Source organism: Mchenga conophoros, linkage group LG5 (assembly GCF_057382185.1).
Source record: "Mchenga conophoros isolate Kocher_MC1m ecotype Shallow Benthic linkage group LG5, M_conophoros_male_GT1.1, whole genome shotgun sequence".
Taxonomy (NCBI): domain Eukaryota; kingdom Metazoa; phylum Chordata; class Actinopteri; order Cichliformes; family Cichlidae; genus Mchenga; species Mchenga conophoros.
The window spans coordinates 29604222-29854021 of NC_140530.1; the positions used below are offsets into that span (position 1 = coordinate 29604222).

General features: G+C 40.4%; 1 protein-coding gene across 3 annotated transcripts; it reads left to right on the forward strand.

Moving 5' to 3' along the window:
* The first annotated feature begins 107639 nt into the window (after window positions 1–107639).
* LOC146574808 (plasma membrane calcium-transporting ATPase 1-like) lies at window positions 107640–243159 on the forward strand. Of its 3 annotated transcripts, XM_085274762.1 has the most exons (23): window positions 107640–108207; window positions 137153–137212; window positions 166271–166684; window positions 187644–187841; window positions 190492–190749; window positions 190948–191073; window positions 191469–191594; window positions 196457–196492; window positions 201910–202083; window positions 205589–205803; window positions 205910–206152; window positions 207776–208017; window positions 208128–208365; window positions 212040–212219; window positions 213142–213229; window positions 213389–213495; window positions 219132–219323; window positions 223267–223480; window positions 223618–223829; window positions 224582–224689; window positions 225776–225958; window positions 230240–230450; window positions 234310–234446. In XM_085274762.1, exons 3-23 carry the CDS (start codon window positions 166489–166491, stop codon window positions 234312–234314), a joined length of 3552 nt encoding a protein of 1183 aa, XP_085130888.1. In that variant the 5' UTR covers window positions 107640–108207; window positions 137153–137212; window positions 166271–166488; the 3' UTR covers window positions 234315–234446. The 3 variants fall into 3 exon arrangements, with proteins under 3 accessions (XP_085130888.1, XP_085130887.1, XP_085130889.1); XM_085274761.1 differs by lacking the exon at window positions 230240–230450 and having other exon boundaries at window positions 107641–108207; window positions 234310–243159; XM_085274763.1 differs by lacking the exons at window positions 196457–196492; window positions 230240–230450 and having other exon boundaries at window positions 107641–108207; window positions 234310–243159.
* The last annotated feature ends 6641 nt before the right edge of the window (window positions 243160–249800 follow it).

Genomic DNA, 249800 nt, shown 5'->3' on the forward strand with positions numbered 1-249800 from the left:
CCAAATACTGCCATTCAAAGCTGCTAAAATGACTGAACCTCAAACTTTAACATAGTTTGAGGTTTGGTGACACATACACGCATATATAACACTCTTAAAACAATACAAACTCCAAAGGTTTCCACTAGGAAAGTTCGACCCAGCTGTTGTGTGGCGGTAGGGGATACGTTTTGAGTTTAATGTGTAGGCAGAGAGAGAAACACATACCTGGACATTATTTTCCACTTCTTCCCACTTAGTGTATAAACTTGCCAATAAGATACATCGTCTAACTTAACAGTTGTAGCTTTTGTCTTAAAAAATGTGCTTACCACTAGCGTGCTTGTAGTACACTGGTGAAAACCGTGGAATAAAGGATGTGGTTGTCAACATGACCTTTAATGATGTTAGTGCTGAATCTAATAAAACTGCACCGCATTTTGTCCCCAGATTTGCACCTCCTCATGACAGCAACCTGACTACTCTTTGGCATTTGTCTGCTCTGCCTCTTGCTAACTGAAAATTGTAATCACATTACCGTAATGCTCTGCTGCCCGCTGCTATGGACACAAGTACATGTATGTCTTGTGAGCCCCGTGTGGAGGATAATGGTTGATGTTCTTGTTTTTGATTTGCAGGAATCAAACTGAGCAGCTGCTGTAAATCAGCGGCCAAACCTCCACACAGCAGAGACAGCATCTCCCTCTCTCTCCGTCTGTCTTTCATTCATTCTGTCTGTCGCTCTACCTTTCTGTTTGAAGCCGAGCTCTATTTAATTCCCAGTTTCCCTCCCCCTCAGAGACTCAACACTACATCCCATCTTGTCCTTCCCTTTGTTTCTCTCTCTTCCTCCCACACCTTCTCCCCCTCTTTCATTCCATCTCTCATCATCCGCCGCCTTCAGCTAACCAGCCTCCCAGCAGAGAATTATGAATAGAATTCAAATCAGTTGAGCTTTATTGTCTCCCACCCCCTCTCTACCTGCCCCCTCCACGTCTCTCTGTCTCTACTTTCTAACTTTCTCCAACTGTTTTGTATTTATTATAGCTGTGACCTCACACCCACACCGCTCAGCCTCCTATACATTAACCCCTTCTTTTCCTTTCTGTCCTGTCTCCTGCCTGCTTCTCACAGAGCCTCCGCAGCCACCCAGCGTTCATGAACTGCCACCGTGACTGAACGTGGGATTAAGCCTGGAACAGAAGTGTTGCACAGCAATTCTCACTGTCAGATTCTTTCTGAAGACAGAGCTTCTTTTACACAAGACATTTTGTAGGAGAGCACAGGTGGAATTAACGATGGCTCAATTCCATTAAAGCCGCGTTGCAGACGTGCACTCCAGTCCATTAATCTGACTGCATCTGTTTGCACTGGCTTCATGTCTGAATGCTTGCAGCTGGTTTAGCAAATAGGCTGACACACGATTAGAAATGTGTGAGTTTGCTAAAGAACATGACTCTTTTAAGCTAAACCCGGGGTGTCAAACACAAGGCTCGGGGGCCAGAATCAGCCATCCAGCTTTGGACCTTTAACTGTATTTTCACAGGTTTTGCAGCATTTCTACTAAATGAAGACCTTCACCACTGACATTTATAATACACCAAAGTAATTCAGAAATATATAAACTACCACAGAAAAGTTCCGGTTTTTCTACTATAGACATTTCTAGTTATTATTATTTTTACAGTGGGTCCACAGGAGGAAAGGGGAGATTTTCTGGGCACTGAGTTACCAGAACGTTTTCTGTAATTTTATACAATTATTTATTTGTGCTGACAGATTTCTTGCATTCACTAGAACAGCATTTCTGTATTGTGTAGAAAAACTGAAATATACTGTTGAAAATGCACTTTTTTAATTTTTAAAATGGGAATAAATGTGCAGTTAAACATCTTTGCACTGACATCAAGGGAGGTTTCGCTGGTTTGGCCCATTTTAAGATCAGAGTTGGCTATGTGTGGTTCATGATGTAAAATGAGTTTGACCTGCCTGATCTAAACCATCAGTGTACATCGATTTCCATTAATGCCTTGCCAGTGCTAGTGTAGAGCCATTTTTGAGAATGAGCCCACATTTCAACAGGTTTGAGAGCAGGTTTATTATGATGCATTTCTAGCAGAAGCTTTAGTGACGTCCCTGGAAAGAAAATCAGTGCAGACAGAATCTGTGGGCTGAGATTCATCTGTGAATTCCTTGTGGTAGCTACTCCTATTGCTGCTGATGTTAGTGTCATGGCTCCTCAGTCCTGCAGTCCAGCCTTGCCAGCTTCTATCTGTCTCTTCTTCTTGTTCTCTCTCTTTGGCTTTTCCCCTGTGTGAGCATAGATGTTGGTGTTGTGTTTACTGTTTTCAGGGGTCGTCATGCTTGGTACCCTTTATCTGCCCAAGTTACAGGCACATCTGGCTGCAGGGCACTGAGGAACTCACCTGTGAACAATGACTTATTTCCTGTATGCTTCTTGAGGCTGAGAAAGTGGACTTACTTGTGGAATCTCTAAACCTATCCCTGCCTGTCCTGACACTCTTCATGCCTTTTATTTGTTGCTTGTTTTCTCCCATTCTGTGCAAAGCAAATAAACTGTGAACTTTCTTTCTGTGTCCTGCATTGTGAGTCCAGTTCCCCAGTGATCTTTGACCATTAGTGGCTACAACAAATCACACCATTGTCAGATTTTTGGTGGCCAAGCATGGAATCTGTTTAATCTCCGAAAAAGAAAAATAGAATTACAAAAGAAAGTACATTGATTTTGAATAAGATTAAGAAATTCACAAGCAATTTTGAAAAGAAGCCCGACGTTTTCACACATCCCACCAGGAGAAGGTCCTCAGAGCCGACCCAGCACATGCTGCAGAGATTAGATTTCTTGGCTTTGAGAGCACATTGGTGTCCCCCCAGTAGTGCTGGAGGAGGTGGCTGGGTAGAAGAAGATGTGGGCATCTCTGCCTTGAGTTCTGCACTTGTAACCTGGATAATGGCCGGATGGCATGGATGGTTGGATGAATGAATGGATGGATGGTTGGATGGACGGATGGATGGATGATTGGTCAATTTTGCCAATGCAGTGAACAGATTTCTGTGTGATATGTGGAAGCAGCTATTTGCTGCAAGCACACACATGCACACGCACATGTCTCTGTGAAACCAAGGCTTAAAAAGCAAGGTCACACGAGACAATGGTGACGATGCTCGTTGCCACAGTGGCAACAAATCTTTTGCATGTATGGAAAATATCGTATGCAACAGTGAACCACATGCAGAAAATGCAGGATCACCCCAGACTGGAATACAGCCAATATTAAAACACCTCTGCTTTCCTCGCTGTGAGTAAAAACTGTTTCAAAAGAGGTCAAAGAAACCCAGAGATAAAGAAATTTTTTTTTTCTTTTCTGACAATGAGCAGATGGATCTAAATCTGTGTGTGTGAAGCAGTATATAAGTTGCAGGATGGTGAGGCCAGCTTAGTATAAAGACTGCTTCCCGTCTGTTAAAAAATACACCTGGAGACATCTCTGGAGATGCTTACAGAGATGTCGCATGTTTGTTCTGATCTGGGTTCATGAAACAAAGAGATGCTAAGATTGGAGTCACAGGAAGCTGCATCATACATGGAACGAGGACTGTGGTGTCCTGAGCAGCTGGGCATGTTCTAGGTGTTCCTAAATATCAGTCCACTAAACAAATGCGCAGCCTCAATACACTTCATAGCTCACAAATATATATAATGTTACAATTTTTACAAGTTCAGACTGTGACTGACTAAAAGACAGCGGGCATTGCCTGTAATATGAAAGGGTAAATTATTAATGATGATAATATTACTGTGTGGTCGGTTTCAGGCATGAGCTCAACACTTCTGTGGTTCAATTCTGCTTCATTTTCTGATCCATTCATGTAGTGACACACATGCATGTTACCATGGTTACAAAATCACCTTTTATAGATATAGATTGTACAGCTCATGTACAGATTAGAAGACAGGCTTCTTAACTAGTCACAGTCACTACAATGACACGCAGTCTTGTTTCTGGGCTGCTTTCTATTCACACCCCAGGCAACAGACCCAGAGACTGACTGGAAGCGGAGTGAGACCTTTGCCAGCGTGTATGACATCTTTGACACCTTACATAAAAAAAATGAACCAAAGAGGTTAGGTGATTAAGCACCCTGAAGCTCATAATTAACACACTGGATATTTTTTACATGCGTGCTGGTTGAAACACGTAACTATTTTCAGTCTACCTGCCAGTCTAGTGAGTCATCCTGTGAATGTATTCATTTGTTTAAAAAAAAAGTAGTTATACCAGAACTTTGAGACTATTGCAGCTGTCATGAGGCAAAAGGTGGGCTACAACCTGGATCGGGCAGAAATCTGGGCTAACACAAAGACTTATAGAACCATTCATACTCACATAAATACTGCCAGCCAGAATCCCCTAACAAACACGGTTTTGTGCTGTGGGAGGAGACCATGCAGGCAAATAGAAAACAACTGGATCAAAATCCAGCACTTTCTGGCGGTGTGTGCTAACTACCTCACCACCATGACAAGTTTAGTTCATACTGTGCTACCAAACTGGCTCTGACCGTGACAGGACAGTGGATGCTCAGAGTTGTCCTGTACTTGGTGAGACATGGCCGAAGAAGACACCACCCATCCAGCTGTAGCATCTTTTTTGGCCATGCTTTTGAATTGCTTGCCTGTTAGCAGGACCCTGATGTCTAATGCCCCATGTGGGCTGTGGAGTCAGAGCCTTCAGGGATCCAGCACATTATGTGGATGCTTGACTGAATTGTGATGTGTCGGTCAGAGGCCTGGCTAACTCTTTAGGATCTTTGTCAGATATGCTGTGTGTTAATACACTCAGAAACCCTTTAGTCTAAATGATAGACTGTAATACAGGTTAAAGGTTAAAGGCAGTTCCTGTTTCCTCTTGCTTTTCATACATCAGAGAAACCTTTCAGTTGTTTCATACTGAATTTGCTCTCAGAACCGAGTGTTTGACTGATGATATGTGCCTGTTTAATGCAGTCACATCGTTATTCCACCCACCTCCTCCCCATATTACTCAGTACATTATCTGAGTCACTTCAGTTCTGTTGTTTGACAATAGAAACAAATTATACATGCAAATGAGAACACCTTTACTCTGATATTGACTACATTAAAACAGAGCACAAGGTGACAGAGCAGGAGGGGACTGAATGGACAAATATCTCTCACTGTGTTCCCCTTTTTCTTGTATGTCTCTCACTCACTGAAGGAAAATAAGAAGATAATTTGTGACTTATCTGTGTCTCCTACTTATGTGTGTGTGGGTGTGATTGTTTAGCTTTTCTCCAAGGTGGTTCCTTCCAGGTTTCTCCACCTCTCTGCTGGTCACTCACCTGTTCACTGATGAATTCACCTGCAGCTCATCGTAGGATTAAGGTTGGAGTTGACATTCGGCCGTCACCAAATCGTTGCGTTGGCCAAGTAAAATGCTCAACCTCAGTCTGTTCATCTCACTCAAGGTCTCTATGCAGACCTGTCGATGCATCTGGAACCAGTAAGAGCCTAAGAGACTGTGCAAGAGTGTGTCTGTGCCCACTACTTCACCCTGGAAATACCACCAACAGTGCTAACCTGTTTTATCCTCTACTTGTAAATGAGCCTGTTAAGATTGTTCCAGTGTATGTGTCCATCTTTGTGTTCATTCCGACTATAAATAGTCATGAATGAACAGAACATATAGTCAGAACATCAGTCAAATAAATCAAAAAGTTTATTGGCATTTCGTTTGGTATTTCGAAAAATACTCAGACTGAAACGAAATACTGTTTCTCACCAGCCTCTACAGTGCAGTAATCAATACAAATTTTAAAAAAACTAAAAAGAGCAGTAAAAAAGGCAATAATAAATCACAGTAATAGTAAGGATAAATAACACCGATTCTTAATCTAAATTCTAAAGCAAGCTGAAGTCTAAACAGCCACAGAAGGGAATAATCAGCTCAAATAGTATATGTATCTGAGGAGTATATTGTATACGTGTGAGTGCGTGAGTAGATAGGGGGCGTCACAATCTACGTGTGGATCTTACAGTATAGCTGTGTGAATAGCTGAATGGATGGGAAGGGGCACAGCCCATTTATCAGTCTCACGGCTTGTGCAAAGAACCCTTCCAACATCCTGGTGGTTCTGCAGCTGATGCTCGTGTACCTCTTGCCAGAGGGAGAACAGGCCATGAGAGGTGTGGTGGGAGTCTCTGATGATGGAGATAGCTCTGCGTATGCAGCACTGTTTATAGATCTCTTCCAGAGACGAGAGAGGGACACCAACAATCCACCTGGCAGTCTTAAAAATCCTATTGAGTTGTCGGTTCTCATAGGACTTCCAGCTGCCAAACCAAGATGTAAAACTTTGTGTCAGGATGTTTTCAACGGTGCCTCTGTAAAAGTTAAGAGGTGAAGTGTTTTTAATAACTGCTGTGGTATTAATGGAGAAGGACAGATCATCAGCTAGGTGCACATCCAGAAACTTAACACTGCTGACCCTCTCCACAGCAGCACCATCTATGGTGAGGTCTGTGTGGTGATCTTTGCCAGATTTCCTGAAACTGTTCACCATCTATTTTTGTTTTGTCCACACTGATGGTGAGATTATGGGATCTACACCACACTTCAAGCTGCTCCACGTCCATTCTATAAGCAGACTCATCATTGTCAGTGATGAGACCAACCACTGTTGAGTTGTCTGTAAACTTCACAATGTGGTTAGTGGTGAATCTGGCCGTACAGTCATGTGTGAGCAGACTGAACAACAGCGGGCTGAGGACACATCCCCGAGGAGAGCCTGTACTCACTAAGATGGTCTTTGATGTGTGGCTGCCCACCTTGACTATCTGTTGCCGCTTTGTCAGAAAGCTGAAAACCCAATTGCAAATTTCAGGTTTAATGCTAATAGCATCAGTTTTTCCACCAACTGCTGTGAAATGATTGTGTTAAAAGCTGTGCTAAAGTTGATGAAAAGGACTCTGGCGTAGGTGTTCTTCCTCTCCAGGTGAGACGGCATAACGTGGTGTGTGGTAGAGATAGCATCTTCTGTAGATCGGTTGGTTCTATATGCAAACTGAAGGGGATCCAGGTCTATTGGGAGACTGTCCATAATATGCTTCAAAAACAGCCGCTCGAAGCATTTACTCATATATTTACTCATATATATATATGTTCTGACTGGACTTCATACTTCAGAGATGGAGTCTTCTCAGGCTTTACTAGAGCTGAGATCAATCCCACCGGCAAGTCTCCCTAGTTTTGTTTTTCTATTTTGCAAGGAGGTAAGTTGATTATCAAGTGGCAGTGGCCATCTAATGCCTCAAACAGATCTGCAGACTGGGACTGGGTGTTTGAGCAAACTCCAGAAACACTAACTCACAAAGGTGTTCAATACATGTAAATTAGTCTCTAACAACTAACTGAAGCAGATTTGATTCGGCCGCTTTGAAAGTCTTCCATAGCAGAAGCTAAAATGTCAAGCACTTTTTAGCCTGAGCCCAGCTCAGAGATGCAACAACATGATTCACATAATTGGAGATAATCTTAATTTCAAGAGCGGGACCTGGGGATCTGCCCGGCCCAGGAGCCGCCGCCAGTCCCCTCTGAGGCCTCCCCCAAACTGCAGCCTCAATTAATGTCCAACCAATCTGCTATTACCTACTAGAAATCCAGTCAAACTTAAAATGATAATGTGGTCCCAGCTATTGAAAGTAGTTTTTGAGGCAAGGTTCAATCACCTGCCTAAAGTTGAAGTGTTTCTACCTGTAGTGACTGTCCACATTAAAAGACGAGTGCAAAGAGTCTGCTGTGGTAAAGAATGACTCATGCAAATGAGAACAGTGCACACTTCACACTTTCAGCCTCTCTAGAAAAATGCCTTTTATTTCCCAAAGATTAGTTTTTCATTGCTCTCACACTGAATGATGCACTAATACTGTGCTTAGCAGGGACCTATTATGCTCGTTTCCAGCTTCATATTTTTTCTCTGGAGCTTCAGAGAATTGCTTTGCATAATTTTGAGCTTTAAAACGTTCTACATTATTTATATTGGCTAGTGTTCCCCTGGTGCTATGAAAAAGTAATCCATTACACAAATACCTACTTAGAAAAGTAACTTGCTAGAGGACATCTCGGTTACCAAAAATAAACTCGTCTTTGCTTTCAGCTTGCACATACTGGTTGTATTTTTTGAGTGACTTACTGTCAATTAACTAGCTTGTATTGACTTTACCACACTGCACAACAAGATGATATTGGCTGGATCTCCTTCAACACATAATCAACAACAAGCTTGTTGTTAATTTCCATCTGACAGCTAAAAGCTTGCACATTCAGAGCTGCAGCACCGGCATCATTCTCCTCCTCAGTGATCCTCACCACCAGCTTTATGGAGTTGAGTTTGGCAGATGCAAAGTACAGCTTCTTAGCAGCTAACACTTATCACCCTGCCATAAAATATTATTAATACTTATATACTATAAAGGAGTCTATATCATTGCAGTAACTGAACTTTGCTTTGTTTTCTTTCCCCCTATTTTGTCAGAACATTTTGCCCATTTTTATTAACTTTCAAAGCATAAATATGAAAATATACCAAACAAAAACAGATGTTACATTTGAACAAACAGGCACAGGGTTGTTATTTTCTCTGCAGTCTAGTGTTGTCGGTGTAAATGTGCAGTCATATTTGTTGTGTTCCCACTAGTGCTGTCAGCGTAAATCTCGTTGAAATGACGTTAACGCCACAACACGGCAAATCTCCGTTAACGAGCTACGGCGGATGGCCTGTGCATGGGGCTGGACGGCCAACACGTTAATGAGCTAACTGCGCTAACACACTAGCTCCCACCCATGTAATTGAGCATTGCGTGGCACATCCAACATACTGTTTTACTTTAGTCCATGACGCGCTTACCTTCAGGGTCATACGTCACATGAAAACCAAAATAGTTCCAAACGCCAGATCTCAATGAGGGTGGGGGAGGTTCAATTTGCCATGTTGCAAGGAGAGCTTAACTTCTGTCTCGCTAGCTTGCCCTGCGCCCAGTGAATCTGCCTACTCCGCCTAGGCTGCACTGTGGAGCGCAGATCCATTGAGCGCTCAACACAGACAGCATCGTCAGAAGGAAAGTTGATAAAATAAATTAAAAATTTTGTATTGTTCGATATCGGTTCGGTACATATGCGTACCGAACCGAAAGCACTGTATCGAACGGTTCAATATCGATACGAATATCGTTGCGCCCCTAATATATATATATATATATATATATATATATATATAAAAAAAACACCCAGCACGCCCCTGCGGGTGGTTTATCCTTCAAGCTCGGGTCCTCTACCAGAGGCCTGGGAGCTTGAGGGTCCTGCGCAGTATCTTAGCTGTTCCCAGGACTGCGCTCTTCTGGACAGAGATCTCCGATGTTGTTCCCGGGATCTGCTGGAGCCACTCGCCTAGCTTGGGAGTCACCGCACCTAGTGCTCCGATTACCACGGGGACCACCGTTACCTTCACCCTCCACATCCTCTCGAGCTCTTCTCTGAGCCCTTGGTATTTCTCCAGCTTCTCGTGTTCCTTCTTCCTGATATTGCTGTCATTCGGAACCGCTACATCGATCACTACGGCCGTCTTCTTCTGTTTATCTACCACCACTATGTCCGGTTGGTTAGCCACCACCATTTTGTCCGTCTGTATCTGGAAGTCCCACAGGATCTTAGCTCGGTCATTCTCCACCACCCTTGGGGGCATCTCCCATTTTGACCTCGGGACTTCCAGGTTATACTCGGTACAGATGTTCCTGTACACTATGCCGGCCACTTGGTTATGGCGTTCCATGTATGCCTTGCCTGCTAGCATCTTGCACCCTGCTGTTATGTGCTGGATTGTCTCTGGGGCATCTTTACACAGCCTGCACCTGGGGTCTTGCCTGGTGTGATAGACCCCAGCCTCTATGGATCTTGTACTCAGAGCTTGTTCTTGTGCTGCCATGATTAGTGCCTCTGTGCTGTCTTTCAGTCCAGCTTTGTCCAGCCACTGGTAGGATTTCTGGATATCAGCCACCCCCTCTATCTGCCGGTGGTACATACCGTGCAGGGGCCTGTCCTTCCATGATGGTTCCTCGTCTCCCTCCTCTTTCTTGGGTTTCTGCTGCCTGAGGTATTCACTGAGCACTCGGTCAGTTGGGGCCATCTTCCCAATGTATTCTTGGATGTTCGTTGTCTCATCCTGGACTGTGGTGCTGACACTCACCAGTCCCCGGCCCCCTTCCTTCCGCTTAGCGTACAGCCTCAGGGTGCTGGACTTGGGGTGAAACCCTCCATGCATGGTAAGGAGCTTTCTTGTCTTTATGTCAGTGGCTTCTATCTCCTCCTTTGGCCAGCCTATTACCCCAGCAGGGTACCTGATCACGGGCAGGGCGTATGTGTTGATGGCCCGGATCTTGTTCTTACCATTCAGCTGACTCCTCAGGACTTGCCTGACCCTCTGCAGGTACTTGGTGGTTGCAGCCTTTCTAGCGGCCTCTTCATGGTTCCCATTTGCCTGCGGGATCCCCAGGTACTTGTAACTGTCCTCTATGTCTGCAATGTTGCCTTCTGGTAGTTCAATCCCCTCAGTTCTGACTACCTTCCCTCTCTCTGTTCTGCATAGGCCTGAACCCCCTCAGTGAGATCATTAACAAGACTGGCTACGGATATATATATATATATATATATATATATATATATATATATATATATATATATATACTGTATATATATGAATGAAAATAAGGGAAGCACAGTAGGCCCTCTCTGAAGGACATTTTCGCAAAACCAAATCAGGCGGTGTATCCTCAAGAAGATGGAAAAATGATTAATTTTTTCCATGTGGAGGCTGGGCTGCTAGATTTAGAAGAACAGCCACCAGTTAATCAGTGTCACAGCTTGAGCACCATGACTGCAGCACAGAGCTGGTTATATAATGTATGACTGTGGGATTCCCAGCAGCTCTGCCTCCTCCACTCAGCAGTCTGAGAGGAGAGGTGGGGGGCTGCAGAATGGATGGCAGCCAAGGGAGGAGGGCATTGATATTTATGATTGTGGTCATGAGTGTGAAGGCCTCAGATTGGCCAGCAGCTCCTCTACTCTTCAATAATCCAATAATTACAAGCAGCATCGTAATAGGGGATCCCTCTGCTGCCGCTGCAGCCAGGCTTAGCAAATCGATAATGCACCGCATGTTTGTACAGAAACTGAGGGCACAACATTGAAAAATTACTTTTAAGAGACTGAAGAGCAACACATCTCTCTAGGAAGACTGTCCCCGTTAACTCTGGATGACCCACAGAAAACACTGCCTGTTTTTTTCCCCAGCAGAAGCTGAGTTAAAATAACTGCTGACTGTGAGATCTGTGCAGAAAGTAAATGTCAGCTGGTTGGACTCAAGTACCAAGGCTTCATTTTCCCATTCCCTTGAAGTCTTTCGTTGAACCTGCTGTACCTCAACTCCTTCTGCTGTTTGTTCTCATGCAAACACAAACTGACCTCAGACAACAACTTGTGAGTTCTCTCGATACTTTATGACGCCCCGTCTGTGGTACTCAACTTCAAAACCACTGGTGAGAAAATGCATTTTTTTTTATCTTGGCTCATAAATATAGTTAATTTCCTTTAAAAGATAGCAATTTCCTTCTCTTTTCCGTCCTGCTTTCTTCACATACTGCAGCTTGTCTTTACCTTCATAGCTTTTTTTTTTCTTTTCTTACGCTAGCACAAACTCCTGGCTGGGAGCAAAATGCAGAAGAACTTCTAAAAACAGTTTTTTATGAGGGAAATATTGCCTTATATCATACTCATATTATACAAACAATCTGTTAATCATATTTATCTGCATGTTAATCTGCAGCCTCTTTCTTCGAATGCCTGATGACCCACGCATTTGATTTGGAAAACATTCAAAATGCCTTTTGTGACGTAACCTTCCCATTTTATCCGTGCTTGTGGACACTAGGAGTACACTGCCTTGTGGCTCCCCCTGTGGTCCTTTTACTCTGCTGAGTTTACTTGACTGCTTAAATGGTGAGATTGGGAGTTTATTTTTATCCATGAAAATTAGAGAAAAATGGAGAGTAAAATTTAACATATCACATTACCTCAGTGTCTATAACAATATCTCTGCACACATATGTTGCACCTTTTGCCATGAAGGCATGTAGAAACCAAAAACAAGACTCTGGTTTCAACAGCAAACAGCCCAGAGTATGAAGGGATTTACTGATGACGAGCAAGAGTTGGGTCAGTGACTTCTAAATGTCGGAGTGTCAGTGACTGTCGTGACCGAACCATCTAAGAAACACAACCTTTAGAGATGACAAGTTTGGAATTTCCTGGAGTCATATTTCTGCTATTTTAGAACGGGGCACTGAAAGTAACTTTCCAGTGCTGAAAATCACTATAGGCTGTATATCAAATCTGGAAACATTGTCAGATATACCCTTAATGCTTCAATAGAAATTATGGGAGGCAGATGCTGGTGATCAAATGTAACCATATATCACCTCTATAAAAGCAAAAGTTTTGGCAGTTTTTAGGTGCGGTGCATTCAGGTGTGTTAACACAAAGCCACAATCTTCCCAGGACTGGATTCACCCCAAGGTCAGAGAAACTACTACTACAGCACAATCACAACAAGACAAATATGGCTTATTTTTAAAGTTTTTCCAGGAAAAGCCTTTTGTCCCTAAAAAGTAAGGAGGCCCACAAGGGACATGAGAGAAAAAAAAATTAAGATGAACTTCGCAAAAGTTGAATTCCAACAATGGCGGCAACTACTTAGTTGTAATATTAGTCTTTCTGGGTCACAAAATAAACTTTTAAGATATTTTGAAGCGTGAATGTAGCTGTGTAAACGTCAAATATCACATATTTACAAAAGTGCTCCGACATTTTCGGAGACGTCTGACACCCACCATCTCGAAGCTAACGGGAGGTCGAGACCTACTATAGCCGGGGGGATCACCGCTCTCCTGGCACATCGTGCCTCGACCTCCCGGTCGGCTTTTTTTTCTCCCATGTCCCTTGCGAAGCTCCGTAAAAAACAACATCATGTCATGGTTTGCAAAATTACACTTTAAACCTCAAGACTTCTTAAACAATGATCTTTGGACAGATTAGATCAAAGTGGAGATGACTGGTCATAATGCACAGTGTCATGTTTGATAAAAATCCAAACACAGTATATCAGCACAAACTATGCAAACTATCAAGCACTGTGGTAGAGACTCAATGATTCTGGCTTGTTTTGCAAACAAAAAATAACATTTTTAAAAACGTAATCGACCTCTGTTGGAGTGGACATTACTTTGAGTTTGAGTCCTTAAAAAATCCAAAAACATATCCGCTGTACACTCTGAGTGGGAAAAAACTGCTTTCTACAGCAAATAATTAAACTTCAAATCTGAGCAAGCACCTGGTACGCTGCCACGGGAATGTGAAATTCACAGACAAACCCTGGGATCTCCCCGCTGACATGACCGCTGCGGCCACCGTGCTCCACAGGCCTCACTCCTGCTAAACAGGTGAAAATAGATTTAAGAGTGACAGGACTTAGTGCCACTGAATCTCTGATTTTATTTATTTTTTGCTGTGTTTTACTTGCATCTATTATGAGTGAGTGTAAACACAAAACATTATTTTATTTTATATGCTGGAATATGCAGAAAATAAGTTTAAATGTTAAACAAATTTCTTCCAGTCAGAAAATGTTGCATGTAATTTAATTTTTGCTTGATACAATTTTGCAAAAGTTAAAACTAATAAAACAAGTTTTAAAGAGAGACTTTTTCATTGGATTCAATTTTTATGATGGCTTATGTATAAAAAATAGAACTGGCCTGAAAGGTCTATTGCTATATTATGAATGCAGGTTATCACGTTTTTAAAAAGTAAAAGTAATAAAGTAACTAGTTACCTTTCAAATAATCATAAAGCAACAGTAAAGTAATGGATCACTTTCTTTGAGAAGTAATCAATAATTAGTAACTAATTACTATTTTCAAGTAACTTGACCAACACTGCATATGTCACAACAGAGCCAGAAGCCAGTTGAGTCTAATAACATATTAAATGCCGTGTTGAGGCTGTTATTTTTACATCCTGCTGTAACCAGGTTTTTGTCAGCCAGAGTAAATCAATTTGTTGATCAATTATTAATTCATGTACTAACAGAGACTTAGAAGAGAGAAACCTGCTGATTTCCTGATTTTTCTGTTTTTTTTCTGGGCACTGACACAGTCGCTAAGGGGCCAGATTTGGGGGATAACAAGAGGAGAGAAGCTGCAGAGAGGCAGGTAAGACTGCAGCTCTGCTTCCTGGTCCCAACTCTGGATAATCATGTTTTGGGAGGGTTTAATAAATTTGGCCAGATTTCCAAAGTGGGTCTCCTAATAAGACCCGTTTTTCTCCTCAGAAAGTGTCCCAAATATATATAAAGCTCACACCTTTTTTTGAACACCACCCAGACGGCCAGCAATTTTAGGAGAACATGCAGCCAAACATGTCACTCCTGGTCCAAAGGCAGGAGGCAAAGGCACAATGCAGTCCAGTTCACTTACTGGAATTACTCCTAGCAGGCAGCTATCAGCACACGGATCAATCATAGAGGCCACACATAAACGTTAGAAACTATAATAAAACCCAAATGGGTGATTTATAAATATATACTATGAATTTAAATTTCACCCCAGTGCAGTGATTCAGGATAAAGCTATAAAGGCTAACACTGCTTTTTGTTCCAGACAGATCATCACAACTTACAGAAGAAACATGAAATAATCATGAACTTTAAACGTGTCCTTGCTGAAAAAAGTAATCACATTACTGTAGCATATTCCTAAGTCATTTATTGCTGTCCAACACTGGTAATGACAATAATCCAGGGTCGGGCGGTACAACGTTTCCTCTGGATTCAAACCTGCTTGGGGTCTTCCTCTGCTGACTTTGGATGTTCTTGCATGTCTGTGGATTTTCTTCACGTTCTGAGGCTGAAAGTCTAAAGACAAGCAGGAAAGAGAAACTTTGACCCGTTTAGGGAACATGTTCTTGATTTGACAATGGGTCAGAATGTTTGCAGTGTTCAAACCATCCTCGGTAGACATCAAGAAGTCTGAACAGATGGAAATTACATATATAAGTAGTAATAACACAGAGGTATCACCAAAAAGCTTCATCTCTAATCCACCAGTTTGACCTCCTTGACGTCTTTTATATCTTTCTTGATCATCTTACTCGCCTTCTTAATGACCCATTTCTCTTTTCTCACCCTCTCTTCCTCTCTCTCGCTGACCTGCTCCCTGAAATCACAGCTCAGTCTGTTTTATTAGGTCCAGGCAAAGAACATAAACTATGGATTTTACAGCCTTCTTTCCTCTTGTTGTTTGTGTCAGTATGAATGGGCAACAGGAGCAGGTTGAATATTTATAGCTGCCTTGAGTCTCACAGCAAAACAAAACAAACAAGGCTCCATCCTGAACAACAGTGTGTGTGTGTGAAAAACAAGAAAGACCCATTTTTATCTTTTGTTGTGTTGTTTATTGAGTGGCTGCCAAATTCACACATCCAGCCCATTTAAAGGCCGTCAAAAGTGCAGTTTGTTTCATTTTTGTTTACATTCATCTTGATTTCCTCGTATACATATGCGTCATCTAAAACCATGCTAATCATCAAATGGCCAATAAAAAGAAAGAAAATAAAGACTGTTTCTGACTGTTTACTTTGCAACAAATTCAAACTTGTTAAAAACCTTTGAAGATTTAGTAAAAATATTGACAGAATTTTAAACAACGACTTCATGTCTGAGGAGATATTAAGTGAAGTTGAACTATGACTGGGCCGTACTTTTATGCTAAATTAAAGTGAGTCAACTAATCGACTCACACTCCGGTTCACAGTCGAGGTCTACAAAAGGTCTGAAGCTAAAGGTAAAAAATTTGAACAAATGGTGGTGGGACTAAAAACGAATCCTGAAACTTAAAGGAGCACTTAGCAAGTTCTAGATATAAAATTCTTGCTAACAACATGCTGTTACGGTATCTGGGTCTTGTGACCCAGTGTTTTTGTTTTGATTATCAATATTCTTTGACTTAGTGTTTCTAATGGTTTAGTCTTTTGTATTTCTAGCTCCTCAAATTATCTTTAGGAACTCTTGGGCTACGTCCACACGTACCCGGGTATTTTTGAAAACGCAGATTTTTCTATGCGTTTGCACCTTTCGTCCACACGTAAACGGCATTTTTGGTCACTGAAAATGAAGATTTTTAAAAACTCCGGCCAGGGTGGATATTTTTGAAAACTCCGTTTTTGCATTTACGTGTGGACTAGAAAAACAGAGAAAACGCAGCGTCAAAGGTGTGCGCATTTTTTGACATCACACTGTGCGCCACGTTATTGTTTCGGTGAAATGAATTTCTACAATACTGTTACTGTTAATTGTACTCTCTGCAGTGTTTAAATGCTTACATATACACACAGTTACTGTCCCTCCACACATACGACTCGGTTCTGCTTCTATGCCTCAGCTTTGTTTACTTTTTCCCACCGAGGCTTCTAGACTTCTGATTGGCCAACATTTCTGCACGGTTAGGAATATATCGCCACCTGTTGCTTTGGCATGTTCATAGCAGCGTTTTCCTTCATTTCTGCCTTTACGTGTGGACGGGATTATTTTTTAGAACGAAAACGGAAAATCTCCGTTTTCAAAAATACCCGTGTACGTGTGGAAGTAGCCTTGGTTTTTAGTTCTTAGGCTTTGTTACGGTGACTTCCCTGTCTTTCTTGTGTCTTGTTGACTGAGTTATGTTTTCATGTCTGTTCTTTCCCGGTCCCCACGTCCAGTACGTGTCTCAGCGTGTGTCTTATGTTTCCTTTTACGTTGATAGTTCCTCTTCTTGTGTTAGTGTTTTCTGTTTTGCTTCCTCCCGGTCTCGTTTCCCTCCCGGTCCTCATCCCCTTGTTAACCTCTTGTATTTATTGTCTGTGTCTTCCTCTGTTCGGTGTTGTGGTCTCCCTCAGCCCTCTCTGTGTGTTCTGCCTGCATACCTATCCGTTCATTTTATTGTGTATTCCTAGTTTAGTTAGTTTTGGTATATCTGGTATTCAGCAATAAAGCTGCCTTCTGAGTTTACTTTCGCCTCCTTGAGTCTGCATTTTGGGTCCTCCATTCCTGCACACACAGCGCCTGACACATGAAAAGCTGTTGAAATGCAGCCAGCCTTATCTGACTTTCCATGAGCAAGCTGAACATTGGCGAAAATAGTGATGAGACATCTGCAAGACAGTCCTGCAGTAAAATGTATATTATAGCACATACCCCTGGATGTACTCAGTCATGAGTCTTTTACAAAACTTAGAGGCCAGCTTATGCCTGTCCATCAGCATAATGGCAACAAAACTGACTTGGATGTGTCCAATGTTCTTCTGCACTCAGCCATCTTCAGATGTCTGCAGACACTTCTTTTATGCAGTTATTTTGAAGTATTATTGATATGACTATGCTGGACATAGGAACTGTGTGTATCTGATTACAAAAAAATAGATGACCTTATCAGGCGAATTACAGCTAGGGTATTTGTGGTTGTTGATTTGTAACATTACCTGATGCAGTAATTTGCAAATGGAAGTTAAGTTAATAAAAAAAAATACCCTTCAGTTTCTATGAATATATATCAAAGGAACAAAGACCAGAGTTGGATTAAATATCAGAACCCAAACAAACCTGCAATGAATTGAAGGCCGTGTTCAATCTGACACAGGTTTTCCCTGATAGTAAATTTCCTCTTCCAGAAATTAGTCCACACTTTGACAGACTCACATGTCATGCACATCTCATTTGTCTTTTAACCAGTCCAACCAACAAGCAACATTTCACAATCATCATTTTTTCAACTTTTTGGACCTCTATTCATTCCAATGAGCACCACTCACTGTTCTAAGGTCGAGATACTCTATAGATATTTTATCTACTTTCTGACCAGTTTACCACTGGTCAGATGACAACACTTCACTGGCACTGGTTAGTTAAATATGAATTAATTATGAACGCTTCTCTGTGCTTGTTGAACTAAACCCTCTCCGACCCTGATGCTCTTTTAAACGTGCATCCCGATTTAGCTAAAGCTTTCAAACCTCAGTTCATCTCTCTGATGTATTTAGACTGAATGCATCCATTTAGAAAGGAAAAAGCAGCCAGGAATACACTCGCTCTGAACTCAGACACACAAACAGCAGCTGATGGACACAACAGCCCAGAATGACTCTCTGCTGGGAGCAGTTTCCTCTCAGCATCACGAATCAATGTGGATTAGAGGAGCTGAGCTGACACATGCAGCAGCACGCAGCGCATAAGCATAAGCATGTGCACTAACAAGGGACGGGGTGTGTGTGTGTGTGTGTGTGTGTGTATGTGTATTTGGGGAAGGGTGGGTTATGAAGTGACTGCAGGACTTTGTTGAAGCTAGATGCTGCAATGGACACATGAATAAGTACTGCACCACTCTTTGTAGCACACAGAGAGGCAGGAATCCCCAGCTGAAGCTGTGACAGGATGCAGGCTTTTTTCAGTGTTAGTGCAATACTGTTCTGTAGTCTGTTAGGATTAAATTTGCTCTTAGTACCAAAGCAGCTGTAAAAAATAAGAATGGCAAACCTGAAACAAGTTATTAAAATATGATATAAACCTCCTGCTCTGTTCTTTAGAGCTGCCTTGGCTCCACTGGATGACTTGAGATTTATTGTCAGTTTAAAATTGCAGGATTTCCGTCACTGGTGCCAAATCCAAATGTTTCATAATGCTACTGCTCAGATTAACTGGTCACCATAGTCTGTATATAAAAGATGGGAAGCCACTGTGTCTGTTATTTGGAGCCATAAGTGACAATGTTTGAATGTGGGGGAGAATTAAGGCTTCAGTCACACAGGCCTAGAAGCCAGTCAGCAACCCACTAAAACCTCTGGTCTCTGAGGAAAAATGTGTATCCCACTAAAACCTCCATGGAATTACTTTGGTTGTGAGCAGGTTGCTGCATTTGCCCATAATTGACGTGGAAGATGCTGACTGGTCTGCAAACACTCACTGCTGTTTTTGCACTATATAAATAAAAATTTAACTAATTTGAAAGGATCCTCTCGTAACCACACACCAATCAGTTGGGGAATACATGTTTTACCAAGGCATCACTAACTTTGGCCTATGTGACTGGAGCTTTAGCAGTCGATTTAAAAAAAAGATTTAACTAACAACCAGGCTTTAGTCAGACATAAATGCTTTTGATTAAAACATCTTTTCACAAGATTGAGCATGTAACAAACCCAAACCTATATCTCCAAAAACTTCAACACACATTCTTTTGTTTAATACATTTGCCTACAATCTCATAGCATTTATTTAAGAAAGAATTTTACCAAAGTCTATTGGACTATCTTTTAAGGTAGAAAATAAGACGCAGCTTCAACCAAGTAGATTTATGTATGTGACAAGTCGGAAGTAGTTGAGGAGTATTTAGAGCTCAATTTAGGATGATTTGTCAGATTTTTGCACTACATGCCCATCCATTAATGCATTCGTACTCGTGCTTTTATCTTTCTGTTGATGGATTTTGAAAGACGGTGGGTGGAAAATGCACATGGCAGCATGTTTGCCCAGTGTAATAAAGTATTTAAACATTACATGTGCTCGCCACTGATAGACAGTATTTAAGACGACGAAGATGGCGCGAGGAGGAGGTAGACGAGGTCAGACAGATTCACCAGACTGGAATGAAAATGACAAGTTTTACACTTTTTACTTTTTCAATGTAAATTACAAAATGGTTTTCATAAAATTGAAACTATGAAAGAATTTCATGATTAACAGGTTAAGATCCTGCACGTTAACGGTATGCGGACTGGTTCTTTTACAATGTTTTTCTACTCCACATAAGCACTAAAGACCTTTCTTCGACACCTAGGTACTTTCTGTGTAACACTCACACTTCAAAGAGAAACTCTAGGCTCAGTATCTTACCCAAAGGCATTTAGGCACGCAGACGGGAGACCGAGAAGGCAAGGATTGAACCGCCATCCTGTAGGTGACCTATAGCCACCCTGTGGGATGCTCAGCAAGAAGAAGGAAAACCGGTCTCTCTTTCTCACACGCACAGGAAGCCTCAGGAAAGCCCTTCGAAGCTGCCAGCTGATCCATCTGAGAGCAAAGTCAGCAGTTTTCAGTTCTTCTTTTTGCTCTGACCTGAAAACAGCTGAAGTCTTTGTTTTCACAAACCAGAGAGGTCTGGATGAAAAGAAGAACCAGCAAAAGTCACATTTGAGCTGCGTGAACAATTTGCGGAAATTTGTGAAAAGTCATCAAAAAGAGGATCTCGGTTCCTCTTCATACATTTCCACTTTAAAACATGCTCATTTTCATCTCCCGGATTTTGTTCTTGTATTTTGCTAGAGTAGCTTTGCATGATTCACAGTTCACAATAATCCTCATTTATCTTATAATTTGCTTTGGTGAAGCCCCTCGGTTGATCCGCTGTTTCAGCTCCTCTCCCTTTAAACCAGGCGGTCTGAGCCACAGGCGAGTGGAGTTAGTGTGCCTGAGTTGATTGTATTAATAATATCCTATTTGTGTGACATCATTAAAATGAATAAAAAAAACTGTAAGCAGAGTGCTTAGAGCAGTCTAAGGCTTGATATTATAGTTTATTAAGATTATTTGCACATACACTGACCTTGAAAACTTTGGCCATGTTTAATATGAGCCTTCGGTAGTGTGACCTAGTTCATGGTCACACTAACGAACGATGAACTTGTCATGTACTGTGTGCAGGCTGGAATAGTGGACCCAAAAGTGCAGACTCACGCTCCACAGATGGGCTTTGGGTGGTTTCTGGGGTTGATACTGGAGGTTCATCGGTTGTGTGTTGAGGTGATTCAGCAGGTAAGGAGTGTGATGTTAAAATCCCTCTTATCTCTGGAACAACACAGTCCATGATCACTTCTGGTCTTCCCTCTGGAACTGGTGGAGATATAACTGGGGATTTCTCAACAGTTTGTCTCTATGGTAACAGGTGGTCAACATGTATTGTGCATGTTTTCTGTCCCTCTTGTATCATATAAGTAACACTTCCCATTTTCTTCAGAATTGTTCCATGAGTCAATTTTTTTTGTCTCCCCCGAGGTTTTGGATACGGACAGCCTCTCCTTCCGAAAAAACACGTACAGGTGGAGTTCTGTGATGTTGGTGTCGCTTCTGCTCAGACAGTTTCTGTTCAATGTGTCTGGTGAGTTCAGGCTTGAGCAGGCTGAAACGAGTCCGGATCTGACGTTTCAGTGACAACTCTGCTGGTGTACTGTGATACATGATAAGGAAGTTTGCCAATCGACGACTGAGTGGCAATGTGGCCTTACCATCTGCTTCCAGCACATTCTTCATCAGGGATGGTTTCAGGATTTCACCTCTCTGCTGCTCCATTTGATTCAGGATGAAGCTGTGTGTCTGATCCCATTTAACTCCAAGAACTGACTGAATTCTTTTGACACAATTTGAGGTCCAATGTCTGAAACAAGCTCTTCTGGGAGTCCATATACAGCAAATAACCCTCTTAAAACCTCAGTGGTATTGTTTGAAGTAATGTATGACATAAGAAACACTTCCAACCATTTTGAATGCCTGTCTATGACAACTAAAAAATACTGCTTGTCTTTTTCAGGAAAATCAATGTGAATCCATTGCCAAACTCTCCCAGGCCACTTCCACAGATGGAGTGGTGCAACTGCTGGCGACTTCTGTACAGCCTGACAGATTGAGCAGCTTTGAACTAGTTCCTGTATGTCACCATCACAGCCTGGCCACCACAGGTAACTGTGGGCGAGAGCTTTCATAGGATGTCTGGATGTTCATGATGCAGGTCTTCCATTACTTTCTGTTGGTAAACTGGTGGAATGATAACTCGTTGTCCCCAAAGAATACATCCTTGTTCTGATGACAAGTCTTGTCTGCGTATAAAATAAGGCTTATCTTGCTTATAACTCAGCCACCCATTCATAGTGTAGCTCCAGACTTTGCTGAAAACTGGATCTTCATGGTTGCTTTCTCAGTGTCTTTAGCTACTATTGGTGGCTCTTCCCCATGTGAGAAATAGAAGATACTCCCCTCCTCTGCAGTATTGTCCGGTGAGAAGTCGAAGGTCTCTTTATACATGTCCGCTTCTCGATGGCAGTGAATGGCATATAACAACAATACAAGCTGAACACGTTCAACATGAGGAATTTATGACACAATCTGGGCATAACATGGAAAGATGGAGAGAGTTGTCAGAACAAGATTACCAACCATGTACACCATCCTCAAACAAAGACTTCGCTGGCTTGGACATGTCGGAAGAATGGACGATGGAGGCATCCCAAAAGACCATTTCTATGGAGAAATGAAAAAAGGGAATGTCCCCAGCTGAGGTTTATGGATGTGCGTTAACGAGACATGAAGAGCACCAAATACCCACTGACCGCTGGGAGGAAACTGCCTTGGACCATGGATCATGGAAGGCTGAAAGTGGGTGAGCTCTTAAACAAAACGAGGAGGAGACATCAGAAAAGACAACAGCAAAGAGGAGTAGCAGTACATAAACAAAGAACAGCACAATCGATCGATTTTAAGGTTCTGGTATCGGAAACTCCAGGTTGAAGGGTCATTTTTGAAGAGCAAAATGGGGGGGGGGGGGGGGGGGGGGGGGAAGAATGATGGAGAAAGAAATGGGACCAGAGGGAGGTGACAGAGGGAAGAGATGAATGAAATGTGCTGGAAGAGTTATGGCTGCCAGTCAGCACTGCAGGCTGCAGTCGCTGAGCACGGGGGTGAAACATGCAGATTCATTTCCAAGAAATGCGTCAGTCTGTGGAAATGTTTCTGCAAAATTATGCTCTGTTTGCATTATTACTCCCCCGTGCTTTCTGACGGTACCAATATCATCGCGACTGCCGAAGCGTTACCAATTTAGGCGGTGACCTTGCATCTGTTCCATAATACTCTTCCCCTGGTGGTTGTAAAGAAGGTCCACAGCTCATTCGTCTCAGTGTTGTTAAATTAGACATGAAGGTAATAACTTCTTCTTCAGTTGCTGTCCTCAGGCGTAGGGCTTCCCTGTTTTTATTCCGTGTGTGCTCCTTAAAAAGTCTCATCTGCTTCGGCTGATATATCTTTACTCATTTATTTATTTTAAGTAAATAAATTAAACCACTGAAACTTCAAATCATCAGAATGACTTCAATTTCTAATATAAGTGAAAAAAAACAACTGTTTCTAAAAAAAAAAAAAATCTTTCCTTTGTTGTCGTTTTTTCTCTGTTATATTAGCAAAAAAAGAACGGATTATAAGGAGTGATGCTTTAAATGTTTTCAGAAAGAACCTTAAAACTCAGGGTTGACGGTCTGCTTTGTCAATTTCTAGACACAAAATGATCTTACTTGTTGACTTACACAGATCAATACAATGTGGCAAATTACTCTCTATCCCAAGACTCAGTCTGTCTGTCCTGAAATGTGACATTTGGAAAACAGTGTTATAAATTTGCAGCTGTCTCCTAGATTCAGCTGCAAAGTCAAGAAATTAAGGAACTGCTCTGCCTCGTCCTACTAACGTATTTAACATACACAAACTACTGGGGATTTACTGCAAGAAGCAAATATAATAGCAAAAAATTATAATGACAGCAAACCTTATTTCTAAGTGTTATTTGTAAAGGATATATTATATGTTCCATATTGACAAGTCTGCCAGGATGCTTTGGGTGAAGTAAATTTCATTATTGGACCATTAGCAGGAAAATTAATGTGAATGTCCATGGTCCTGCCTGTTTTTTGTGACCAAGTGGACACCTTCATGGAGAATTTACATTACATTGCACCAACGACGCATGCTCCCCAGGAGGTGCACTTCAAGCAGATGTCAAAGAAGTAGCTCTAACAGGCCACTGTGTCTCTAGCTCCAGCAGACTCCAGCAGGGGAGGGGGGGATTTTCACCCACACGAGACGTGTTCCCATGCAGTCCTCCAATATCCTGACTGTGTGTCGCTAGAAGTGGATGACATAAGCAGCTGCTGAATGTCGACTGGTTGAAAAATGAGTTGCAATAGAGAAGAGCGATGGCAGAGTTCACCGGGAACAGGGGAACCACAAAGAATATTCAAAGCTTTAAAAAAGTGCAGCGGACAGCAAATGTGCTACCTTGACAGGAAACACATTTCTGCCACTTGTTGTTATGTTTCGGGGTGGGTTCAAGGTTTTCATTTTCCCTTTTTTCCCCATACTCGTTTCTTTTTCTGGACAGGTGGAGAAGTGGGCTTAAGTTTTCCTTAGTTTGGCCTCAGGTGTAGCCTCTGCTGGTGGCTGTTCACACCTGTGCTGAATCCACTCATTTACCTGAGTAATTAGTGGCTGCAAGGATGTCGGATCTCTGCCTGATCATTTCAGTTACATGCACTCTGTCTCGGAGTAACTCTGCTTACCTGTTCACACAGCGCTTCACTGGAATCCTGCTTGCCAATCTGGGAATCCTCACACTACTTCCATTTGGCCCTTGGCCAGGATTAGTGCACCTCTCCTCTCGCAGATTCCTCTCTTCTGCTGGTGGTTGCCCAAGCACGTTTTCACCCAGTTCAATAAACCTTCTAAACTGGTGCCGGTGTACCAAGTCTAGCTTGTGAGTCTGAACCATGTATTTTGTATCCATTTATCTATAATAAATATGATATTGTTCTTTCAGTCACTACACACAGTTCCCTACCAAGGAGCCAATAAACTGACAGTTGACAAACATCACAGTACAGCATCCACATCACTATCAAAACCACATTCTGTCTGTCTCCTGCTCTACTCTTCCCTCACTCGTGAACAAACCCTATGATACTTCAACTTCCATTTCGGGCAGCAACTCCACCCTTCCCCAGCTGAGAACCACGGCTTCAGACTTTGAGGTGCTAATTCTCATCCCAATCACTTCACACTTGGCTACAAACTTCCTCAGCTATGGATTGATGAAGCCAACAGTCGCTGCCTTCCTCTTTGTGTTTCAGAAGCAAAGGTGACACCTTTATTGAGTAATCTTATGGTTGAGCGTTGGAAAGTCACACCAGCAGATGACGGTCTCGCTCACTCCCAGCAGGGTCATTCCAGCTCAAATTGAGGCTTGCAATGCAGCTGTATCTGTGCTCTCCTCTGCTCATCTGTGCAGCTACCATTGATTGTACTGCTGTCTGTCATGACCACAACACTGTTGCAAAGGAGATTTTCTTTAATTTCACAGTGTTATTGTCCTGGTGAAATAAGAAGAGAAACGAAAATGACACAATAGGGACAGGAATCACAGGCAAACTCTCTGGGTGGAGAGTGAGAGATGCATCATATTGTCGTAGTATTGAGTTTTTGTTTTAGCTTCATTTCCTTTTTTATTTTAGTAACTGCTTTTTCTCGTGTGTCTCCTGTTGCTTTACTTCCTGCCTTTGTCTTAACAACCCCATCTCACTGACAACTGTGTTGAATTGGTGGCACCAGTGTTCCCAGCTGTGTATATGTACTACTTGTCTTAGGCCATGTCCACACTAATATGTTTTCGTTTGAAAATGCGTCTTTTTCTCCCCGTTTTGGCCTTCCATCCAGACTGAGACGGTGTTTTCGGTCAAGGAAAGTGCAGCGTTTTGAAAACGCTCTCCAAAGCAGATACATTTGAAAACGGCGTTTTCGCATCGCAGTGTGGACAGCGAACCCGGAGCCTTTTCGAAAACGATGACACATTTTAGTCATGTGATGCAGTCATGCAACCAATTAAACTAAGAGAGAGGAGGGCATTATACCGCAGTTGTTTTGTTTGCGCTCAATTTTCACTGTTACTCGCAGCAACAACTCCACCTCATTGTTAGTCATTTACTTGGTGCTTTTCCTCGACATTTTGCTGCGATGTTTCAAAGAGCCGGAAAGTAAATAAACGGCAGACAGAAATGAGGCAGGTCGAACTGCCTTGCGTTTCACGCATGCGCAGTACTGGAACATAAGTGTTTTCTGCCATTTCAATGTGGGCGCACAACTCTGTGAAAGCAACTGAGACCAATAGTGTGGACGCGGAGTGTTTTCAGACGAGTAGTAGCTAGTGTAGACATAGCCTTATACTTCTCACTGGTCAGACTGTCTTGTCCCATGAAAGTCAAGCTTTCAACCAATTTTGGGTTTTGTTCTTTTCCTGCCCCTTTCTCTCCTTAGATAAGGGATTTGTAGTTTGTTCTTGCTGCCTTGTACATCCTGAATTAGTGTTTTTTAAATAAATGCTTCTATAAACAACCATCAACTATCAACGACTGTATGTTTCATTTCATAAACAGTACAGAAAAAAAGGGGATCACTACTATCTGGAGATGCTTTGACTAGCTGGGCTACCTGATGATGATGGGCTTCCCGAATAATGAACCTCAGACATGAGATGTGAGATGTATTTCTTTTTTGGCTACAGAAGTATGAGATACTATGAACTATCAGCTATACTTACATTTCCAACTTCATAATTTTATTCTTGGATTGTACTGAGGTAGCTTTGCTGATTCACAGATCAGAATAATCCTTATTTATGCTATAATAGGCCTTAGTAAAGCCCCTCAGTTCATCTACTGTCATCTTCTCACAGTAAGAGGGTTATGACAGAAAATGGGGGAACGCATAATACGTGCACTTTCCATCTTTACACTGACAGGGTGTAGGAAGAACCTGCTGTGAAAGGGGGGAAAACAGAGCTGCGAGTGATGAAATGTTTAGGAATTTCTATATGGACATTATTAAGACATTATTAAGATGTGTAACAAAAGATGAGAATATGTTCTTGAGCCATAGGCTTAGGCTGATATCACAATAATAAAAGACTGACATAAAAACCACAAGAGGTGTGTGTGTGTCTCATTTAAGGGAATATTTAACCCATTATCTTCCTTCAACACCATCAGTGTCGTGTTGTGCCAAAGTCAGATCAAACTTTACCCACTTTGTGTCATTACTGAAACGGTGATTTGTAATGATTGTTAAAGGCACAAAGACTGACAATAGATTTTGTCTTGTAATATGGAGGACTAGTAAATGAAGACAATGTTTCATTTTTAGGTGGTGGTGGAAAGATATTTGCTGAAGAAGAGCCACTGAACAACAATAACAAAACAAGAAGAAATCACAGTTAAAGAAGCTTTGTTACGACAGCATTGAGACACAGAGGGTTTTTCATTTTAATTGTACTTTCTGAGACATGCAGACTGATTTGGAGCTATTCATTTTTTTTGCTTTATGAATTTCTGAATGGATTTGCTCATCACAGGTGAAAGATTTTTCTTTAGTAGGGATGTAGCATTGGTCAGCACTGTTTGTAAATAAAAAGGCTTAAAAATGAACAAAGAGCACAACTTGTTATCCCAGAATAACGAGATTAAGTTTTGATCCCAGGTTTAGAAGCTGAAGCGACAGCTGCTGACCCGCCTGTTAAGACTCTTCTGAGGTACATTCTTATTTTTCACACGTGATTAATTTCAGTCACCTTGGCGGTTGTGTGTGTTTCTGCTCTCTCCTTTGCTTCCCTCTGTGTTTTGTCACTAGAAAAACCTTCATTCCTGGTCATCTATTATTGATCAGCTTCAGCGGTTAATTATAAATGACTGTGTCCCTTTGAGAGCACTAATGAATCCTACTTCACATGGCGTATTCCCACTGGCTAACAACCTTCCCAACTAGAGATAGACAGTGAGTTTATAAAAAAAGGAAGGCTATTTTTACGTTTTTACAATGCACGCATCACAGAGGAAGAAATGCCAATTTATTACCAAGGTTGCAATTTTGAGAAAAAAGAAAGCTTACTGCTAAAATAAGCTAAATGAATGTTGATGCTGTTCACTCATAGATGAGCAACATTAAGAGTTTCAGAACTGAAAACAACACCCAGACTGAGGACATGTTGAGTTATCCTTTCATCCTTTGCACTGAATTTCCACCAAATCGGCTCATAGGGAACACTCAATGAGTCACTGTAATAAACATGGAACCTTCCCTCATTTGAACAAGCTTTTTGTCGCCCATCACATTGCAGCTACATCCTGACAGAGCTGATTGAAAGAGCAGCTGGGTTTTTTAAGAACCATGGTCTGCTTTTTCTAAGTCCTTATAAATTCTGCTTCACATATTTTCCCCTCTGACTTCATAATGTTTGCCATCAAGGTCAAGGAAAAGTAATTAAAAAACAGTTTTCGGCATCTGTTCAAATACAGCCATCTCCCCCCCCTTCTCTGGAGTTGTCTATGTCTTTGTTGCTCATCATGTAATCAACCACCTGCTGTATATATATGGCCTGTCATCCCCTGCTTAGCAAATTATCAGTCAGCCTGCTGTGGTGGACAGCACTGAGGCTATTCTCTTCTATTTTTTTTCTTGTTAAACTCTGCACCGAACTCATTACTCACTTCCTTTGTGCTGCAGACCTCTAGAAAGTGTTAGCTAGCATCCTCTGATTTTTGGCAACCTGTTTCCTCAGCTTCTTTTCTACCTGCCATTCTCCGCTGTCAGCTAAAAACCCCGCCTGCCACGCTCCACCAACGACTCCAGTGTCTACCTCTCATCTCCTCTTCAACCTTCTCCTCTACCTTTGCACACTAAACTTGGAAGGAAACAACGGTTGATTATTTTCTTACAGAAAAGTTAAGTGTTTTGAATTTGAGTCACCAGTTTGTTTCTCATTACCCACACTGTATATGGATGCGACACTTCCTACATTGACTGTAAATATTTTCAGTGTATCAGAATCACTGGAAATTGGGACGTTGGGATGTTTTGTCTTGGGAAGTTTTCACAATAGCCAGTCTTCAAATAAAAGCTGGTTTTCAAAGGCCATTTTGCTTTAACTCTTTGCTCTTTTGAAGTCTATTGGGGTAACCTTTTTTTTTTTCCCTTGTGCCTGTCCCGTTTGGCTCTTTTGCCATCAGAATTGTTGTCTAAAGGCAAAGAAAGATGCCCAACGGATTTACTTTACCAAATTGACCATCCCAGCCTTGCCGTAATGGTCCATTTGATTCACCTTTTATTGTTTATTATATTTTCACTTACTGAATACGGGACAGACTTGACTGGGGGAAAGAAGGGGAGAAAGAAAGAGGGAAAGAGAAACAGTTGAGAAGAGGGACGGGGGAGAAGGGCAAAAGACAAAAACCAACAGAACGGGCAGAAAAAAAAAGAAAAAAATGCATATATCGATCACCTGGATCACCTGTTGAGAAAGAAAAAAGAAAACAAGCAGAAGAGAACAAGAGTAATAGAATAAACAACATCACAATGATATATGGGAATATGACAGTAAATACTAAATATTAAACATTATTGTGCAGCACATAAGATCAACAGAACACAGTGTGCTTTGAGGTAGGAGCCAAAAAGGGTGTAGTTTGTGGGTGTGATCACCCGTGTGTACACCTGTGAGCATGGACGCGTTTGTTTTTTGTTTTTTAAAAGGTTCCTTCATGTAATGATCTATTGGGGTAACCTTTGTTTCTTTCTTCTAAACTGAGTGGTTTCTGTCATATTTCAGGCCTGCTTCAAGAACAAAATGACTGAGCGTGCACCAGAGGTTAGTGAGGGTGGTCTCTGCTTATATAGCTTACTAGGGCTACTTTTGGAAAAACGCAGACCTTATTCTAATATTTGTGAAACCATGTTTTTATTTATATACAGAATTTTTTTTTTTAAATTTCCTGCAAAGATTTCAAAATAAGATGTTGAACAGAAACTGTCCATAGACTGTATATAAAAGATAGCTCAAAATTGAAGCCAGTGGGGAAGTGCTTTAAACCTGCAGTGCTTTTTTTAAACAGCCAGCAGGAGGCGACTCCTGGTTGTTAAAAAAGCTGTATTGAATACAAAATAATGTTCAGTTAGTGAATTAGGGAGACCAATCAGAATTCAAAAGGTAAATAAAGTTTGGTATACTTAAGAGCTGGTCAGCTACCATATGAGAGTTTAACCACTTCTTTCTTGTCACATCTAGTTTCAAAAACGGTTAGGTGAAAATGCTTAACTCAAGGCATCACAAAGGCATCACTAATGGGGTGATGCCACTGTGACTATGCCAGTGGTACTTTTAAAGTCTACAGGGGGGATTGCAGCTATTGAGCTGCTGGTATGCCTTTATAGTGTTGTTCTCAGGCAAGAAACCCCATTTTTGGTTTTTACAATGTTTCTTATAATTTGTTTTGTTTTTTTGTTGGTGGTGGGGTTTTTTTTAATGTAATGACACAGCAGTCTCACACCTGTCTAAAGCATTTAGCATTTATTAAACTCTGGCTTTCTCTCCTATAGTTTACCCTTTGCCCTGTCTCTCTTTGCTCTCTACTTTTTCCCCCATCACCAACTTTCTTCTTGTTAAAAGGGAGTTTTCCTTCCCATTGTCACCAATTGTTTGCTCATAGATGGTATGATTGTTGGAGTTTCTAATATTCTAGGGTGTTGACCTGACAATATAAAGCACCTTGAGGTGACTGTTGTGTGATTTGCTTCTATATAACCATAATTTATTCATCATCACTGCAACCTAAAAATAAAAATAAGCATTTAATTATGAACACTCTTAATTTATCTGAAACTCATATATTTTTAAATTCACATTTCCTAAAAGTAAAAAAGTACTCCAAACTTAATAGTTTGTCCTGTGCAAATGAACAGTTTGTCTGGAGGAGAATTACGGCTGAAATATAAGAATGCAAATTTCTAGATCTGTCTTGTGAGCTCTCTGTTTATGCCTCACATCCAGGCAGGTCACCATGGAAACACTTCATGCAACTTTCATGTTGCTAAAAAAACAGTTTATTTTGCACTAAAGTAGACTACAATTTATTTATTTATGAACTGAATAAAGTGTAGGCTATAGCCGTCCTTGGGTCAATACTGTGAAAAGATGCATACAAATGACGAGTGTTGATTCAGAAAAGGAGGATGAAAAGCCAAGCTGTAGGGTCATGTTGTTTCATATGATCTTCCTGTTTATCCCAATTTTCTCATTGTAGATGTAAACTTAAGCAGTAAAACAATGGCCTACAAGAGTTCTTTAAAACACGAAGCCGTGGGCTGTGGAAGACAATGATGCATAAATTTGTACCCTGACAGTATCTGGTATATATGCAGAGTTGGTCATTTGGATAAACTGGCCCTATAAACAGCCCAAAGGAAGAGACCTATGTGTATTCTGTAAAGCTTGAAGTCCCACAGGAAAACAATGATACTTCAATTAATTAATTAATTACCAGGATACCCGTTGCCATGTTTTGTTAGTTACTAAAGTTTAGAGAGGCTACACTTGTTACGATGTATCCTCTGGACAGAGGAAAGAAGACAAGGAGACAAGGTTATGTAATGCAAGCCACTCTTTAAAGGAAGAAGCTGGCAAAGAAAAAGCGGGATAGTCTGAAGAAAGCAGCCAGGAGTCCTGGGAGGTTTGACATACATCAAAATAAGAAGTGAAAATGCATGTGAGTTATGTGAGGCTCGACACCAATGAAAGAGAAAAGGACTTGTCTTGATTGGATGGCAGAAAAATCGACCTTGAAATGATGTGCAGCAGGGTGATTAATGTTAGACAGAAATCAAAATGTACTATCGAGTGAACAGAGTGTCGAGGAGATTGAAGGAGTACTTTTACTTCTCGAAGCTCATGAGAGTGACAGATGAGGACTGATGAAGTGAAAGTTAATGAATCAGGAAGTGCAGAAGATCAGTTAGTTGAAGGTGTGAGTGGGACTACACCAGGGATCAACTTTAGGTCCCTTCTTGTTTGTAGCAGTGACGGAAAAGCTGGTAGATCTTTTGTTTGTTTGTTTTGCTATTTATTAAGGAAGGAACTTTTAGATGCAGTTCACCTGCTGTGCATTGTTGTTGTATGTCTTCCATGTATTTATGTCCTCCACTTGATCAATTTCTTGAACTTTGTTCCAAGAATTACTGCACACAGTGCTTGGATATGTGGTGTTTACAGTTAATACACTTTTAGAATCACCCTATTGTTTGCAAAACTGCAATTTAATATTTGACAAATTGTGTTTTTGCACTGAATTCTTAGTCCAATTAGTACTAATTGGCTTGAAAACAACAGCAAGAAAAACACGAAAGAATTTCGAGGGCATTACTATAACTATTTGATAACACACACACACACACACACACACACACACACACACACACACACACACACACACACACTGGATTAAATACTTATTTTTACTTGATCTTTGTCAAAATCAAATTGAAAAAACAATAAAAAATCATGCCACAGAGGTTTATTATATGGAATTAACATCAAATAGCTAAAGCACGAGCAGAACATGATTCTGGTGATTCTAACTTTACAGAGAAAAAAAAGTAAAAATGTTTGGTTATTCTTCACAAGAAAGGGGGAAAAACATGAAAATCAGCAGTAAAGGCCTAGTTGTTGTCTAAGTTAAAGTTTTCTTGTGGGGCAGATCTTTGAAAGAAGTGAATTTCCAGCTGAAGGTCAGCTCTTACTGCAGTTCTGACATGTAAAAGTAGTTATTTAGGTTGTATTTCATAAGTGTCACACGGTGGAAAGGGACAAGTTATCTAGGGTTTTTTACTATGCATGTTTTGCTGTGTTTTACCTTTTTAATGTTTTAATATTGTACAGTTTTTTAATTCAGGGCATTCCCTTGGCTGCTCCACTGCTCCGTCTGTTTTTGAGGAGGGTTCCCCTCCTGTAGTACACCTGTGTTAATTCACAATCTCGGTTACATAAGTGGTGTTGTCGACAGGATGCGGAGGTGCAGTTGGTGATAGCTGGGGGAACAGCAAATATGATGATGTCTGTGTATTCCAGTGCCCCAGTATTACTGTGGTTTAAAGGGATAGGCCAAATAAGAAGATGGAGGATTAACTGTTTGGAGTTTTAGCCAAGGGCCCCCTGAGCAAATGGGTATGGACAGTGTGCGCAGGTATGAGTGTTGGTCACAAGAAGAGTAAATGAGGAACTTCCGACTTAGGTTGTCATGGGAGGTCAGCTGCAGGGTTGCGGGATCTGGGGTAATGGTTTGCTGCTAGGCAGCAGTGCTTGGGATTAAGCACAAAGCCCAGGTTAGGCCTGGAAGTATCCCCACAGTACCAGTTAGGTGCAGTTTAGGACCTTCTGGCTTCCGGGTAGCTATGCTATGGGGACGTGAAAGGGATCGCTCGTTGTGGCATTTGACTGTATGGCGCACTTTGTTATATTTTCGCTTGGGGGTAGAAAAAGGAACCGGACTCCAAGAAGGCTGCATGACTGGAAGCTGGGCCTTAGCAGGGACTGCTAATCTTTCAGTGTGGGGGGATGTCACGGGGTGGAAAGGGACAAGTTATCTAGGGTTTTTTACTATGCATGTTTTGCTGTGTTTTACCTTTTTAATATTTTAATATTGTACAGTTTTTTTAATTCGGGGCATTCCCTTGGCTGCTCCACTGCTCCGTCCGTTTTTGAGGAGGGTTTCCCTCCTGTAGTACACCTGTGTTAATTCACAATCTTCTTCACCTCAGTTACATAAGCATTGCAGGGTGACAGAAAGTAGATTGGGATCCTTGTGGTTTGATTGTGCATCGTGGCTACCGCCTCAGGGCTTTGGTAGTGTGGAAATTGTGCTGTCTAACTCAATATAGAAGAGTGAACAGAAAGCAGAGCGCTGGTTTCCTTCAGCTATCTTCCTGCTTTTACAAGGTATTTACATTACATAAAGCCACATAAATAACCCAATGCATTATTTGTGATTTTGTCTTTAATATTTCAGAAGTTATTTGGTAAAATAAAAAGAAAAGGATTGTGGTGTAAATGGTGCCTGGCTATGTCAGTTGATATTTAAACTAGCTGAGACATTAGAGGTAGAATTATAAAACAAAGCATTTATTAAAGTGATGGAACTCGATAAGGACAACACACAACAATATACAACTCTTCATCTGGGAGTTAAATCGATTTCCTGGAAACAAAAGCTGTTTTCTAGCAGTGTTCTACCAATCTCAAACCTCCACCTGGGGAAAGAAGCTGGTGGTTGGTGGAGGAATATTTCACAAGTGATGTTTGTCCAAAAGGATTCTTCAAACTTGGAAAACATATACGAGTCTAAAAAAAATGTCTGTATAAATAGACATAAAATAAGATAATGGCCTGAAGAACAAACAAACTTTATTTTAGTGTTCTGTCTTGTAAAGTCATCGCCTCTGTGTCCAGTGTTTCCCTGTTGTGTTACTTCCTGTTTTATTTTGTCTCCTATTTCCTGTGTCACGCTTTAAATTTTACTTCATCCCAGTCATTGTTTTGATTACTTTCAGCCGAGTCTTGCTGCCCACCTGTGTCTAATTCCCTTGATTAAGGCTACTTCATTATTGAATATTTAAGCCGTGGCTTCCTTTGAGTAAATTTTATATAATAATTATATTTATATAAACCTCTTATTGACTATCTAATTACCAGCAGTGTCTTTCCTGTCTGTTTTAGATCCTGGTTTCTTCTGTCTGTAGATTTTGTAACAGTTTTGACAGGTTGGGCCTAAGAGCTTAAACAACATGTTTCAAATCGTGCAGCTTTTATTTTGAAGGAGAAGGGCCAGTTTGTGTCGCACTTTCTCAAATTTCACTCCCACGCTGTGGTGGCATATTGCACTCTTCAGTTTCGCAACAGTTTAAGAAATAGTAGACGAGTGTTTGTAGTCAAGTCAGCATTTCCCATGCTGCATATCTCTTTGTGACCAGTTTCACCTACCAAATGCCAGTGACCTCCAGGAAGTTAAAATTGCTTTTATAAATCATGAATTGTGTTGATGTCGTTCAACACACAATTTAATCATTTTGGAAAGGTTGAAATTATAATTTGATCACATTGTTTTGTTGAAGTAAAGCAGTGTTCTGGTTTTTGCCTTCATTATTTTGGTCATAAGAGAACAGTGCTTTGAAATTTTGATTTAGCATTTCATTTAACCTCGTCTCTTCAGGTGAAAGCATAACACCAGGATTTAATTTGATCTTCATTAGTACCCATTAAATTCTCTTCTCTGATGGAAACTCATGATTGGAGTGGTGCAAACCGAAGTCAGGAGAGTTTAACATAAATTTTAACTTTAATACATTTGCAGCCATGAAAAAGAAATTATGGCGTGCAGAATAAGTATGTCTAGAAGGGCACTTCTCTCCTGCTGTTTCACTGCTGCTTCTTCTTCATTTCCACCCTCCTCCACTCCCTCCTTCCTCACCCCCTCGGCTCCCTTGATCTCTCTTTAGTCTGTCTTTCCTTCATCCAGAGAGAATCATTAAAGCGCTCAGATATGATAGTTGGGATACATCAGAGGGAAGCTGTACCCCCACGTTGTGCTGCTTCACCTCCTCTTTTCAACTGATCCAGTGTCTTTTCTAATCTTATTAACATTTGACATTTACATTTCGTCTTTCTGCCCCAAAAATGAGCTCTTACTCTGTGCAGCACCTCATCATCTCACTTTCTGAAATAGGCACTTGCAGGTCCAAGAATATAACAAAAACCTAATAAACTTTTAATTCCAGCGTGAATGACTGCTTTCATTTTTACTAAGCTTTCATTTTCAGTGTTTTGCTGTTTTTGGTTGCATCGTAAAATATTTAATTTTTCAAGTTTGGAGTTTGGAAAATATTTTACACTACCTTGGTTCAACATACACTCACTGGCTACTTTTTAAGGCATTCCTGTTCAGCTGCTTGTTAACACACTTCAATGTTTTCTTGGCACTCTTTAGGCCAGTTACGACATTAGCGGCCCCATGAGCTTCTGAGACCTTGATCACTGCAGCTGGCCTATATGATCCTCGCATTTAATGTGTGGCTTTTATTCAAACTGTGAAGCACTTTGTAATTCTGTTTTTAAAAGTGCTATAAAAATAGTAATTATTATTATTACTAACTGAACATCATTTATAAGCCACAGCCTGCCTGAATATTTTTGCTGACCATGTCATAAATGACCACAGTGTACCCATCTTCTAATTACTGCTTCCAGCAGGATAAAAAGCCATGTCACAAAGCTCCGATCAATGGATTTCCATCCATTAGTGCACCTCTGGGATGCAGAGAAACCACAAGACAACATAGATGGGCAGCAGCTGCCATGTCAGATTTTCTGAGGAATGTCTTTTAAATCTATGCCACAAAGAATTGAGGCAGTTCTGAAGGCAAAAGGGAATTCAATGGGTACTTGAAAGGTGCACCTAATCAACTATCTGAGTGCATGCCAGTAGATATCCAAAGGGCATGCTTTCATGTTTGAATCTGAGACTGTCATAATGTTAGACTGGCCAGACCCATGAAGCGGACTTGACATGCAGAGACTTAACTAAGTGAGCTTTATTGCAAGGACAATGATCAAATGGGGGTTTATGACCAGACCAGAGAACAAGAATCACTTCAGTGTGAGCGGGATCACAGGAGCTCTGCCAGAGGAGAGAATTGGAGTTAATTAACTGCCCACAATGTGCATAATGATGGTTGGCATAAATAGAAGTAAGGCAGCTCGAGTTATCACCAGACTGTAGTTAAGTTGATTCTTTAGCGAGCAGATTCCAAGCAAGGCTCTTAAGTGAGCAGCTATAAAGGGCAGAGGGAGAAAAAAGTAAGAACAAACAAGACTTCGAACTGTGAAGAGCCTAAGAGCTGCCATAACAACAGGAGCGGTCAGGCAGGGAACTGTGGCACCACCTGTCCGTCTTATACTCAATGCTTGATGAATCAGTTTGCCCACAGGTGAGGAGGGCTCGACCCACACCAAGAGACGCTGCCCTCAGTCGGAGACCACAGATGAGACCAGCAAGTCCACCTGAGAAAACAGAGGAAGTAGAGAAAAGAAAAGGAAATAGAAACAAACAACTCAAACCCTCCCAGGGCTGCTGAATCATAACTGAGAGATTATGTCTCGATGAAAGTACCACTTCTGTTCAAGACATCCATTAATAAATCTACTCTATGATCCATATCCCATCCAATTTCCCATCTGTTACCACCTTTTTATTCATGTGTCTGTGGGTTTTTAAAATTTGTTTTTATTATCTATCCGTTACATTTTCCCCATTAATGTATAACCCCCCCCCAAATTACACATTAACCGTCCGTCTTTCTAATTGTAGTCCTTCCATTCAGTTATTCATGCACTTCAACATTCTGATAGCAGCTGGTAAAATATGTGGATTAACTAACAAGTCCTGGAAGTCACTGTGTCCCAAACCTTACCTCCAAAACACCCCTTTTAAAATGTAAAAATATATTCTAGCCCCCAACTCTCCTAGTCGCTTAATCTGCCTGATAAGTAGGATTTACACGAGTAAGCAGCATCATAAATATGCAGGTTAATGACTTATGACAAGTATTTGGAGGCAGCACAGAGAAATTACACTGGCAGTTCACCGCCCTGCCCTTTGGCCTTGACAAGACTTTAATACATGCTGCGAGATATACAAATGCAAATGATAGCAGCATTCGGGGCCACCACCGCTCCACCTTTTTATACCTGTTTCTGAAAATGTACTGACTATATATTAAGCTCACTGCTATAAATAAATAAGTTATTTATTTACTGATAAATTTAAACTTGAACGGTTTTAAGCTTATGTTAGGGTTTCCTCTTTCCTACTATCTCCTGTATTTGAACAGTCAGCATGTTTTCATCCCTGAGGCATCAGTTGGTGCCATTTTGTCAAACTGTTGGTGCAGCTCAAGTTGTGCTTTAGTGTCTGCACCTTGTCACACTGGGATATGATATTAGTGAGAGTGATGGGTAACTTCCAACTTGTCAATGAGCAGGTGTACTGCTGTAAAGGATTGTGTTTCAACCAAAACCATGAGCTTAGGGTGGCTGTAGGTCCAGAGGTAGAGTAAGTGATTTTAGCAGTCAGAAGGCTGGGGGTTCGATCCCTGGCTTCTCTATTCTGTATGTGGAAGATGCAAACCCCAAGTTGCTTTCTGTATTCACTGGAGTGTGAATGTTTGATAAAAAAGCACTTAAGCATGGAAAAAATGTGGCATGTTATGTAAAGTGCTGGACAAGAACCAATTCATTTACCATTTTTTCCTAAAACTACATTTTTTTGTGACTCAATCTAACAAGTGAGTGGAAATAAAAAATTTAAAACGAGGGAGGAAAAACACAAACAATGTGCAGAACACAAAGGTCTCAGAGGGATGAACCAGAGTCTTCGCTCAAATTAAGCTGCTATCACCAAACCTTAAATAAAAAAAAAAAACACTTCATGGTACTGCATTTTAGTCCATTTGCATGAGTGTTTGGCTAAACAGATTAAAGGACTTTGGGTATGCAACCTACTCAGAGATGTTGACTGTTTGAAATCTTAGCTTGAAAGAGAAAAGGAGTAATGCCAAAGTTTAAAAAAAAAAAACCCCAGACAGAAACACACAAATATCATTACAGATGATGGCTGCACTTGAAAGTTTTCATTATTTTTTAACATTTGTTTTTCCTTCACAAAACTTATTTTGCATATTACAACATTTATGTTCTCTGCAGCAGCGTCTGACCTAAAGGACCAAATGCAAATAAGATTAGCCCACAGAAAAGAGGGATGTACTATGTCACCATATTTTAGTGAGCCATGTCAAGCTCAAAGTCAGAGTTTTCTGTGTTGAGCAAGTGGATCTTCTTTTGCCTGGTTAAATCACCATGGTAACTTAATTCATAACCCGATAAGGAGCAGGTTTAAAGTCGACTAGAAACACCACGTTTTCACTAATTCTTTTATTTAGAGCATGTTTTAAGTACATTATAGATTTTATGTAGTAGGAATACATTTTATAAGTTGCCACATTGTCACAGGAATGTGTATGTGATTCAGAAAACATATAAATGCTTAGCTTGAGTCCGCTTTGCACTGCTAGAACCGTAGCAGACGTAATATAAACATTAAAATGTTTATATTACGTCTCCGTATGATAAATCCGAAGATTGAGGGTTTCTGCAGCATTAGTCTCTTGTCTCATTTGCAAAAGTGTTGATTTTACTGTTATATTTCTTATGTTCTTTAGAGATTTTCATCAACAGTTTATTTCATCCTCATCATCATATTTCTAGATTAGGAGGCACTGGTAGGGATCCTTTTGTGAGTCACATGACCCACAAAACACTCATTTTTATGCCTGCCTCAACAGAGGAATTTATTATCATCGTCATGATACCCACGTACGGGGTAACTCTCTGAATAAAAGACAAACATCAACTCAGCACACTCTGACTGTCTGTGGAAACAGGCAAACACTAAAGAGGACAGAAGCCTATAAGTGTGTTGACTCAGCAGGGATAACTGAATGAGATAAATGAGAAAAGGGCTCTTTTGGGGGGGGTTCCCACTGCATTATGTTCCTGTATGAACTGACATCCAGTGCGTGATTTTGCACAGACCTTTATATAAATAAGGTCACTTCCGACATATAATAATGCAACAAGGTTTAAAGTGGTGTATAGAAATTCATCACGATGCAGTAAATGCAATGTTTGAACTTATTAAAACTATAAAAAAACAGCAACATGATAAATAATATTTCACCAGCATTTCCACAGTCTTCCAGCTGATCAGCACATCATATTTCCAAAGGCCAAAATCCTTTTTTAAACCAATATTTAATAAGAAAACCTGAATAAAACAAAAAGCTCTACAAATATTCTCTTATTTAATCCATTTTAGATGTTAGTATCTCTCAGGGTACTCAGGGAAGTACCTGCTTTCCTAGAGGTTAGTTATGCTTTAGTTGGTGTACAGATTAATGTCAACATAGGCCATTTAATTTTAGTCTTTATGATGCCTTTGGGTTTTTACACACCTGAGTCACTTACAAGCCTTTTGTCCACCTTGTGTTGCTCCACTGTGTTCAGACTCTGAGGTAATAAAGCTGTGTGTTGATGATAAATAGCTATGTTGTCTTACTGTTTTTTTTTTTTACATAGAAAACAGATCAGAAATCAATGAGGGAATCAATATCAAATTGCACCTATAAGCACAACTGATAATGGCACTAGAGTTGATCCCATCAGGGTGGTCAAAAGCTGAAGAGGCTGACTGACTAAAAAAGATGGTATCGAGTTACAGCTCACCAATTCGGCCACAGAGCTACCACCGTGAAAGCAACATCCAATGAGGCAATAAAGAGAGGCTGCTGTTCAACATTTGTCAAGTGTAATGCAGTTTAGAACAAATGCAGAAGATCCACACTTGCAGGGAAATCTGATGAAACGTCTCTCTCTCTCTCTCTCTCCCCCCGAGCTGCTACCAGCTGTGTATCATGTTCCTGAGAGTGAGTCATCACAGACATTGTAGAGGAAATTATTACAGTCATCTGCAAAGACTTAAAAAAAAACCCCAACTTTGTTATAAAGCATTGAAGTAAGTGCAGTGCCACTACTTCTGTTCAATCTATTCTGAATTTCATTTCTAGACCCAGCAAACTTCTGCAGAGATCTTTCAAAAATGTCTAAAAGGCACAAAACCAACCGATTTTCCCTTAAAGGAAAAATAACAAAGCACAGAAAGAGAAGTGAAGACAAACAGCAACAAATAAATAAATACCAACATTGTATTTCCCCCAAAAGGCTCCATATGTCCATCGGAGCTATTGATTCTTTTGAGATAAATGGCATTTATCATTTAGCTCCAATGTACATAAGAAATGTGTATTTTAATATTTGAAATTTATATAGTGTTTTTTTCCCCCACAGACAGCAGATATAAAGCACTTTGGGAAAGTCAATATAAAAACAATAAATCTTAAAAAGAGATACAAAGTAAAATTTAAAAATTCAGGAAAAAATTAATTCAGCTTGTTTAGAAGCAACAAAAAAACCCACAATAAATAAAATAGGGTTAACGGTAATTTCATTCATTTATCCATTTTCCGCAGCTTGCAAAAATCTGAGTCGCAAGGGTAGCAAATCTCTCTTTTCTGCAGCCACCTCCTTCAGCTTTTCCATGGGAACCCAAGGGGCTCCCTGGGCAGTTTGGAGACATAATTTCTCCAGCTTGCCCTGGTTGTACCCTGAAGTCTGAGCAGGACATGCCTGAAACATTTCACTTAGGAGGCACACAGGAGCAAGATTCACAAACCACCTCAGTTGTTTCCCTCATGCAGCCCACTGAGGTGGCGGTTCAGGAATCTGGCAGTAAGGGAACCAGCTGAGATGTGTTGAGAAGTTTAGAACTTATCCATCTGTCAGTCTCCCACTCTATCCTCCTTTCACTGATGACACCACCCTAAGATAACTGCTGCAGCTGGGGGTAACTCTTCTCCTACCCAGTGCTACTTCTAATTCCTGCTGCTTCACACTCAGTTACAAACTGCTCCATTGTGAGCTGGAAATCATGGATCAGTGACCGAAAAGGAGCTCATCATTTGCAAAAGGTTAAAACATTATTCTGAGGCCTAATTCTGAGGTGTATACCTCAGACTATGCCTAGAAATCCCTTTCACAGTTAAGAACAGAATTGTGTCAACAAGCATGAAACAAGACTAATTACTTAATATAAAACAAGTTCTCAGTTAGGGCTCACAGATACTGAATGGCCTTCAACAACAGGCCCAATCCCCCACACTCCCAGAACACAATCAACAGGACATAATTGATATGTCCTGTTGATTATCAAGGATATTGATTATCCTGGAAAGGTTGCTGTTGTCCATGGCCTGGACAATCACAATCCTGAATCTGAGGTTCCACCAATCGATGGTCTCTCCTCTTCTTCAGCACCTCTCCTTTCATACAATTAAAGTGAAACAAAAAAAAAAGAATAATAATTGGAGAAATTTGTTTCTGACAAAATACTAAATAAATAAATAATAAATAATAATAAAATATAAAATTAAGCACAGCTGTTGTGCCGGACAGAGCGAGCAAGCAAGAAAGGAGTGGTTTGGTTTCAGGTCCCCCCCCCCGCTGGTTTCATCTCTCCTCACTTCCTTTTAGCATGTACAGAACTCTTCCTCATTTTCATTCTGTCTTCAGCTCCATGCCGTTAGCTCTCTCCCTCTCTCTTAGTCATTGTCTCTCTGTTTTACTCACCCAAGGCTACTCTCTCACCCCCTGTCTCTGACAGATAATCAACGAGCCAGCAGCCATTGGGGAAGAGGCTTCAGCTTTAGCTGCATGGATTTCCAATTGGGCTGTCGACCCGTTAAAGGGTGGGGAGGGGAGACACCACTGGAGCGTTCTACGGAGTACAAAATGTACCGCTGTGTGTGTCTGTGTACCCATCCCAACATCCACAGTGTTTTAGGACCTGCTAACAACACAAACACTCACACACGTCAGAGGTTTGTGTGTGACAGAGTTGTTAATTGTCAAGTCCCTGCATGATATTTAATGTGATAAATGTGAGTATTAATGTTGGATTCAGTGTCATTATTCTTCCAGCAAAAGATGTGTAGAAGGTAATTTAAACTAGACACCTATTGTTTATAATCAGGGTGGGCCTGTAAAGCAAAGATTACTACTAAAGTGCACAAATAAATCTTCAAAAGCAGTTCGGAAGTCATCACATGATTTATCCATAGATAAATATAAAAGATGGATATAGCTTCCAGCTCGGAAAACCTGGAGTCTTTCTAATAGGACAGCAGGTGGTGAATCCCCCTCGAATACAGACATGTTCATTTTTGTAAATTATTGTCCCAGTAAGAAAAGACAGTGACGCACGGAATGCATCGCTTCTTGAAGATTGACAAATTTCAGCCAAGTTGTGGCTAAAAAAATGAAGAAGTGCCAAAAGAATAGCAGTTCCTCTATTTCACTTGAATCTGACAGCAAAAAAAAGTAATTCCCCAATGCTTGCCTTTTAAAAGGTCCAAATTTACAACAGAAATAAACATGTTTATGGCCAACAAACAGTTTTGGTCTCCATAGCTACAACTCTACAGGGGGTGTACTTTGTTGATGGCACCTCTTTGGATTTTATGAAGGAACTGTAAGCTCTAGCTAATCACCGTTTGCTAAGCCTCATCCCTTCAAGCCACCGAAATGGAGCTTTTAAACCTCTGTTTGTGGTGCATTTTGGGAAATTTTAATGGGATTATCTGACTGCCCAAGAAGTTTGTGTTTCAGATGATGGTATTTTATTGATTTATTTTGTTGTTGCTTGGGCACTAATCACTCGGCACCTGTCTGTGTGCAAAGGCTACTTTTATAGACTCAAATGCTAAAAAGTTCAGAAGTTTTAATTAACTATTTGTCAAGCTGGATGAAAAGGATGAGGGCAAATATGCACTTAGAACCGATAAGGGACTGTTAGTTTGTAAATGTGCAACAGATACTGTGAAGAGTTAAGTATTTAGCAGGTACTAAGCGCAGAGAAGCAAATGACTGGTGTTTTGAGCCAGTAAATATTTCACAGGTTCTGAGAGCCAGTTAGTGTGCAACAGGTACTTGGGCTGGTACGCTAATCTGTGTTTGGGTCTCAGGTTGGGAGTTCAAGAATGAGCGGACGACGCTTCATGCACGTATCGAAACACCAAGATAGCAAAGGGCGATGTCACAGTGGCTACGTGAGTTTAAGCATGTTTACGTTTAAGCCCAGTTTCATGCACTCAAGCTGGAATCAAATTCATTCCTATTATTATTTTTGAGTCTTTACTCTACATTAAAAAGCGCTTTGAAATGACTATTATTGTGATTTGGTGCTATATATATATAAAAAAAATGAAATTGATAACCGAAACACACAAATATCCTGCTGTTGGCACAACACCTATTTAAGAAAGAGACGGATTTAGTACAATTTTGTTAAAGAGTGTAGATGCAAAAAAAAAAAGGGAAGAGAAAGAGAAAGGAAGAAATCTGTTCCGGTTTTATCCTTGTTGATAAATGCACAACAAACGGAAAACACCACACCAAATGCTGCCAAAACAATCACTTCCTAAATTATCCATATTGCCTCAGCAAACAGGTCATTCCTCATAATCAGCACTAAATTCCTCTTCAGTCATCTCAGACTCCACAGCTGAGCATCTGACAGATTGAAAAATTCATGCAGTGAAACTCTTCACGGAGTACAAGAGAAAAACATCAAAAGGAAGTTTCTTGTGTTGCCAAAACAGTTTAAGACCGTGTTTCTAAAACCAAGGTAGTGGTGGGAGAAGTTAGTGTAAGCTTGTTTTTTCACTGTTCGTGTGTGATATCCGTCTGTTTTTACGTTAGATTCAGCTAAGACTCTTCATTTGCAACAACTAACATGTTCATCACCATGGCTGTTCACTGGACCGATGTTCATATATGTCTCTGTTTCCATAAACACACATAGCCCCCTCGAACATGTATTATTACGGAGACATAAACATGAATTATTGCTACAAATTTACACACAGCAGTACAATATCTGTATAAAATATCTTCACCTGTGGAAGATTATTCTCTGTTATTTAGTTTTAGCATTTCCGTGATTGGAACTTGAAAAAGAGAGCAAGACGGAGCTGGAGACACATCTCATAAGCCAGGATAAAGCACCGTGTGTATGTGTGCTACAGTAATAACAAACTGAGCTTTTCCTACCGATGCCCAGAAATTCCATATAAATCATTTGCTTCCTCTGTTTGAAGTTGTTTAAATAACAGCGATGATTTGTTTCAGTTACACCTGCCGGACATTTAACCAGACAGCTGCAGTCAATTAAAACTGATTAGTGTGCTGAGTGACAAGTGCTGCTATTTCCTGCAGGCCTTTTATTTATTAATTCAGTCATAGGTTCACTGTGCTTCTGCCTGCAGATAACAGCGAGAAGCTGACGTTTGGTGACAGAAATATGAGGTTTAATTGGTAGTTTTATTTTTTCAGTGCATCTGTAAAGGATAAGCATCGTGCCTCCTGCCTCCTTTTATGATACCTCTACGATTACATGTGAACTGTAATGTTTTATTTGACTGGGGCCTGTGCTACACGATTGATGCTAGGGTAACTGAAACCAAATAAGTGAACGATACCATTATATCTGGCATAGCTTACCCTAACACTGAGAATCAGGATAATCAACTCAATAAATCAACACAGGGTCAGTCTAGCTGCAAGAGCATTCACATGAAAGGGGCAGTGTCGGCAGCATCTGACCAGTCACAAACATGGATATTAGAAAAATATGAGCAGTTTAAACACATAATAAAGGCTGAAAGCAACACAGCTGCTGCGGACAAAGCAGCAGAGGTTTAGTGTTAGACTGCATGTGTGCTTTCAGTGCTCTTTACATGCCAACTGTATAATATCACAAATTCCATTAATTCAATGTGTTGTTTAGATGTGCATGAGCTACTTCTGCTCTTATTTTTTCATCTGCAACCCTGGTGCTGTTAAACTAAGAGGAGGGGTGAACAAATATAACACCAAGAATCAGACTGGTAAGTTGCAAATTTCACACAATGTTCAGATAGTGCAAGGCATAGGCCTTCTGTTTTACTTTTCTCTCACTATGGAGGCTTATAGATGAATATAAAACTGCTTTAAAATTGCTTTCATCCAACAGGAAAATAAGCAAGGAATAAAGTTGCTTCTCTTCCAACTTTTTGGCATAATGCAGATACTTTAAGGCACACCTGAAAAACCTAAGACCCTCTAACTACCTGTGCACTGAGCCTCAAAGGATCATCAAAGAATCGTAAGGAGTTGGTGACTGTGCACGTGTTAATCTCCAATCTCAATGATATGGTAGCCTTGAGAAATCAACAGAATGCAACTTACGAAAATACCAGAAAATACACAAATGCTACAAAAGCACACAAAAAACAAATAAACCAAAAAGAAACAACCCACTAATAAACAATAACTTGACAGACAATCTAATAGCAAACATGCATCAACAGTATTATTTGAATCATGCAATTACAACACCTACAACGTGTCTTTGTCCTGCCTTTCTCTCTTCACTCTGATGGCTGCCGCTCCCTGAGCCTGGCTCTGCTGGAGGTTTCTTCCTGTTAAGAAGGAGTTTGTCCTTCCCACTGTTGCCAAAGTGCTTTCTCATAGGGGGTCATATAATTGTTGGGGTTTTCTCTGTATTATTGTAGGGTCTTTACATTACAATATAAAACACCTTGAGGCAACCACTGTTGTGATTTGGCGCTACATAAATCAAATTGAAAAATCAGAGTGAAAATTAAACATTACCTTGCGTTTTTTTTCCACTCACAACTTTTTTAAGCGTGTCTCAGTGCAGTCTGTCACCTGTTCACTTTCTGTCACCTGTTTGCAGCTGTTCCATTGTGTTATTGTGTCCCCAAAAACACTTCCATTACGTTTTTGTGAGATATTGTTTTATTCAACTTCTGTTGTGTCTTGCATGCATTTGCAGCTTTTTTCTATTTGTTGGTGTTATCTTAAGTTGAAGTCCGTTTGACCTTTCAGAGCCGCCGTACAACAGGTTCCTGTGATGACCATCAAAATATTGAAAACCCAGAATTAAACTTGAACTTATGTAACTAGCTGCCTACTATTGCTTTATCATACAGGCCTCTGCTGAATATTTAGATGAAATTAAAATGTGCTTCTGTATGTAAATACTCCTGTTAACAACTGCATGTCAGGTCTGTCAGGTTTTGTTGAATATAAAATGAACCCAAACCTGAATAGAAACAGTGCAGAGGCTGATAAAGAGGGAAGACACAGTGCCGTGTTAAAGGCAGTGACAACATGATTGTGATTGATCGTGGCACTGGGACTTAACAGGCATGTTACCGGGCAGATGTGGTTGGATGTGGATCAGCTGCCCCTTGTGAGACCTGAGCAGGACTTAAGGTCATCCTTCACTGTGTCTAAGTTGTCTACATGACGTGTTGCTGTTTTAAAGTTGCTGAATGTAAGAAGATGCTGAGTCAGCCCCCCGTTAGTGTTTTAGTGTGCTCCTCAGGCCTGATAGAGGTCGAAAGCTGTCTAATGTATGACATGTCAACACCTTCGTCATATTTTGTTAAGTGTGATGAGCCGGCTCACAGCTCCTTCACATAGCTGACGGTGCACCTCAGAATGTCTGAAAGCATAAAGTCAAAAAGGACAAAGAGCAGCCAATAAGATGACTGTAGGATTTCTTCTTTTGTGCAACTTTTTACCTCCAAGAAAACAAAACAAATTGATATTCTAGTTGTTACACAGACCTTGAAGAAAGCCTTGAGTGTATAATATTTCTGCTTGCCATGCAGCTGAGGGAGTTAGGTAATATCCAGTGTGGTTTCACAGAGGTTTGTACAGGTTAGTGCAAGTGTGGAAAAACTCTTACAGGTTACAGATCATTGGCTATATCAACAATAAGTGAACAAACCCATATGTACACTCTGGAAACTTTAATGAGCGTGCAATGAGCAAGAAATAAACCATAAATGTTTGTAGTATTGACCGAGGCACGCTGAGCCCAGAACGTCAGTCTAGATCACTTAATTTAGTTGTTTTGCCTCCATACATTCATGTCTGTGGTAATCTTTATCCAAAAATAAACCACATTTAGTCACTTTTAAATGCACATATCTGGAAATGGTGTAATAGTGTAAACATAAGGCATATGTTGTTCAAAATACCCACACTGGTGTTATACAGTACATCAATTTCTATAATATAACCTTGATTAAATCTTATTTGATTCTGCCAGGCTGAAAATCTGACAGAAGTCTGAACACTTTCTAGTCATTTCTGATCATCACAATGTCTGTTACACTTCAATAAATAAAACCCCAATTAACTGATTTTCAAAAGAAAAAAAGTAATTTCATTAAAGCGCTGGTGATTTTCTTTGCCTCTAACAAAAACCTCTTTGAGTGGTGACAAAGTTTCTCTGTGCAGTAAAAACCCTGCCCTGGCACACTAGCAAAACAGCTTTAAAGACCTAACAAAGGATTAAATTAAAACTTTTGATTGCTGGCAGTTTTTGTTACTAAGGGCTTTGTTTTGATGCAGCACACAGCGGGCGAACTGGCATTTCCCCAGGATGCACTGAGACTATTTTTTCCATTTCTGTCGCCCACCTGCCTGGAGCAGGCCATCAGCTTAGCACCTGTTTTGTGATATTTTTTGTCGCTTTCCATTGTGAAAGCACATCCATACAAACCCTTGTTTCAGTTCCACCTTCAATATATGTTCTTAAATCAACAAATCACACAAAAAGTAAAGCTTTATTTATTCTAGCTTTTCAGCTCAGAGAGAAAGACTCTGGATAAAATCATTCTTGCCCACTTGGTGGTCTGGCAGGTTGTTTACAACCTTCTCTGCACATGAAACTTGTTGACCATCATGAAGTATTCAACACAATCCAAAGAGTTCTGCCAGAGGAGAAAGGAAATGTTGTGCCCAAGGTGAGGATTTGATTTGGTTTGCAGGATTTGAGACTTGATTCTGGATTTTGACCGTACTCACTGGAAGCGATTTGTGGCAACATGGTGACCAGAGACCATAGAGAGTGAAAGATATTTTGTCAAATAACTGCTGGTCACATGGGGCTCGAAAGTGATGCGAATTGCTTCCCTTTCGTATGTGACTTTACTTGTTTCTTGGATAGAAGGTCTGGAGATGCTATTGACAGGCAGTCAAACTTCCAAAGTGGCCAGAAAGGGCAACAATGGAGAGCAAGGAGGCAGGTATGTTACAGATTGGTAACTTTCCTTTGCAGGCATGGAGAATGCCTGGGAGTGGCTGGTAGTGTCCATTAATTTCCTTAAAAGAACCAGAATCCTGGAGAATGACTTGAAAAACAGGCTTTTCAGATGGGCAACCATGAGACAGACGGAGAAAGAGAGCTACAGGTTAAAAACACAAGAACTTGCAGGATTCAAAGAGGGCCTGATTAACACCATACTGATGCAAGGAGGAACCCCACCCATGTGTGTGCCAGCAGGAGCGTCAGCCCACAACTCCTCCTGAGACTTAGAAAGAGGTTTTCAAAGGAGAAGAGGGAAAAAAAGGAAACGAACCCCCAAGCATGCCAGGATGATAAAAAACTGTGCCTTTGCACCAGGGCAGATATATGCATGCACATCTTCTGGCAAGCCAATGAATGAATTTATTGTCTCAAACTCCTTTATCAAAAACATGGTGAAAACTGCAAGAAGAAAAACAATTTCCTCACCAAATTTATATTTATGTTCTACAGCTCCTCAGGGCCCCATTCATTCTGTCTCGCAAGCGCCCCGTCTGAAACTGGAAGTCCAGAGAGTGGGAGTTCTCAATTATACTGGAAGTTCTGTGCTAACGCATAAATGTCAGGGCCCAAAATTTACCAGCAGAAAATTGCATTGTAATGGCATGGTTCATGTTACTTGCGTCACCTGTGGGTAGTTTTAATGATCAGCATGAAGCTTTATAATTAGAATGCTTTTCTTTGAAATGTACATATTGTTGTTGTGTCACTTTCTGCAATAATGGACCTGCAATGAACACTGCTGCCTGTAGGGGACGCTAGCAGGACTATGGTGCTGTCACTACACCCAACTCCCAGCCTGGAGTGTGTGTGTGAATTAGATCCTGTAAATTGGAAAAATGAATGCTGTTCATCCCAAAACGCTCACACACACACACACACACACACACACACACACACACACACACACACACACACACACACACACACACACACACACACAGAGTGTCATACTGCTCTCGGACTCTTGACAAACTTCTTCTTCGCTGCAGAGTGCAGCTAGCTGTCCTCTCAGCTTCACCCTGCTGTCAGCTCCCCAGGCTGGTGATAGATCCTTTGGGCATTATTGATCTGGGCAGCATCATCACCCACACTGAACAACATGTTCACCAAAGGTCAGTGAAAGGTCACAGAGTCAGCTGTCAACCCTGAATACTTTCACATTTTATTGACTTCAACTCTCTGCTCTCACCGTTTCCACCCGCTGGTACACATTCAGATTGCCACCTGTACCGTTGTAAAGACAGCACACAGAGCAAACAACTCAATTCAAATTATGCTAAATCACAACAGCAGGTGCCTCAAGGCACTGTATCTAATAAGGTAAAGACCCTACAAAACTACAGTAATAAAGAGAAACAGTCCCCTTCAAATTGCTATTGATAAGTGTTTTTTACTTTTTGTTTTGTGGATTTTTTTTGGTGTAACCAAGTCAAACTGTTTGACTTTCACTTATCCTGTAACTGCAGATGTAGTGATGCTGAACTGCTGTATTCAGTATTCTTAAGGACAAGCTAGAAAGCAAAAACATGTGTTTAGATTGGAGGACTAACTAATTCATATGCATGTGGTATAACACAGCAATGCTAAATCCCAGAGGCAAAACAGTGAATGTATATTTTTATTCTGGAGCAGAGCTTTGATAAATTCACTCGCAGTAGCACTGAACTCTGTTGCAGAATAGGAGACGGCTGTTTCAGCTCGAGGGGATGAAGTAGCAGCATCATCATCCGGACGACTTCAGACTCCTGAGACAGGAAAGAAAGAAAAAAAAGCAAACGGCTGTAGAGACTTCCAGGCAAAAATGTTGTTCATAAACAAGCAAACAGCATAATCAGGCCAGCTCCCTGGGTCGGTACACAGCCAAAGCGCTTAAGTGGTTGGAAAGTGTAAAATAATTATTCATGAGTGCTTCCCTGGAAGCAGGTGAGTGTATTTGGATGGATGCTCAGAAAAACAGAATTCACATTCAATTGTTCCAGCAGAAGCAACGGAGTCAAACGCTCTGACGCCTGGTGAAATATTTATCATCCCATAAGAGGAGATGCAGCACACTAACTTTTAAAATGACAATAAAAACTGTGTATCAGCCCAGAAGACAACCTTCCCAACAGTTAATACATATTAAGTACCAAGACCTTTGATAGACTTTTAAAGATGAAACTACACAAAGAGGTTTTTTTCCTAAATGAGGGAAGTATTATTATTTGTCTCAGGCAGAATAAAACAGCATGTCAACTTTAGCCTCATAACAAACCTTAGGTTTATCCTCATCTGTGGGTCAGTAAATAAAAACATATGCTATACATATGTACTTTGTTTAGGTTCTCTAGTTCTGTCCATATAATCATTATAATCATTATATATTATACATTATAATCACTACCTATGTGAATGGTTGAGTGTGTCCAAAATTTTGACTGCTACTGTTTATTTGCAATATTTGTATGATGTAAATACACATCACACAAATATTGTCTAATACAGATATTTTAAGTTAAAACACACTGATTCTGACATTATACGAGGAACCAAATAACTTGGTTCCTTGTATAACTTGTATAACCATTCCCATGTTATTACGGTGTATCCATATAAATGGCCCACCCTGTATATCCAGATGTGATGATTGAAGCCATACCTGTGACCTCACCACTCACTTTTATGCTCAGTCAGTTTTAAGTGTTGGTTCGAGTCAGTGTTGGCAGTAGCATGTTACAGTAGATGACTGACAAGAGCTGTTCCTGTCCTTCAGCTCTCCAAACATCCTGCACACAAGTCTCTTGTGGGTTTTTCTGTTCCCATAGTTCCAAGCAAAACCAACACGGCTGCTTGTTTGCAAACTTCCTCAAATGTTATATGTTTGAGGCAAGAATAAGCCACATGGTTTTTTATTCAAACTTTAGTTTAGACCAACAGTCTGAACCACTAAAGTTTCCAGGGTTGCTGTCGTACTGGATTTGCATGAAGTACCCTGGACTTTAAGTTAATGGAAATGAGAAGCTGCCAAAGCACAACATAACACAATGCAGCACAACCACAGTGCATCACAGAAAAGGTTACATAGACCAGTGGTATCCAAATGGTGTGCTGTGAGGCAATACAGGAACCATGGTAACATCAGAAATATATACAACTAGAGAAAAAGTTATCATTGACTTGTGAATTTACTGCATCACTACTATAAAAGTCCTTAAAAAAAACTGCAGTTGAAGGGAACCCAGTCTGATTATGTAGCTGCAAGATATGGGAAATTATGAGACTGTGACACATCAAAAGGCTTGACTGACACTGAGGGGGTTAATAATTACGGGAAGAACTGATCACTTTCTTTTGCAGAACAACCCAAAATTAACCACCATTGTGCCAGAGCACATAGAGAGAAAAGAAAAGAGCACAGAAACTGCACCAATGGCAACATGTGCATTTGCTGGATTGTGGAAAAGTGTCCAATAAGGTGATGGAGAGAACGTAAATGCTGCTCAAAATAAACTGCAGATGGCATCCTTCACATTAGGTCCACATGCTACAAACAGTGTATCAAAAGCAACTTCAACTGACAAACAAAAGAGAAAGCAACTACATGTCCGAAGATATGGAGACTATTTTGCACAGATATACAGTGGGGCAAAAAAGTATTTAGTCAGCCACCGATTGTACAAGTTCCCCCACTTAAAATGATGACAGAGGTCAGTAATTTGCACCAGAGGTACACTTCAACTGTGAGAGACAGAATGTGAAAAAAAAATCCATGAATCCACATGGTAGGATTTGTAAAGAATTTATTCGTAAATTAGGGTGGAAAATAAGTATTTGGTCACCTCAAACAAGGAAAATCTCTGGCTCTCACAGACCTGTAACGTCTTCTGTAAGAAGCTTTTCTGTCCCCCACTCGTTACCTGTATGAATGGCACCTGTTTGAACTCATCATCTGTATAAAAGACACCTGTCCACAGCCTCAAACAGTCAGACTCCAAACTCCACCATGGCCAAGACCAAAGAGCTTTCGAAGGACACCAGGAAAAGTATTGTAGACCTGCACCAGACTGGGAAGAGTGAATCTACAATAGGCAAGCAGCTTGGTGTGAAAAACCAACTGTGGGAGCAATCATCAGAAAATGGAAGACATACAAGACCACTGATAATCTCCCTCGATCTGGGGCTCCACACAAGATCTCATCCCGTGGGGTCAAAATGATCATGAGAACGGTGAGCAAAGATCCCAGAACCACACGGGGGGACCTGGTGAATGACCTGCAGAGAGCTGGGACCAAAGTAACAAAGGTCACCATCAGTAACACACTACAACGGCAGGGAATCAAATCCCGCAGTGCCAGACGTGTTCCGCTGCTGAAGCCAGTGCATGTCCAGGCCCGTCTGAAGTTTGCCAGAGAGCACATGGATGATGCAGCAGAGGATTGGGAGAATGCCATGTGGTCAGATGAAACCAAAGTAGAACTTTTTGGTGTAAACTCAACTCGTCGTGTTTGGAGGAAGAAGAATACTGAGTTGCATCCCAAGAACACCATACCTACTGTGAAGCATGGGGGTGGAAACATCATGCTATGGGGCTGTTTTTCTGCCAAGGGGACAGGACGACTGATCCGTGTTAAGGACAGAATGAATGGGGCCATGTATCGTGAGATTTTGAGCCAAAACCTCCTTCCATCAGTGAGAACTTTGAAGATGAAACGAGGCTGGGTCTTCCAACATGACAATGATCCAAAACACACCGCCCGGGCAACAAAGGAGTGGCTCTGTAAGAAGCATTTGAAAGTCCTGGAGTGGCCTAGCCAGTCTCCAGACCTCAACCCCATAGAAAATCTGTGGCGGGAGTTGAAAGTCCGTGTTGCTCGGCGACAGCCCCAAAACATCACTGCTCTCGAGAAGATCTGCATGGAGGAATGGGCCAAAATACCAGCTACTGTGTGTGCAAACCTGGTAAAGACCTATAGTAAACGTTTGACCTCTGTTATTGCCAACAAAGGTTATGTTACAAAGTATTGAGTTGTATTTTTGTTATTGACCAAATACTTATTTTCCACCCTGATTTACGAATAAATTCTTTACAAATCCTACCATGTGGATTCATGGATTTTTTTTTCACATTCTGTCTCTCACAGTTGAAGTGTACCTCTGGTGCAAATTACTGACCTCTGTCATCATTTTAGGTGGGGGAACTTGCACAATCGGTGGCTGACTAAATACTTTTTTGCCCCACTGTAAATGCAGGTGTGCGTTAAAATGTTGGCATGCCCTCTGACGTGTCTTCAGCAGAAAAAGTTTGAAAACCACTGACAACGAATGGAAACATGCAAATAACCGATCCCATGGACGTGTGCCAGTCTGCTAATGAGAAATGATGTAATAAAATGCTGTAAAACCTAGCTACACAGACGTTGCTCTGGTTAAATGATAGTTAACTGAAATGCAAACTTGTAACAACAGTTCATGCCTACTAGAGATCATCTTTATATTTGCCCTCCAGCAGAATTGTATACAGATGTATACAGATATCTATCCTTCTCCACTTGTTATTATTGTGAATTGTTATAAATTTTGATGAAATAAATCCACAGAAAAGCATCATCAAAATTTGCATGTTTCCATTCTGTTTTTATATTTAACCTTCATTCTACTCTCAAATCCTCAAAACACCACTCGCTTGGAGCTGAAAGAATAAAAACTAAAACTAACTTATGTTGTGTTATATCTAAATATTAATTTCATGGAATTATAATTATAATCCATCAGATGTTCCCGTTTGTTAATGAAAGAGCGTGCCATTGCAAGGAGGTTTGATCATGGAGATTCCAGGAGTTACTCTAGGGAAGCTGGACAGAAGGTCCTCAACCCATCAGCAGGATTTGTATTTGCTCCTTTATGCAAGGAGGAACAGGATGAGCACTGCTACAACATAATTTCCAGCAGGTCACTGGTGTGAATGTTTCTGACCAAACAATCAGAAACAGACTTCATGAGGGTAGTCTGAGGACCCAACGTCCTCTAGTTTGCCATAAAATAACAGAATTGGAAGGTCCATCACTGGCACCTTGTGGTTTTCCCAGATGAGAGCAGGTTCACCCTGTGACATGAAAGGATCTGGAGAAGCTGTGAAGAACGTTATGCTGCCTGCAACATTGTTTAGCATGGCCATTTCAATGGGTCAGTGATGGTCTGGGGAGGCAGACAGATCCCTGCCGGCTACCCAACGACACCCTGACTGCCATTAGGTATCAGGAGGAAATCCTTGGACTCATTGTCAGACCCTACACTGGTGCACTGAGTCGTGGGTTCTACTGACTGGTCTGCATGTTCGTCTGAATGAAATCCAACAGAACACCTTTAGGACATTTTGTTTTGGTCCATCTAACGCCGCAGGGTTGCACCTGAGACTCTCCTGGAGCTCAGCGATGCCTTGGTGTAGATCTGAGAGAAGATCCCAAATTCAGTCCCGCGTAGGTTGATAATTTTCATTTTAATAAAACAATGTCCTTTTGTTCCAAACACATTACCCAGTCCATATCAGTATAGATATCCAGCATTACTTTTTTGTTCTTACCTAGATCTGGTGTGTTTTCATGGCATTCCTTTAATGTTTTTTGGGGGCAGTGTAATTTTTTCTTCTTTGTAAAATCCGCCACTTTGCTGTCAGCAAACCTGTATGTGATTGGTCAGACATCGCCAGGGCCATCCTTTTCATGTGGACTCATTTGCATTCAGACTGATAAACCCTGAGTTTGTTTACTGAGTCACTGAGCATCTTGACCTGACTGCCGATGCTGAGGTTAGCAAAGCGAGCTGAACCAAACCATAAAAGTATGAAAGCTAAACATTTCATTAATACTGACTATAAAGATCCATAATGCTGTGGGAAGCTGTAGATTCAGGAGATAATTCTCTGCAGAGAGAAGCACAACCACCGCTCTCAGAGTCTCCTTTTGTGTCATCTTGTTGTTAACACACTGTCATTTGAGGCATTGTTATACAAATATTAATTGCAGCTTGGATTTTTTATTTTCTTGACACTTGGTGTCGTTTAATAAATAACTAATCAACTGAAGAGGGAGTGTGTGCATATCTGCAGTGAAAAGCAGGGCTTGTGGTGTTTTTTTCTTGGGTCACAGCCCAGAAACCGTACAACACAATGAGTCATGCTGGGTCACATATTTTAGCTGTTTCCTAACATTTAATTAAATTTTCAGCAGTGATTAAGTCCCATCACTAGTTATGAGTACAGCTCGTTACACTGAGGGGGCACTTTTAATCTGGGTAGGAGAGGCCGGCAAACAGTCCCGTTCTAAACATAGAGAGGAATTTGGGTGATTAAGGGACACCTGGACCAGAAAACAAAAACCAGCCAAGTGTCACAGCACCATCAGTCACTGTTGGGCTGAATTTAACGGTTGTAAAAGGCAAAAGGTATTTCCAGGCAATACCTTCTTAATGTTCTGGTCTTTTGAAGAAATGTGACAGCATGCAAGGTAGTTACCTAGGTGCATGTCACTGAAAGCATTTTATCTGAGAATTTTATATAAAGTGTAAGTGGAGGTTCAGTATAAAAAAAAAAAACACCTTTCAAAATGAGTCTAATGCTGAGATCACAGTTGTGATAATTGGTTGCTGTGACACATGACAGACATGCCGCTCACTGACCAGTAAGAGTGTGTTGTCTTTCATCATCTGTTTCATGAGGATGGTCCTCCTTTCCATTTCTTACATCCTCAGTTCTCTCCTTACATCTCAGTCCCTCCCACCATAGTGTTGTTTATGTGATTATATAAATTATGGAATGAAAAATTAAACTGCTGGGGATAAAAGTGGTTTATATTTAGCTGGAGATATTCCATGCTATGAGAGTTAAGCTGCACCATTAAAATCGGCCATGGTGCTCACTGGGTTCACCACGTGGAGTCCACGAATTAATGAGTGATGTCATGATGATTAAAATCGATAAGTGTAACCAGAAACCTCTCTATTGTGTCGGTTATGAAGAGAAGATGCCGTGACACGCTGCGGTCTCCATGGAATTGATCCCTGTTTATTCTGACAATGGTAAATGAGAAACATCTCCACATAAAGAAACTGCCCACTTCAGCTCCTACACAAAGTCAGTAGGTTTCGAGGTCCTCACGATGTAGTATGAGACGCGTGAGGCAAAACAGATTTGGTGTAATTACATCAAAGGATTATTAATGACCTGGTTATTCTAGTTTTGCTGACGAATACAGAGTTTTCTGTTGTTTAATAGTAAAGACTCAAAGCTTTTAATGTAAAACTGGAAGTGATCTCTTTAGATTATCAATAAATTATCAGCACAGGCAGAGCAAACAAAGTACATTCAGGATTATAGTGGCTTGTCATTGGGGTTTGCACCGTTGGCAGGGGCTACTTTTTGCAGGGTTGTGCTTGACTTGCTGATTTGCTGATTAGACAGTGGGGCCTTACTAGTCGACACCACACAAACATTCATGTTTTATTAACACCAGCTGGTACAACACCAGTCGACTATGGTCCATTATTATTAATCCATTAAGATGTTAGGACATCGCCCAGCATTGCCTGTGGCTGTAGCCCTGATAGACGGCTGCACAACTCAAAAACTATCAAGGTGGAACTAAGACAGATAACAGCTCTGTGAACCAGTTTTTCAATACAATATGTACATAGTATTGAGTCTGCACAGCCAAGTGGTAACAAGCAAGTTAACAATAATCTTGTGTGTAGACAGTAATTGTGCAATGCTACTGCAAAGTCATGATTATTTCAGCAGCGTTTACAGTTTGACTTGATGATCAAATAATGAGATTAAAGGAATCAAATGGCTCTTTACTCATTCACTGCCATTGACGTCTATAGCCGTCAATGGCAGTGAATGAGTCAATGGGTTTAACTCATTCACTGCCAATGGCTGGTAGTGAATGAGTTAAATTGTGTTTTATTACTTTTAGATTCCACTCATATCCTGTTTAGATAACCAGTAAATTAGTCACCAGTAACATCCTTATTATTTATACACATTTATATGCCTCAATCTGGAACCTCTGGTCACAGTTTTGTGAAAGTATAAAAGTGGACTGTTAATAACAAGCTGTAAAATAAGGTATCCAAAAATGTATTTTGGGGTCCTATCCTGCCTGCCTAACACAGGGCACCATGACAGTTAGAGATGGATGTCAGTAAGGCTCCCTTAGTGCACTGTCATTTTGCCTTCCTGATACTCTGACTGACAGGATCTAAACCGAGTGTGCAATCAGACCTGTAGCCATCGCATCAGTTTAGATCCGCTGAGTGCTTCAGTTCCCCAGGTGAGTCTACGGCTGTTTTTGATCAGTTTGTCCTTTCACTCTGAAACTCTGATCGTCCTTATGTAACCACACAGCTTTGTGTTGTTGCCATGGTGTCGATATCTAACACTCTGCTGCAGCGCCTACATGATTTAGGTGGCACAGTCACATCTGAATCAAACGCACACAGGCACACACAAACGAGCGCACACACTTCATTACAGTGGGAGAAGAAAGAAAACAGTATTTAGTATCTGCCTCTGTGAGCTGACTGTATCTTCTTTTAGACGTATCTATACACTGTGTTCATCCAAAGAGATGTATATGTGCATACATACAGTTTATGCTTCATGTATTTCTTTAGAAGACATAGAAGTATATATAAGAGCAGTCTGTGCATGCTCTTCTGCAACTATTCCATCTAAAATCGATAGTAACTCATGCTCTGAAGCCCGGTCTAGAACTGCATCCATGCATTTTAGTCACAAAAAGACAGGCAGCATTCAAACTGTGAAAAATATGCAGTTCCTCTAATGTCCACTTGAAGCAGGCTCTAAAAGTAGTTCATGTGTAGCGTGTTTATTGGATAAATCTGGATAAATAAATTTATGTGTGAGAGTGAAATTCTAGTATTGGATTAACTGGATTGGTGATACCTGTGTCTCTGTGTTGTAATCATAAAATGTATGAAGTAGAGATGGACCGATCTGATATTACGTATCGGTATCGGTCCGATACTGACCTAAATTACTGGATCGGATATCGGAGAAAAATAAAAAATGTAATCCGATCCATTAAATATCACGAAAGCACCTCACAAAACTTGCAACACGCCGTAACTCACCTCAGAACGTTAGCACGTCGGAGCAGTATGCATCACGTGATAGAGCGGCTGTGGCATGCGGGACCTGTCGTGGTCTGGATAGCATTTGGAGCTTTGCTAGCAACCTGGCATTTCATCTCCGACAAAGTTATCCCGAGAGAAGTAAAGCAAGTGTGTAAGTCCATCTCTGAATGTTTGTAAAGCATTCCTGCGTTAAGTTTAACAAGCGACTGCCTCTCGCTCTCCGGCTGCTACTTCAATCATGAAACTGCTTAACGATCAGCTGATCGGCTTTTCTGTCGCGAGTCCGTGTCTCTTGTTTGCTTTTGGCCCACTTTGCACCAGAAAGAGGAGACCAGCGGCTGAACAACAGCAGAACGTTTAAGCTTGATCAGCTGTTGTTAGAATTTATTTAATATTTCTTTCTACTCCAGGATCTTTTTCTATGTAGCTGACAGCTGGTAACTGTGCAGGGGCGGATCTAACAAAGTTTAGCCAGGGGGGCCGATAGGGCATTAACAGGGAAAAGGGGGCACAAAGACATACTTTTCTTTCTTATTCTCATTTAAAATGTCCAGCTTTTAATAAATAATTATCTGACACCCAAAGTTTTAATTTGATGCAAAATGAATAGAAGTCCATTACTGTATATAGTGACTATTAAGTCTAATATATATACCCTAGTAAGCTATAGTACTTTTTCCTTTGGGAAGGTACCATCTGTGCAGTCTGCAATTTTGTTGAAGAAAGATGTTGAATCTATTTAATATTTCTTGAAAAATAATTGATTTCTGTGCATTTTTTTCACACTTCATCAAATTAAGGTTGATTACGTCGATTAAGCATCATGAGGTGGTGCGTGAGGGGTGGTTCCCTATTTTTTATTTATTTATTTTTGTTGTTGCTGGGAGTTGGAACCCTATTAGTTAGGTTGCTTAATATTTACGCTAAGTACTCTTTAAAATACCAGAATAGTGAGGATGGTGTAGGTTTAAGTTTATTAGATTGATCAGTATTGCTGAACTATGAAATATTTTTTTTGTATACAGGTATAACAGAATAGCTTTAGTGTAGTTGTTGTTTTAAACTTGAGTATGAACTTATACAAAATGCAGCAAGATATTTAAAAAACAGTTTTGTTGATTAAAAAACACTATATCGGATTCATATCGGTATCGGCAGATATCCAAATTTATGATATCGGTATCGGTATCGGACATAAAAAAGTGGTATCGTGCCATCTCTAGTATGAAGGCAGTTTGGTAACCAAGCTTGCCCAAATATGATAACTTGTGGTTCCAAAGCCAAAATGGCTGCAGCCAGGATGCTTAAATGCTGATTACAGCCTAGCTTAGTGTTTTATATACAGTCTATAGTGCCATAACAAAAAGCTGATACAAACACAGCATCACGAAATTGCTGAGCACAAATTTGTGTCATGGCTTTGAGGGGAGTTACTGCAAGAAATGATTCGGATGAAGCCTGCAGATAATTCACCACATAAAGAGCCCTGCATTTTTTGCTGCATATTGGATTTTCTGTGTTAAAAATAATAGTTTTTTTAAGAAAAGCAAACGAATGCAGTTTTTCATTTTGTTTTTTTAGGCTTATGAAACAGAAAGCCAACTATCCTAAGCTCTGAAGTTTCCGCTGAGACTATGTAAAAAACATTAGTGAGTTAGTTCAGGCTTTATGATGCGAATCTTAAACCATGTAGGTCGCCATTAGTGGCATCTGCTCATATCTTTTGCTGGTGATGATCCTCCAGATGATTAACATCTGCCATAACAGAACTGATGCTGAGGTTGTTTTGTTAGAGGGTTATGGGAAAACTTTTATTTTGTCATCTGAGTTTTTACAAAATCTTTTGCTTTGTGTGTGTCATAGCAGCTTAGTTTGCTCCGGATGTTGCATGTAGTTAAGACTGGGTCATACCTGCTTTTATGACTGATAAATGAAGGAATCCTACTTAAATATTATTATATTTAGCTGGCTGTTGTTCTGTTGTGCTGCCTGCTAGGCTAATCAGAGTGTTACAGCTTATCAGCAAAGTTACTTCACCTTTCAGGAAACAAATCTTGTGAAACAGTCTCTCTGTCATGAGAATATGTCACTGTCAGATTCGTCTGGGAACACTAGTGGATACAGACACTAGAAACCAGGACATGGTTTCTCAGAAGAGATACATCTGCTGATTTTTAAAAATGTATTCAAATGTAAGTGGGCTGAGTTTGACTTCATGGCCTAACTCCATGGTTAATTAGAATTGGTAATATATGCATTTGTATTTATACTATATTTATATAGCACTTTTCTACATGAACTGAGCACTCAAAGTGGTCACTTAGGACATTTTTACACCTATACTTCATTTACTCTGGTCTGATAATGTTCTGCTCTGCTGCTCTAGAGTTCAACCAGGCTGAAACCACCTCTGAAAGGTCTTGGTGCAATTGTTTTGGCCCACATTCAGTTACAAATGATTAGCACCAGTTACAATTTAATAGACTAAACGCTGAAAACGCCTCAATGGGATAGGTGCAACGTGTTTCAGTATCTTAGCACACTTCAATATTTGGATTAGAGAAGCCTGGGATAACTCACAAGGATAACTAAGCATGTGATTTAAAGCTCAGGTACCTTTTTATTTACAAGTTTTTATGTAAACTTGAATTTTCCTTGATTTTTGAGTTTCAGATTCACTCTTTGCATATAGTGTCTGGTTTCAATAGACCAAAAATTCCTCTGAACATTAGTCCATAAACCAGTGGGTGACATCACTGATGTTTTGCATTTTGAGGCATGATTTTCACTTGTGTAATTGGGAAATGTTTTATCCACACGGCGTTTTTATTTTTCTGTAAAACCTATAAAGAAGCATTTTCTGTTTCTGGAGCTGATTTTTTTTTAACCTGTTTTGTTCTTTAGTGGTTCTATAGTTTAAAAAGCTTTTAAAAAATCCCATTTGACAGCCCTGTTTCTAAATCTGCTGCATTGCTACTGCAGGTATGAAGTCAGACTTCCTCATCACTGTGTCACCGACATAATTCCAGCTTCCGCAGGAAATAAATAAAACATCTAGGCTGGATCCTTGTTGTCTGCAGACAAACCGGGAAACCGAGTGAAGAACCATTTTTTTTGCTTTCTTTGACGTCAGTGAGTGAAGTCAGCTTCAATTACTTAGTAATTACACTGGTGTGGTCATTAGCAATATATGGAGATGTACTCACAGAAGCTGCAATACAAAGATGCACAAACATACAGTTAAACCAATCAGCAACACTCAGGTTCAGTGAACTCTGTCTCTTCTGCAGCTCAGGACCTGTTTTCATTGAAGAGCAGCATCCAGTTTGCTAATTAATGCACTCTGCTCTCATTCCCACCAACCTCCCAAGTGTTGGGAATGTGTAATTAGAAATTACCATCTGTGTTGAAGCTCAGATCAGTTCTGAGGTCACCCACACATGAATCCATTGATTTTACATTATGAAGACTTGCTTTGGTTGCGTTATTACAGGGCTTATCCTGCTAGCTTGGGAGGCTCTCCAGGGACGGCTGTGACGTGCAAAATGAGCTAGCTAATCTGCACGTCTACCCACAGAAAGAGTTTTATTTAAGAGACTGTTCAGGTTTGAGGCTTAGATCCTTGCTGGCAGGTTCAAGTGAGGTTTGCAATGTTTAACTCAGGCTGATGAAGACAGTTTGTCCTCCTGCTGCCCTCTCTGCTGCTGACAGGAGGACTGCTTTGAGCAGAGAGACTGAAATCACTGCTAGACCTCACATGTCATTAACATCTTGCATTTTATGTAGATTTTCCAAAAGAAGCCTGTAAACCCCGGGAACTATAGCAATAGCATTAGCCTCATTACATGTTTGACTTTTGTTTCAATTGTTCTTTTTGAGCCAGTTCCAAATTTTGAGACATTTAAAGCAGCATCGTGTAACCTAAGCAGCAGAATTCCCCTAAATACATGCTAGACCTTTGAATGTGGCATTGACATTATTGGAGTTGTTTATTTAATCTGCGTGGGGTCATAATGTTCTTGCTCTTCTCATTAGATTCTAGTGTAATTGCTGATTACGCACCTCCAAGTCTGAGGGTGAGGTGCTCAGGTGGAAATAATGGATTGCTTTACTTGTGATTAGAACTCAGCTGAAAGAACTAGATTGCTGATGCTAGGAGAAACAAGCAGAGGCAAAGCCGCATCTGTGAGAGTTAAAAATGTCTACAAAAATGTCGGGTTGAGAAAGCCAATCAGCTGATATTCTCTCAAAGACTGTCCTGATGCTGCTGACAACCAGAAATAGAGGAAAGGCTTATTGTTGTGTGTGGTCATCATTCAACTTCACTGTCATAATAAGACTCCTGGTATGTTCTGAAAATATGTTCCTGTAACTTTGTTTTAGCTATCACTTACAACCCTCTCCCTCCTCCCACTGGCTTTTGTAATTATTTATGATTTTTCCAATGTGGGATAAAACTCCACTGTGCTTGGCCGGAATATTCCATGACAGACAGGATGAGGAGAGCACAGAGTACAGCCACTGCCCCTTAACATGAAAAGGAGGAGATGGCTCGAATCAGGATGCCTTTCATTAGAGTTATTGCAGGCATTTCCTCGTAGTATGAATACTATGAGATTTTTGGGATCTTACAAGAGGAAATGGAAAATGTTGCCGGGGAGAGGGACAGCTAGACTACCATGCTTAGCCTGCAGGAAACCATAGACACTATGAAAGATAGGAGGTAGTTAACATGAAAACAGCCATTGGTTCAAGAAGTCCTGTTATAAAGCATCAAGATGAGCATTTTTGCCATCTTGGTGCTTTAAAACTGGATGTGACGAGTGAAGTGTGCATGTGACTAACAGTTAATGCTGACTGGCTGATCACTTGTGATTGACTTTAGCCAGCAGACACTGACCAATGAGGATATCCTTGATAATCGTCCGTTTTGAAGCTGAGAATCACCAAAATTTACAAAATGGAGTCGAGGTTTTATGACTAGTCGATGTGACTGAGCTTATAAGCTCAACAGGAAAGTGTTTTGTTTTTTATTATTTTGGTTAAGGGGTTTTTCCAAGATAATTTCTACCAAGCTGTATAGGCAGAGATCACCCTCATTAACTTCCAATCCACACAGTCATTTTGTTCTTGAAGCAGACCTGAAGTGTCATAGAAACTCTTCAGTTCAGGAAAGAGAATAAAGGGTTACCCCAAGTAGATACAGGTGATAGGAAGGCATGAAAACTACTGTTGTGCTCAAACAGGCACCCTTGTAAATAAAGCACACAGAAGACATCTGCAGTGAGCACATATAAATCTTTTGTAATTATGTGACTTCTTTTGGTGCTTCTGTGAATATACTAAACCCTGCAACACTAAACCTTTACCTATACTGTTCATCAGCTGCTCTGAGCCATTATTAGTCCAGTCTTTTATTAGTGGGTTGGGTGCACAGTGAGCTTAGGGATAATTGTGAGCTTTGTGGGTGTTGGTTTGGGAGCAGGTTTGCTGTCTGGATTCATACAAGAGTCTGAAGGAGAGCTAAACTTGCTATGTTACATATATGTTCCTTCTCGTTGTTCTCAGCATGCAGATAACTGTGCTTTGAGACTCTACATGATCGATCAATGTAGACCCAGTGTGTAGACTCAGATAAGTAGTTAAGTTCATTTTTAGTCTAGTTTCTATAGCTTCTGCATGAGTTACATTTTTGCAGAGGTATATGTCAGCTGCGGTGGCAGTTGTGGTGTAGCTCCAGAGGCTCCTGGGATCTGCCTCTGTGCTGTTACCTCCTAATGCACAAGTATAAATCTAGCTCTGCACTCAGACTGTTTGAATTTGTACTTTGGGAAGAAAGTGAAAAATCAAGAAAACATCCTGAACAGCTGAACTGGTTCTGCAGAGAAGCAGACTGTGTGCGTGTGCAGTGCTTCCTCTGTGTGGGTTGGTAACTGTGTGCGTGTGTCACTGACTGCGTGGGTTGAATGTCAAATGAATACATCTCATTGACATGTACAAAGTGCTATTTCGTCTGCTGTTGTGATATATGAACTGTACTACATGGTCAGAGTGTGCGTGTGTGTGTCTAAGCGTGTGTGTTTGTGTGTGCGTGTGGGAGCTGAGGTTGGGCTGCTGTTTGAAGTGAGCGATGGGGTGCAGCGCTGCAGCTGCTGTTTGCATGCTAATGCTGCGGCAGAGCTGGAGGACGTGGGAGAGGAGGGGAAAAGGCCAGAGCACGCCCCCACAAACACACATACACGCACAATCACAACCTGCCATTTCACACCTTTCCTGGTGGAGAATCAGAACAGGCTGGATGTGTTGATGTGTTGCTGCCTCGCTGCAGAGAATCAGGAGGATCAAACCCACAAACACAGACTAATCAAAAGCTCTGTCAGCCATCGTTGGACTGGTGTTACAGGTCTCCTGCAGATTAGAAAATTGTGTTTTTGCAGCATGTCGGAGTCGTTTGGGAGGTAGCACACTGCAGACTTTCTTCCTGGGCATCTTCGACAGAGAGGGAAGACTCGGTCATTTCAATTATTTGCAAAAAAAATCAGAAAACAAATCAAAAATTTACCTCAAGGAGGTTTAAGCTCTGTCTGATATTTGTATATAACACATAATTGCAACAGAGCTGAATATTAAACAAGATGAGAATAAAAAGCGTTCAAATGCGAATCATAATGTTCCTGATTTCTACAGTGAGGCTTAATGGCAGACATGAAGCCTCAGTGTGAGGAAATCCTCATTACCAGTTTCTGCTCCCATAAAAGAAACACAAGTCCAAGAGAGAAATGTCAGCAGTAATGGCCTGAGTCTGAGCACAGAGGCATAAGCCGATCAAACTATCTGAAATGCTACTGTGAAAAACATTATGTAGAATATAAAGCTGAACGCTGAGAACTCAGAGAAATAGAGATATTTTAATTCTCAACGTAGCTCAAGTTTGAGGCAGTGTGTTTGAAGCATTTATTTATAAGAACAAAATCTTTGCGTATGTACAGTGCATTCAGCTTTTTCTGACTTCAGCTTGTGCTAATGAATGAGATCATTCACTAAATAAAATGTGGACGGTGACAAACCCACTGAAGTGGCTCACCTTCATCCTTCTCTTCATCATGCAGACACTAGCCCAATTCCAGTCCATTCTCTACAATGAGTGTGACAAATGAGTGTAGCTTTGTGTGGCGTCACACTTGCAGCTGCAGAAGGGTTTCTTTATTAAATGAGAATAGAAGAATAGAAAAGAGGACTGTATCCTCTTGAGGATATTCAAGGGTGCAAGGGAAACCAGGGTGTCCTGTTGTGGGCGCTCCACAAGTTGGGGATCAGTCACGTTGACAGTTCCTACACAACTGCAGTGAGAGTTTGGTTTGCATTCCCGGCAATATGTTAGACTTGTTCTTGGTGGGTGTTGTACTCTGCCAGGGCATGGATCCAGCAGACTCAATGGAGAGGCTAAGGAGAGGGAGGTGACTAATAAAGTTTATAAACTGTGTGACTTGTGGTGGGAGAAGTCTGAGGAAGTGTTGCGTAGCGCCGTGGAGAGGCAGCTGCAGGAAACACTTCTTAATTTTCCCTGGCTGGTGGACTCTCTCAACCCAGTCGCCACGGACTTCCTGCTCTCCACCCTCCACCTCCACTCTCCAACTCAGGCTACTCACCAGCCTGGACAGCCGGTAGATTCACAGCCTGACATGCCAGCCCCATCGTCTACACGGAAACGATGTTCCGGGAATCCGGCTGCGGTGAGGAGCCGGATTCCCGGACATCTCTACAGCCGGCTGTTAAGGATAATTTTTCATTTCCCACACCATCTGTTTTTGTGTTTGCAGTGGATGGTGACGCTGCTGTAAGCCAGCCATTAGTGCAGGTAGCATTACCTCAGTCAGAGGTCTCCACACCACTCCCTGCTTCACCATCTGCAGCGGATGTGCCACCATCGTCTCGTCTGCCTGCAGCCACCACTCTGCCATCTTCTCCACCACCTACTGCTATAGAGCCACCCAGAAGTGTTCAGCCTGAGCTGGAGGAGCTCAGCGAGCCAGAGGAGTGCACGCTCCCCGCAGAGGAGTTTAGCGAGCTGGAGGAGCCAGCGCTGCCCATGGAGGAGCTCAGCGGGCCAGAGGAGCCAGCGCTGCCTGCGGAGGAGCTCAATGAGCCAGAGGAGCAGCGCTGCCTGCGGAGGAGCTCAACGAGCCAGAGGAGCCAGCGCTCCCCACGGAGGAGTTTAGTGAGCTGGAGGAGCCAGCGCTGCCCATGGAAGAGCTCAGCGACTCGGAGGAGCCCGCACTGCCCGCAGAAGAGGTCTGCAACACTGCCGCCACCGAACCCGTGGCACGCCCCCGGAACTGTTTCACCGCTGCTGCCGGACCCATGGCCACCCGACGGAGCTGCAGCGCCGCCACCACTGGACCCGTGGCAGGCCGCCAGAGCCGCGACACCGTCGCAGCCACTGCAGCCGAGGTAAGCCACCTGAACTCTTTTTGTTATAGTTATCGGCCGCTGCTGGATGCATGGTCTGACTTGGGACTGTGAGCTGGAAAGGTGAGCATGACCAACTGGAACATGGAGCAGGCCCCAGAGATGTTGCAGAGATGAAATTTCTTAGATGGCTTGGGAATGAGAGAAGAGCTGCATGAGGTGGCAGGGGAACATCTCTGGTTTGAACGCTGGCCCATGATCCAGATCCAGATAAGCAGCAGAAGACGGATGGGTGGATGAATGGATGGATACAAATACTTCTGTCCTTTCTTGGGAAACAGACACTTACCAATAAGCCTCTATTGCTATCTATACTTCTCTAAAGGATAGAGTAAAATCATCTAAATTTTTATTAGATGTCAAACTATTATATTTCTGTTTAATGTATTTATTAACAACATTTCTGAAATGTTCCCATCTTAATTCCTCTGTTCTTTCTTGTTCATTGTAACTCAATAACTTATGAGATGACATATATCAACAATATAATAAAAAAGGTTGAGACACTTCTCGATTTAATTTAATGTATTACTGGAAAGGCTGTGAAATAATCAAATGGAACTCATATTTTAAGTGTATGGACTTTCCTCCATGTCAGATGGTGCTTCACCATCACAGAGTGTGGTTAATAAACTTGCATTGGTGCAGAGCCTGTGCTGGAGGGCTTTATAATATAGTGCCAGTGACAAGTAGTTGCTTTGAAGTGGCACCTAAAGTGGCAGAACCTCCATGAGAATGCTCAAGAAAAGTGAGGGCTGGACTGGAATTTTTTCCATACTGTGGGTTTCACTTTAACAACACTATTAAGGATGACACTGAGGCGGTTGGCAAGATGGCGTCGTAACGCGAACACCCGTCTCGCTGTGCTCCGGTGAGGTCCCCCGATTATCCGTCTAAAATACGTGTTCACCTGGTGAAACGTTACAAATGTGCGTGGGAGTAACTCTATAATGAGTCTGGACGACTATTTTTCTAAAATGCCTAACGTCAGGTCTAAGAAAAAGACAGCTCCGGTTGTGCAAGCTAGCGACATTGTGGGTCCTATGGCGGCTGAGCCTGAAGAAGCTAACGCCAGCGACACAGAAATCTCCGCTGACGCTGAGGAAACTGGGAGTGATATCGACCCGAATATCCTTGCGGCTCTGAGTAAGATAACTGACAGCATTACAACTTTATTGGATGTTAAAGTTGATACTGTGCTGGCCGCAATCCGTGAACAGACGTCTCGGATCCAGGCTCTGGCGACACGGGTGGGAGACGCCGAGATACGGATTTCAGGCGTGGAAGACACGGCAGGTGTATTGCAGGCGAAAGTGGCTCGACTCGAAAAACAAGTAACTGACATGGCAGACCACATGGACGATTTAGAGAACCGCAGCCGCAGATGTAACCTTCGCCTGGTCGGGCTTCCCGAGGGCACGGAGGGAAATGATGTTGTCGCCTTCATGGAGTCATGGCTCCCCTCCTATCTCGAGCTCACAACTAAAAATGGGAAGATCAAACTAGACCGCGTTCACCGCTCTCTAGCACCGAGGCCGGGCCCCAGCCAGCGCGCCAGACCCATCATTATGAAGCTTCACAACTTTGCTGATAAACAACGTGTGATGGCCGCAGCTCGGCGCCTGGCTACGCAGCCGAACCAACCAACAAGTCGGATCAAAGTCTCCTTCTTTAATGATTATTCAGCGGCGGTAGCCAAGAAACGCAAGGCTTTCGACGAGGTGAAAAGCTGCCTGAGGAAGAAGAATGTGGATTATGCGCTTCTCTACCCCGCCACACTGAGGCTGTTTGCCAACGGCAAGGAGAAGAGATTTAACACACCGGAGGCAGCTGCGTCCTACGCGGACTCGCTGCCCTGAATCCCCGTAACCACCGGAGTACTCCTTTTCTTCACACTATGCCTTAATTAACCGGTGTGAGTACTTGCCGAATCTAGGCGTATATGACTCTTTTTTTTCGTCCTCGCTGCTTATAAGCAACCAGGTGAAATCTTCCACCCCATCGGGCACCGGACGGACTGTGTTTTCGTCTATGGGTAGGCGTGAGTTACGCGCGTGCAATGCCCTTCGGCTTTCCCGACGGGCAGGAGGAGATTGGTTTTTCCCTACATGTTTAGTAGGGCTGTTGCCAAATCACTGTTCTTTGAATGTTCCGTCACACAGCTCTTTCATGCCTTTTTTATTTTTATTTTATTTATTTATTTTTTCAACCAGGGTGTGGTGAACCCTTTGGCTCAATATGCTTTGTGTGATACATGAATAAGTCTAATAATGAGTAGGCTGCGAATATGCACCTGGAATGTACGAGGGGTTCACAGCCCTATTAAGAGGAGGAAGATATTTACTTGTCTAAGAAAGGACGGTGTAGATGTTGCTATGTTACAAGAGACACATCTTGATAATAATGAACACTTGAAGTTGCAACAAGGATTATATGGACAAGTGTTTTTTTCATCCTTCACTACAAGAAGTAGAGGAGTGGCAGTGTTGATTAGGAAAAATGTACCTTTTGTAGTAACTGATTGCGTTAAGGATCTGAAGGGCCGCTACGTGATAGTCAAAGGGATTTTGCAAGGCCAAAATATCTTATTACTGAATGTTTATTTTCCACCTGCCCACCCAACTACCTTTCTTACCAAAATGTTTCTGGAATTAGCCCCATTTCTTCCTAACTCTACCGTTATTATTGGTGGTGATTTCAACTTAATGTTAAATCCGCTTATGGACAGATTTCCACACAGCATTGCAACTCCTTCTCCTCAGGCCAAAGCGCTTCATGCTCTATGCGACGAGTTTGGACTTGTGGATGCTTGGAGATATACTCACCCCTCCGATAAGCAATACACATTTTTTTCGGCTCCGCACTCAGGTCAGCGCTGAATTGCCTTCTTACCAGAGATGCAGAGAAGAAACTTAAATACACCAGACAGAGGTTCTACGAGCATGGAGATAAGGCCGGTAAATGTCTGGCGTACTATGTTAAGAAGCGCGCAGAATCGAATACCATTGCAGCGATATCTGATGAAGGTGGCCACAAGATATATGAAAACAAACTGATAAATGACTGTGTTAAGAAGTTCTACGAAGCCTTGTACTCTTCTCAACAAGTCCCGGAGGGGGTGCAGCTGATGCATAATTTCTTCACCCAATTCGACTTACCAAATTTAGAGGAACAGAAGACTGCCCTTAACAGCCCTATAACTAAGACCGAAGTGTTTAAGGCTATTAAATCACTGCGAAGTGGAAAGTCGCCAGGGCCTGATGGCTTCTGTTGTGAATTTTATAAACAGTTTCGGGATATTATTGTGGAACCGCTTCTTGATATGTTCAACCACTCCTTCATTACGGGTGAATTCCCGCAGACACTGAAGGAAGCCAACATTTCCCTAATTCTAAAGAAAGGGAAGTGTCCTGATTTGTGCGGATCCTATAGACCTATAGCCCTCTTGAATGTAGATAGGAAACTGCTTTCTAAAATTCTGGCCACCCGCTTAGAAAATTTTTTACCTGTGCTGATAAGGGAGGACCAGACAGGCTTTATAAAGGGTCGAAACTCAGCCACCAATGTTAGACGCTTACTGAACGCTATTGTAGCTTTCAAGCAAAAATCTATTGACGGCCTGGTGCTTTCTCTCGATGCGGAGAAAGCATTTGACAGAATTGAGTGGTCTTATTTGTTGTATACTCTGGGCAAATTCGGCTTAGGGGAGAATTTTATAAAATGGGTCAAAGTTATCTACAATAATCCACAGGCAGCAGTCCTGACTAATGGACTTAGGTCTGATTACTTCAACACTCATAGGGGAGTTATGCAGGGCTGCCCCTTATCGCCCCTTCTATTCGCTCTGGCCATAGAGCCTCTTGCTGAGGCCATAAGGGCGACGCCCACAATACGTAGTTTAGAGATTGGACAGCTGTGTCATAAAATAACCTTATATGCGGACGACATCTTGATTCTTTTGACTAACCCTGTAACATCCGTACCCAGTCTCATTGAGGTGATTGACAGGTTTAGCCATTTCTCTGGCTATAGAATCAATTTGGCTAAGTCAGAGGCCATGCCTCTCGGTACTCTTTTCACAATGCCGGCTACTGTTCCTTCCTTTCCTTTTAAATGGTCTCCTAATGGATTTGTGTATTTGGGGATCTTTATTACCCCGTCTCTCGACCAATTGTACAAAGCCAACTTCACACCCTTATTTGGCAAACTCAAACAGGACCTAGAGTGGTGGGCGTCACTTCCTGTCTCCTGGCTAGGACGCATTGCCCTGATCAAAATGAATGTGCTGCCCAGGCTATTGTATCCTATCCAAATGATCCCCGTCTTGTTCTCTAAGAGAGTACTGAAGGACATAAATGGTTGGCTCACCTCTTTCATCTGGAACAAGCGCAGACCCAGACTCAAGATGGCAGTGTTGCATCTGCCAAGCTCCAGGGGCGGCTTGGATCTACCTAATATTAGATTGTATCAGCTTTCTGCCCATTTAAGATTTGTGAGCGACTGGGTTAGGGGTAAAACCTCAATCTGGTCGGATATTGAGACAGCTCTGTCACAATGCAAACTGAGCGATCTATTATTTTGTAATGATTTTAACGGAATTAAGGCCCTTTGTACAAATCCTGTAACAATCAACACCCTAAAAGCGTGGCGAATTGTCCGCCGTCTTGAGGGAAGATCGAGAATAACATCAACCTTTACCCCTATAATGAATAACCCTGCTTTCCCTCCGGGTTCTTTGGACCCCGGCTTTCAACGATGGTCTGATAAGAATATTAAGTCTCTTGGTGACCTTTTCTCGGGTGGTGAACTCATGTCGTTTGAACAGCTTACCAACAGTTACGGCTTGCCTAGACAGGATTTCTTTCGTTTTTTGCAAATACGACACTATATCACTCACAATACAACCCTTGCTGAGCACCCTGAAGTATCTGATGTTGAGAGGGTTTTGTTTGGGCAACAGCTGACGGTGTCTCTGAGTTCATTTTACCATGTGCTTAATGCTTTGACTACCACTGATGCGCAGGGGATTAGAGGTGTGTGGGAGAGGGAACTGTCGGTAACCATAGATGAAGATAAGTGGGATACCGTTTGGTCTCTCGCAAAAAGGATTTCAATTTGTACTCGGACAAGAGCAATCCAATTTAAGATTTTACACAGATTACACGTATCCCCTCACCGCAGACACCTCTTGAGCCGCTCTCTTTCCCCTGTGTGTCTTAAGTGCAAAACTGATGTAGGGACTTTAACTCACTGTTTTTGGTCCTGTTATAAGCTTCAAGAATACTGGGCTGACATTACAGGTGAACTGGGGAAAATCTTCCACGTTGATATAGAGATTGACCCTTTGTCCCTGATTCTAGGTCTTCCAAGTGACCGCCTAAAAGCGGCGGCCAACAAAAGATTGTATAACATTCTAACATTTGCAGCCAGGAAAAATATCCTCTTACAATGGATCAACGATAGGACTCCCACTGTCTGTGGCTGGCGCAAAATAGTTTTTGAACTGATTCCTCTGGAATACCTCACACACGTTATACACCACAGTGTGGGTCAGTTCTATGGGATGTGGCACCCCTTTTTGGACTATATTGGACCGGACCTTTCCGCTATCTTATTCAAAGGACTACTACACACGTGATCACCACCCGGGCGCTGTAAGACTGACTCACCACCTCTTGTATGTTATATTTTGTATTTTGTATCTTGTATTATGCCTTATTTAAGAGCTGTTGTGTACGTTTTGTGTTTGTACTGTTTTGTTGTTCTGTGTCTACTGTCGAGACACTGTCGTGTTAAAGGAAAATCTGCAATAAAAACAATGATGAAAAAAAAAAAAAAAAGGATGACACTGAGTCCTGGAGTTCACCTGGACACTCACATTGGCATTATCTGCACACTTTAAGAAAAAGCCATTACTCAACTAGTTTAAAGCAGAGGAAAACGCGGCTTAAATACAGAATGGAGTAATGAGGGAATGGGAAACAGGGGGGAAACACAGCTGGGACTAATATGACACAACAAGACCGGGAGGAAGCAAAACTGAATACACTGAACACGGGAAAAGGAACTCTCAAAGTAAAACAGGAAATACATGAATATACACAGAGATGCAGACTTAACAAGGAGACACGGCTGGCTGGGGAGACACAGGAGATGAATGAACACAGAGACACATGTAACTCAACAAAAAACAAGGAACACAAGAACAGCCCAGAGAACACACAGAGACTAAACACAGGCTGAGGTAAACACAAAAGGAGGGAGAACGAAGATCGCTGAGAACTAAAAACCAAAACCATGAACAACAATAATCAAAGAATATAATTCCAGAGTCTGAAACACAAATACTGGTGACAACATGATTCCTTGGTGTGGTACGGCAGGCCATAGGTAATATCTTAATGTCAGTAAGAACATTTAAATATGTAAGATGATTCAGAACATTGAATGATTTAATCTAACATCATGAAAGTTGGTCACCTGCAACTTGTCAGGGTTTTGGGGTCTTCACACAGGATGCAATATTGCTTTGTTCAGGCCATTGTTCAAGGGAGACAGAGAGGATAGCAAAATATTCAGACTATGCAAATCCCCCTGTCCGAGGTTTCGGACAGGAACACATGATAAGATGATATTGCTGACCTATAAAATGCTACATGACATTGAAAACACATGCTTTATATTGGAACTGGTTATTGGAATATGTCTAAGAAAGACTTTTCCTCCTTGGGTCTGAATAATAACTCCAACTTATGCTGAATAACTCAGACACACAATGTCATGTATGTTGTTTTCATGTTTTGTTCCTTGCCTCCTGCTCGCTGGATCCTTTGTTTCTATCTGTTTATCTCTATCTGCATGTGTGTGTCATATAGCAGTCAGTCTTTAAATTTGTGCAGTTTGTAAAATCACATTTAGGGCTTGGGTTGAGTGTTGTTTTGAAGAAAAAAAAATTCTAAAGAAGTCAATTTTAAGAAACAAGAAAATGTTGCAGTTTAAATTAAGCCTCACACGTTCATTTTGACATTACAGTTTCTGTCTTTCCAAAGCAGGGGAAAAATACTCTGTCCTATGATGATCCCATCTAGATTGGCTGCTGGTGATCTAGTGGATGTCAACAGGTTAACAATTTGCAGCACAATGCTTTCGCATGCAAAATAAAGGGGATTCATGTTCTCAAGTCATCCAGTGGACCTGAGTGAAACCTTTAGTGGGTTGGCTCTGGCCTGTGGACCGTTTGTTTGACACCCCTGCTGTATGTGGTGCCAGTGTGAACGAGTGTGTGATTCCACTTGTCACATTTCCAGTATTGTGGGCTGAGTGCCTCATGGGAGTCTTCTGTGGTAGTTATTTTGCCAGTTAAGGCAAACTAAGTGATGTATACCATTCGTATAAATGTGGTGGAACTGTAATTTACTGAAGTTCTGCTGAAAAGCTGAGATCAGTCTATCATTAGTGATGTGTGATACTGCATATTTAAATATGTAAATATGGGACAGTATCGCCGATACCGATCCTTTTCAATAAATAAGGTGGATGCGTCATTGAATTGCTAAATCGCAATTAATTTTCATGACCTTAAGTGTTTTTTGTAATGTTTCCTTTTTTATTATTAAATAGTAAAAACTCAGGACATAATTAGGACAAAGTCTATAATTAAATAGAAAATACTTTATTATTGTGGCGGACGTGGACTCACCTGCACGTCATCCACAATCACGCCTTGCCGGCCTGTGCACTGCTTGTGTTGTTGTTGTTTTTGGTGGTGATATGTATGGCTGGCAGCGGGAGAGCTGCAGCCGTTGAATGTACTGTTACAGCAACCGTGTGATTATTGTAAGGTGGACAGCGCGCAGGACGGACTGGCTGGGGGTGAGTTGGAGGCTGGCGTGCCAGCGGGACCTGCCAAGCTGGAGACAGAGGTCGAGGTGCGCGAGGGTCCTTACACGCCCGAGGGCGGCGTACTGTCCGGTCTGGCCTCTCTTCCAACAGAGGCTGGTATGTTGCTCCGGCTTACTTCCACGCCTGCTGTGCCTCCGCTGCTTGCCACATGGGTGGCCCCCGGACCAGCTCCGGGGCTGCTGCCTGAGGCGCGGACAGCCCCCGGATCCATCTTGTCAACCAGCGCTGGTTGTCAAGTTAGGCTGCCAATGGTGCACGAGGCGGGCAAGATCCATTCAGACTCCAACTTGCAGGTGTCATCAGAGAACAGGCGAGAAAGAGCGTCGGGTTTGACGATTCTAGAACTAGGGCGACAGGATCCATTAAAGTTAAAGTGTCCAAAAAACAAAGACCAACAAGCCTGGCAAGCATTTAATCTTTTAGCTGAATATAACGATTTTTATGGTCTGTCCAAATGATCAAAGGTTGCTCGGTTCCCTGTAGCTAGTGGCACTGAGGTGAACAGTTTAGTTTGGAAAAGGATACTTTGGATTCTGCAGACCAGTCAAATGGAACTTTAGGTGAGGTGAGTTCAGTGAGCGGTGTGGCTACCTTGTTTAGTTACAGACGAAGCAGCGACACTGCCGAATCTGAGGAAGCGTTGTCAGTTTTTCCGTAAGGTTGGGGTGGGCCAATCAATGACGGCACAATTTTGACTGGGTCCGTGTAGCCCAGAAACGAAACAGCTAGGGAGTGAAACTCCCACTTCTTAGCCTTCATGTAGAGATGATTCTCCAAAAGCTGCTGCAACACACTGCGGACATAAACACGGTGTTCTAACAGGAACAGAAAAAATCAAAACCGTGTATACATCAAAATGTTGTCAAGGTAGATAAACACATTTAGGAAGCATCTTAACATGTCATTAACTAAGGCCTGGAAGACGGCTGGGGCATTGGTGAGTCCAAAGAGAGCAGGTAGTTAAAGTGTGTGAGAGGGGTATTAATAGCTGTTTATTATTCGTCGACCTATCGGATGCGGACGAGATGGTTGGCATTGAGAAGCTTAAGCTTTGTGAAGCTCAGTGGAGAGGTTCAAAGGCAGAGTTAATGAAAGGCAGTGGTTATTTATTTTTGACTCTGACTTCATTAAGCCTGCAATATTCTATACACGGTCTGATTGTATCTTTTTTTGCCACAAAAAACCCCTTAGCTCCTACAGCTCCTATGACTATCCAGAGTTGGGACCAGGAAGCAGAGTTGCAGTCTTACACGCTTCTCTGCAGCTTCTCTCCTCCTGCTACCCCCCCAAAAACCCATCTCCATAGAGACTGTGTCAGCTTCCAAAAAGACAAAAAACAAACTAAAAACCAGCGACAAACAACTTAAACATAAACAATCACAAAGAAAGAACAATACAGTATCCACATCTGAACCAAAGAGTAAAACAGTGAAATGTGGATTATTAAATATTAGGTCTCTCTCCTCCAAGTCTCTGTTAGTACATGACTTAATAATTGATCAACAAATTGATTTACTCTGCCTTACAGAAACCTGGTTGCAGCAGGATGATTATGTTAGTTTAAATGAATCAACACCCCCGAGCCATTCTAACTACCAGAAATCTCGAAGCACAGGCCGAGGGGGCGGTGTGGCAGCAATTTTTCACACCAGCCTATTAATTAATGAAAGACCAAGACAGACTTTTAATTCATTTGAAAGCCTGATGCTTAACATTGTCCACCCCAGCTGTGAAACTCAGAAACCAGTCTTACTTGTTATCATCTATCGTCCACCTGGGCCTTACACAGAGTTTCTGTCTGATTTCTCAGACTTTATATCTAATTTAGTTCTGAGCTCAGATAAAATAATTATTGTGGGTGATTTTAACATCCATGTAGATGCTAAAAATGACAGCCTCAACATGGCATTTAATCTGTTATTAGACTCAATTGGTTTCTCTCAAAATGTAAAAGAACCCACCCACCACTTTAATCACACTCTAGATCTTGTTTTAACATATGGCATCGAACCTGAACATTTAACAGTGTTTCCTGAAAACCCTCTCCTGTCTGATCATTTCCTGATAACATTTACTTTTACAATAATTGATTACACAGCGGTGAAGAGTAGACTTTATCAAAGTAGATGTCTTTCTGAAAGCACTGTAACTAAGTTTAAGAATATAATCCACCCACTGTTATCATCTCCAATGCCCTGTACCAACACAGAGCAAAGCAGCTATCTGAACGCTACCCCAACAGAGGTCGATTATCTTGTTAATAATTTCACCTCCTCACTACGTACGACTCTGGATACTGTAGCTCCTGTGAAAACTAAGGCCTCAAATCAGAAGTACCTGACTCCATGGTATAATTCTGAAACACGTACCCTAAAGCAGATGACTCGTAATCTGGAGAGGAAATGGCGTGTCACAAATCTAGAGGATCATCATTTAGCCTGGAGAAATAGTTTGCTGCTTTATAAGAAAGCCCTCCGCAAAGCCAGAACATCTTACTATTCATCACTGATTGAAGAAAATAAGAACAACCCTAGGTTTCTCTTCAGCACTGTAGCCAGGCTGACAAAAAGTCAGAGCTCTTTTGAGCCAACCATCCCTTTAACGTTAACTAGTAATGACTTCATGAACTTCTTCACAAATAAAATTTTTATCATTAGAGAAAAAATTACCAATAATCATCCCACAGATGTAATATTATCTACAGCTACTCTTAGTACCATTGATATTAAGTTAGACTCTTTTTCTCCAATTGATCTTTCTGAGTTAACTTCAATAATTACTTCCTCCAAACCATCAACGTGTCTTTTAGACCCCATTCCTACAAAACTGCTCAAAGAAGTCCTGCCATTAATTAATTCTTCGATCTTAAATATGATCAACCTATCTCTAATAATCGGCTATGTACCACAGGCCTTCAAGCTGGCTGTAGTTAAACCTTTACTCAAAAAGCCATCTCTAGACCCAGCAGTCTTAGCTAATTATAGGCCAATCTCCAACCTTCCTTTCATATCAAAAATCCTTGAAAGAGTAGTTGTCAAACAGCTAACAGATCATCTGCAGAGGAATGGTTTATTTGAAGAGTTTCAGTCAGGTTTCAGAGCTCAGCACAGCACAGAAACAGCTTTAGTGAAGGTTACAAATGATCTTCTTATGGCCTCTGACAGTGGACTCATCTCTGTGCTTGTCCTGCTAGACCTCAGTGCAGCGTTCGATACTGTTGATCATAATATCCTATTAGAGCGATTAGAACATGCTGTAGGTATTACAAGTACTGCGCTGCAGTGGTTTGTATCATATCTATCTAATAGACTCCAATTCGTGCATGTAAATGGAGAGTCCTCTTCACACACTGAGGTTAATTATGGAGTTCCACAGGGTTCAGTGCTAGGACCAATTCTGTTTACATTATACATGCTTCCCTTAGGCAGTATCATTAGAAGACATAGCATACATTTTCACTGCTATGCAGATGACACCCAGCTCTATCTGTCCATGAAGCCAGATAACACACACCAATTAGTTAAACTGCAGGAATGTCTTAAAGACATAAAGACCTGGATGGCCGCTAACTTTCTGCTTCTTAATTCAGATAAAACTGAGGTTATTGTACTCGGCCCTGAAAATCTTAGAAATATGGTATCTAATCAGATTCTTACTCTGGATGGCATTACCTTGGCCTCCAGTAACGCGGTGAGGAACCTTGGAGTCATTTTTGACCAGGACATGTCCTTCAACGCACATATTAAACAAATATGTAAGACTGCTTTCTTCCATTTGCGCAACATCTCTAAAATTAGAAATATCCTGTCTCAGAGTGACGCTGAAAAACTAGTTCATGCATTTATTACTTCCAGGCTGGACTACTGTAATTCATTATTATCAGGATGTCCAAAAAACTCACTGAAAAGCCTTCAGCTAATCCAAAATGCTGCAGCAAGAGTCCTGACAGGGACTAGAAAGAGAGAGCATATTTCTCCTGTTTTGGCTTCCCTTCATTGGCTTCCTGTTAAATCCAGAATTGAATTCAAAATCCTGCTCCTCACATACAAGGTCTTAAATAATCAGGCCCCATCTTATCTTAATGACCTTGTAGTACCATATCACCCTATTAGAGCGCTCCGCTCTCGCTCTGCAGGCCTACTTGTTGTTCCTAGAGTATTTAAAAGTAGAATGGGAGGGAGAGCCTTCAGTTTTCAGGCCCCTCTTCTGTGGAACCAGCTTCCAGTTTGGATTCGGGAGACAGACACTATCTCTACTTTTAAGATTAGGCTTAAAACTTTCCTTTTTTCTAAAGCATATAGTTAGGGCTGGACCAGGTGACCCTGAATCCTCCCTTTGTTATGCTGCAATAGATGTAGGCTGCCGGGGGATTCCCATGATGCATTGAGTTTTTCCTTTCCAGTCACCTTTCTCACTCACTATGTATTAATAGACCTCTCTGCATTGAATCATATCTGTTATTAACCTCTGTCTCTCTTCCACAGCATGTCTTTATCCTGTCTTCCTTCTCTCACCCCAACCGGTCGCAGCAGATGGCCGCCCCTCCCTGAGCCTGGTTCTGCCGGAGGTTTCTTCCTGTTAAAAGGGAGTTTTTCCTTCCCACTGTCGCCAAAGTGCTTGCTCATAGGGGGTCATATGATTGTTGGGTTTTTCTCTGTATCTATGAAGCGCCTTGAGGCGACTTTTGTTGTGATTTGGCGCTATATAAATAAAATTGAATTGAATTGAATTGAATTACTGGGGAGGAGGACGGGCAGGTGACTCCTGCAGGCAGTGACTCATGGATGTACTTTCCATTGCCTCCCTTTCCTGCTGTGACAGATTGTATAAATGGCTGGAGGGAAGAAGAAGGTCGGCAGCCTGTCCAGAGAGGACAGCGCCATGTTTTTACTATCTCCTATAATCTTGATACTCCTCTGACACAGATTAGAGGTCTGCCGTAGCAGGAGGTGCAGGATCCGAGTTAGTGGGGCCTGAGGGGAGTGCAGATTGAAGACGGTTTCTGGGAAAGCTGTGGAGGCCTGGGCTGTCTGAGCTGAAGTGGGAGATAAAGATGGCATGAATTTCTTGGAGAACAGAAAACATCTTGTCCCGAGTGTCGCTAATGGCTTGACAGTGTTGATCTAGGTATTGTAGCACTTGCTCATGTACACCAATCACTGCGCCCTGTTTCTTAATTGCAGAGCAAATTGGGTGTGCTGGGTCCATGTATGGCCAGATCATACTGTCAGAAAGGGCTGAGAGGCCAGTGCGAGAATGAACCCAAAAGTATACTCAGTGCAGGAAGGGTTCAAATTTAAACTGATTTTATTTAAAAAAAAGAATTGTTGCAGATAAAGTGAGGCACTGAAGGAGTTTCACAGGGACAGGCTCCACTGCAATGGGAAGAGAGAGGTATTATTACCAGAAATGATTGCTTTAAGTGGGTCTTGCAACAACAGAGTGAAAGGAGATGACTCACTTGGCAGGCAGGCGAGAAAGATTATCGAGGGACGGGAGATTCTCTGGGGAAGACGGTAAGGTGAGCGGCAGGTGAGGTGGGATGTCCACTCACGATTTCGGTGAGCTGTGGATGATTACGGAGAGCAGGACAGCAGGCAGGTAAGTTTTCCATTTATTCCACAGGAGGTGCAGTCGTGACTGGGAGGTGAATTTAGTTTGGCAGCAGGGGGAGCAAAACGCCAGTTTCAGAGAAATTCAGGTAGGTACAGAGGTAGGTGAGGAATGAACCCGAGGAGAAGGCAGCTGGAGAAGGCCCACGAGATTACGGAAAAGGAAACACTTGAATGAACGAAACGTGTTAGCTGACGATCTGGTGGAGAGTGATGGTCTGCACCAGTCCTGAAAGCTACCACGCTGAATACTGGTGACAAGCTACAGGTGGAGAGAGGCAGCCAAGTAGCTCATGAACTCCAGAAGTCAGCACCACCACATCACCAACACCAGGATCATGACAGTACCACTTTGATAGCTTATAAAAAATTCTGTGACTGAGCAGCAAGACATAACTAGTGATATTCAGTAGTTATGTGAACACATAAAACAGGACTGCAAAATAAAAGAATAAAATTATTGATTATTAAACAGAATTAAATTAAATTAAATAAATACCAAGCGAATGTGTGTGGTATATGTGCAAGAATAAAAATTATTCACAAAAGATTCATTATGAATAAATAATTTAACACTGTTCGTGGCCTCAGTCCAGTTTTTTCTTCCTTGTAGATATTCCAACCCTCAGTCTAACAGACAAATAACTCAAAGAAAGAATAGATAGAAAACTATAAGATCTAATCAGACTTATGACTGCTGGAGAGATGTTCCAGGCAAAGCTGAATACATGCTTTCTTCCTTCTGAATGCATGAATGAATCTAAAAATTAAAAGAAAAAAAGCAGCTCTCTTCTCTTCTGTCCTGGATCAGGCCACTTAGCACAAAATGTCTGTGCACAGTTATGGCTCTGACTTCTCAGCCCACTCATTATGATACATAACAAAGTTATCCACCTTTAATCAGCTGCTCATGCATCTGATGGCTTCTGAAATAAAGGAGTCCTTCATCTACTGATCACTACATATATGTTATATACATATTTTTTCCGTCAAGACCAAAGACCGCCACCTCCAAAGAGAATCAGAAGAAGAGAACAGGTGTGCAATATGCCATGTGTTCTCTGGATAGACACTGTAATGTTGCACGACTTGTTTATGAATGTACAGTTGCAGAAAAGAGAGAAACAAACACCTACTTTGTTCTAAAGAGTAGTTTTTGATTTGACTGATTTTATTCATACATTTTATTTCATTTTTTGTCATGCATAAAACAATATGCACAGAGGCAGCCAGAGTAGAATCACAATTTACAAGTACTGTAAAAATAATACATAATACAAGAAAAAATAGCTTTAGAAATAAAGGTGGGTAATTTATAAACTCTGAACATTCTCCCACATTTCATTTCCAACTTATCTATTTAACATAACACAGCCTGTCTGGGTAATTTTGACAGAGGATTCATCTTCAGTTGTGCAACTAAAAACCGTGACTTCTTGCCAGAAACCTTCTAGATGAATCCAAAATAGTATTAGCGATATTCTGTGTTGAACTCTTAGCTTTATGGTTTAATATGCCTCATTATAGTGTGCAGAGGCCTTCTTCACTAAGGGACATATCTGAGGCGGTGCTTATTCTGGGATGTGAAAAACCGCAGGTTAAAAAGGCTGGATGGTGGTAATTAGTCTTTGTGGGATGGCATAATTAACTGCTAAAATAACCCCCAAAAGATTTAATGACTTAAATATGTAAAAACTGTAAAGGTTTATATTGTTCATGTCATTCAAATGATGGATGAAGCTGCAGAAAGACCGTAGAGTGTGTGGTCTATTTCTTCTAGATGTATACACGGTACATCTGAGAAAGAGAGGGAAGCTTCCCTGAGTTGAAAGCCAGAATGATGTTAATGGTGTCAGCGAGCAACCCCTCCCACCTGGACAGCAATAATGACAAGGTTGGACTTCAGGTCAGGGACCACCAGGAGAGCTCCAAGCCACGAGGGAAACCTCACGCTGCTGTGGGGACTCCTCTGCCTTGTTATCCATCTCCTCATAACCAGCTGCAGGAGCCATGCTGCTAGACTCCCTGAGTAGGTTACAGAGATCAATGTTTAATGTTGCCTCGTATGGATCCCCTCCCGACCTTTCACCCCAGCTGTCAAGGCAATATTTCTTCTTGATCAACTGTGGAAACAACTAAAGACGCAACACTGCATGCATTTAAAATTTGTCATTAAAATAAATGTAAAGTGTAGGCTTGGTTCTACTGAAGTCAATCATAAAATATTAAACAGCCCACCACACAGAACTTTTTTTAAAAAATATTAAATTATGAATAACTGACAATTTATCAGTGAATACAAACAAAGCTAAATAACTCCAAAAACACAGATAAAAGAGTCATTTTGACATTTGTTCTTTTTATTTTTTATGTTTGAAGACCCCAGAGGACCTAATATGCAGACATAACAGGGACTTGCAAGTGGGTGGATAAACAAAAAACTTTAATCTAAAACTTAGTGATAACAAAGGGCATTGTACGGTGTGACACGAAACTCAATAAACAAATAAAATTGAAAAGGCTACAGGAATTAACCAAGAGGGGAGGGAGCCCGGAGAAAGAAAACAAGGACAACTCAGGAACAGAAAGGAAATGATGCAGAAAATCAGGAGGTCTCCAGATAACAGGGAATTTTGAACCAGGAACGTTTTCGATGTGAGACGGTAGATCTCTTTATATAAACAATGAATGAACAATGAAACAGCCTTAGAGGCACAAATCTTCAGGATATCAAATATTTATCATTTAAGACAACACCTTACAGGCAAAAATGTGTTAATTCCACGCACACGCATATTTAAACTGTAATACTAGTACTAGTTTTGAACTAGTAGTCATTTTAAATTGCTCTGACTTCTGTACTTCTCCTTTATTTTTAAAAAAATAATTTTTGCTGTTCTGATTCTAGTACCCTCTAAAATGTCTGACGGTCATTTATTCCGCCACTTTGCTGAAATATCACAGCTATTACATGGATTGCAGTGACATTTTATCCAGATTTAATGGCGAAAAGAAGATCAGCGCTCATAACTTAGATTTTCCCCTGACTTTATCTCTGCTGTCACCAAATGCTCTCAACAAGATTGGGTTGTTTGCATGAAGCTTGGCACACAAATTTGTGTCTTCATCGGAATAGACAGCAATCATTTTGATGGCTCCTCAGCTTTTTATCTTGTGCGATTATTAAAGTCTTGTTAGCTAAATTTGGCACATTAATGTGCAGAACTGTGTTTGGAAGCTGTTATTGGTTGATCCAGACTGTGGATGATGCAATGATTTAAACAGTTCGATATGCCTGGGTCACTTTTACCTAATTTCCTCTCATTAGAGATGGTACTGTATATATTGTATGAGATTAAAGCAAAGCTGTCACAGTTCTGGGTCCTTGTAATGTAGTCCTTGTTTTTCTACTTTCCACATCCTGTTTGTGTCACCTGAACTTCCAGTTTGTGTCTTCCCTCCCTTTTAACCTCCACTTGTGTCTGATTTCCCTTTTTTTACGATTATCTGGCCTGTCCACATTGCTTTCACCTAAATAGTAAATGGACTTGTTCTTATTCTTATTGTTCTTGCACTCAAAGTTTTTTCAGAGCAACTCAGGGTTTAGGATCTTGCTCAAAGGATACTTTCAAAGGAATACTCAAAGGAAAACTATCAACATTTCAGTCAGTAGATGACCTGCTCCACATGTTGAGCAGCAGCCACTTGCGTTCAGTCGCCTCTGTGTGTAGACAGTCTATATATTCTTGCTGCTCCCCTGGTCTTTTGGGTTTAAGTAAGCCAACTGCCATGGTCCCCATGTGCTCTCGGGTTCAGACCTGCTGTCTTCAGTCTCTTCCTCTCTGATGTGTGAATGTGTGCATGGGTGTATCTATACTACACAAGTATGATCTTGTCCTGATGTGCCCGCCCACCTGCTGGCTTTCTATAAAAATTTGCCTGCCCCACTCTCGCCCACAAAGAAATACTTGCCTGAACTCAAATCCGTAGACCGTGCTAACACTTGCCTGCACTCAAGTATGTGAAGGAACGCTTATCTACGTCTGTGCTGCTGTAAACCAAAGGAAACCCACCTGAGACCTTTCCTTAAAATGCAGTAGTTACTTACCTGAACCAGCAACACGTGGGCACAAAGCACTTTTTCCAGCACGTTTTGCCCTTGAAACCTTCGCACAAACTGTGACACCAGTAAGGTTTTTTGTTTATTTTGCCTGTCTCACTTACTGCTAGATAAAATGCAAATACAATTTCACCCTGAAAGACTACACCAGTTGTTTTTGGATATGATATTAACCACTCAGCAAGCCAAATTATTTGTTAGACAAATCCTTTAAAAATTTACTAAAAAGCAAAAACAAAGCCAGGCAAAACTTGTCAAAGTTGGTTTTGGTTTTTGAGTTGTCTTTGTAAATTAAAGTGAAAAGCCTTAATGCTACTGGCAGTTGCATCAGTTTGATGAAGGTGAATACAGTCCCCATATTTCAAGATTCTCACCAAAGCTCTGACTGACAGAAACATTCATTCAAGGAACTGCACTGTTGGTTTAATGCCGCAGCTCTTAAATACCTGAACAGAAACAAAACATTGACTGAAATCTCATCTGTTTGGATGGCATGTCAGACAGCTTTGTAAAACCTGTCTCACCCACACCTTTTAGATGTCAGCAACTATCTGTCTTGCACATTATCTGTAGCTGGCAAGAAGCTGACAGGCAATATTCACACTTTCTTTCTGCAGAGATCGGTTGGCACTGTACTGATTTAGCCCCATATTTTTGTTTTTTACAAAGCCCACTAAGTTCTATAAAGTAATGTTATTTGGCATGTGGGATCAAGTAATTTTTTTTGCTCAAATAAGTGATATTTCAGTCTTGTGAGAACAAATGAATTATCTTGTGTGCTCAAGCTATTTATCTTGAGAAGGAAATTTTCTACAGAATCAGGATATGGTTTAGCAAAAATTCTCAAGACTAATGCAAAACACTATGTAGACAGACAGGTCACGTAGAAACCACACATAAAAATAGGAGGTAAAGTAAATATAAGTAAATATAATATATTTGAGCTTCTTTGAATTTTCTGCTATCTGTTTCAGCAAAGGTTAGGTTACTCTTAGATCTTACATTTACATTGGCCATATGGGGGCCACTAAAAATATTGGGGTGTCACACCAAAAACAGAATATTCAGTTTTATTATACTGTCACCAAATACTTTGAAATCCATAATAATCTGTTTTATTTGATTGATTGATTGATTGATTGATTGATTGATTGATTGATTGATTGATTGATTGAGATTCACACCTGAAGAGTCTGTTTCTTAAACTATGCACAAGAAAGGAACCCTGCCTTCCACCAATGGTTATAAAGCCCCTATGAATGACTTCAAAGGTGTACTTAAGTTTCTTTAGATGGAATGGGCAAAAAAGACCCATCATCATGGCAATAGCACTTGGGACATCAGACAGGATTACTGCCTCCTCAAGGACTACCAACACAGTGATGATGTTTTCTATTTCTTTCAACATTACAATGCCAACGCAACTTTAATCCCCTTGATGAACATGTCTTCATTATCTTAGGAATATAAAAGAATTCAAATAAAGAAAAAATATCATGTAACATCCTTACTTTACCGGGGCGGTCGTGGCTCAAGAGTTGGGAGGTCGCCTTGTAATCGGAAGGTTGCCGGTTCGAGCCCCGGCTTGGACAGTCTCGGTCGTTGTGTCCTTGGGCAAGACACTTCACCCGTTGCCTACTGGTGGTGGTCAGAGGGCCCGGTGGCGCCAGTGTCCGGCAGCCTCGCCTCTGTCAGTGCGCCCCAGGGTGGCTGTGGCTACAATGCAGCTTGCCATCACCAGTGTATGAATGTGTGCGTGAATGGGTGGATGACTGGATATGTAAAGCGCTTTGGGGTCCTTAGGGACTAGTAAAGCGCTATATAAATACAGGCCATTTACCATTTAAAATAGAAGCATTGATTGGCTTTGGGTGTCACCATTATTAGTTGAAGTTTTTTCAGAATAAAGCATCCACCCAAGCTGCAACTCCATTTCTTACAGTGATCATATTTAAAAATTTAAAATGATAAGTCACAGAGTATTTCTCTAATTGCACAATGTGAACAACAATTTACATAAGTGATTCCATAATTTTGTATTTTTGTCTAAAGAAGAATTTGAAGGTTATTTTTTTTTATGTGCTAAATGTTAGAACAGTGCTAGTTACATTAAACTTAAATATTGATCTTAGCCCCAAAGATCCATATTTGGACAGAATCAGAATGTGCTTCCTTAATGGAAACAGTTCATTGTTTTTTCCACACATTCACAATAGTATGAAAAAATAGCATCTAGACATGGTCGGACAGGATGCATATCTGGCACTGAATGAAAACATCTACGTTGATCTTCATCCAATATTCCACTGACTCCGAGCCAATGCCCTTAAATCTCTTCTCCAGTCTACAGAAGCCCCATGATGACAGGGCCAGGTAAGATCTGGTTTCTCGATATTCTGTCACGAGCTGGGTCTCTGATCCAGCATTTTTGAGTTAATATTGTGAGCTTCTCATGCTAGGTTGTGATATTTAGTTCTTATGTTGTCATGTCTACGTCTCCCTGTTTCCTGTTTTATTTTGAAAGAGTCTTGTGTTCTTTGTTCATTAGTTTCACTTCCCCCGTGGTGTCATTATGTTTATTTCAGTCAGCTGTTTCCCCATGTGTTCCCACTTCCCCTGATCACTTCCTGTGTGTATTTAAGTCCTCTGTCTAGCTTTGTTCATTGTCAGGCCTTAGTTTTCTCACATTCATAGTTCTCTTCTAGTTCACAGTTAACAATTCATAGCTAATAGTTCGTGTTAAAGGCAATTAAAGGCTCTTTTTTTGTTGAAAACCTGCAGTTCCTCTCTCAGCGTCTGCTTCTGGGTCCTGTTTCCAAACACACCAACAAACTCTGTCGTAACATATTCAAATAAAAGTTAAGCAATTGCGTAACTTAATTGGTGAGTCAAATGAGTGTATACAGAGGAGACGTGTCCAGATGAAACATTTTATACAACGCTCCAAAAAAGCTGGTAAAATGTAGGCACAGTTGGAAAATCTGAAACCTCCCACACATTATTTTTACTTCCATCTTAATTTTAGAGGAAAACAAACTTTAAATACATCACAAAAAAATACCTTCATGCACAAGAAATGCTCTCAGCCTCTTAAGTGTGGTAATCAGGGTCTTTTTGTAACACCTTTATGAACTTACCTCAATGTCCTTTTCCCTTGTTCTCAGTGCCTCCCTGCTGGTTAAAAAGTGATTTTCTTATATTCCAAACCAACCTGTGTCTACTGAGCTGGTCAGCTTCCTCATAAAGCCTGCTTTGAAACATTCACATCGCTTCCCTGCTTGCCTGCTCACTATCCATCATCCTCCTTCCCAGGGAGAAAACCGGTGGATGAACCCCACCCACCCCTGAAGATGCAAAAAAAAAAACCCTATTGTCCCTCACAGCTCCCCTGGGTCCCTCAGTTACCAGTCCCCACCTAGCATTCAGTAAATACTTTACTATTTTACAAGTTGCCTTTCATTGTCTTGCATTCTGCGTTTTGAAATGAAATGAGATTAGTGTTTCAGTGTTTAGTTTTGAATTTCTGGCGTGGAAACGCAATCCTGTCTTACTCATTTTGGCATCAAGGTAACACAAGCTTTCCTCTGTAAAAGTAGAAAATGCTCTGCAGTTCTGAGTTCCACAATATATTTTGGGTACAGAATTACATGATTTTCAAGTGCAATATCACCACAACACCATCAATTAGCAGTGGTGGCAATCTCAGCAGTGTTTAGTTCACATGGTCTTAACAGACCAATGCTCTTTTCACAGATTGTCACAAACCAGACTTGAAAGAATCTAACCACGGTTTGTACAATCAGTGGTATAAATCAGTGTATGGGTGAAGAAATGATACATGCGATGTTGTTTAGTTGAAAAACCCAAACCAAAGCACAACCAGAATCCAAAAAGATGTGTCAGGGAGGAAAACCACAGCACAGCTCTGAGGGTTTTTATGGAGCACTTTAATGAGCCAGGTCTTGCCAGCGTCACTGACCAGAAACAAGCCACACAGCTCATCAGTGCCTTCAAATTTCATAAATCATCACAGTACAGAAGTAGTGTTAGTGAGGGTCACAAATGACCTACTTATGGCCTGACAGTAGGTCCATCTCTGTGCTAGCTGTCCTGCCAGACCTCAGTGCAGTGTTTAACATTGTTGACCAAAATACTTTCTTACAAAGTTTAGAGCAGATATTAAATGTACTGGGCTGAGTGAATTAAATCTATCTAATAGATCAAAATTTGTTCATGTAAATGGGGAGTCTTCTTCACATACTAAAGTTAATTATGGAGTTCCACAGGGTTCTCTGCTAGGACCAATTTTGTTTACATTATACATGCTTCCCTTCAGTAGTATCATTTAAGGGCATAGCAAACATTTTTATTGCTATGCAGATGATACTCAGCTTTATCTACTCAAGAAGCCAGATGAAATAGCAATTTGTTAAGCTGCAGAAATGTCTAATTTCCCGCTTCTGAATTCAAATAAGACTGACATTATTGTATTCTGCTCTTAATATCCCAGAAATAAGGTGTCTATCAAAAGCTACAACATAAACTGGAGCCCAACGCCAGTCAGACACAGGATTGTGAAAGTAATACTCTATACCTGTTTAGATCATCAATCAAAATGCCAGTTTCAAAAACATCACTGATTATTTCCTGGTTTATCAATTCAGAAATAAAGATGCAAGCCTTTCCTGAATTTTGTCATTGGTTTCATGGTGCATGGTGCTCCATGTCAGAATTATTTAACATCACTGTCAGTATTTTTTCCCTGCAAATGAACAGCTATTTCACATTCTACCAATTCTTCAGTTTCTTTTTCTTGAAATCTTTTAAAGTACAATACGGACGAAAACAACTTTTCTGTGACATAAAACTGGGGTAAATGTGTGATTTAAAAGGACACAGATTAGAACAGCAAGTAACAGTTTCCCTATTCCTCAGATGTTTACCTTGATGGACAAAACTGTTTAGTAATTTAATCCAACCGGCTCGATAAAGTCGCTCAATGGGCATTTTAGTTCTTCATCTATGACACGGTGATCTCTTAAATGGACACAGAGAGCTTTCCTTAGATTTGAATGCTGCAGACAGTCTGGTGTGTGTGCAGGGTGGTGGACAGTTTTTTCAGTAATGTCTGTGACTGTTTTTATAATGTTTAACGATTCCCACAAAAACAGTTCAAAGTTTCCAAGTCCTCCTCATTCAAAAAACACAAACAAGTGTGGTCATATAGACCTGGGAAAATAACTGAATGAAAAACCTTCAGCTATAAATGCTATTATAACCATGATGATGTAAACATACTGCACTGCTACTGTTGATGAATAACTTGCTGGTAGTATATCTATTTATTTTATGTCACCTCCATGTGATCATCAATAGCCCTATACTACTACTTAAGACGTGCCTTGACACTATAACCTTCATATCATTTATTCTACAGAGCAATTGAACTAAGCTATAATCGAGTAATATGAAAAATACACAAAACCTAATTTACCATTTCATTTCTATGAAAACATAAAAATACAAAAGATCCAGCACCAAGTTTTGTCACACAAACACAAAACAAGAAAGAAAATATAAACAATGTTATTTTTATTGCAGCACAAGGGATGAAGTTTGCCAAATTATGCAACAAATCAGTGAAACAACTCTGGGGATATTGCAGTATACCATGCCAAAATCAGTTTCTTCTATCACGTTAGCTCTTTTATTATGGAAACTTACACAGTTTGATCATATTGACTGCAAGAATTCAAACACATATTAAAAATAAAGCTATTTTTCTTAACTGTCAAGTATTTCAGAGAGAAATATATTTCTACTTTTTAGAAGACGCATGTATAACCTGCAACCATGCATGACATATTACCTGATGTATTTGTCAAACATACACAAAAGGAAACTGAGTGTGATTTTGTGTGAACAGGTTATGAGGGAAATTACTACTTAACATTACCTGGTTAGTGGCAGTTCAGTGTGTATCTCATGCTGGCAAGGTCATCAAAACTAATTTAAGGCTAGTCAATAGACCATGTGTAGAGTGCACTGTTGATGGCTACAGTAAATAACAACTGAAGTGATTACGTGTGGGAAAACAGACAGGTTTATTACAACACTTAATCTGCTTTTAATTTGGTCCGTGCGCCATAAAAAAGGGTGTCGGGATCATCTTATGTAACGGTTGACTAGTATTAACATAGCTGAAACAAACTTTTTAGTAAAGTTTGCAGTCTCAAGAAAACCACAGTTTATACCTCAGCAAACTCAAAACGCGTTTCAGCTTTTGTATCTTTTTTCCTTGTAGTTCTAACCAGTTTTACTCGCCTTGAAAACAGCTTCCAGTGGTGATGATGATGAAATGTCCACGTAATGTGAGCATGCCCTTAACCACCAGTTGTTCATGATGCACCTCGATGACAGTCATGGAAATGTAATGCCATTCTGGTCATTTTTGTGTACGTTTTTGATTTTAGCTGTACATGAATTTTCAAGTTAACATTTGCATACTTGAGACATTTTAAACTTGTAATTCTGTCACGGCTGGGGCAGCAGTCGTGTGGTGTTGTGAAGAAGAACCCAAAGTGCAGGCACTTGCTGTGATGCACGGGAGCTTTATTGTGGACGGTGAAAATAACAAAAGCGAGGACAGAACTAAACATAAACCTAAACTGGGGAAACTAATAACAAACCAAACCCAAAACCATAACTCATGGAATAACACACAGGGAAACATGTGGAGATGACACAGGGGACGACACAGGGGATGACGAGCAGGGGATGGAGAGCTGGAATGAAGAGCAGAGAGACGCAGTGATTACCAAGTAACACAGACAGCATGACGACGAGCAGAGGCAAACACACACTATAAATACACACCAGGTAATGAGGAAATGACACGCAGGGGTGGACACAGCTGAAACTAATGTGCATAACAAGACACAGACCTTCAAAGTAAAACAGGAAATTCACAGACTGTTTTACACAGACTCAGAGACACGAACAGAACACCGGGAGAGGACACAGGTAGGGATAACAGAAACACTAAACACAAGACCCAAACTCTAAGAACTAATACAAAAACAGAAGAAACTAGAAAATGATAACAATAAACTCAAAACACTGGGTCAGCGACCCAGGACCATGACAAATTCCATGTTATAACAATAACTTTGGTAATCTATTGTTATCCTGACATGCTAAATTACATGTTACAGTGGAAAAACAACAGAAAAGAAGATCATGAAGGTAGGGTTGGGTATTGAAGTTTTTTTAGAGTGTCATCTGAATTAGAACAAAGTTACACGAAATAAGGCGATGCCAAATTTAGGCACCAGAGCATATCTGGTTTAGCAGAGTGTTAGACAATGAGACAATATGACGTGTGCTTTCAATGCACTGAGGAGCAACAAGTACACACAGGTCAAAGGTGTGGTTATACTTTTCAAAACTCTATGGAGCGTTTGTAGTACAAAATGTAGAGCAGATCTAATCTGAGGAAACACCTGATCAAATGCAAAACATATCTAAAAGTTGAAGTGTGCAATGACTTTTGATAGCCTGAAAGCCAAGTCCACTAAAAAAACCTGCAGCTGACTGGATAATGACGATGGAACTTTTAGTGGGACATTTTCAGGTAATTAATCAGGTAACTTTGGATGTACTGGCATTAATTCAACCATGAAAGATATCTCAGATGCAAAAGTATTTCTTTATAGTTTACATTTTTTACAAAATCTCCTCAAAATAAGCCAGGAAGTTCCTGGACAGAAAGACCAGAAACACAGATAACAAAAGGAAAGCACAGAAGTCACGTGAAGAAAATAACACTTGAAACTATTAAAAGCTAATGGATACCACAGGGCACGAAACGAACGAGTCTCTAACGACCTCAAATGCACACCGTCATCATATAGTGGAGAGAAGGCTGCTAATAAAATTTTATTTTACCCCAGTGAAATTGTTGCTGCCTTTGCATCTCGACTTGTCATCAGGAGGAATCATTTTCCGCGCATACTAAACAGCCGTATAGCAGATGACTGGAGAAATTTTTATAGTAAATCATCTTGTGTGTAAAATGAAATATTTAAGTGGCTTCTTTCCATATTGTTAGAGGTGCATATGAATTTATATTGTATTACAACATGCATAATTTGTGTGCATTAGATTAAAAAATTATTTTTCCCAGGGGAAGTTTAGCAGCTTCAGAAGATCTCTCGCCTTAAAATAGAGACAGAGATCTTCTGAAAATGAGAGGCATTATTCATGTTTTTAGAAAAATATGATGCCTCCACCTTCCTCCCCCTCACTATGATAGCTGGCTTTTCACTCTGAATGACTGTGAATATATTTGATTTCCAGTGTAGTCAAATTGTATGTCTTAAAAACTTCTTCTGAGAGACATTAACACAGCCCATCGGCTACTCTTGATTGAAGAATTTGTCATCCTGGCCCATACAGACGCAGCAACAAAATACTTTTCATCCTTAGTCCAGAGGAAAATGAGTGGGGAGAAAAAAAGTTATATTTCATTGAAAGGGTCTGTAGGCGCAGCTCTACGCCTGTCAGTTGAAATGGAAATCATTTCACCAGTTAAAGGCACACAGACTCCAGTTTGCTCGTACTGATCACACCCTCCCTGTGTCTCTCTGAGTCTCTTCGGTTTAGTTTCTTCACATATAGAACTGAATCTGTGTATATCATGCTACCAGGAGGCTCAGGAGAAAAAGCAGGACAGCTTTTGTGATAAAAATAATGCAGATTACGTGAGGAGGTAGCCATGGATACAACATCCAGTCACCCTTGTCAGTGCATATATGGAGAGATTTATGTGTTTCCACCTCAAGTAGTTGTCTAAATGCTGTGTGTTGTCAGATAGCTGCCGTGTAGGTGGATCCTGACCCTAGGAAGTCACAGCGTTACATAAGCCTGATGGATTTGAATCACAGCTTCCATTTCATAATTAACATTAATACTGAAAAGTTTCTCTGGAAGACTGCGTCTCATTCCAGCAGGACTGCTGATCCGCGATTTCATGGTATCAATGGTTTCTGATGGGTTCCTGCTGTTTTCACAGAAAACTCCCACATACGACACCTCATAAAACCCTCCAGCTGAAGTGTAAACATGTTAGTTTAAAAGCCGAACACGTTCGAGTGGAATATAAAAGGACAATTCAGCTTTTTTCATTTTTTTTAAACAACCTGTTTGATCCTTTGTTCATTCTCAAAGGTGAAAGATAAAATTGTGAATCATTTCACTCATTAAATTGTAGTTTATTAATTTTTTACTAAGCAAAGATTTTATTCAGAGACCTGTAAAACCACTGATTATTAGGGATGGGAAGTGATGTGAAGAATTTACCCTTTCTAATTCCGTTATCGATTCTCTTATTGATTATCTTATCTCATTGTGTTCCCACTGGCTCTGCTTTAGGATCACCACCTATCACTAAGCAGCATATCAAAGACATTGCATCTGTGCAAATTAATTGCATGTTGCTTGGTCACATTTTTTTAAATGTTAGATATATTTCCCCTCTTTTGGTGTCATTATGCAAACAAAGGAATCTATTACATAAATACACATGAGAAAGTAATTTGTTACACTAATGTTACTTTAAAAATGTTTTCCGTAAAATGACCTGAAACACATTGTTTCGTGATTACCATTAAATAATATAAACCTAAAGGCTACAGTCCCACACATCAACACAAATCCCTGTCCTAATGCGGACACACATGATCCTTCTCTTTCATATTTAGGTATGAACAAAAACCTGATGACACAAAGCAAAGATGAAAGCGATCGCTACTTTAGAAACGTGAACAGGTAAGAACGAAGGCTGCAACCTGACTGCTCATCCCTTTGTTACCTGTGTGAAGTTCAGGGTCTGGTTGCTGGCCTGGAGTCAGCACTCACTCAGCTTTAACATCACTCTGGGTTCTTGGCTAGCTTGGCGTTAGCATGCTATCTGCACGAGCACTTGCAAAGAGTTGTGTTAGCTGTTTAAAAATGGAGCTGTTAGGCAGGAGGAAAAGTAGAAGACCACAGAAAAGATTCAGTGATGTAGTGAAGGAGGTGTGCAGAAGGTTGGTGTGGCAGAGGCGGAAGCTAGAGGTGGAGGCAGATGTGGCGTCCACTAAAGGGAGCGGCTGAAAGAAAAGAAAGAAAAAAGCAAAGGGAATAGTAATATGACTCAAATTATATCTGTAAATGAAAGAAACAATGTCTAGGCTTTCACAGAGGATAGGAATGTCAGAATAAACTTGTTCATTCTGTGCAAATGCAAACATAAACAAAATTAAATAGCTATTTATTTTGGTATTTAGATCATTCAGGTAGGCACATTCAGGGCTGATTCATGTTTCTTTTTGCCTGTGGATTAGTCAAAGGTGCTGCTGTTCTCTCCCACTCATTGAGCACAGTCAATCTAGAAACCTGCGAGGAGGATGAGTGTTGATTTCTTCAAGGGACAAAAGTTAAATGTCCCACTAAGGCTGCCGGTTTATTTCTATTTATTAAAGGAAAAGAAAGCTGCTCAAGGAAACTTAAAAGTAACTGAAAGTATAAGTAAATAAAAAAGTTTGTATATCTTCCCCGGGTTGTGTCCTGAGGGGGCTGTGGTGGAGTTTTGAAAGCAGAATTTGATATGCTCTGTAGAATTTACTTTAAAGCTTTAGGAATTTATTGTTTTGCAGATTTGAAAATACAAATCTTGTTAAGCTGAATACATCCCCCAGGCAATTCTGTGATCCTTTTTACTTCTGGTGACCACCAGAGTACTATGACACCACCATGATTCAGAGGTTTTCACATCAATTTCTAAACCTGAATCATGCATGGCCGTCATGTGGGCACCTAAGATTTTCTTCTTCTTCTGAGTACCTTGGAAAGCAACGCTACAAGGAGCAAAATAAAATGTGTTTCTGGAACTGTATCTGTACAGAAAGTTTAAACAGAAAATATTATGAAGAGAAAACTGCTGTTATAAGTCTTAGCAACTTAGCTAAGGTGAGGAGAGTTAATCTGGAATAAGTGATAAAGCTATGTGCTTAATGTAAACACCTTTTTATTTGTTGTAATACAGCCGAGAGATTTTGTCTAGTGAATACTTTTACTTTGTGTATATTTTCATGTTTAAAACTTTAATTCAGCAATGAGATATCATTTGAAGAAGCTGAACATTATTAATTGAAATACAGAGTTTGGGTAGTAAACTTGAGTAATGCTCCCTACATGTTTCTCCAATTATTATATATATAGGCCGCCTTCTTCTTTCAGCTGCTCATTTTAGGGGTTGCCACAGCAGATCGCCTGCTTCCATCTATCCCTAGCACCCTCCTTTGTCACACCAACCCTCTGCATGTCCTTCTCTGTGGTCTTTCTCTTTTCCTTTTTCTTGGCAGCTCCATATTTAACATCCTTTGCCCACTATCCCTCCTCTGCAAATGTCCAAACCCTCTCTACCTTCCTTCTCTAATTTAGTCTCCAAATTGCTCAACCTGAGCTGTCCCTGAAAGTAAGACGATGGGACACGCACTAATTTCAGATACTGAGGAGTAACCAGACATTTGCACAAACACTGCATTAAATGCCACACGATTTATCCTGTGAGGATGCTGAAGATCTGAAACTAACTGTATTTTCAAACAGGATGCACAAGTTTAATTCTGAAGCACTGAGTCTTGCAGTTATAAATAAACACAAAGTATAAAGTTACATTTCCATGAAATTCACCACAGCTGCAGGACTGCAGTAACTCTGAGCCGCAGGTGGAATCAGTCTTTTGTATCTGTGAAACTGCAGGGCAGAAGCATCAATAACACACCACACAGTGATGTATGACGCTATTACACTACAGACAACAAGATCAGTCAGAAGCCTGCTTCAGTCTGTGCCGCACTTCTTTTTTTTTTTTAAACAACAGCTTTCAGTGATTTCTACCATTAATACATTTTTAATTAGATCATCAATTTATGGTAAACAATATTCTGGTTATATTGTTAGTGGCTGTGGAATGAGTCAGAGCAACAATTTTAAATTCCAGTTAATCATAAGCTGACGTAATGGACGAAAAGATTAAAAAGCAAATTTAATATGTTTAATGTAATCTGAGTCATAAAGAATGAGCACGGCTGGGTAGACTGCACCGGTCAGACAGGAATCCTCTGACTGAGAAAATGTCCAGGACACAATCTGCATTCCTGGCTGCTGTTCCATTGAGGCTGGCTGAAACACATAAATCCTATAAAACGGATACTCAGATATGTCGAGGCTATGTTGAGGCTGTCAAAAGGACATTTTGGGAAATTACAAGTATCCCTTCTGCTTTGCCTCTTCGTGTGTTTGTATTACTCATCTTGTGTGGACATAAATTTGTTTATATGGTCACATTGTGGGGACACATCTCCCATTGTAAAGCAAAAGTTAAGTTCCTATAAAGTAAGCCATTGAATTATGGGGTGAAGGTTTGGTTTAAGGTCAGGGTAAGGTTTAGGCAAGTAGGGGATATGGTTGTGGTAAATCTCCAGGAAATCAATACAAGTCAATGAAATGTCCTCTGAAGTGTCATAAACACAACTTTGTGTGTGTGAGTGTGTGTGTGAGAGCTCCTGCTGCCTTTGCAGCCATGAGCAGATGGAGAGGTGACTTTCTTGCCCTGAACTGAGTCTCTTGGGATGCTCTCCCTCCAGGCTGTGGACAAGCTCCAGCAACTAAATAGATGCCTTGAATGGTTTAGGTTATGGATCAGGGCCCCCGCTTAAAAAACATTTGCAAACTAAAATATGCTAAATTGCAAAGTAAGTCAGTTGCAGGTACAGTACTCTCATTGCGATTCTTTTGACTGCGCATCACTCTCAGCACATCCTTTTGGATGTGACTATGATATGAATGAAGTCGTCTGACACCCCTCAGAGCTTTCCGTAAGTCTTAAAAAATTTTCATGAATCAGTTTATACATTCACATGTCTCTGAGTCAAATCAAAAGTAAACACAGAAAGAAGTTCCCACCATTAGAGGGCATACAGCAGGCGTAGTGTGAGCAGCATGTAAGCAGAGCAGCAGCTTCACTTCTTCATCTGTTTCTACACAGGAGGCGTTCAGGCACAGTTTAGAAGAGCCCAAAAACATGTTGACTGCGGCAGTAGTGCATGAAAAAGCAGGAAATGGATTCATTCACACTGTTTGTTCAGATTTTATGCCTTTAAAAAAAACACAACAACAAAAAAAACAATTATAGTGCATGTTTTCATTTTGAATGCACAGTTTTTTCCATATCTTGGAAAAGGTCTGTAACTACATTTTAAAAGTGCTGTACAAATAAATGCACTATTATTAAAGCAAAAATATATGAAAAGAATATATATGATTAAACTAGGAGGATATGTTCTGTCAGATGGACACGAGCCAAACAGCTGTCTGTTCATCAACACATCTGTTTTCTTTAGCTTGTTTCGGTCCTCATCTCAGAAGGATAGTTAAGGAAACAATGTGGAGAGCCTGGTTAACCCCCGTAGTGCATTTCATAAGTGCAAAGTTAGTGTAACCCATAGTCAGAACAGCCCACAATTATGAGCATAAGATTCAGCTTGAAAAGCCTCTAATTTCCTTTTTAAGACTCTCAGGGTTTGTGGAAGAGCAATTCAGAAAGCACTTAAGCACTTAGACGACCTTGAGTATAGGGATGGGTTCCAGGAGGTTATTTTAAATTATTAAATAACCTAAATACCTGAATTTGTTAAGCTCAAATGATAACAAATCTCTTATTAAAGTTCAAATTTCTTTTTGCTGTGTTTTTTTTAACCACAGGACACGGCAATGTAAGCAGCATCTCTCTTTTGTCTTTTGTTTTTTGCCATTGATGAATGTTTTTGTTTCAAGACTGCCACTACTGACTTCACCATCATCTCCAGCTATTTAAAACTCAACCTGATGAAAAAGAGGTTGATCTGATACAAGGTTATCATGTCACAAATCAACCCAAAGTTTTAACAAAATGAACAGCATGTTGACCATAAGAGGCTTGTACTATAAATTTAGCTTAAAGCCAGAGGCAGTCAAGAGGACACTGAGGACATAAAGACCCTGTCAGATTCAATGAGTCCATTGAAACATCCCTCTATATTTCAGAACACTGAATTTCCAGAACCTTATCAGCTTAATTGTGTTCGGTGTAGTCCACACCAATGCAATTACTGCATCGAGAATGAGAAACACAATGTAACGTCAGAGATGAATGGATGCTCCCACTGCTACAAAAGGATCCACTGGACATGGTTTAGGTGTCTGACCAGGATGATGCCTACAGGCAGCTTGGTCATGCTTAACTGGGAAAAGACCCTGGAGCAGAACCAAGACATGCTGAAGAGATTATGTCTCTTTTCTGACATGATAATGCCTTGCTTTCCCCAGAGGAGTGCGAGGCAGTACAATCAAGCTGTGCTTGTCAATATGTCAATATCATGTCAATATGGATCAAAAATCTCTGAGGATTGTTCACAGCACCTTGTTGAAGGGCCAGAGTTGTCTGTATTTTCTGAGGCGGGTGAAGTCTTTTAACATGTGTGCAATGCACAGGATTTTTTTACTGTTGTGGCCAGCGCCATCCTCTATGCTGTTGCATGCTGGGGCAGCAGGCTGAGGGTCGCAGATGCCAACAAACTCAATAAACTGATCCACAAGACCAGTAATGTTGTGGGAATGGAGCTGGACTGGCTTAAGGAGGTGTCGGAGACGTGGATATTGTCCAAGATATGGACAATACTGGATAAAGCCTCCCACCCACTCCATGAGGTGCTGGCCAGTCACAGAAGCATGTTCAGTGAGAGACTGAGATTACCCAAATGCACCACTGAACGACACACCCTGTACAACTCTTCCATCTAATGCACACTACAAAGTACAATAGTTACACCCTTTTACTTATGCTCTACAGTAAAATAACAAATAACAAGTTTTACAGTTTAGAGTAAAATGTCAATCATGTATATTTCACCTTTGTAATATTCTGGATATTTATAATTGAACTATTTGTATATATTAGAGCTATTTCTTATTTGATTTTGTTCAGTCGGGTACTGACTGTTTTGGAGCAACTATAACCACATAATTTTCTTAGGAGTGAATAAAGTATTCTGATTCTGAACACTGACCTTTCAAAATAGGCTAACACCCTCAAAATCTCACCAGGACTACATCCATAACATGCAATATTATGAGGGAGAAAGAAAAAGAAAAAAAAGAGCTAACGGACTGTGAGTGGCAGAATGCATCCTACAGGTAAGAGTGACAGTCGCAGCTGGTCTGTGGATTCTGAAAGGTCTGTCAACTCACTCCCCTTTGATACAAAACCACAGTTAAGCTGACTGTTCGTGAGAGGACAAATTGACCCCTAGTTCACCAGGAAGGGGGGGGGAACCAAAAACCAACAGATACAAACTTGTCCTACAAGTTTTAATACTTTGTTTTTATTAACTAATCACTAAAATATCATCTTAACCCTCTTGTACCCTGCATCCCTTGTTACACCAGCACTTTACATGTCATCTCTCTCTCTCTTTGTCTTCAGCCAACAGTAGCACAGTTTTCAGCAGCATCCAGTTGGCAAACAGCACCAGAGGTGGTTGCTGGTAACCTGGGCCCCCGCTGATCCAGTATGGAGTTCTTCATGATTCGCGTGTTTTGTTTGGGAACAGGACTAGAGGTACAGTGGATTGTGGCCCACCCATAGCTAGGTTACAACAATATTATCTACAATCGATAAGTAAATGTCAGGATTACCTGTTTTTTGACGTTATAGATGGACCACACAAAAAAATCAGAGCCTAATACTTATCGTATTTACAGATGCTGGACTTCCGATTAAAAGTTCTTCTTCCGCCTGTCCTGCCACTGCAGGATATATTGACCTTAGAATCACGGGTGTGTTGTGACAACAGTATGGTACAGAGGGGAGGTAAAGGACTGCAATGAATCAAGCAGGTAAGTCTTGACAAGGCACATTATTTCTATTTTAGTTATAGTTGAGGGGTCGGGTCTAACATCAACACTGACATGTTACAAGGTGTAATGAGCACCAGTATTATCAGACAATGTTTGAATTTATGGGGAGAATCTGAAGTCTGAAGTTCACTGCAAAAACTTTCAATTTCATATCCACATTTTAAAAAGTAAATAAATAAATAAAAATACTACCCCCTTTTGCAAGTATGTTTTCCTTTTATGACACTCCAACAGTCTGAACCAACAGTGTCCAGCTTTGATTTATGGAGAGCTAACAGCAGGACGATCAGTGGCAGTTTGACTTCCAGTAAAACACTCCACTCACTGATATCACTTATTGAGATTTATTAAATAAAAATCTGCACCTTTTTTTTTTAAGTTTTAAAAACATTTTGAGACAACCCGCTCCAAGCCCTTTGAGTTTACTAAACTGAGGTGTGACCTGTTGTATCAACTACATCCACCATGAACTCTGCGTCCTGACACAAAGCTCAGTAACTTGTACTGCAGTTACAACAAGAAGACACTTCTGAGTTTGGGCAACATGAAAATATCTATCTTCAACACCACAGTATCTTAAGAGGAGGGGGTCTTTATTGGCCCACTGATACATAAATGTAGAGCATAATCTGATAGCATTGTTTTGTTGCAGTGACATAACGATCCAGACCATACCAACAGAGATCAGCAAAGAAATTCACTAAATGATGGATTTCCAGTCCTATAAGCACATGTATTTAGCTCTCAACTCTAAAGGTACGAGGTAGGTGCTATTCCTATCCAGAGCTCCTTGCTGCTATACTTTGGAACCACTTCACTTTCACTATGGAGCAACTTCTATGACAAATTGACTCGACTTTAGTACTGAGAATCAGCCGTGGTCATTAAAGTTCTCTTCCCAAACCTAAATAGTGTTTTTCAGCAAAAGAGTCCAGAGTGACCATGCCAAAAACAGGGATGCCTCCAGAATCCCCGCCCCCATCCAGGTGGTGGCAGATCAGCTCAGGGGAGTGACCAGGAGCAACCCTGTTGTTGTTTGTTTATTTATTTATACATTTGCAGGGTTGTGCAAAGACAGTTCACTGAAACATCCTAAGAGATCTGAGGGACACCATATGTTGTAAATAAACTAAACTGTTGCTCCTGCCAGTTATCTATTTTGACCATGCTGAAAAGATGAAAGGGTGGAGTGTTAAGGTGCTGGCTAATTCTAGCAAATGAAGTAAGCATCTATTAACTGTATGGATGCAAAGCACAAACACGGACTGGATTGCATCAGTGCAAGAACATGAATGGATGAACAGATGGGGAAGAATAATGACAGCTGCCAATAAACAATAATATAAGAGAACTTATTGTAATTTTGGACTTTATTAAAGTAAAATGATAAAAGCGGATCGACTGAGCTAACTGTCAAACTGTTAATGCTAAGATAAAAAATTCTGATATAAAGAAATTTGGATATGCATTCTAAGTACATTGGCATCCATTACTGGTGCATATTATTGTGCTATATGTGCATTGTGGTGTGTGGATTTTATTGTATATTCCATATCTGCCATGTTAAAGCTTTGTAATTTGATGCTATTAACTGTTTTGAGTGTCTTATACTATATCATGCTATCTTTTCCCCAAATCGTTTCTGGCATCAACACCAGAATAGAAGGATAAGGTCACCCCCTCCAAATGCTGATAATGTTAAGTTCAGAATTTTGCTTTTACTTTTTTATTATACTGTACATGCATTGCACTCTAAAGAATCCTTGTAAAATGACATGCCATGTTACTTTTTTGTCATTTTACTTCAGCCAACATAAAAGAAATATTAAACTGGTATTATTATTAATTCATTATAATATTTTTAACATAATGGTGATGAATCTGGTTGGAGGACTCCTTGTGAATTTTTGGGCCTCAAACAGACTCTGTAATAGCTACTGCTCACCAGCAGTTCATTCATCTGTCTGTGGTCAGCCAGATGACACTAGTTGCTGCTAGTCGCTTCCAGTCTGGACGCCTGTTATACCAACGCTGCGAATGGCCTTTTCAATTCTTGTTGACATGAAACACAAAGAAATCTCTGAAACTGTAAGATGTGGCATGTGTTAGTTTACAGCTTGTTTCTACAGCCCACCAAATCAACATTCAAGATCAATGCCTAATTACTAATTGACATAATAAGCTTATTATTTATGTTAGAATGAATACATAATGTCATAATATTATTAGATGTCTTCCTATATTTTTCCACAGAGTATTGAAGTCAAATATTACTAAATGGTATGCTCATAAACTTCTTGGAAAAAACAAAACCAGGCTGTTTTCCATTTTTTACAATGTGCTTTTCCTGACTATACTAACAATCACATTATATCATATCCTGTCAATTAGACCCACCCACCCAAAAGTCTTTATAACCCCACCCTTGACCCCCTAACCATTGGAATTAAAACAAAGTGGGTCCTCTAAGTTAAACGTTTGTGAATTTATGTTATTAAGATTTAATGTTAAAAGAACTGGATGGATGGATGGTTTAAATATGCACATAACATCAAATGTTCTGTTAACCAATGGAATCCATTTTTATTCAAATATTTAAAAGAAACTCATCTGGATCTGCACCAAAATGCTCCTTAAATCCCCTCTCCACCAAGTGTGATGAAATATCTGCTTGGCAGTCATTCGTATAATCTTGCTGACAAAGAGACAAACAACTTGCAATGATCCTTTGCCTTGGAGATGGAACAAAAAACAATACAAAATATAAGTCAGACAAATTCAAAAATTCAAATAAAAAAAAAAACCAGTTTCCTTGTAAATATGCTATTTGAAAATTGCTTACTTGAATGTACAACTTATTTGCTGAGTTTTAAAATACAGTATATTGATATCTCCAACAATAACTGGAAGGAAACTGTGTAGTGCAAAGGTTATACGGTGTTTCAAGTGTAAATTGAGACTAATAAAACCAACGTCTCACAAATGCACACAGTAAGGATGAGATAGGGACTGGTGAGGACTTGGAACATTTCTGCAGCTCTCTTTCATCTGCAGTCAGTTTTTTATCTAAAGTGAGGCAGTGTAATGTGCTGTTAAATGGCAGCTTTAACCACCTCTCTGCCTCTCTGTCATTAGCATAGCGTAGGAGGAAGAGCTGATTGAGTGGCCAGTTGGCAGTCAGAGAGAAATTTCTTTTCAGAATCTTTGTTCAAGTTCTGCATTTGCACGAGTAAAATAAATAAATAAATCACCATCTCATCAACATCCACCTCCACCTCTGATTTATAATGATGTGGTCTCTGATTTTTTTTTCATATCTCCATATTAAACAGATGTGCACAGGAGCTTGGAGGCTTAAATAAATCATTTTCAGGGAAGAACTTCAATAGATTTTACCCAGAACTAAACACAACAAAGAGAATGAAACCCAACCAAACCCCCATAATAAAGGAACAGATGACGCAAGAACAATTCAGTAGACTGCTATTTCAAGCAGACCCTTTGTTGATTGTTGGAGATTCAATTAAATTCAAGACAGATTAAATTTAATGTCTTTTAACTGAACATAAATCAAAAGAAGTGCCCAACCAGAGGGTCAAGACTCCTCTTGGAAGTCCCCAAATAAATCTGAGTAAAAAAAATATAACTACTACTCAATAATATTGGCTTTTTCTAACTTTTCTCCATAAATTTTTATTTCATTCACCAATTCATCTTGTACTTGTACTATGTCTGGGTCTCAGGGACAGATGTCCAGACCTCCCTCTTCCAAGATGGTCATACCCAAAACACCTCACCAAAGAGGTACCTTTGTCATGTTTTAATCTTTAATTTTACTTTAAAAATATTCATAATAATAAAAAGTACCATCCATCTACCAACCTGTCCAGTTCAAGGTCACAGGAGGGCTATCACAGTCATGGGTTGAGAGGTGGACAGGTTGCTAATGTGTTGCAGCATCCACTTTCTTATTGTTTGTATTTACTACAAGGTAACAAAACTCAGGAACTTAATGTAACACTTCTATCCATCCATTCTCTTCCGCTTATTCTTGTCAGGGTGAAAAAGTTATGAAACTTAATTGATGTTAAAATAAATGTCCTGAGAAAGGTTTTAAAGTATTTTACCATGGATCTTCTTTGTCTTCAGCACAGTGGTTAGATCATGGTTACAAGGGTGGAGTTGTTTAGACTCTTGGGTGTGTCCAACAGATGGACACAATATGATGTAATCTGATAACTGTGGTTCAATTCACTTCAGTTTTATTTGTATAGTACCAAATCACAAAAACAGTTTCCTCAAGAATGTCCTTTACAAGTTACAAGTTAAAACCCTACAATAATAATAAAGAGAAAACAGAAAACCTCAACAATCAGATCATGTCCTATGAGCAAGTGTTTTGGTGAGAGTGGAAAGGAAAAACTCCCTTTTAACAGAAAAAAAAAACAGGAAGAAACCTCCAGAAGAACAAGGCTCAGAGCAGTCATCTAATGCAGTTTCCCAACCACTGTGTGTGAAATGATCAGGTGTGCTGTGGAAGATTATCTGGTTCCACCTGATTAGTACTCGCGATTGTGAGTAACGCACAGAACAATTACATTCTCTTCCACTAGAGGGCAGTACAGCTACCTGCTCTAATTAAATGGGTTGCCAATCGCCCGTAAAACAGAAGAAGACGAAGAAGAAATTACATACTAGTCATGCTGTTGGAAGTCGCAGCATGAAATAGCAATAGATAAATATTTGAAAAGAAAAAGTAGTCAATCTGAACTGGGTCCTGCAGAAAGTTCCGACCCAGATGAAGGCCCTAGCATGAGTAGTGGTCAGAAGAAAGCAAAAAATATATATTGTGGACCAGTGTTGGTCAAGTTACTTGAAAAAAGTAATTAGTTACTAAAGTTTTTCCTTTATTGAAAAAAATTAATCCCGTTACTTTACTGATTACTTATTTTCAAAAGTAATTAGTTACTTTTCAAAAACATGATACACAACCTGAATACATAAAAAAGCAATAGACCTTTCAGGCCGATTCTATTTTTTATGCATAATCCATCATATAAAATTGAATCAAATGGAAAGCCTTTTTCTAAAAATTGTTTTATTAGTTTTAATATTATAATTTTTTTTAACGTCATTGTCATGAGACACTCTCACAAACAAAATCATGACAGTTTAGTAACGCAGTAACACAGCGTGCTTACAGGAAAGTAAAAGTAATCTAATGTCTTTTTTTACAATAGTAATCCCTTACATTACTCATTACTTGAAAAAGTAATCGGATTACAGTAACGTGTTACTTGTAATGCACTACTGCCCATTTCTGTTGTGGACAAACCGAGTCAATTTCACTATACCTGGTGCATGGGGAAAAATTATCAATATGCTTTTTGTGACATTTTTGTTTGGTGGTGTGCCGTGTGATTTTTCTAACGTGAAATAGCTCCAAAAGGTTGGGAAACACTGATTGAGAGTGACAGGATGGACAGGATAAAGACTAGCTGTGGAAGATAGCCAGAGATTAATAATAAATAATGATTAAATGCAATGTGGAAAAGGTGATTGAAGAAGAAACACTTAAATAAGTTTTTAAATATTTCCATAAATGGTAAATGGCAAATACTATTCAATGCCTAACTAAAGAAAATACAGAAAACATCCAGTTTAACATCACAGGAGGGCTGGAGCCTCTCCCAGCTGTCACTGAGGAAGAGGCTGGATACACTCTGGACAGGCTGCCAGTCAGTTGGTAGGCATAATGGGTAAATGATAAATTTTATCAGATTATATCAATCACTTTTATAATTTTATATTAAAAAAATATGATTTTCATCTTTGAATTGTACTTTACCTTTAAAACACTTTTTAAAGTAAAAAGATTACAATTTTATTAATTAATAATAAGATCTCAGATTTAATCTAGAATTTTCAAAAAAGAAAAAAAAGTTTTACATTACAACTGGTGTTTCCCATTAATTTCCCCCCAACCTTTGTGACAAAATAAGCGAATACAAAAAAAGAGGTAAAGGGGGGTAATTCATGAAGAAACTTAAAAATATTCTGAGTTTATCCTGAAACTTTAGCCTTGAATTATTTTGGAATTGATATGATGGCTTCAAATGCACACCAGTATAGTGATTATTTAATATGACTTTTGTTGTGGATTTTGCCTCAAACTATACTTCTTCTAAAAAAAGGGGGAAAAAAATCATATTTTGGCTTTATTATTTTTTGATTCAAATTATTACTGTTTAGTAACAATTTTTTATTTTTATTTATATATTTATTTATTTTTTACCAAAATAGACTTTTTGGTAAAAATTTGACTTTTTCTTGAATCAGGGCAGGGTTTTCTGAAAACGTGAAGTAACTATGGCTTTAGTCTTTAAAAAGCTTTATCTCAAAATTAGTCTGACAACAGTTTTTCTAAACGTACTATCTCTAAACGATTTGTTTGGCTGAAAAGAGACTCCATACATCGCTCCGGGATAGATCCAGATCTGGATTTTTTTTCTCCCCCCCCCTTGAGTTTCCAGACTGCATCTGTGGCCCGGGGCTGTTCTCGAGAGCAGGGCTCTGTTTCTGCCTTGTTACCTAATTAATTCATAGATCCACCTTAAAAACAGGGCAATCCCGGTCTGGTCCCTCCCCCCTGCTCGCCACCACAAGCTCACCTCCTCTTTCAGTTTCCCAGCTTGGCAGGAAAAGATCTGATCCGGACTTTTGGTGTTTCCTCTGGTCTGGTTGAGTGTGCCGGACCCCCCCTCCAGTTCCACCCACCGCTAAGCAACACAAACACACCACCAGTCCTCATTTTCTGGATCTGCTCTTTGTTAACAGAGCCTTTTCCCTCCTCTGCTTTTATTCCAGGAGAGGGAGAGAGTGAGTGAGCGAGAGAAAAAGAGAGGGAGAGAGGGTGAGTTTATCTTCTCCTTTTAAAGGATTCGTTTCTGACTGAATCTGGATCTGGTTTGTTTTCCTTGCTCGGGGCTGCCGCCACCACTGCAGGAACAGAGCTGGTGCCCCTACTGATGTATTTAAAAACGGTTTAAACGTCAGGAACGGTTCAAGGTTTTATCCACCAACCACCACCCGGCCTGTCAGTCATTTTTTTCGCCACTGCAGTTTTCAAGTTGGAGCTCTGCTGGGAAATGGACAAACCCCTCTAAACTAAAGACGCTTCCCAACCGTTCCGACTCAGCCACAGGACGTGATTTGGACGAAGATCCACGGAGTGGAGGTAACGTCTAATCTCAGTGTTTTTTTGCTTCTTAATTAAACTTAACTCACCACGAGTCTGTACAATCTTTCAATTCACTTGTGGCTGAAAGCCAAGAAAGGCTCGCTTAGTCTGTCGGAGACCGTGAAAGTGACATTTTGCTGTGTTTTAAGGGGTCTGTCGTGCCCCCCCCCAAGTTGTCCGCACTGCTCAGCATCCGGGTAACGTTCATAACTGCCGTTTCTTTACCTTGACACCCAATTATTAGCAACTACAGGGAGATTTTTGGGATTTTCCACAGGTGTGAACGCACAATTATCCCAGTCCGACGCACTTTAATACGCATCTTGGCGTATTTTCCTCCCTAATAGCAACAGTGTCTCTCAGAAACCCCGAGTTACGGTTTCTGTCTCTTTCACCTCGCCAAACGTCCCGGCTGTTAGCTAGGTTACAGCCCCGATACGTGCCGTTCCCTCCCTGCAGTCAACGCAGTCGGGTCTTCATTCATAATGCGGACTTTAAAATCCAACTTAAAACGCTTTTCGACAAACTAAAATACCCATAAAGCATACACTGTGATATTGTGCAATAGTTTCTAATCAGACACCTGTAAAATTTACAGACGATGACTCACTTTTGGTGAAAAAAACAACTTTTGAACTGGATACGCACTGCTAGTTAGTTTGCCGCCTGCCAAAGTAAGGAGCCTGCTGGTAAAAGTTGTTATTTTATTCTGAATATTACATTTTTACGTGTCATTGGGGTATGCCGAATTGAAGGGTTGTTTCTAAAAGGTATGTAAATTGTTATTAATGGCTACAAAATTGCGTTTTCACAAACCCAACAAGGAGATGTAGATCAAAAAGAGCAGATTCTTAATGGCGCTCTGGTGCCAGGTCTCCCCGGGCGACAGCGAGGCACGTATCTGCTGGTGCATTGGCTGCGAGGCAGGAATCAGACCGCCCGCGGATGTCTCCGGGCGCCTGGAAACAATTTGTTAACAGTCTCTGGCTTGAGTGTGTTGCTTTCCGAGTGATATTTCCAGTGGTAACCGGAAAAGGCGCCTTTTACCATCAGAAAAAACACAGGACCTGTGGTAAGTTGGTTAAAAACAGCTCTCTGAGCAGCGAGCGTTGGTTGCTGCGGTTGTTTGTCCCTGTTGTGATATTAATTGTGTATATTTCTGTATCACTGTGGTGTCCTCACACTGTTGACACGAATGTGGCGCCTTCAGGATGAGCTTGTTAAGCTTGTTGGAGTGGTTCCCCCATATTTAGCACTCGCACTGTAAATACTACTTCTGCGTTTTCAAGGCTGCCGGTATTGAACAAGGGTGGAAAAATCGTTACCGACTGCGCTTTATTTTAATTAAGGAAGGACCATCCTTACGTCATCGGCTTATTTGGGCGGATGAGGAGGAGGAGCAGCAGCAGTTCTGCTTCTTTTTCCTCTCTTCTCATTTCATCCATCTCCACCTTCTCCTCCTCCTCCCCTCTGTAGCTGGGTGTGTCCTGCCTTATTGCGTTAGAAAGGAGGGGGGATCCCGCATCTTGGCTCATGAGGTGACTCCTCCTCAGCTTGTGACCTCCAAAAGAGGGCATTGCTCCTTCTGATTTCTGCTGCTGCAAATTATCGGAACATAGAGGGTTTTTGCAAAATGAAATTAGTAGAAAGGGAAACTTTGAAGACTCTTTGCTGAAAAGGGTTGAATTATAAGTATGACAGCAATGACTTTGCTGTTTGCTTGATTCTAAAGGGAAAATGGCTAGTTTTTTGTATTCCACCGAAGTCTGTACAGTTTATCGAGGTTTGGAATGAAATCTGACTATGTGGCTTCCAACCATTATGATAACACCAAGCAAACATTTCAAATTTGAATAACCGTTGTCTCTGAATTCTGGTTAAAGATTTTAACTAGTCCTCCATTCACAAGCACAGCAGGTAGCACTGCCTATTTGGTTTGGCATATTTTGACACCAGATGCTCTTCCTGGCAACCTTGAAAGGTTTTGTGTCTCCCCCCTAGGGCTAGAGAAGGGATCATTTTCTTGTCAGGCAAATGCATTGAGCCACTTTTTTAAGGTCTCGCTTTTGTTTAAACAAGGTTTTGAAAATGACAGTTGAACAAGGGTCGTCTGTTGGACGTACCTCCTTATCACCTAGATGTTCTGGTTGGACTTTCTAACAAATTAAGTCTCTGATAAGGAACTGTTGTATATTATCCTTTTATTTATGGACTACAACAACATAACAAATTAAAAAAAAAAAATACTATGAGGGAAACTCAAACTCCTGACCTTTTGACACTGCCAAACTGCCTACTGGCTGTCTTTTCTAGTTAACATCTAGCCTTGGATCAAGCATGGCTCCAAAATAAAGGTTGTGCCAATGTTGGAGACAAACATTTACTGTCTGCTAGGCTTAGTCAAAGGAGCTTGCAAAGAAAGGCGTCTGGACTTCTTTAAATTACTTGAAGACGTTTCACCTCTCATCTGAGAAGCTTCTTCAGTTCTAAGGTCAAATGGTGGAGAGTCCCAGATATATACCTAGTGGGAGTAACCCCCCACAGAGGGACAATAGGACCCCCTAATGATCCTCTAATCGCCTGAGCCAAGGTGTGAAACTGGGTGTGGGTCCCAATCAGCCGGAGTTTCGGGTGAGTTCATTGTGAAACCTGGCCCCACCTTATCATGCGAATTCCTGAGATCAGATGGCCCAGGATGTGAGTGGGCGTTAAGGCGTCTGGGAAGGGATCTCAAAACTGGATTATAGATGGAAGAGAGTTGGTGTCGTAAACCACCGCCTCTGTTCAAAGATGGTCGCTCACAGTGGACATAGATGGCTTCTTTCACTCCTCTTTCAAACCATCTGTCCTCTCTGTCCAAAATGTGAACATTGGCATCCTAGAAAGAGTGTCCTTTATCCTTAAGATGCAGATGGACTGCTGAGTCTTGTCCTGTGGAGGTGGCTCTTCTGTGTTGTGCCATGCGCTTGTGAAGTGGCTGTTTGGTCTCTCCAATGTAGAGGTCTGAGCATTCCTTGCTGCACTGTACCGCATACACCACATTGTTAAGTCTGTGTTTTGGCGTTTTGTCTTTCGGGTGAACCAGTTTTTGTCTGAGCGTGTTGCTGGGTCTGAAATGCACCGGGATGTCATGCTTGGAGAAAACTCTCCTGTGTTTTTCTGATACACCGGCTACATAGGGGATGACAATGTTGTTGCGTCTGTCCTTCTTATCCTCCCTCGCTGGTGTCTGGTCTTCTTTTCTGTGCCTCTTTGCTGACTTTAAGAACGCCCATTTAGGATAGAAGCATGTTTTGAGGGCTTCCTTTACATGTGTGTGTTCCTTCTCTCTGGCTGATTGGGACCCACACCCAGTTTCACACCTTGGCTCAGGCGATTAGAGGATCATCAGGGGGTCCTTTTGTCCCTCTGTGGGGGGTTACTCCCACTAGGTTTATATCTGGGACTCTCCACCATTTGACCTTAGAACTGAAGAAGCTTCTCGGATGAGAGGGGAAACGTCTTCAAGTAATTTAAAGAAGTCCAGACGCCTTTCTTTGCAAGCTCCTTTGACTACGATGACCTGGATGACTGAGAACCTTCACAGACATATCTGCTAGGCTTACTTTTTCTTGCCTGGGTGTCTTTGTTAGACGTTACAGCAAAGTAAAGTTTATGTTAAACCACTGTTTTATGTTGGTGTCTTGGTTGATATGTGGTTCCAGAATGAAAGTTGAAGACAAAATTTTGCCATCTCTTGCGTGTTATCTTATCAACATCATCTGGACATCCCTGTTGGAAACCCAGCAAACATGGTCAAAAAGCTAAGCTGGTGGTAAACTGGTGATTCTAAATTGTTTGTAGGTGTTAAATGAATGGTAGCATGAATAGTTGTCTGTCTCTGTGTCAGCCTGGAGGCAGGGTCCAGGAAGTACCCATCTTCTTGCCTTTCTTGTGATGGACTCTAGCCCTCCCCGCAACCCTGAATTGGATAAGCAGAAGAAAATGGATGAATGGTCAAGAGAGAGGTCAAGAGTTTGAGTCGGATTTATGGCGTGTTTTCAAGACTAGACATCAAGAAAAGATGGACAGCCAATGGTTATTCAATGTCAAAATGTTTTGGGAAGTCGATGAAAGAATTGTTTTATATTAATCTTAATTGAGTAGAAGAAAATGTGACAGAAAACGTTATAATTCAAGATGAGCATAAGAATGCCAGGAAAAACTCCTAAGGACACCCCTGTGTTCACATCATAGGGTCTATAAGGACCCCTTCAATTCACCATACAACAGATGAGACAGGATTCACGCCTAGTTATACATAAGTGGCTTAAAAGTAATGATGATATTTTTAAAAATGGCCATCTGGTAATACTACTCTATATCTATGGAGTAGATGTTATGCGGGTACCTTTTTACAGTCATTTGGTAATCAAATTAGTTGCAAGTCAGTGAATTAGTTGACTAACTAACAAAACATGTTCATTGAATGTCTTCACTGGATAGATCAATGCTATTTCCATGTATAACAATGGTCGTATTAGACCATCTCGTACAGTTTACAGGATTATTTAGATTTCTCATTAAGTGGTTCAAATGAAGTGGTCCTGCCACACCTATGTTGGTGCATCTTGATGTTATTTGTTGCTAAACCTTAACAGCAGCATCACTGATTTTTGCCGCTGAAGGTTAACGCTGTATTTTTGGATAAATAAATTATGAGGTTAAATGGGCGCTGTTTCAGGCAAGGTGGCCTACATCTGATCGAACTAGAACTGAACAGATTAGTTGATTGATCGCTTATATCACTCTAAACTGCTTTGGGTGTCAAGCTGCAGGCTAGACAAATCACCCCAGGCTGTGATTAAACTGTGATGGACATTTTCACTGTTTTCTCACATTATCTATACTCATCAGTTAATTGGGAAACAAATGAACCTCGTTTTCATAATTTTACGATAATTTTAGAAATGTGTCAGGTATGTGAGAGACAGGCAACCTGTTCTGGTAAGTCCAGTGGCAGTTTTATGTGTAAATTGGACTGTTGCCTTTATTGTAGTGGCAGATTGGTTGTAAAGCACTTGGCTGAAACTGTTCTGACTATGATTTCAGTATCTGATGATACTGACGTGTCATGGATTTACTTTAGTGCTTCCCACACACAGATCTTACCTGCAGGACTGGCCAAGAAAATAAAATGATCTGTCTTCACTTTTTGTACCTGAAGATTGCACCGTTAGGCTGACCATCACTCAATCCACATAACACCAAACTCCCTCTCTTCTCCTGGGAATTGGGACCCACAAGAAGGCAAACCTATGGTGCAGGAACAGTTATTTATAGTGGAAAAGTTTTTAATGACCAAAAACTCTGCTCAAGAAAAGAGATTTCTATTGAATTAGCTGATGCAGCATCTCACCCCAGTCAAAAGGTTTTTACATTTTATCTTTTTTCTTTAGTACATTACATTATTTCATTATCAGCATACATCAGATACGACTTGCTGGGTTTTTCCTGCGTATAAAGTATTTTGTCCTTCCGCCACAGAAAACTCTGAGATACAGAAAAATCCAACATGGTGATGTTTTTGAGGCAGAATTAAAATCATTTCTTTGCGTCTTTGAAACCCTTTTCCTCATGTTTTTTCTGTTTTACAAACTAAGTGTCATCTTAGTAATGTCACAGCTGTTCAGGCTTTTGCTAAGTTCATGTAAAATAAAGGCATTCGTCTAATTTTTATTTCAGCTACAGTTGTGGCTTGCAGTGACTATTAAAACAAGATAATCTATATAAAACAAATTAAGATATAATTAAAATCCAATTTTAAAAGAAGAAGTAGAAAAAATATGTACAGTTTTTTCAAAGTCTTAGAATAATTATTTTTAAATAACCATCATCTCAATAATTACCAGAGTAATTATTAGGGGTGCAACGATACTCGTATCGATATTGAACCGATCGATACAGTGCTTTCGGTTCGGTACACATATTTATCAAACAATACAACATTTTTTATTTATTTTATCAACTTTTCTTCTGACGATGTTGTCTGTGTTGAGCGCTCAGTGGATCTGCGTTCGACTACTCCGCCTAGGCTGCACTGTCGAGTGCAGATCCACTGAGCGCAGTGCAAGCTAGCAAGACAGAAGCTAAGCTCGTTGCAACATGGCAACTACCTCAACGCTACCCGAAATTGAACCTCCCCCACTCTCATTCAGATCTGGCGTTTGGAACTATCTTGGTTTTCATGTGAAGCATGACCCTGATGGTAAGCGCGTCATGGACAAAAGTAAAACAGTATGTCGGATGTGCCACGCAATGCTCAATTTGTGGGAACTAGTGCGGTAGCGCAGTTAGCTTGTTAACGTGTTGACGCCGTCCAGCCCCAAGCACGGGGCGATCCGCGGTAACTTGTTAACGGAGATTTGCCGTGTTGTGGCGTTAATGTCATTTTAACGAGATTAACGCTGACAGCACTAGTGGGAACACAACGAATATGATAGCCCATTTACTCCGACATCATACTAGTGCAAAGACAAGTGGAAGCAGACAAAACCAACAAGCACACATGCTACAAACTTTACCCGAGTCATTTAGACAGCCGTTAGCACGTGATTCTCCTTATGGGGACCTGATATGTTTATATGCTGCTGAGAATATAGCCCAGAAGAAGCGTATAGTATAGCTTTTATTTTGGAAAGAGCCATTTCTCTGTAATAAACTCGCTTTTGTATTGTTGTATCGTTGCACCCCTAGTAATTATGATTGTTTTTCTTCTCCCTTAATGGAGCAGGCCTCATACTGCGCTGCTATTTATTTGGTGATGCATTTTAAGAGCAGATCACATTCAAAATTAGGATCTTTGTTGCCCAGCCTTATTTAAATAATCTCCTGAATAGATTTCTTGGTTATAACGGTGTATTACAGAGCCATGTAATGGGTGCTACTGCAGCAGGGGGTGTATATCTCTTGCCTTTCTGTAACAGACAGGTGGAGCCAGTTGTGCTCTAAAGCAATACAAAGTAGCTATATTACATGCAGTTGAAGTGATGTTAATAAAAATGTCTAAAAATAAAGTACGTTGTAAATTCCAGCTCTCATGCTGATCATTATTATCTCACCAACCTCGACCTCGTCCCCACTGAAGACACACGGTCACGCCTACCTGCAGACAGTCGAGTGTTCTGTATCTGTCTCAAGCTGCTGCCGTCGTCCTGATGACCACAAGAGACGACGTATGCTGACTCAGTGCGTCTGTCATTTGAACGGCCTGCATGAGGCTCTAGCTCCTTTAGCCTAAGAAGAATTAACCAAGGCTGTGGTCAAAAAGTCCAAAAAGTAACCCCGTGTCTTTGTCTAATCACTTTTCCTTGACCTTGATGCCGTTTTCCATCAATGCGAGAGAGAATTTAAGGACTTGGGAAATGGGAACCACAATGCACAAAAGATTCATAAGATTTAGCTTCAGAATAAACAGGATTTACAGGTGGGTTTAACATGGCTGAAGGTGAAGGTTCAAAACACATCCTAGCTTATACAAAAACACACTAATATTTATTGAACAACACCATCAACATAACATTGACAACGCTGTTTACGGATTGTTCGCAGGCATATTCTTTGCTAAAAGTGGTAATAAAAAAAGCAGTATAGGTATTCAAAGAATTTAACCAGCTTTTTTTATGGCCACGCAGATGCTTTCCGGTCGTGTCAGTCAGTTAAAAGCATGTTATAGATTCCATGTCTGTGAGTCTGCTTGGCTCTGGTTGAGTCAGAGGGATATGAATTTCATAATCAGGCCTGATTTAAACTTCTGCAGTGATTTACTTGTAGAGCCTAAAATGTAACCGATTTAAGTGGCCGCCGTTGCTGTCAACATTTCTCGTGCGAGGTGCATTGTGTTAATTACCGTGTGGTTGTGTCCCTATGTTTTATGTGGGGTACCAGCTGATAGAAACAAATAAAATGCTGCAATGCTGGTATATTCCCTTGTATCCATTTTGATAGTTTCAGCAATCTCCCTCCATGAATTTAGATTTTTTTTTTTTTTAATTATTACTCCTTATATTTAAATTGATGAAGGGTATTCTTAAAATGAAAAACTGCAGTGTAAGAGTAGCTGGATATATACAGGCTGTGAGTTGTGAGCTGTGTCGACGCCACAGTTTGCGGTTACAACTTAGCTAGATTCCCCACTGAAGCATAAATGTCCAGTCAGATGGCAACTCAGAAGCGGAGACTTCACATTACAATGTAGCAACTAGTCAGACTTCTAAGAAGTATAACAGCACTGCCTACTCATCCGTGTCTGCAGCAGAGTGTAATTGCTCCTTCCATAACAGTTCTTAAGAAGACTATTTAACAGCACCACATGCAGCACATAGCTGGTATCTTTGTTGTGAAAAATTAAATTGTTATTAACATTAATAGTTCAGGGGCAGGCTGAAGGTTTCATCATTCAATTAATGTTTGTTTTAGGTTGGATATTGAATATCAGACAGTAAATGTAAAGAGGTGTGACTCGTATAGTGGCCGGATATATATTTATATTAATTTTAACCAATGTCCGTTCTGTATGGAAGAGCGGCTCTAGCATGTGTTTTTATTTTTGTTCCATTTGGTAGATTGCTGTAAATCGGCGCTTCTCCACCAAGTGGACGGAAAAGAGGAGCTGGTGCTTCATTCTGCGTCTGTGTAGTTGTTGAAGTACCAAGTAAAACTGCCATACATGTTGTTGTGTGGTACATGCTGTCTCACTGTGTGTATTCAGCTCTGCTTTCAAAATGGTGACTCGATAAAAAGCCCTCGCCCTAAGATTCTACATGTACTGTTTTTACTTATTAAATTGCAGCACTGCATAGGAAGCGTCTGTTTGTTGCAGTCTCATCTGATTCTGTTTTCAGTCTGTAGACACTGGCTTAGCAGCCATTTTTGCAGTAAAAGTGAAAAACAATTGTGGCTCTTACTTCACTTAAATGCAAGCTGTTCCTTGGCTGCTGTGGGCATTAAAACAAGAGGCGTGACGCAGATGTACATCGAGACATTCGTGCTGGTTTTTATCCATATGCCTTTTTCGTTGCAAGTGTTGACATCTCAGGCTGACCTGCTACACTGACAATGAGACTGCAAACAAGTGTGTTGTTGTGATCTCACTGAGTCAGACCTTCAGACCCCAGATGGAGTCTAAACCATCTGGGACTTGATTTACAGATCGATGTGATCTGAGTCACCCCGAGGCAAAACCGCTTCCTCCCTTACTGCCGAACTTTGAACCGCTGGGTGTTCATTCTTCTGTATGTTAAAGTTGCTGTTTGTGCTGAAAATACTTTTTAAAAATGTATTGCCTTTTTTATTACATTTTCTTAGCGGAGCTCCGCTTCCTTTCAGCTTCCTTTCAAGTATTAAAATAATACAAATATATATCTCATCTCATCTTTTGACTCGGTTTGGAAATTATTTGAACAAACTAACTCTTTTATTGCTTTCAGGTTGTTTTTATCTTGGAGCTTTTATTTTCTTGTCTGACATTTTATAGTGTTTAGACTTTTTATTGTAAAATGTAATTTCAGCTTTTTACCATTGACACTGGTACGAAGTTTGTGATGATCTGTTCTTCAAAAGAAAGGCTCTTTTATGGGTAAAATCCATTATCGTGTGTGTGTGTGTGTTTTATATAATGACAATTGGTTGATTCCAAAACAACTATCAATCTAAAGACATCAACTCTGGGATATTATCATTGTCATTTTTCTCATTTTTGATACAGGAAATCATTCTATCACATTAAAGTACTTTACTGCACATAAATTAAGAAAATGCAATAATTTACATATTGCTGTTTTGCTGTTACAAGGAGACATATAAAGGCATCAGTCTATTGTTAAAAAAAAAAAAAAAAAAAGTATAGCAACATCTTCAAAGGTGGACATGTTTATACTGTCACTGTCATGACACCATCCACCTCACAACCTGTGGAGATTCATGCTCATGTAGCAGTCGGTATCATCCATGCCTGTTGCATCCAAAAACACCATCCATTACACTTGTATGGACGTGGTTTTAAGATTTAGTGAAATGTGGAAACCCCTCTGCAGGCGGAGTCCCTGCCTGTAAGACAGACCCTGCAGCGCTCACTTTGTCTCTTATGTAAGTTCATATCAAAAATTAATGAATGCAGTGCAGCTTTGAGAAGCTCAGGCCTATATTTAAGATATGCATGCTCTCTGCTCTGCAGAGCCTCAGTGATTGTGGTTATAATAGAGCCATTGGCCTTTATCATTTTTTCATATCCCTGCTGGCAAAAAAAAGAGGTCATCCCACTGTAATAAAGAACTGCTGAACTATGACTGCATGCTATCCATTTTATTCAATTGTAAAATATTTAAGCAGGAAATCCTCACTCAGGCAGCAGTACCCATGAGCTGCAGATACAAAATACGCCACGAATTGGAGGTTAACAAACTGAAATTATGAATAACATGAGAGCTGAAGCCCTTGAAAAGGGCTCAAATGTTCTTTTTTTGTTTCTAGTGTGTCTCACAAAGGGAGTCTTTGTAGTTGACTTGCATGCTCATGGTTGGGGTTAGTGTAATATTTGCATTAGCTCACATTTTTATTTGAAATTGAATCAAATAACAAGATACACTCAAATGTACCAAAAAGTGCATTTCATCTCATGAACTCTTGAGGCTGGTTCCAAAAGTGATTCAATCCCCATAGACTCCTGTGTTTCCCAGCTTTGAAAAGAACATGTTGATGAATTCATTAAACTGAATTTCAACACCAAGTTTATTAGGGTTGCCACGATTAGTCGACTAGTCACGATTACGTCGACTATCAAAATCGTCGATCACAAATTTAATAGTCGACGCCTCATTTAAAGCCTTGTGAGATCCTGAAAGACAGGAATAAGTAGTAGGATTTCAGAGTGTAATAACGGACTGAAAAAGAAGATGGCAGCACTGACTGCACAAGGATGCCAGCTGCCGTTAAACCCCGAAGAAGAAGAAGCAACTCCGGTATCGTAGCTGTGTCCAAATTCAGGAACCGCATCCTTCGGAGGCAGCATTTGAAGCCTGTCCAAATTCGAAGACTTCTGCAAATGCAGCCGACAAACGCATCCTACTTTTCCCCTGATTTGAAGGATGGGTCGGGCGTATGACCAAACCTATCCCAGAATTCATTGCACAGCTCAGCCAATTCCTGTTTCCAACAATGGCGGTAGCTACTTAGTTTTAATATTACTTTTATTACTCTTTCTAGGTCACAAAATAAACTTTTAACATGTTTTCAGGAAATAATGTAGCTGTGTAAAGTTCAAATATCTGTTCGGTTCGGTCACATATTTGTAAAAGTGCTGCGACGTATTCGGAGACATATGTTAGGATAGCTAGCCGGGGTTCAAGGCTCACTAGAGCCGGTGAGAACAGTGGACTCCCGGTAAGTCGTTTTCAAACCCCCTGCGGTCTTTCGCTACTCAGGTTAAACATGATATATATATATAAGTCACTTAGATAACTTAAAAATGTTATTGTTTGGCTTTTTCAGTCTTTTATTTGTTCCTAAGTAAATCTGTTTGGCTGAGATCAAAGTTCGTTTTCACACAGCTGAATAAACGTCAAACAGAAAACTGATTAAACAGAAGTGTGAGATAGTAGAGAATTTACTCCAGTGTCCTGTTATATTTTAGATAGCAAGGAGCAGACGGCTGAGTTTATTAAACTCCACTGAGACAATCTGCAAAATTCATTAAAAGTTTAAACTATCATTTTTGGTTTATTTTTCGTTAGCACATACCTTAAACACTTCAAGCTGTAAGCTAATGATAGTTATATAAGCGCAGACGCATGCTGATGCAATAAACTACGTTTTACATCCAGTGGATGCATGATCTGATTAGTCAACTAATTGCAAAAATAATCGGTGACTAGTCGACTATCAAAATTAATTGTTTGCCTCACCCTAATATTTATGGTGTAGGTGGCTTTTGAGTAATTTTAATGAAAACCTCTGATGATCCAAGAAGTTAGTGCTCTATGTTTATTGCAATATTTTATCAGTCTGCTATTTAGCACTAATTAACAAGTATGTGTCTGCACATTGTATCCATATGGTTTATGGATACAGCTTGTAAACCACGTCTTCTATTTTTAGCTGATAATTTTTGCACTCAAACCTTTTTTTCCAAATTTGGTCACTTTTGGCTCCAAAAACAAAATAGTGGTGCCCAAAACTAACATTGGGGAATGCACTTTGAAAAGTGCACTAACCAGTGAGCTACATGCGTTTTTGTTTTTTTTCTTTTAATCATTTAAATGTTTTCTGATCTGCTCCAAGATATACTGGACAAGCTCATTTCAAGGTCTGCAGGTTGCGTGAGCATTATTATTTATTATTATTTTTTTTTTACTTTCTAAAAATAATATCAAATGGATTAGAAAACATTTGGTTTCTTTAAGAAAAAACTGTTTGAATTCTGGAGGCACTGAAATACAAAGTTGAGATCCACTGCAAGTAATTTAATGGCGAAAACCCCCCAAAAAGTAGGCTAAATAAAATGTACGTTATGCAGAATCTATCATGAGCCTCACATTGGTGATAATTTGGTCTTTGTTTCAATCCAACTCACTTGCACCAGCAGCATGTGCAAGACATGGAAATATCAGACCTGTTCTTGTATGTTCAAGTGCAGGTAACCATAGCAACAGTACTGAAGCTTAAGGCTTCTTAGCGTTAGACTGGTGAAACTAGTCCAGTGGTAGAGATGACGGATTAAAGTGACTACAAACACTCTTCAAAGCATGAAGGAGGATTCAGCACAGTCGACCTTTGTTCCTCTGATCAGCGAACATGACAGAAGACGCAATAATGGACTCACAGTTGTCCAGAGAGAGCAAAAGCATGCAGCATTTTTCTTCTGAGGGCCAGACTGAATTGGATATAATAAATGAAGCGCCACACATTAAATGACTAAACAGACACATGAACACATACAGTCCTGAAATATGTTAAAATCCCCACGTTTTTGCAGACATAACAAAAACGTGGGGATTTTACACCTGGTAAAAAAAAATCAAGAATTTTCAGTAAGAAACCTTTTTCAGTGTCTACAATTCATATCGATGCTTAATGTGTTTAAGGATAATTTTATTCATAATTATGATTTAATTAAAATTAATTTTTTAGCCTCTGTTTTAAATTTTGTAGGTAACTCAGATTTTCAATACGTTGCAGTACCACCACAGGCATCACTGAGCTTAGCGTATGTTTACTATTTAATAACTCTTTTTTTGGGGGCGGGGAGATACAATGTCTTCCACATGCTATATTACTAGTCAGCCAAATATATTTTTCATTTAATTTTTTTTTTTTTAACATCCATGATCAGTTTACTATTGGACAATCCCTTCTGTTATATTGAATGTTCATTCACTAGCTAGCTAGCTCCCATCTTGTGTTTACCCGTAGAGTTATCAGGTCACAGCTGTGGTGGTACCAAGACTCTCATCCCATGGTTCAACAGACTCTAGCTCCCAATATCTTGGACTGCAGTCCTTGTTTTTTCTTGGATATCGATTGTGACCAACTAACAAGGGTCATTCTTACCTGAACCTGCAGCATGCAGAGAACTGGTTGGCTATACAGAGGTCACCGAGGGCAGGAATTACAGCTGCAAACTGGAGTTCAAGGCATTAGAGTTTGCCTGCCAGATGAAACGTTGCAAAAAGACAGCTGATACCTGTTATTTATTATCACAAAGTATTGTATTTATTAATGTGTTTTGAAGGCTTGGGTGTACCTGCTTTTGCATGCTCCCTGCCCCAAGCTAAAACTTTTTACATTTTTTTTTTATTTTGGGGACGTGTTAAATTCTCCCTTCAGGATGTCAGGGGGCCGGCATCTGGTCCACAGACCATATTTTGGCCATGTGTGAGTCTAGTATTGGATGGGAGTCTGCCTCCACCTCACTGCAGTGGGTTCACTGTCCACCTGCTTTATAGAAATATCCACACAGATGACATGGAGGCGTCAGCAGGATTGATGATTGTAACTGGACCGTCTGAGAGTGTCCTCCTGACACACACTTACATAACGCCTGCGTGTGGATGTGTGAGTGTGTGTGCTGCTTGGCAGGTGTTTAGTGGGTGGAGATGTGGGTGTTTGTGCATTTATGATAGACAGGAAGGTTTGAGCAGCAGGAGGAAAATTCAGAAACAGCATTTTTGTCAACACTCTTGAAATGAGCTCAACCAAAGAGTCAGTCTCAGTAGTTGGCAGAGTTCCTGAGATGTGATGAGCATTGCTATTTTATCAAATCTGCTCATCCACTGTAATTATGCTCAGCTTTCATCACTTTAAAGTAACTAAAGTTATGAGTCAAATATTGAATTCGGATCGGTAATCACCTTTGTTTGTGCGTTACAGTTTATATTAGTGCCATAATAAACATCGGCAGCCTGTAGCCTGAACCAGAAAATTAGATGAGCAGGAGATGATATGAAGTGTTGATTAAATATGAATCAGATTCAAATAATGGAGGTCCTGATTCACACTGTGAAGCTGATAAGAAATTTATATTATACCCTTAGAAGTTAAACTGGGTGGTTCTCCTGATATTTATCTGATACGAAACAGCGCTCAGTGTCAGAGTCATGTTTCTGTTTGGCTGTAGAGACCGTTTTCACTGGACAACAACCAAAACTGTAATTTTAGCTGTTATGGAATCAACATTAATTATCTGCTGCTTGTTGAAGCTGCTGCTTTTGATGTTTGTCATGTTAATCAACAACCTCAGCGAGGGTCACAGCAGCTAAAATTAAGATGCCGCTACCTGCTGTGCATGCTTTTATTTTCTAATGCTTTAGTAATAAAAACATAATGATTGGTGATAAAAGGTTCATTTAAAGTCTGGAGTCAGAGCTGTTAGCTGCTAACAAATGCAGGATATATTTCACTAAACTCTTTTATGTGATGAACTTCCGGCAGCCTGGATAGTTAGAGGTTTTCATGGACAGTATGTGAGTAGAAGACTACTAATCGAGGCCATGATCGCTCCTCCAGTGACCTGGATTTTATTTTTCCTACATCATCCCTCACTGTGCATAATGCACAAAAACTCAAAGTTAAACTAACACTTAGACTGTCAATAATCTGTTAACCATTAATAATTTGCTTTGCTGCAGACGTGAGTGAGGGAACGTTTTCAATTTGAGTTGGGGATGATCATAGTGACTAATTAACAAGTTGAGTTTTTTTTTCTTTTTTAAGAAAAAAGTAAGAAAGAAGCAAAACTAGAAATTTAGCTGCATCTCAATTTTTTTTTCTTGACATGCTCCATGCAGTAGATTTTTTTTTTTAGAATTAAATAACAGCTCCATCTGTGCACAATCTGAGGTGACAAATTAAATTCAAGATAAAAATAAAGGACTTTGTGTCTTTGGAGGTAAACTGTTGATTATCAGCCTAATTAAAAGTTACAAAAGGCACTGCATTTTCTGTATTATAAGCAGCAAAGATTCCCACCAACATCGAGCTTTGTCCTGGTTTCCAAGTCCTAGTGCACACAAAACAGCTGTAATCACACCAACATACAGCAGAATGAGACGTGGTTTAGAAGCAACATCGAAGAAGAAGTTGCAGTATAAATAAGGATTTCTTTTGCTGACTCATTCAGTCTGTCCCTTACTCCTGAAAGACTGGGGATTGTACTGTGGGTTTATGGCAAAAATATTTGTAGGCAGTCAGTCTAATTATTTCCAATCTACATTATGTGGCGACAATGATTAGATTCAATCTGGGTAATAAATAATTTTAATTGTCTGCCACCAGCTTTTACCTTTCTCTGCTGTTTGCCGCACCGGTGATCCATTTGAATTCCAATTCCTTTTCATTGTTCGTTATTTATTCATTATTCTGACAGTGCTCATGGTTTGAGTTTGCTTTTTATCATGTTTTGTAAGCTGAAATTCAGAAAGCAGCACTTACTCGTATTTTTTCTGGCTCTGGGACATGAAAATGTTGTCCTTCCACCCACAAAGGCTGTGATTGGCTATTTGTTTTTCCATCCATGGAAACGCTTATCGATTAGCACAAAAAGAGACCTGTTGGAAGCACTGAAAAAAAAAATCAGATATGTGGACAATGACTCAGTGGTTCAGATCAGGCTGCCGTTTGGCATACAGTGGGGCAAAAAAGTATTTAGTCAGCCACCGATTGTGCACGTTCACCCACTTAAAATGATGACAGAGGTCAGTAATTTGCACCAGAGGTACACTTCAACTGTGAGAGACAGAATGTGAAAAAAAAATCCATGAATCCACATGGTAGGATTTGTAAAGAATTTATTCGTAAATTAGGGTGGAAAATAAGTATTTGGTCACCTCAAACAAGGAAAATCTCTGGCTCTCACAGACCTGTAACGTCTTCTGTAAGAAGCTTTTCTGTTCCCCACTCGTTACCTATATGAATGGCACCTGTTTGAACTCATCATCTGTATAAAAGACACCTGTCCACAGCCTCAAACAGTCAGACTCCAAACTCCACCATGGCCAAGACCAAAGAGCTTTCGAAGGACACCAGGAAAAGTATTGTAGACCTGCACCAGACTGGGAAGAGTGAATCTACAATAGGCAAGCAGCTTGGTGTGAAAAAATCAACTGTGGGAGCAATCATCAGAAAATGGAAGACATACAAGACCACTGATAATCTCCCTCGATCTGGGGCTCCACGCAAGATCTCATCCCGTGGGGTCAAAATGATCATGAGAACGGTGAGCAAAGATCCCAGAACCACACGGGGGGACCTGGTGAATGACCTGCAGAGAGCTGGGACCAAAGTAACAAAGGTCACCATCAGTAACACACTACAACGGCAGGGAATCAAATCCCGCAGTGCCAGACGTGTTCCGCTGCTGAAGCCAGTGCATGTCCAGGCCCGTCTGAAGTTTGCCAGAGAGCACATGGATGATACAGCAGAGGATTGGGAGAATGTCATGTGGTCAGATGAAACCAAAGTAGAACTTTTTGGTATAAACTCAACTCATCGTGTTTGGAGGAAGAAGAATACTGAGTTGCATCCCAAGAACACCATACCTACTGTGAAGCATGGGGGTGGAAACATCATGCTATGGGGCTGTTTTTCTGCCAAGGGGACAGGACGACTGATCCGTGTTAAGGACAGAATGAATGGGGCCATGTATCGTGAGATTTTGAGCCAAAACCTCCTTCCATCAGTGAGAACTTTGAAGATGAAACGAGGCTGGGTCTTCCAACATGACAATGATCCAAAACACACCGCCCGGGCAACAAAGGAGTGGCTCCGTAAGAAGCATTTGAAAGTCCTGGAGTGGCCTAGCCAGTCTCCAGACCTCAACCCCATAGAAAATCTGTGGCGGGAGTTGAAAGTGCGTGTTGCTCGGCGACAGCCCCAAAACATCACTGCTCTCGAGAAGATCTGCATGGAGGAATGGGCCAAAATACCAGCTACTGTGTGTGCAAACCTGGTAAAGACCTATAGTAAACGTTTGACCTCTGTTATTGCCAACAAAGGTTATGTTACAAAGTATTGAGTTGTATTTTTGTTATTGACCAAATACTTATTTTCCACCCTGATTTACGAATAAATTCTTTACAAATCCTACCATGTGGATTCATGGATTTTTTTTTTCACATTCTGTCTCTCACAGTTGAAGTGTACCTCTGGTGCAAATTACTGACCTCTGTCATCATTTTAAGTGGGGGAACTTGCACAATCGGTGGCTGACTAAATACTTTTTTGCCCCACTGTATGTAGCTACGATAATGCTGGCCCACATGTAGCTGTTTGACATTGACGTACTGTACACGTGTGTACTAAATGTTTGTGTGTCTCACAGGATATATACAATTTTAAAAAGAAATCTTAGCAAATCTAATGCACATTTATCTGTCTTGGTGCTCTCAGTTTAACATTTCTCACCTCACAAAGGTGAAGCTGCCGCTAAGACACACTCAGGCGTGTGTGTGTGTGTGTGTGTGTGTGTGTGTGTGAATCCTGATGAAGCCATTGTTGCAGAGAGGTGTTGAAGCTTGTTGTGAATGTGATGAGCTGCAGTGAGCCAGGCTGTGTGAGTCTGTGTGACTGTATTAGCATAGATGGATAAGTGTGAGTGTGTTTTATTTTTTTTGCTCTGTGGGTTGTTACAGTTGATGTCAGGTGATGCTGGATAACTATGCTGTTGCTATGAGGATAAGTTATATTCACAACAGTTAGTTCATTTAGTAGAAAATTATACACCAACTATTTGAATTATGCTCTTTTTTTTCTTCTTTTTTTTAAATTTTCAATCAGAAACGGCAAAAATGTTTCTGTTTTAAAATGTGAGAATTTGCTGCTTTTCCATGTCTACCTTAGAGCAACTTGAATATTTCAGATTTTGGACTGTTGTTCAGACAGAAAATGAAATTTTGCTGGCGCTGCTTTGTGCTCTAGAGAATTCTGGTTGCCAGTTCTCAGTTTTGTAATCTTTTGTAGACGAGACACTTGTTGCAAAAATAATCAGCAAATTAATTGATGATAAGAGCAATCTGAGACCTCCGTTAAGAATGAAAATTCCCTTAACAGAAGGAATCAAGATCCAGAAGGATATTTGGATCAAGACTAGTTTTGGATATTTTTCTTGAAAATCAAGACAATTCTTCCAATATCCTGAGGTGATATATAGTTTTGAACCTGTCTCACAATGGTAAAAAATAAAGGAAAACCGAATAACCCTAAAAAACAAACAAACAACAGAAGGCAGCACTATATTAATGAATCTAAACATGAATGACTATAATGAATCTGTGCCTTTCATGACTTTTGACTAATGTAACTTTGCTAACAAAAAGACAAGCACAATAGTCACCTAACCCTAGTTGCAAATATAAATACACTTTCATATACGTTTTCTGGATATCACAGAGATTTTATAGATCTAAAATAGAGATTAAAATGGAGCTTATTTGCTGTAAATGACCTTCTTCAGTCCTATTGCTCCTAATTCAGAGAACTCAGACAGCTGTAAAAGCTGCTCGTGCATCCTCTTCCTGTGTGCTCACTATTTAAAAAAGGTTAAACCATCATCGACTCTGGCAGAGTGATAAGAAAGGCCGACTCTCCAGCTGGAGTGGCTACAGTCCTGTTTACACCGGTTCCAATAGAGGCAGGTACAAGAGCCACTCCCTTCCCGAAAGCTCCATAACGCTCACCTTTAGATGTTGTATATTAAACAGACTGCGGTAATCTGACTCAGCTCCTTGGCTGAGCGGCTGTGTAATTCAGGTTGGTGTCTGTGAAGAGTGTGCAGCCCACTCTTGTGTTTGGGTGTGCATATATTCAAGAGGGGCAGCCTACTTGGCAGCCCTCTGCTACATGTTACCAACTGATAAAGACGAGGGAATAAAAAGACCGAAGCCACAGGAGAAAGTGTCTGTCCAAGACCAGAGAGGTTTGAACCAGCTAAAAAGAACTCCAAGTGAAATGACTCAGAGGTAAATATTTTAATCTGTTTAGTTGTGTTTTTCCTGAAATTTGTATTTGCTCTTATTCCCAAAGGGAAATCATCAGGATGGGCAGAAATGGCTGGAAATAGGAGGAATTTGAACAGGCTTCTGTTAAGGATGGTGACGCAGAGTCATTGCCTTAAAAATATGCAGAACAATAGTGCTTTTGTGCATACCATAGATGGTATAAAAGGGGGATGTGGCTTTACTTTGGGAAAAGTAAAGCCAGTGAAATCTGATTTTTATTTTTTTTTTAAAATTGACAGCATTGGGCGACTCCTCTGGTTTCTAAAAGACTTACTGTTTTATAGAAATCTATGGGGAATAAGCTGTTGGCTCCCCTGACCTTTAACCCCAGTAAACGCTTTCCTGATGCTCATTTGTTTGAAGTACAGTTCTGTAGGTTATATTGCATTGGTTAGGAAAAGGAAAGCAAGAAAATAGCCTTCTGGGTCTTCAAGGCCAAACCAACAAACAGACCCCCACCCACACCTATCCACTTTTTCTAGAAAGAAGAGAAACACCGAGCTGTAGGTTTAAAAAAAAAAAACAAAAAAACAAAACAAAGCAAAACTATAAAACCTAGGCTCCCTGGCTAGCCACAAAAGAGGAGAGAAAGTGTTTAAATACTGTCAGAAAACTCCCACCAAGCTTGCAGCCAGATTTATTCAAACACAAAAGAAAGCATACTGAGGTTTTACAGGTTTGCCACAAGTCTGTTTCAAAGGACAGATTTCTAGTGAAACTAAACACGACTAATCCTAGCAACCATACAACAGAGAGCCCAAATGGCAAGAAGCGCTTTGTCGGGGGCTAGATGTGCACTTCCACTACTGACCAGAATGCTGTTCAGCTGCAGCACGTAGAGAGAGAGGGAGAAAATCTCTGTTTCAATAAAAGGCTAAAGAGATGCAAGGGATATAACAATGTCTCACACAACAGTCCGCATTCTGCTTGACTTGGAAAATGCTGAACCTCTGTATAAGTCTGTAGAAAACCCACAGGATTTTTCCACTCAGGTGGCTGAAACAAAGTGTGCGTGACAACCAGGTTTGAGGTGAAGGTGACACCCAAACACACACATAATGTTTAACACTGAAAAATATTTTTATACGCAACTTTTCTGTAGTAAAACATCATCATGCATTTGTGACAAAGTGTGTGGAAGTCAGTCATACAACATAGTTTGAGGTAGGCATCAGACTCTTCCTCCATCTCCTTCTCTCTTAATTATTATTGTCATTTATTTTATTTTTTTTCAATCTGGTACTTCATGACTTCAGAGGAGCTTCTTAAAATTTCAGATGTATAGGAAGATTCTGTTCTCAGAGACGGTCCGAAAAAAAGGCACCAGTCAGAGGAGGAAGTGAGCAGATGGAGGGCACATGGAGAGCCAACAGGAAGTGAAGGCTCGGTGGTTTCCTCATGTTGTGTTGGCAACAGTCAAAATTTCACTTCCCTCTACTTACACTCCCAACAGGTGCTGTTTCTGTGTGTCTGTTTCCTCCCTTTATTTGACATGTTGCTTTTTGACCTCAGAAACTTTTTTTAAAATTCAAAACAGTGTTGGTGTTGGTGCTTGAACCATTTTATTTTTCTCCATAAAATGAGCAGAGGTGGAGTATATTTCTTTCTTTTTCCCCCCACCACCAGACTTCTGTCTTTCTCTGTCATCTAATCCTTTGAAGCTCCACTGGAGGCTGAGTACTGTAAAAGATTTGGTGGAAATATCAGTGTAACCTACATAGTTCCTTATCAGATTTGTTCTCACATGAATGCAGTTGGAGCATCGGCTGCATCATTTTAAAGACTCACAGAGAAGAACAATAAGGTTTTTGGCCATTAGCATGATATATGTTGCCATATTTTGTTAATTATGTGGTTTGTTCCCCTTGGAAAAAAACACCTCATTAACCACTGGATAATTTTACAGAATTTTAACATATGAGTCATCTTATTGCAGAGCGAGTTTTACAGTTAAAGGGTACTTTGAACACTGCTGGTGTCAGTACCATTGTTTAATGGGCCAGCAACCTCCATTTTATTATTTGTTTTAATGAAGGCATTGTTAGGGATGCATTAAGGCAGCCCCGGGCCACGGACCGGTACCGGTCTGTGAATCGTTTGGTACCGGGCCGCGAGAGTTGAGGCTCGGGTGTGAAATGTATGGTTTTCAGGGTTTTTATCGGTTTTTAGCGTTATTTTGTTATCGTTTTTATCATTAACTCTGTTTTCCTGGGTCTTTTCACGTGTGTTATGAATAAATCTTCTTTTTTTCGGTACCGGTACTAGTTTTATTTTGCTGTATTTATCCGCGACACCTTAAAGGCCGGTTTGTGAAAATATTGTCGGGCATAAACCGGTCCGTGGCGCAAAAAAGGTTGGGGACCGCTGCATTAAGGTATGTTTGTGGCAACATTTAAATTGATTGACATCAAATGAACGCATTTCACATCATATATGGTAAATTTAGATCAATATTGTGCGCACTGTTTATGTTTTTAACCTTCAAGTGACCATTTGGAGTCCAGCTCATATTTATGTGCTGCTGCAATATTTTTTAATATTTGTTACTCATTATGTTCACATTTCTACCGGAAATGGCCCGCTAATGTGGCAAGGATAAAGCTAAACTGTGCTGGAAATGTTTTATGTTTATTTTTTGAACTTTGATTTTGATATCATTTTCCACTTCTTATCACTACTTTGCAATTGTTTGCAGTGATCCATGGGTAAAAGACCTTTCAAGGATATTTGAACAACGTTTGCAGCCCAATTACCCAAAGACTATGTCCCTGCAGTGCATCCCAGCTAATCCAGCCAAGTGTGGCAAAAAGATTAGTGTTTTATACAAGAGGTGTCCAACCCTGCCTTAAATAAACAGAGCCTTCTTTTATACCTTAAATTTAGTGAATGTATAACCTCAGCACAGCATATCCGATGTGTGGGATGAGATGGGGGTCACTATAGTTTAGGCGGTGTGGCCATGGTCTGTTTTTACATGAGCTGTTTTAGGATGTGGGTGGACTGCACTGTTCTGTGGGGGAATCCCTGCCAGTAGTCAGTTCATGTTCAGACTGCAGACGCTGCAAAGAGTCCCCGCTGTGGTTTGTTTTCTATCCTCCTGTCAATGTGTTGTTGAGCTGACCGGGAGCTCTGCCAGCAGGGAACTCTGCTACGTACACATCTCCTCTGCCTACCAGGTGGGAATCCCACTCAGGCCTCATTCCTGTTCCCGGTCTGTGACTGGTGCAGAGGATCGGTGGAATGCAATGTTTGTTTTGGAGAGCTGGGCGTAGCTCTCACAATCAGCACGCAGGCATTCATCACAGCGTGCACGCACAGACACGCAGGGCTCCGATCTGAACGCACACACTGCCATCACAGCCAAGATGCTCCAAACTGGGACAAGATGAAATCTGTTAAAACATAAAACACATCAGAGAGGAACAGGGACCCGCTCGCTCCTCTGCTGTTTGGGAAAGCAGAATAAATAAGTAAATAAATTCAAAGGCTGAATTTATTCTCAGCTGTTCCATTTCTGTTTCTTCATCTCCGGCTGTTGTTAACAACTCGGTGACTTTCTGACTCTGAGGACCAGAAACTGCTCTGGAGGTCTGGTCCAGTGACCTGCCGGTGCGTTTTTGTGTTTTCCACAGTTTGACTCTGAGTCCACTGAGCGAGGCCTTTGGGCTCAGCTGTGTAAGATCATGTGCTCAATAAAACCGAAGTGGCTTTTCATTTCAAAGTTCACCAGGAAAAAAAAAACAAAAACAGGAGAGGCACAGAACATTGTCCACACAGAACATTCTGTGCATGCTTTCATGTGACTCTGTGTCATATTCTTGGATTCTGCTTTCACACACAGAATCTTCAAAATGGAGAAATTTAGCCTTTTCAACACTATGGGGGGAAAAAAGTGGATGAGTCCGTAGAACTGGTTGTAAATTAACTGCAGAGTTGGTGGTTTCATCTGTAGCTCCTCACGTCTAGAGGCTGAAGTGTCCTTGAACATGATACTAATCACATACAAGTTTCCTGGTCTGTGTGTGTGTTGGTAGTGAAATAAATTTAATTATCTTTGCATTCAAGTGCGTTTGGCTTTGGAAATGTTTACGTGGCAATAACAGATGAACTTGAAGTAGCTGGCAGCTGATACGGAGTTATTTGAAGTACACATACTGATGGGAGTTCCACTGAAGGTGGTGCGCATATGATTAGCTGAATAACTGGTTAGTTGCCAGGCAAAAGAACACTATCCTGAGACTAGTGAATTAAACACACTTGGAGGCCTGTGATAATTCTGACACTGAGTGTTGTACAGATGGCAACGCCTTTGTGAAGCAGGCAAGTTTTAGTGAAAGCAGATTCAAAAACGGCAGCAGAATAATGCATTTTTCATTCATGATTTAAATGATGATCTCTGGTGATTTTTTTTTTAAATTTTTTTTATTTTTTACCTGCACTGATATCAGTGCGTGTGTGTCATTAACTTACTTAATAGGTATTTTGGTTTTGAGTGTCTTTGAACTGGTTCTCCAACTTTTTTTCCCCCCTTTCTGCAAATTCATAAATTTCTGTACACTCAGTCCACATTCATTTGATAGGAGCCACCATATAAAGTCATAAAGTAGTCATAAAGTCAAAATGACAAGGGGAACACAATTTGTGTGTAGTTTTTGCCACACTTAGTATTTGTTTGTTTTTTGTTTTTATTGAATTGTTTCATGTTTTTTTTACTTGTTTGTCCAAAGATTATTGCTAAATTAGTTTTTTAATAATGAAAGTTAATTTAGAGGCCTAAGCTCTACACAGGGTAACAGGTTCACTCAGTACCAAACCACACCCATAACTGTAAGACCAGTACTTGTGATTAGATGAACTTGAATCCTGTTTAGATTAAGCAATCCAGGCACAAGAGTGTCAGGATAGTGCTGAGGTCCAATGCACAGTTTGCAGTACTAAATGGAACTTTGGGGGGGAATGCGAAATGGGAGCAGTCAGTGTACTTTCAATACAAGCGTGAGGACATCATTCAATAGAGTCCTTGTTGTCTCGGATGAAGGAACAAATATGTCTGAGTGGCCCTAATCAGTAATGTATGTGCATGGGAAATGGTGTTAGCTGATTTTCTTGATTCAGTGATGCAGGTCTGTACTATGATGGCCGTTTGGTTCAGGTATGCACCCTGAGTCATATCCACGACTATGATCATGTATTCATTCTTTATTCATTCATTGATGCAAACATGCATATTAATACATGCATTAGGCATTTAAGCAGATTTCATAACAGCCTGACAGAGAAAAGTCAACATTCTTTGGCTTTTACAGTTTAAAGCAATCTATCAAGACTGTCAAAGTTAATTGAGTGCGTCAGTGCAATAGCATTAAGGCTGACTATTTATTATTTGTCAGATTTTTGTCATTATCTTCTTCTTCTTATTATTATTCTCCTTCTTCTGCCTAAAATTCAGATCCATGGATCTTTTAGCTTTTGGGAAACTCGAAAATAACTTTTATCAGGATATTAACATAAACAATTAAAATCTGTTTCTAGTTTCCAGCTGTCTACATTTTCCTTACAATATTTGCTGCAATCTCTGCAAACCTATTTTACACAGAAATAGGGACACTGGCACATTCATAATTTTTTCAGGAATTTTCTAATGGATTTTAAGCACTTTGTTTCCTTCTGCTTACTCTATCTAACTCAGTCTGGCCCTCTGAGGAAAAAATGTTGCCAACACTGCCGTGGATACTTGTCCTGAACACTCGAGACAGAAACATGTTTCCTTGGTCACATTCCTCTTGTGAATTTGACCCTGTCACACATTCAGCTGCTCACCGATTGGACTGTTAGATACACTCCTCCCATCCACTGGTATGAATGGCAGCTTGTGTTTTCTGTGTTCAGACACTCTCCACTCTGTCAGCCTGAACAGTTATTTTTCACAAAACCCAGGAATGTTTGGTGTCACATTGTCCAGCTGGTTTTCAGCCCAACAAACAGCAGACTGTGAGGATTTTTTTTTTTCCGCTCTGCTCTCAGTCACAAGATGCTCCACCAACAGTCATCTGAGGCTGAGTAATGTGCTGCTTCACTGATGAGGGCTGAAAGAGGCTGATGGGTTTGTTATAGAATAGGGGGGGGGGAAAAGTATGATTAAATGTAGGGCTGTTCGATATAACGATATATATCGGATGACGATATAAAAACGTCTATCGTTTCATTTTACGCTATCGTTTGTTTCGTGGTGTCGCAAAATAAACTTTACGGCAATATTTTTTTTTTCATGGTTTTGATGGTCACTGTAGTGGCTACAGTATATTAATTTCTTAAAGTTCTCTCTTTCTCTTATATTTAATATAACCACACTACGGACGGACAAGCGCCTGTTTTTATGCGCTGTCGTTAGCAACAACGACGGTAAAACCATCACATGTCCTCTTGTTTATTTTCCACATAAACCTTTCACAATAAAGCTCAAGATCTTGTGGAGACTTTTCAAAATAAACGGAATCACGTGAAAAAGTATGCAGAGTATTGACGGATGAGAAGCAAAAAAGAGCCGTCAGGTGCTAAAAAATAAACCTTAGACTCAAACGTTAGAACAGGCTTTTCCCCGCAGCACGCCGTGTAATAAATACTCACAAAGAAAACGGCGGCTGTTACAACCTATGTCTAAAAATGTGTAGTTTCATGCATCGGTTAAAACACTCGACTCCAGCTACACGACGCCCAGCTGGAAACACTTCACCTACCCGAGATTCACAGAATTTACAGAAAATATAAATTTTTTTGTGATTTATATCGTTATCGGGACGATAGATGTTTTATATCGGGATATGAGATTCTGGTCATATTGCACAGCCCTAATTAAATGCTTGGACCCCAGAATTTGCTTTTTGCTTTTATTGTGTTGAAATATTGCAAAACTGTTGCCCAGTTTTTGGAGATATCGGCTGTAGAGATGTCTGCCTTTCTCTATAATATACTGGGATCAGATGGCGCTTTATTTGCAGAAAGGGGAAAAAAAACATGTTCACAGTTCATATAGGAACTCATTTCTTTCTATCAGACTACACCCACCAAATGTAATGCTGTGAAGAACAACGCCTCCATTTACTCGTGAAGAGAGACTCGTGACAGAATACCATAAATGGTTTAAGACACTAAACTGTGCCCCTCAGCTGCCTCTCGAACATGTTTCTCACCCCGTGGATGGACTCCAGCTCTGTCATCTTGTGCTGTAGCTGGCGACTAAAGTCCTTGTTTTGCTCTGAGCTCAGTGTAGTGGTCCCAGCTCTCCACCTACTCCAGGTTGTGGCGAAAGTGGCCCCTCCAGCTCCAGTTCCGGGAGGCTCTCTAGCATACTACCGTCGCCAAATTGGAGTATGTCTGACAGTGGGATAAGGCACAACAAAAACAACCTGAGCAACCTGCAGAGAACCATTAGACAGGAGGGAACTTTTTTTGCTTTGGTGTGAATTACAGAGAAGAAAGTAGGTCATTTTGATTTGGGGATGAAGCTGTTAAGCTGTTTTTAAACATGAACTCGAGTACTGAGTTGCCAAACAACAAGTTTTCCTCTGACTTGTTGTTTCCAAATTTTCCCCACAGCTGATAACATCACTGTTAGGTCCAGTCCAGAAGTAAACAAGCTGGCTGCTAACAAAACTGTTCCATGAATACCACTAAAAAAAAACAATCTAAGTGGAGGCAAACATCTCTGTGAGGGGGCTGAAATCTCTTAAAACAAAGGGTTGGTTTCACATCTATGGGCTTTATATTCCCATCAGACGCCTGATGTCAGCAGGGTTCGACTGAAGTGCCCGTTTAGTCCACATTGACTCCAGCCTCAAAGTTAACATCAGACATTTTGCTGGACAAAAATAGTTTAACAGTAAGTTCCACGAGGAATAAACGGAAAGAAAAATGTATTGTTTTTATTGACTGAGTGATTGATTTTTTTATTTCCCAGCCCACAGCAGCTCTATATGCCCACAACCACACTGGAAAGCGCAGTCTGAAACTAAAGGCCTTAATGCATCAGTGTTGTGTATACGTTTTCTGCGTTTGGGATTTATACATGCTGCCTGTGGAAATTATACTTGTTATGCTCTTCAATTTGAGACACTTTGCTTTGGAGAGACATGTTTTTACACACTCTTAACTCATCTGCATTATTAAGATCATTCCCCCATTAGATAAAATAGGTAAAGTTTTATAAACTTTTGATTTAACAGACTGTCTGTGTTGCAACTGTGACCTACAGTATGGTCATGAGATCTTGGAAATGAACTAAAGAATAAGACTGATTACAAGCGATTGAAATGAGCTTCTCCTAGAAGGTAGCTGGGCTGGCCTTAGAGAGAGACGTTGGAATAGGGCTGCTGCTCCTCCGTGTTGCAAGGAGCCAGTCAAGGTGGTTTGGCCTGGGAATACCTCAGGATCTCATAAGGAACTGGAAGAAGTTGTAGGGGAGAAGGATGACTGGAACATCCTCCCCAGCATGCTGCCACCACAAATCAACTTTGGATAAGTGGAAGATATTGATTACACAAATGGAAGTTACACAATTGAATAGAGAGGAGACTGTGTTGTTGTCGGTACTCTGATGTGGTATTTAAATCAATATTTATGCTTAAATGCAACTCTTTTCTGTGTCTTCTAATTGAAATTTGTCGCTTGCAAGGTGCTTTTGAACTCCATAGTCACTGGGGAATAACTACATCCTCGGGATGTGTGGGGTTTTTTTCTATTTGGGTTTGCATTGCCAATAGGAACAGTACTGTGACATCCTGGAGATATGAAAAAGTTCCTATGATGTAAAAGGTTACTGACCCAAGTTGTAAAAATCTGCAGTGCTGCTCAGTTTCCCTGCAAGAAAGTGTTACCATTAATTTTAATATCCTCTTTTTCTTATAAAGGAAGCTGCATTTGCATTATTGTGATGCAAAAACCCCTGCACAAGATGCTTTGATAAGACTGGTGTGAGTCTCAACTGTTGTCTGGTCTGCTGGCTCTTCAGTCGTGCATGTTATGAGAAATTGAAACTGGCCCCTATTTTAAAAGAGACAGTGGACACTGGAAGACTGATAAACTAGGGTTGTGTCGATGGAGGATGATCTAAAGGTCAGATGATCGTTAGAGGGGATTCAAGGGGATTTTTTTTCCAACTCATCTTCTTGTCAGCGTATTAATTGAATGTCATCATTATAATTAGATTGATAATAAATCTAATCAGCCACGCTAGTTTCATGTTAGCATGCTGGCATGTAACCGACATGGTTATGTGCAAGTTAATGCTCGCAACTCTTCACACTTTGAAATGAATGTATGTGTATCTGGAGCGAATATACTCATTTCTCATCATAGAGTAAGGAAAAACTTTAACTTGTGTTTAAAACTTAGTGGCCTCTTTTCATTCTTTTTCACAGGGCTTTGTGTTTGCTGGTGAAAAGAATCCGCTGTGGAGGAAACCAGCGAAGGACAAACAGGTGGGACACATTAACCCTCTCGAGGCAGGCGTTGCAGATTTGCAACAGTTAAAAACTAACAACCTGATTACCCCACATACATATTTTATGAGTTTGTTTTTTTTTTTTTTACTCAGAAGTACCACTGCAGGACTTGGTTGTGCATTAGCAACAAAAAGTTTAATTTGAGCCTGAGATGGTTGAAAGGAGACTGTGAGGGAGTCAAAAAGAGCCAAACAAATATGATGGCCTGGTATCTTTTTAGCTGTTTAACTGAATCTGGGTGGAGCACATAAGTTGATATTTCAGGGAAATGGTTGAGAATTCGACACACGTGTCAGGATGGGCATGCATACTCTTTTGTAATGGTTGTTACAAAGAAGTGTTTTGTTAGCCATTTGAAAATTGATGATAACAAGTCATTTTTTAAGCATCAATTAGATTTGCACTTTTTGAATGATATTAGAGTCTCATCATCGTTGGCTGCATAGAAATCCTGAGCTTAGGAGTAATATTTTTACATTATTTTCAGACACTGGTGCTTATATTTTTCCACAATAGCTCCATCGTGTCTGGTGTTTTTTAAATTCTTGTTTACATGTTTGTTTGTTTGTTTTTTGTCTAAACTGAGGCCAAGTTGGGCATTTAAATTCCCCATTGTTCAAAAACGTGCACATAAAAAAAAAAAAAAAAAAGAGTATGTTTCCCTAAACTGAAAAATTGTGGCCATTTAGAAAATTCAATGCCTTAAGTTGAAGATTCAAAAGTGAGAAGCATAAAAACATTAGCTGTGGTATCCAATGATTATGGTATGTAGTCTTTGTCAACATACTTGAAGTAGGAAGTAAACACTCAAAAGATCTTGTAAACACTCTTACACTCTCCGCAGTGTTGTATTGTGTGTTTGTGTGTGCGTGTGTGTGTTAAGGGTAAAGGTTAGTCATGATGTACTTTTGACTTTTGGAATACCCAAATGGAAAACATTTTTAAAAGGAAAACTGTGATGTCAAAATGAAAACATGACACTTCACTTGAAAGGCAACATCTTTCTGTTTCTGAGAATTTGACCATTTTCCATGTGGGGAAAATAAAAACTAACCTTAACCCAAGACCAATCACCAATGACCTGGCAGGTGTTAAAATCTTAACCGCGCAGTGTTAAACTCATCCAGTGATTATCTCACTTATTAGCAATGACACTGGAGTTAATAAATGTCTGTTGGACTACAGAGAAGATCTCCCAGCCCAAATAGAAACGGAGAATAACTGGCAGCATTGAGAAGCTGTAACACTGGTGTCAATGAATTTTAGTGAAGAAGAGACATCATCATGTGTGTTGGCTCGGCTGCCTTAAGAGGTCTACTCAGCTGGCTATTAGCCGCATTCAGTGGTGATGATGACTAAGAGCTGAGTGCAGGCTCTTATGGGGTTTTGCTGTGTTTCTGTGTTAATATGCAGTCAGCTATGCGAGTGATGGCCTGAAAATGAGACTGATGGAAGTTTGTGAAACAAAGTAGGAAGGAAAGAAAGTGATTGCGGTGCTAACATTTCCCTCTTGATAAGCAACAGATATACAGTGACTTGTAGCTGTAGCTGTTTATCCAGAACAGGAAGCTGCTGTCGTCGCGGAGTGTTCTAATTGCGGTGGGTTTGTAGGCTTTTGGCCTCTCGATATGTTTTAAAAGAGTGTGTATGTGTTGAGACTGACACAGAACTGATCTCTGTAGTTTGAAACCATCGAGATTAGGTGCTTCACACAGCTGTTTGTGAATGACTTGCACATTAGAGGCTAGTACTTCATGTATACATGTGAAGCAGCCCAGTGAGTCAGACAGGCTTTCACTGACATATTCATTTATTCATGTGTTTATTCATTCAGGAGTCCAGTTGTGAAATATTCCAAATTCAACTGTTAGTGGTATTATAACAAAGTGGAAGTTATTAGGAATGATAGAAACTCAGCTACAAAGTGGTAGGCAATATAAAACCGCAGAGCAGGGTCAGCGGATGCTGACGAGCATAGTGCACAGAGGTCAGCAACTTTCTGTAGATCTCTACAGACCTCCAAACTTCATGTTGCCTTCAGATTAGATCAAGAACAGTCGGTAGAGAGCTTCGTGGAATGGGTTTTCATGGCCAAGCAGCTGTATCCAAGCCTTACATCACCAAGCACAATCCAAAGCTTTGGTTGCAGTGGTGCTTTAGACCACTGCATCTGTCTGAGCTAATTGGAGGGTCTTCACTGCATCCTTTTACTAAGTTCCAGTGAATGGAGCTCTTAATACTTCAGCATACCAAGGCATTTTGGATAGTTTCATGCTCCTAACTTTGAAGGATGTTTGAGGATGGCCCCTTCGTGTTCCAATGTGACTGTGCACCAGTCCACAAAGCAAGGGCCATAAAGACATGGATGAGTGAGTTTGCTGTGAAAGAAATTGACTGGCCTGCACAGAGTCCCGACTTCAACACGACAAAACACCTTTGGGATGAATTAGAGCAGAGACTAGAGAGGACATCTTGACCAGTATCAGTGTCTGACCTCACAAATGCGATTCTGGAAGCCCATAGACATGTACTCGTAAAACTTGTGAAAACTTTTCCCAGGAGAGTTGATGCTGTTATAGCTGCAAATGGTGGGTTGACATCATTTAAACCCTATGGATTAAAAATGGGATGTCACTCAAGTTCATATGCATGTGAAGGCAGGCGAGCGAGTACTTTTAGCCTTATAGTGTGTATCTCTGTCAGTCATAGCATATCCAAATGTTGGCTTTAGTAGAGTCAGACTTATTACCAAGTCTCTACAAAACTTGTATTAAATCACAAGTATATAGTGCATATGCAGTAATTTATTGCTCACTTAACACAATAACTGCATCTCAACTAATATAAACTAAGTGGTACTATTTAAAACAGGAAATGTGCTTTATTAGCAAGGCTCCTTCCGATTGTCAAACACATCAATCTTCATAATTTAGTCTGTTATAAAATATTACATTTTGGCACCAAATCACAACAAAAGTCACCTCAAGGCACTTTATTTTGTACTGTAAAGACCTTACAATAATAAAGAGAGAACCCAAGCAATCAAACGACTCCCTATAAGCAAGCACTGGCGACAGTGGGAAGAAAAAAACCTCCCTTTTAACAGGAAGAAACCTCTGGCTGAACCAGGCTCAGGGAGGGGCGACACTCTGCCAAGACAGGTTGAGGGTGAGAAAGACATTTGCTGTTAAAGGCAAACTCAAAATAAGCCCTAGATAAGGTTGTTTTTTTTCCCAATACGGAGAGCGCATCTGATTTCAGAGGTTTTTGGTAATCGTTGCTTTAGAAAATCCTAAAAACACAAATAAAAGAAAGATGTATTGGGGTTCAATTAAATTTGCATTTGGTTGTCCAAAGAAAGATCTGCAAAACTGCTGCCCAGAGTGAGCTCAGCTTTTTAGAGAGGGGATAAAGTGCACAGTTGTGAAGGAAAGGGTTGCACTGGAGAACGAGACCACCAATATTAGTTTTATCTTTAATATCTTGTTTTCTAATTGTAATTGGAAAAATAACTGACACGAGGAGTTGAATTTTAAGTGGAGTGATAATGGCAGTTTTCTCATATCCAAGCGTGTTAAATGATGCGCTTCGACATGTGTGATGTCTCTCGTCAGGATGTTTGTTGTCTGCCGCTGTCGTATTTTTAGCTGCTTCTTCTTCTTCATTTACCTCTTGAGGAAAATGCTGCCATGTCCCGCTCGGTGCGACCTGCTTATCAACGTGCTGCAGACAACAGCTGTTATCTAACATGTTGGAGACGCACTCCATGTCTCATTGGCATGCCTTGGCTTTCACTCTCACACATCAACATAGACTCATGCACTTTGTGATGTTCTTTAAGAAGGAGAAACATGTTTGTTTGTTTTTTAGGGGTGGGAGGGGGTTCATCTTTATTGAACATTAATATCAACAGTGAAAGAGAAAGAGAATCTATATCCACTGCATAGCTTATACAAATCAGTTATTCCGGCTGGCTTTTTCTTGGATACAAATCTTTCAAAAATGGTCCCCAAACTCTCAGTCTTTGAGAATATATGTAATTCTTTGTAGCGGAAAGTGTGGAACATTTGGCCTGTGAGATTTTGCCCTCAAAACAATACAATTAGCATTTAAGAGATGGAGATTCATCAGCAGTTTGTTTATTTGTTTTTAATTTAATTCTGTCCCTCTGGCTGCCAAAAAAAAGCTCTGGTTCAAGACTCATTTCCTTTCTGTATATTTTTATTATATTGGTTTAACTTGGCCCAAATCACAGATGTTCTGATTAAGCAGTTATAGCGTATTCACAGTCCAAGTGTGAATCACAGCACAGACTGATTTCCACTTTATTTTCTCTTTCTAATTGTTATTTAAAGTTTTTTTATGCACCCTTTTTCCTCTTCTTGTGGAATCTCATCAGTCACGGACCACACAACTCCACATTTATCTGGGAATTCTCCACATTCCGCTCTCGCACTTTTGTTCGATGTTTGTGGTAACTTTAACATATCTGCTTCCAAATCTAAATGATGCGTTGCTCTTAAGGTTTTTAATGCTTTCTTACATAAAAGGATGCTGTGGTTCCAGTAGGGACTCCATGAAATATTCATGTTCCTAATGTAAGGATGTGTGTAACATTTCCCAGAATCTGTAAAACATACCTCTTTCAAAAAGGAGAAACTGTAAACAGTCACACCATCACACTGGTTATCTCTGTGGTTTTACTTGTGGACTAAAGGTTAAACGAGACACAATGTCCTGGGAAGGGTTATTATGGGTCAGAATCTGGCAACCTCATGATTTGATTACATTTAGATTCTTTTGAATCACATTGATCCAGATTTGATTTAATGATGATGATTTTGGCTCCACTGGGGTCTCAGCCTCGGGATTTTGCTCACCTAATTTAATCAACGAGTGGCACAAAATATTGTACATATTGCTCTGAATTACCAGAGAAATAAACTGGAATTGAACCCACACTGTATTTTCACACTTTTGTAGCTTGTTAATATATTACAATATGTGTTAATAGGATTATATACATTTCAATCGGCCTAATTTTGATTATATTTTAGCTTGTTTTAAAAAAAACATTCAAATGTGAAAATGAATTGGTTTAACAGAGTACTATCAGTACTTTGTCCTGTGATTGTCAGAGTCAGAACAGCTGTGTGGTGTGACGTGAGGAGAGAGATGGGTATTTAAACACTTTGATTTGATGTAATTTGTTAGTATTTTGGTTTTTAAACATACCTCTGTGACGTTGTGGCGAGCTGTGCAGGAGGTAAAAACGTGTGGGCTGTTAAGTGTTTTTTGTTTGTTTGTTTTTGTTTTGTTTTGTTGAATAGTTCTTGACAAGCGGCATCTAGGTCTTTTACTGTCTATCACAAGGCTAACATGGAGAGACAGATAATCATTCAACCTTGCAATCACACTTGCAGCCAATTTAGAAATACCAGTTAGCCCATTATGTGTGTCTGTGGAGTCTGGAGAGAACCCACACAGGCACAGGGAGAGCATCCAAACATCCCAGCTGGTGAATGTGAACCGGTTGTAGCTTGCTATGAAGTGACCACTGCTCCAACTTTATTGTTTTCACAGTTTTTTAGCTCTCTCTAATAAGAAATGTACATATAGATTAATACAATCAATAAATGGCTTTGCAATGCTATTATAAACAAATATAATGTGTCAGTAACATGCATATAAGTAGCTCTTTGTAAATTCACCCTTTCTAAGGCCTTATAATGGCCTTATATACCCATTACCTATTTAGGACCGAACCCATAACAAAAACTCATGCTTAAAAATGATGTTTAAGAGATGGATCACAGATGATGATCGGCCTCTGAAACAGAGCACTCAGGCAGCAAACACATTCAGCCATCACGCGGGCTTCAGATGACATTAATATTCATAGAATAAAAGTGTGTGTGTGTGTGTGTGTGTGTGTGTGTGTGTGTGTGTGTGTGTGTGTGTGTGTGTGTGTGTGTGTGTGTGTGCCTGTGCCTGATGGGATAGTACCTTTCTCATTACTGGCGGTGCTGTGGTAAGATGCCCGGCTACTTTAGCTACCAGACAAAAGCAGTTTCAACCTAATCCTCATTCAGTGATTTCATTTCCTCTTTAAGCACTAAATGGAAAAACAAAGACGAGAGAAAGGAAAATAAAACCAGGATTTTCTGTAAGAACTGCTCTCTGTAGACCTCACCATCACCATCCCGCCGGTTCAGTCAAGCGGTGTTTGATCAAAGCCTGAGAGGACTTTTGGTTCGGGCCTACAGCTGTTAGCATGCAGCCCAGAGAGGGTCAGCTGTCTGTGACCCCAGCTGCAGGTACTGTCATCTGTATGGAGCCGCCCTGTGGAGCTTGTTAGCTGTCTGAGCTAATTGGAGGGTCTTCACTGCACAGATGCTGACGCACTTCAAAGGAGTTCCCCTTCAAAGAGCAGACAGGTCAGAGAGGGAATAGAAGGAGGATATGAATAAATGCATGATTTCATTTCTCATTTCAGAGTGGAGAACCTGGAGTTTCTTTGTATAAATAATTTTCTGTTGGCTTTGGTAAATTTGTCAACATTTCCAATCTGCATTGTGTTTGCATCAACAAGCTTGTGCAGCCATAATTCTTTTGCTGTGGCAGCCTCTATATTTTCTGGAAAGACTTCCCAACAGGTTAGTGAATGGGTTCTGTGACTTTCATCAGGCCTGGCTCTTCATCTTGGGAAGACATTAAGAGAGCCAAAAGAGAATATAACCCCCACTCAAGACAATGCCTGTAACTCCACCAGATGTACCAGAGCACGTTTCAAAACTTGTCTCGAAGAAAATCTGTTTGGGGATAAAGGACTGAATTTGGTTTCCAAAATGAAAGAAACTGTGCAGGCTAAACACTCAGCTTCTGAAATGTTTGCGGTGTGAGTTGAAGCCTTGGAACAAAACTGTATGAGACGCCACATCAAATGGAAGCACTCGAAGGGTTTGGATGGGGCTGAGGAAGACCAGTATCATCTTTATTTTTTACTTATCTAGGTATCTGGAAAAGCTTCCCAAAACAACAGAATAATCTTTGTCTAACGCATGAAATGTAATTTTATAGTTAATACGTAAAACAGTTTCACATATCTCTTTCTGATGTTTGAAATAATCAAACACTTCAAATTCAAATTTTATTTGTCACTGAGTAAACAGGTTTCACTCAGAGTTTCTTTGAAGCAAAGTTTGAGAATCATTTACCTGACGCACAAGGCTACAGGCCACAACCCCAACTAGAAAAAGGCACTACTGGGTACTCAACTAAAGCCATGAACTGTTGTGGATTTTATCCACCTATTAAAGAAGTGACATTCATTTGACTACACTATATGGAGTATATTTTGATATTTTCCCCACCTTACTCGCTTTTTTGTTACAAATACATGATTCTGTTACACTCCATCAGACTCCAATGACAGACACCAAGTAACATAGTTTGAGGTATTTTCTGACTGTGGTGTCTCATTGAGTTAGTTCAGATCCTAACACATAGTGAGCTTGCAACTCGTTTCCTGAGATGTAAAAATCAGTATTTATGTCAACATCTCACATGAGACAGGGGAAAGCCATTTCTTCATGGGCAGGCCTTTGACCACAGGGTGTTGGAACAGGTCAAACTATAAACTGCTGACACAAAGCTAAGAAAGAACATGGTGCTTTATTTAATTCTCTACTTCAAAATTCAAATGCATCACTTTTCAAAGCTTACAGAAGCTCCTTTGTCTTCTGTAAGGTGATTTTCATCCAAACGAACCCAAAAACATGCTCTAATTATGAGAAGGATTTGATTAAAGTCTCGGGTATGACTGCGTTGCTCAACGGTGAATGCGGTGTAGAAAGAGGTGCAGAAGAGGTGCAGAAAAGCTACTGGGCTGTAGAGGACTGTTGTCGTCCTCCCAAATTTCTCTTTTTGCCAAGATATCCCCACTCCTGTAATATCACTCTGGTAAGCTGTGATACATGAGCGATTATGCATTTTTATACGGTAAGCAGAGCCTTGAGCTGCTGGCCCAAAATCAAATTACATGTTATACATTTACAGTATATGCCCCCAAGTTCAAGATGAGTCATCTAAATCTTGTAGTGTTTCACAGAAAGAGGAAGAAAAATAGGATAATGTAATTTGAAAAAACTATAAATACCCATGAATCCACCATTACCAGGAAACCATTGATATACTATCTCTATGATCTTTTTAAAAGAAATGTCAGACTTAAGTTCCCTGGAAAGCCTTCAGCTGATGCAGAATGCTGCAGTGGGCGTACCGACAGGGACTACCCCCCCCCCCCCCCCCATGTTGGCTTATCTTCATTGGCTTCCTGTGAAATCTAGAATCAAATTCAAAATACTTCTCACATTTTGAATAATCAGGCCCCATCTTGCTACAAAAGCCCCACTTTACTCTTAGACTGCTGGTTTACATGTGGTTCCTAAAGTATTTAAAAGTAGAATGGGAGGCAGAGCCTTCAGCTTTCAGGCTCCTCTTCTGTGGAACCAGCTCCCAGTTTGGATTTAGGAGACAGACACACTATCACTACTTTCAATATTAGGCTAGAACTTTCCTTTTTGCTAAAGCTTATCCGGTTGTTCAGTCTGACGTCACTAGTCGTGTCTGGACCTAAACTCCGCTGCAGGTCAATATCAAACGATCACTATGGCATTACTGAGAGTTGAAAAACTGTCTAAAGTCTTTCATCTTTAATAAAATGATCAGCGTTCTGCTCTACCAGGTGTAACAATTGAGTTTAACATCCAGGCATCCATGAAAACAGAATTTATGACATTTAACGGAGTTAGAAGTTAGCAGGGAGTTAGCTCGCTAGCTTCTATCTAAATACAACATAGCATGTCCTGACTGCGGGGTTTTGGACACAAATTAAAACGTACAGCTCTGTTATCACTTCCAGCATAAATGAAGACAGAAAACTAAACAGCAGTGACGTTTGTAGGGTTACTGAAGTTGGGCTAGCTGGTATATAATGATGTGCTACGTGACCGCTAGCGACACAGCTATGTTAGCATAATATAAACAAGCTAACTTTTTTCCCACTCGATAAAAGTTAACGTGAGTGTTCTCGGTGGTCAGGAACAAATGTAATCGCATGGCAGGATGCTGTAAAAGGACCAAACTTCAGCTAGGAGAACAATTGAGATAATCCATCCACAATACGAGGTTAGTCATTCATATACTGCTGCATGTGTTGGGCTGTAGTTACTTCCTAAGGTTTTAAAAACTGAGCTTAAATAAATGATTAGCGGTAATAAAAGCCGAGGGAGGTCAACAGTGATCACTGACTGTTTTAGGAGCTTTTTGAGATTAAATAGAAGAAAATACAAAACATTAAACATGTTAACAACACAAAAGCCATATTAAACGCAGACTACTTTAGGCCCGGAAGTAGGATTCGTCACGTCATCACTTAACAATTGGATAGTTAGGGCTGGATCAGGTGACCCTGACCCCTCCCTTAGTCATAGGCCTGATGGTGCACTGAGTGTTTCTCTTTTCATCACTCTGTATTTAATGATTAGTTACTATCAATCTCTGGCTTCCTTCCACAGTGTGTCTTTTGTCCTGTCCTGTCCCAAACCCCTAAGAGCCCTTCAGTGAGCCTGGTACTTCCTGTTAAAAGGGAATAATTTTCACCTTTCTGTAATGGAGGCAGTACCTTTTAAGTAAACACCTAAATAACCGATAGTTAGGATTGTAAAACTAACATTTTCTGCATCTGCATTTAGCACGACACCTGTAATTTGGTCATTGTAGTTTGCTCCATGCAAGAAAGCAAGAAAAGTCTCTTCTAGCTCCCCACTATGAATCGGGTCCTTTGATATCTACTATTGCAATGAGTTTAAATCTCATTTATTATATTGTATTTGTACTAGAGATGGCACGATACCACTTTTTTATGTCCGATACCGATACCGATATTATAAATTTGGATATCTGCCGATACCGATATGAATCCGATATAGTGTTTTTTTAATCAACAAAACTGTTTTTTAAATATCTTGCTGCATTTTGTATAAGTTCATACTCAAGTTTAAAACAACAACTACACTAAAGCTATTCTGTTATACCTGTATGCAAAAAAAAATATTTCATAGTTCAGCAATACTGATCAATCTAATAAACTTAAACCTACACCATCCTCCCTATTCTGGTATTTTAAAGAGTACTTAGCATAAATATTAAGCAACCTAACTAATAGGGTTCCAACTCCCAGCAACAACAAAAATAAATAAATAAAAAATAGGGAACCACCCCTCACGCTCCACCTCATGATGCTTAATCGCCGTAATCAACCTTAATTTGATGCAGTGTGAAAAAAAATACACAGAAATCAATTATTTTTCAAGAAATATTAAATAGATTCAACATCTTTCTTCAACAGAATTGCAGACTGCACAGATGGTACCTTCCCAAAGGAAAAAGTACTATAGCTTACTAGGGTATATATATTAGACTTAATAGTTACTATATACAATAATGGACTTCTATTCATTTTACATCAAATTAAAACTTTGGGTGTCAGATAATTATTTATTAAAAGCTAGACATTTTAAATGAGAATAAGAAAGAAAAGTATGTCTTTGTGCCCCCTTTTCCCTGTTAATGCCCTATCGGCCCCCCTGGCTAAACTTTGCTAGATCCGCCCCTGCACAGTTACCAGCGTCAGCTACGTAGAAAAAGATCCTGGAGTAGAAAGTAAGATTAAATACATTCTAACAACAGCTGATCAAGCTTAAACGTGCTGCTGTTGTTCAGCCGCTGGTTTCCTCTTTCTGGTGCAAAGTGGGCCAAAAGCAAACTAGAGACACGGACTCGCGACAGAAAAGCCGATCAGCTGATCGTTAAGCAGTTTCATGATTGAAGTAGCAGCAAGAAGAGGCAGTCGCTTGTTAAGCTTAACGCAGGAATGCTTTACAAACATTCAGAGATGGACTTACACACTTGCTTTACTTCTCTCGGGATAACTTTGTCGAGATGAAATGCCGGGTTGCTAGCGAAGCTCCAAATGCTATCCAGACCACCGACAGGTCCCGCATGCCACAGCCGCTCTATCACGTGATGCATACTGCTCCGACGTGCTAACGTTCTGAGGTGAGTTACGGCGTGTTGCAAGTTTTGTGAGGTGCTTTCGTGATATTTAATGGATCGGATTACATTTTTTATTTTTCTCCGATATCCGATCCAGTAATTTAGGTCAGTATCGGACCGATACCGATACGTAATATCGGATCGGTCCATCTCTAATTTGTACAGTTGCAAATATGAAGTATGGTTGAGACAAAATCCAAAAGTGCATGAGTGTGCTGTTTGGGAATGTAAGGGTTTGTATCCACCTAAGCATTTCTTACCAGCTGAAAACAGCAGACATTTTAGCCAATGAAATAAATAAATAAAATGACAAATAAACAACTGAAAATGATACAACAGGGAGCTGAATTGGTCAAAATCTAAATTTTGATGTAAGATTTTATGGCTGAAACATCTGGAAACAAAGATGTGGGCTGAAGTTGATAAAAGATTCTTTTTTTTTTTTGGTCCAAGTGTCTGGATACGTTTATGAAAACCAAACTAAGAATCAAATCTGTTGGATCAGAAACGGCTGTGGCGGCCCAGAGGGGCAATATTGTGTCATGCAAAGGACAAACATTAAAGGGGCAGTGCTCTAAATCTTTCAGCTGTGCGGCGTGTTTTTAAATTTTACAGCCTGTTTCCCTTCATCTGCGGCAACAATGGAGGCCTTTATCAACCTGCTTCTCAGACAGTCACACCTGGGGACTGACCAGCAGCAGCAGCAGTGTCTGATGTTTCCCTCCCCTCCTCAGTGTTTTTGGGTTATGATCAGCGTGGATCAGGATTCAAGTGATGAACAGCTTCAGAGCCTTAGGCTGTAAACAGGATTACTAAATCTCTGGATGCTCTCCAGATGTTGCTGCTTTGTTTGTTTCAGAACTGTCTTCTCCTCTGTGTCATTCTTTGGGCTTAAAAAAAAGGACAATAAGGTCATGTCCTCTTTAATGCTGTGTCTCTTGTCCCTTCTTATTACTTTCTCTGTGACAATTTGCCTAATCTTAAGTGCAGGAAATAATGGATTCATTTACACACAGCATGCTTATTATCTCACACAAGTGTCAGGCTGCAGCTAATGAATAATTTCAGTTGTCATATTTGATTAGCTCGCTTAATTCCTTTTAGGATTATTCAATTGACAATTTAATCTATAGAATACTGTGCATTTTCAAAGAAAAGTTGACATTTTCAAATGTTTAAAACAATAAAACGTTTTTCATTCCAGTTGAGGAAGAACAAAACAAACAACAGAACCAGTAATTTTCTGATTGATTGACTTAGCAGTAATCTTTTGGCAGGAATGCTTAAAATCAAAGCGATGGTCCAAGAACACACCAGTATGCTTCAGTGGAAAATAAACTTGACAATTGTCCACGTAACAATGAAAGGAAATGGCATGTTTCCAGAAAATATTACCAAGTGGCAGCAGGTACAAAGAGAAAAGGAAAGGTCCAAGAACATAGCCTTGCGGTACCCCCAGGGGAGGGCAGCAGGCACAGAAAATTCTAGTATTATTTTGGTCTTTTACCTTAGCATTAATTAGCCAATATGTGTGTTTGTGATTCCACAGTTGTTATCTGATCACAGCCAAACACAAGACTTTTGACTGCAAGAAAACAACACAGCCATAGCTAGAATGCTAATCCTGAGGATTTAAAATGCCACTGGTTAATGTTATGGTAGCAATATTATTGTTCTGTGGCTTTAATACATGCACTGCAGCCCTGACATTCTCAAGGCATTACCCAACAAAGGTGCATATCAGAGCTCAAACATCCAGGTGCAGTTTGACTGGATTTAAGCTGCTCTTTAAACTGCCAGTGTGCCTGCACAAAATCCATGTGGCGTTGGAATGCTCCGGTGTGCGAGCATTCCCTCTTGCATGCTGTCGTGGTACCTCCCTCGCCTAAAACATCTGAAGTGGACTACTTCCTACTGTGTGCTACATCTGTGAAAAGACAACTGTGGAAATAATCCTGATGTGATTCTCCAGGAGGATCCTGCGTGAAAATGGTGAACAGTTTGTTGTTATTCATACAGTTAATGGAGGATTCAAGTCTTTCTATACCAAGGCTTCAGGAGACATTAAGGACGAAGCTCAGCTCAGCTAAGACAATCAGACTTTTCCACATCATCACCAATCACTGATCGACCGAGAGCCTGATTATTCAGGATTTTCTGAGGGTCACAAATTTTAGTCTGCTGCCACTCAGTTTTAGAAGTTTCACAGTCTAATTTCCCTTATGGCGGCTGTTACAAGATTAATATAAATTGTAGTGAGCTTTTCAATATAACTGAATTGGATTGTACCTGAAGCTGTAGTCTTGAGACTTGTGTGATATAAAACTGCACTCAGCTGCAGAACAGATTGTAATTTATTTTTATTTCCTTTATCAAACCTTCTGTTCGCAGTACAATTTCTGCCCTTCTTCCAAAGATATCTGGTCCTAATAAAATGTATGGTTGACTGGGGGCTTCCTCCTGATGTACAACGCAGCTTAAGGTGCAGACTAAAACACATATAACCAAAAATATATGATCAATAAAATCTTACAGTGGCTATTTGGGATTTTTTTTTTTTATTTTATTTTTTTAAAGGTCAGCCTGCAAGCTGTACGAGATGGGGATCTCTGATGCAGTTAGAGGCGGCTCATTTTCAAGTATGCTATGGATCAAGCTGAAAAGATAATGATTTATGTGAAAGATAAAGTTCTTGTTAGGCTGAAGGGAACTTGGGCTTTTTGTCCTTTTTAGATTCTATTTTGTGCAACTCCCAAACCTACTGATACAAGGGGAAAAAACTTTGCAACAGGAAATTTATTTTTAACTTTAAGTCTCCATAGCAGCTTCCAAAAAGGCACGAAAACATCAAAGAGTGGAAATAATGACACTATTATGCAACAGTTGCTCATGTGGATGTGCTTGTTGGTGCTTTCAGCCTGTGTGGTCATGAAGTTTGGACTATATTTACAGATGTCACATGGGCCCCTGTAGCCATTTAGATGGGGAGGAGAAGACCTTCAGACAATGTCATCATAGCAATAGCAATGTCTGATATTGTATAGTTATTCCTAAAGGCTCAGTTTGAGACAGGAAAAACCTGGAATAATAAAATGATGTTGGGTTTAAATGTCTGTCACTTATTTGTGGCACTCAGTAGATTAAATTCTTTTACCACAGGACCACAGTCTGCACACTACCAGCTCTGTTAAAGTTTGCCTGTAGATCTTTTAACAGAGCTGGTAGTGTGTCAGAGGCAGACTTGACATCTTACAAATGAAGAATTTTATGTTTTTGTTTTCCAACCAATTGAAATAGGAAAGTTTGAGATCTCTTCTGGTTATTTTTGTGTTGCTTCTTTCTGAAATTGCATGTTATAACCTTCAGAGTTGATTACCAACATGCCTGATTACACTCTCTCTGGCCTATCCATGACAGCAAAGAGGTTTCCACTTGATCCAAAATGAGCCCTCTGTAAATCTACGGGGTCTCATATTTCATCGCCCTGATGGATTGGATTGTCTAGGATTGCACTGACTCTTTTCTAGAGTTAATAAAAACACTTTTCAACACTAGAGCCCCTAGTTTGGTTCTTTTGGCACAGATGACAGCTGTAGCTCAGGAGGTAGAGGGGCTTGTCTACTAATGGGTCGATTGTTTGATCCTATATATTGAGAAGTCCTCGGATGAGATGGTGAGTCTCAGATTTTCCATGCTGTGTCCATTGATTTTGAGTATGTACATAATGGATTAAAAGCAATTAAAGCGCCAAAGATAAAAGTGCTCTATAAATATGACACCGCCTCCGTTTCCCGTGCAGTTTAAGACCATCTCCAAAGATTGTAAACACAAGATAATTGGGGTAAGAAGATTCTTGTTTTCCCTTTATTTTTCTATTTTTTCCCTTTACCTTTTTTGCCCCTGACTAAAAGCCCAGAGTCATTCTTTAGGTGTAAAGAGAAACCTCGTTTAACAAGATCTATCTAGCGGAAGTAAAACTCTCAAAGTTTTCATAGATGATGATGTACAAAGACTTTTCGTTGCTGCAGCTGACTGTCTCCAGATCACTTAAGGTCTGTTTCCTGGTCTGCTTTTGGCGAAACACAGCAACTGCCAGCATGCGTTTCCAGTGGTTGCCCTGCTGCTACAGTGCAGGTCAGTTCATCTGTGATGGAGGTGATGTGGGCAGAAATCCCAGGCTCTCTTTGCCACCTTCTTCACCCCAAAAATCACCACCCCCACCCCTTTCCTTCATTTATGCATTGGTTTATTTGTTTTTCATATTATTTATTTGTTTTAAACGTCATGGGAGTCATCTGTAAAAAATCTGAATGAATTAGCCTACTATCTTGGCTGTTGCTTCACCACGTCAGCAATCCTTAATAGGTGATACTTGAGACATGTGTGACAGGTTGTAGACTTTGCAGTTTTGGGAAAGCTGGGCCCATTTTCACCCATTTAAGAGTAAATCTTAGCAGGTATCATAGCGGAGTGAGTGTGGCCTGTAGTGTGAAGTTGCTTGGAGTTCTCAGCAGGAGTAGAAATTATATATTATATATCTTATATATTAATATGAATCCATCCACCATATTTGCTGTTTCAAATGAAGGACAGTGATATTTCTAAATCCTGCTTTTTATCTCTTTGCACAGTCACTCCTAGATAAACAATCAGCTGACTACCTAAACTGTGGTTATGGTTGACAGATTTGTCATTGTTCATGCAGACAGAGACGTCAGCAGCTCGGTATCCATTTATACTCTCACAGCATCTCAGTGCGGTTTATTCTAGTCCCATCTTCGAAAATAGAAGTCAATATAGGAAGCAAAGCAATGGCTAAGGTTTCTTCACTGTTTTATGTAGAACATCTCATCTTTTCCAACTGCTGCAACAAACTCATCTGGGAATTTCTGTGCTTCTGCGTTGTGATAGAACTTGTGAAATCTTGTAGAGACAGATTCCTGCTGTTAGGCATCTTGGTTACAAAGAATGGAAGGCGCAAGGCAACTTGGCAGTATCGTCATGAACAATAAGTACCCGATAACCTGAAAATATTAAAATTGGCCATTTTTGACTTTTAGACACATTGTTCTCCTAAGTCCTGATCACAAACATGTAAACTGACAGACATCAAAACTATTCACATATTTTTCATAAAAGGCTCTTTTACTTCCAAAACATAGGTTTATAGATTCAGGTTTCGTAGATCTGACTGGTTAATGGCAGTTTTCTGCTCTGTGATGGGAAGATTAAATTAAAGGGTTTAAGTTGATGAGCCTCAGTTTGTGCTGACTGCCTTAAAGTTTGAAGGGTTAATTGCACAGCCTGAAATAAACAGACAAACGGGAAGCTGGCACTGCTTGCACACATGTCTTGCTTCCTGTGATCATGAGTCATTTACAAACCAGTGAATGAGTGTGCTTGTGTGACTTTGAGCCTTGGGAGCTTTTTTTTTTTTTTTTTTTGCAGTGGAAAACTGTAAGATGAATCTTGCTAATTGTCCATATAGTGTCGCTGTGTGAGAACATCATTAACAGACACAAAGGCAATGTGTGTGGGTGTGTGTCTGTTTGTGGCTCCCTCCAAAGATGTTTTAGCTTTCCGCCCCAAAGAAAAGTCACCAGAGTTGTAACAAAATATGTTTCTCATATTTTAGGTTAATTATCATTCATACAACCATCAAACTGATAGAAACAAGAATATACATATAAATATGGGCATATTCCTCATGTTTTAAATAATTTGACAAGGTCAGTGCATGTACAGCATAACTTGTACATACCCTGACCTTATTATTTGTAACTCTGGGCATATTTAATATGAAATTTACCACTATAACAGTGTATATGTTACATAAAAGAGGGGACAAATAGTAATAGTGATAGAATAGAATATAAATATACATGTACTGTTCAGTAAGGTAACACAGAAAACACATTTGTGTGCACTGTAAGGGACCCAAATATTTTTAGCTGCATAGTCACCCAGTAAAAGCCTATTTTGTGCTTTAAAAAAAACACCCCCCTGGTGTGTGTGTGTGTGTGTGTGTGTGTGTGTGTGTGTGTGTGTATTAGCCATGCTGAGGGGCCATAAATCTATAGACACACTGTGGGGACTCCGACATGGGGTATGATTTGGGTAAGCCTCAACATAATTAATGCAAGTCCTTCCATTGTGAAGTGATGGAAACATGACTGTGTGTTTGTGTGTTCTTGTGTATATGTGACGTTTCTGTTCTCTGCAGTATGGGGATTTCCTTTTTCCACTCTGGTCACATGACTGCAGATATGGGTGTGGTCTCCTGCATTCCTGGCCTCTTGCTTTGCTCTCCTTAGGCCATCTGGCATCCTGCGACACACTCTCTCTCTCTCTTACACACACACACACACACACACACACACACACACACACACACACACACTGTCGTCTAGACTCAACTCACACTAGCTCAGTGTAACGTGTCCTGCATGTGGAAAAGCCTGTATGAAGTCACTGACATGATTCAGGACTCAGGACTGTATGTGTGTGGGGTGTGTGTGTTTGCATGTGATTGGTTGTTGAGCGAACCAAGAATCAACTTCTTCTTTGTGTGGTGGGTGTGGGCAGCAGTGAGGTTGAATAGTAGGTGTGTGTGTGTGTGTGTGTGTGTGTGTGTGTGTGTGTGTGTGTGGAGGAGGGCGGTGCAGGCTTCTCCTTTAGTATGCAGAGCAGGTGTGTCTGCAGAGGCAGAGAACCGAGATGGAGGAAAAGGAGGGAGGATAACAGCAGCTGAACAGCAGACCGGTCTGATGGAAGATAATGAAAAGAGAGAGATGAATGAAACTGTTTTTATGACCTGTTATTGTGTGTGTTTCACTGCGTGTTTGGAGGAGAGAGAGAGAGACCAGAGAAATTTTAAAATTTACATTCAAATCAAATTTCCTTATGCCAGCAGCCTTCTCATAGCAGGCAAAATAATATAAGTGACAGCAGCTGGACTGTGGCTGAAACATCAAATAAAAGATCAAAGTATTTAGGAAACAGTTTGTGATTAAATATTCTAAAGACAGGAAGAGAAGAACTGTCTGACAGGCTGAGCTGTGATGAGGTATTGATCCTGTTTCCTGGTCCAAGCGTCTCCACCATATGAGGAACCCCCCCCCCCCCCCCCCCCCCCCCCCCCCCCCCACACACACACACACACACACACACACACACACACATACGCACACAAAATCCCCAAAAAAACTGTAGAGGCATATGATTCTCGGTCCCTACAGTTTTGTGTATGCACTATTCATGTGCAGCAAGGCTTCAATTTAAGTTTTAAAAACTCGTGGTGCACACTTGAGCCTCCAGCCTCATGCTTTTTCCAAATATTGATTTTTGACGCTTCAGAAAAGAGTCACTCTTAGGCCGTCTAAGATTTCAGTGTGGACTTTAAACGCAGGACCAGGGTTTCTTTTATTTAGTGATCAATCCAAAGCACACAGCATCGATTTAATGGCTGTCCTCGTGTTGTGAATGGACCCGTCTCATATGTTCTCTCGGCTGAAGTTTAATCCATTAGGAGCGTTTTCTTCCTGCCATGTGTGATGGCATTCCTGTGCCCATCAGGGACCCCATTATTTTATTTTTTAAAATAATTTAGCCATCATCAGTACATCTCGTGTAGTGATCGGTTTATATTATTAGCCTAGCTCTGTAGCTAGCGACCTGGTAACAGATCATTAAATGTCAACAAGGCCAGGGGTGTGAAACACATTTTACTTCACGGGCCGCATACAGCTCAATTTAAACTCACAGGAGCCAGTCAGTAAAGCCATATATTCTAAAAAAGGAAAGAAAACTCAAATTTTTTTCATTTTTATTGTAACTCTATAAATGCATGACAAGTGTTGAGAAAAACAAATGTGTTTTTATGGCTTCAAGAAAAGTTGTTCTAAATGTATAAATATGTGGAAATTTCCAGAAATGTTCACTCCTACGTAAAAAATGCTGGAATTGATATGTCACACCAGAAATAAATAAATAAATAAATAAAGCTGATTTGGACCTGCTGGCAGGTCTGTCACGGCTCCTGGGCCACATGTTTGACCCCTTCAACTAGCACAGCTTCACCGACCCTCCAAACATTTTTATAGCTGCTGATGACAGTGAAGCTTTTGATAAGAAGCTGAGTGATTTACAACATTAAGAGTTACAGTTGCTAGCTTCTGGAGTTTACATTTACAGCCCTCTGTGTTACTTCCTGTCCTCCACCCGTGTGTTTAGCCATGCTGCATGATTGCATTTCCTGAGATAAATTGTGGTCTGCCTGCAGCTTAGCTTAACTTTCAAAATAAAATGTAAGCAGGGTTCCTTCCTGTCTTAGCTTTGGCCTTTGGTGGGTTAATTTGTGTAAAGGGAAGCATTAAGTCTAATTAACAAATCTGACTGCTTTTTCCTGTTATTTTCACTTCACTGCTGATGATTTCAGACCTCCGGGCCATGCCAAAAATTTCTCTAAGCAGGAAAAACACTGTAAACATCAGCATCATTTTGTCTAAGGCCAAAGAGTAGCGCACAATGACTTCATTAAACTGCAATGAAAAACATTTTTCAGACGAGTGTGTTAAAGTATTATGATTGATTGGTTTTATTTCTATCTATAGGCTCAGAAACTAGATGTGCAAAAAGCTGTAAACAGAAAGGCACAGTCCTGTAAGATAATCAATATCAAAAGAGTTAATGGCATTGGCTGAGACAGAGCAGGCTGAAAACAGACTTTACTATAGAGCCCTGCTTCTGAATGGATATGCTTATCAGCCTTTGTCACAGCCTTTAGCCATATCCTCTATCATTCTCTGACATGTGATATGTCCTTTTTCTAGTTACCTGCTTGATCTTTGACCTTATATATTATAATATTCTTGGTAATAAACAACCTATAATGATACATTTTCTAATCTGTGTTCTAGCTATTTCATCCCCAGCAGCCTGAATGGGACCTGGCAGCAGATCGAATCAAGCATAAAACATTTGTGTATTTTCTGCATCACCAGCTGAATGTCACTTCATGTGATTTTGTAACTTGTACTGTAACTTTATTGCGCAACTTCCTTCTCTAGTGTTATACGGCTCAATGGGCTAAGAATATAAAAAAAAAACCCAACATTTTTCTTCTGCAGAGAATCCGTTTCGCTCACGGAACGTACAGAAAACGAAAAAAAAAACCATCAGTGAAAATGTGGGAAAAACAAAACTCTGAACATAACTGGCTTCAGATCAGGTTATAATGAGCATCAGCTGCTTTGATAATTTACCAGGTAAAAGAGATGCAAACGTGACGATGTCTGTCAGTTTATCCTTTACCTGACTTTGATTAATGGCGGCATTTCAGAGTGACCCCAAACGCCTCATTAATGCTAGGGGTCAGTTTTCTGAATTTGAGGTGACTTGTTTTATTTGTATCAGTTAATTAAGTACGTTTCAGAAAATGGTGATACTTGGTGGAGCTCAGATTGAGCAAATGTCTTCCACGCGTCCAACAAACACAGTTCAGCATCTGCACTGCAGAAGTCTGCAGTCCCGCCAATAATTTATTCAGGAGTCGCGCTGTCTAGATAATTGTGTCATCTTGACGGTGTTTCTGACGTTTTAGGTGCCTTTTTGAACATTTTAACACAACTCTATTGTGTTAATGTCCCGCAGGTTTCTTTATAATAACAATGTGATGTCAGTGCGTGAGTCATTGTGCACCTTGGTTTTGTTTAGTTTAACCAAATGCAGTTAGAACTGCCAAAACATGAATCCAATCCTCTCTGAGACAGAGTGTGTCTGCAAACTGTTTACATGTGAAAAGACGTGCCTACATGTTTATGTTTTCAGGTGTTTTCCAAAACGTTCTCAGAAATGGGCTCCAAAGCGAGACTCGTTTATGTGAATATTTATTCATAACCAGCTCTGCAGTCTTTCAACTGCCCTCAGTTTTTGAATAATACTTACCAAGTTATAAACACGGCGCTTTCTCCATCTCCACATGATGTGAAAGTGGGATGCCTCGCTTCTGTAACAATTGGGTTCTTGTACTATAAAGTGTTTTAAGGCTTCTTCAAACCACACATATAATCCAAAATAGTCTTTTTTTTTCGCTTTCCACACACACAAGCTTATGCTATCGCACATGCATATAAGTTGAGTGGCTGGCAACATGGCAACTACAGCATAATTTAATCTGCAGTAAGAAATAGATAAGACAGACAAAGAACAGACACACTGCCTCTCATGCACGGAAACTGGTTGTCTTAATGCCACGTTGATGCTCCATCTATATTTAGATGTCTGCTCAAAACCTCTTGGGACTTTCTTATCTTCTCTTTGTCAAATATTGAAACACGAAAATGTTGGATTATTTCAGCTGACAGCATTCCCACTGCATTTCCAGAGGAAATGTTTAGTAAAGGTTCTCCACCAAACACTGGATGTTAACACCTTTAAACCTTTAACTTTCAATGGGAATCGGCCCATTACTGTGGCAAGGAAAGCTGCCTGGAAATGAATGCATGTTCTCTCTCTTTTTTTTTTTGTCTTGCAGTGAATCAGGGCTCACAAACATACAGAACAGGTTTCAGAGATATCCTGCGGCTGTGTTCAGTATGCAGACAGACATACTATAGGCATGCCGCTGTCATGCATATATGAACAATGTTTGTTGCCCAGTCTCTCAGATACTATCTTTCTATGAATGATCTCTGTGTAGATGAACAACTTGCAAGGGCATGTGCAGTTTTAGCAATACTCTCACGAACACATCACCTGTTTCCAGTGTAGCATTTGGTCATAATTTGGTTACTACCAACAGGTGACGTCTTGGAAACTTTGCTCTGTGGTTTCAAGATCACCAGGCCTTCTGCAGTGTTGCAGAACAACATAAAAACTAACATATCTGTGACATCATATCTAAGTCTGGGTAATGCTATATCGAGTCATCAAAAGTAACATTTTTAGAACGTAAAAATAACGCATTAACATCATTGTTTCTTTTAACAGTGCTGCCGGGTGTTCTTGGCCTCACGTTAAGACTAAAATCTGAATAGTACTTGCATAATGAAAGTCATTCTTTGGCCTTTGTGCTCAGTCAAAACTTAACTTGTTAACACCTGCAGTTCTGCATTTAAGGCAAAAATCATAACAATTATAACTTGAAAACTTGGAAAGACGACTTAACACTTTTCCGTTTTTAATCAAATCCATGACGTAGTTTGGATGTCTAGGAAAGTCATCTTTCAACTAGTTCTTGCCCAGTGGGTAAATTTCCGCCTAAATAACCTGCTTTTCCTTTAGTGTTGATGTGAGTGTCATTAGATCACTAACTCTTGCTTACAGTTTTTAATAACTAGCTTCCACCTAAAAAGATTTAAAAATGTACACTATACTCAGTAGTCTAAATTAAGTGTGCGTTTTCTGTCTGTGTGTATTTATACTTTTATATTGTAGATGTGCTGCAGCCTCCAAAATGATCTCGCAGTAGAATTAACACCTCTTTAAAACTGTTACTCATTATAACCTTCATGAAAGGGCATTTAAGAGGATTGTTGCATTAGTTTTAGCTAATAATAAACCGGCACACAAGTGTATTAGAAAGCTACTTCTCATTCCAGCTGGCACTTGGCTAGTGGAAATATTTCATCACCAGTAATCTGAGAAAGAACTGGTTTGTGCGAGTGATATGTAAGTGTGCAGGAGGATTAGCTTGTGTATGTTGACCTGATCGGACCTGTCGGTTTTCACATGTACATTATTCTGTGCAGCTTGTTTGTAGTTGTGATTACACATTGGAGAATTTTCCAGCGTTAGCTAGTTGGACCTGTGTTACAACCTTGTGGTTTTGTGATTTAGATTTTACAAATATATTCCATTCCCATTCGGCAAGTGGTTGTAACATGTTAGGGGCGGGCTACTTTGCTTTTGTAATCTATTGTTTAGGCCACACGATATCGATGTAGGGAAATGAAAATGGGTTTCATGCAGTGACTCTCACATCATAATGGATGGAAGCTAATGCTGCAGCTGCTCGAAGACTTTTTGGTCGTCCACGTGTTTCTCTAACCAGCTGGTAAGGTTTTTGTAAGTTTTAGTGATCGTTTACATTTTTATAATTCTAAAAACAGAGATTGGGTATTTGTCAGGCATTGTAGTGGAGGACTTACTGTCATGTAGACATGCTAGTCTAATAGAATAATACACTAGTTTGAAGGAAAAAAAACACAAATGAGCTAAAAAATAAAAATAAATACAATACTAAATAAATTGCCTTTTTTTATTTTAGTTTGTTTTTCAGGACAGAAATGTGAAGTTTTTTACTTCACATTTCTGTCAGTTCACTTAAAAGTTTCCACACTCCTGCTGCCCGCCTTTATGTTTAGTTTAGTTAAATTTAATACACTTAGTGATTTCCAGGAAAAGAAGATGTTTACACCAACTAGCAACTCAGCAGGAGCAACTCGGTAATCTGTAACACCTCTCACTACAGATTACAGTAAGAAAAAAGCAGGATTTTATGACTCCATAATCGCCTAATCTTACACAAACACTAACGCAACAAACAGAAAATCATGTAGTTTGAGCCGGGCATTACATAATTTACTAACCCTGAATTAGCCCCAACCACAAATGCTTGATTAGTTTGTTTGTTTGTGCAGCAGCAGAGAGCAGATCTAATCAAAACTGAAAATGATCAAAAATGAACCACCAGAAGAGGATGCAGCGTTTCACTGGCTCTCATCTCTGTATTGATTTGTGTATGTGCAAGTCATTTTTCCTGTCTTGCTCTCAAACACAAGAGGTGAAAATCCCATTTCTCTCCTGACTGGCATGAGGATTCAGGAGGATTTTTTTCTTGTTGTTTTAAAAACTTTCAGTTGTTATTATGTTCTTGATTTCATTTGAAAGCTTAGATTTTACTTTAGATTTGGTTTCCAGAGAGAGATTTTGTTGTTAGCGATAGATGAATTTGTCAGATGCAAGATGCTATAAATTAAGAATCAGCATTAATTATACATGTGTGTATTGACATATACACATCTCAGTAAATTTATATACCAGTGCTTCTGCATACTGCATGTCTTTTGTAAGTGCCCAGTATTGTTTCAGTTATTTTTTCCATTTTTCTATTCTAGTTTCTATTTCTATTTGTATTTTAACTGAAATGTGTCTCCCCACCCAGTTTTAGTCGTCAGTGACAATAACATGGTTTCTGGCCAAGTTCTACACTAATATTCAGTAGCAAGCTGACCTGCACATGAGCTTAATGGCTCTGCAGCTTGTTATGTATGACAGTTATCAGATGACAGCTTCTGTGGGTTTCAATGCCTTTGCAAAGCAGATGAAACAAACCTATTTTTTCTGCACTGTGACAGTATATGCAACCTGGTGGTGTATCTTCGTGTCATCACTTTGTTCCCCCACTTATGTTTGTGATAAGGAAACAACTTGTTAAAGCCTGACAACCTTGCAAACACTCAGTGACCTGACAGGCTAGAAAATGTGTGTTTTGTTTGAATGAGCAGGTGTGTCATTAGGGTTTAAGGTCAAAATGCTTACCTTCGAACTGAGCTGGGTGTGGTTGTATAGTCAACAAACAGAAGGTGTATGTTGTTTGTGAAACTCCACCCAAAATATGTGGGTTGTGCAGTTTTGTTTTATTTCCATTTCACATTCATGAATGAGGGCCTTTTATTAAGTAACAAACATTAATGTTCTGACTAATGTTGCTGATTATATCCATGCTGATAAGACGGTCATAAAGCTTCTGAAAAATACTGCTATTAATAGGAAATTGATAAGAAACTGAGCTATGAATTGCACACTGAAGCTCTGCCCATGTACATCAAAACACACTAAAAGCACAACATGGTAACTCATTTGGTTTCTTTAATGCACATCTGAATAATGAATGTAAACGTAGATATTCGATCTTTTTTAATTAAATAGTCGCACATTTCATCCTCTTATTGCCTCTGTAATTAAGTAATCTCATTATCCATAATTAACACATTCCATCACAGTGACATCATCAACAATTTCTTTAATAACTTAGAACAAACAAGCATTCATTTTATTACCGCGTTCTTATGTTGCGACTAATGACTCAAAAATAGTTACTGAAAACATGAAACCGACTTACGGGATTGTTAAATTATCTGGGAGAGGCCAGTGCCGTGTGAAACTGTGGCGGACATTAATATAAAGCGTGTAAATACAAAAAAAAGAAAAACACGAGCTTTTTCTTATTAATTTTTTCCAGTTAACAAAAAGACCAAAAAAAAAAAAAAAAAAAAACGAGAGATGGGGCATAAAACAAACTCATCCAGCTCCTCTTTTTTACTTGTAAAAGTGCAGCAATCATTAATAAACGTTGACACAGATGTTGACACAGATAAATCTGTAAACTCTTTACGGCAATTATTTACAATTTATTCAAATCAACTTTGCAAACATGTTAATGTAATTTTGTTTATTTGTGTAGAATGACCCGATATTCTACTTTGTGAAGGACTGCACAGCATCTTTATGCGCCACGTTATTCTTTTTCATTAGCTCTGTAATATTCAACGCTGCAGAACAGAAAGTTTTCTCAAATCTGCCACTGATCAGTGGCTGTGACGAAAGCGGGGAAGGCCCCGTCCCCTTAGGGGGATGTCGATCAAACTGTGCGCACACGGGTTCAAGCTCAGGCTAAGCTGTCACTGTGAACGCTGGCGTTGCTCTAAACGGGAAGAATTTGGAGTCAACCCAAAGTTGAACATTACGCAGGACGTGGTGAAAACCCTCACAAAGAAAACCATCACACAGACTGGGAAAATGTTTATTTAATATGAATTATCTGGTTTTATTCCATCCATCCACTCTTAATATTTATTTTGGATATTTTTTATTGAAATAGAGAGTACCCCTGGATTAAGGGTAAGGAGCAGTAACTAATAGATTTAGGTAAAAAAATGAATTTTTAATTAAGTATATAGATGAGCTGCAGTCTATTATTAGCCTGGTAAATGCTGAACCATGAAATAGCTGCCGAACTCATGTATGAAATATGATACATTTGGCGTTACAGGATTAGGTTGTAAAGGGGAATACGTGAGTGGAAGCAGATATCTGGCACGAGAACAGCAAAATGTCAGTCAAAAAACTTGACTTTTACAATTTAAATGACCCAACTGGAAATCTGCACCGTGTGCAGTTGTCATAGCACAACAGCTTACACTGAGACTGCACCTCTTCTTCTTCAATCATTAATATGTCTAGTAAACTTTTCTTATTTCCTGTATTGTGGCCTGTAAAAAGTAATGCCATTGTAGTAGATTTTAAAGTATCACATTGCAGATATTGCACTGCAAACGTGAGCAGGGATAGCTCAGTAGGTAGAGTGGTGGCCCCATGATCGTAAGGTCGGGGGTTCGACTCCACTGAACGGCTACCCTGAGGTACCCCTGAGCAAGGTACCGTCCCTACACACTGCTCCCCGGGCGCTGCACTGGTGGCTGCCCACTGCTTCACTGGGTGAATGGGTTAAATGCAGAGGAACTATTTCCCTATGGGGACTAACACGCACACTTTACTTTACTTTACATGTCGAGAAAGAAAAACGTCTTTGATCCTTGTGAGCTCTCGCTCGTACCGCCACGCTGATGTGGAGTGAGTCTCCCTGTGCAGTGTATTTTGTTTCAGGTTGGGAAAATTTGCATTATGTAAAGTCATACTGAGATGGCCATCAGCAATTCCTGTTTGAACAACAATCTCTGTCTTACATTTGATACCGAGCAAACCATGTTAGGATTATTATAAAGACTTCAAAGCAAATTTCTGAAGAGGAAAGCATCACGAATTTTTTTTAGCATTTTTACACAATAAACATTTAACTGTCTCTGACTTGGGAATCCAGATGCCATCGAATGTAAATGAGGTCTATACTTTGATTAGACGTTCAGTTGGTAATTTCTCTAAGTGAACCAGGTGCCAATTATTGCACAGCGAGCCAGCTGAAGCTCCCACTGTTATATTAAGCATTCACCAGAGCTTTGAAATTGTTCTGTCTGTCCTCCTCAGTCTGAGAACCACTGACCCAAGCATCATGTGCTGGCCAGAGGGGCCGATGGCGCGAAATGGCAGCCTCGCTTCTGTCAGTCTGCCCCAGGGCAGCTGTGGCTACAACCGTAGCTTGCCTCCACCAGTGTATGAATGCGAGAGTGAATGAATAGTGGCATTGTAAAGCGCTTTGGGTGCCTTGAAAAGCGCTATATAAATCCAATCCATTATTATTATTATTATTATTATTATCCTGCAACACCTGTACCAAAAACCACCACTCAGAAAATGCTTAACCCCGGCAGTAATGGTAGTACTTCTCTAACAGGGTCTGTGTGTGTGTGTGTGTGTGTGTGTGTGTGTGTGCACGCGCTCGTCCATCAAAGAGCGCTAAACTGCGAAAAATGGAGGACAGCCTTTGATGTGCACTTACATAATCTGTAGCGATGGGCTGGAGAGTCAGAGTTTGGCCAGACACACATTTTCACACTCTGACCCAGTGGATATCCTCCATCTCATTGTCTCCTGCTTGATGCTGATTGGCTCTCAGAGCTGCATTGCATTTACAGTGACCTCTGGCTCTTCATCTCTTCATCTAGTTTTTCCTAAACTCTTGATTATGGCATCTAATCTTTTCCTGATTTGTAGTCTGTAATTAAATTTGCTGCCTGATATTGTTTTCACAGATGCTTCAGTTAATGAATTCAGAGGCCAACTGCTGTCTTCAACTGCTGTGTTTTATTTCACTGTATAGCTGTGCTTTTGCACACATAGTAAGGCTGAGAAGAAGAGAATATGTGAATAAATCAAGGCCTGTGGGCCAACTCAAACCCTTCAAAATGTTTATATGGCTCACATATAATTTCAGTGTTGACCAAATCTGATCCACCCCGTTGTAGCTGTGGTCTACACACACCAGTGTAACCGAGGGGGGTGAGTCTTCTTCCACTTTTTTTAATTATTTCTGCAGGAATTGGCCAGTTGGTGTGGCAGAGGAAATGGAAAGCTCTTTCTGATAGTAATGAGTAAATGTTAACTAAGGTGGAAAAATTGCCACTTGGGGTTCAGGATTTGCCCTTGGACCCTTTTTCAATGACACAGTGGCAGTTCTGTAGCATCAGATTCAGAATACTTCATGAATCCAAGAGGAAATTATGTAAATTATGAAATTACTATGATGGTACTACACCCACTGGCAAGCAGTAGTAACCCTACCATACAATGAGGTATTTATTTTATATGGCACAGGTGTACTACGTGATCTTGACTAAATGTTATAAAGGCTAATAAATGTTTTTGTGTGGCCTGCTTCAGGGCTTTAATGTGAAGAACTAGCAGAAGACATACATTTTCAATGAAGGTAAACCTTGTCAACAGACCGTATCTGTCCAGCACTTGATTTCGTTCTCATTTCCCAGTGTGGTTGTTAGTAAAACTACATTTGACACCCTTGATTTTGAACTCAATCCACAGCTGTTTGCAAGGAAATAAACTATGACTCCCTCATAAATACAACAAAAGACAAAATGCTGCTTTTTCTGACCAGAGTGATAAACTCACAGCATATGGTTAATGGAGAGCAGATATTTACCAAATAACCACAAGTCTCACAGGAGCTGCGCAAACTGATAATAAGTTTATATCATAACGACCTCGGTGATTCAGGGGACTCCTTTAATAATCTAAGATGAGAAAATCTCTTCTCTAATTGGGCAAATTAGTCTCTCTGCTATTAATTAGAAAGATTACTTCAGGAGTCCCTTTAATTTATTTATTTCTTTATTTTTTATGTGTGCTGCTTCTGATGCTGGGCTGGTACGTCTTTAGACAGTTTCCACTCTGGTTCTGGTTTCTAAACAACTGTTTTCCTGTTTTCTATTTTCTCTGCAGAGTAAAACCAGCAGAACATGTTTACTCCACTGTTTCCATAGTTACTGAGAGGAGCATGCACGTCCAGAGAAGGCTTTAACGTCACAGTTTGTCTCCTCCGACTGCCATCTAAAAGAACTACACTACCCACAATTCCTGTGACTAATAACATAGCCAACGTTTCGATCACTACAAACAAAGACAGTCAGAAGAACGACACTGCTGTGAAGAGGACCACCATGGCAAACAACCCTGCAGACCACCCTCCGGGGAATTCGGTTGCTGAGGGCAACCATGAAGGGGACTTTGGGGTGAGCATGGTGGACTTGAGGACCGTGATGGAGCTGCGGAGCACTGAGGCCGTCAACAAGATACGGGACACTTACGGAGATGTGCAGGGCATCTGCCGCCGCCTGAAAACATCCCCTATAGAAGGTAAGACCGGTTCAATACACACAACCAAACCATTTAAGTCAGTGGATCTGAAACAGTTCACAACCTACAATTTTTATTAGTCTGTGACAATAAAAACAAATGATCCAAGGTGAATTAGATTGGCAGTGGTCACCGTTATATCATCAATAAATACTTTTGGAAAGTTTTCCCTCCAGAAATCACATTTATTCTGCTTAACTGCTTAACTTCTGTCAACACGTGTTAGCTGGGATAGGCTCCAGCCCACCTCTTCATGACCCCATATATGGTGTTATGTACTAAAAAGTCTGGAAGTTTTTTGTTTATTGGAGCCTTGTGTACAGTCAAGAAAGTTTGCTTTTGGTACCTTAGAATGATCTAAACAGTTTTAATGAAGATACTTTTTTATTTCAAACAATGTCAACAATCATGGGTGATAGTGTTTCGAAAGGTTGGCTCTGGATCTGAACAACAGGTAGTTAAAGCCAGAAGGTTGTACCATTTTAATTGACTGTACGAGATTATTTAGTATGCTAAAAAAAAAAAGAAGAAGAAGCAATAACTACACTTACACCAGATTAATCACACCCAGAGTATTACGCAACTACGCTTCACGTGGTCTGATGAATGACACACCCAGGCCCAGTACATTTCTGCTCTTATGTTTACCTTGAGATTTGGCAGCACACAGCTGAACCTGCTGTAAGCATGAGCACATGAGCCAACACAACCAGCTCATGTACTTGTTCCTTGTTGGAGTGTTGTGGAATCGCCCTTTAAAGGTTGGGACGGGGCAACCTCCATCTTTGACATTCCTAACAGCATTTAAGTCAGACAACACAAATTCTGGGATTTTAGGAGCCCTAAAAACAAAGACTTGGAAACTGCTTACTCTGTTAAATTGAAAAAACACAGGGATTGTGTTTCAGTCTGGGCAGGTGGCAGTGGAGATCTGTACCATACACGCTTGTTCTTCAAAAAGGGCTTCTTGTCCTTGCCTTTCACAGTAAAAATCCTGGAAATACACAGTATGTGGCTGTCTTAATACACCATATTTTGCTGCTAAGCAACTGAAAGACATGGGTCACATCTTCCTATCAGATAAACCGAAAAAGAAAAAATGTTGATTTTGTAATGCATGTACAAAAATGACGATAAAACCTTTAATTAGTAGCATTAAATAGATGGAAAAACATACATTTAAGAAATTATTTATTAATTTACAGGAGGAATAAAATCTTAATCTGTAGCTACTATTTTCATGACATTATGCACACTAAACATTTTTTATTAGTACACATTTATAAAGAGTGATTCTAATTGTGAACATAAAAATTGTACTTCAGTTCAAGCTTTTCTTCATAAATCTCTGCATTTAAGAAACACAAAGAAAGAAGCAAGCTATTGCAACAGAAGAAACCAACTTTAACAGTAGTGCACTAATTAACAGCGGTGACGGGACGTGGCATTTTTGCTGTGTACTATTAGGATTAGGATTTGTTGGGTTTACGATTGATTCGATGACCTTTCCATTCCTAATCCATTGATTGATATTCTGGTTGGAATCCGTAGTCTTTTTTTATAATCCTTAGTTAGGATTAGGCAATAATCTGTGGTTATGGTTAAGAAAGATGTTAGTTGTCCAAGTTTTCTTATAGCCAGAGTTATGGTTGTGGAAATTCAGGGGAGGTCTGTTCACACTGCCAAAAGTAATGGATTGGACTGAAGGCTATTATTGCAGCACTTTTCCCCTCGTGCAAGTAAAGCTAGCGATTGTCAGACCAATGAGAATTTAGTCTGATAAGATCAAACATGATGAGACTGCAGCCTTATTCAGCAACTCTGAAAGTGACTGTAGCTGGCAGGGCAATAAATAATACGGTTTCTCAAAATTCTTGCTCAGGCATATTGATGGAAGTGCATCAACAGTTACATTGACAACACAAGTAGAGCAGGAGATAAGTGTGTGTGAGCCACGCTTGTTTGGTGAAACATGGATACCCTCGTTATTTTGTGCTAAAAGATGATCATTTTGGAGCTCTATGTGAGACCAGAAAATGGCCGACATGTGGCTGTTTGTTATGTCTCTCTCCCACTCTCATCCTTTGATCCCTCTGTGTGTGTGTGTGTGTGTGTGTGTGTGTGTGTTTGTTTGTATGTGTGTGAGTGTGTTTGCAGCCACTGGTCCATTCCAGGATTGAAATTAGTTCCAGCCCGTTCCCCTAATGGCTCCATAGATCATTGCTCCGTTCCATTTAGTAATCAGAGGACAGCTGTAGTCGAGTCCTCCACGCAAGAAATTACTCACTTTAATGAAGAAAGTGTAATTATATTTTCACTGCAGAGGGGGGAGGGGGTAAAAAACAACAACGGGGAAATCTGGATGTAAGATTTAGGGCAAACACGCATGAAATGAGACTGTTAGTGTGTTACACTGTAAAGACATCAATCCAGGTTTATTAGTAACATCATGTCCTACATGAGCATCTTTTTGCCATCTAAAGGGCTCCTGCTTTTCCTGTGGGGCAGGGTTATATCATACATGGTCAAAGTTTCTTCATAAATGCAAATAATCCCCCTGAACCTAAATCTCAGGCTTCAGCCTGCTCCTACTACTCACTGCTACAGTGAGAGCAAATATACTTAACCATGTAAATCATGAAATAATTGACAGTAAATTCCATTTTTTTTAAAAAAAACAACAAAAACAAAAACTGATCTTTATGACAATTTAAGAAAAAAAAAGGTCAATTGTCAGACAACATTTTTGTGTATTTATTGGTCAGTTTGTTTGTCTTAATCAAACAATCACATATAAGGGAGTTAGAGTTAAAAAACTGACAGCACATAGCCTGACGGTGAAGTTGCTAAGCATACCGGTAGGTCGAATGCCTGTTGGACAAAAGGGGGCAACAAAGTTCATCAAAAGGGGAAAAAGCACAAAAAAGACAACAAGGGATAAAAAAAGCATTAAGAGAAGCGCAAACAGCAGCAGCAGCAGTGGACAGTTTACATTGTTTTTAAGACTGTTTAACTTCAAGATGGAGAATTTCTTTATCTGGAAACCAAAACTAGCACAAAAGTGGATAAGTGGATCCCACAGACTAGTTGTTTTTGACGCTGCTTCCTAGACACATGATTTTATCTCACACTCATAAGATGTCCAAGAAAATCTCACACCAGATACAGGAAAACACTCAAGGCCTGTACTTTGTGAAAACAGTGATAAGTTGAAGTGGCGTTTTTTCTTTTCTTTTTTTTTCTGACATCAGGCTTCTTTTGCACCAACAGTAGTCCATAAACATCAGGAAGCACAGAATAAAGTTCATGTGCTTAATTTGCAAATGTGCACGAGCCTGGTTAATAAAGAGACTTGCCAGTGAACGCAGCCTAATCCTGGTTTGACAAAACGTTAACAGGACACTGCACACATTTACGCATATGGCACTACAGCAGTGACTGTTATTTATTCAATTATTCCTGACACACAGAGAATATAGGTCAGGGCCTAACCTTGAATCACAGCCTACTAAACCTGAAACAGGTGAGCTACAGCACAGAGTCACCGTGCTACTGTTGAGTCCTTTTACACAGGTTCAAGAGTCCTGAGACTAAAATGAAAGACAAATCCATCCATTTAGTGCATTCCACAAATGACTTTTATTTATTTATTTATTTTTCTGTTACACAGTCAGTATTTGCATTAGTGGCTGTTGCATCTATAGTGTTGATGGATGTTTACGTAACATGACTTCATAAATCATAAGGCTTTAAATTCAGTGGTTTAAAGCCTTTGGTTATTCAATAAAACTGATAAACCGGTAAAACATTTATGAGATTTAGATTCATTTATATCAATTATGTATGATTGTTCCAGTACATCATATGAGTTTCTCTTTGTGTGTGTGTTTCTGTGTTTTTTTTTTTTGTTAGTGGCTAAAATGACACAGGAAGTTCATTGATACCAATTAAAATACATTTAGATTCATCGTAACTGATATTTGAAACCTGCCTTAATATGTTTATCTCAGATTCACAGCTCTGATTGCAAGTCTTTAGTACAAGTGTTATTTGACAGTATACGCATGGTTTAAACGGCAGTTTGACTGATTACTACAGCTGCAAGGTGTACAATGATATATATAATATGTAGCTCAATGAAATCAACAATTTATGACAAAACAAATACCTTAAAGTAAATATGGTGTTATTTCTAATTATATAAATGTATGTTGTCAAGTCCCTTCTATATATAGTAACCAGTTATCCAATCCTTATTTATTTATATACTCCGCACCGCTGCATTGTTGCACATAAACATCAATATGACATATGTCCTGCTATTGTCTGTCATGTTGCTGTTTTTGGTATTATCTGTTTTCCATGCTGTTAAGAACATTGAGAGCAAAGAAAAAAACGATCCCGTTTCCTTGAATGTGTCCACCTACTTTGTCAAAAAAAAGCTGATTCTGATGGACCAGTTATTTGAAATTGTGGTTCAATACAGATGCTCACTTTTAACATGAAAACAAAGAAATCTCTGAAAGTCTCTGTCCCTGAACGTTTATTCAGGGAAGCTGCGCTGACAACAGATAAACATCGGCTACCTCATTTGTCGATACGTTTCTTTCTCTTACCCAGGCTGATACAGGGAGGTGCTGTTATGTGGCTGATATATCACCCCGTCCCTACTTTTTAAAAATTCAATAAACCTATAAAATGTAGCCTAAGTAGTGAAAATGTTTAAGCTATGAAACAGAAAAGCCCAAGCCTAATCATTAAGGTGGCTGTGGTTTATGGTTTGTGTCACGGTTTATGGTTGTTTCAGTGCAGGATTTAAAGTTTAGTGCTGGATTTTGACAGCACTGCTACACTGGCTGAACGTATCACAGTTTCCATCCTAATAATAAACTCCAAATTGATTTTACAGTCTGCATGGCAGGCACAGAGTTTGCTGTGGGAGTACGCTGTATTGATAAATCCTCTTTTACCGCTCTCCTATTCTCCATCTAGAAATGTGAACTATATACCATAACCATAGTTTGTTAGTTTACATCGAAGCATTCAGCTACCCAAGTGGTAGATGATGGAAGCCTGTTTTCTGTGACTCTAAACCAAAAATGAAAAGCAATACTGTGATATACACCAAAAACATATACAGAATTAATAACTTACCACGCATAGTAAGTTAGAACTAAAGGGAAACTGCAAGCTTTTTAGGTTAAACAGCATTTTATTTGTTAATATGGGTTTTGTTCCATGTCAGGATGTTGTAATATCAATGATACAGTGGATGCGCAGTGTCAGAGGTGAGGAGTTAAATAGTGAATATTGTGTGTTTTTTGCCCCTCAAAGCATGTACATCTCATTTATTGTGTCTCTGTGACAGAAGGGAAACCTGCATGAAACCTGAGTCACACACAGGGGTTGTCTGTTTCTCACCTTAAGCTAATTTTCTCACATTGATCGCATGATTTCTTGTGTTGATGTAAACAGATCTGGAATGAGCCTCAGATGAATCATGCTTCTCACAATAGAAAACCTGTTCCTTCTCTCTGATAGCCCACTGCCATGCTAACTAACCTGATTAGCTCTGTAACAGCTCAGTTCGTCGTTATGTTAGCAGTTAGAGATTTCACACAGTTATATTTAACCACATGCGAGGCGCGTCTTTAGCAGCTCTCTCTCGATGGCTATGATAGATAGTTAGATGCTTCAGTCTGTAAAACCAGCTCATGAATGGACACAGACACAGACCTCGTCATCCTGAGTTGAACCTGATCATTAACACACACAGACACACACACATCCTAAAACCGAAGGCTCAGCTGCAGCTGTGCATCCTGTTGGTTAATGTGTATTGATTAATCAAAGTCTGAGTGTGTTTCATGTTGCGATGACATGCAGCTTTTGAACATAACACACGGAGCCAGATGTAAACTTTATAAAAATACACATGCGGGCCTTAAAATAAGCCTCTATTTTAGGAAAGTGCCACTGAGCAGCAGCGTTTTCTGTCACTGTTCAGGTGAGAAGAAGACAGGAGATAATTCCCTTTGTATTTTGTGTCATCGCTTTTTAATAGCTTCAAGAAATTAGAGCTGAAAGTGGCAGATAAAAATGGATTTAAAGAGTTTCTTACTGTGGCATCAGCTAATGATCAAATGTTCAGTTTCATGCTAATTTTGAAGCGCAAGCGGCATGGAAGTCACACAGATGTCTTCCTGTTTATCTTGTGTACAAATATCGGTCTCATTTGAGAGCCAGCAAAGGCGAAATGCAGTTTATGGTGATGTGAGACAGCTGGAGAAAGTGGAGCCAGAGAAGAGCTGCCGTTGATGACTGATGAATGACTTAAACAACTAACTTAACATCAGAATGGCTTTCTGATTAGTTAACTGCTTGTCAAAAGCTCCGATTGGTCGATTTGTGCTGCAGTGAATCAGTCACGTCACTTGAAGTCTATTCAATAACAACAGAGATGGGGTTTTGGAATGAAACAAATTGTTCTTTTATTCCCGCTGTTAGTGTTAATCTCTCTTGCACAACAACCCATTCCCAGCTTGTCAGTTGATGCCATTTTGTCAAAGACCACACTAGGGCGGCTCATTTATGCACACTCTGCTCTTTGGTAACCAGGTAATGATACTAGGGAGATGGTTCTGTCACACCCGGTAGTCATTTTTAAACATGCATTGTTGCTCTCACCATTTTCCCAAAGCTAACCAAGAGTTTTTAGTGCCTAAATCTGACCAGTGAATGAAGCTGAAAGTCTATTTATGTGATAACCTACACAAATCACCATTGCCAGGATTTGCAATTGTACGTGTTGTGCCTCCAATTTGCTGCCGAAACACTAGCTGGGGTTGTAGTTTCTCACTTCCAGCCTATTAACAAAGATTAAAGGCAGCAGATGAACAAGTAGCTGGATTTTCATGCAGAATTTAATGATGGTACAGGGAATGATGGCACTGAACAGTTGTAAGTAGTAGTTCTTGCAGAGTAAGCTTTTAAAGGGTTTGTCTTTATGATGTTCCTGTGGTGTAGTTCAAGTGCAGAAATGTTAGTGGGTGCTTTTTTTTATATTTTTGACCATTTTATAAACAAAAATGTGCTTCAAGTTTGAGAACATTGAATCATTTTTAGAAAAACTCGTCAAAAATGTAGTCTGGTGATGGGAAAAAAAAATCACCTCTAGGTCAAATCCCACCGTGTTTTGGCCAAATATATATATATTTTTTAAAGTGTCTTTAATGTATTTTTCAGTTTCAGTGTGTTATTCTGCACTCATGAACGTGTGACCTTTACTGTTGGGTTTTTCAGATATAACTTAGTAGGAGCGACAATAGTGTGACCTTGACTGGTTCCCAAATAATCTGATTTCCAGAAGCTTGTGAAGTTTACCTAACTGTGGTTTTAGATGACTTATCACTCAATGGAAAGATTTTATTTTGGGCTCATGAGCTGTAATCAGTTGGTTCCTCCACCCTCCCTCTCACATACAGTGACTGAGAGCAACTAGAAATGGAAACAAAATGAAATAAAACTATATCATGATAAATAAAGTAATATTTTTTGTATTAGTCCTATTTATTGACTTTTGTCCGTTTCTTTGGCTTTTGGAGCTGCATGGGTTTCTCTAATCATAATCAAAATACTGGCACTCATCAAAATAAACCACCAACTCCTGAGAAGATAAGTTGGAAACCTAAAATGTTTGGTGGGTGCGTATTTCCTGTGTTCACCTCAGCCATATCCTGTTTGCCGTAATTGACAAATGAACATCGACAAATTCAGAAGCCACCCTCTTGCAGGGCAAGTGGATCCAAACCATGCCAGGAGAATGCCACACTAGTGCAGTCAGTTTTATTTGTAAGACCAAAAAAGTGGACCACATCAGTCCAGCTCTGAGGTCCTTACACTGGCTGCCTGTCCGTCAGAGGATAGACTTTAAAGTTCTGATGCTGGCCTATAAAGCTCTGAATGGTTTAGGACCAAAATACATCAATGACCTCCTGACCCAGTATGAACCATCCAGATCCCTCAGGTCATCTGGATCCGGTCTTTTATCAGTTCCCAGAGTCAGAACCAGACACGGAGAAGCTGCATTCAGCTTTTATGCTCCTTATATCTGGAACAAACTCCCAGAAAGCCTCAGATCAGCTGAAACACTCAGTTTATTTAAATCCAGGTTGAAGACTCACCTGTTCTCAGCTGCATTTGAATAAAGCACCAAATCCACACTTTAAGCTTAAATTTCAAAACTTACATTTAACTACTGATTTTATCTACTGTTCTGATTTTATCTGTTTTGATTTTATATACTGTTGTTTGTTTGTTTGTTTGTTTGTTTGTTTGTTAATTAGTTAGTTAGTTTATTTGCTTGTTTTATTCAATTTTAAATCATGCTTTTTATTTGTTCTTGTTTCTAATGTCTCTGTAAAGCACTTTGAATCACCTTGTTGTTTAATTGTGCTATACAAATAAACTTGCCTTGCCTTGCCTTGTAGACCTCAATCTGACATGTGAATTTCGAAGAGCTTCATGGGGAAAAATAATAATTTAAAAGAATAAAAGGACATAGGTTGTAGGGGTGGGGGAAAAAATCGATACTGTGTAGTATCGTGATATTTTGTTTGCTAATAATGTATCGATACAGGGACAGCAGAAATCGATATTTTGTTACAAAAAAGGTTTTTGTGGACTGGAACTCTGACTTCAGAGCATTTTGATCATTTTTCTGAGCAAGAATCCTGACATTCCTTCACTGTCCAAATGTGTTTAACTTTTTTTTTGGCAGCAATAAACATGACAGTTTACTTATTTTAATTTAAGACATGTTTTATTTTAATTACGTTTAAAACTTTTTTATTTAATGTAAAATCATATTTTGTTTTAATTTACTTTCAAATTCTTCAGTTGCTGAATGGGCTGCATAGTTTTCATAAATTGCATAGTTCAGAATAGCTATAATGGTACCAGATGGTTGCATTCAGTTAAGTTGGACTAGACTTTAATACAAACCGTTCAGTTTGTCAACAATAAAACTGACTGAAATGAGAAACTGAGTGTGAGACTTTGATACTAGATAAAATGAATATTGATAAAGTTTACCTTTATGTACAGAATCTGAATATCGCAAAATATTTTTAAAAATTGCAATAATATCGTATCGTGCGTTAAGTATTGTGATAATATCGTATCGTGGGATGTATGGTGATTCCCACCTCTAATAGGTTGTTGGAGTGGACAAAGGAAGAGCGATGTGGCAAGAGAAAACAAACTCAGAGATAATAAAAGTAGAAAGCTGACGTGATATTGACGTTGATATTGACACAAATGCTCTTTTTGACCTGAATACTAAATATGGGAGAACTCACATACTGGTTATTACAAAATGGACTTAATGGTTTATTCAGTATGACTCAAATGAGTGACTGAGCAGCTGAAGGCATCAGGAAAGTGTTTACAGAGGTCGAGTCCAATGGTTTTTTCCATAGACTTGTATGTGACAGGAAGTTGTTTCTCTTGTGCAGGTGTCACCCCAAGGTCAAATAATTCATTTTTAATAATGCAGATTTAAGGTCTTTCTGGTTTGACACAATTTGTCAGACCCTAAGCTATGTCATCTTCTATGATAGTCTGTGATGCAAACACTAGTTAGATGCAAGATTAAAGAAGTAGATGTTTAAGAGTTTTTTAAATTATCAGTCTAGTTTGAGGAAAGCAGCACCAAATGTTGGGGGCATAAACGGCAAAAGCTGCATCCCCAGTTATTCTCCTCAAGGAATACCAGATCTCTAACAGTTCAGTCATGGAGGATTAGGAGTGCAACTTTGCACATGAAGTGTCAGACAAACAGAAATGTTACATAGCCTTTAAATACGAGCAGAAGTATTTTAAAATCACGCTTCCAGATCCCCTCATTATGGTGTCACCTGTCTGTGTGTACTGTGAAAGGGCTAATTATCAGCCACAGTTCAGTTCTGAGCTTTATGTAAATGAATTCCCATACACACACACGGACACACAGACTCACACACACAGTGTGCGTGTTTGTAGGTTAAGAGGTTTCTCGGCCTGCTGGTCTGTCAGATCTTTTTGAACTCTTTGGTGCAAGAAGTCAGCACCCTATCAGAGTTTCAGTATTAGCTGCATGACCCGAGTCCTATTCACTGTCTCTCACACACACACACACACACACACACACACACACACACACACACACACACACACACACACACACACACACACACAGAGCCTCAGGACATCCATGTCTTTGCCAATTCAAGCTGAACGCTCCTCTAAGCAATCAGCAAGAGGAAGAAAGCTACAAAGACACTCTTCTTTCTTTCTTTCTTTCTTTCTTTCTTTCTTTTAGTTGAGACGTACACATTTAAATACAGTGTAAGTCATTTTGCAGCATACCAGGTCTCTGGTTTTGTTCAAAGAGGATAGACCTGAGGACTTATAAAGCTCAGCCTTATGTCATTCTGCAACAGAGGATGCAAGTCTGTGTTAAAGAGAAATCTATCTCCTGTAGACACTCGTCTCTTCATACCGGTGATATGGTCATCACGGTCATCATTCTCCATCTCTGGCTTAGCCTGTGAATGAAATGCTTCAGGTGAACTATTGGTCCTCCGTTCAGCCAGGATGCTTTTATCTGTCACACATTACAATTTATTGCTCTCATTAAATTTAAAAAAATGTGTTGCTGACAACAGCAGGTGGAGTTAGTTTGGGCAGATATTGGATTAAGCTATAACCTCAGGAGGGTTAAAAATGGCATGCTGAAGTGCCAAAGAACTTTTTCAGTGGCCACTTGAGGCTGGCTTAAATTATATTGAAGCTTAAAAATGTAAAATATTAGGGGTGATGCAGCTTTCAGAGACTGGTGGGGGAATTTCCTCTCTTAAAACACAATACAATTTTCTTTAATTATCTTATTAATTTTTTAATAATAATAATAATAATAATGGATTGCATTCGCTTTGAGGGCCTCGAAAAGCAATCGAGGCCCTCAAAGCGCTTTACAATTCCACTATTCATTCACACACTGGTGGAGGCAAGCTACAGTTGTAGCCACAGCTGCCCTGGGACAGACTGACAGAAGCGAGGCTGTCATATCACGCCATCAGCCCCTCTGGCCATCACCAGTAGGCGGTAGGTGAAGTGTCTTGCCCAAGGACACAACAACTGAGACTGTCCGAGCCGGGGCTCGAACTGGCAACCTTCCGATTATAAGACGAACTCCCAACTCTTGAGCCACGATCGCCCAAATTAGCACCCTGTTTAATAGCCTTTCACATTAAATCAGACGCACCTTATTAATCAAAATGGTTAGCCAGTGCTAACAATAGCTGATAGAAATACCACAGCTGTACAGTTTTAGCTAATGTTTGCCATGCAACTGTTTCCAAACAACAAAGAAGTAAACAAACAAAACAAGATGGTGAAAGCATCACAGCTGAACTCTAGACATCTTGACATAGTTGCTCCTGTATTTTATGCAGTCTGTGTTAAATGTTTGTTCTGCATCCACATCTGTGCCTGTTTTTGCTAGTGTTTGCTGATGTGCTTTCTCTTTATCTAATTATTAAAATAGGCCTCATTCGGTCACCAGGCTCCATTTAAGGTGCTGTTGGCACTGAAAGAAAAGTGGTTCAGAGGATGCTTGAGGCCTCAAACAATGAAAGAAACATCCAGATTAAACAGGGCTTGGTGATGGCTTTAAATAGAAACTTGACCACCAAATAAAACTGCATTGTACAGTCAACCGATTGATATCTATTCCTGCTCTGTGGCATATACAATATGAAAAATGCTGAGCAATGACACAAATTCTGATTTTACTTCTAGATAGCAAGAGAAAAGGAAAATAATAGCAGGCATTACAGTAGCAAAGTCCTCAGCATGCTTGTATTTCTAGAGGAACAGTGACTAAAGAGACAAATGCTTTAACATCTATGGAAAAGACATCAGTAAAAACAAATTTTATCCATGTTTTCACAGTGACCAGGGTTATTACCTCCTCAATTCTTTAAAATGTACTTACATCCCACTATAATAACAATTTCTCACAATATGAGGCCCTTCTCTACATTATATCAGAAAAATGTGTTGGTGTTATTACGCAAGGAAACAAACAGAAGGTAAGTTCTTCATCAGAAGAGAGAAGATGTAAGAATCCAGGACATGAGAAAACAAGACGAGACAATTACCTAGAGAGGGATATTATAGCAGGGATGCAGTGAATAAACACCTCGTTACAAAGATGAATGCAGATTTAAGAGTTCAGTAATGTGAACACTACCGGATCTGGTCTAGAGGGATGTGGGGGGAAAGTGATGTAGTCATCCTTTACCGCTCATGCTCTCAGTTTTCAGGAATATTATGGAGACCAAGAGAACAGGGCCGTAAATGCTTCATCCCGATATCAAAAAGATCTTTGTGCTGTGGGGGGCAATTTAGTGCCATGGTTACCAGAAAAATCCCCACATATGGACAGTTACAGCATGTGGAGAGAACAGTGTAGTGATGACTGTTACTTTACAGCATGTTTATTTCGGGGTAGGGTAAATCTCACATTTATCTTCTCATATAGAGTTTTCACTCCCAACTGTGGGACTAATAAAGGCGATCTTATCTCATCTAATGCATGACAGAGGGCTGGTTTGAAAGCTGCCGTCTTCTATTTTTTGAAAGCATCTGTGTCACTTGTGGTTAAATGGAGCCTCAGCCCAACCCTTCCACTCTGTGGTTCACCGATGACCTGGTGGAATTTCAGAGGTTAATCACTCTTTAACGAGATGGTTCCCAATTTAGGCCCGTGACATCATTTGAGTCACTGTTCGTAATGTCAGGTCACATCAGTGCAGCATGCATATCAAACAGGTCCATTTAAATGAAGAAGAATATATTTAGCTGGCAGTTGTAACTTTTTAAAAACTTTTTTTGTAGGAGATCAAAGGTAGGAAAGATGTCCGAGACAAATTTTAAGTTTTAATAATTTATTTTATTATTTGAAACTCAAAAACTGTCTTCTTTTTTTCCACAGTAAGGTGTTGGAAAAACCATCGTCGATAGTCAAACTCATAGGCTTGCCTTTTTGCATGGACAAAAGGTTAAACAGCCTCAAAAAAAAGTAATTTCTGTTTCATTTGTTGTTAAATATTTGTCGCCTACTGACATGCCCTGCAGCTCGCTGTACCACTTCTGCATGAACTCTCTGTTCAACAGTTTGTCTTATCACTATTTAATGATAACATTTTTGTGTGAGCAAAAGATGAAACAAGCGAAGCCCTTTGTAGAAAAAGCCTTGTACCTTGTGTTGGATTTTGTTACTTTATACCTGTTTCTTTTCTCAGCTTAAGGGTTTTGAAAAAATATCATCAGAGGATCTTTGACTCTGAAATGTAAACCGAGAAATAACTGTGCAGTTTCTGAATTTATAAGGCAAAGTATAAGAGAACTATTCTCGCACAGCTTAAATCAGTGCTGTGCTGGATGGGTTTGGCTCATTTTTACAATACAATATTCACTTCGTTAATACTAACAGTGTATTTGTATCCATATCGGAGTATACAGGGGGACACTTGACTTAAATTACTTCAGGCTCCGTGTAGACGTCTGCACGACTGCCAGTTTTTAGTGATTATGTGGATTCATCCAAGACACAAATAACTTCTGGATTTTAAACCAGCCGTTAGTGCAGCGCCTCAGTCCATCAGCTTTGTGTGTTCCTGAGTGCAATTGTTTAAAAATGAAGCTGTAGACTGGTCTCATACAAACTCATTCGTGCCCTACTGAAATGAAAGTTATTTTCAAAATCTTGCTGATGGTTATAAAAAAACTTGACAATTAATATCCATGAACACAAACAAATAAATTGCTTTTTTGTTTCTAATCCACATTTTTGCAATGAGAAAGGCTTTTGGGTCAGCAGATTTACCTGCAGTTACACTGACTTCATTATTTCAAACAGTGGCCATGTTTATTATGAGTGTTCCCCACTGTATCTCTGACAGAAAATGGGTAAAAGCATAATAGGTTCTCTTTTACTGAATGAACCTGTTCTTATATATAGCACTTTTCTACTCAAGCTCTTAAAGCATGTTTATACAACATGATGAGCACTTTCTTTCTACGTTTAAGTGATCTCTATCAGACATTCACATTCTGATGAACACATCAGGATTATTGGAGTTCGGTATCTCGCCCTCTTATTTTTGGCATGCAGAGTGGAGCAGCCAGAGATTAAACAACCAAACTTCCGATTAATAGATGATCTGCCCTACCTCCTGAGCCACTCCTAAACTAAATTATCAGTACAGGGTTTGTTATTTTGTTATTAGATCCGGGTGTGCGACTTCAGCATGAATTGTTACTGCTGCTGTTTTTCTCAATAAGTCCAGCTGTGGGATGGTGGTGAAAGGAAAAAAAAACAAACGACAAGGTGGAAGAACCACAGAGAGGATGAAGGAAACGTGAAGCGGTTTTGGCAGCATGGAGGACAGAGAAAGGACAAATAGTCCTCAGTCTCTGTAGTGGTGTCTTTTTGTAGTAGAGGAAGAATGAATGAAAGTGAGAACTGTGTGGTGGCTGATAAAACTGTAGATTGGAAGAGTTCTCATTTTGGATCGAGGTAGCCCATTTCTGCTGGAAGCTGAAATTTCCAAACATCTGTGACTGGCGAGTGTGCGGCAGTCTGCTCTTCTTTTACTGGAACGTCATCTTAGAGCTTTATTGTGCATCTCCATGGGGACGCTTGCTAACAGGAAGCTGATGCCAAGCACTAGATGAAACATGATTTCACAATCACAGCATTAAATGGGGAAAAAAACAGACTCATATCGTTCAAACCTTCAGTAAAGGTGCTCTGTGATTGAACTCATCTTTATTTTAATCTGACAGCAGCTTTCAGTGACAATCACTGGCCTCAGCATGATCAAACTGGACTCTGCACTAAACCACAGTGTGATGAAACATGGCCGATGGTGCCTGTGACAGAAAGTGTATTTTTAAAATATCGGAGTGTGTCATAGCTCATCATGAAGATATTCTGTCCTCAGCTCTGTTATGTTGTGTCAGAATTACTGTATATTTTCTTATCCCACTGCATGGTAGGGTGCTCTCATTTTTATATTTAATATGTGTCATGTCACCTTTAGTTGCTAAAAATAAAACTATAAAAAAAAAAGGCAAAAAGCTTGGAAATGATCTGTTCAAAGAATGCAAATGGTTTGCAGCATGTAGAGATTTAACAAGTGCCACATTAGACAAGGATCATTAAGAAGTATCCAAAAAAAACTTCATTCCTTATTTTCTCATATTTATACTGGTGAACATTAATCCCTATGAACCACAGATTCAGGGTTCAGACTGCTGTAAATGCCCACTTTGGCAGTTTTGTGGGGGGTTTTTTTGCTCTTGGGTCTGTATTTCTAAGCAAGTTTATGTCGTGGTCATCTCAGGCACAGAGCTCTGCCTGCCTTCTGATTAAACCAACAAAAGACAGCTAGCTTAAAGGCTAAAGCTGCTTGTTTTAGACAAAAGATGAACTGAGGTGCTGTACCGAGTAGGGCTGGGCGATATGACCCAAAATTCATATCTCGATATTTTTTAGCTGGATGGCGATATAAGATATATATCTCGATTTTTTTCTTTTTAAAGCCATAAGTTAAGAACAAAAAGAGAGTTCTAGTCACACTGTGTCCCAGATGTCACACGGGCACTTTTATTTACATACAGCGTAGATGTACATGAAGAAATTACTCAAAAATAAATTATCAGCATTTATTAAATAATCATGGTCCATAAATAAAAGAAAACAATGTTGTTTTTGTGCATAACAAAAAGCTCACAATTGTGCAGTCAAAATGTAAACTAATAGACGCTGAGCATAATAACAAAGAGACAGATTTCACTGCTGCACCACGTCTCTGAACAGGTGCCATTTGTGGTCCTTATACACACACAGTACGGTAATATTACGTTGAAGCACAGTACGTATCACTCTGCGAGGCTCCTCCCCGGTAGCCGTAATCCTCCAAGACAATCCATCAAGCGGTGCAGCTCCGTAGCTTAGCAAAGTCATATTAAAACATTTTTTGACAGATTGCTGAGCGCTGTGTACCACATAAAATCGGTTCGCGGTCAGTAAGCACAACCAGAATTCATACATAAGGCGCACTGTCAAGTTTTGAGAAAATGAAAGGATTTTAGGCCGTGCAGCCCCTCCGGGCTGCATGTCGTTAGCGCGGTTAGCTCGTTAGCGTGGTTAGCTCGCTAACACGTTGACGCCGTCCAGCCCCACGCACGGTAACTCGCTAACGGAGATTTTCCGCTTTCATCTTGTCATTGCCTGCAGGTGAAGCTATGGGGGAGGCGGAGTTGTGTTCAGTGAAGGAGAGGCAAGGCCGAGTAACGTTGCGTAGAGACAAAAGTGGACGAAAGAGAGGCAAACCTGCGGCTCCACGAGTATAATTATAACGTAACATAGACTATATCGATATAAACGATATTGTCACATCTTATATCTCGTATGAAAATATATCGATATTTTTAAAAAACTCGATATATCGCCCAGCCCTAGTACCGAAGCTGATGGAGATTTAAAAAAAGGGTGATTTTGAACCGTGAATTATGCAAAGCGTGAGTCCAATGATAACAATTTACAATTTGTTAGTATTAATATTAACTCATTCACTGCCATTGACGTCTATAGCCGTCAATTGCAGTGAATGAGTCAATGGGTTTAACTCATTCACTGCCAATGGCTGGCAGTGAATGAGTTAATATTCAAATATTTTTTTAATTGTCAAAGTTTATGTTTTCAGATCAGCTTACTTGATTCAGAATTAGCTCATGCTATTTAAGGTATGATAGTATAAAGTCAGCTCACTTAGTTGATTCACTACCAGATCGCAGTCATTCTCTGACCTGTTGGAAACGATGAGTTTAGCTACAGATACTTGTACTGTCAGTGGGCTCAGGAGCATCCACTGTCTGTGGGACAGCCAGTGTCTGCTGATAGATTTTTGAGACACAGAGTGAAAATGTGATATATTTAACATCCACACACAGATTCACTTCTACGCACATCCCCTACTTTGTGTCTTTGCATAGGTTTTGATTGGGTTTGGTGTGAATATGCCGTAGGATCACCTTACTTTAATTTTCTTTAATCACATTTCACCTCTACTGTCTTAAGCCGCCTCACATCTCATTGATCTCACTGAACTTATTTAATCTCAACTTGTCTCTTCTTATCTCTCGTTGTGTCCTTTCTCCTTATTTTATTCCATCTAACCTTATATCATTACACCATCCACACCCCATCTCTTCTTCCCTCACCTTATTTGCCCTCCTCTCATCTCTCCTTTACCACATCTAATCTCTCACCTTATCTCGGTCAGCCTTGATGTGGAATATTTCTGCCGCTGAAGCTGTCTAATTAAGATTAGATGGCATGAAACTAGTACATCTGTGTGTGCTGTGTGTAGGCAAACCCTCAAAATGGCAGAAGCTAGTGTCTCATAGTTTCACCTCATTACTGCATCCAAAGAGGAGTGTGACAGACGGGGGAGAATTCACGAGGAGGAGAGGAGGAACTCTTTTTTTTCGGTCCGTCTGGACAGCATCATCAGAGAGAGCGAGAATAAGAGTCCGTTATTAAAACATGTGACGGCAGAGACATGGCTGAGCTCATGTTCATGCTGACTTGGAGGCTGTCTTCATGAGAGATCCTGGCAGTGGGGTCTGTTAACATTCAGATCACGTTCCACTGCATACCTCCCGATTTCTCTAAGAATCCCCAGCAGCCATGTTGGTGCCCGCGTGACCATGAGGAGGACGTCTTTGATGATCAGACTTTAGTGGAAAAATACATAATTAAACAAGTGGTTACACTATTTTTCCATTCAGTTGTATGTGTGTGTCATTAAAGTTGCAGCAAACACCAGTTAAAGTTAACGAGAACACGTGATTTTAAAGAGCTAACTGTTGAGATTCTTCCGGTGAATGAAAATCAATACAGAAACAAGCTGCTGATTATCCATTTTTAATTAGCAAACTGCAGTTGGTGTTTTTAAAATCTAATTTAAGCCCAGTTTCAATAAAACCACAAGTAAGGAGCTCTGAAGATGGATGAAGCCCTGGTGTCTCCGTCTTTCTGAGCATCTGGGTCGACTGGGAAATCTTTTTGTTTGTACTATCTTTATATGGAGAATGAATGAGCAGCGAGATATGAGCCACGGCTGGAAAATGACAGTCACAGTTCTGGAATCAATAACTCAGTGATATTGTTTGTTCCTCGGTAAGCAGAGGTTTGGGAGCAATCTCTGCAGAGTGATAAGAGGAGAAACATTGCCATTTTTCAATTCGGTGAACTCATTGATTAGTTGGAGAAATCCAGTGACTGACATTAGCAGAAATTTGATGCAACTCTGCTAGAAGGGATGCTTCCACAAAAATAGCAAACACCATCTGCAAGTTCTAATGGTGTGTTTAAGGAAAGTGTTTTACTCTTAAACAATAAGGTTAAGTAAGGTGAGGTTTGACTGCAGTTACAGAAGGTGTTTTCAGACTGTTTTGAGGGGAACGTTATGAAAAGTCCTTCTAGAAAACAGTGCTGAATAAACATTTACACTGCAACATAGAGCAAATGTTCCTGTAAAGCAAGATGACATTCCTTGTACATTCCTCCGCCTCTGACTGCCACCCATTACAAGCGGCAACAATGGGTTTCCTTCTCCCTTAGAGATGGGGTGTGGAGCCATTCGAGAGGGCCTCGGCGTGCAGCTGCTGCTCCTCCACATCAAAAGGAGCCAGTTGAGGTGATTCAGACATTTGACTAGGAGGCCTCCAGGATGGCTTCTAGGTGAGGTATTCTGAGCCTGTCTTACCGGAAGAAAGCCCCGGGGTAGACCCAGGACTCTTTGGAGAGATTTAACAAGTTCAGTCAGTATTATCCTTCGCTCTCATTGGTAGTTGTTTCAGGTGCTAATCTCAAAATTTGCTGAAATTTGTGGACCTTTAATGGTCTGGTCAGTCTCTTCCTGTTGGAACGCTCCTTTAGACACAAAAACCCAGCCACTTTAGTCCACCAGTAGTTTTTTCACCTTAAACTGGTTGAATGGTAAATGGCCTGTATTTGTATAGCGCTTTACTAGTCCCTAAGGACCCCAAAGCGCTTTACACATCCAGTCATCCACCCATTCACACACACTGATGATGGCAAGCTACATCTTAGCTACAGCCACCCTGGGGCGCACTGACAGAGGCGAGGCTGCCAGACACCGGCGCCACCAGGCCCTCTGACCACCACCAGTAGACAACGGGTCTTGCCCAAGGACACAACGACCGAGACTGTAACTTGTGTTTGCGTGCTCTCCCTGTCAGGTTAATTGATGATTCTAGACATGCAGTTGACTGCCAACTTGTCCACAGTCTGCTGCCTCTTGCCCAGTGTCGGCTGGGACAGGCTCCAGCTTTAGTTTAAGGTTTTGATAAGCCTTAAATCATGATTGCTGCAGTATAAAATGTGTATCATCTGTCAATTTGTTCATTTAGATTTCAAATTTGATTAGCGGGATGGTTCATTAGTTTCCTGTGAGCAACTCATCCAGACTGGGCTGGTCTGAACGGGTGGTGCTGTGTTGACGTGGAGCAGATTGGCTCTGGTGGAGCAGCAGATTGCGTGTTCAGCGGGAGGGGAACTTGGGTCAGTTCAGGCTGCTTTGGTTTCATCGCTGCCACACACACACACACACACACACACACACACACACACACACACACACACACACAGTGAAGGCCCCTGACCCGGTGACTGTGATCAACACGAGGGGCCACAGAATAAAGCTGAAGGCTGGCAGGATGACTGCTTTCTTTCTGCTTTCCGCTAATATTTAGGTTTCCTGTGATTTTCAGTTCATCACCCTCTAAAAGTTAATTACATCATTTCTCTTTGGTTGAACTAATTGCAGCCCGTAGACGGTTGTAACTTGGAATGAAGGGTTGTTTTAGAGGTCGCAAGCCACAAAAGTTCAGCCGCTGTTACAAAACAAAGCGAAACAAAAAGAAACGTTCAGGAATCGTCACTGAAACTTATAAAACAACACACCCCATCACAGCTGCTTATAATTCACCCTTGATCAGGGGATTTATTTTTCCAATCTTTGTAGCTGAACCTGAGTGTACCAGATTTCTGACCTTTAGGTCATTTTTTTTGTGGCGGAAATGATGAGTATGTCATTGCAGATGGTTTCTGGGTGGAACAGGTCTGTTTTGGTGAATTGCTCAAATAAGTACTGTGTGTGGAAATGCTGCAGTCTGCAGCAAAAGGGGGCTGATCGTGACTTTCTATTACTAAAGTACATCTTCTGCCCTGTGTGGTGAGTTAACATAATAAAGTTTGAAGACAGGAGTTAGCCTTTGACCCTTATACACAGCTGCTATTGCTGCTGGTGATAAGCTGTGGTGGAAAAAGCATGTCTTGCAGAACAAGATTGTAATAGTTATATTTCAAATTCATTGAGATATTTAGGGCCGGTGAACTTTAGCACTATAAACAGCATTGCTCTAACTAAATATTAACACAGCAACACACTTCAGTCTGACTGCAACACTCATTCACCTGCAACACAGGTACACACAGAGAGACGTCACAGAAATACTGAAAACGGAGTAAAGGTATATCTCTGCACAGTTCTTTAAAATATTAAATAATTTCAGTTAACAGAAATAAAATAAAACCCAAGCCTTAAAAAAAAAGTGCAAAAACTAAAATAAATTGATATAGAAAAGTCCTTGTTCTTTGTAACTGTGTCTGTATGTCTGCACTCTTTGTCATGTTGCTGGATTCATTTGACATTTCTCCAAGTTTCCATCCACATGTCAGAATAATTACTGTTTTACTAAAGAACAATAACTAATGTTGATGTCAATATTCATGACCTTTCGGTTGTGTCTGCAGGTCTGTCTGGTAACCCTGTCGATTTGGAAAAACGTCACACGGCATTTGGACAGAACTTTATCCCCCCAAAGAAGCCCAAGACATTCCTGCAGCTGGTGTGGGAAGCTCTGCAGGACGTCACGCTTATCATTCTGGAAATCGCTGCAATCATCTCACTGGGTCTGTCTTTCTACCATCCACCTGGCGGTGACAGTGAAGGTCAGTGTAGATCGTCGTAGACGCTGTGTCTTTACCCATTGCTTTCGGTACACTGAAGACTCAACCTGAGCATTTTAGCTGCTGCCAGCTGGTGGTTTTTCAGAGCCAGAGATGAACATATATGGAGAGGTGGCAGTGCTAAGTTATCAGTATACCAAGCTGCACACATAGACATAACAAAGAGGGTTGTTTCTCCAGTGGAGTTTTCCTTCCCACTGTCGCCAAGCGCTTGTTTGCAGCGTGTCGTCTGGTTTTTGGAGTTTTTCTCTGGATAATTTTATTATTTTAAACGAATTAAGTTAAATTAATTAAGAAATGAAATAACTGCTAAGACAAAACTACCCGTGGCTTAAAATAGAGGGAACTCCAACATTAACCAAAGCAAGTGAAGCTAACTTGGAGGAGAAAACCACCGTTTTATTAGACTCCCAGGAAGAGAAATCATTTCCTTTGTGAGGTGGAAGGCAACATGAGTTAAACACCTGAAAAAGGCAAGCCCAGCAATCAGGTGACTGGCTGGGTTGGTCACTGCTGAATGGGTGTCATGCACAGATGCAGATTAATTAGATCACTGTTATAAAATACTAGAACTTGATGTGGACACTCAAGTTTGTGAAATCTTGTGAAAGAAGGCGACATGGGAGTTTCAAATGAATACCATACATGTATCTACTAAGGGGCTGACGGGTAGCACCAGCGGCCACCTGTATTTTTTTTCTATATCCATGTTGTTTATTTTAATTACATGCTTTTATCAGGTATGTTTTTCTGGGTAAATTATAAGTGGATTTATTTACTTTCATTTTTACGTAATCCACTTTTATAAAACAAGAAATCTGATCATTGATTTGTTTAAAAATGTCAGTAGTTACTGGGCTAGTTTCCATTACTGTCAATTTTTGCATGAAAATGAAGTAAGAAAATAAAGTGGTGCAGAAAACAAACATCTAAACGTGACTTTCTTCAAGTGTTTACACGCAGATACGTTTTATGTCATGCAAATAATGAAACAATAATTGTGGCAAGAACTTCATTAGCTCGGTGAGCCTTAATTGAGTTGGCTAAGAGAGGTTAAGAACTGCCATCAGGAATTGTCACTTGATGACAATTCAGAGCCTGATAAATTATCTGAGTCTTTAAGCCTCGTGGTAACACTCACACATTCACGGGCTTCTCTAATCAAGTGAGTGAGAATCTGAAAATGAAGCTGATGCCTACGAAGCAGGGAAGGCTATAAAATTGCTGTCTAAAATGTCATTCAGTAGTGGTGGTTGATGGGAGCGCCAGGAATCGAAACAAGATGTCTGCAGAGGAGCAGCAACGGGAATGTTTAGCTGACACAGAAGTGATGCTGCACTGTTTCGCTGCGTGGGGTTCATTCACAATCAGGGCCCACATCAAAGGAAAAACCTCACCTGCTGCTGCGTCACAAAAGTCAGTCTGTGTGGTCAGCAAAGCAGCATTTGGATCAGAGTAACAGCTGCTGTGTGCAGACTGAGATAAAATATGTTTTGTTGGCCTTAATTATCAAAGCTCTGTTTGCTGAAAAAGGGAGCAGTATGTTTGTGGATTGTGAAGATGCTTTGCATGCAAGGGAGTCTAAAAATATCTAGAAACAGGAAATTATCTGCTAGTCACGAATTTCTGAAAGATGACAAATTAGGAGAAGAAACTTTTTCAGCTGATTAAAGGTTAAGGTTTTCCAAGCTGTGATAATCCCATAGGGGTTACTGAAAGCCCAAACCTTTGCACATCCCACAATTACTGCATCTATTCCAAAAGTAACATGTATTTATTAATTATTATTATTTATTTTCAGTATTCTGATATATGTAGGTAGTTGGTTTATATTTTAATTTATATTATTATTTATATGGGGATGTATATATTATATGTACTGTAAATAAAGTTGTTTAAGTAAAGGTTTTGTTTAGCTTTTGACAGTATTCCTGACTGAAGGATACAGGTCATTTTTGCTTTTTGCTAATTTGAAAGACGGCTGAGCAATTAATTAAATTTTAATGATTTTACAATTATTAAAGCAGGATAACTGAGATACAGTTGTTGTGCAATGTTGTGTTTTGTGCCTTAATAAAAATCCAAAAGAGAAAAAATTATAATGTGATGATGTTATGCCTGAGTGGAGCATATTCCACTGGTCTATGGTTGTCACAGCAATTTAAGAATTCAGATGTGGGTTTTTTGTTGCGTCTCCAAATTCTAAGTAGAAAGTCTGACTTGAGAGAGCATCCAGATGAAAATTGCAACTGGAAACTTGGAATTTCAGGATTCCCACTTTAAATGCACAATACAATACCATATGTCATCTTAACCCTCTCCAGGCAGACGTTGCAGATTTGCAACAGTTAAGACATAACAACCTGATTAACCCACATACATATTTTATGAGGTTTTTTTACTCAGAAGTACCACTGCAGGACTTGGTTGTGCATTAGCAACAAAAAACTTAATTCGGGCTTGAGAGGGTTAAACCCCATCACAGCTTAGAGCTTCTTGCCTTACCTGTTCATTAAATCATTACACAGTCAGCCATTATTGCCTAACCTTTCCAATAAGAGCTCTCCATCTCGCCATCTGTCTTTGCTGTTATGATGGGATTTGATTTCAACATGTCCTCGTGTTTTCACAGCATGCGGCGCAACTTCGGGTGGCGTAGAGGACGAGGGCGAGGCCCAGGCTGGCTGGATCGAAGGCGCTGCCATCTTGTTCTCAGTCATCATTGTGGTCCTGGTGACGGCCTTCAACGATTGGTCCAAGGAGAAGCAATTCCGCGGGCTGCAGAGTCGCATCGAGCAAGAACAAAAGTTCACGGTCATCCGCAAAGGTCAGGTCATCCAGATCCCTGTGGCCGAGATCGTGGTTGGAGACATCGCTCAGATCAAATACGGTATGAAACGCAAACATTGTTATTGGTTATTTCATGTGATGTTTAACTGTCAAGCTTTTATGACTACAGCAACAACCTTTGTGGAGCTGCTTTACAATACAAAATTTAAATTTAAAAGGACTCTGTGTAAGATCCTGTTCAAACCCTGTGGCTGATGGGGGAAAAAGATTCTGACCTATCTGATCGATCTGCTTGCAGGAGACCTGCTGCCTGCTGATGGTATCCTGATCCAAGGCAACGACCTGAAGATTGACGAGAGCTCTCTGACAGGAGAATCTGACCAGGTTCGCAAGTCTATGGAGAAAGACCCCATGCTGCTGTCCGGTGAGTGCCTGGAAAACTGTTCTCCTAAAAAAATCAGGTTCACGGTGTTTGACTGAAAGATTGATGTCCTGCTTATAACACAAGAGCTGTCTGAGACCCCGCCAAAGCTAAAATTTCCCATGTATGAATTCAATCCCTTGATTCAGAAGGATATCTGGATGCAGAGTAGGGCTACACAGGAGTGCAAGACTATTTACCTAGAAAAAAAGCAACATAAGTAAAAGCATGTCATTTTAAATATTCAGTAATGCGTCTTAAAATGAGATTAGATGGATAAATAAGTGCTTTGACATTGATTTAAAATGAAAACAAATGACAGTAACACAGTAACAGTTTTAAAAAATAAATAAATAAAGCTTCTTTTTTGACTCGTAGCTTTTTGAATATTTCCTCAGGGACCCACGTGATGGAGGGATCAGGCAGGATGGTGGTGTCAGCTGTCGGCCTCAACTCTCAAACAGGCATCATCTTTACTCTGCTGGGCGCCAGCGAGAACGACGAAGAGAAGAAGGTCAAGAAAAGTAAGACATGAGACAAAGCCTGTCACACATGTCAAGAAACACAACATATGTTGAAGTGTGGAAGGTCATACGAGGACAGTAAGTCTGTGAAGTGTGAGGAAAGTTTGGCTAGAACGACTGTCACCGTGTCAGCTTCTGAATATTTCTGAACAGGCTGATCGGAAATATTTTGCCCGTTTTTATCAGCTGGTGTTGATTTGACGTTTCTCCTGTCGTACCAGCCGACTCTGTCAGCAGGTAGAGTTCATCCAGTCTGAGCTGATAACAGCAGAGCTTTTTGAAGGGTCTGAATGTGATCTGTAAGCTTAATTTAACTTCAATCTAAGCACAAAAACCTTCCATAGTGAATACACGAGACCAAAGATGAGTAATATTGTGATTGTACCGGCCCAAAACAAGTGAAATAAAAGTGACGTCTACAAAGGAGCTCCCACAATCTTACCAAACTTAGCTTATCGTAATTTTAAAGTGGCATGCACACCTTTTTAGTGACCGATTCCAAAGAGTTTGTAAGATTATAGTTCATTTGCTATGACCAGGTAATTAGCTTAAACTGTATATAAAAGATGAATTAGCAAAGTCCTGTTTTGAAGTCTTGAGCTGACCTTTTTTGGTATGACAATCTTGGTGATTACAAACAGGATATGATGTGAGGTGAAGCTGATTCAGAAACATATCGCGATGTCATAGGCTAGAAATGTTAAATGTGCTTCATCAGACAAGTACTGAGGACAAGTACTTCCTAGACGTCTGCAAACAGTCACCTCTTGCTGGACATTTGAAAAATGCTGCACTAGCTGCACTTTTCTGCTCTGTCCTTCTTTTATATACAGTCTATGGTTGTACCCAAAGCTACATTTCAAAGAAATGCATGTGACCATGTATCCTTAAGGGGATAAATGGCTATTATATCCATGGATCATTATAGCCTACTTCATTCTGTAAGTTAAGCAGACAGCCCCAGTCCTTCAAAGGACTCAGTGCTGCCCACTAGATGAATCTCCAGAGTTTGGAGGCTGTTGAGGAGTCAGACATAATTCTTGGACTCAAAATAGCTTTGCATGATTCAGTTAGAAGATAACGCTTATTGATATTTTAATGGTCCTTGGTGCAGCACCTCAGTTCAAACAAGCTGTTTTAGCTACTCCATCTGATTGGCTGCTCATTGAACAGGTTTGAATAGCGGGTAGGTGGGGCTTCCGTGCTCACAGGTGGAGCTGTGTGCCTGAGGAGACCATATTATATATATCTTCTCTTATTCACATCATACAGATCCAAAAGTAGAAAAAATGAAATCAAGCATTCAGAGCACACTGCAGCCTGAACTTTTGGCTCACAGAAATTACTCAAGGATATACTGACCTCTTTATTTGAAACTTTTGCCATGTTTAATAAGAGAATCCACCATTATGTGACATATGGCAGAAAATATTTTCAAAAAAGCACAATAGGTTCACTTTCAGTCACGTCAAGCTGTCATTTGTAAGTGGATGGTTCATTAAACAGGAAAGTGTGCAGAATGTACTTCTGTACACTAAAAGAAAGGGAGCACTTTAGGGGTTGTTATGCAATGGTTTGCAATTGCCCACTTAAGATCAAATCAAGCTGTATGTGGCCTACGAGCTAAAATGAGCTTGACACCCCAGATGTAAAATTTTAAAAAATACTTGAATTTTTAACATTATTCAGTTGTTATGTTTAAGTGCTTGATGGGACTCTTGATAGGCCATTTAAACTTTTGTTCTCTGTCGTGGGCTTGCAAACAATCTTTGTTAATATTTCAGTAAAGCAACACTTTGAACTGTGATTTCACAAAGACTCAAAGACAGGTTGATTGGTCACCTGAGCAAACACCTCATCGTGGTCTCATTTATTCATGTAAATTCATGGCCACAGTACTGAGTAAATTGGCCAGTTACGTAATATCAATTAACTGTGAAACACAGTTGCTTCTTTTATAGAGGGACCCTTCAAAAGCCAACGTCCAGATGATCTTTGTACTATGTCAGAGCAGATGTAAAACAACAGGCTTCTGCAGTCGGTCTCTATTGCTTTTGATTTGCTTGTGATCATGCTAACCCCCTTTTACACATGTATCCTTTTCCTTTAGTTTGTTTTTGTCTTATCATTTTGTTTTACTGGCTAAAGTTTGAGTTTGTCAGGCATTCATTGTGAACTGGCTGAATGTACCAGCTCAGCGGAGAGAGACGCTCAGGTTTGCATTTCGGCCTCCAGTTTCTGGTTCATAAAAAATACAGACAAACAGACAAAAACAAAATTGGTGCTGGCTTCCTAATGAGGAGAACCACAAAACAGATTCAGCTAAAAGTAAATTCTAAATTTTAAAGAAAAGAGCCTTTACATTTACATCTCATACACAGGCCGTTACTTCCATGTTTACATTGTCAAAGCTTTAATCTTAATCTTAAAATGTGTTACTAATCCTTATGCTGAAACAAAGCACAAACCCTCAGAAAGTCTTTGAAGTGAGAAGTGTCATCACTTTTCAGAACAAGTCCTTGCTTTGATATTTTCAGACTTTTCAAAAGGGATCTTAACTTAAAAAAAAAAAAAGCCCTTATTTTCCAAATTGGAAGTGAATCCTCGCAAAGATAGAAGCGCGCACACAAACACACACACACGGAGGCACTGTCATGAGGTTCTTGTGTTCTTTTAACAGCAGACACACAGCAGACTTCACTGTCACACATGGCTGCATCAATCCGCCGTAAACACGCACACATGCACTGCACACATTCATGCATTCGTGTCAAGTCACAGCCATCAGTTATCTTGCGGGGATAAAAGCCTTCAGTGTTGCAAACGCACACATACACACACATACTCGAACCAGTTCACTCTCGATATCAAGCCACCAACTGAATAACAAAGAGGTGTGTGTGTGTGTGTGTGTGTGTGTGTGTGTGTGTGTGTGTGTGCGCGCGCGCTGTTTAGCTCTGACCTTGCCAAAGTTCCTTTCATAATAAAAGCAGACAGCTTAGTTTTACTGCAGCAGGAAGGTAACTTCCTATGAGCAGGAAAACGTACCTGACCTGCACTTCACCTGTGATGTGCTTTATTGTGTCTAATCAGTACATGACACCTCGTTAAGATCAATTTCAGAGACAGCATCAGCCCATGTGTTTAGCTTTTCAGTCATTTTTGGGGTGAATAAAATCCCTTTTAGAGATTCAGCAGTCCAGTTCAGACAGCCCAGTTTCATCCACAGGGCATCAATTAGTGCTGTTTAGTCAAAGCCACTGGAATGGCTCGTTTACACACAAAGTGTCCGTTGGCATGTGTTTGGCATGTGGCATGAATTTGAATTTGAATTTGAATTTGAAGTGTCCGTTGTCATGTGTTCCCTGACACACTGAGTTTTAGCACTAGTGAGAGTGACTGTAACTCTCAAGTCATTATCTTTACATGTGCACGGTTACTGTTATAAAGATGCAGCTTCTAACCCAAACTGCAACGCTTTCCTAAGCCTAAATACTTTTTTGAGGATTAAATCTGAAAAAATAAATAAATAAACAAAAATATACATATCCAGCAAATGAAAGCAAAAGTAAAAAGTCAATAAAAGATTAGAAAAATCAATGCCATACTGCTATCCTCTAAAAGTCTTCTAAAAGGGGACCATTAGGGATATAAAAGGGGAACATTATCTCCAAGACTGCCTTGGCTGGCTCTTCGGGGCACCAACGCCACAGAACATCATGCACATAATGAGGATACACAGACGGCATCTTGGCAGGAAGTGAACGCATTGTTAGTCACATAAAAAAATCAGACCTCAAGAAAATCAGCAGACAAAAATAAAATGATGTTTTGATGCATGTCAGAGCATCTCACAACCACTCTACAAAGGGAGTGCCCTAAAAAGCAAAGCTTTCTGTTAACTCTCACTTTCTGCTCAAACAAGGAACGAATTTCAAAATAAAATGTAAACGTGGTCACTGTTTATCACAGCGTCTGCAGCTGTGCTGGCAGCCTTTTGAGGCAGTACTGAAACAAATCAATGCGGTGAACGTGCTAACATAGATTTGATTATTCACATCACACAACCTTCAATAATTGTGTGAAATAATTGAGTCTTAACATTTTTCATTACGTTCCACTTTAAAGTAAAAAAATTTTTAAAAATCCACACTCTGATAAATAAATGACCATAATATCAACTTATTTTTTTATATATATATTTTTATATTTTATAATCTGAAAATAATGCAGCTTACAAGAATGTGTCAGAACAGACCAACATGCAGTCTATTTAACGATGTACATAATGAACAAAAACCTCAGTAAGCTTAGATAAAGTATCATATTAACAATGTTATGTACCATGTGAAGCATCACCTTTTAAAAGAGGCCACAGTGTGCTGGTACAGATGAATTCACACTGCATAAAGTGAAGTGAAATACAGAAGCGAGCACACTAGTGGGTCTTACATGTTATTGTATTGTAATGATCAATAACATGAATTCAGTGTCATTTCAAAAACAGACAGACAACTTCCTGAAAGGTCTACCTTCTCACAATAAATGATAGAAACAGAGTAATGCAGAGCTTCAGGAAAGTACAAATAAATCGATCGCCTGATTACTTTTAAACCACATTTTAAATTTCTGATGAATATTTTTAAAACTTTAGATTTCGTTGGCCATCGGTTCTCCGCAGCGGGAAGTCGTGTGTCTCTCTCCTCTGATTCGTCCATTCCTGCCCACGGCACACACACGACACACACACACCTGTGGGTTTCTATCAGTTTGAACTTTGTGTTGTCCCTCAGTTTGATTTGATCTTATTTTTCCTTTGAGCCATCTTATCAGCATTCCGCCCTCTCTCTCTGTCCGAACAGGTAAAAAACAAGGACCCCCCGAAAATCGCAACAAAGGTAACCCCTCCATTCATCCATCTGTCCCGCTTTGTCCCTCCATCCTCCCTGTTACTCACCCACTCCTCACCCTTCACCCAGCGGCAGGAGGGGAGTGTCCAGTCCATCTCTCTCCCTCTCTCTCTCTTTCTGCTGTATAAAGGGGGACGTTCTCTCGCCTTGCTTTACCTGTCCAAGGGTGCAACTCTCAACCTTCAAGTCTCTAACAGCCGAGTCTGCGGTCGCCCTGTAGAAGTGCATTAATGCCTCAACCCTGAAAGCAGGGCATGTTTTTTGGAAGCACATGATTTATGTTTGGGTGAGAAATCAGCCACAGGGAAATTTTTAAAAATGTGAGTGTAGTGGTTATCTTTGTGTAAATCACGTTTATTTGCAGCACTCAAAACAAAAATAAGACGTGGGTTATACAAGTCATTTATGATCACTTACAGGAAGTTCATTGTCGCACTAGCCAACAGGAACGTGTACCAAAAGTGACATCACACCCATTGGCATGTTTTTGTGGTGACACCTGTTGCTAAGGAGTACACAGAAGCGAGGCCTGCAAGCTTCAGGTGCACGCATACACAAGAGTCAACAAGAAACAGAAGTATATAATGTTAAAAACAACAATCAATTAGTAATCATTCAGATTTACTTAATATATTATGTCTATAAGGAGACACACTAATGGTTAATCGCCTGCAGAAGGCCTGTTATTAAATATTAGCCAGACTAACGAGCTAGGACTTCAAATGATGATTAATTCTTGTTTGGTCAGCAAATCTTTAAATGTCACAAAACATTCAACAGACATTCACACTAAAAAAAAAAAAAAGTTAAATTGCAGAAACAAGTTAGGCTGTTTTCATAATATTCAAACAAACATGGAAGCACTACTGATTTGTAAATGTTATCAGTGTGCACTTTGCAAACTAACTTATGCAACTGTTGGGATCTTTATCGCTATTTTCTGTTTGAAAGAAAAAGAACAAAACATTGAACGGTTATTACTAATCTCTTAAATGTAAGTCATGTGCTTGCTAAACACCTTTTTTCCCCTCATCAGAGTCTCTCAGTTCACGGTCAGAATTGGGCTGCGAGACCATCAGTGAGGGTTACTAACTCCTAACATACTGCTCTGACCTCTGAGGTGTCCTTGTTTAATGGGTTTAATGACTGTGTGTGAGATTGCTGATGACGTCATTGCGGCAACCTCCAAAATCAGCCAAATGCCCTCCATGTCCTGGGTGTTCCAGCACATGGCCAGCTTCCTCTGCAAGCTGTCTCAGCAAACACACACACACACACACACATTTAAACGCACACACCGACACACTCCCCTCATCCAGACCTCCCATGGTTAAAGCATCTGCTGCAGACAGAATGCTTCTTCATGTACAGAGAAAGACGCACACACAGCTTTTGGATGCTCATCACTGTTTTTCACACGGAAATTATAGTCAGTGCTGCAGTCACAGCCGACCTCCGCTGAAAAACACAAGCTGGACAACATTTCTAGGAACATCTTTGCTCATTTTTATGAACCTTAAAGCCCTGAATGCATTTGTCACCACCTTTTTTAGCTCCAAGTTTTGCAGCACATTAACTACGTGAAATAGCCCCAGTTCTCCCATCAGTCATGTTTCCAGCCGCTTATTTTTTCCAACCATAAGTTATGAAATGAACTTCCTGTTTTCTTCAGTGTGACCTGAAAGTAGCAGTGGAGCCATAAAGTCATATGGAAAGTTTTTACTGAGGTCAGAGTGCGAGGAAGCCGAGTGTTGTTTTCTTCTAGACAACCTAAAGTCTTATTGCAACCAGAGGAGGCACACCCTACTGGCCATTAAGAGTAATGCATGTTTGATGCACTTAGGCACTATTTAGACTGGTCAGCTGCTACCATCTTTTATACTGTCTATGGTGGTGACACCCTATACTGCAGGTGTCTTGGGAGGTGCAGATTCCACAAATGGGCTGACAAAGGTGTCTAACCCTTGTCTTTTGATTAAGTATCCCATTGCACGTTTTTTAAAAAGCCCAAGGTCACATCTCATAATAGCTTGTTTCTAGTTTAAAACCTAAAGATTTAATTTTTAATATAGTTTATTTATCATTTATTTAATAATTGCTTTTCCTTTTTTTTTTTTTACCCTTTGTATCACAACACTTCCTGCAGATGTTTCACTTTAATATCATGTGGGTGTTTGTCCCTTGAGCGGTTGGAAAGCTTTTAATGTGAAACATCTGTGCAGGAAGTGCAGCAGCAAAAGAAGGATCTGAGAATCTGATGTTTCACCTTTAAAATACCCCACAGTTTGTTTGTTTTTTAAATCACATTTTAACATGCTGTGGTCAATGTAAGCTTCTCTTGGCAGTATTGAGGGAAAACAGACATGGCCGGGGGGGTTTGCGGGTGGGGGCGCTGAAGCGAGGATGTGGGAGTTGCACCCTTGCAGTATCAGTGGGCTGTGGGCTGTCGTCTGTTCTGTTTGTGTATTATCCTCAGTTTGTTTTCTTTTTCCCTTTTGACTCCTCTCATTTCTCTCACTGTTGCCTCCTCGCAGGGCGTTGCTCAGGACTTCATGTTGTCTTGTAGGCACTGTTTGATTCTCTCCTCTGTTCCTTTTTGTCTTGCTGAAGTCTCCTGCAGCCTCCATAGCTCTGCAGCCTCCACTACCTCCTCCTGTCTCTCTCTGTCGTGGTTCTGCATCGCTGTTGTTTTTCATTTTTTTTGGGGTGATCCTTTGAGTTCATCTTCTGTTTGTTGACTTGCTTTACTTTTTGATTGTCAGACACCCCCTCCCCTCTGCTCGCCGTGCGTTCTCCCATGGTTCAGTGCTGCGCCTGTTTACACTTCTGTGGTTGGTCAGTGGGTCTCAGTCCTGTTCGTGTGAAGCTGTGTCAGTTAGTTCTATGTTGTGGCTTGTCTTCAGAGTGGACTATGTGCATAAGGCTCCGCAGCTTCCCGGTTTAACACCGACCCATCCCCACATCCAGAATGTTAAATGTCTTGTTGAGGTCGTGCTGTTGTGAAATTACTTCCCTTCTGGAAATAATCTGTGTCGGAGGTTTCTCATTAACAACCTGATGAAACTCAGAGCAAGGTGGTGGTACTGAGGAGTGGATAAAAGTGGTCAGACAAAAAACATGTTAGGGCGACACTCCTGGCTTTGTTGAGCATGCAAATTCTTTCATTTTACCCAGGTTAGAAGGCAATATAGCCGTTAAAGACAAGGAGCCTCATGCAGGGACTTTTTTAATGTTTCTATCTTAAATCTTCAGTTTTTTTGTTAGATTGAGCTCAGATTCTCACTATATACATACAACACATTTCAAACATCATCTTTTCTCACCAGCTAATACCAGGATTTATGTCAGTCAGTCATAAGAATTTCAAAGTTAATCTGCATAAACAAAAAAGGAAAAAAAGACTGTTGCAGGTTTCTACAGATGAGACCAAAATGGAGATGTTTGGCTGTGAATCACAGCGCCACATTTGGACAGATCAGCACAAACACCTCATACCAACTGTCAGCACAGTGGTGGAGGGCTGAGGATTTGTTTTTCTCAGATACCTTGCAGTCACTGGGTCGACTGTGAACTCCAAAGTTAAATCTGAGGCAATCAGTCTGACGGCTAAAGCTTGACCAGTAAATTTACAACAGAATGGCTGAAAAAGGAAAAACTCAGGTTGCCGCAATGATCCAATCAAAGTCCAGACTTTAACCTGACTGAAAAATACTTAAGAGACGTGTATAAATAAATGATCCCAAACATCAACTTCAGTTCATAAACTGAATAAGTGCATAAACTGAAACAACATTTTAAAGAAGAGTGGGCAAAAATTACTCCACAATGATGTGAGAAGCTGATAAAGTCACACAGTGAAATGCTAAAGCTGCTGGGTTATAGGGTGTACTTCACAGGACTGCACAAACTGACTGTATATTTGACAGAAAAAAGGAAAAACAGAATCAATTCCCTTAAAAACATTTAAATCGGTTCTTGCTTGAGGCTCAGTATCTCAGTTTGATTTAATTCAGTTTCTTTTAAACTTATTGCTGAAACTTTCTGCAAAAGTGAAGCAAAACTGGACAACATGGTTTTACTCCTCATTCCAGTTCACGTTATTATTGTTGGATTGTTTTTTGTTTTGTTTTTTCCTTTGGTTCATTCCATTGAATATTTTTTTTAACTAAAATTCAGAATTTGAATAAATGTTATGTTTTCACAGCAGTAGAGCTATAACCTTAGCAATACAAGAGTACTTGTTACTTTCTGGTCATCTGTCTAACTTGCTTTATATCCACGATTTGTTGGAAATGTTGGTTCCATATTTGATGTTGAAATGTTTACCAGCAGTCAGTCTGAATAGCTTTAATGATGTAAATTTGAGTAATTTTGCCCCAGTTTGTTTACCCAGCAGAGCATTTCCAGTATTTAATTGTGAATAACATGACATGGAAATGAAGGAATTTTCAGATAAAATCATCCAGTCAGAGTTGTCAGCTCAGTCGTTCATGAGGACAAATATCAAACCTCAGTGTGTGAGATTAGAGAAGCTCTGTTTTGTTTTCGTTCATCACCTGCTCATATTTCTTTGGTATGGAAATACGACAAACAGCGGATGGAGCGAGCGGAGCTGAATGCGCTGTGAGCAGAGATCAAACAGATCACAAACTCTCCACATACATTACTACAGTCCAAACAGGATCACAGCTGATGAAGTGAAATGCAAATACACAGTTTGTTTATGCAAATGCAGAGCAGAGCCGTCGAGCAGGACGCGAAGCTAGACTGCACATCAGACTTCAGATCTCAAACTCGGAGCTCTGATGTCAAACAAACTGTATGTGTGCGTGATTGTGCGTGTGATTGTGTGTGATTGACAGCCCCGTGTTAAATCCTCACTGTTGTATCTGCTGTTTTCTGTTCTGTCTGCTGCACTTCATTATGAACTGCTGCACCCAACTCGTCTGTGACACTCTGAAAGCTACCTGGACCTTTTTATCATGAATGTTGTGTGATCATAAAACGATGAAATGCTGCTCTCTGCATTCAGCCAAAGGTTCACCATGTAATGATTAGGAGTCAGAGGTGTTTCTGTTTTCTGAGAAAACTCGTCCTGTCGTTTTTCAGCTTTCCCTCAGACTGATTCTGTAACGTTTTCTCTGCCTCTCTTCCTTCATCCCCTAACCACTCCTGAACCTTGCATCCTCATTGTGTTTTATTTTGTTGCCAATTAAACATCAATTTAATTCATTCAAATTTTATTTTGCTCCCAACCTTCCTCCTTTTCCAACTACCATCAATTTTCTCCATTATTCTGTCTGTCCTCATCTGTCTTTACTCACCACCTCGAACCCTACTTCCTTCCTTCTGTCATTCCCCGTAAAACCTTCCGCTTCCTCCTTTTACCGCCTCCATCCTAACAGCCAAGACCCAGGATGGCATTGCTCTGGAGATACAGCCTTTGAAGAGTGAAGAGGCCGCTGAGTCTGAGGAGAAGGAAGAGGTCAAACCAGTGAAAAAGGTCAATGTTACCAAGAAGGAGAAGTCTGTGCTTCAGGGAAAACTGACCAGACTAGCTGTGCAGATTGGGAAGGCTGGTGAGTAGCTCACACACACGCACACACACGAACAATCTTAACCTAGCTTAGAACAAAGGCTGGCGGTTGAGGGGAATCTGCTGGTCTAGCTTCAACCTGGGGTGGAGTATTTTTATTTTTTTTAATTCACTTTCCAAAAACGTAAAAGTCGAGTCAGCACAGTTTTGTAGACCACATTTAAAGAGACATGCCAAAATGAATGAAGCTAATAGTTTTGTAAAAGATTTTGAGGTTTAACTTTAACTGATTATTAAGAATACTTTAACAGCCACAAATGAATGTCAGTAATTTGAGTTTTTAAACTACTGTGAAACTCTGATGGGACCTCTCTCCTTCGTCTTCTTTTTTTTTTTTTTTTTTTTTTTTTATGCTGGGAGCCTACAACAGGGATACTCGCGCTGCTTTGTCTGAGGACCACTTTTGCACAATCACTGGAGACCAGAGGCTGGTTAATAAACATTAAACAAGCAAACAATCTCCTCCACACAAGTGTTAGCATTACTGTAATTTAATTCACACTGATTATGTGTTTATCAGACCCTGATGAAAGCTTACAGTTGATATGCAGTGGTCTGTTTTGTTTTTTTTTTGCCATTTAGAAGAATAAACTTAAAGTGTTACTTCGCCAGGAAGACAAAGTGTTGTGGTAGTTTTCTGTATTCACATAATATTTAACATTTTCCTATATTTTCCTTATTTCTTATCTATATTAACTTGAATACCCGCCCAGAATGACAAGTCATTCATTTTACCATATTTGGAAGCAGCTGCTGCTGCTGCTGCGTTTTAGCTGCAGTTGATTGAATTGGTTACTTTTGAAGGACTCTGTACAGCATTAAACATAGCTGGAACCCCTTCAGTAGATTTTATTTAGTGAATTATAAAATGTCTGTGGGCCAGCCAACGTCCTGTGGCAATCCTGAGTTGGTTCCTGAGTCATACGTTAAGTATTACTGCTCTGCCTCTGAATGATGGTGTTAAATAAAAATGTAAGAGATTGCCAGAGTTATTAAATCAGCTCTGTTGCCAAAAGAGTTCAGAGTGCCCTGAGCTAAGTAAACATTGTGATCATGTCTGACGGCATCGCCTTGCCAGCCTCTGTGAAGGCTAGTTAATGTTATCAGTATATTACAGCTATAAGCGGTGAGTCTCCAGCTGCAGTTCAGCGCAGTCACAATACCAAAGGATGTCAAAACTGATAAATAAAGCATAAAATGTACAGAATCACTAATAAAATGAACTGGCTGTTTTATTATGTGATCCTACTCATTATTAGGTGCCTGAATTTGACTGTACTGTTAGTTCAACCCAGATATCTACAGGATTGATTCAACATCAGACATATCTGAAGTTATTGGAAAGGCAGTTTTGTCTCTTTTTGATTACACTAAGAGGATCTTTGCAGTTTTATTTCTTTACAGGCCAGTAGATCCTAAACAAGTCTCTTTATTAGATACATAGAAATGAAACTTATGCTGCTACATGACTCTCACAAAGACGACATTTGAGAAAAAGTGTGTCTTGCCCTCTAATAGCACACAAAGTGATCAGGCAGCGCAGGGACGAAGAGGCTGAGGGTCAAAATGCACTCAGTTCTATTGGATGGATGTTTTTTATTGGGGACACGATTCATCCCGGAATTGAAAGCATTTTCTGTGTCATTTCAATTGACCTTAATACACCAAGGGGTTTTCAGGACATCATTACCGAACAGAAATAGAATTTGGGCCAAACACTTTGACTGGAGGTGACTGACAGGAGAGATGAAGTACAGAAACACAAACGGGAATTTTCTGTTACTTCCCCTCACCTGTTTGATATTCAGGATGTTGTCTGGTTACAGGCATCCAGACTTCACTGCCTTATTAAATATCATAGTTTAACCACCTTTCAATTTTTTACAAGCGAGACATATTCAAGTGTTGGCAGTCCGGAATCAGTGCAGTTAGACACCAAAGCTTAAATAGATTAAAGATTAAAGTGTATTTTCTTTTGGTAGTTGACTATAGAAACAGAGACATGGAAAGCAAAGGGGATGACATGCAATCAAAATTATTTTGTAGTAGCATCAGACTGGGGACAGTGTGGTTAAATATTTCCCAAAAGGCTAGACCACAGGGAGAGTTTGCCAGCAGGTCTTCAGCAGGACTGCTCATCAGATCATCTTTAAAAGCACCACAAGAGATCTGAAAAGTGCTGCCACAGCACTGTGAAAAATGCCAGGTTGGTTTTGCTTAAAAAATGCTAATTTAAATAAAAGAAGGTTTTTAATAACTTGAATGTGACTGAATCTGCAGTACTTAATGTGGACAAGTCACGTAAACCTAATAAACTAAGCCATAGTCTCCAAATGTCCTCTGTAATGGACATTTGGTTTTGGTCTATATCTTTTGACTTATTTGAGCTACCCTACTGATGTGCTCAATAGAGGACATTCCGGCCTTTCCAATGAGGCAGGAAATCAGAAAAAAAGATAGTTTAAGTTAAGGATACTTTTTACGTCAGTTCTCAGTGGATTTTTTTTGAGCAAATAATGGGGACTATAATCTGAAAATGCACTAAGATTGACCAACTTTAGAAAGCTGAAGTTGAGCAGCTGTATTTCCATCATGAGTTAAGACACACTGCGTTCCAGGAACGCTGGTTTTATTAACCTTAACAACCTTGAATAGGTTCACTGAACAAGTGTCATTAATCGCTGCAGACACAGTCATGGTGGGCTGTTAATAGCTAAGCCTTTACAGTGTTCTTCAACACACAAATGTCGTCACTCAAATAATGATCACAATGTCATTAAATTAAGCATTTAAAGGTAAACATTAACAGTCCCGTGCACTTGTCACTGCAGACGTGTCTTCTGCTTAGAAAAAAATGTGTAAAAGTATGAAATGTGGACAAGAAGTGCAGATCAGTCAAGTAAGTCAATTTAAAATGTGAGTATAAGTTGCTGAATACAAAATAAGATAATAGGTATTGGATCACCAAGATTATAACATCATACATGACATAAAATGGTTAGAGAAGATAGGCATGCTAACAAAAAAATTAGCCTTTATTTACTAACAGCTGAAAATGGTAAACATAATTCCCAAAGGAGTAAATAAAACAGGAATCCAGATGTCAAACACAGGATTTATGGAAAGACAAGATTATATACAGACAGAGACTGATTACATGAAACAATGGAAAGTAATTAAAGACAGGTAAAACTAATGAGTGCTAGAAAAACAGTTGCAAAGGAGGAAAGAGCCGGAGGTAAAACTAGAACCAGGTACATGAAAAACTTGAAAGTAAACTACAAAATTACATGAAGACAGAGACTAAACAAGTTAGCAGAGATGGAGGAACACAGGAGTCCATAGAAACTGGGAACACAGCAACAAAAGAACAGCCTCAGTCCCAAAGGATTGAAACTGAAGGTTTAAAGATACGTGTTGTAGAAACCTTAAAACCCTTAAAAAAAGCTTACTTGACTTTAATGGAAAACTGCTCTTGTTCCACCCAGGTCTGATCATGTCGGCGGTGACAGTTATCATCCTCATCCTCTACTTTGTGATCGACACCTTTGGGGTCCAGGGTCGGCAGTGGTTAGCTGAGTGCACCCCCATTTACATTCAGTATTTTGTCAAGTTCTTCATCATCGGTGTGACAGTTCTGGTCGTCGCTGTCCCTGAGGGGCTGCCGCTTGCTGTCACCATCTCTCTGGCCTACTCTGTCAAGGTGAGCAGGAGGGAATTATGTAAATTTAACATTAATAGAATCCTCTCAAAATCATGTCAGAGACGCTGAGGTTTTAATGAGTGCACCTTCATCGTCCATCCCTTAGAAAATGATGAAAGACAACAACCTGGTGCGTCACCTTGACGCCTGTGAAACCATGGGCAACGCCACGGCTATCTGCTCCGACAAGACGGGTACTTTGACTATGAATCGGATGACAGTGGTGCAGGCATACATCGGCGATACGCACTACAAGACTGTCCCAGAACCAGATGCTATCAAGCCGGATACTTTGGAAATAATGGTCAACAGCATCTCTATCAACTCAGCGTACACCACCAAGATCCTGGTGAGTCTTTAACTATCACATCGACAAATAGTGACACTCAGGTGTTCCAAATGCAATTATTTGGCTCTGGAGCATCTATAATAATAAACAGAGAATATTCAGTTATTTATGGGCCTAACATTTCATTTATGTTAAAGAAAGAAGCTGTGCTGTGATAAATGCTTTATTAATGGAAGTCTTCACTACGCAAGTTATGAGTATAGACTGACAAGCATATAAACTGCAACATGAGTGCCTGCCTGAGGCAGTAACTATAGTTGGGACAATGTTTCCTGATGATTACACAGGAGAAAAAACATCTAAGCAAAGAACATACCAGAAAAATCTGAGCACAATCTAATGAATGAGATTCAGCATCATCCCTTCTTATATTGAGTGTATATTTATGAGCCAATACAAACTGTTGATCGCATTCTTCACAAACATACAACTTTGCCATACTCTGAAAATTTGGCCTCAGGTGTGCATAAATGTGAGCAGCATTCGCTCCGGGAGCTTTCTGTCCTTCTGTTTATCCTCCACACCCCAAGCAGAAAGTGGTAACGCATTACCTACATACAGTAACCATCTATTTTACAGATCAAAGTACTGTATTCTTATTACAGTATGTAGACTAGTATGTAGTGTTATTAGTGTTTGGTAGTCCATAGTTTTATTATAGCGAGTGTCATCATGACAGAGAAAACAAGAGGTAGTCAGATAATGAAAATATCTCAAAAAAGTAATCTCTGATATATTTTGTATATGTTAGATATAAAGCCTTTTTTTAAATTTCATTTTGATGATTATGGCAATACAGAAATGTCTGGTGTCTGAAAATTATGGTCATTTACACACTGGATGCTTTTCAAGTTACGAATTACAACATCAGTGCGGTGTGGCATGGAGATGATCAGCTTGTGGCACTGCTGAGGTGTCACTGAAGCCCGCAGTGCTTGATATCAGCCTTCAGCTCTTTTTATATTGGACATTCTTCTCCCTGACAATATCCCCGTAGATTCAGAGTAAGTGGAGTTGGCTCGCTTATCAAACAGAGTAAAATTATGGCCAACAAACCGTTTGGTTGCGGTTTTGGCACTGTGTGTAGGTTTTAACTCCTGCTGGAAAAGGAAACTGTCATTTCCATAACGCATGTCCTCACATGGAAGCATGAAGTGCTCTAAAATCTCCTAGTACATCGCTGTGTTCATATTGGACTTGAAACCCAAGCTAACGCTGGCTCATGTCAAGTCAAGAAAAATGAATACTAACATTTTAATTAAAATCATTTATCTGATATAATTTATTATATTAATTTATTAGATATGTGTCACCATGTGTGTTAAGTGATTTTAAATTATAGTATTAAACCTGTTTCATGGCACCAACATGACTGACAGTTACTGTTAACCTGCACATGTACCTGAATTGCAGCTACAGAAGCGTTGTGTTCTTCAGATGGTCTTGTTTTGTGCGTATAGACCCAATGAAATGATTAAAATTTGATTAATTCTGGAGCCCAAGCTTCTCTGATTGAACCAGCAAACATCAAACAAACCTGAACCGCTGGATGTTCCTAGTGACCCGCTTTTCTTGTAACTTTAATCATGTTTAAGCACCTCCAAACTTTTTCTCGCTCCTCAGCCCCCGGAGAAAGAAGGCGGCTTACCTCGCCATGTGGGTAACAAGACTGAATGTGCTCTGCTGGGCCTGGTGCTGGAGCTGAAGAGGGACTACCAGCCAATCAGAGATGAAGTCCCCGAAGAGAAACTCTACAAGGTTTACACCTTTAACTCCTCCCGCAAATCCATGAGCACGGTGCTAAAGAACGCTGACGGAGGCTTCCGGATGTACAGCAAAGGAGCATCAGAGATCATCCTGAGGAAGTAAGAACAAACAGTCTGAGGAAAGATGGCTGCTTGGGTGGACACAGTAACCTTTTTGGTATACCTTTATAATCTCCCTTCACTTCCTCTGATTCTCTCTCATCTCCCAGATGCTCTCGTATCTTGGACGCCCAGGGCCAGCCTCGTGTCTTCAAGCCCAAGGACCGTGACGAGATGGTGCGAAAGGTGATTGAGCCGATGGCGTGCGATGGGCTGAGGACCATCTGTGTGGCCTACAGGGACTTTCCTGCTGAGGCTGGAGAGCCAGACTGGGACGCTGAGAATGACATCCTCAACGAACTGACCTGCATCGCCGTGGTGGGGATCGAAGATCCCGTCAGACCTGAGGTACAGCACCACCGATCAAAATGCTCTCTGTAGTTAACAGCTCGTGTTGGCCAATGTGCCGTTAGGTTTCAAAATCAATGATGTTACCTGCTGAAGAATCTTTATACAGCTTATTTATTCTTATCATTTTCACCTTTCCTCTTTGGGCGTGTTCATGGCCAAACATCCCAATCTTTATTTCTGTAGCATTGTTGAAAACACTGTGTTGCAAAGCAGTCATATAAACAAAATATTAAAGTCATAAAAAGAGTTTCCATTCATCGTTTTAATTAGGCTAGAGCTTATCCCAGATGTCATAGGCTGAGGAAAAGACTTCTCCTTGGACAGTTTGCCAGTTCTTTACAGCGCTTACACAGAAAAGCAGACAAGCATTCTTTCACATCTGTGGCTAATTAACAAGCATAAATTAACCCGCATGTTAACATGCATTTTTGAGACTCTGGGAAGACATCAGAGTACATGCAATGTCCTCTGAAAGCCCCGAGCCAATCAGAGGGTTTGAATCAGGAACCTCCTTGCTGTGAGGTAACAGTGCTAACAAATGCACCAACATGCTTTCCAGCCACCATTAGCTCAGAATGTGTGCAGTTAAATATGAAGTTAATGCACATTTCTTGGTCCAAATTACTTCAATTGAATACCACTGTGGTAGCTTAGCATGATTCACAGGTGAAAATAATCCTGATTTATTTTTATACTGGACTGTGGTGCAGCCACCATTCCTCTCATTGGCTGCCCCTCATAAACGGTAACAGGTGGATGGGGCTTCATTGCTGACAGCCAGATCTGTATTAGCTCATAGGCACTACTTGCACATAAACTGACCTTGTTGTTGGAAGAGTATCCATCGCTTTGTGTATATATGACAAAAACATTAGGACAACCATAGAGGGCCCCCTTTACGAAGATATTTAAAGAGGACTGGCCAGACTGCTACGAAACCCCAAGGTGAATGGTTTCAGCGTAGCCATGTTGGTGTTTTGAAATGTGACAGGGATCTTCTTTTCTGATTCTTAATGTGATCAGCATAATTTGAAGCTAGTCATTGAGACCATAAACTTATCAGGAAACTATACTGAAGTCACAGAGTAAGGGATATGAGGACCATTTTTCCATAGATTTCCATGGCAGCTTCAGTGGTTAGTGGTGGTTAGTATGGAATTGCATGGGCTTACCATTTCACGTCTTATATGGTTTTGACGTTTTTTTGTTCAGATTTGTTTGTGATTCGCTGTTTAGATAAAATCGTGGATCTGTTTTAACCATGCAAAACCGCAGCTCCGAATAAAAAGGCTGAACATAAAACAATGTTCGCTGTTCACCAAAAAGACTTTTCTATTCACGATGTGTCATTTCCTCTTTTGACCTGAAGTGTGGATAACCTAACAGTCAGTGAGAGCAGAGAGGAAGAGACCATGATGTTATTCAACAAGAAACACACTGTAATTATGGATTACATAATTACCATTCAGTCATATGTCACATCCCAGTGCCTTGATAAATATTGTATTTTCATGGGAGATGAATTTACATAATTTCCACTTTGCCTAAAAAAAAGGTAAAAGGACTGATAAGCTGTCTATGCATGCAGACTGACAGATAATCCAGTTGTTTCTACCTCCCGCTGTCCTCCTCCCTATCCTCTCGCTAACAGCTCTGTGCCATTTGTGTGTGTTTTTGTTTCTCACACTTCCAGAAGGTCCCTATTCAAAGACGTTCATAGTGTTGCAATCAGTTGTTCACATGAAAAGCGCCGGAAATAGCTTTGTTGCTTTACTAAACAGCAGTAAGAGGCTGCTGCTTCTGTTGCCTGCAATAATCCAGACTTCACGCAGGGATCAGTAGATCTACGGGATAATCAGAGTTTGTGGTGTGCAGCTTGTTTTTTCTGATGATGCAAAAATAAGTTAAACAGACCAAACAGGGAGCTTAAATTTTCTTCATTGAGATTGAAACTCATCTGAGAGGCTGCTCTTGACTATATTGTTATATTTGTGTAAGCATGCCATTAACTTTCTCCTAACATGAAGACCGAAGTTTGTCCTAGCCAGATCTTACAGTCCGGATGCTCTGAAGTGTTAAATGAGGCCTGTAATGAAGCTGAGAAAGCATCAGTGCTGCTGCCTGCTGCTTTAATGTCAGAGCACAAAGATCACCAACAGGATGGAAATAACCGGAGAGCAGCAGGAGTCAATCAGCAGCACAGTGTTTATCTCTTCACAACTTGTGATGGGCACAAGACTGAATATTTTGGCTTTGTGCTACAAATAATTTTTTCTCCTCACGTTCAGAAAAAGTGTTTTTGTAACTGCAAGTAACCCCAAAATCAAGCAGTCAGTGCTGAAAGTTAAGGAAACACAAGGATCCCCTTTTAACCTGATTGGTTCATTAACTTAAAGGGTAATGTATGCAGACCATTCATAGAGCATTTCCTACAACATTTTACTATAATTAATGTAAGTGTCCGCAGTGTTGCGCCAAAGTCCTGAGCCACCCATTATTTCTTTACATTGTGCTACAAAAGGAGCCAGACTAATTTTAAAAATGCTCTTTAGCAATAGATCTCTAGGCTTTCTGAAGCTCTTTTAACATTTTTCTTCGGACACTGGCTGCTTTTTCACTCATTTTCAGCCCAGCCCTTGTACATAAACCTTTGAGAGAATGTTTTTTTGTTTCTTAAGCAATTTAGCAGGTGCATTTTGATGCTTGAATGATTCGTAGGTCACTAACTCCAGGTAATGAACCAGCGTTGTGTCTACACATAGCAGACAACTTAGCAAAAAAACAATTTTAAATTGTGTCTTTGGGAACTTTGTTACTCACAGCCTGTAAGAAAAACACATCTGTACCTTTTCTTTAGCCAAATCCATTAAAAATCCCAACGATCTTATAGTTTGACAGCAGAAAATCTTTGCTCCAACAAGTTGATTCCCAAAGAGATGAAAACTCTGCATATCTTGGCATGTTGTGTAATATGTCCTTAAAATTATGAGGAAAAGCGAGACCCGGAAGACAAAAAAAGAAGTGGGATGCCTAAAAAGACCTGACACAGGAATAGAGAGATGAAGCTGGCCGTTCAGGGGATCCACTGTTTACTTCCTCCTCAGAAATGGTCTCAGTGGAAGGATGGCTGTTAAGAAGCCATTCTTAAGGAAGGGAAACAGTATGCTGCACCCTGGCTGAGGCACTTTAAATGAGAACTGTGCAACATTTGTATGTATTTGTAAGCAAAAAATGTGCCCTCTGTTGGGTTTTGGTCATATCAGTCGGACCACCTGAGGAGCACAAGAAGCAGTCAGCACCTCTCTCGTCTGTGTACCTTTGTGTAGTCACTATCACCTCTCCCAGACCGAGATGAATGAATCTCAGGGTGGGTTTAAGAACAACGACGGTGGTTCTCATGTAAAATCTGCTGCTGCTGGAATTGGACCTCTTACACACAAGCTCTGCTGCAATATAAACTCTTTCTTTAACATCTTTTAAGACCCTGAAGAAACAACCAACAGAATGTTTGTGACAGTTTTTTTATTTGGGTTAAAGGCAAGGGGTCCTTCCTTATGTTTCAGACTCAAAATCACCTTCATCTTTTCTGTCACTCTGCATTCATCTTCAAGGTTTTTTGTTTTTTTTTACTGTGAAAATGCTCAAGTCCCTTTGTTCTGACTCTCCTCCAGGTACCCGAGGCTATTTCTAAGTGCCAGCGTGCAGGCATTACCGTGCGCATGGTTACCGGAGACAACATCAACACTGCTCGTGCCATTGCGACTAAGTGTGGCATCCTGCTGCCTGGGGAGGACTTCCTGTGTCTGGAGGGCAAAGAGTTCAACCAACAAATAAGAAATGACAAGGGAGAGGTAAAACGACTACAAAAAGAATCCAACTGCAAGCAACATTCATATGAGCATTTAAGTTTAAAAAAAAAAAAAAGAAGCTTTGACCAGAGAATGACTCTGAAATGAACTCAAAACAACCACCAAATTAAGTCAATATGGCCCAATAAGTCTTTGTTGCTAATGCCAGATTTCCACTAGCCCATTACATCTCTGGTGGCCTAACGGCCCTGAGTTAACCCCCTTCCAAAGGCTTATGTACAAAAGCAGCAAACATTAAGTTTCCTAATGTATCTTATAGGTATCTTATTAGAGCGAGGGAGATGTTGTGTTTGGTAGTGTTTTACCTGTTCAGCTGATACCGTCCACACAGCACTCTTTACAACAGTATCATGTTAAACTGATCTGTCTGCATTAAGCTTATATCAGCTGATTTTTGGGGGTTTGGGAGGTAGAGAGCTTTGTTTACTGATTGTACGGATAGTGAAGCTTAAATTGCCCCTGATGCATCCATCAGTGTGTGAGTGTTTGTGTACATAAAGTGCTGCATGAGTGTGTGTAAATGGATGGATGCAGCTCATAGCATAAAAAGTGCTTTGAGTGCTCAGTAAATCTAGAAAAGCTTATAGAACTATCAGTGCAGCCCATTAACCAATTAATCAGTTTAACTCTTAAGCAGTTGGCTGTTTCTCTCACTGCCTGTCCTGGAGTTTCGGACATTGTCTTTATTTGGATAGGACAGACACAGCAAATGGCCTCGAGGCAAATTCAAACACATGCATTAGGTTTATGACTTATGCTTTGCTTGCTCTGCCCAGTAAAGTGCTCAGATTTGTCCAGTTAAAGATGAAGCTCCAAGTCCCCATTATTGCTCTGTACCCAACTGGGATGGTTATTTTTATATGCTAGAAAAAGATTATTTGAAACTTAAACATGTCATTTCTAGGTGGAACAAGAGCGTCTGGACAAAGTTTGGCCCAAGCTGCGTGTTCTGGCTCGATCATCACCCACAGACAAACACACTCTGGTCAAAGGTGGGTTTGTTCTGACAGGAGACTGTTGAGCTGCTTTAAATCTGCGTGTATATGTAAACCTTTAGTCAAGCTGCTGTAAATGGATCTACTTTTTTCCCCCTTCTTTTTTTGAATGATCATGCACTCACTAGGTTCTTGTTGTTTCACTCTGCTGATCAGGCATCATCGACAGCACAGTGGGCGAAACCCGACAGGTGGTTGCAGTGACAGGAGACGGTACCAACGACGGCCCCGCCCTCAAGAAAGCTGATGTTGGCTTTGCTATGGTAACCACTTCTTCATTTTTTTTTCCCCTCGTCCTTTTCTTCTGTTGCCTTTGTTTCACGGCTCTTCATTGCTTCACTCTTCTGCTACTTAAGTTTCTCTGCATCATTACCTAAAGAAAAAAATAAGCCTTTCAGTTAATTATGTTTCTAATGCAGCCATGAAATAGGTCATTTCTCTAAACGTCATTGACAATAACTCTTCAGTTTAATGCCGCGGATTCATTAAGATAGCTGTGAAATGGAATAATAAATCAATAAATGTTGAGTTCGGTGCATTCAGCACAGTGGGGCCCCACTCTACCACCTTGTCACTGCCTTTGTTTTCTACAGATCAACTCACAGAGAGTGAGACTAATGCTGTTTCTTTATGTTGTCTGTTTTATCAACCAGAGTGCATGTACTCCGGGGTGCATTTTTGCACATTTTTGAGGGTATTTGGACAGATTATCTCAAAAAGGAAAAAAGAAAAAACTGAAATCACAGTTTAATTAAAGAAGTGGTAAGAGCAGAATGTGTTTGAGCAAGAAAGTTAACACTTTTAACTAAAGTTAATAGATAAAAAGACCGACCCAGCCAAAATTAATTGCTAAAATGATTAAAACAAATAAGTAATGGTCACGAAGTGGAAAAAAGTTGAATTCGCTTAACAAAACAGTTGAAACTGTTAGATTGTTCACCCATTTACAAAAACATGTTATGGATAATCATTCATAATGTGAAGCTACAATGCTGAATTATTAAAATCTGGAAATATTAGTTCAACACATGTATGGATAAAAACATTATGGTTTTAGCTAAACAAACTTAATGAAAAAAATACAATAGCTGGTTAAAAATATGTGGAATTTATTAGTTAAATGTAGTTAAAATATTCAGGTAAAAGTAAAAATGAACAAACAAAATAGTTTAAAAACACATTTAGATAGAAAAATATCAAGCTCTGTTTCATGGCGAGCGTTTGGCTATCTTATCCCACCTTTCCAGACCTCACAGCACTTCAATTTACAGAGTCAGATATCGCCCCCTTTAAGAATTTTATGATATTACTTCACCTTGAAAATAATCACGAGAAAGCGTTTAGAGACATCACTAAAATATTTATCTGTAACTGCATATTAGCCACCTAGCTTAATTGTTTCTGGCATAGACTGATCCTGGAGTTACTTTACACCTTCCTGGGTCACGAGCAACATCTTGGCTTTTTAGATATACTATGTCCCTCTGCTGGTAATGCAACTTCACCTGTGCATTTCATGCTTTGGAGAAGCAAAGCATGACATACACATGATGGACCGCCGTGTCTATTACACACTTTGCCCTGATATTGGGTTCATGAGGCTACAGGAGGGTCAGTCTGAGGAAAAGTGGAGAGATGGTATCTCCTTGAAATGCCCTTCCTATAACTTAATTTCATTATATCAGTACTTTTTTATGATTTAGATAGATATTTCCTCATTAGGTTAATATCCAAGTATATCTGGTTACTGTAATTTATTAAGTTTGTTTGTTTTTTCTTTCTCTCAAACATCTCATGCTCTGTTTTCATATTCTTTAATTAAATAAACAAAAGCAGAAGAATAACCATAAAGAGGAATCGCACTAGAAAGCTGTATAAGCAATGGTGACTATGCATATTATTGTTGACCAACTGATTACTTAAAAAAAAGAAAAAGAAAGTTAAACAAATGAAATTGGTAGCTGGAAAAACTAGATAAACAGTTATTATAGTAGCTAAAATTATAAATTAAAAGAAGGAGCTTCTTGGCTAAAAGTGTGACTAGCACTTTATCAAGACACAAATGTGGTAAATTCATAGCTGAAAGTGTGTAATAACAGTTAAAGTAATGATGTTGAGAAATGCCTGAAAGTGGTCACTAAACGCGAAGAATAGCAATCAAAAGGTAGTGGGTGGGTGGCTGAAACTCCCATTTGAGTTTTATATATGACCAATAACAATCCTCTGGGCGATCTGGGTGTGTTTTATAGATTTAAGTGAAACAACATTTATTAGTTTTTATTTTTCGTTAACAAATTAATTTTCAGACTCCTGAAACTTGAGTTGAGTAATCCATCACATGATGGTTACATTTACTCTGGTAAAAGTATTGTTAATGCACATGACTCGCACATCAACAATAAATGAAACACCTCAAGCAAGTTTTAAGTAGGGAAATTGATTTTTTCTTTTTTCTTTTTTTTTGGAGACTATCAGGAAATACATTTACAACCAGTGGCATGCTGTAAGGAAATATGTCTTGGAAAATGTGCTGCTTTTCAGGATACATTTGAAAAGGGTCAGCAATCATCATTATTTACAATATTTATAGCTTTCTTCCAGGTGGCTTAGAAAGTTGTTACTATGGAAATGAGAACATGAGACGTCCAAGTTTGGACTTGAGCTCAGCCCGGATAAAATGATCATCTTCCCAGTAGAACTTTTGGAACGAAACATATTGGGGCTTGTGTTTATAGCACAAAGCTAACTCACTAAGGGGAAACATCGCACTCCTTATTTACATCACCTAAAAGTTTCAAAAGTTAAAACCATATTTATCTTTGGAGGAAATGGAAAAGAGATAAAATTGCATAAACATGTTTTTGTTTGACATATGTCAAAATATGTCTCAGTAAACTTTCTCCTACAGCCACTCATAAACATTTGTTTGCTGTGTAAATTCAGTTGTTTTCACTGTCCCAGTTTTATGATTCCCAAGCGCTGCACCTACGTCAGCTCATTTGTTATGTAACACTTTTGACGCACCAACCGAATCTTCATCATATTTACCTCAAAGTGAAGACTGTTTTAAGTAAACTTGTACAGGAGTTCAGGATGGCAACTGCAACTTGTAAAGTAAATGGTAAATGGCCTGTATTTGTATAGCGCTTTACTTAGTCCCTATGGACCCCAAAGCGCTTTACACTACATTCAGTCATCCACACATTCACACACTGGTGATGGCAAGCTACATTGTAGCCACAGCTGCCCTGGGGCGCACTGACAGAGGCAAGTATTCCAATTCTGCAGGAAAACCACAGACCTGGCAACCCAGTGCCAAATGGTAGCATTTCTTTGTATCGTGCAAGTTTGTAAAACAGAGACAGCCTGCGAGTGAAGTGTTTGTAGATTTAAAGGATCCAATTCTGCTGTATTTGAAACTGAATGAATTAACACTGTGGCGTCATAACTCTCACCTCTAAAGAGTAACACTGAACAGATGATCAGCTGACAACTTGCCAATGTGTATCTGTTTAAAAACAGAATACATGCATGTGGACGAGTTCACAGCTGACTCCTCTGTGTGTTGTTGTGACCTTTATTTACTGGGGAAAGTCATCTGAACATCAGGCTCTCCTGCAGGGTGCTGAGCAGCTGCTGTGCTGTCAAACAATTCCCTGATAGTAGCTACTGTTCCTAAACACATCACAAAAGCAATTTGTGGATTTAAAGCAGTGACCTTTCAGCGCTTATATGTCCCATTTGGAACATTTTCAGTTTCAACTCCAGCGTCCCTGTTCAATTATCGCCTGGTTAGCTGGGAAACTGAAAGCGATTCACCTCCATCTGTTTGAGCGAGTCTGCCTGCGTAGAGAGACACAGCAGCTCAGAACTTCTTTAGAATTGCTGTTTAAGACAAGGCCGACCCTCCTGTTTTATTTTTACTTTACTGTCAGTTGAGCAGCATAAAATACTCTCTGTCAAAGCTTTTCAGACTTTAGATGAAAGGGGGTTTAAAAATTAAACGTCCAGCTGGCAGATTGTTCGCATCTACAGGAGATGAGAAAGAACCCAACAATAAGTCGTCGCTTTATCCATAGTGAAGCTGAACAGCTGGACTTTCTCCTTGTACCTGTCATACTGCTCTGCCGTTACAACCTCGGCAGCATTATTCAACTGTGCTTGTACCCTGCGGATGAGCTAGGAAGCAGTAACATTAAACTCCACAGAAAGATAATCGTTTATCCATCTCTGAGGAAACTGTGGGCTCTCCAGCTCAACATTTTGGTGTTAGATGAGCTTCAGTAAACCAGAGTTCTCTTGCTCACAGCTGAGATGTTTATGCACAATTAGTTAGTCACGGTTCCAAGGCTTTTTAGGTTGTGACTACTGGGACTCATTAAGGTAAAGCAATGTGTTATCTGTGACCGCTTACCACAGTTTGTCTAGTTGAGTGGTGATCAGTCAAGCATTGGGAGAAGATGGCAGTAAATGTGGAATTTGCATAGCAGAAATACTTGTTTCTGTCTTCTTACCTTATTAATCACTTTACAGTCCCTCAGATTTATGTGTTGTGCACTTTGGGGATCTATAAGTGCGAGTCTGAGAGGCAGTTTAGTACAAAGCCAGGCTGATGTTTTGACTTGGTCTCCACATTTTTTGAGCCTCAGTTAGCTTGTTGGCCATCTTGTTATATGGAGCTTGTCAGGATTGTCAAGTCAACTCAGATTTATTCATAAACACAGAAGTAGCAGCTGCGGATGAAAGTGCTATACTACTAATAGAATAAAGTGACCATAAAGTCATAGACCAATAATAATATGCCACAGGAAGCCATATTATTTATTGGATAACTGCATGAAAAGTGCTCCAGAAGGCACCAAAGTGACAAACACAGCTGAGAGGGCCGGTTTCATTAATTAATTTCGCTAACGGTAGCATTTTTAAGCAAGTTCAGTGTCCAGTGTAACAATAAAATCCTGAGTTTTCAGTTGTTTGGTGTAGCCTGCTTGTAACACTCAGCACTGTCTTACACCTGCTCTGCTCTCTGCTTTGTGTTCCAGCAAAGACAAATTGCTGCAAGTTTTGCTTTGGTTGATGTTCAAGTATGTGATCGATGTCGTGTCCACGGTATCTAAAGTGTTTTCTTTCTTTTGGACTGCTTGATCTGAGCAAATCACTCTTCAGCCGTGATTCCGAGCATCTTCCATTTCTGTCTTTGTTCGACAGTTTTTGTCTTTGCACATTATGTTTAAGGCAAACTGCGCAGTCTTTATGTAAAATCACATAGCCTGTGACAAAAAATCAGATTGGAAGAGAGTGCCAGACTTTAGTCTTTTACATCATAGGTCTTGTAGTGCTCAAGGGGGAAGCCTGGTTATTGTAAACATTATCTTCATGACTGAAGTTGGGCATTTGAACACAGGACCTATGAGCATTGAATGGATTTTGGAGCCAATGGACCTTTTGGAGGAACGATTAGAAATTACCTTAAGCATCAATAAACAGCAGCAGCAGGCCCACACCTGGTGCTTGGGATGGTAATTTACGAGCAGTGTTTTAAACATGAGGAGGAAAATAGAAAAATTCTGATTTTGTACCCGGAGATGTCATTTGACTGAAATCTAAAAAATAATACCGTAGTTTGTGTCTCTTCCAGTACTTTATGACTCTAACTCACCACCCTAGCTCCAAATACACCGTTTCTCACAGATTCAGATATTTGAACTTTTTTATAAATACCATAAAAATACAAAAATGTATGTATAAGAAAGTTTCGATGAACACTTTTTAGCAGAGTTGATTCATTGCTTGTGTGGATCTTGTGTGAACAGAGTTTCCGTATTTGTTGGAAACTTGGCATCACAGAGGCTGTTTGCTCTTATTCAAGGACTAATGATGCCTCTCTGCTTCCTTTCAGGGAATCGCCGGCACAGATGTGGCCAAAGAGGCATCTGACATCATCCTGACTGACGACAACTTCACCAGTATTGTCAAGGCCGTCATGTGGGGGAGGAACGTCTACGACAGCATCTCCAAGTTCCTGCAGTTCCAGCTGACCGTCAATGTGGTGGCCGTGATTGTGGCGTTCACAGGCGCCTGCATCACACAGGTAAACCGCTTATGTCTGAAATTACAGCTCATTTAGCACACCAGTTTGAGTCTGAATAACGACAGACGGCTCAGTGGGACCTCCTGAATATGAGCTGAAAAAGCTGGAACGAACACGTGTGAATGAGAATTTTTGAAAAAATCTCACATAATGTTTGTAACTACACAACCCAAAAAGAAAAGGACGTCACGATCACTGGATTTTTCAAAATCTTCTGTTTAAATTCAGTCTCACAGTTTGATATTGTTTGCTTGTGTTTATAAAAAAAAAGAAAGAAGAAGTTTAGAGTACGAGTGGGCAGAAAAAACTGCGGAGGTTCTATTTTTGGTTGTGTTTGTGTGCGTGTGTGTCATCACTCTGTCTGTAAAAATGATAGCTTGAAAAGGGGTGTAGTGTGGGGTCATGGAAGCAATCCATTTAAATTTGGCTTCGATCCACCAAAGTCTTAAAGGTGAATTTATTGTGGTGAATACAATAAAAAAAAAAAATACAATTCTAGTAAGAACTGCCTAGAGAGTGAGTTGTTTGGCAAAGGTTTGTGTGCTCAGTGTGCTTCTTCTTTGTAGTGTTTTGCTTTAGATTTTTTGTTTCCAAACATCATTTCAAATTTTCATTTTTCACATGTATGTTAATAGCAGTTTGTGAATGCCACAACCAAAAAGCAGAGTACCAGTGTGGCTGAATCTTAATGTCAGGTGTCAGATTTGGAGCACATACATACAGTGGCTTGCAAAAGTATTCGGCCCCTTGAACTTTTCCACATTTTGTCACATCACAGCCACAAACATGAATCAATTTTATTGGAAGTCCACATGAAAGACCAATACAAAGTGGTGTACACGTGAGAAGTGGAATGAAAATCATACATGATTCCAAACATTTTTTACAAATAACTGAAAAGTGGGGTGTGCGTAATTATTCAGCCCCCTGAGTCAATACTTTGTAGAACCACCTTTTGCTGCAATTACAGCTGCCAGTCTTTTAGGGTCTGTCTCTACCAGCTTTGCACATCTAGAGACGGAAATCCTTGCCCATTCTTCTTTGCAAAACAGCTCCAGCTCAGTCAGATTAGATGGACAGCGTTTGTGAACAGCAGTTTTCAGATCTTGCCACAGATTCTCGATTGGATTTAGATCTGGACTTTGACTGGGCCATTCTAACACATAGATATGTTTTGTTTTAAACCATTCCATTGTTGCCCTGGCTTCATGTTTAGGGTCGTTGTCCTGCTGGAAGGTGAACCTCCGCCCCAGTCTCAAGTCTTTTGCAGACTCCAAGAGGTTTTCTTCCAAGGTTGCCCTGTATTTGGCTCCATCCATCTTCCCTTCAACTCTGACCAGCTTCCCTGTCCCTGCTGAAGAGAAGCACCCCCAGAGCATGATGCTGCCACCACCATATTTGACAGTGGGGATGGTGTGTTCAGAGTGATGTGCAGTGTTAGTTTTACGCCACACATAGCGTTTTGCATTTTGGCCAAAAAGTTCCACTTTGGTCTCATCTGACCAGAGCAGCTTCCTCCACAGGTTTGCTGTGTCCCCCACATGGCTTGTGGCAAACTGCAAACTTCTTATGGTTTTCTGTTAACAATGGCTTTCTTCTTGCCACTCTTCCATAAAGGCCAACTTTGTGCAGTGCAAGACTAATAGTTGTCCTATGGACAGATTCCCCCACCTGAGCTGTAGATCTCTGCAGCTCGTCCAGAGTCACCATGCGCCTCTTGGCTGCATTTCTGATCAGCGCTCTCCTTATTCGGCCTGTAAGTTTAGGTGGACGGCCTTGTCTTGGTAGGTTTACAGTTGTGCCATACTACTTCCATTTCTGAATGATCGCTTGAACAGTGCTCCGTGGGATGTTCACGGTTTGGGAAATCTTTTTGTAGCCTAAGCCTGCTTTAAATTTCTCAATAACTTTATCCCTGACCTGTCTGGTGTGTTCTTTGGACTTCATGGCGTTGTTGCTCCCAATATTCTCTTAGACAACCTCTGAGGCCGTCACAGAGCAGCTGTATTTGTACTGACATTAGATTACACACTGGTGCACTCGATTTAGTCATTAGAACTCATCAAGTAAATTTCTAAGGGCAACTGACTGCACGCAGACCAAAGGTGGCTGAATAATTACGCACACCCCACTTTGCAGTTATTTATTTGTAAAAAATGTTTGGAATCATGTATGATTTTCATTCCACTTCTCATGTGTACACCACTTTGTATTGGTCTTTCATGTGGAATTCCAATAAAATTGATTCATGTTTGTTGCTGTAATGTGACAAAATGTGGGAAAGTTCAAGGGGGCCGACTACTTTTGTAAGCCACTGTATGTTCACTATAGCAGCTGCTAGCATTTGTGCTACAGTATCTCTAATCAGTGATCAATGAATCACATGCTTTTGAATGTATAGATTTTAAAAGGTTTTGAATGTAAAACTATTTAAATGAGTGTGCTATTTGCGTATAAACAGCATGTGAAATTGTGTTTGTGTCGTTGCTGGTTTTCATCTCAAATTCAAAAACAGTAAAAACATCGCCTTCACTTATGCTTTTGATTAACTCGTGTTTTGATTCGATTTTGAGGCTGGCTGGTGTGTTTGGTGTACCTCGTCGCACGCTGTGGAAACATCTTTAAATCTCCGCTTGATAAAATATCCATAGAAACAAAGAGTAATTTGTGATTTCGATGTGACCGTCTCAGTGCTGCGAGGAGGCGAGTTGGCCGTGTCACATTTTCTTTGTTTCATAATGTGCCTGTAATCAGAAAGCTGAACCCCTGACACAATAAAGAAGAAAGTCTTGGGGCTGTGTATTAATTGAAAGGCTCACAGCTGGCAAGACCAGATAACTAACTCGACTACAGAGCGAAGAACACAAAGTAGGCTAAGATTCAGCCTGAAACCATGGCAACACGTCACCATCATAATCCTGAAATATAACGGGGGACTCAGCAGGTCTGTGGTCTCTGTGCTGTGATTTTGCTCACTGATCATCAGGCGCTCGGTCTCTGTTAGTGCACGGAAAAGATCATTAAAAGGCGATTTATGTGTTTGGTGTGTGTACAGAGGAACAGAGGCAGGACCCAGAGGCGTAAACTGAGTTTTAGAAGTGGAGGGAGTGCTTTGAAATGTGTGTGTACTTTTTTCCTCATTTTTTTATGCAGTTAAATTACTCATTTGATGTTAGACGCACTAAGATTAAATCAGTTCTTACAGTATGGTTCTCACAGTGACAGCAGTATAAAAAATGCCCATATATTTGTTTCCTAACAATGCAATCCTAACAATATGTGGAAGTTCAAATATAACCATAGACACCATGTGAAAAATGGGATGTGTCCACCATGAGGTCCCTGAACCTTCTTAAACAATAACTTGTGTATCAGTGGCAACATTTTTTGAATCTCAGAGATTCCATATTTGTTCCAGACAGCAGGCCACTCATTGCCCTGTACCGTGTCAGAGCATGCTCCTTGAATAATCAGTTCTTCTCAGCATCTCAGCTCCTCTGTCAGTAGTGGTCACACTGTCCTCTCACATGTTTTATAGGTTTGTTATTTACCGTGTGTGTTACTGTGTCATTGAGAAAGCATTGGAGTTCAGTCATCTAGTATGAATACACGTTTATACTACATTCGAGTCCAACTGAACTGAGTCCATCTTTTCAAGCAGGTGGCATTTAACAGGGTCTTTTGATCACGAGATACCTTTACAAAATTTGAAACCAGTCACACCATTCCAGTTGTCACAATAAGGAAAATTAGACCAAAACAGTTTCTCATGCTGTAAACGTGGGAATTTCAAAGCTGTAGTTGGGAGTAATGCTCTTTGCTGGTCTGCAAAGAGTCTGCTGGTTTCCCTGTTGTTTGGTTGCTGAATCATATTTGTATTCTGTTATATACCTGATGTTATATTCTCTTCTCGTAAATTAAACTCCTACTCCTTCTCCAAAAGGACTCTCCCCTGAAAGCTGTCCAGATGCTCTGGGTCAACCTCATCATGGACACTCTGGCATCTCTCGCTCTTGCCACGGAGCCGCCCACTGAGTCTCTGCTGCTACGTAAACCCTACGGTCGGAACAAGCCCCTCATCTCCAGGACCATGATGAAGAACATACTTGGCCATGCTGTGTACCAGCTCGTCATCATCTTTACCCTGCTCTTCGCTGGTGAGTCTGACTCCATCCAAGTTGGGTGTAAACCTGGTTCTGCAGTAATGCATTGATACTAAGACGCTGATGTTTGTTAATCATTGTCGAAACAGTTGAGATACATTTTTGGGGTATTTTCCTTCATCTTTTATCAGGTGAGAACTTTTTCGACATCGACAGTGGGCGAAACGCTCCCTTGCACTCCCCACCATCAGAGCACTACACCATCGTGTTCAACGTGTTCGTCATGATGCAGCTCTTCAACGAAATCAATGCCAGGAAGATCCACGGAGAGAGGAACGTGTTCGAAGGTGTCTACAGGAACCCTATCTTCTGCAGCGTTGTACTGGGGACCTTCGCTCTGCAGGTAACACCTTCACCATCCTTTAGTGCTACCAAGGTTTTCCTGTTATGTTACCGCTCAGTCTGGATGGATTCATGGTCTCAGTAGCTGCAGCTGCATTTTTGCTCCACATAGTTTGGTTACATTTAAAAGAGTTTAGCTGAAACCTCCTGATGGTTTTTTTTTTCACTGAATTAGAAATGGTAAGAAGACATCAGCACATCAGGTTAAGACCTTAACAGTAGAACTGGTGGTACGATGAATCACACATCCAAAATGTTGACCAAAAACAGGTGGAAGATCACGAGATGAGCAGTTGCCTGTGCTGTGTGGGGGACAAAGTGTCGAAAGGTTGTCAATAGAAAGGTGGTGGTCGTGTTGATTCTGTAGTTAGCTGGCTAATGATTACAGTAAATGACAGAGAAGTTATTGGCAACTTAACTAACATCGCACCTTGGTATTATTTAAAAAGTAGTGCCCAAATGGCGAAAAACCTTAGTACCTAATAATAAGTTGTGTCGTTTCTGTCTCTTTTGGGTGCCAGTGGTCAGTGCAGGTGTCACTGATTCTCCCACCTGTAACACTGGAAATTGGAGTTTCCTCTGTTACCCTGTCATCTCATTTATTTGCCTTAACATTAGCATTGGAATAATGTATGAGTAAAAGTATTACCAATCTCACACTATAGAATAGTCTAACATAACTTTGTTAAACCACCAGATCTGCCGACTAAAAGTTCACACGGCTGACATGCCGCTTGCTTGTTTCCTTCCCAGATCGTCATTGTTCAGTTCGGAGGAAAGCCGTTCTCCTGCACGGCTCTGACCATCGACCAGTGGCTGTGGTGCGTTTTCATCGGCGTGGGAGAGCTGCTGTGGGGACAGGTGAGACGAAAACCTCAAGTGCACAAACAGCTGAGCAGAACAAACACCAGCCCGAGCTGTGAGAATAAGCAACGTGTACCCAGGAGCTGATGAAGAGGTGGATATGTGAGGTTTATGGCAGAAAACTGTTGCCTGTCACACTCGCGCTGCTGCGGTGTTGCCATCACGACCATCGCCATGGTAATGAGCTCAGCACATGAAAGCTGTGCGACTCCTGTTTACGAGGGCCGAGGGAAAACAAACCCGGCGTGTCAGCGCCTCTGTGGACGCGCACGAACACGCCATCACACGCATGATCCTGTTAGCATGCAAACACACAGAAAAACTGTTCAGTCATAGCTAGCCTGCTGGGTTCAGGTGGAGGGCAGAGAGACAGAAATATGCTGACAGAAACAGAGTCATCTGAAGTCTGTGATTTATTTAAGAGGTAAAAACACGTTTTGTTTCTAACGGAGAGAGAGGAGGGTGACGGAGATATAAAAAGCTGATGTGCAGCTCCAGCAGGATGCTGGGTGTCTCTCCGCTCTCTTTTAACAACCATGAACAGATAGTTCACCAGCAGAAGGAAAATAATGATTGCATAACCAAGTTACAAGTTAATTGTGCTTCATTAGTTTTTGTATATTATGTTTTAAAACTGAGGTCAAATCAAGCTTCAGTGCAGCTTTAGCAACATTTTGCTTGTTAGTAAAAAAAAAAAAAATGAAAGCGCTAATAAGTAATGAGTTCATTTGTTAGCTTTTTATTTTTTAAAATAAATTTGCCAAACTTTACCCAAAATACTTCCTACAACCTCTTAGTAACACCTCAGTCCTGTTGTCTCACATAAGTCTTGGTCCTAGATTGGGAAAGCACCCTGCACACCATGCTTTTTTTAATTTTTGAGTCATTATACACTACACATATTAATACGTGAATTATTAACTTCTGTGGACTTTAATCAGTCACACTCCAAAAGATCCTACATTTCCCATAATGCAGTTCGACCATCGATGTTATCGGATATTGTCAGCTGTTTTCATCTGCTGATTTGGCGTAAACACCACCAGATCTGATCTGCTGACGATGGTTTTCTCTCAACCTCAGCTGATCTCGGCCATCCCCACACACCACTTGAAGTTCCTGAAGGAGGCCGGTCACGGTATCACAAAGGAGGAGATTCCCGAGGAGGAGCTGAACGAAGGCACGGATGAAATCGACCACGCCGAGATGGAGCTGAGGAGAGGCCAGATTCTCTGGTTCAGAGGTCTGAACCGCATCCAGACACAGGTATGCTCGCCTCGGCTCCTCGACATGTCTAACTTTATCACCTACTTCTGTTATCAGTTTCCCCCTTTGATGGCAACGGCTGAGGGCTTGTTTTGTTTTTGGTCTATTGTCTTATCTGAATTGTTGTTTGAGAGGCATTCTCTCATCAAGATGACAAAGAGAGACTTTAATAAAAATATTTTTTCCAGCAGACACCTGAATGCATCACAATCGATGGAATCCAACAACCGGGTCCATTTTTGATCTGGTTCACAATCAACAAATTCCTTACCAAAGTTTTTATTTCAGATCTCTCGAACATCATTTGTGTTTTTCAAGCAGAGCATCACCTCAAGCATCGGCTTATCACCACTGGTGACCAGCCAGACTCTGTTGCAAAACGACAAGTTCACTTTCATTCAACATAAAATGCTCTACACATTTTCTGCGCTCTCACAGTACAGTACATCTTTTTTCTTATTGACGTTCTCTTCTCGTTGCAAGAAAAGAAAAAAGGACCTTTTTTCAGATACATGGAAATCTCCTTACCATCTCTTACTGAGATAAAAGCAGTAAGTGGTAAACTGCATCAAGCTGCTTTACGGTGAAATTAACAGCTGGAGGGTGTAAAAAAATCTTTGAAGTCAAGCTGACCGCCGCTTAGGAGAAAAAATATATACAGAAAGCACAGTATCTACATTTAACGAGTGCGTGGAGCTGTGCCGCAAAGCCTGATTGGCTCTGCAAACTTTCCATGTGGAGCCTCTAAACTCTGTCAGCAGCCATCTCAGATCAGACACCAAATGAAGCCTGTAGAGTCTTTATCATATGTATACTGTACAACATAGTGCAGTCAACCAGAACTCTCGATAAAAGTTTACCGTAGCTGTATCTCCGACTGCAGCTTCATGTCGGCACCTCTGTGACACACACTGTGTGTCTGTGTGTGTGTGTGGAATTGAACTGAAGATTAAACACACACACTCAACTGCAGATGTTGTCCTGTCAATTTCACACTCTGCTGCAGAGCTTCGGCACAGAACCACTTTATTAAAAAACAGAAATTAAAGACTGCTACAGCGGCACAAACCTTCCTGAGTACTTTCATTAGTCAGTAAATTAATCAGTCATGTCAGCAAGCGTGTCTCCATCCACCTGTTTCCATCCGGACTTTCAATTCCTGTGTAACCTGAGGGAAACCACAAGAAATTAAAAAGTCACGCTTTTTGAAAAAGTTACTGATTAAATAATAACAAAGCCAGATTTAGTGAGCAAATCTTTAGGAATACTTCTAAGAACCGCAAGGTTGACCCAAATACAGAATCACGGAGACAGACACGCAGAAAGGGTAAAGAGAAAGTTAGTTAGAAAACCTGCAGCACAATTAGGCTGGTTAGTCCAAAAAAAGCACTGAATCTAAAACATGGGGTGAATCTAAGGAAGACTGAGGAACAAGAGGAAGTTGAAAATGCAATAGCCTGGCAAAGACTGATTGAAATTCCGACTAAATTCAGACAGCAAGGAAGAGAGAGGGGTTAAAAAGAAAGCAATAAGACACAATCAAACCAATAACATGGGTCAGGGGAAAAAAAGTCACAAAATAAACCACAAAGTAAACAAAAAGAGCGACCGAGAGCAAAAAAAGCACGGACAAAGAAAAAACAAGAGTCAACACTCCTCTAATCAAAGGAAGAGATAAACCGGATTTTAAAACACGAATGCTATCATCTTTTTCTTCCATCAGAATTGGAGAGTAAGTGTCATTAGTGAATTATTATGTCAGTAAACTAACTTCATGCTACATTGCATTTGGATTGAAATCTAGCTGGTGTTCTTAGTAGTCGCTGTTTTCGTACGCTGGAACTTGTCTGTGTTATCCTCCTCCTACAGGACAGCTCACTGAGCTTTAGCATGTCCACGGGCAGTTCCATTCAGTCTCTGTGGGCTTCATTAGCCTCCATGCTAACGCCCACTTACAGTAACAGCAGTCATTGCTCCGCTCCCACGCGCACACACATGGAGTCAGCGGGGTCAGGTGTTTTCCTCTTACCAGTGGGCTTGCTTGTACTTACTGAGGCCAGAGGGTAACCAGGTCTGAATAATAATAGCGAATTTTTTCTGGTTTGTCGTCTTGAGTTTCTCAGTTTGACCTCTGCAGAAACACTGACTCTCTGCTTCTTCACTCAATTCTGTAACTGACAGAAAATAAGACTTCATTTTAAACCAGACCTCTTCCAAATAAAACACCAAAACAAATAAGTGTAGCTTCTTAATCCAGAGCTCTGGTGCTTCTCCATCATTTGTCCTTTTTATTATTGTGTTATACATTATACCTTGATTAAAACAGCAGGTGATGGCCAAAGTGTTCAACAGCTGTTCAGAAAAAAAACTGGAAAGTAGACTATTAAATATCCAAAATACACTATCTATCACACAAACAGACTAAAACTGTAAGAATACAAATGAATTATTTAGTAAGTCGGTGGTTTCATATAGAAACTGTAGGCAAATCTGGTAATATCAAATTTAATAAATGATACTTCATTTAAAACGTGCCTGTTTTGCATGAAGCTAAAACAAAACCCTAACCATCGATGTGTTACCGGTGAGCTGGTAAATGTCTAGAGGTTAAAATGCTCATTCATCACATAATCTGATTGAAAGCTTCAGAGCGGGTACAAATGAACAGGCGAGGGCAAGTGTGATTTCAGGTGGAGCGGAAAACCCTGATCCACGTGTGCGGTTTACGATAATCTTCACCCGGTCCACGTAAATCGGTGTCGTGAAAGGCGGATGTTTCTCCTCCACTTCTCTCTGTCTGCCATCGGATCTCCTGTACAGAACTGAGGACGCTCTCCTTTTTCTCTTCGGGGCTGTGTATCTGTAATATCAGTGTTGTCCTCTCGGGATGGGAGGATGGGAGGAAGCGATGATGGAGAGGGAGGCGACGAAAGGCTGCAAGCTAATTAGGTTCTTATCTCTCCACGCTCCTCTTCCTGTCCTCTTCCTCTCTAATCCTGGTGGGCAGTGTTGTGCCGCTCAACGCCTCAACAGTCAGACACAGTGGGGGAATAATTGCTACATGCAGCACCTCGCTGCAGAAACTTTATCAGTCATTCCAAATGACACATTTCTCTTTCTCCTGTCTCAGCTCTCTCTCTCTCAGAGTGCCGTAAGCCTGATTCAAAAGCTCTTTATTCACTGTTCCATTTCTTTCTTCATCCCTTCGTTCTGTCAGAGGATTTTCACATTTTGACACTAAATGACAGCTCTCAAACTTCTCCTTGCTGTTACAACTTCTCCTCTGTCCTGATCTCTTTCTCATCTTTGTTTCTCCTTCATATTCTAGTGTCTCTACCTGCTAAAAGTGTCAGTAGCTCAGTTTTTCTGTATTGCAGCAGCACAGATAAGGACTGCAGAGGTTATCCCATTGGAAGATTTGATATTTTATTTTGCTTTTTCTTTAACAAATGTACTAAATATGCAAGAAATACCTCAATGGAAAAATCAGAAAGTTTCTTACTGCCATAATGTCCATTTGCTTTCTTTCAGTAAAACTAACTGTTGAATTTAAATGCTGGATACAGTCTGTTCAGTGTGGGGACAGTAGATACCCAGCTTCTGACAGAGAAGCGTTCCATGATTCACAATTCAAAATCATCCATTATTTGAAACTTTGCAAAGTTTAAAATGACCTTTCAGCATCAGTGTATACATACATGACAGAAAATAAGGAAAGGATCCACTTAATAAAATCTGTCTATTTCATCGGCACTGATCTTGATGAATGAAATTAAATATTAGTTGGTTTTGATCAGATGATTTTTTTTACAGTTTTGATATTTGTGGTTGGATGATTAATTCAAGTCAGTATGAGAGGGAAAGGCTCAGAATCTGTGCCAACTTTCATTGAAAACATAGCGTCACCCTTTTGTCAGGACAATTTAAAATCTTACCACTGAATGTGTGACATATTCAGACTGATACAGTCCCAGTCACGCTGTTAGCAGCAAAGCATGACATAGATGAGTCTCATCGTAGATTGATGCACAACATTTTATCAGCTAATGCCATTGCACTGTTTCCTGCCAGCTAACACTAAATGTAAACTACCCTGAAATTGAGTAATTTAATCAGATGTGCTTGTCTTCATCGCTGTACTTGCACTACCTCTTCTTTACATCCGAATGAATTAAAAGGTCAGACTGCACTGTCTCTAACCTCTGCAGAAGTCTGTTCCTCTGTGCTGTCTTCTTGCTCTCTCTGCTCTCTAACAGTGTGTTGTGACTGTCCTTCCTTCAGATGGATGTGGTCTATACCTTCCAGACGAGCCAGGCGGCGGTGCCCGGTGCCCTGCGCCGCCAGCCGTCCGTCGTCAGCCAGCACAATGACGCCACTGCTGCCAAAACTCTCTCTAGCCCCACCCACATAGGGCTTAGCTCCTCCTCCTCTCTCACCAACTCGGGTGGGGCTCTGCCCCCCGCTGCTGCTGCTTCCTCCTCCACTGCAGGCAGTGAGTCGGTGACTGGAGGCCAGCTAACAGCACGCTCCACCAGGCTGGACTCTGTCTTTTTTTTCCTCTGTTTGAACGTTGCATGACTTACCGACACTGAAGCCACTGCACTGCTGCTGTCGTAACTGGGTGTCTGCACGCCCTGAACTGATCTGGAATTTTTCATGTGAAGAGTGTGTCTAGGTTATTTATTAACTGCTCACTAAATAGAAACTTTTCTTTCTTTTCTACTTTCCTTCCTTCACAAGGAGCATAGCTTAGAAAGCTCTTCTAATCACACTCGTGGCTAAGTTGTATTGTCTACCGCAGCTGTACAATAAAAGCCCCCCAAAGGTTTGGTGGAGAGCTTTAAATGTAAACCAGCAGCGAGGTGAAAAAGCTCCGTTTGCAATCGCTGCAATTAAAACCGCAAATAAAGCTGTGATGCTGCTGCTGAAATCTATAAGTAAACAAGTTTGAAGATGTGAGTATAGTAAGAGCTGAACATCACAAGATATTAAAAAGCATATTTGGAGAAAAAGTGAACATCTTTAAAACTTGCTAATTTGCTTCATGTTACCCTGCTTCATTCGAACAGTGGTGCGAGTGAGAAACAAAGGTTTAAGATTCTTTTAGATGATTTGTTGCAGCATTCCGATGTTTCTTTCATTCAGTTCAGCATTTCTAGAACATTCAAACATTTTCAGCTCTATTGTACAGAAAAAATTACACTGAATGTGTTTTATTAAATCCTTCTAAAGTGTTCAGTATGTACATTACGGCTTTGAATAGACACCAGTGTGAACTGCAGTTTGACTGTAAAAGCCAGAGAAAAAAGTACTGAGAGAGCCTGCAGACAACCTGATCTGTTTCCATCTCTCTGCTTCCATGTGCTGTCCACTTCACCTTCCTGTGCTTTTATATTCATCTTTTTTTCTTGTTATTACTTCCATCACTTCCATCCTGCATGAAGAATTAAACTCACCATGCATCTATTAACCCATGATGAGACTTGGTGCCTGACAAGTCACTAAAGGCACGTGTGACCTACTAGAAGAGAAAGAGACGATGAATCGCTCTCATTTCCCCGTCCCATTTTCTTTGTTGATTTTTTTTCCCCCTCTATTTCTCTGAGGCAACATCCTGGTCATCGAGATAATTTTATGGGTTAATCCTGTGTAGGGTTAAATCTGTCAGGCTGAGCAAGTCTCCCTCGTGGTTTAACAGCCAAGAGCTTTTTAACTTGTGAGCTTTGTGTATGCACGAGTGTTTGTGGTTGTTGCATGCATGCTCTAAGCTGCAGAGCTCAGCCTGCAGCTCTCTTGTGGTTCAGTAATAGAGAGCTTTGAACTGCAGGGTTATTAATTATAATGAAGAGTGTCTACTGGTGCGTATAAATCAGTGTGATCAGCTGCAGCCTCTGCGGATTCATCACACAGAAAACGACTTTAGGCCGAGAGAGGAGAGCAGGCCGAGGACAAAACGATTCTCACTCGGAACGTGATTAGAAATGCTTAATAGTGAGATTGTGTTTGTTATGTGTGTGGTGTTTACTGGGGTCGGGGATCGGCTGAAATATTTCGGTATTCTCGCTGACGCCATCATAGCCGAGTTGGTAAAACGTGCCCTCCAACCAGCAGTGACCCCAGAAAGTCAGTTTGCTGCAGGACAGTTAGTTTATGGTATTTATATCTTATTTGCATAGACGAGATCATGCATTGAGGTTAAATTTTAGCCAGATTCAGATTAGACCTCCCAGTCACAAGCCTCCAGATTTCACTTTCCCAGGTAAGCGCTGAGAACTACAGATGGTGCAGCTTCCAACAATCAGGCCAAGAACTGGAGTGGCTACAAACCACAGTCGGAGCCCGTTTTTTGACTCAAAGTAACCCTTTCATCCACTGGGGAAATCTTTTAACACGCAGGAACCGACTCGGGAGGATAAAATTTAATATTAATTGTTGGTTTTAGTGGCAAAAATGGTTTTATTACACTTTCCTGGAATGCGGACACTGCTTTCACAGTTTAAAATTTAAAAATCATCCAATGAATCTCTCAGAAGAAAATGTTTGGGGGTTTTTAGGCCACTGTTGCTGTCACTGTTACATTGTGGGACATTCCTGCTAATTAAACCTTCTTTGTAGACAAAGAAGACAAATCCGATCCAGGCTTTTCCGTTTTGGGACTATAATCATGCGAGGCGATGCTGTATTGCCTGAACCTGAACCCCCCCCCCGCCACCCGTCACTCATTGTCCTTACTGGACATATTTATTAATTAGTTATTGATTGGAAACATATTTTTGGTTTGTGATTTCAGGCTGCCCAGTGCAGGGAAGCGCTGTGATTGGTTCATGGCTTTAAAAATAATACAAATTTACTGAAACTGAAATTTTAATCAGCTATTTAAGCACCATACAAATAAAGACACTTCTGTGTTCGTGATTATGCCTTTTTTTTTCCCCCTACAGTATAATTTTTATTTAACAAACTTGTCATCTAAAACTGGGCAGCAGAATAAGAGTTTTGTCTAAACAAATAGCTCCACAGATGCATTTCATACTGTGCTTAAATTTTTTAAGGTTCAGTTTAGGAATTCATTCTCAGAGACTGATCTCTTACAAATGTAACGAAAGACTTGCATGTGTTTTTTGAGTCATTTTGGGTGATCTCTCATCAGGTATGAGATCACGAAGGCTGGGTGAATCAAAACCATTCACACCCTTTACTGTATTATGTAGTATGAGTGCGTTTGTCCTGGTGTTAGCCCCTGCTTTCCAGTGAGAGAAAATCTGAAAACAAATATGTTTGTAGTCTGTATTACGTTTCAGGTAATCCTATTACTCTTTCAGTGTGACACAATGTGACGATTCCCCAATGTACAAAAAGAATTATTAGTAAATATTTTTCCAGTTTGGTAGAAAAGAAAGGGGGGGGGGGGACAGAGCCCAGCCCCAATCTATCCACTCTGGAAAGAACTACAACACCCACTGTGTGTCAGGCCTCATCACCCAGCGCCAGCATCCGTCCTCATTAATACTGCAGTGGCTGAATGGGAGCGCATACAGCTTCGACATCTGGAGCTAGACGAGTGGGGGAGCGGGTTGATAACATGCAGCGTCTTCTGTCAGGAAGTTTTGATGACTGAGTGCCAGCTCAGGGATAAATGAACACATCAGATAAATTTAGTTAACATTGCTAATTGTGAGATCTGCGCTGGTTTAAATGGGGTTTTCGAATGTTAGTGAAGTGACGGTTACAGTGGCGGTTTTGTTAAGGTTAAGTCGGCTGTGATGGCTAAAAGTTAACTAGGCATAAGTTCGTGTGTAGAAAGATAAAACATGTGATGATGCATTCTTTTGTCGATGTGCTCATACATTAAGAACCCAGTTTAACTGTAACTAAGGTGTCCACAGACTTTTGGACACATCGTATCAATATTTAACTGTCAGATATTAAAAAGCAGAATTATAGATGTAGAGAAAGCATCAATCGAACTCTCTCTGCAGACGTGTGTGCTTGTGTGCAGGTGTGCGTACTGTGGTGATTGTGATTCAGTGCTTCTCCACATGTGACTCCCTGATGATGCTTTTGTTTTTGTTGTGTGTTTTTTTTTGATGCACTTCCTGCTATGAGCTGCCTCCAGCATTGACCTTTTTTGCGTTGATGTTTTGTGGATATTTTCAGCTTTCCAACCGTGTTCTCATTCAGCTGTTCCACTCGTTGTGTTTTTTTTCTTTTCTCATTTCCGTGCCCAGATTCAGACGCACGACCGCCACGTGTCCCATCAGCCCCTGCTGCCAGTTTTGTTTTTGTTTGTGTAGAAATGGCTGCCCACCTACGAGACCTCCTCTGACGTTTGTTTCCTCTCTTTGTTTCAGATTAAGGTGGTGAATGCGTTCCGTAGCTCCCTGTACGCGGGGCTGGAGAGCCCAGAGTCCCGTAGCTCCATCCACAACTTCATGGCCCATCCTGAGTTCGTGCCCTTGTCCGAGGAGGAGGAGGCTCGCATCCCCACCATTAAGGAGACTGGAGACGAAATCGACCCCCTCCCCAGCTCCTCATCATTGATCCGGGGAGGAGAAGACTTGCCCACCACCTTCCCCCTCAACCTCGATTAATCCATCTGAGTTCCTCCTCTCTCCTCTTCATCAGCATCATCTGTCACCCCACCAACCGAACTGTCACACCGAGGAAGGGAGTCATGACTCATTCTGCACACACACATGCTTCACATCGTCTCCACCCCCCCCTCAGTCATTCCTGCCACGTTGTGTTTTTCATACTGACTGTGGCGTCGTTCTGCCTGTAAGTCTGATAGAGTCTCCACAGTGGAAGGCCTCTTCTAGTCCATTCATGTTTTGTTTTTTTTCTTCCTTTTTTTGTTTTTTTTAACGTAACATTCTTTTTGAAAAGCTTTTAAACTTTATTGGATTCGATCCTTGCAGGACTCGCAGCAGCAGCATGTTGTGTTCTGTACTCGCTTCATTCCTGCGTTCTCAAACGGCACCGAACTTTTCAAAGAGTGCAGTGAATCAGATGTACATACGCTTCCGCTCTTCTACACAGCTATAAGCCGGGTTTGTTGATCAGAAGATTTTTAGGCAAATGCAAAAATGTAACCTTATTATTATTATTGTTGTTTTTTGTTTTGTTTTGTTTGTTTTTTTAGACCTTGATCTTGATTTCTTTTTGAAACCTTCTAACGAATGTCAATCGATGGTTGATTCAGACTCCTGAGAATGTCTTGTGAGTGTGACACTACAGCTTTCAAGGTTAAAATAATGTTTTTCCCTTTATCGTGTCTGTATGTGTTGCTTTTTTTTTTTTTTTAGCTGCTGTGTTGCATGTGGAAGAACAGAATGTTTACTACCCAAAAATACTGAAGACGGCAGCATCTGGAGGGGGCTCGCTTTCTGCTCAGTGGGGGTTCTGACCTCATCTCATCCAGTCAGGGTTCTGGTTCTCTCTGCCCCTCCCCCAGTTTGTCCCCTGTGAGGATAGGAAACGGGAGTGTGGTTCATGTTTTCCGTCTCTAGTAGGATGCATGTTTTTGTTTAATTCGTGTTGAGTCGCATGATAACGTACAGTAGGAATGAATATTCGGGATTCTGTTTCAACTTTGTGCGTCTGCAGCAGCGTCTGTTCAGAGCTCCATGAGCTTCCTGTCTGTAGGACTGAACCTCCTGTTACCACGGCAGCCTCATCGATATTCTGGCAGAGGAAACCATCAGGGTGTTTAACACAATCGATACCCCGGCGTCCGCGTGTGTTTCAGAGTAGGCGAGTGCAATAAAAGTTTCGGTATCGGGGTAATGCGAAGTCACAAAGCCCTGAAATCCAATGTCTGTCTCGGTGTTGTCACAACACAGGTATCGCTGGTAAGATGAGGTCGCCACACACACGGAAAGCCCCGAGGGCCAACGACAACAAACAAAAGCTGCAGCCTGTTTTTTCCACTGCTCGACCCCCACCGTGTCACTCGCTCGCCACGTGGCTGCGACCGGCCCACTCCAATCTCATGTCGGCAGCTGTGCACAGAGATGCTTTCAGCTAGGAGAGGTTGAATACAATCAAAATAGTAATACATGGATAGAGACAGACTAAAACACATGCATTCTCATCTCTGGTCTTGTAATACTCGCACCTGGACACCGAGGTTAAGTCGGTGCTCTTCCTCTGAGAGGAATCACGGTTGTCCTCTCGATACACCGGGCACAGGGACGTGACCCTTTGCTGACCAAATTTATGTCACTCCCAAGCAGATGTTTGCATACCGATAGGTGTGAAAACTGTAACTCTCGTTTGTGTCTCCTCACTCTACACTCCGACAGGCTCGTATTAGACAAAACCCGCCCACCATCAGCAAGTTACAATTGATCACAACTAACTTCTTAGGGTATTTGCTTAAAGAGTAAACATTTCCTTCAGAGGATGAAGGAGTATTAACCTTTTAGTTTGTTCAAGGAAAAGTTTAGGTAAAGCATTTCAAATCTTATTTAGTCTTCTACCCATTTCTTAAAGATCGTCTCTGTCAGAGGTCAGATTGTACTCTTAGTGCTTCATGTCTGGACCCATGAATGTCAATCAATCAATCAATCAATCAATCAATCAAGGCTTAATTCGCCACGTGCAGGTTGCCCTGCAGTGAAATGGGACCCCCCCCCCCGACCTTACACACACAACACAGACATCACATGGGGATACAGGTCGATACAGAATGTAGGCTTGCCACAAAGTTTAGTTTTGCTATCAGTGAATCTGAAGCATTTTAAGCCTACGGGCAGCTCACATCTGTTGGTGTCACTCACATTTTTGCAGTCTGACTGTGGCGCTGGTAAAAGAAGTGAGTTTAAACGCGTGTTAAACAGAAAACGACTGCACCGCTGACAAGTCTGTTTTTGGGGCAAAGACAGGAAGTAAATGGAGCTTTAAACAGCGTCTGGACCGTCTGCCTGTGTTTAAGACAAATCTTAGCTCCTTTCTCAGACTTTATAACTTTATAACATAAACTTAAATCAGCTGTCAGTGACATCACACAGCCAGGAGCGGAGAAGATGTTTGATCTTCACCGTCAACATCATTGCTCTCTTCTCTGCTGTGTCTGATTGGCAGGCATCAGTGTGGCGGCCATGCTGAGGTTTACGGGAGACTGATGATGTCACCAGTCAGCCCATAGATTAAAATCCACTGTGTTCCTGCTGCCGCTTAGTACTTCCTGCTTGTCTGCAGATTACTGTCTTAAAAGAAGAAAGACTCATCCTCCAATCAGAAGCAGCGGTGCGTCTAATCCCCTCTTAGTCTGACTAGCAGCCATCAACCTATCTCTGAACTAGGACACGTTATTGAAGTAATGTGCTACTACTGCCATATTTCCAACTTTTGTCATGACTAGGTTTCCCCACTGATGAGCTTTTTCTATGTAACTCAGAGCCATATTTTATAGGTTGTCTGTATTGATTTTTTTTTTTTTAAATCTCATTGTTATCGAGGTTTGCTTTGGACTTTCTCACCCCTCATCCTTTCTAACCCCGTCCCAGCACACACCCTCTCTCCTCCCCTGGCCCTTTACTTCAAACACGACCAAAAAAGAAACAAAAGAAGAAAAAAAACAAGGAGAAAAATCTTCAGTCGTCACTGCCGAACCAAGTTAAAAGGACCTCTACAATGTTTACATGAAAAGCGAGTCGGTGGCAGTTCGTCTACGCTTCTCTCATCCGACCACTTCCCTTTCACTCCCTTGTTTTCCTGAATCTTAGAGTTACTATTTAACTAAATGGGGAATCTTTCTTGCATGGTTTTCATATAAAATTCAATGTTTTGCTCATTTTTTACAATTCTTCTGTATTTTTATATTAAGTACTTTTTAATATTTTGGAGATATATGAATATATATGTATAGGCTGAAGAGTTTGGTGACAGTACCGTACATGAATGAGATGAACCTACCATGGACTCTGTCTTTTTACAGCTCTCTAAATATTTCTGCCACGTGTGTCGTCTTGGTCACCTGACGTTAGGGCTCAGAAACCTGCAGTGACTTGTTTACTTCCTGTCGCCCAATCAATTGGAATCTGAACAGTCTAGTCCCATCAGCCCCCTTTTACATGAGTATAATCACTTTACCTGAGATGTTGTGACACACTACACCTTAAGTGATTTTTCGCAGTTATCCAACTCCATTAGAGTTCAGAAAATGCATCAGCTAACTGTATCAAACATTAAATGGGAGTGTATAATTATTTATCCAACCTCTGGGTTTGTTTGTTTCTCTGCTTTGAAGCTACAGCGACTGATTTCTTTGAATGAGTGGATTGATGCTGTTTTCCAGCTTGCAGGTGTCGGAGCTGATGACTTTAAAGAGGATCAAAGCTGTGTCCCACGTCATGCTCCGCCTCCGTTTTGAAGGGGCCGTGGTCCGTGAAGGCACGCCCACCTTTGTCCAAATTGACTTCCCAACCCCTCTGCGAGAAAAACCTCCGAAAGTAAGCTCCATGTAGTTGTAGTCAGTACAGAGACAGACCAAATCACAAAGCAAGCTCTGACCTCCCAGACTCAAGGTCAAAGGCTTTAAGCTTAATTTGAAGTTCTGCATTGAATTGCCACAAACCCCAGAGCGGCCATCTTTGCTTTTACTAGCTGAGCTGCTCACGTTGGACTCTGAACAACAGTTACTTTTACTTTAAAGCAGGAAGAAGGGAACTGAGCTGTAAAAATGAGAAAATGCCATGTACACTGGCAGAATACCAGCCATTGCATTAGCATTGTGATCGCACTAGATACAATCACAGCCTATTACATTTGGTTCAACAGAGGCATTAACAGAGTGCTAATCAATGGGTTTTACAGTGTATGCACAGCAAACACAGGCGACAGAGAGAGAAAGAATCGTGGGACAAGTCTAACTTCTTTATTGAAAATCTTATTCTGGGGCAAAGTTGAAAAATGACTTTTTAAGCTGTTTTTTCAAAATAAATGCCTGTGAGTTGCTTCAAGAAAGACTTTGGTACCACCGAGTAGACCAATCCTGTGTCGTGCACATCAGGATGGAGTGTGGATTCAGTGCTGTACTCTAAGTCAAGCTTTAGGTAATCTTAGTGTTGCTGTAAGTCTTTGAGCCCTCGTCCAAAATTGTCACAAGGCGTGGTCTGGTTAGCTCTAAAATTTAGCGCTCTGCCCAAACCAGGTTAGACTGAATGTATTTGAGCCCACAGCGACTTGGCTTTGTTTTCAGGACTCGGTCACTGGTTAAACTGATAAAGGTGAGGCTTCACTTTGTAGAGTTAATATTTATTACAACATCCAGGTACAGCAGGAGCTTTATGAATTTACTTGAGGCATTAATGTGCATGGTTACATATTGGGGGTAAAGGGGGACTTGTCTGTAAGAACCCTAAGAAGTTTCAATCCGGCCCTGGACCACAGTTTGTTTGTTTTTGTGGTCATGAAATTCAGATCTTGGAGGAGGCGGAGCCTGTGGAGGGACACAGCTGCAGCTGTGGAGGTCATCACCGTTTTATATGCGACTAACAGCTTTCAGAAACTGTTTCCGGGAAGAGAGAAGGAACTTAAGAGCGCTGGTGACATCACTTCCTCTTCCCGACACGTGTCCGTTGGCTGTAAACGAGACACGCCCTCCAAATGATGACGTGTTTCCTCTTTGTTTTGTCTAACTGCTCAACACCTGCACTCCTCCTTAGAGTCAGTACAGTGTAAATATTGTCAAATAAGTGAATGAAGTGTACCTGCTGTCTGTGTCGGTGACAGGAAATGGGAGAGGGGGCAATCAGCCAATCATCACCCAGCAAAGCTTTAAGAATGTTCTGCCAAAGTCGTCTTTTTCTTCTGCACAACTTTGTCACCGCCTCCCCTCGCCTCGCTTCTCCTCCCTCCTGTCTGGATAAGAGTGCTCCCCCACCCCCACCCGTGCTCTCGCTATCGCCTCACTGTGGCCGCGGTGGTCATGTGTTGGACTGCTTGGACTGGTTGCCCCTCACGTCTCATGCCAGCTGCACAAGCAGAGCCATGCAATCAGAGACTCTGCGGCGGCCTGTTTGTGCTACTGGTTTCAGCCACGTCGCAAACAAAAAAACAGTCCACACGACACTCAGCAGACTGAAAATCCTCACCTGGATTTAGTTTTTCGAAAGTTCATTTCTGGACTAGATAAGATCTCATTTTGCCACAGATCTTTTTTTTTCTTCCCTCATTAGGACTTCTGTATGGAGAAGGAACTCGCGTCTTATCCGGTCACTGTTGCATTTTGACTGCGTTGCTTCTTCTTCTTCAGAGCACTGCCTTTTTTCACAACAGGAAATCTTTAAAGAACCTTCACAACCACATCAAACGTTAACAAAGAAAAAAAAGGGGGTTCAGTCGAACTGGAATATCACAGCTGGAAAAGTCATAACCATTTAACATATATATCTATATATTTATATAGTATATCTATGTATTTATATCTAATATATATTTGTATGTATATGTGTATTAGATATAAATACATAGATGTATAAGGTTTCTCAGTTGAACTTCATTGCAAAAAAGACTGAAAGTTTTTTTCTGTAATTACTATGATACACAGTAATAGGCGTTGGTGTTATTTTTGTATAAACATAATATCATCTATGTGGCATGCATGACATATATACAAAATTTGGTGGTTTAAAGCAATATGTCCAACCTGGTGCGATTGGTTTCCGTCGTGTTCTGTGTATCCTAAAATCACTCTGTACGGGAAAAAAAGATAAAAAAAAAAAAAAAGATAAAAAAAAACCAAACAGAAAAAAGAGAAACTGCATTTGGATAAAACTAACTGTTCAGTATATGTGTTCAATGTTCTGTGTTCTGCATGTTTTAGTATGGAATGAAACATCCCAAATGTTGACTTGTTTTCTAAATGAATCTCAGTTACGCGGCCCCCAACACATGCAGCATTACACACACACACGGGTATGTGCACTGTGAGGTGAAACACTGAGGAAATTAAAACTGTGCGACTTCTGGTGGATGGATTGATGAAAGATGAAGGTTCTTCTTTTTTTTCATCATCTCATTTAACACATAAGTCCACTCATCACGTCTCTCCTCTCCTTATTCTCTTTCATATCACACAAACACTCACTTTTACAGACCCTACTGAACTCATCACCCTCTTGTGTGCAGTAAGAGGAGGAGGAGGGAGGAAGGTGATGGCAATTAAACAGGCCTGAAACATTCAGCATGATGTGGTTCAGGTGGGCGTCCATTCATCCCACCGATCACATTCATCGATCCATTATCCTCCTGAATCTCTCTACAGGCTACGCTGGACAGAAAAAGGAGGATAATGGAGTCATCATGTGATATGATTTAGGGATTTGAACTGTTTTTTTTAGCTGTGAAATGTGGGCTCTGCCTTGTTTCCCCATTTTCATTTACCCTCCATGTAATACAAAGAAAAACAGCCACGTTCCCTATTTTAGTGTTAAAATCTCAAGCGGCACCTAATTGTGTCGAGCAGCGTGCAAAATGCCATAACGTTTCCTGTTTGAAGACACAAAATAAATCCTTTAGTCCTTCAGTTTCCACAAAAGAGAACGTTTTACTTCAAGCCTACATTAATAAACAGCTGCAGCTTAGATACAAACAATTATGGACTCAATGTTTATTTATTTTGTTTTTATCAGGCTGTAGAATTTAGCATCACAGTGGAAAGGACTGGGTTAAAGTGCATGAAGCATGAAATCTGACAGCAGGGTCGCTGACAGGATTAAAGCAACACTGAGGTCATGAACACAATTCAGCCCCCAGCGCAAGCAAAGATAAAATGTTTGTCTCTAATTATTTTGATCCTTATTAAGTCTGCAACTCTGTTATCAGCGTTCTGTTTCTCAACATCATCGAGTAAACTTGAAACTTGACATTAATGCCTAAAAGTAGTGAAATGTACAAGTTCCAAACTGCATTTCTTCCTTTCTTGTAAAACACTGTTTATGTGTCCAAGTTGTAATACTTTTCAGCTTTAGTTGAATTAATATGAATCAAAACAATGTTAAAAAGTGCTTTACAAAAAACACGTGATGCGACGAGATTAAACAAAGATAAAAATCCCAAAATTCAACCGTGCTCTATCATCACAGCTGACCAGTGTTGGTTATCTGGTCGGCTGCTTTGGTCCAGACTAGAATATCGGAGTAACCGTTGGACGCTCTGTCAGAACTGAAATCTCTGCACAAACATTCGTGATTCTCGGACAGGGAATCTTCTCCCTCTGGGATAAAGGAACACCGTGATAGATGAGGGAGCCTGGCTGGCTTCGTGGCGTCCACAGATCTGGTCGGCCACAGTGGCGATCAGACTCCCTAAAAGAAAAATCCTTCACACTGACTTTCCCTTCAGTGCTAACACGAGGGTGACATTTTAGTGAAATATCTGGACACTTTATTGGACGGACAGACATGGAGTTTAGCACAAAACATTTGGTGTCCCCCTTTGAATGAGGTGTAACAGCTTTGGTGGTCCTTTAGCTTTCCATCAGCTGAAACGCAGAGGTCGTGACCTCTGTGTCTTCGGTCCTGTCTGCTAGACTCTGAGCCGCAGCGGTGGTTTGTTGTTTGAGCCAAAATAAAATGTCCTGTGCTTCCCTGAGTGTGTTCGTGTGGATGTATTGGCTCGACAAAGGTGTGTTTCCTCAGTGCGTGTGTGTGTGTCACCTTCCCTGTTGTTCACTCCCATCCTGTCCGTTCCTGTCAGACACCCTCCTCCTGTTTGCTTCAATCTATGCAACAGAATCCTTCAGTTCGCCTCCAGTGGTTCATCCGGTTTCTCTCCCTCGCGCTCTCACTCTGTCCGCTCGTCTCCGTCTTTATCTGCTTTTTGTGTTCCAGTTCTTTGTACAGACAGAACCACGACACCACCTGTACACTGATATATGTCTGTGTGTGTGTGTGTGTGTGTGTGCACGCGTGTGTGTGTGTGTGTGTTTGTGTACAGCAGCTGTGTGCACACAGATGCACATACACGCGCGCACACGTTTTCTTTACTCTTTTGTAAAATATGAACATGTGGAATGCCTTGGTCTTAGTGTCATGTCGTTTGAACTTAAGCTGAACAAAAGATGATAGTCAAGCAACTGAGTACAAGTTGTTACATAAAGATATATATATATATCTAATATATAAATATATATATATATATAAATATATACAAATCTATACACATAAAATAAAGCCATTGAAATTTGAAATAAAGCTGTGTCAGCTTGTGATTTTATTTTATTTTATTTTTTGTCAGATTTTGAATGTCAGGTTTTTTTTAAAAATAAAACTAGACCTGAACCTGCTGGGGGGGATGAAAACCAGACTGTTTTGTAAGAGCTCTTATTTACAGATGTCCCCTTAATGCATCACACGAAGGCGATCATAAAAAGCACCGCAGGGGTCATAAAACCTGAGTGAGTTTGCATCTTTCCACATCTGGTTGCCTTTTCTTAACCTCAGTGGCTTTTAGATAAACTACTACTCACTACTGTATACAGTGTGTGTCATTTCACATCGCTGCCTGCATGAAAGTATCTACAAATTAGAGGTTTACATGAGGTCATCGTTGAAGCAAAAGCATTTGTGCATTTATCTCTGAGTGCGCATGTGTGTATTTCAGTGTGTGCGCAGATTTATGTGCTTTTGCGACCATAACAGTCTCAAAGGTTTAGTCCATCAGAGTTGCCTTTGTAAAAGCTGGAACTGTTTGGCTGGCCTGCCCCTTCAAAGGCCTATTTGAAGGCAACACTTGGTTTTAGAGATAACGGTTGGGCTAGGTTGGAGTAATGGTGCATTCACAGACTCAGGGGTATTTATTAATCCTGGGAGAAGATAGAAAAAGGAATCTCAATATATAAAACAAAAATGAATAAAAGCAGTCAAAGTGATGTGTTAAATTAGAATTAAATATTAGAAATACTACATGGATAGTACAGAAAAGTAAAATTAGTCCAGGTATCACAAGAAGGAGTTATAAAGTTTGATGGCCGCAGGCAGGAATGACTTCCTGTGGCTTTGAATTCATCTTTTGCTGAACAAAGTCTACGGAAATCAACCTGACTTCACTGTTTAAACCTTGGAGAAAAATTTGGGTCACAAAACTCTTTTAGCAGAGACTCTCCCAAAGACTGGATTCACCTGATGCCACAGACAGTGACTGAGTCTTTATGTCCAAAATAATCCAAGGTCCACAGAGAAGCGTTGTTGCCAAGATTAAGCAGTATTAATTTTTGCAATAAATGCAAACATTACCAAACTAAACTAAAAATAAGGATTTCAAAGACTAACTAAGGATTGTGTGAAATAAGGAGCAGTGTCTGTAGAGGTCTTGATCTTGTGAGGTCAAAGACTCTTCCTGCTCCAGCAACTAGTGATGAGATTTCCAGCTCTTTTTAGAGAACCGGCTCTTTCGGCTCGACTCACTAAAAAGAGTCGGCTCCCAACCGGCTCTTCGGGTTGTTTTGTTGCTTTAATTAATTTATTATTAACAATAATATAAAATTATGCACAAAAGGAATTACTAATGTAAAAAAAAGTGGTTTTATTTATATATGTTTATTAGGGGTGCAACGATACACAAAATTAACGGTTCGGTTCGATACTTTGGTGTCACGGTTCGATATTTTTTCGATACAAAAAAAATGTTCATGCCTTTTTAATTTGTCATTTATTAAATTTTCACGGCTCATTCTGGACCACATCTCTGTGCGTTCATCATTTGTTTGAAGCCAGCTCACCTCCTGCAACCACTTTTCCGAGAATACGCGCTTCTTTTGTGGTTCGGACTCCTGACATTTCTTTGGAGGTGGAGGAACATCACAGTAATTGCTTAAAGGAGCTTGCTTCTTCGACATCTTTAAGAGTTCTAAACAAATGTCTGTCCTCCTCCTGAAAATCTTATGTACGCAAACACGCGTTGCAACTTCTTATCTTGTGCGTGTTTTTTATTTTGACAGCGAATGCGCACCTGCAGACTGTAGCATCCCCGGTTGAAAAGATGGTCTCTCAAACTGATGGTTCACAATCCTTTTATTAAACAGCCGTGTATGTGAACACACCGTAAGAGCTACAACATACAGAATAAAAGACTATTAGTAAATCAAACAGTGTGTTACCTTTAACCTTTTGACTTATTCATTAATCACAAATTAATTCTCCTTACCTTACATAACAAATAACACTAAAACTTGTAAATTATTGCATATAACAGGGAAATCGTTGCATCGCTGCCTAAACATGACGAGGTACGTTAGCGCCCTCTAGTGGGTGAAAACTTAGCCTTTATGCTTAGTAGCGGTCAGCAGCTATATGCTCCGTAAAACAACAAAATACATATCTACAGGACAAACTTTGTTACAAACCTTGTTCCCTCATCAACCAGGTGCTAAGAAACTGCTTTCGACTCAGTGTTGCACCTTAATAGCCGTTCTTTTTCCCATTCCCGTCCATTAACCATAGAGCACACCTTCTCTCTGTGCATTAAAACTTGCGCTTCTGCCATATGGTTTAAGCCACTTGATTTACGGCACCTTGTCGCTCTGTGACTTTCAAAATAAAAGCATTCACTCCAACAATATAATAGCCACTCATAAGTTTACAAAACACTTTACCAAATATTAATGAGGTCATTTACACAGACCACTTATGTGCAGCCCTGGTTATTTAGCTCGTCATATCGCAGCCACAGAAATTCTTTTGTCCATGAAACCATAAAGCTGCACTTTCTTTTTGCCTCATAGTCTGATTTGTCATAACTTCTCCGTTTTGTGGTAAGCTTTTCTTTGGCTGTCACTTCTTCACCCTGACCTGTCTTATTTGGCTCAGCAGAACTAAAATATATATCCTGCTGCTTTTACACACGCACTCACATAACGCTCAGCGATTCTCTGCGCAATCAACCTCTCACATGTTTAAACTTGCTGCGGGAGATTTCACTTGTCATGTTTGCATAGTAAGCTAACGATTGATAAGACGATGTCAGAGGAATTGGTGCACAAATTATGTCGCTCTCTATACACAGTTCACGCGATTGCAAAGTGAAAGCAAAAAAACATGCGCAAATTCAAACGCGACTTCAATATGTCACATATTGACAGTGGCTCACCGATGCCAATGACATAATTACCCAGCTACATTTCTGAAAGAATGCAAAAGCATTGACATATATTTTTCCTTCCTATGATAGGCCGACGGGCAGGGCAGAGATAGATTTTGGTAGCCTGACTGGAAAAATCGCTAGCTCCGGGATGTTGGGCTAGCGATATTACAAGCCCTGTATCTGATTGAGGAATCACTCATCTTTGGAAAAGAGAGTTTATTACAGAGAAATGCATGGGGCTGGACGGCCAACACGTTAACGAGCTAACTGCGCTAACACACTAGCTCCCACCCATGTAATTGAGCATTGCATGGCACATCCAACATACTGTTTTACTTTAGTCCATGACGCGCTTACCTTCAGGGTCATACGTCACATGAAAACCAAAATAGTTCCAAACGCCAGATCTGAATGAGGGTGGGGGAGGTTCAAGTTGCCATGTTGCAAGGAGAGCTTAACTTCTGTCTCGCTAGCTTGCCCTGCGCTCAGTGAATCTGCCTACTCCGCCTAGGCTGCACTGTCGAGCGCAGATCCACTGAGCGCTCAACACAGACAGCATCGTCAGAAGGAAAGTTGATCAAATAAATTAAAAATTTTGTATTGTTCGATACATATGCGTACCGAACCGAAAGCACTGTATCGAACAGTTCAATATCGATACGAGTATTGTTGCACCCCTAATGTTTATATATAAATATTTACGGTGGCCCCTAGAGACAAAGCACGTACAAACTCCAAAACACATTTCTAGCGTTAACTGAACTTCCAAAACAGAGCTACCTAGATCACTTCAATTACGAGAGATGCACGAGAGAGAGGGACAGAAAAGGAAAAAAAGCCCCACGGCTCGCGATAAGGAGTCGGCTCACGGCGTTCACTTCAAAGACCCGGCTCTAAGAGCCATTTCGTTTGCCACCGACACATCACTACCAGCCACAGCCTCCAGGTAGCATCACTTACCTTTATCTCCTTTTCCAGCCACTAGGTGGGGCACATGTAATCATTTTTGGCACCTAGTGTGTTAAAACTTTTCTTTTATGTAGACAAAGGAAGAAAATAAAAGCTGGGAGAAAAGTGAGGAAAAACAAGTCAGGGTGCACTCTTCCACCAGTTCGGAGTTAGGGGCAAATGTTCACAGATTTTCACTTCACTTCGGTCTGAATGCATAATAATTGTTTGACAGTTAGGTGTTGGTCAAACCCAGGTTAGGAATGGATTATTGATTCTCAAAGATGGCTAAATCAACATGTGTATATTTGCTCCTGGCCAGTAACACAGAGTGGAGCAGGGAGCAGTCACTGCAGAGGAAACACCAAGCTTATCCCAGCTGCCACAGGGCGAGTGGCGGGGTACAGCCTGGACAGGTCACCCATCTGTTGCCGGGCTCCTATTGAATAAAATTATAAAACAACTGATTGGCACTTGATAGTGCCTTGCACATAGATATTTATGGATGCAGCTTTCTAACCAAATCAGCTGATGGTTTTGAGGCTTAGAAAAACAAACAAACAAAAAACAAACAAACAATAGTAACGTCATGGTAACAATGCGATTTGTCTTTAAGAGAATTCATAGTTGTTGACCAATGCAGGTACATTAGACTCTGTTATACACCGTGTATTAGCTGCTCGTGCTTTTCATAAACGTTAAAAAGGTGTTGCATTTAAAGTGTTTTGATGTAGTGCTTTTCATTGTGCAGGTGTATATCCTTTTGGCTCTGTTCTTTGAGACCTGAGTGATTCAAGGACCGAGAGACAAAAATGCCAAGAGAAAGATCTTGTGCACATTGCCCGAGGCCGTGCCAGTTGCATGTGACACTTACAGTTAGATTACATTTTAAATCAAGCAATCAAGATGTGATTGATGTGCAGACCATCAGCTTTAATTTGAGGGTTTTAATAAAAGTATTGCATAGACTGTTTTGTTGTTTTTTTTATAAACAAAACAGTATAAACTGTATAAACCTGTTTATACGGTTGGGGAAACCTGCAGTCAGCTGAGACTGAAGAAGTCACTTGGATGAGTGACGAAACGTTTCTCCCACTGAAAACTCTACGTCCAGATGAACAGAATCAACCTTTTGGGATTTACTTACCTGAACGATTGAGCATGCATCAAGACAGTAAGAAGGACAGAATCAAGATGTTTGCTCATGTTGTGACTGTAATGAACGCTGCTGCCTCTATGGGGCGTTACTGAGCAGTCCTAATGTATTTTACTGTATGTTACTCAGCAAATGAATTTAGTGTTGCAGTGTCTTAAACCTGCTGTTTGGTGGTTCATGAGCAACACTCAGCTGCTCAGTACAACACTGCCCCCATGTGGATGCAGGTTGCTTTACAGGTGAGGATATCGTCCCAAACGATGGGGCACAGCCACTGCATGTTGAAATATTGGTTATGTTTTTTTGGTTTTTTTTAGGGAGAAATAAATAAACAGTTTACTGTTGCTATCAGCGGCAATCATTATTTAACTAAAAATTCCATCTTTTTTATTATTAATAATTTTTCCGAGGTGGTGTGTCGCAAAAGGTTTGAGAAAAGCTGGTGTGGGTGTGTTATGGCCCACGGTAATTCTCCTTCTCTCTTCCATGTGGCCCATAATTTGTCCATTTGTATTTCCTGGTGCCTTTTCCTGAACAACTACACCAAGGATCTCCTCTGCTGCTTAAAGAGCCTGCAGGCTGTGAGTGAAGGTGGCTGTGATTTGATGGGACGAGCTCACTGCTGTGTGCGTCTGAGCCAGAAACACTTTAAAGGACCTTAAAAATGACCCTTTTAAGGTCCTTTGCTTGGGCGCATTGTTTTTTCCTTCTGTCTGTTCTAGAAGTGGAAACTTATCTTCACCATCAGGGTGCGATTGACATGCAGACTTTTAGCTTTAACTGACGGCTTTAACAAAAGTATTGCATTAACTTTTTAGGAGTTACACTCTTGTTTATACATATAGTCTCACATTTTCAGATGCTCAGAAGTAATTGGACAAATATACAATTTTACAACCCCGCTTCCAAAAACGCTGGGACGCTCTGTAAACTGTAAAAACAAAATGCAACCCCTTTTTTATTTACAACTGAACAAAGAAAACACATCACATTTTTAAAATGAGAAAGTGTACAGTAAAGCTAAACTATGAAGATTAGCATTATCTTGTCAAAACATGCAAGAACTTCCCTGGAAACGCTGTCGTCTGGGAACTGTGTATAAACACAGTTCCTTTATCAGGTATCTGTAGTAGCTTAAACAACATTCAGCCCAGACTGAAATACAGCACAACTAAAACTAAAGAGGACAGGAGATTTATAGAAGCACCTCGAGGCGAGGAGTGCTCTACTGAAGGAAATCTGGTTTGCTGAGTCAGAGACTTCCTTTAAGTTGTCTTAAAACTTTCACAGGAAAGTGTTCCTGATTTTACTCATGCTTGAACTTCTCTGTCTCTATTTCTTTTAAGAATCTGTAACTTTCATTGTGCTTCACTGGTATTTATAGACCTTATCTGAACATTGTGGTTCACGACAGAATTTTACACATTTCTGTAGATTCCTCTTTTATTTTGAAAGGATATCTTTCTGTGTTTGTTTGTTTGTTTGTTTTTACTTTGTCTTTTTCTATTTTTTTTACTCTCATCGGTTTCTCCTGTTCTCACTCTGCTGCCTGTTCTTTTTTTCTGCCTTGGTGGATTCATTGTTTTTGGGTTTGTTTGTTATTTTTCCTGTTTACTATTTTTCTGCAGCTTTGAATCATCTTAGTATTAA

Bases quoted from the DNA above. Each gene is read 5' to 3' on its own strand.
- LOC146574808 (XM_085274761.1), top strand. From the start codon at position 166,489: ATGGCAAACAACCCTGCAGACCACCCTCCGGGGAATTCGGTTGCTGAG. The intron at 202,084-205,588 runs GTGAGTAGCTCA...TGTTCCACCCAG, and splicing joins TGTGCAGATTGGGAAGGCTG to GTCTGATCATGTCGGCGGTG. The intron at 225,959-234,309 runs GTATGCTCGCCT...TCTTTGTTTCAG, and splicing joins TGAACCGCATCCAGACACAG to ATTAAGGTGGTGAATGCGTT.